Below are 288,358 nucleotides of genomic sequence, written 5' to 3' on the forward strand. Positions count from 1 at the left end.
TTGTTATACATATATATATATATATATATATATATATATATATATATATATATATATATATATATATATATATATATATATATATACACGTGACGTGTGTGTGTGTGTGTGTGTGTGTGTGTGTGTGTGGTATACCCGGCACTTGGTTTGGTTTATTTAATAAATATCTCTCATTAAATTACATTTTCTGAACATGAATGACCTCTGAAATTAAACAAAGATATCGCGTGGTCTTCTGACCCTGAACTAATTAAAACGGGAAATGATTTTCCCTTCGCGGAGAAACTGTTTACCCAACATATTAAAAGTAATGGTTTTGTCGCTCAAGCCTTATGATTTGTGGGTGGATAAGTTGATAAAAATGCATCTGTAATTTCTGACATGTCCTGTGTGATTGCAAGTTGTAATTACAAACCGTGTAGATATTATCGCATGCCCGCCATTATAACAGGATATATATTTATATGATTATTATTTGGCAGTTGCATATGAATAAAGAAAGTTCACAGTGCAAATATAATGGTTCATACCTCAAAGAACTAAGCTGCGTAAAAGATTATTTCCACAACAAAATAATCGGTCACATTGAAAACTTTGTGGGAAACCTAGTATCTTGGAGATGCTAAATTTTGAAATAACTAGTGTATCCATGAGCGACTATGACACGCCGGGGGTAAAAAGTCTTGCATTAAGATCTTAATTACTTGTCTTGTCTTCTTCTTGCTCGAAATTATGACGTAATTCTGTGCATTCAGCATGAGTAATTAGACGAGACAGAATTAGGCCACATCGTGGCATGCTTACCTAAGATGTCAACTGTAATTGATGAAATTATCCGAATATCCGCATCTGTCTCTATGGATTAAGGTGACGTCATCTTACGCCTGTTTGTCGCCAGTGATACAATCACGTTGACTGTCACTGTGTCTGAGCGAACATTTGGCTGTGACAACTACTGTGACATTTTAAAGCCAGCCTTGACAACTTTGTACGGAGATGTAGAAAAGTTAACCAGAAAAAAATGGTAAATTTAGGTAACTACGGATAGATGATGACAAAAATAACGGCAATTGTTAATAATTATACATTCCTTGCCAAATACGTATATTGACGGATGTGGTTGGGAAAGTGTATGTTACGTGAATAAGAAGGTGAAAAGTGTGATTGGCGATACGTTTCGAAGCTGGTCATAAAGAATCCGCCAGAAGTTTTAGGTGCCTCCATTAATGCGTATATAGACGGATCTTCGAACGTTAAAATTCCTTTGCGACAAGCTACATGACGTCAGCAAATTGACATTTGTTATGTTATTTGGAGATGTCATCCTGTGTGTATAATCTGTATATTTAACGACCTTTCTCTACATTTGAATTTTTAGGTAGAATGCGTCTCGGGGACATATTTAGTACAACCGTCTGCTAAATGTTTGAAGTGTTGAAAAATTAGGGTGATGCTCTCCTCAAAACAGCAAAGTTTGAACTTCTACTGAAAATTTGTTCAATAAAATTTTAGTTAAATACCATTCTCTTCCAAACTCGAGAAAGAAATCGGAGGTCATCCTGGGAATTTTGTTTCTAGAGAAACAAATTACATTAAATAGTTTAGACTTAGACTGACCGCTATTCCCGGCTTAACTATTTTGCGGGAGGGAATTAAAATTTCGATTAAAAATAAACAAGACGCCGAAAACTCATTTAATCCAAAGCTTCAAAATGAGTCCATACAAATAATGATAACAGAAAGCATTGCAAAACATTGAGGCGCACTCTACGCAACGAAGATTTATATCGACAATTACTAACCAAAATGTTCATTATTCTCACTTCAAGAGACTGGATATCAGAATAGAGAGACTAGCGATCGGTTGTTACTTTTGAATTTTAGGATATTTAGGTTTAGATCCCTCATTTGGGAGTTCCCGTGTGGGTGCAGTGACCCCCCTCCGTTTGTTCAGTTTCTCCATTCTTGAAGAGTATACAGTTTCCAGTTTGCTTTGCATGCGTGAGATTGTTCAACTTTTCAGTTTTTGATAGAGGTCTGTAGAGGTTTTCTGAAAATCTCTCTTTGTAAGGAAGAAAGAACAATAATATCAGCGCTAATTTATAGATGAACCCGGGAATACACTTTCGGCACAAAAAACGCCACTTTCAAAACGTTGGCTTTAATGCAAAACCGCTAGAAAAGCACAGTATTCGGAGGTTATAGTAACAGTAATTTTCAGCGTCCGGCTATACATAATGTTTAATAATAATGTAAATAATGTTTAATAATAATGTAAATAATGTTTAATAAAAATGTGAATAATGTTCAAAGCCATCCACTGAATATGGCAATATTGTGTAAATCTAATCAATGACTGTGAAGAATTATATGTTAGTAGGCCTATATGTGTTAGTTATAACGTTTCAAATTGTCTTCGAGAAAGAGACTTACAGAGAACATAAAGGAATTATTGTAATGCTGTTGAGTATCAATTCACCAACGTCGAATTTTAGAGTTTCGTGTTTTCGAAAGAATAGTAAGAACAACACGAGGGGATTAGTGAGAATGTATTTATGAGTCGCAGGTATTTTGCTGGTTTTGGTTTCGAAATGTTGTACAGGCATTGACAAGGAAAAAAACAACATTTCAAGTATTTGTTCCAAACTATTTTTTCGTAATTACATCGACATTTTTCAAAATTTAAGCAAATGGATCATGATGAAATCACAGTAAATAGAATCAGCAATAACTTCAAAACCAATTCTCCTAAAGATGTCTCTATTTTCAAGTCCTTCAAAAGGCCTGAAATTTCTTAAACGCCCGTGCACCACGCATGCACCAAGGTAGCTTATGGTAGCGGGCGCATTGAAAGTGAAAGACTTCAACTTTTGCCTAACCTTTCCCTAATTGAATCTTTCAGCTATTTTCTTACTGAGTCAAGAATAAGGGGTCACAGATCAAAGTTTGGTTCTAGACAAACAAATTACCAAATATCTATCTGTACTTGAAATTCAAAATGGCTGCCATGATATCCGAGTTGATACTACAGGGAGTATAAACTTTCGATTTTCGAAAAACTAAGACGGCCGCGAAAATTTTTATTATTTCAAGAGCTTGCTTGATAGTAGGTAGATAAATTTTGATGATTTATCACTACTTTTATTTTGTATGTCAATTCCAAGTTCTTGCTGTACAAACTCAAAATATGCATTTTGAAATTACACTACTTCGATTATCAACATAGCGTCTATAATTGTAAAATGCATTGTTATTGTTTACAGTTGCATTCTTGTCCGGACCAGAATTCACTCGTCAACTATAACGACGCAGTCTGTACATAGATCAGCAGAGTTGATAAGCTGAATATTGTATATCTCAACATACTTTGGGCAGTAGAGCGAGAAATTTGGACTTAAAAAACCAAAAAAAAAATAGGGAAAAGGTCATTAGATTTAGAGTTTGTTAAAACGAGGCAAACAGACCTTGCTAAAAGTTCCCACAGAATATTTGACAGCCATAAATATGTGTAAGACTTTTGCATTCCTATGTTTTTCTTTATCTTTATTTCATTGTGTCCAAAGACTGAGATTCATAGACAGTGACATAGTTTAAGCAATGAGTGTATATAAACCTATGTGAATTATATGATACCATGTCGCATATTTTACCACACATAGATTCATATTTTGCTCTATTACCTGTCAACGACAGTTTTTTTTTATAACAAATCTCTGGTTAGACTTTTTTTCCGTCTCTGTACCTTTGCAATGTATTATCCATTTCGTAGGTTTTTTCGTCTCTGTAACTTTGCAATTTATTATTCGTTTTGTAAAACAATCCCAAACTCGACAAGGCATAATATAACTTGCAAAGGGTGTATACCCAACACGACGATTTGCTGCCCTTTCTTGAAATAACACAGACGTTCACCAAAGTTGAACAGCACACGCGCGAGTCACTATAGTTGGGTGGTCCCGCGGAGCTCTTTCTCTCTCACCCCTACCACTGCAGGTTTTTAAAACCCCATTTGCAAGAAATAACTCGCTTCGGTGGCTTCAAGTCCATTTTTAGAATAGTAAAAAGGGTTCGCTTCTGTGAAGTTGGAAATACGGTGATTTTTGTTGGTTTCATCATGGACATTTGATCTAAAAAAAGACACGTCCCTTCTCATTGCCCAAGGAAGTTGCGTTACGAAAAGTGAGTGAACCCCCCTAGTACGCCACGTGTTTTAACTCTCTCTCTCTCTCTCTCTCTCTCTCTCTCTCTCTCTCTCTCACACACACACACACACACACACACACACGTAAGCTTACACAATGTATTCATTCATTCTTACATTTTATAACATAATGTAATGTAATGGAATATATACAATGCGATACATACATACATAATTTACCACGGGGTCGCTGTTGCTTAACAAATATGCTTTGTAAAAAAGAACAAGAAAATTACATAAAGTTAACGTTGCTCCCGTTTTACATTGACTCTTCCTTCAGTCTGTTTCTTGTCAGAGCATTAAAGCCAGTCATATTTTGTACACTATCATAGTCTTAGGGTCAGAAGTTACTACGATTAAAATGACGAATATGTAGTGCGTCACACTTTCTCTCAGACGAGGATAAAATCCCCGGATGACGATTGGCGTGACTGGCAACTCTTGTCTACATGGTCCCGTTGTGTTGTAAAATATTTAGTTACAAGCCCAACGCATTACAATTATGCACATATTTTTTCTTGAATTTATGGCTTGTTTTTGACAGAATGCTGCGATGTTCCAAACGAATTAGATGTTGCAATAAAAGGAGGATACGTTCGAATGAAATATACAGTGCTATTTTCCAAATGTTTTCCCCCTTTCGAGGTAAGGTCGCGGAGACTAGTATATCGCATTCGCTCATTCCGGCAGGCATCAAGTGCTTTTGGCATGTGCAGTTTCATCTGCGACCTTACGCTCGCGATGCATTTTGCAGTATACGTTTTTGTTTTGCGTGGTGTTCAACCAGTCAACATAGGCTGAATCAGTGCAATATTACTGTTAACAACGTAATTCTAGGCCGTACCACAAAACATGTGTCAACAATAGCATCGCACATGAGAGTGTGTTGTGTTTGCAAGGCTGACACTTTGTACTTCTACGTACTATAGGTCAAGTAGAACAGGAAAGAATGTAATTTTGTGAAGCAATTTTGTTCTAGAGAAGTGACTCTACAAAAAGTAAGGACACCATCGATATCAATTTTACATCCATTTGCCCATTGGTTCGGGAAATACAGTATGCGTGTACTCATTAAAGACAACTTGACAGTATGCGTATACTCATTAAAGACAACTTGAGGGCAATCTTCTAGTAGCCATCTTGGTAAAATGACGAAATTAGATCTAACTATTTGAATATGTTTAAAGCATTTGACTGAGAAGCAAAAATATTGAGAAATTATAGCATTGCAGAGTTAATTCCCTTTCAAATTGTTGAAGGTTTTGGCAACAAAATTACTATAAAAACTATAACTACATGTACAGAGTAGAGCCTGGCCTTAATTGATAACGTTTTCGCGGGGTACACTACATGTATATGTCCACCAATCTGGTAAAAATCAGACGTAAGGACTGGGCTATTTTCTTCTTCCTTCTATACTCTTGTTCGCAATGGAAACAAACCCCGAAAAGCATAACATTGGACAGAAAGTGACGACTGCGCTACATCCCCTACGTCCCATTTTCAGCATGACGCCTCTTTCACGGTGATATTGTTAGGTTTGGAACGACACCGTCTCACAGCCATAGTACTAGTAGTACGAGATGGTGGCATCGGGGACACCCGAGTTAAGTGGGAGTCTGGCCCACTCAGAGCCATCTCTCAACGGTCAGAAGTTTCCATGCCTTTGTAGGGACCCTATGGCGGCAGAGCGCGGAAGAAAACATTGCGGGGCTGTTGGTAGGAGGTATCAAACTCAACGTCAGATGGATGCGAGTTCAAGGCTAGACTATGCTGTTATGCCCTTCGCCACTTTACTCCTCATGGCTTAATTGGGTGATGAGTATTGGATATCTCACCCTGCAATTGAGCCTTCCCAAGATGGATGTTGAGTTAATTGAATAAAATAAAGTGTGAAATTTTGAATATAACAAAAGATCAAAAAGATTACAACGAAGCTAGCTACGACAAACAGTCTGCTTCTGTCTACGGTGCAGCTGCCTGCCCTGAAAAGATGGCTCTACCAAGGTTCATTTCTCAGAGTGTGTACACGAGAGAATTGGGGAGCTATGTAGACGAAATCATGTGTGTGTGTGTGTGTGTGTGTGTTTACAAAAAATATACGCCCCTCCTTTTGTCCGCTATGTTCAATCTAATTTATTTATCTGGAAGATACGGCCATCAATATGCGTTCGCAAAGAGTTCAAACTCCGACCTCCGTTGTTCCCATCGATGGGTAAGGGACGCACCATTAGATCTTGGGAGGGGGGGTGGTCAAAAACAGAAAAAAAAAAATTTCAGAGCAGAAAGTTAGGAAAAAAAAAATCTTCAAACTAGTTTGCAAAATAAAAAAAAATTAATAAGAAGACAAAGGCGTAAAAAAAAAATCTGCAAAAGTCTTTAAAATTTTGAATTTTTTTTAGATTTTACCGACAGAAAGCAACTTTCTGTATTTTTTAGTACATCCTCCCGGCACATTTTTAATTTTAATTTATACATTTAGAGTGACTGTATCCCTTATACTGGAAGTTGTGATTATCTTATCTTTTCAGGACTTTTGTATTCTGATCACTTGAAAATTATGAAATTATAGAACCTGTTTTCTACTTGTTTCCTGCGTACAAACCAAGCAGGTACACTAGGTAAAACATTGAAACTATGGTATGGTTGTCAAGACAGAAAAATGTATTTGCCTTTTAAGATCAAGGTAAACAGATGCAGGCCACATCAGTTTCATTTTTTCACAGCATTTTATTGCAATGATGAATGCAAGAATGGGTGAACAAGTAGAACACGTCAATAATGATAAAACAACATATCAAGTCATTATGTATTATTTTGCTTTTAAAAAGGCATTTTCAATTCTTTTTTCTCAAAAAACAGCCTCAAAAAACAACAGCAACACATGTTTTAACATTCAACAATACACTACGTAGAATGCCATCTATCCAACAAATCCCAACACAAAAACACACAAAAGGGGTTGAACTTTGAAAGTTTCTCGATAGCAAATACTGAATAAATCTGCATGAATAATCGTTTTTGTGTAGCAAATTTCAAAGAAATTGGACAAGCCCTTTCAGAGAATACAGATTTTTTGACCATGAATGGCATAAATTGCCCTAAAAAGACAAATATTGAAATTTCAACACATCTATACACATCCAATCAATTTGGACATACTGCTACAGAGAAATAGATGTTTTGATCAAAAAAGAGCAACAATTGCTCTAAAAACACAAATATGCAAATTTAACTATATTATTTAGCTTATTTTAGCTTCTCAGCTTGTCAAAATCAATTGTAAATCATGAGATATGCATGATGTTTGGTGAGGTGAATGTAGCCATTTTACCACGCAGTAGAAAGGGAAGCCAGGAAACCAAAATAGTCAATTTTCAAAACTATAGGAAGCTACTGAGGAGCAAGAAGACCATGTTTCAGAGGAAGATGTGTAATCCGAAAAAAATGCTCCCAAAGTGCCACCAAATAACACCATTTTTATCTCTATTTTTCAAAAGCTCCAACAGCAGGAGGGGGGACACCCCCTCCTGACCACCCCCCGCAAAAATACTCCCCAAGTGCCACCAAATAACACCATTTTAATCTCTATTTTTCAAAAGCTCCAACGGCAGGAGGCACCCCCTCCTGACCACACCCCCCCCCCGCAAAAATACACCCCAAGTGCCACCAATTAACACCATTTTAATCTCTATTTTTCAAAAGCTCCAACAGCAGGAGGGGGACACCCCCCTCCTGAACTCCCCTCGCAAAAATACTCCCAAAGTACCACCAAATAACACCATTTTAATCTCTATTTTTCAAAAGCTCCAACGGCAGGAGGGGGGACACCCCCTCCTGACCACCCCCCGCAAAAATACTCCCCAAGTGCCACCAAATAACACCATTTTAATGTCTATTTTTCAAAAGCTCCAACAGCAGCAGGGGGACACCCCTCTCCTGACCTCCTCCCCCCCTCCCCCGTGACCGCTTGCGTGGCCGCTTTATCTTCAGACAGCGACGAACTAAAAAAAAAATTATAAATCTGAAAATTTACTCTGAAAAAAAAAATTTGCACAGCTAATCTCAATTGGAAAAAAAAAATTTCAGAAATTTACAATAGTAAAAAAAAAATTTTCACAATTTCATTGTGACCACCCCCCCTCCCAAGGTCTAATGGTCCATCCCTAAAATGAAATTAATCATAAAGTTTAGCAAACACAAAGAGAGCACAATTGAAATAAAAACCATACAACATCAAATATATAGTACATCCGCCGAATGTGAGCAAGTCATCTTGCGCACGGAGTGTAAGAAATCATGAAAATTAGGGAAGTACGCCCGCTCGCTCGTAAGCTGGTTGGTGCTGGTAAGCCATCGTGTGCTTAGCCAAAACGCACTCTATTCGAAGGTTCGACCACAGTCCCTCGTGGGCTATTCAGCTCTGGGACTATTCGCCTATAGACGAGTGTACATATAAAGCGAGAAACAATGATCGCTTCTGTACACTCGTCTATGGGGCGAATAGTCCCAGAGCTGAATAGCCCATCAAACGACTGTGGTTCGACAAGTCAATCAACGTGTCAGAGCTGTGTTCCTAATCCTACATTTTATCACCGAATTTAATAGAGGTAGAACGTCTCGGGACCAGTTGTAAAGAGCTGTCCATCGATATCTTTGAGACTACCACTAGTGGAACTCATTTTGAAGCTTGTGGAGTACAAAGTTTTCACCGGAGGATTATTTTCTGAAATTCGAATATTTAATTTTTCCCCATAAAATTAATACAGGAATGAAGGCCATTTTGAATTCCATGTGTTTGTACATGTTGGGTAGTTTGTTTCTCTCCTACCAAATTTATTATAATTACTATTGATCTTTAATTATTAATCTCGATAACTCCATAAATTTTGAAAACCTCTTTTCATGGAGGTCGGGACACATAAAATGTATCAAGGACATTTACATGCTGTACATTACAATAAACAAGTCATCTTTATGACATAGTATAGTCCTAAGAAAGTATTATTGTGTTGATTGTGAGACAAGGTGTTGATCTAGTTGTGAAAAGTAGATAAATTTTGTGAATTATACTAACTTCTGTGGGAGTTAGGCAAGAAAGAATCTGCTGAATAGAAAGTCAACAGAGGACATCTTTGGAGCATCTGAGTACGTGTGTAACCGAATTGATTTTGGATCAAGTGATCTGTACAGGCCACATTGGTGTTGATCGAAAATGCCATTATCCAACACTTTGGAAGGAGCTGGTGAAGCGATCGAGAGTTGACATGTCTGACTCCAGGTCATTGCAGCCACTGATCACGGTACGAAAGTAGTCGAAATGAAAGTTGTGAAAGTTTGTGAAAAATAACTACTTGTGATCAACAATCTTTCACTGTCGTCCATCCCACTGGAACAGTAGTGTGGATTGTTCAGTTAATTTGAGTTTATTTTATATAATTCTTTGTCAGCATAAAATAGGATTCGCACGTGATTTTACTATTATCAACGAAAGATACTGATAAATGAAATGACTGCCAGGCGACCACATACAATCTAATTGAAAAAACAAAAGAATGCGCACATGAGCCTCGACTCAGTATATTTTGCTTAAATACGGCGGCGATATTCGTGTATCAACAACTTTATGCAGTGACACTGCTGACAAATTGATGTGCACAGCTTCAAATTCCCGCATTCACCCACCATATCAGCGAAGGATATCGGTAACTGAAATGGCTGCCAAGGGACCTTATAAAATCGGATAAAAACAAATCGACGTGAACGTGTACCTTATTATGTACTTTCCCTGGCCCAAGTTTGAAATAAATTAGCCAAGGTATATCTGTGTGAACGGCCAGAAATACATCACCAAAAGGCTGCCTGATGGCTGTATTTGATTGGATTAAAAAAACAAATTGACATGCATATGTAACCCATAATGTATTATCCTTGTAGCAAGTATTACAACAATTGGCCATTGCCTGTCAGAAATATCTGCGTGAACGTACACACGAATATATATGCCCAAATCTGTAAGTCACTACGGACGAACTATCGGTAATTGAAGACAAAAATTCTTTAAGTCGACAGTATAGACTCGAAAGAATACACCAAAAGGAAATAAAAATCACACCAGATAACATGAAGACGGTTCTTCCTGGTAGTGAGTAAACTCTATCAACACTTTCTTTTTTCTGAAATACAAAGGTAAACTGTTCAAATCATTAGCTCCCGTTTCCTGAAATGACCTTTTAAAAAACCTCGGTTTTAGCTCATGGAATTTCCAAAGAGTGCTGATTAGCTGTTTTGCTCGGTGACACCTGATCTTTATTCTTACGGAAAGTTTGAGCAAAATTTGAAGTCTTTCAATATCCAGGGGCGTATTACCTTCATTTATTTACTAACAACAAATGTGTAATACGTGTGTTTGGGTCAGATTTACATGTAAAACCTTGTCATCGAGTTTGTAACGTTGAGATGTATTCTGGTATAACGGTTCTGCCGTAGACCCTTTTCGGCCAACTGAGCGCGTTTGCCATCGACGTGCGCCAAGCCAGGGATGCGCATGCCCTGTGGGATGATGTAAACCGAACTAAACTTGAAAATACTAGTTTTCAACTGGTAAGGACACCGACACTCGGTCACGTTTCTCCGCGAACAAACATTTCACCGGTATAATGCGTCTCTGACCACGAGCTACAAGATCCTGATACCCTACATCTGCTACAAGGCTATACGGACTCTGTCAAATTTCCCCCTACAGCAAAACATTCTATATTTCGCCATCAACACACGAACCGCCCTTTGCATGTAAACGATATCAGACTGGTGTCGGTATTACGATCAAGGTCCTTCGGTGGTTGCAATGGCGGCGTGATGGAATAACGCCAGACGAATTCTTTCCGAAATAATAATACTTCACATTGTAGACGTCAGTAGATTGGAAAAATTTACAAAACGAGCAGCAGAAATGACTCAATGCATATGGATATACCACTGCTATAGGCAAATCCACATTTTGATACAAAGCGCTATTAGGCTACGTATGGGATCGAAGCTGAAACAGTTCTTTCACAGCTTTCAAAAACTCTGAAAACTGTTCGAAGAAGTTATTATCTCATTTCGATTTGAATAAACAATATTTGTACGTGCGTAAGACATATACACTCACGTATACGGGTGTATGTATATATATACATACATACATATATACATACATACATAAATACGCCTATGTATTTTTACTGAGGTACGTTTGCTCTTATGTACGTATATGTGCGTGTGTGTATGTATGTGTCTATACATGCGTTTGTATACATATCGCACGTTGGAAACAAACCCAAATATTTATCTCACATCACCCAATTGTTTTCTATTGTTTGTTGTTGTTGCAGTCAATCACTGAAGATAATCGACGGTCACCAAGAACAATAAAAGTTAGCCTATACGCTCTGCCGAAGACATGACAGAAAGGGGTTCACAATATATGGTTGAGCAAACCAGCACAGTCGGCCCTCGAACTCGGAGGCAGCACGTGTGTCTTTGCGCAGACCGGTGAGTAAAAATAGCATTCCTATTGAAAACCGACCAACAGCTTTCGCCCGGAGAATTGATTAAACAACTATACTTTATGTATTTTTACGACACTGCAATATACCTCACTACGCCAGACAAATCTATGCAGGATTAAGAAAGATAGAATGTGTTGCGACTTAAAGGGATTTTAAAGTCATCTTTGTGTACGCATTGATGCTCCTGTTGGCTTCAACAAAAGCAACATATAAGCCTCCGTTCAGAAGTAAAGCCATGGTATGAACGAACCAAAGTTGAGCGTATATCTACACACGTATACACACTAATAGACAGACAGACCCACACATACACACAGACAGACAGACACACATACACAACGCTCTGCTTTTGCGTCGACATCTCTGATCAAAGTTTCCTGCGAAATCTTCGTGTTTGCGTCAGTGAGATTGAATACAAAAGTGTATGCATATGTCTATATGGAACATATGTGACTGTATGTATTTATATGTAATACATGTATACATATATGTATATATATATATATATATATATATATATATATATATATATATATATATATATGTGATAAATTTATTTTTATCACATTTTTTATCAAATTTGTTTTTCAACACATTTACATCTCTTAAGTATTGACATTGAATTTTACCCTGTATTTTTACCACTTTTTATTTTTGATGGTGATCATTATTATTTAAGACTTTTACATCTTTTTTAGATTATTGACATTGAATTTTACCCTGTACTTTTACTAGTTTTTTATTTTGATGGTGAAATTTTCATGCACTTCAGTAGAGTTCTATTTTCTCCTGGCTTAAATATTTCAGTACCGGTTGGTTTTCCTACAGCTGTCTCTCCACTTTCTAAGACATTGTTGGTTCATTTGTATTGTACACCGTATTGCACATTTCTTACGTCTGCATGTGATGTACATCGCATTCAATATATGCAAATCAGCTTGTAGGTGTCAATCACCCAATGCATTTCAACCTCTGCTCTGGTTGGTTCAGTGTCATTTCCATCTTGACAGTCAACAAGTGAGTACAGTCTTGTGTTGTTCCACAACTCTTTGTGTAGTATAGATCCTCGTGTTGAGTCCGAGGTCCAGTTACCACTAAAAGTACTTTTTTTAGAGTTTCGCTTTTCAAGTTCGTTTCAATTTTTTAGCTTCCTGTATTTTCTTTCACATGCTTTATAGTCTGTTATCCGTTTATTTCAGTTTTAACCCTGATGAAGTGGGATTAAGCCCACGAAACGTCGGACAATAAAATTTAGTTTGTAGTGAAGAACACTGTGTCCTAGAGTTGGTGCTGCTTGACCTATCCTGTCATATATATATATATATATATATATATATATATATATATATATATATATATATATATATATATATATATATATATATTATATATATATATATATGTGTGTGTGTGTGTATGATCTTATCTTCCATCATTTTATACACCTCACATATTTACTGGTATCGTATGGGGCGGGTTTTTTGGAGTTTTTGTTTTAATATTTTTAAATATATTTTCGTAAGAAGTGAAAATTAATTTCACAACTATCCTTTCTCCTTTGGGAGGAAAGATAAGAACCGGACGTAAAATAATTACAAGCTTTTGATCGTCACATACATCTCTCTCTCTCTCTCTCTCTCTCTCTCTCTCTCTCTCTCTCTCTCTCTCTCTCTCTCTCTTCATATACATATACATACACAATGAAAAAAATAAAGATTTCTAAAGTTTATTGAATAATGTAATGAGCTATTTGTCATGATGCTCACTGCAGAGCCATGATTTAAATGAATCGGGGTCAATACACAAGCGGTAAACGCCGCGCGCCTCAAACAAAGGCCGGCGAACAGCGGCCGCCGTGACCTGTTTGATAAAACCGTCCAAAGAGTCGAAAAAGTATGATGTGTATGCTTCGCTCGCACAGATCCAAATGCATTCACGGTGTTCGAGCTGTAATCATATACGAGTTAAACGAACTGTCGATACGATGGTTCCTTGATTTTTAAATTTTGTTATAAATGATTTCTTTGGTCGCAGTCTAGCGACCGGATCTGGCGGGTTCTTGGTTTTTTTATCCACGCAGTTTGGCACGCCACAACGGCTGTTGCGGCCGGAGCGGCACAAGTACGTAGATCCAAGGCTGCAGAAGCTTTGAGCATTGCAACGCATGCCAAAGCTTTGCCATCAGTTTTGTGCGAAAACACGGGATGTATTACAAGCTCTGTCGTCTGTTACGACTCGTGCGGATAAAAAGCTAATTTGTCTTTTTCTGTGAGGAAGGTCTAGACCTGGCAAAGAATACGCCGTGCGCATACGGAGTGTGCGCGACTCGCGACCGGAGCTCGGAACTTTACAAATCGGCTTGCAGCTGTTATGTATACGAAAGTCATAAAGTACCCGGTGGAGCCGCCGCTAGTACTGGGGTTATTCGGGCTGGTACAAGCTGTCGCAGTTGTGCAATTTTATTTTACGACACATCAACTTTCACCAGTTCAAATAATGTATGTTCTAGATAATACACACTACGACAGAACAGGTAACTGAAAATAAGGCACGAGAATATTTGTTTTTGAGTTGACTACAGTAATCTGACACAGCATTTCTTTTTTCTCCTGTCTTGCCACAATTGGTACAACTTATATATGAAGAAGTTCATGTTACCATTAAAAAGTAGAAAAACTATATCTGTGTGCTTTAATTTGTCTTGGAGACCACAGTCGCCTGAGTGTCTGTATTAGAGACTTAGTCGAGCCCCGACTCCCTCGATGAAATGTTCGAAAATCCTTCCATTCGGAAGTATCATATATTTTCACAGACTTTATCTTTTTTAGGGTCTATGGTATTTTATTACTTTCTTTTTCACCTTAACCAACCAAGTATTTCTCTCGCGACAGTAAAGAAGACCGTGACTGCCCTCGTTTACTTCATCAACACGATGTCCGAAACGACTGAAACTCGGGAACCAAACCAACGTGTCGGGCCATTTTGAGCAGAGAATATGAGAACATATGACTTACGCCCTCTTGTGTCACAATGCATACATTCTTTCGAAAACTTCAACAACTCAAATTCGAGAACCAAGGCATGCTTTTTGGTTGATTTAGTAGTAAATTCAAGATTCGTTTCAAATATTACTAGCCTTCTGTTCCAAGAAATATATGGTAACTGATTTCCCTTCGTAGCAACAATTCTGTCTGTGTAAAATTGACGTGAATTCACTTTCCCTATGGGGAACTGCAAAGAGAGAAAATCAATTTTATAGCTGAGTAAGATTGTAGTGAACACTCCCGGGGAAAATTAGAAAATAACCAAAATTTACATCAAGTTAAAAAATGAAAACTTAAGCATTTTAAATATTACTAAGGTATTAGCATTAATACATGATCAATGGCTGGTTACAGTCTGAAAATGTGATTTACCAGACAAAACTAACAAACAGCCAATATTTGAATGCAGCACAACTTACTCATTCACCTTGATCAGAGGTGTCCCTTTTGACATTTTGGTAAGAGAGCTTCTCTTTTCAAGAGTGACACTAAATATTGGACTATGACAAAAAGATGACACACTTTAAAAAATAATTTTTGACCTTTTCTTCATTATGCAATTCATCTTTGAACTCGTCCATAACCAAAGTTTGCAACAATCAAACTGTTTTGTAGAGCATAGTTGGATAGCAACACTGGGAAATGGAAGGCAGTGGTGGTGGAAAGGCTGTAAAATCTAATTTGTTGCAAAAAGTACACTGTCAATTGAGTGGTACATAATATTTTAATACATCTTACCTATGTTTATATGTATAATTACATTGGTACTGAGACTGACATCACAGTCTAGAAAAGTTAACATCAGCAAATAGTATTACATCATTTGTGGACACATTTCAAAGTTTATGTGCTTCTAAAATCATGAAATGTTCAATTTCACTTGAATGGATCACTTGGTAGATAGATTGTTGACTTTACTTTCATCATGGTACTTGACCTTGCAAAATTGACATAAGTTTATCATTATCAATATTGCCGCCAGACACAACACACACAATATTGCCATCACCAGCGAGACCAGCTCGGGCTGCTGCCACTGGTGCAGCCCCTGCACCCTCGGCGATGATGCGATTTCTCTCCATCAGAAACTTTACAGCCTCGGCAACTTTCGGCACCGAAACAACCAGGGAGTCATCGATCAAACTTGAGACCAGAGTCCACATCTCAGGAAGAATACACTTTGATCCCATTCCATCTACAAAACTAGGAGAGTATGCAAAGCTTGATGGTTGCCCGGCAACAAGGGATGCAGAGAGAGGAGCAGCTGTATCTACTTCACAGGCATATATTTTCACACTGGGCTTAGTTGCTTTAATAGCAGATGCTATTCCAGAGCTCAGACCACCCCCTCCGTACGGAATAATAACAGCGTCAACATCTGGTAAGTCTTCCAGTATTTCAAGTCCGATTGTTCCATTTCCTTTCAAAAAAGCACAGAAAAATCATATTTTATGCATAAATGATTTTGCCTAAACTAATTGCTATTGATGTTGATCTGTTTACAGGAATTTGGGTTGAACAGCTGAGGTTAAATTGCTCTATTTGTGATTAAATTGTAATTGTAATTTTGATGCAGATCAGCATTACTATGACAACATTATATTAATAAGATAAAGTAAAATATGATCTTTCCTATTCACTGTAATTCTCACTAAACGTTTTGCTTTAAAAGTTGAGAGTACTTCAGTCACAAAAATGTTTTTTATTTTTACCACTGAATCATTAGTGGAGTTTATTCCTTTCCCAAGTGTATGCCGGGAGATCATACAATTTTAGAAATGCTATCTGTTTTTCCACATCTAAAATGTAGCTCCTACCTGTTACGTATGGCATTGGTGAGGGGCATAAACCAGTGTTTAACAGAAATATCAATGAGACTGTTGACACCCATGATGTGCATGAAAAATTATTTAGAAGTACCAGCATTGGCCAGCATATTTTACTCTTTAGATAAACTCTCTAATTCAAAGTCTGTCATGATAAAAGGGACTCTCCATGGAAATTTAAAGAATTTGAACATTTTAGTATTATCATTGCAAATGGCAAACTTTTCATCAATAAAATCTTTGAAAAAAGACCAAGAAATGACATAGTTTAGGAAAGAATTAGGTTTTCCCTGACAAAGAACTCTTTGTTAAAATGTAACACATATCAGGCCAATGATCAAGACATTGCCATTGTTTCTAAAGTAGAAATGTATACTTTTGTAACTTTCAATAATGATTTTGTACATGTGTCATTTTTGTCTTGTCCTATTCGCTATACCAGATGTAAAAAAAACACAATTGGCACAAACCAAAATGTAGCAGCAGTCGTGTTTGCAGATGCTTCATGATACAACTGGCAACTTCACAGCAAACTGATTACGGTAGAACGCACCTTGGGGACAGATATTCTGACTCTCAAACTTTTACAATTCTTTTCTCATCTACCACACATGGGGACATTTTAAAGCTCTTCAGTAGGCAAACTTGTCATATAGTTTTCGAAAATCGAAAATTTTATTTTTTCCCCATACAGTTAACACAGGGATGGGGGCCATTTTGAATTTCAAATATCAGTAAAATGTTAGATAATTTATGTCTCTAGCAGCAAACTTTGCAGAGTGACCCTCTTTTTTCTGATTTGGTAAGAGAATGGTTGAAAATTAAAATTCACTGAGTAATATTTGAGCAAAAATTTACGTCTTTCACTTTCAAGTTGCATACTACATTAATCTGATATACATGTATGATGGAAAGTATATTTGTGACTTGACATTATTATTTTAAAGGAGGGCTGGATTACAACCTGCAATGACATTGACATTGGAAACTGGATGCACAAATATGCCTTTCATTCCGGGATAGGAGTGTTGACACATGACTTGCCACCAGGCATCGTATGGCACCTGTTGGATATTCACTTGGCCTCCTCCGTGCCTCTGTATGGCATCCAACTTTGTCCTCGGAGCTGATTCTGGCACTATGACGGAACACCTTACGTTCATTTCTTTCGCACTCCAGGATAGTCCTTGGGCGAAATTTCCCGCACTTGAAGTATACACGCCCTCCCTGCACAGCTGTTCTTGCGGAAGGCACTGCATGGCATTGTAGGCACCTCGCAATTTAAACGAACCAATCGGCTGCAGATTCTCAAGCTTTAGGTATATCTGAAATGAATTTTCAAGGACAAATTTAAAATTGGACACCTATAAAAGTAGTCAAGATTTTCATATGTTGTTCTTCATCTTGATAAACAATAGACAAGATAGTCCAACAAAATATTGGACAAAATAGCAGTATTTGTCATTTATGTATGCTGTCTGGAATAGTGCAATCTTTACTTCTCTCTTGCATTTTGAGTATAATTCTGACAACCTGTAATGGGGACCGGTATCAGTGGGGCAAAACAAGGCAACTCAAATCTTACATGATTTGCAAAAGACATTCATCTGAAAGTAGCTGCTGCAAACTTGCTTTAAAACTTGTGCCAAATTAATTTTCGCGAAGTCAGAATTCTACAATGCCTTTACATAAGCCATTTCTTCCACTACAGAGACCACATGTAAAGTTCAGTAAATTATAAGGAAGATGGGACTTCTGAAGTTACGTTTGCAGTAGGAATTGTATATTTCTGACAATGGACACTCACAGACTCTTAAGGCAGTATGCGCCTCAAAATTGAAAGACTTACACTTTTGCCTGAATTTTCCTCAAGGAATCTTTCAACCATTGTCTTTCAAAGACAAGAATAAAAATTGGGGGGGGGGGGGTCACCCTGCAAATTTTGGCACTAGAGAAACAAATTACCCAAGATTTACTGCCATTTGAAATTCAAAATGGCCGCCATCCCTATGTTAACTCTTTGGAGAAAAATAAAATTTTCGATTTTTTGAAAAAACTAAGACAGTAAAAAGTTTTCTTAAAACAACTGTTTTAAAATGAACCCCAACAAATGGTAAATCAGAAAAGAATTGTAAAAGTTTGAGAGTCTGAATATCTGTCCTAGAGGTGCATTCTACAAAGAAGAAATGGTCTGCCATTTATGCATAGGATAAAGACAAGTGTTACTGCACTACCAGAGGGTTCAAAGGAGGCAAAGACTATGATTGATTAATTTGCAACTCACGCAGTTACTTCAGAGAAGATATGTGTTTAAATATATCAAATCCTGGGAACCAGTTCAGCTTGAATGACCTAACACGTTTTGCTGTTGATAAACGGTGACAAACTGTTGAACTCTGACCTAACATTTGGAGATCACACGCACATGAAAGAGATATGATCAAATCCATTCCTGGAAGAACAGGTGTGTGAGTGTGTGTGTGTGCTCTATTCCCTTATTTGTCTGCTTCCTATTAGGAATAACAAATTGCAAAGTATCACTATATTGAAACGCGTAAACCTGTAAATTCACATTGTTATATTCCTTTACTCTTATAGACAGGTAAGCCTTTATGTACACCTTTCATGGTGGCAATGCATTCAGTCAATAGATATATGACCCACTCCTCTTTGGGGGGTCCAGACATTTCGCACCAAGACCAGTTTGCCCACACAACTTCGCCCCAAAACCTTTTCGCACCGAAACCACCTCATCCCAAGTACTACTTCATCCAACGCCACTTCACCCAAGGACCATCTCATACTAAAAACCACTTCGCCCCAGTATAATGCCATCATTATACTACCAACTCGTCCTAAAACAACGATACTACGATGTATGCTGAGTTGTTTTTACCTACATCTTGGAAGCATTAATGTGTCAGACATTTTGGCTACCATGAACCATTTATTCTTGCATGAAACCACAAACGGTATAACAAAGTAAAAAGAAAAAACGCAAACTACTACATGCTGCAACTCAGATGCTGTGCGCGGAATTGCATGATGTCATCATTTTCTCAAGATTTCAGACCTGGGATGATAGAAAGGTGATAAAAATTTCAAGGGCAGTGGTAGGATATAAGCTTAAAACTTTACCGGTTGGCGATAAGTTATGGGCGAACTGGTGTTGTTTTAGGGGCAAAATGGTTTTGGGCGAAGGTGTTTTAGTATGAGGTTGTTTTGGTGCGAAGTGTCTGGGAACCTCCTCTTCAAACCAGGTCTGAAAAATGTGGACGAAACGTGCAAAATTTAGCAGAGCATATTGACACATGATCTCTGTGACTTCCGAGCAGCGCTGCAAAATGGCAGGCACAAAAGTTGTACAAACCTAGGTCAAAGTCTGAATTACCGAATGGGTGAGGTGGCTGTGTTCATATACCCCAGGTGTGGGGCTTGTGTTTGAGGGTCTTGACACAAGCCTTGCCATGGAGGTAAAAAAAGTCCACTGTCTCTCTGTGTCTCGGTTCATTGAGGGACCAACTGTCAAGCGTCTGTTGATTATAAGCACGGACGTACGCTTCCTTGAAACACAAAATTAGCACATTAATTTACCTTGCGACTGGAAGTGTCACTCTCATTTAGGGCGACCAAAGGAGTACGGACAGCCGTGCCCTTAATTCGCCTTTTTGCATCTTGTATCTTCGATATGGGTACGGTGGTTAGCTTTGATAAATCTTCAAGTTGAACTTCGGCTGACTCTTCGTCTCTCTTCTGTTCGGCGTCCATTTTGATGCCTTCTGGCACAAGAAAGGGTTTGACCAAGATATCTTGAAGTCGGTGGCATGGAACACTCGTACTCTGTCGGCTAGAAAGGCTGGGGCGGGGGGGGGGGGGGAGGAGGGGTCGGCAACAGCTGGAAATCTTATTCACGTAAACCTTTAAATGTAAATGTATGGGGTGGAAATAAAAGAAGAAACAATGGTGATTAAATGCTTGATGCATATTGTAGTTCGGGATGATTCCAGGGCAACTGTTTATGGAAGTCAGCTGTTCAGAACTGACTGATGTTTACATTTTCGAAGGGCATAAACTACACGAGAACACTTACATCACCTGCGAATATTGAGTTTTCTCGTTCCTGTAAGAGGTGTTTACTTTTGATATCGTGAGTGTGTTGACGGAGCGAATAGTAAGCTCAGCAATGAGGCGTTTATGTAATTCCGCGATGAGATATGATGCGGGTGATAAGACTGATAGACAGCTGGACAGTGGTGTCTGCAGTTCAGCTCAGGGCAAGTTAAAACGTCAAAGCGAGTCCTTATTGTTTTGAAAGCGAGGCTCGGGTCATTTCCTTTGGGGTCACGCTCTGTTGGGTCATGTAAACCATGGAGGTAAATTTCCATGTGTAAACCTGGCCAGGGAAAAGGAAAGGCCGTACGAAAGGTACGTAACGTTGCCCTTTTCGGCCTACAGTGACATACAAACATAGTGCATTAATCAGACGATCAAAACACCGTAGATAATGAGTTTATTTTTACTTTCATATTTTATGAAAAAGTACTACACCAACGGGTGTAATTTGTAAAAAAGCAAAAAGAGACATCCATCCATGCTCCAGTCGCATCTCCATCTCTACTGGTATTATTACTACTTATTCAGTCACTGCCAAGTGACATGACGATCCAGGGCTCAGGCGCTCGGAGCGATGTTCTTTATGGTTACGTGTGGATCGTAGCAATCGTACCTACTGATTTCACCTCTGTACGCAATGGCATGGCACTGGACTCACTGTGTGTGAGAGAGTTGAGGGCGCCATACACAGTCATGCACCATGCATAAACTTGTGGGTTAAAAAAAATTGTGGGTTAAAATTCGTGACATCAGTTATCATCAAACTGCATTGCGTTTGTAAAACACAGTTTCTTGTTCAATTTCCCAAAATCTTGATGAAATGAATAATTTACAATTGTCAACATGGCCTGTGTGTGTAACAGTATAAATGTTCTGTTTGACAACTGAATAGCGTTGATCGCGATTTCAGATTTGTTACTAAATATAGCTGCACGCGCGCGACTTTCGGACAAATATGCTGAAATTCGGACAAACTTTGTTGTTGTATGCGCGGCTGTTGTTGCAGCTTGTAGTCTCAGTCATCAATTCATACGAATAATTGTGACGCTAAATAGCCATTCTAACACTCGCAGGTTTTATTTTCGTCGTTTATGCGGAAAATGCGGAGAAATGTTTATTTATGCATATTAATGAAGAGAACAGTGACGTCATTTGCGATCAGCGCTATTCTGGTCCTGACTAGAATTTATTCTTCAACAATAGCATTGCATATTGTTTTCAATGCCATGTGTTGGCTTGGCTAATACTGTGTGTTTTTATATGCTTTACGAAGGATAATGAGAAAATGTGCTTGTTTTATAGAACAAAATTAATTATAATATTATACAAGTAGCAAGTTTTTCCCTTTTAGAAGTACCTGTTTCTTTACCATTTCATCAAAAGTTACACAATGAAATTTTTATTGATTCTGCAGATTGACAGAACGATTGCATCACTCTTCATTATGATTTACCGAGGCTACTGGGCGTGTTTTTTGCCATTCAAAGTAACAGTGAAAAGAGGGTTCTCATCCATAGGGCCTTCCGTTAGCTCTCAAGCTGGGAGATGGACGTTTTGGAAGTCATCAAGACCTGTTCAGTGTTCATGGTTTCACAAGTGTGTACTGCAGGTAGAAGGACTGCAAACTGCTAAGAAGAAGATCCCAGACATTTCAACATTGCAAATTGGATCCCGGGGATATGCAAATACAACACCAACTCCCATAGATCCAGAGTACACTGTAATATACAGGCTGCCCTTTATACGAGCTTTGCGGAGTTTCTCTCGCGTGAAAATTGCACAGACGGCGATCACAGTAGTTGCTCTGCCACCATTAGCAATTCTGTGTAACCAAGGCATTATCACCAAGGATACATTTATTTATTCAGTTTCCCTGGCTGTGCTAGCGACAGTTTTACTCTACGCAATGAGTTACTATCTTAGGAGGATTATTGGTATCATGGCTGTCAATAAGAAATGCGATACGCTGCGTGTGTCTCACCTCACTTTCTGGGGGAGAAGACATAATTTCTTTGTACCTGTATCGGAGGTACAGCCATTAGCAGAAGTGGGGGACCAGCCGGGAGAAGTTTTGAAAAAGTTCAAAACCTACAGTTCTGATAACACTCTGTACTACACACTGAAGTATGGTATGATTGCAGACAGAAAAAAATTTGAAAAAGTGTTTGGGAGTCCTGTGACAACTATGTGACAAATGAGTCGGACATACTGCTGTAAATGTGATTGATTACCCCTGTAAACATGTCCGCACTCACCATTGATTACAATGGGTGTGGGACAAACCATGGTGGTGAAAGGGTTAAGTGACTATGAACCTGTTCACCCCAATTACCTGTATACTGGTCCAAAATCATCATTGATTTCAATTGGTCTGGGTGAAACCATTGTGGTGAAAGGGTTACTATTCAAAATATACTTTTTAGCTCACATTTGGTATACCAATGTGAGGTTATCATATAAGCTGAAGTCGGTGGCGTCTGTATGTATGTGTATATGTATGTATGTATGTATGTATGTATGTATGCACGTATGTACAGTATGTCTGTCAACATCAAAAACACGCGTACCGCTGCACATTTCAGCTTGGTATTTGGTGTGTGGATGCATCCTGGGCTATAGATTGGATTTTCTTCAAATGAAGTCTGCATTGCCAAAATTATGCAAATGAGCTTACAAAATGTGAAAATGGTCAAAAATTAATAACTCAAGAACCTCTGTTTTGATTGCTTTGAAAAATTTTGTGCAAGTACCTTAGGTGAACCTTATAAAACTTTATGAATATCGTGGAGATATCTTTAATTTTGTATTTTTGCTGAATTTTGTGATTTTTCTCATGTTAAGTAAAAATTCTTCTTCTCTGAAACCGCCAGCCCAATTGCTCTCAAATTTTGGTTGGATGTTTGCGAGGGTGTTACTCTTCTAATTGTTGAAATTATGACAAAATTGGGAAAATTACTATTTTGGGGCAATTTTTGTCATTTTTGGTCAAAAAATCTTAAAAAGTATTCTCTTTTTAAAGCCCCAGGACAGACAGCTTTTATATTTGGTACACAGATGTCCGGAGATGACAATAGTTAGATATGTGGAAATTGTCCTGAAATATACAAATTTGTATTTTTAAGACAATTTTGTCATTTTTGGTCAAGAAAACTTGTTCTCAAAATTACTTGTCTGATAGCTTTGTAATTTGGTATAAAAGTCCCGAGGGATGTTATTAGATAAATTTTCTTCTCAAAGTGTTTCGAAACTGCCAAATTTGTATATTTTAAGTAATTTTCTCAGACTTGACTTGCACCAACCCAGGATATGTTGTGAGACAGTTTCGAAGGCTGTGAACATAATTTTGTCATATATGGTATCAATTTGTAGGAAAATTTGATCCAGAAAACGAAGCTGAGGTGAATTTTTTCATTGCGGACCAATTTTTGCAACTTTTCTATGTAAGACACACAAGAACTGATGAGAAATTTGCATCCTGGATAATTCCAGATGTCGTTGTCATCCCCCCTACAGTGGAAGGCATTTCACTATCTGTAGTGCTGTTTACATTCAAATGATAGCATTCATAGCTTTAATTAAAAACTCCCCAAGGTTGTAAATACATTTCCTGCCATCTGGCCTTATGTAATACCAAGGGATGGAACATTTGATATTCAGGAGGGGGTAGGGTCTAGAAGATTGATTAGGTAACATTACTTTTTTACCAGATCCCTTGTACATTTTCTTCCCCCCACTTTTCTTTTTATCAAGCTTTCTCTGGCTATTTTTTGTTGTTGACATTTGCTTATGTATTTAGGATCTGCTTGTCCCATTGCTATAGAAGTTGATATGCAAGTTCCTAAAGATGACCTCCAGTACCTAAGTTGGAGACCTTATTTGCTTTTGTCATTCTTGTTTTTTTGGTTTAAATATTTCGTGAATGGACCAATTCAAACCGAATGTGAGCACATAGTGTCCTTGACGGTATTTTTACTTTAAAGTTTTTAGAATGGACTTATTTTGGATGAAATTTTTCCAAAATCCCCAGATTTCATATTGAAAATTTTCAAAATATTTTGAGTGTATCTCTACCAAAGCTATCAACAGGCTGTTTATCAGCATATTGGTATGAGATAAGGTTCATGTACATTAAGGTTTAATGTGCCTCGGGGACTGATTTTCAGACTCATATTTTTCCAATCCTTTTTGGTCTACTGCCTGTGAGGGCTCAATGTAAGCTTTTGGAGTAAGAATACTTTTCACTGTCTTACTTTTTAAAATTGAAAATTTTATTTTGCCCTGTAGAGTTAACACGGCGATGGCGGCCACTTTTGAATTTCAGTCATCAGTAAATGTTAGGTAATTTGTTTCTCTAGTACCAACATTTGCATGGTTACCGCTGATTTGTGTTTTTGAGTCAGTGTAAGAATGGTTGAAAGTTTATTTCTTGGAGGAAAGTTTGAGCAAAAGTTTGTCTTTCACTTTTGAGGTGTATACTATCTTAAGGTAGTATGCGCCTCGAAAGTGAAAAACTTAAACTTTTGCTCAAACTTTCCTGAATGAAACATTCAACCATTCTGTTACCAAATCAACAATAAAAATCAGGGGTCACCGTGCAAACTTTGGAATTAGCGAAACAAATTACCCAACATTTTGTGATATTTGAAATTCAAAATGGCCGCCATTCCTGTGTTAACTCTATGGGGGAAAAATTAAATTTTGGATTTTAGAAAAACTAAGCCAGTGAAAGTTTTTCTTTCTTCAAGAGCTTTAAAATGAGCCCCCACAAGTAGTGGTTCAAAAAAGAATTGTAGAAATTTGAGAATCCGACTATCTGTCCCCGAGGCATGTTCGACCTTAAGGGTCAGAATGAATAAAATTATTGACAAAGTTGTATTGCATGCTACAGAGATTGTATATTTTGGATAGATGCAATTAGAAATATCAAGATGTGTGTAAGTAAAAGAACTTTGATCAGTTTTCTTTTGTGGTTTCATGGTTATGAAGATTCACCAGATGAGAGAAACAGAGAGAAGACTATTTCAGGGATATAAAATTCAGTGGAATTAAAGTTTTCAAAACGCAAATTAATGGAGGATACATGGAGCAATAGGTTTACCATGTCAAGGAATATTTGTCCTTAAAATGGACTCTATGAAGGGTTCATTTGTAGCAATATACAATTTTAAAACTGACAATGTCAAAAATTATCAAAGAAGTTAAATATATATTTCATGACTTTGGCCACAAAATAGCTTACCAATCCTTGCTTTACAGTTCAGAATTTACAAAACGCCAGTGTGATGGTTATTTAGGGGCAGTGGTTTTAAAGAAGAAGCAGAGTATATACAGTGTAATACAGAGAAGATTGCAAAACTAGCAATTGAAAAAACTTAGAGAAAAGCAACTGCTGCTTCTTTTTCCGACCAGCTCTTGGTTCCCATCAGCTCAGTTGATTATTCACAGGTTATCCAAGGGAATATGAAGAAATCAGAAGCCATTTTAACATTCTCGAAAATACAAACAAAATCGCCAATTGAAATAGCAAAATAATAATGACAATTTTTTCTATGCCGGTAGTCGAGAAAATACCCATAAACCACATCGTGAAGTCACTCGATCCTTAGTAATGGGGTATCATGGTAAGCTTCCTTTGGGTCTTCCTTGCACAAGTACTTAGCTTTTCAGCTTTAGAAGTTTTGTCCAACATTCCTTTGGAATTACATCAGCCATCTCAGAGAAGTAGTGCTGTTTTATTTTTATCGCCTATTCCCAAATGGCTGCCTCTGATGCAGGAGTTGTAGAGGTTGTAATGGAAGACTCAGTGTTTAGGATATCAACAGATGACTATGTAGTATATCTATACCCTGAACATAGCTTGCATTCCATTCCACATACAGCTACTGTGCAGACTACGCATTCAGTGTCCATTCAAAGAGGTAACTGATAAAATGTGCAGACAGTGAGGTAATTGCTTGAGTAATCCCCATTGAACACATCGTACTGAATATCTCCTTCAAGGGTATTTCTGTCAATGTCAAACCCTCGGTCAAGATTTGCAGCTTTCTTAATTTTGCATGACCTTGTCATGTAGTCTGAAGTCTTTCATATAATTAGTAAGATGGCCTTTTGATGTTTCATGAACTTTTGAAATAAACTTAGTAGGTCTTGAGACAGATAGGCCCCCCGGACACTTCCCCAAACCCCAACCTCATGTACGCCTTGAACATTTCCAGTGAGTTACTGTGCCGATATTCCGCATTTCATTGTGAAATTTTATGGAGTAAAATATATCTTCATGATTATGGCATTATAATAGTTTAATGTGTGGCAGTGTCGGAAAACTTAAGAGAGGAAAAAGACAAATATTTCTCAGTTTTGCTTGTCTTTACAACATTTTTGATAAGGTTGAGCAGGCATGCACTTTCATGCCAGAAAATACTTGCATGTGTTTGGTTGATGCAAATATTTTACAAAAGTGAGAATTTTGTGTTGGTAATTTGTGACAATTTAACACAGGCGCCCGTGTGCTGGTTGTCTGCCAGATCGATCGGTTTTCTGCTCGATCTGCCCGACACTGCAAGCTAAATACTGCCGAGGTGTGAAACAGAATCACTCATATGTATTTAGGTTGCAGTGGCGGGCAGATCGAGTACGGGATCGATAGATCGAGCAGAATATCGATCGATCAAGCAGACTATCCAGCGCACTGGCGCCTGTGCAATTTAATCGTTTGAAATAGTTTTGTGCAAGGCTGACACTGTTTCCAATAAATGAAAATTATCAACCCTTTCACCCCATTTCCCTGTACAGACGCCCACTCACCCTATTGAAAAAAGGAACACATCAAAGATGGGGAGGGGTGAAAGCATTAAAAGTGCAAGTACAATTGTATGTAATTCCCCTTCTCCCAATATTGTGCAACTTATTTGGCCAAGTGCTATTAACCACATCGGTGAAAAAATAGGTTGCTTCAAAACAAATCAATGCCTTGTTCACGCGAAGTGTCTTGCTGTTTGGTCTCTTCAGTAACATATCGTATCATGAAAGGGCTGGTTCCAGTCAAAGTTTTGTTTCTTTCAACATTTATTTATTTTCACTAGTTAAGCATGAAAGAATCTAAGTGTACATCAAAAATAGAAATCACAAATTGATGTCACATCACATGTGTGACCCAACATCACGTCCGTCAACCACAAATTCAATAGAATGCGAAGAGAAAGCTTGTCGGTATGTGCCAGTACAGCGCCGCGTAGCGGTGTATACTCGCAAACATTTGTTTTTACCATGCTGCCAAACCGTCGTATAACACTATATGACACTGCATGTATTTGGAACGAAGACTTGTGTCTTTTATAAACAAATGACTTTATATTTGCTAAATCACATCAAAACATTACCCCATTATTTTCTTGCATACATTGTTGATTATTTTTTATCAATAAGAGTGGGTTTGGTCATTTAGAGATTTTAAATTTGATAAAATCCAGTTGAACCTATACCATTGGGAGTCGTGCCAAAGGATGGTTAGTTGGCTCCAACAGCAGATGCAAAAGGAAATGAAGCAATGTCCAAATGACAGACCAGTCGTGAAAGAAGACTAAGAGTCTAACAAAACAAGATAAGTCAATATACTTTCATAGAAAATTGGTTACTCTGTTTCACCAAAATTTGTTTTTTCAATATTTCCATTCGAGCTCTGACGAAATTAAAAAATTCGTACTCTAAACTGAGTCGTTTGCTCATCTCTTGCACGGCAAGTTTTGACGGTAGAGGCGCCCGAATGCTCTTGTAGTACTCATACTTCTTCAGCCCCAACACCATGGTTCTATACACCTTGACGGCGCTTTCGAAGAACTGCGGCATCAAAATCTCGAAGATTTGGAGACTGTCTTCAAACTGTTCCAGTATTCCGACGAAGACGTAATCCTGCACGACGCGTCTCTTGGCCTTTTCCAGAGCCCACCGACTGGGGATGCGACACTCGGGAGCCTGGCCGCAGAAAAATGGGATTACTTGAAAGGCGTTCTCTTCTGTGCATGCAGGATGGTTAGAGAGGACGCATTCATCAAAATTCATGCGATAGTTGTGTTCCATGTAAGGGTGCAATCTGTATTTGGACTCGTTCAGGTCGTCAGGTTTGATTGAATAGTACCAGGTCAAAAATCTGGGTAATGGTTCACGGATGAGGTTGATATATGCATGCGGTTGTACTCTGTGATGCTCGAAATCAAGATAGTGAACGTGTCTGGTGAAAACATATGGCGGCAGCCGATTGGCAACGCTCTTGACAGCAATTTCTTCTCTCTGTTGGGTTAGATTGTATCGCTTGATGCGATTGAAGACACTCCGAAAGCCGTGCTCGAAAGACAGAATTCCGATCAGGGTAAGCAGCGTCTTCGCGCCACTCCTGTCCACGCAGTTGTACATCACCCTGGTCACGTTCCAAGCCTTAGTGATATCGATAGGAAAGTCGGCGTGAGGCAGAAGTGGAGCAGGAAACTGGACTTGGCTGACCTGTAGCTTTTCGGCCATATATGCATCGCTTTTATTCATTAGATGTGTCGCCAGAGTGACTGGATCCCCCTCGTCGTCTTCTGCACGGCGGGCATCGCCGTCCACGCCTATATCTTCAAAATATTGAAAATCGCGGACACCGTCATTGGTTGTGGTACTGACGGCGTCATGATCGTAAACTTCGAATTGCTCGAAAGCACCCCGCACGTCTTCTTCTATTCCAAGATCTTCGAAAATATCCATGTCTTCGTCAAACTTTCCATCATTTCCCCCGTTAATGCTCTCGACATCCCCGTCAAGAAGATTACTGCTCCTGCCTTCCTCATCATAATCGCTCTCGGGCACGCTATCTAGTTCTTCATCATCTGCCTCTATCATGGTAAAGTTCTGCATCACTTCTATAAACTTCTCCTTTATCTGGTTATCTGTTGCCTCATCAATCGACCCTTCTGGAGAGACCATTGCCTTGAATTGGCCATACAAGTCATAGATCTTGTTGAACGTCGTGTTGCGAGATACCCGTGACGACAGCAGCAGATCGTATAGTCTATCAGTAGAAAAATTTGAGGCCCACATCAAATTGTGCTGTAGTATACCGCCTACTTTGTTGACTGTCGAGTTGTGTACGGATTTTCCAAATTTGACCAGCGTGTCAACCTGTTCGGCGGCGATGTCTCTCATTATTTCCCCGTATTTGGTTTGTTCTGCACCGCCCGCTTCCTCAAGGGTGAAGTTGTCCTCTACGACATCTGTTGGAACGTTTATACGTTGAATGAGAGACATGTAAAAGGTCAGGTTCAGAAATATCGATATGACGAGGGCTGTCATCAACAGTGACGTAAGCTTGCGAGCCATCTTGAAAATGTTTAAAACCTGGAAGCGAAAGAGGAGAGAATCGGAGTCGGTTATTTTGCATACAGCAATGACCTTGAAAAATTGACTTTCGTATTAAACTATTCCTACCTCTGCCATTTTTATTTGGTTTACCGTTTACCAATAAAAACTTTGCACTAGCTAGTGCACATGTTGATTGAAGTGGCACCATAATTAAAATCTGCGTTTCTTCATCTCGGTCACATATAGTTTCTCAATATTCAAAGCAAAATACTAGCATCCCTGTCTCACCTCGAGATTTGACTGTTCGAAATGTGATTACAAGTGTCTGCCGTTCAATGTGCGTCGCTGATTATAATAATGGTAAAGAACCACGCACTTTATCGATACCCAGTGCTAAAATTTATCACCGTAAACTGCCAAAACATATTTCTGACATAAAGTTTATACAGGATATGTTTCGTTCACATATGTTTCAATTCGTCGCCATAAAATGTGAACTCTTCAATTTTAAACTATTTTAAAATACCAAATATTGTCGCCTCAACATGTTGAATTTTCTTTTTGACTATTTCTTTGGGGTTAGATATACAGCTATAGAGGAAAAACATCTGAGTTCGTATCTAAATGTATGTACCCATTTTAATATTTCCCACCACATGCATTTAGAATTCTCACATATATGGTAAATTTAGGTTTCGGTGGAAGTCGCACGTAGAGCCTGGCCGGGTTACTGTGTACCCTTAATCAGCAAAATCCGGTATAGAATTGTTAAGAAGTCGTCAGCTTGTCAAATTGATTTCTGTACGACTAAATGAAATGGCACAGTATTATTCCCGTCAATTTCATTTCAATAGTGCACATTTTCTAAATTCACATCGTATTTCGTCTAAGCTGGAGCAGCATTAGGCTTGTTGACAAACTGCTAGGTGACATGAGCGTCAGCTGCTATACACACTGTGACGGCATTACGACTGAACAAACACAACCAAATACCTCTAGATGAGACTCTGCCTATTTTTGTCGTTTTTTTTTCTTTTTAGGTCTTATGAAATTATTCCGAAAGGAATGGAAAAACAGCTGATGTTACGTAGGAGTCGCGTTCAGTTCTCATGGCGGGAGTTCCACCTGAAATTACATGTAGAAACCTGCAAAAAGTGATTTATGATTTTTGCACATAACACAAGGGGTGTGTGTGTGTGTTGGGGGGGGGGGGCTCTTGATTTTTAAAAGCTCACCCAGACGACAAGCTTTGTTTAAGTGTGCAGATGTATTACGGGCAGTTGAGGCGTTTCTCCTTGTCTCTCCGTTCTCTGAAATCACTTCACTCAAGTATTCTAGTATTCAAGTATTAACAATTTAGGCTATTTGTTATTATCTTCTTCTTCTTCTTGTTTCGGAAGTTTGTTATGCTCTCTCCTATTCAGTGGAGATTTTTCATGCACCTTGCATCTTGCCTTCTGTCAATAACAAAATTGTGCTTTTTTAGATTTAATTGGTATGTTTCCTCATGTTGCTGTGATATAGCTACCTGTTTGCCTTTTCATCAGTTTTCTCCGTCTCGCTTCAGCTTCAGTGTCATAGCCATTTTGCAGTTTTTGCTAGTGCCCAACTTTTCTTAGTTTTTTTCGGTAATTGATCATCATCAGCTATTACGCATATTTCTGATTTCAATTATGCTTTTCGTCTCAAAAATTGAAATTGAAAATTGAAATGATTTGATATGTACTTTTCTGTACAGGAGTTTAATTTTAGTAATAAACGTTCATTTGAAAAATGGAAATCTCCTTCTTCTTCTTCTCCTCCTTCTGCTTCTTATTATTATTAAATCTTGCCTTGGCAAATGTTGAACGCCATGTCTTCCTATGGATTTTACCAGCAGAGTGGAAATGACGTGTTCCTGGCATGCTTAGCAAAGAAAAGGCAAGCAAAAGATGCAAGCTAGATGGAGACATCATGGGCCAGTGGCTTGAGCAGTGGACGCACGATCACAGGATGGTGAGTTTGAGCCCCGGCATGGCTATATTGTTGTGTCCTTTAGCAAAGCACTTTATTTCTCATTGCTTCTCCCCATCCACGAGTGATGGGTACATGTGAGCTGTTGTTTGCTCCCCAGGGAGTTGAGTGGTATCAAATTAGGTCCAGTAACCAGGCGTATAATAATTGTAAAGCACCTTGAGCACAAGGACTTGTGGATGTGTTCGCTATATAAGAACCTATTATTATTATTATTATTATTATTATTATTATTATTATTAAACCAAAACCTGTCATTTAGAAATTCATGGCGTGTCATCGGATACTATCTATACTGTCGATAACTGACCGTTTTAAAGGCACAAATGCACAAAACCTAAATGAAATCATTAAACTGAAATTTAAATGAAAACCATCGTTGACGTTTTTCATTGTGAATTTGTAAGAAGAACACGATGACGTAGTGAGTTTTTTCAAGTCTCTTTCAATAAATACTAAATACATACCAGGTGACATCACGGTGGGACACAGGCACCCTCACCCCACGAATAGGGATCATAAAACTTGGGCATCGCTGAAATACTATCACTTTTAGTCTCTCTGCTTCTACCTACACCAGTGGCAGAAGGAACCGTTTTCATGATCCCTACATGATCCCTACATGATCCCTACATGATCCCTTCATGGCCGTAGATTCTGGTACCATTACTGGCATGGCAGTATTCAAATTGCAGTTTTTCTACTGGAAACCAGGTCATGTCGAAATCAAAGTTTTGCTCCGAAGCACTTTCATGGGTAATTTCATAAAGAATTTAATATATATAGTTGGAACGTAAGACCAAGGGAGAAAAAAATTAATTAATTACAGGTGCATGCGTGGTGTACTGAGGAAGGTACAGAAAAGAGCAGAAACAAAGAGAAAAGTTTTCAATGAAACTACATATGTAAAACGATGACAGAGACACATCAGAGCCACAGATATGTATCATAATGAAGATGATAATGATGATACCGTCTGAAATTGACCGCTGCAAAATTTTGAAAACTGTCTCTCTCTGTCTCTCTCTGTCTCTCTCCTGTATGTGAGTGTTAAGACTGTGATGCAAAGACAAATACTGTACACTTTATTCCAATAAAACTAAAAATAGTAAAAATTGCAAAAAATTGAAAAATATTTATTAAAAATAATCCAGCAGTGACGAGCCCTTGGGTCATGAAATTATGATAATCTTCCAAGTGGGTCATCAGTTTTGTTTGGATAATGCAGTCATTGACTTTGTTGACAGAACCCGACGAGGATAGTACCTGCTCATCCCTCCCATGATATCTGAACGCTCCCTGAAAGAGTGGCGAAAGTGATTCATAACCACCTATATTATTAAAACAGTAACCATCACATTTCGAGGGACCCGACCGCAGAAATACACACAGTCTCAGAACATAGGGACTTGCTTGAATTTCTGTCGATTGAAGGCAGTGTCAGCTGTGCGATGTTACAAACATACATCAGCGATTCGCCCCCATGACTCCTCGCTTAAAGTGTAATCGGGGGCGGGGGGGGGGGGGGGGGGAGGGTTCTGTGACGAAGTATTGACAGATAAATCCACCAAGAAAAAGCGCCCCGGTACATAATCAGCGTAAATTCTTAAGGTCCCTCAATTAGAAATTAAGTTATGTCGGCAATGACAATCGAGAAACGTAATAACCACACGCACTTGGAACTTTTCAGACAGCCTTGGACGATATTACAGGGCTAACCTATTTTAAACATAGGTGATCTCAGCTTGGCCATCCCTCATGCAGACAGACTATGGACTAAAAAACCTCAAGAACAAGATTCATCTGGCTACGCAGTAGTGACATCAGAATAATTCATGTATTAACAACAATATTTACGTGTAAGACCAGGCGAGCGACAAAATCGTGTCAAAGGCCTATATTGTATATCAATTCAGAACACTCCATATCATCGAAAAAGTATTAAATATATGTCGCAGTCCTAGCTCATCCTAATCGCCTTACAATATATGTCTGTCAATATGCGACATATGTCTCATCCATGTTTGCCTTGTATTTACAATGGCAAACTGGTACTACAGCCTTGCAGCCTGATTTCGGGCGCATATTTACGGTGGCATGTGAGAGTAAATACAGTTTCGAGTTAAATGGCGACAGCCTGTGTGCGCGATGAAATTGCCAAGTACGCGTGGAAAATAAACGGTGATATTTTCCCATTCGTTTTTCCCACTGCTTTCCATCAATTACAGAATAGGTTTTTTTTGCTTCCAATAAGTGATGTGTCAAGGCATTGTTGTGCGTGGGAAAGTTCATCTACGATAACACCAATCGTGCGTCGTCGAGGAAAAAAGGTTTGTCAACTAGCTTGCATATTTATACGGACTAGTCCTTTTGACGACGTTAACGGGAACACTAATCGTCGGGCAACTCGCATTGTGTTAGATATTTCAAACTAATACAAAGATGTAAATGTAACAGAATGTAGTAAAAAATAAATACTCATACTTACCTACTCGGCATGAAAATGAAGCCCTGTCTCCTCGGCGAAAAAACTTCAAGACATCCTGCCTCAGATAGCACACTCAATCAACACCATGCGTGAGAAGTCTGCCTTGCTGGCAGTTTTGCAGAGGTGTGACGTCACCGTTAACGACATAATATGTAAGATATGATATGTGGTTAAAAACTACCGGGAGATTAAAAATTATGTATTTTCCCTTCGCAATCCGACGCCAGGTGACGCCCCAGGTACAAACATTTTCAAATATTCTTTTAATCAGTGGGAGATTTCAATTTGCCTAAATCATATATCCAATGGAACAAGCAGAATACGAGGATAGGGCTTCAGTCTGGTGGTAAGACTGCACACAATGAGCGCCAATAGCGTGTAAACTCTCTGTGGTCAGTTTTTTCCTCTTAAAAGTGTGCCCTTGAGAGATATTCGTCTGCATTTTATGCGCCATCGGATGTGTAATTTGCTACTTAATACGGATAAACTTGGGAGATCTGATATTTGGTCATATTTAATTTTCATTTAGTGAAATATAAGGAGTATTGTAACATCGAGGTTGCCAAATAACAGTATTCACGTAAATTTTTGTCCAGCGATTACATTTACAGAAAAATTTATCGAGTGCAGAGTCTTTTCCTCAGTTACGTCGCCTATAGAACGGTATACACAGTTGAGCGGCACGAGAGTTGCTATGGTAATGCGGATTTCGGAGAGTAAGAGCCAAAGCCTTCTTTGCCTAATTCTCAGAGGCGGGTCTCCACCATCCTTTTTATCGAACCGAGTCCGAAATTCGTTTTTGCAAGACATTGACATCTATACGTACGAACAATCTATTGGGTCAAAGTTTGGGCCATATCAGGACTCGAATAACATAAGAAACCTACGCTATGAAAACAGTGGGAAAGAGCTTCAAGCATCTACTCCTTTCCTTTGACAAGGGTCGTCGTGTCAACAACAGGTGGTTTCATAGGGTCTAATTCATTTCTCATTTGACAGCTCTTGTGGACATTCCTTCAACGGATGAATGCGCGTGTAAACATTCTCATTTCGGTTTGGTCTGTCTTCATGAAATGGTCCGTATATGTCTGCGTCTCGATGTGATTGTAGCTGTGCCCAGGATTTCAAAGGTCACATACCTTCGTGCAGTAGGTTTTCACACAGAGTAACATCAGACAGAGTGGCAACAGCTATTGTTTAAGGCGTGAAGCGGTTACGTAAGCCATCCATGTTTGCCTCGCCTCACGAAGCTCTTGGCTCTCTTTCCGAAGAGTGCCGACCATGCACCCTTCGGTAATTTTCGGATTTTCACCAATTGTTAAGCGAAAGTATGTTCGACAGAGTTTGTGTTGTTGCTGTCGTGTGGTGCTGATCGGAATTGATGTGTTGGCAAAAACGGGAGTGTTTGAGCTTCAGGAAAGTGGGTTTTACCGTTTTAAAAATTCCTCTCATATTTTTATGAATATATAATGAGTGTGTTTGAACCAAATTTGAAAGTCTTTTATCGATACTGTCTGGTTTTACTCAATGGTTTACGGTCAGTCATACCGTCTTTTACACGTGCGTCAAGAAAGGACATGTTTATGAAACTGCTGGCGTGTTATGTTTTGATTGGCGTGAAGCAGTGTTTCTAGCCTGAGAGCTCACAAAGTAACTATGGTTGCTACGCGACTGGCAGTACGATGCCATCTCGTCGTATGTTTCGCATAATCTCGTGTAATTATCAACCACAAGCAAAGTCTCCAAAAAGTTTAACACCTTTGAAGCTCATTTTAATATGAAAAGCCAATAGTCTGCCGAGACGACCATGGAACAAAAGACATGCAAGTGTTGCCACTCTGTTTATGGTACTCTGTGGTTTCAGTTGTTGTTGCCCACATAAGTAGAGTTCATGCATAATTTGATGATTCAGAAAAACGATTTTCCAACCATAATGTAAGTACAGGAAAACTGTTCTATAAAATTTGATGACCGCTTGAGGGAGATGTTGATCATGCGCAGATCAAGTTCAGTCTATGATTCTTTCTTTGGAAAGGTTGTCACTCTCGGATTTAGTTCAATCATCAGCGCATAATGTGAGTCATACTTTCAGAAATTACTCTTAAAAGCAAGTAGCTGTGACTTTTTGATAATTTTTTTCACTATTATTTATTGTATTTATTGACCACTGCAGTTTCTTGTTCTACTCCCCAAAGCATGTTGAGATACACACTCAGTATTCAACGTGTCAACTTAATCGGTACATATGCAGACTGCATTGTTATTGTTGACTAAAATTCAAATGTAAACAATAACAGTGCACTGTGCACGTAAAGGCACTGTGACACCAAAAAAAATAGTAACAAAAATCATCAAAAGTGACAGCCACTGGTCCTTTGAAGGAATCGCGAAATTGGTAAATCGATGTTGTGATGTCGATGGCTTCAACGGTCACAAGTTGCAGCAATGTTACCACTGTTTCAACTCTCTGCCTGCTGTAATTTTTCCCACCAAAATTTTAATGCAATATTTTACCAAATTTTGTGAGCTTTTCTGTAAGATTTGTTTCCTAATTTGAACCAAATGGATGTCATATTTTATCAGCTACAGTTTTTTATCAAAATTTTGGCAAAAATCAGCCAAAAATTGACCGTTGCATATTTTATTAAGGTGACAAAAATTGACTTTGGCGCTCAAAGGGATAAAGGTGATCAAGAATGATGGCAGAATATATTAAAAAGGCTCCGTGATGTATTTCGAATAAATAGCTGATAAGATGCTTACGTTTTGGCAGATGTATTAAGGGGGCTTCAACTTCTGGAAGCGATTGTGACTGGGAGCTTGCGTAATCCCCAGCTTATAGTTTGTGACTCAAATCTGGCACAACAATACACCGGTTCTTATGAAACAAAGTGTACTTGCATCTTTTCATCTTTATTTCGCATTCATGGTCGTGTCATGTTTTCTTACCCCAATATTCACAATTAATGTAATGACCATTTCATCACAACATTACATCATGAGTATCATGTCATTCTTACACACAATGAAAGTAAAAAAATAAAATGATCAAATTATTTAGAAATTAATACTCGCCATATGTTACTTTTGCTCTATAATCTTGCCAAATAATATTAATTGGTTATTTTTTACATCTCTCTCTCTCCCTGGCCCTTGAACTATAATTCTGTTTAACATCTTATTATAAACTCATATATGTATTAGCTTGCCGACAATTTTCAACCACCAAACCACGACTGTTTTGAACTCCGGGACATCAAGATAAAATTGATCTCTTTGTGAGCATCTGACTTATACAACAGAAATTCTAAGTTTCATGTGAACGTACTTGCAGTCGGTTTTGTCTGTGTCTATGTAATGCCTTCATGGTTCGTCTTACTTCTAATACAATATGAGCCATTTATTTGTTGTGTATTAGAGATCGATGTTGTAAACTACATTATTCGAAAAATATAAATGTGTCCGTGTGACTGTGTGAGTCCTTTTCCGTCTTTGCAAAGACTTGTATAAAAGAAGACGAAACTAAAAGAGAAAGGGGTTAAAAATTTGTGGATCTCTTTTTGCTTTTGCTGACAACTCTTGTCATATTGTTACGTGTATTTCTAAACTGGCAATGTTTCTAACACTACCACTACTGCAGCCACAAGGAGTGCAGTGGATGAAACGGTGAACACAGCAGCCGAGTAACGCAAGGTAAGATCCTCCAGAAGAGCATCCACATTACCGCCAGTCTTAGTCACAGCGACGTAAAACCTGTTTCCTTCTGGTGGAGATTCCAGCGACAGCGACAGCGGTTTGGTGTCTGGAGGTAGTGTACCGGTGCCGTCGAAACAGCTCACTGGCTTGACCTCGGCCGTGACGTCACCTTCGCCACCTTCGTCGTTGATGTCGAAGGAGTAGCAGTCACTTGGGCCAAGCTGACCGGAAACGACATCGTCGCGCACTTCGGTTTGGCTAACAGTTTGCAGAATAACCTTCCCATCGCGACCGATGTAGAGACTCACGCCACGATCGATTGAGTTTACGTTGTCGACCTCTGAAGTGCGGATATAGATTTCCACTCCGTCGCCATCTACGAATACGTCCTGGTCGGGTCTGAAGACAAACTGAATCTTTCCGCTGATTTCTACTTCACCCAGATCCCCTGTGTTCAGTTTGTATTGGTCTTTGGTTTGTATATAAGAGGCTCGACTTTCGCCGACCAGGCCGACGCCGTGAGTACTAAGGTAGACGTAGTTGCCAGCTGCCGTCGACTCGACCGACTTCCATTTACTCTTGTCCCAACCCTGCTGGTCGTTCGACCCGACCGTCTCCTCAGGGACGTTCTTGAGCGCTTCGTTGAAATCCTGCATCTGCGATTCAGGAATATCGTAATAGATTCTCTTCATGTCTCCGTTGAGGCGGAATTCGACCAGTCCGTCTATGTCCACATCGTCGTTGCTGCTAGACCATACAGTGATGGAGAAGTCATCTCTCAGACCTAGCAACCACACCCACTTGTCCCAGCTGCTTGCGGCCCATACAGCACGCACTGGGAAAGTGACCGCCTGCTGGCAGGGGTAGCTGTAGTTCAGATTGTGAAACACCATGGTCCACGTGTACAGCTGCTCAGGTGCATTTCCTTCCCAGAACGTGGTCCAACCCAGGGACAGCACCGCACCGGGGTAGACCTCGTTTATGGTGGAGATGAACTCTACAGGTTCGACGGGAGTTTTCGGAGAGTTCGGACCGGGGACGATGTCGGCGTTGTACCAAAGAGGTTGGTGGATCTTTGAGTCGTATTCGTTTACAACACTGAGGGCGTCTGACAATACTTCCAGGTACTTGATGTCAAGTTTCATGCCCTTGTTAGTTTCAGTGGTCCTGTTGATCCATTCAGATAGCGTGATGTCACTTGTAAGATCTGGTGGATGAGCCATTATCGGGGTACCTGTGCCTTCTTCCGGGCTTATATCGGCTTCTAACATCATCGTATCATCTGTACAGACACGGAGAGAGATGAAAGGGACAGCTATTAAGGAGACTGTTATTTTTACATATTACAAACTATTTGATGAAGTGAAGAATTGAACCGGGAAAACTTTACTCTTTGAAACCTCGGATATATGCTCCTTGGGCCAAGTAAAACAATATGTGCTTCCGGTAATATGCCTTCGAAAATTTGAGTAAGTTGGTTTTTTATTTTTGATGGCTGAGACCCATAAAATGCAGCAGATAATTTACTCAAATATTTTTGAAAATGGGAAAATATGTGTACTGTCGGCGGGTTTTTTGCTCACGTGTTGACACACGTGAGCATATGTCGCAGCGATGTCTGTCTGTCTGTGTGTCTGTCTGTCTGTCTGTCTGTGTACTCAATATCTCAAAAACGGCTCACCAGATCAGATTCAAATCAGGTACATAGACTCAGTTTGCAAATGGCAAGAACTGATTAGTTTTTGGTGGGTCTGGCTTGCTTACTTTTTTGTTCATTTGCATAATTAATGATTTTAGAAAAAACTTATATATTGACAACGACTGCACACAATTTGATGAGATTCGCTACAAATGTTTAACACACCAAGATATATCAGCTTTGAAAGATATTAAGGGGTGATGTGAAAGATAATTACTAATTTGCATTTTTAATGAAATTTTCTAATTAGGAGTATATATCTGAATTTACTCAATCAAAATTGACGAAACTTGGTATGCATATTGAAGATACTATGATTTAAAAAGTCATTAAGCATTTTTACTTCATCCAGCTCCTAATTTGCATATTTAATGAATTTTTGAAATTAGGGATATATATTTGAATTTACATGACCAAAATTGATGAAACTTGCTATGTACATTAAAGATACAATTATGTAGGCTAACATTATTGAAAGGCATTAAGCATTTTTGCTTCAGTCAATTCCTAATGTGTGTATTTGTATTTAATTAACTTTCCTAATTACGAATATATACTTGGATTTATTTGATCAAAGTTAGCATAACATGCTAAATACATTGATGATTATACCAGGTTATACCAATATTGGAAATCATTTTGCACTTAAGTTTTCATGTCAGCTAATTTATAGTTTGCAGTTTTGCACATCTAATGAGCTTTCAAAGTTTGGAATATATAGTTTGAAGGACTTGACCAAAGGCAATACACTTGCTATATAAAGTGGTGATACAATGATAGCAGTCAAAGAAATTAATCATTTTCATTTCAGCTAATTACATATTTGAATACTTAATGACCTATAGAGTTAATCTGTGGTGAATATTGTTTATTATGTTGATCATAATACTTTAAATGAAGTTGCAAACATGTGGCAAGGTTCAAATTAACACATAACTGCAATATATAATGAAACACGTGAGCATTTACAGTTCATATATGGTATTTACTTGAAACACAAAATTAATACTTTTATAAAGCCTTGGCAAGCGAAAGCAATGGGTCATATTTATTCCATTGGTTTTCATCACTGTATTTTAAGTCAAGCCCCCACCCCACTGCCCGATTAAGTGAATACAGTCTCGACGGAGCTCAACTCTTTGTCGACACTCTAGCAATCTCATTCTTGGTCGACGTTGTTAGTCAAAAGACACTCTGTAACATATAAAAACCTACAGTTCATCGTCAGGACAGCAAAGGTCTAGCCTTTTCTGCTATGAGAAAATAGAAATGAAGGCTTTTAAGAAATTCTATACCTGCCAAAGCTGTAGTTAAGTCGGCTTCGCTGTTTACCGCATGCGCCCAAACAATTTTAAGGCCGTCTCCCTCTGCGGCGGGGTAGAAGTCTAAAATATTGTCCATAGTATTGGTACTGGCATCTGTATGGCGTTTGAAATAGAGTATATTTTAGATTAGTCTGGAACGAGACTGGACACAAGAGTCCAGGACATAACATAGATAGGGCACTGTGACAATAGTATCACACCTTCACACAAAAAAGTGGACTCACTATAATACATTTGCTTTAACGCTTTCCAGTATTTTCGGAATCTCTGGCCTATAAAACAAATTTATGCTTTCATTTGTGTTCCTATATTAAAATATAAAGTCTTAACCTTGCCAACACGACAACTATTGTACAATTTGTTGGGGGGAAATAGTAAAAATCGTAACATCGACAGGCACGCGTACTGCCAAGGCCAAGTAAAAATGTTTCCGGTAACCCGACTAATCGCATTAAAACCCACCGACCCTAAACATTTTTTCCATATAAATGCATGGTTTTGCCAAATTTGATCTGTTTTATAGATCAAACCCAAATTAAAATAAAATATTAAAAAGTTCCCTACCGACCTACTTACCACTCTATTTCCTGCGGCCCTGTGGACGGAAATACACAATCTTTTTTCAACAGCTTGAGGAGCTTTAAATAATTGCTGTTGCATACTTGTACTTTTCAATTATGCCCTATAATTTCTCAAATTCTTTCCATAGTTAATTGAGAAATTGATATGTAAAAACACACGATCAAAACGCATGCATAAACTTGCATAATGATTTCAAAACGTAATATATTGAAAATCGGTGAGAATGAAAAAGACACTGGTATATTAAACCTACAGGTCTCCTTGTTCATGTGGGACATACCAGGTTTTGTCAACATGTGGCAAAATAACTAAAAATAGAAAAAAAAGTACAGCACAATTTCTCCCTGCCATAACCATATGGCTATTTTGGATTTCCCACCTATCACCATATCTGCATTACATGTAACACTGCACCATACCTTGAAAATCAGCCATAGTGACATGTATCTCAACAAGTAAAGATATGCAGTGTGTGTTTGCGTATTTTTGAGCACGGTTGAAGTCCTCTCCCCACCCCACCACCAAAAATACACCCTGAAAGTTCCTGTGGCAGAAAGAATGAATTATAAAATGTTTTTGTTCCCTGTCGAGTAATAAATCTAGCTTCACAGTTTACCACAAACTCGGTGGATCTTTGATCGCGTCAATGGAGTGTCGGGCACTAGGTGGGTGGCGTATCTGAAAACCAAAGCTGGGAACCTTGCAAGTAAACTGACCCGCTCGTTCACGGATCGAATGAGACTCCGCATTACTAGTATCATGGTTATCAATTATGGAGAAAGAAATGGCGGAAATACTGACCGGTTAAAAGATAACAAGAAGCAAACAACAGCAGGGTTCTTGCGAGTTCGAGAGCCATGTTGGTTCCTGGACAGAAGATCCCCCGATGACCTCATTATATGAACTCCTCTCATAGGATATGGCACGGCCGACAGAAGACAAAGGTGAGTTGAGCACAGGGCACAAGGCGTTATCAGTCATAGCAAGAGCGTAAAAAAGTTAATAAATTTATGATCACGAATACTATTGATAAAAGTTAAATATTTCTGTCATTATTGTATACTTGCAAAAGTACCCTAGAGCACTCGAATCTTGAATGATGATCAGTATTTATGCAAAATTCCCGCTGTTGTTGCATAGACCCTCAGAAATATAGTCAATATAGTTACAGCTGTAGCATTGCACAGTAACTTGATGAGAGATCACAGTACTGCCTCGGCAGTCTACTATCATTTAGGCCTACTGTTGAGAAGTACACAATAATAAGTATACAATAATTACAGAAAAATTAATTTTTTATCAGCAGTGTTTATAACAATAATTTTATTATTTTTACTCTTGTTGTGACTAATAACGCCTTGTGGCCCTGTGATTTGAGATGCAAACAAACGTTTTACAATGTAATTTTTCACTTTCTTTACATGTGAGGGATTGACCCGAATAACCCTTCAAGGACGAATATTTCGAGTGTCACGGTCCACATGAGGTGTTGGCTCGTTTTGTCTTCGTTCCACGGACTATTGTTCGTGTCGCGAAGGTGATGTAATTGTACCATGGCAACTGTAGAATTAATACACTGTGTTGATAAAAATAGATCGTGATATATCAGTCTACATTTGGGCGCTACGAGCCCCCTTAGGGGCCAACAGCCAGCGCTCCAACAGCTGCGCTGACGGTATTCAGCCATAATCCGTCAGTCGTTCTTTCAGTTTACGCAACTTTGGGCCCCTTGCTCCACACCTGTTAATTTATTACTTGCGCTTATTTGTTCCTGCAAAAATAAGGTCAAACTCTTAAATTTAGGGTACTGTGATAAATAGGCCTAATCTTGGACATAAAATTTCACAGTTCGCCGACGATACGATTCTTTACTTGTATTGCACTGATTACACGATGCTTTGGCTTTCTTAACTCTAATTTTGAAAATATTTCCTGTTTGAAAGTCAATTTCGATAAGTCAAAAGGCTTTCAAAATATTTACTCTGCATCTACAAAATATTAATTAGGCCTACGGAACATATTATCGCGTTTCTTGTTCACATGGCCCAATTGAAAGCACAGGTGTTCTTATTCTTCTTACTGCAAAAGAAAATATATTTGCATCTGTGTTACCAAATCACCCAGAAAACATTATTCAAGAAGCGTATGACAGTAGATGTATATAACACGATTGGAACTAATTTGGGATAATAGGATGGTGAAGTATGATGTCGATTCAATCTTCAAATGTAATCTCATCTGCTTTTCCTTTTAAGTTACACAATTGTTTTTATGAGTAATTTGTAATATCGCAACATTCAGCTAACAATTTTTAGAAATTTGAAAAATATGAAGATCCAATTATCCCACCTTAGTTCCAATCATGTTAATTATTTTGGAATAATAAGGGAATAGCTACCTACTTACCTATCTCCCCATATATATATATATATATATATATATATATATATATATATATATATATATATATATATATATATATATATATATATATATATATATATATGTAACATTTGTCTTTTATGTTGATTTTGCTTTTTGCTAATCTCATTCCATAACACCGACGTTTTGTTGCTGGATTCTCCTTGCATGTATTATATTTGTAGTATTTATGTATATATTATGTACTATCTATGTATATATCTATGTATTAGTGTTTGTGGGCGTGTATACATCACGCAGGCCCTATGCATAGATGCACGTACAGATATATCGTAGCACAAAGAGTGGATGTATTACACAATGTATCCATACAACTTTTATTTTGACCTCATTTAATCTATTTATTCTGTTTATTACAGTAATCTATCATGAATCGATAAAAAATGGCCATCCGAGATGATACGTACAAAATGTTTACATGTAACAATAATACCTACAGGGCGGCAGCATGAGGAAGGCGGAATCATCCCCACTCCCCGGGTAATAGAATGAGCCGTCAAGCACCTGACATATGTGGCCTGAGTACCTGCATTCCAGGAGTCTGCGTGTTATGTGGGAAATTTCAGATTTTAATATCTATTATCAGGTGCCAGATGGCGATCAGAATTCCAAAAACCAGTTCATCGTGAGTGGTACTCATAGGATAACGTCAGAATCTTGCAAAGAGACGATTTTACGAGAGCGTGTTAACATTCCTGTGCAGGAATTGTTAACTCCAACATCTATTACATTAAAATTACTGCCGATTGATAAGTTTACCAAAAATAACTATAGATCTTCCTCCGGCGTGATCGGAAAGTAGTGTCTCGTACAACAAAACTGTAATCTCTCATCATATCAGAAACTGACCATTTTGTTGATTTTGCGAAGAACTCTTTTACATCACCATATATATATATATATATATATATATATATATATATATATATATATATATATATATATATGAATATACCGTCTTTCTGATGATATGCAAAAAAGAGCCTCGGTGGCTACAGAAATGGTTAATGTATAATCAAAATTTTGATGGCGACAAAGAACGCCACCACTAGGGCAAAAGATGAGGATGTTGAACTTGCGGATGAAACTGTTGGAACTGAGACGTCTTCTAGCAGTAAATCGATGTTATTACCACTCTTGGCCATCACTATGTAAAAATAATCAGTATCATACTTTGCTTGAAGAGACAGAGTTACAGGGTCTGTATTTGTCGGAAGGGTGCCCGTACCATCGGTACACTCAACGGGCTGGATTTTAGCAGTGACGGACGAGTCTTCACCGCTGTCGGAAATTTCGAATGAGTAACAGTCGCTAGGGCCGAGGTTCCCTGTCACTGGGTCGGATGTGGTAGCTGCTACGGACTCAAGTCGCAATTCACCGTCACGACCGATGTAAATTCGGAGACCATCTTGGACCACTTTTAGATTGCTGACGCCTGATGTTCGCAGGTACACCTGGAGTCCGTCGCCGGATCCGTAGTTGGTGCCATCAGCACGATTAACGAATTGTAGCTTGCCAGTCACTTTCACAGTGTCTAGATTGCCTGTTTGCGGTTTGTATTGGTCTCTGCTCTCAACTAAAGCACCACCATTGGCACCGACAATCCCGACATGAAACGACGATGTACTCAGGTATACATTGTCGCCTATTGCACCAGACACGATGGCCTTCCACAAGTTACTGTCCCAACCTGTTGGTCTCGGAGACGGGGTGACAGTCGGCAACGCTGCCAGGGCATCTCTAAACTCCTGCATCAGGGGATCGGGAAGATCATAGTAAACTTTCTCCATCTCGCTGTTGAGACGAAGTTGTACCAAGCCATCGACATCCACGTCGTCGTTGGCACCGGACCAAACCGTGACGGTAAAGTCTTCCCGGATGCCTATCATCATGACGAACTTGTCCCACGATGTAACGGACCACACCGCTCGAACCGGGAAGGTCACCGGCTGTTTGCACGGATAACTGTAGAATAAAACATCAAATATCATAGTCCAGGTGTACATGTTTTCAGCGGCAGTGTCTTCCCAGTGAGTTGTCCATCCGAGCGAGAGAACGACTTCTGGGAAGCCGTTGTTAATGGTCGAAATGAACTCCACTGGTGGGATCGGTTCTCTCGGGGAGTTAGGCCCGTGGACGATATCCGCGTTCAGCCACAGCGGCTGATGGATGTCATCCTCGTGGGTCAGAATGATCGCGAGAGAATCTTCAAGAACTGATATATCTTTGAAGTCGATTTTCATCCCCTTGTCAGTTTCAGCGGTCCGATCAACCCATTCGTCCAGGGTAAGGTCACTGTAAACATCTGGCGGGTGCGCCATGATCGGGATACCTGTGTTATTTTCGGCGCTGACGTCGGCTTCGAGCATCATGGTGTCATCTGTAAGATAAAAACATAAAATTGCACATTCTGAGAAATAGGGATCACACAGTGTGCGTTCAGCCGTTTTCTTGGTGTGAATTTTTAGAGGGTTTTGGAAGTTACAAACAGTGATACTGCAACATCAAGACATGATCAAAACGTCTCATACTGCATTAAAAAATCTTAAAAACATTTATGAAATATCGAACGACGTATACAGACTCTAAATAATCTAATACAGAAACACGACCGTAAATTATAAAAAAAGTCTTTTCCTGCAAGCTCTTCCATAAATCGAGTTCTCGGTGCTTTGGCTACCTTCAAGTTACACTAAGCTGAAGTATTGTAACATTTAAAAGGCATAGAGGTTAGAGCAAGCTTTCCATACAAAATCAGCCAAAGTAAAGTGAAGAGAGAAGTGGGTCATTTTCATGTCCTTGAGAGACGCGTAAGAGTAGATCCACGATTTAATTATTTTGAAAATCATAACGATCAAATTTTGTCCGAGGGCTTACTTCAGGCACATGTTTTCAATCCTTATGATATTTCTACTTGCTTTTAAATTCTGCTCACAGTTTAACTGCACATTAAAGAACAAACGCAAGCTCTATCAGTAGACCGTGTACATCCCACCTTTCCGCTTCTCAGCGTCCTCGGACAATTTTGTCCACCCACCTTCTGTTTCTTGTTTTTCCTCAAAAGTTCAAAATTTATTCACGAAATGAAACTTTGATAGCAAGATATGCCAACACAAGTGTTCATAAGTAAAGCAACAAAAACGGTACAAAGAAATGGTCCGGAAAAATAATGTGATTGAAAGAAAAAACAATGCATAAGAATCAGCACCAAAGCACCTCCGAAAATCTTCTGTAGATCGACACGCCCTCAACGGTTAAGCCGTGACGCGTGGGAGGCGAAGCGAAAAGTGCTAAATTTGCGATTTGCCGCTCGCTGATTAACGCATCCTACCTAAAGGGAAACATGAGGGTAGGTCCGCGTAGCCAATTATAGGGCTGTAGTAGCGTTTACAGCACAATTAACTGTATCATTTTGCATTTCTCCCCATGGAGATGGTCTGAAATCAAAAGCAACTATTAGGCCTACTGAAGCTTGACTACAGTACGTGACTATGATTGGCGACAAACGTATACTTACAACTTAGATTTTAACAACCGAATAATTTTCGACTTACAAGTCGTATTGGTCGCCGCGAGTGAGTACACAAAAACTGTGAATAATCGAGCGAATCAATCGCCAAGGACTGAAACAGTGACATTTTCAAAATCAGCAACACTGCACAAACTTTGATCAAAACCATATTTTAGTAAGCAAAAAGATACAGCTAACGGGGCTTTATGAATTCCCATCATTCATTTGACAGTAGCAACACCGGTCAAGCAACAATGACGCTATTTCTTTCAAAGCCAGAGACAAAACATGTTGCTCCTCGTTTCATGGCAACGCAGAAAGAAATTTCCCCAACAACGGTGTTGTGTAATTGGCCCGCGACAAACGTCAACTATTGTCACTAAAATGTATTAGCTATATCACGTGGCGATATCATGAATTCTCGATGTCGATAGTTTTTCACCTGTTGGAGAATTCGTAATGACCTACCAGCTAGACTCTGATCCAACTCTGCTTGACTGTTGACGGCGTGCGCCCATATAATATTCAGTCCATCTCCTTCCGCTTCAGTAAAATATTCCAGTATGTTGACGGTGGTTTGGGAACTTTGGGCATCTACACAAACAAACATTATGGAAGGGCATTAGTTGAATTTTTCTGTTGCTACAATAGCAGTAAAGTTTTGTACTAATCTACTACAGTAATCATCTTTTGTTTACTGCTTCTCCAGTAATACTGGAAAAAGCCGGCCATGAATGAACATGTTATGTATGTAAGTCCCAAAATATCTAAAGATAGATAGCACTTGTCGAAATCTTCATGACTGCAGTTTTCGCCCTTATGGACGTTTTTGTCGAACGCAACTATTTATTAACTACGTCACATGGCTGTTCCGGTGAACTTCTGCATACGACTCGCGATACTTTCAGTACTTTGGTGCATGAACAACGGAACGCATACGCCTGTGGGATGACTGGTAACCATGCAAACACGATTGCGATGGATATACTATGGGAGAACTATTGAGAAGATGCTGGCGCACACAGTTTGATGTTATATACCCATTTGGATTGGGCTGACTTCAATGTAATTGTAAATGTAAACATGAATGAGGTCAAGCAAAGAAACAAGCATAGGAAGTTTTAATGGCAGTGTGTCCCCACACATGTGATACATAGGGGCTATTCTGAGGAAAGCAAAGACGCACGTGATATTGAAGGATGGTCGGTAAATGGTGCAAACAAATACGAGAGAAAAATAGGGACAATGCCTTGGCGATAGATATAAACCCGTTAAAAATCTTCAGATATTTTGTTTTACGTTCATAAGCGTATAAACGTATCATGTCCGCTACTAAAGCAATGGTATTGACCTTGTTGAAATACACCACTCGTGCACTCGTGGCTACGTCAAACCAAAGTCTGATAAAACAAAACGTTTCGGGCAACAAAGAATAATAACAGGTTCATTTGCTTTTAGAGATGTTCACATGACGGTATTTTCAAAACAATGACGTAAAGCAACGCATCAATCGTCACCACGGTCTTCTTGAAAATAACCAATCTGTGAGTCAATCAAAGCTCTACCGGGGTTATCTAAACATCAGCGTGTCCAGATAAGCTTAAATCACCTCAAATCTGTTTACTCGTTAGGGGAGTGAGCTTTATAGATCTACAAATCAAAATCACGAAAAGTATGCAAGAATGTTACAAAAATAATAGGCATTCGTGCCTTCGACCTTGGAGTAATAGTGATGTTACATCCACACTATATGTGTTGTTCATTCATGGTTTCTCAACATTACATCATGATAAGAAATAGTGGTTAGTTTTTGAGCATTCCTTTATGAGAGTATGGTCATGGGTTCCTTCAAGTTTGGTACTGGGAACGCAAACATTAACTGCGCTTTTCTACATAGGATGAAGCGATGCAAATTTTTCAATTAGACATTTTTGAGAATTTGGTATGTACACTGAATTTTTGTGTCGCCATAATAATATGAACGCTTTGCCTTCATGAAAGTTGACAAGATAACATCGTTTCTTGCTCCCACTGAATGGCCTCGTTTCCAAGGTAGATCCCGCGGCTGTGTTGATATATATTTGTGGATACCACGTATATGGTTACTGCAATACCGTCATCAAAAAACGGGGCCGACCTTTAGGCCTGCGTACGCGTGTCGTCGTCTCTGGATGACCAGCCCCAGGTAGTTCTCATGAAGTTTGTCTAATCCATCATAACGAACGTTATGTGAGTTAGCAAAACACTAACGCGAATGTTTCTTAGTTTTCACTCTTGTTATCCGTTATATCAGTAAGGCAATAAAATCTGTCAAATTGTAAGTCATACTGCCTCGGTCGTCACACTTTGTTTATTTTTGTACCCATGGGGTCAACTTTCACAAATCATATGTGGGTCACGGTATTTCTCACAGGGTGTCCTTGACAAGTTTTTCAGTTATATGTATTTTTCAGATGACCACTCAGGATTAGTGAAAAGTTCATGTTTCTTGTAGGTTGACGATTTTCTGTGTGACCCATTCACATAAACAATGCTAAAAGCACTTTTCTTTAAAATCAATTGTAGTACTCTGATGACGTTCTCTTTGGACAAAACGAAATGGACATTCGAAACGATGACACCATTTTTTTATCTCTAGTTAAAATTGCGACACTGACTAAATTCATCGTTTCGCATAATAGCTAATTCCCATCGAAGCCATACCACAATGTAACTAAGCTCAAGTTCAAGACGTCGATAGTGGTTGAACATCGTGAACTTTTGGGAGTCACGGCAACCACCGTTATTGGTAATAGTCATAAAAAGGGGACACACTGGAAAGACGAGCAACTTTGACAAACTTACTTACAACCTTGCTCTGGATGGAAACCCAGTGAGTTTTGGGGAAAACATGCGCAAGAATGTTGTTTACGAGATCAAGCAGTGATCACCGTTTGGTACACCTGTTAAGTAGCTTAACTGGAAGGTTGTTTCAAAACGCCGCAACAGTTCTCATAAGTCATGATCACTTCGAAGATGTTCATAAATTAGCTTAATATTTCATGGTCTAAATGAGCACGACTGTCACATATAGTCTGTCTGTCTGTCTGTCTGTCTGTCTCGTCTATAATAGGACGAGGTATCTTGACTTCTAGTTTTTTTTAGTTTTTTTCTAGTTTTTTCGGCAATGAAGATGATTCTCCGTTTATCGGGATGCATTTAGGATAACAACAGCCCTCAAATCTATATTAAACGACGTTCGCGTCAATTTTTTGTCATACTCAACATTTTTAAAACTTGGTTATGTTAGACTGGTGTTGGTATTTGACATCTGTCGCGTGGAATGATAAAATTTGTTTACCCGCAGCATATCGCTGTCTGTAAGCGATAGCAGAGACCTGCGGCTTGTCGTGTCTTGTTATTGCAAAAAGATAATTCGTTACCGGGCTTTGTCCGTACAAAATTCCACGTCATAAATTTGTTATCTTCTTGCAGTATTTGAAACTAGTCCTCGTTTAGATAAGTTCAGTAATAGAGACAAAAGTTTCGCCCCATTATGTTGAACCACCAACATTGTAACACCGAAATCGGCATTCATGAAAACTGGCTGGGAATAATTTCGAAAAATTGGAATTCAGCTTTGGTTTAGAGAACTTCTGAAAAGTGCTATCGGTGAACACTATACGCCTACATATCTACTTACCGATATGTGATCCAGACAGAATCATACCACACAGCACCATAATCGACTGAAATATCGCAGTTGCTCTCATCTCGTGAGGTCGAAGAGGTTTCGATCGTTTACGGTATAAAGATCTTTCTCCGAGTCGGTTAAGTCTACAAAACGCGACACTTTTAATGCATGTAATGCTTTCGTCGAGGTGTTGTTTGGCATCAATCTGACGCGCACCTTGAACCCTTCTTATCGGACTGTACCATTGTCTATGGGAGGCATAAGTAATAATTTACAGGGACACAGAATGATGTATGAGGTCACACCAATATTAAACATACTCATGCTGTAATGCGTGCTACGTCTGCTTAACTCAACGATTCTGACGATTCCGCAGATTGTGATCATATTTCTTAATTCTAAAAGTAAAATCACCTTGAAATTTTAAATTACTTTTTGGTCACATTCAGAAAGACGTGTTATAATGTGAAATAGTGGGCACTTGATTTAAGGGTTATCACTCGCCTGTATCATCGGAAGAGACGGCAAACGCCGGCTGAAATTAAGGAAAATAACATTTACTACTGGTAAATAGTGATCTGTTTTAACGTTATCAGTTGTACATGACCTATGATGATTAGAAATAATAGGGCTTCCATTATAGAAGTGGTATGCCAATATTATAAAGTGATGACGTCAAAAATGTGCCCACTTATGGAAATATTAGGTCAACGGTATCGTTCTGAAAGAGGCGATAAATTAATTTTGGAGTAAGCATTAGGAATGGGGGCTTGGAAACTTAGGGGGCAAATGATTGAAATGGTCCCAATGTTCACTTCATTCCTTTTTTATTGAAGCATCCTAACTCTATCAACCACAAGGTACCCAGACATTCGGTTGTTGTTGTTTGTATTGTTGTTTATGCTTTTTAGTTATGTTTTAGTTGACCAATAAAAATTCAACGAACATAACTGTTGTGTTGCTATTAATTCAAACGTAATGTAGATGTAAGAAACGCCACAAGGACACTTATCATTATTTGACCTCCCTGCCAACGTACACTCTCTCCTTATACTTCAACAACAACAACAACAGCAACAACAACAACAACAACAACCAGATGTCTGGGTACCCTGTAGATCAACGTCTTTTTCAGCAATCCTGATACTTGTGTGGAAGAACACTTTAGTTAGTAAACAAGGAGAGAACGAAAAACCTAGTAAAACTAATAACTCGTTCTCTCCTTGTATACGAACTAAAGTGTTCTTCAACACAGGTATCAGGATTGCTGAAAAAGACGGTGATATACAGGGTACCCAGACATCTGGTTGTTGTTGTTGTTTGTATGTTGTTGTTGTTGAAGTATAAGGAGAGAGTGTACGTTGGCACAAATAATGATAAGTGTCCTTGTGGCGTTTCTTATGACATCTACATTACGTTTGAAGCAACAATAACACAACAGTTACGTTCGTTGAATTTTTATTGGTCAACAAAAACATCACTAATAAGCATAAACAACCAATAACCCTGCCGGGCTCGGACCCAGCATCGTTGGCATGTGAAAGCACTACCTATACGCTCCACGAGAAAAAGTTGCGAGAAGAGGGTGCGATGTTCCATATAAGAGTTAGGATTGTAATACTATGAAGGTACTGGTTATTTTATACTCTTCACTTGTAATGACTTTAACTTGATTAGGCATTTTGGACTTCTTATTGAATTTATGGCCTTGCATTTATTTCTTTATTTATTTTACTTTTTTTCTTTATATTTTTTCATTGCTGTGTTTATTGTGTAGGTTTATTGGTTTGATTTATTTTCATATCATTTGTCTCATTTGCACAGTTACTCAAGAACTGTGGTTGTTTAGGATGTTATGTATGTTGAAGACTTAGCGTTTGATATTTCTTGTTGAATTGTGTCGATACCTGGCTTTTTACAATATCAACGATATTGTGTTAACTTTTTGTCACAATACAGCTATAAAGTTGTTCATCACTCAATATGTATGAAATGCAATATTTCATTGTTATATCGTTAATGTAAATGAGAACAACAATCATTCCTAATGCCACAAAAATTACATAAAAATTCAAACTATTGACGAAGTGAATTAAGTACAAAAGCGCACAAAATCGGCTGTCAATGTCTTATGTAGGGTCCATATACTGTCACTAGCACGGACTCATTTCTTCGTCTGATTTGTGCATTCCCAGTGTCGTACATCAGCGGCAGTGATCTCCTGAGCGATAAACTTTGGCATGTCTTTAGTTGTTTAATAGGCCATCCCAAAAAATTTGGCTGTTATGTGCAGTGTTGGGTTGATGAAGGGGGCTCAAAGAATAAAGGACTGAAATATGTTGAACAAGTGACATCAACGCATCAGCTTTATCTGCATTATCGCCGAAACGCTTCCCCCTCACATGAACTTATAAAGATAACTTGTAAATAAATCTGAAGCTGTAGCCCCACCCTTCACTTGGCATATTTGCATTTACAGGCCTTCCACGGTGTTGTTTTGGGCGAGGTTCGAGGCTCCAAAACTGAAGAGAATGATTAACAGTCAAATGAGAGAACCGGGGAGACTTGGAAAACGAAGAATATGCCCTCCATTCATCAGAAATAATGGTTTAACCTTAACGAACAAATCAATAAATGAAAGGAATTAAGTATTCCCATCATGCCAGTCACCGGAAATTAACAAACAAGTCGAAAAGTCGCGACTGATACCTCCGAACACCCAATATATGTCACTGTGTTGACCCCGGCTGTATTTAGACTTTCCAAACTTCGATTCATCAATTTCCACAATAAAACTAACCAAATTCCACAAAATAGCTAACCAAATTGTCAGAACTGTGCTCATCCCGTTCCGACAATTTGGTAAGCTGACCCAAATTCCTGACTCCCACCGTGCTTCACCCAGAACGAAAACTAGGCAGTCGCAAATTGTGAAAGTGGTTGGAAGTAAGTGAAAATTTATTTTAACGTTAGTAGTTAGTGCCGCAATTACTGGGTGAAAGTGGTTTGCGTACTTCGATTTTGACGTCATCACTTATTGGCTTCACCACTTCTACATCTTTGCCAATATACATGTAATATGTCGAGTGTCACGATGTTCGTAGCCTTACATAAGTTTATAAATAGAAATACACCACTCAAGTTCGTTTCCGATCTTAATATTTTACTATTGCATGATGTTGAGTCTAACAAAGGCGTTAACAAAGTGAGGGACCGCTCTCATCTCACTCAGATTGAAGTTGAGAAGACTTTTGTTTACAAAAAATTATATTTATCAAAAAAGCAGCGCGACGACCACTGCCTTTAACTCCACAGTTCGATCACCTCTGAATAAGTCATCGTCGTAAGCCACGCGCCCTCTTGCGGCAACAGCTTGGTGCTACCGGCAAAGGAATCTTGATTTTTGCGTAGGTAAGCGGAGCGGAAATTATGCTCTGGCTCGCGAGAATGAAATTAGTCCGACGAAACTAATCGATAGAGTTGCTGAGGTCAAAGGTGTCTTCACGTGGTAGTGTAGATGCTGTTTCTGCAATTTTCTATTTTTATGAAGTCTTCAGGTGATTTGTTCTGTCAAAACGGACACTGAATGTGATTGCTATTTCAGAAAATTGTCGTTCAGTGTTTGCTGCACACAAAGATTTTGTTGATATTTTTGTTTTTGCCTATTAATTTGATCAGTCTTGCAGATTCATTCGGTATCTGCTACACACAAACCTGAAGTTCAACCCTTTGGTGTGTTTTTTATGCTGTGTTTCGCTGGATAGAGGCATGTAACATATTGTATTGTTAAATGATAAAAACGTTTGTTACGAACTGAAAATGCCTTTTGATTTATTTTCATCATTATGGGCATATTTCTACTTGTTCACCCATTCTTGCCTTCATTGTTGCAAGAAAATACTGTGAAAACTCTGACAAGTGAATGAAGTGCTTCATTGGCCTGTATCCGTACACCTACATGTAGGCCTCTGGGGAAAGTTGCTTGGTCTCGGAAAAATTGCATACATCCGTTTACAGGACAGGAGGCATGTCATCAGTGTTTATTCATACAAAGCCAGCACCACTATACAATATTGGCAGTGCACTTGTCTTCGTGTGGCTAAGTGAGAATTGGTAATTCTGTGCAAATGAATTCCTTTGATACCGTAGGATAAAAATAATTTGGCACTGGCAAATGAAATCAAATGCATAGTGCCCCAGTATCTGACATCCAGTCAAAGTGCAAAGTTATAATATCATGGTGAAAACAATCATGTGATTTTCGACTACTCACACTTGAAAGTCAAACTAGATCAGACTGCAAATCAATGTAGTATGTTATTTCAAGGTACAACAGAAAGCTTAATTGTAGCAATGACTTCTCTGCACAATATTGGAAATTAGTTACTTTACCTTAGGAAATACAGGAAATAAATGAAGACATATTTCCACACCAAAATAATGTTGCATTAGTTTTTCTGCATAAAGCATAATGAAATTGCAGGGAAAAATCTTTGAATTATGAATTTTTTTTATAAAAAATATTCATCCACAAATCTCATGCTGCCTTGGGCTTTGACACTGGTGATGTTTGTGTCCATGTCCTAGGTCACTTGACCAATGGCTTGAGGAGTCAAAGTATAAACAAAAAGAACTGGTAATTAATGCACACATTGTGAGAGAGACAGAAAACTATACCATATGCAGTAAAATATTATCTTTGCCCACTTACACATATGATAACATTCAATCAAGACATGTACACTGAAAGAGTTGAAAACTCAAAGGTTTAAAAATGATATACTATATATATATATATATATATATATATATATATATATATATATATATATATATATATATATAATATATAGGCAATGCATTGATGCACTTGCTTTTTCAACACAGAGTTGATAGAAACACCCTTCATCCTTTGACCTCTAACATGAGCATTGTAAATTTCAGTGGTATCCCTGAAATTCAAACAAGTATCCTTCTCAGTGTTAAAGTGTAGAACAATACAGCATTTCTACCGGATGTATTAAAGGACAGAGTCTTTTCCGTGTTTTTGGAAATTCTTGTCAAAATGTTTCCAAGAAATCAAACAAGAACTCCAATAATGTTGATCATGTATCTATGAAATGGCCTTGCCCTAATAAACCTGTTCACCCTGTAAACAGGTCCACTATGACCATTCACAACTATGGGTGTTGGGCTAAACCAGGGTGGGGAAAGGGTGAGCCTTGAGGTCAACAGTTTGTCTAAGCAACTATTTGCTCATTGATCTGTATTTCTGGCATATACAGGCACTAGAAATTATGTCATCGCACATTTTCTGCATCACTTATATTTGGCAAGTAGGGCTGAACCTTCCCTCAGCATGCCTTCAGGTTCTGAACGATGTAAATGACAGCTCAAATAATACAAAGCTGACAATAATGCCTGATGATGGTAATTTTATCACATCCAATAAAATGATAGATGACACTTTAAAAGACTACCACCTGCCATGAACATGTATCAATCAAGGTTTTGTTTTTCAACATAGGGGATCTGTCGTCATACAATCTCTCTTGATGATATACCATACAGGACTGACTGTAAAATCCTTGCACATCAAAGCAACCTCATTGATTCAATTGGTTTGACCTTGAGGTGATTTTATTTACCTATATTCTACATTAACCAATAAACTCAAGGATACTTGAATACACAGGTGATTAGATAATACTTATTGTATACATTTACAGTATAAAAAATGCATTGTAAAGCATTTCACTCAGCATGAAGTGTAGATCCTCAATGATGCATAAAAAATATTCAACATGTCAAAGCTACATTTGCATGTCAATGGATACATCACAGAATATGTAAAATAAATGTTTACACATCAATGTCACGTGACAGATCTAAACCAATCAGAAATGCTCATAGTTGGCACTAATTTAGACCTATACTACATACACCTTCATTGGATACGTATAAATTCAATATGATGATAGACAGTATCTCGTACAGCCGCCACCTCGAACCTCTGTCAGTCTTCCAAGATGCCTGAGTATTGTGAAAACACTGCCTGTAGCTTTGTCCAGCTTTAAACCACTGTATTTTTTGTAGTCATCATCTACAAAGAAATGTAGACCTGCAATGAAAAAAACACAAATTATTCAATTCCTACTTATGCCTCTATGACATGGTTGCATTGGATCTGAGTACAGTGACTAGCAATTATCTATGGATACAGTGTAGACAGTTTTCACACATTCCATTTGCCCCCTTTGCCTTGGCTGTGTAGTTTTGAAGGGGAAGTTCACCAAGGATGATTTTACATATGTGCTAGCTTTGTGGTCACTTACCACAGAAAAGCTATTTTCGCCATTGCGAGATTTTTTACAGAAACAGTTAGAAATAGTACAGGAAGTTGCCCATGTAATTTGAATCATGGGAAAAAGCGCCAAGCTTGGAGCTTGCATCATGTGATATGGAAGGGACCATCTTCTCAATGGTAAGGCATTGTCCACTCACCCATGCTTAAACCAGGCAGTGCGTATTTACATAACTTTTGTTTATACTGCGTATCCTTGCATAAACGATGATTCACTTATAATGAACTGTCCACTGTCAGATTTTGTGTTGCTGTTTACTACTGTGTTACTGTGAGTGGACAATGTGGGGGCCATACCCATCCGAAGATGGTCCCTTCCACATCACATTATGCAAGCTCCATCCAAGCTTGGAGCTTTTTTCCCATGATTCAAATTACATGGGCAACTTCCTGTACTATTTTTATCGTGTTTTTTTTTAATCGCGTGAATTAAAAATAGTGGAAATAGTTTTTCATGGGTAAATGACCACAAAGCTAGCACTTATGTAAAAATCATCCTTGGTGAACTTCCCCTTTAACTCAAATTTCTTTTCAAATGAAACTGTTAGGTCTGCAGCAAGTAGCTGGAACAAGCAGCAGAAAGGAAATGGTTGACAAATACACCAACTGCTTGATATAATCATTGTTCATTTGAATAATGACCTTTATTTTACATAATTTATCATGAGATGAGAAAAAGAAAGAGGACAAGAAAAGTAACTTAGCAGTGCGTCAGTGTCGACAGGCTAAAATAAATCACAGGTCATTTGCATAGCATTAGCAAACTGGCACAGTAAGACCAGACCCTATCGAGAGCAGGGAAATGTATGTAATGGAAGCCACATGTGGTTTTCTGACTTGTCCCTGGGGATGGACTAAAATATTACTTTATGGAAGCTATGGCTTCAGAGGTTATAAATGGCAAGTGAGGATATATGATTGCCAATATACATGTAAGACCCCGCCTCTGGGGTAAAAATTAGCATATTTAGCATGGAATAATCACTAACGAAGTGAGATGATTATTTCACCGATTATTTCACGCCAAATATGCTAATTTTACTCCAGAAGTCTTATTTCCACATCTGTAACAAAATACTTGGGCACACCATTTATAACCTCATTATTATATGAGAATGTTGTTATTTCAGATGGGAAATATGGACGAGGGGTTCAGGAGCTTCAGCCCAAACTCTACAAGAACATGTCTGGAGAAGAGTGTGTGCAAACATAGTTGATTCCATACAAATTACAATGAGGTAACGCTACGCATCAAATAAAATCATCAAACTTGACGAATTTGCAAAATGCTCAACAACGAATTGAAAGATAGTTGTCGTTGTTTGACAGCTGTTGCTGCATGTACAAGCTCTTCATTGATGAGTTCATTGAGCTGCACCTGACGAAAATTAACAATCAAAATAAACGTCAAGCTCTAGGTCTGTCTGACATGATTGCGTGTTGAGTTCTCGAGCCGGAATTTCAAAATTTGCATGAGACTCCAAATGTTGCATAGATCTTCTTGTTGACAGTATACTAGTGAATCAGGGCTCCAGTCAATCAGATTGCCAGATTCAAGTGAAGTATATCATAATACACCTCCAAGGCTTTCTGGATACCCCAACTGAATGTACCGATATACTTGTCATCACCTTGTGTTTCCTTGTTTTCCTGTTGTTTCCACTGTTTACGTTTCTTCATGTTGTTTTCACCGACAGTGTTTCTGGGCTGTGCCTTCAGCTTGTACTTGTATTCAATCACTTTGTTGATGCCATCAACAACATTATTCATCATGTCATAACTAAGGCGACCCTTCATGTACCTTGGAAGAAAATATTGAATAAGGAGATATTTGAAGTAAGTACTTATGCTGTTGGAAGAGCTGTGCAAGCACCCTTTGAAGTAACTGAAGGTTGATATTGGGATCAGACAGGGGTTTTGGTTTAACAAAGATTGTTCTAGAAAGTGAGCTTAAGCAAATATATTTTGAGTTAGTCTGATAGTGAAATACGTTATTGCTTTCAACTAAAGGAAACCATTGCTGTTCTGCTGTTGACCAGTATATTCAAATCCCTCACTAGTCCAATGGATTGGAAGAGTAACAAACATGTACTTGGGCAATGGCAAATAAAAAATAGTTTTAATAGTGGACTTCATAAACAACTGTGTCTTACTTGATGGAACATGCTGATAAACTGTTGCTGGGAAACAGTTAAAGTTAATGTTTTTGACAAATTGTCTCTTGCAAAGTGTAATATTGCTATGTTATTTATTGTGCATCTCACAGAACTTTTCAAACAATTGACAAATTGTCTGAGTCAGAAAATGACTTATTGTTAACCAACAAGCACAAAGATGAACACTGACTGAAACTCTGCAGCCTTGACCTCAATTCAAAATTGTCCATTTGGCACCAGTTCCTGTTTTTCAGAGGTAAAACTTTCATTCTGATTGAACAGATATGAAAATATAAATGTGTATAAATCTATCTAACTCTTCTGTGTAAGCACGGCATTTCATAATGTGATTGAAGAATAAAACAAAGTGTTCACAAAATCTGATGTTGTCGTTATTTACAAGCATGTAAGGAAGGGGTGAAGGAAAAAGGGCTAATGTTGACTTACTTGGGTATTTCTTGATATTCATCTACTGTCAGATATTCTGTCTTTGGAAAGCGTTTCTTGGCGTTATATTTGGAAGTGACAGCTGGTTGGACTTCCTCAGTTCTGTTTTCTGAAGCTCTGCTCTGTAACACACCTTTATTCACTCTGACATGGCAGTGAATAATGATAGGAAGGAAAAGACACAAAATAATAGTAATTCTGACAATGAAAAACAGTGGTCGACAAGCTCATGGGATATATTTGTTGAAATTGAACAAATAGATGTAATTGTGTTGTATTCATCATGCAAACTTGTAATTATTAAATGATAATTATAGTTTTGAAATAATCAGTATTTTACCACTTACAGTTACAGGTACTAGACGTACTATGTATTTTCTCACGTTTCAATAATGTTCACTCTCACTCTCAAATGTACTTGGTCAATACCATATTTATGGGGAACTGAATGATGTGACATCCAGGCATTGCATGGTAGACTAACTAACAACATAGAGAAGGTCAAGTTTATTTTTGTGGGTGTGTGTGTTGGGGGGGGAATATAGTGAAGGAATATTTGTACACTGCACAAAACTGATCAAGAATGAGTTTAGTACTGGTGTATACAAATATTACAAGATAACTGCTCATAATAATTGAAGACTTCACATTAACTTCCATGCCTTTGCATGTACAGTAAAGCCTGTCTAAACCGAACTGTACTAAATTTACTTACTAGCATGTAGAAGGTTAAGAAATCATGTTCTTCTGTAAAGTAGGTGCTTTAGGAGATGATGTTACTTATACTAGCATATCAGACATATTAAATTGTTGGTTTGTTTATGAAAATGACAAGCCACTGTTCAAAGTGGTGTGGATAGTGAAGGACATACCATTGCTTACCTGGTCTTTTCTTCAATTTGAGAGGTTGGTTTTCCTGGCAATCTACTGGGTAGATGTGTACTCATATAGTGAATGTTGTCAAGAAATTCTTTATACTCTTTCATCGATTCCTATTTTTTGAAATGATAGAAAGTATGTGTGAAGAGAGTGGCAATTAATCCTACTTTTTCACTCTCTGTACACAGGTAAAAACAATTCAACTATTGGATCCATATAGACCTTCATCTGATTGTAGTATGTTTACTTTAGAAAAAACTGTTGCATCGTGAACTACAACACTCTGCTATGGAAAATTGACACTAAAGACACTTGCGTTTCAGTGGTACAAACAAATACATATGGGTAATTGCAATTGCAGCAGGTCTATACATAGTTCCATCGATGTTTCTGCAGCTGCTTTTGTTGTACCATGATCTGTTCAAATTCTTGGGGAGACTTGCCTCTATTGTACAGAATGAAAAGCATCCTGCAGATATGACAAAAATGATCTTGAGATGATGATGATGGTGTCCATAGTTGGCGATTTCACAATAGTATTTGTGATAGTGAATGATTATTTAGAAAAACACCTACAGGAAAGTATCATTTTCCCTGGTTTGTCTTAAGTTTTAAAGCATTTGTATTTTGCATAAACTTATGATTCTCCATATTACCTGAGCCTCAGCTAATTTTTGCCTTTCCGAAGCAACTGCCTGTTTCAAGTGACTGATGACATCTTCAGCACCAATCAGTTGCATGTGAATGGATTGTAACAGCTGTTGACAGTTATCATTGTTGACTGTAACAGAAGGTAAAGTACATTAAGAGGTGAATCAGACACAATGCTTCACTAACGTAGAGAGAATGATAATAATGTAGTTTCTATGACTTTGAGAAAAGATCAATATTTGGTAAAAAATGTGGGAAGTCCTTTGATTTTAAAAATGTTCTCATCAAACAAAGTGAAAATGGGCTTAAAAGATGAATAAAGCCTTATACCGTATATGGTAACACAATGAAGCTTATATGTGTGTGGCCTCTCAGTATTGCCAATGAGAATTACTGTGATTCTTATCCCTCACACTCCCTTGAATGTATTGTGTTGGAGAGGGGTCCAAAAGAACACAAATGAGGGAGTGAAGGTGGTTGTGTATCGTCACATGCAACACTGATAGATGCCACTGGGTCAAGGAAGGACTAAACTGATTGCTGAAACATCATAGTCAATAATCATATATTGTAAATGTTTTGATAAAACACAAGCCTGAGCTGTGCTGTGCCTATCTCGGCTCTTTAATAATACCTGTGAACAGTGTTTCAAACACAAAACATGCAGTCAATATCTGATAATTACCAACCTCATATCCTGTGTACCCCTTCCATTAGGCAAAAAAAATAAAATTGTGCTGTTCCGATAACATGGTTTTCAAAATAGAGTAGGTAGGTCGGCAGGAATTTTTTTTTCCAAATATTTTCATTTTTAAATATGCATATTTCAGGGGTTCAGGGTGGTCAAACACTGGCCACAACATTTCAAGAAAAATGTATCATACTAAAAGGAAAAAAACATAAAAGACATCCGGGTTTTTTTCTTTCTTTTTTTCCTTCCGTGTTTACGTAGGTCTAAAAAGTTTAGGGTTGGCAGGTAAAAAATAGGGTAGGTCGGGTTATCGGAACAGCACAATATTTTTTGTTCGGCCTTAGTTACCAGTCACCAGCATTATTGCCTTGGAAAAACAACTCGTTAATGGCTCATAAAATAAACGCCTATGTTTTACTTTTTGAGTTGTCGCGAATTGTTTCTTCAGGTTGATAATCCTGTCTTGTTGTTGATCTGGAAGCAATAGCCCAGGCAACTGGTTTCTCTGAAGTGCTATACAAAGGTAGTGATGGGGTAGCTGCAAAGATGTAGCTCTACTGTGAGGCACAGGCACCACCGTAGTTGATGCCGCTTTTATCAACTACGGTGGTGCCTGTGCTGTGAGGCGGTCGGAGAGCTACAATTTTGCAGCAAGTTATGCACAGTTCAGGCTCGTGTGCTGAAATAACTCGATGTTGTGATGGCTGTACCCCATGAAGAAACCAGACATTACACTACACATGGCTTCCCCAATCCCGCCCCGTATGTGACCAGGGGACGAGACGGAAAAACTAGAATCTAGCGGAGGTCTTATAGTAGGTAATTTTACGCACAAAAAGCTAACCGAGTGGTACAGGTAGTTCAGTATTTTGAGAGTGGGGGATCGGGTTACATGTACACGTCAAGTTCCGCGGGCGGTTGGTTCTCGGTCAACGCAGAAAGACAACATGGATTTTGCATTAAATCCAAAAAAAACTCACCACAATCGTGTATTTGCATACACTTTTTGATTCCTTCTACCTTGTCGCAGAAATGTTGGCCAAGCTCCTCTAAAGTGTTGGAATCCATCGTTCGCCGGCACACTGTGAAACTTGACCACTTTTTTCAAATGGCACCGCGAAAACCGCAGATGTAGATTGGGGGCGCTATACGATACTCGTTCCAAGTTCACAGACAGTAACATTAATATAAGTGTAAAATTTGCAGGTTTAAGATATTTAATATTGATTGAACCATAAAATATACATGTGTAAATATTGTGATATCGAAAAATTAATGATATAAGGCAGGAATGTTGGACAAAAACACTGTGCTTCGTACGAGGACAATTTATGAGGGCGCTCTGTATTTAGAAATTTGTCTCTATGGTAATGTGACGTGTACAGATACACTTCCCCGGTACAGTATTTTGGCACCATCGAACTGCGTATCAGACACTTTGCTAAGATCAGATTGTTTGTTTCCGCAATTTTTCAGTCTCACACTAGGAGTTGAATCGTCTAGATTCCCTTCAACGGACACCAATCGCCAGAATTAGGGGCGTCAAAATTGTGCACGAGTGTCTGTTCGTCGTAGCTTTGCGTGTTGTTGGTCGCCAAGCCTACTGTACCACAACTTCAACGTTACTGTGTAGGCTTTGCATCAGCTGTCTGCAGCAGCCCGTGAGAATTACTGGAAACTTTCACATTTAGCATCATGCTCGCCTACCAAACAAAGAGGAGGACCCGTGAATACACGGGTCCGACACCACATTCTGTTGCTATCGTAAGTACATACCGTTTTTTCCCGGGTTTTCTTTTGACTAAATTGACATTTAGAATTACACATTGCCGTCGGGATGAGCATTGTTGTAACGAATGATACAGCAGTGTATAACTTCACAAGATTGAGGGTAGGAACATGGAGGTTGAAAACAGATAACCTGTCGCCTTGGCACAACTGATTTTCCCTTAATTGGTGTATGAAAGTACTCCGCCGTCGATTAACTAAATGTATGAATACAAGTCCTTGATGTGAGTAGGAGGGTTAATAAACTTTATTATAATGCTTGTTTTTCATTGGTATCGACACGATCTCTTCACAAGACACTTTTCTCATTTTTCCCCCAGCGTGCGAAAATGCCGAGTAAGTTTCCCCCAGATCACTTGATTCTGGAAAGACGAAAGCAAGACGACATGAGGGAGGAAGCCGAAGCTCTGGTGAGGTACAACAAAATGTATGATTTGAAGAATGACTGGGAGACAATAACAGACAGAAGAATCCAACAGAACACGGTGAAAAGGCGGGTTAAAAATCTCATGCAACAGGAGGAATTTAATCTTGAAGACAGAAGACAAAGGTATTGGTTCTTTCTGTCACAACTTTCTCCCTCGGGTGGATTTTTGATTTTAAAAAGTTAGCATCAACCTCAGTGTCCTGTAGGACAGACAATGGAGCTACGTAGCTCCATGGACAGACATTGCTCGCAATTATTCTGTTAATGCAGAGAGACAGTATTTCACTTACCGTCTATTGTGAATGTAATGTTCATTACCCCCTGTTGCAGTTGTGCTCTTCTTCACAATCATTGTACAATCAATTTACTTCATAATTTGTTCTCTTACTAGAGCTATTACCAAAAATAACATACAAAAAATAAACATATAATAAATACTGAATAAATAAGATTTGATAGATTATGGAAAAAATTTTCAATTTCCATGAAATGTTAGGCACCTAAAAACTGATTGTTTAATTTAATTGCATATGTTCAGTTCCATCTTTTGTGTTTTAAGGGTCAATCATTCCTTAAGTTAACTTATTGGCTTTGTCCCACACATACTAATATCAAAATATTCAGACACCCATTCAGGAAATTACGCTTGTTCATCTACCAAGGATGTACAATACAGCTGAAATTCATATTTGTCTGTGAAACTTATGCTTTATATGATACATTTCTTACCCATAGATTGAGGGAGCTTCTTGCCGCTGAAGAAAGACAATACCTGATAGAGATGGAGGACAAGCAGGAAACGGTTCTGGAAAGACAGGCTAAAATGAGAGAGCGGGCAAAATTCTTGAAAGAAAAGAGAGAGCAAGAAAGGTTACAGATTGTTGCAGAGAAGCTAGATCAGAAATGGAGGTAAGTTTTAATTTTGAATTGATCTTATGATTGATAGTGAAGTGTTTATTTGATGGCATGCTTTCTTTGAGACAGAAAACAGCTCTTTCACATTTAGACATGTTTGTGATAGTTTAGTTATCTGTTTCAAAGTTTGCCTTTGTCATCTGTATCAATATTTTGTCGACATAGCAGTGTTTCTCTAGAGAGGGGGACAGGGGGATTCCCCCTCTGTTGACATGTTGGCACCCCCTAGTAATTTGTTAAGCTGCACCAGCCCCCATGAAATGGTGCTAGTCACACCTCACGAGATCCCCCCTAAATTTTCTGGTAAAGGGGAAAATCCTCCTTTTGATGCCATCCTGGACGAAACACTGATGTAGGTACTACAAAATCATGTCAGGACAAATTCATACCAGTCATGTTACCAATAGAAGGTAGTTGATTTCACGTGAGGATACATGATTTATCGACACGTGATTCATACAAACTGTTAATAACCGTAATCATTAAAAAACAACTCTCTTCTCTAGAAATGAATGTGAAGAGCTGCGTTCCACACTATCACGCCGCCACCAGGACGAGGTCTGCACAGAACGCATGAAACAACTTGAAATCAAGGCAGAGATGGAGAGACAGAAGCAGGCTGAGGAGCAAATGTATGCAGAGCTGTGGGAGCAAGACAGGCTGGCCAAGGCTGCCAGGGAAGAAAGAGAAGCTATGGAACTCATGGCCAGAAACAAAGATGTGCTGGATACTTTAGAGTTGCAGAAAGCTGCACTGGAGCAACAGAGAGCAGAGGAGAGAAGACTGAAGGAAGAAGAGGCAGAACTTTTGGTAAGATTTCCCCTCACCACAATATTGCATTACCGTACTCTTGGTTAACACTCTTTTACAACCGTGTCAAAATGCATTTCAAAAATGACTTTAGCAAGTGGTAGCCTGTTCATTCCATTTCCCAGTCCTTCAGTCCAATAACCCTGTTGAAAACAATGGGGAAAAACCTAAATCTTGTGGTGACAAATTGAACTGTCTCATCACATAGCATAGCTACCCCATTTCAGTTGTGTGTTGTGATCCATGTACAGCAAGGATTTGAATGAAATTATTGTAGATCTGTGTTTTTTTGTGATTTATTCAACCAAACAGGTGTATTTGTGAAAAAACATACATTTATGCTCAGATGGTGATAATTTGTTGCTTGAGTTTTTTGAAAAAGAGAGAAAAAGATGAAATTGATATCAGCCTATTACAATTAGAGGTATTTACTCATTCATATGTACTTTCTGATATGCACAGACTGCTTGTACATATGTCAAATTATAAAAAAGAGCTTGTGTGAGCTTTGCTGTAGAACAACACCAATGCCTTTTATGCCTTTTTTCTTCATGGAAGAGAGGACTGAAGAGTTTGATGTTAAGTGTTTTAGGCATTCATGATTGTTTGTTTGGCTGTTTATGTTTCCAGAGGGAGCAGAGAAAGCTTCGTCAACTGGAAGAGCAGCGTGCACTGGAAGAGAAACGTGCCAGGCAGGCCGCCACCAGGGATGAACTCGACAGATCGCTGAAACTGAAGATGAAGAAGAAGGCCAAGGAAGTACAAGAAGAACTGGCTCTGGACATGAAGATCTTAGAAAATCTCCTTGAAGAGTCACGCAATGAAGCCATGGAACAGGAGCAAAGAAAGGTGAATATTATATTTTCCCTTTTCATATCTGTTTTATATCTGTAATTAAGATATTTGTAATATCTGTGTGGTTTGGTAAATGCCATAGTTCCAAATGGTATTTTTGAATCAATGTATGTGAAGTTTAGTGAAAGATGAAACAATAACTATGAAAAGTCTAAAAAGAGATGAGTTTGCCTTTTACTGAACTTGACACAATGTTACAACCATCGCATGACCAAGATCATAGCAAGAACATTCCAAAACTGCATAGAGCTACAAGTAACATGGTGTGTTCTTATGTTTCTGCCCACAGCTTGAATTACGAGAGGAACAGCAACGGTACCGTGAGTATCTCCGTCAGCAGCTGGAAGAAGAGAAGCTACGGGAGAAGGAGCTTGATCGCGTTGTGAACGAGGAGGTGGAGAAACAGTGGCAGAAGAGGCTAGAGCAGTGGGCCAGAGAGAGAGAAGCAAGAAAGAAACTGATGAGAGAAGTGCTCAGGGAAAGACAGATTCAAGTGGAAGAAAAATGTAAGTGAATCCATCTGATCATCAGGGGAAATATTTGCAGAGTCAAATTCTCTAGAGAAAAAAATCTTTGGTGTTATGTCAGGTGTAGGTGTATAGTGTGTTTGAATGTATCTTCTGACATGGTATACCAAGAGAAACTCTCCCAATCTCCTTTTTAGCTGATTTATTGAATGAAATATTGTGAACTACATTGATAAGTAGGAAATCGCACAGTTTAGGAAAAAAACTCTGGTTCTTTTGGTTCTTACATTCTTTTCACATACACTATGCTGGCAATGGAAATAGAACGTTATTTACGAATTACTGGGTACCACAATAATTCTACACTATCCTACTTTAAGAAGAACAACTAGTTTGAGGAGACAAGTCTTGTCAAATGTTTTGGGATTATACTTACACCAAGATCACAATTCAAGTGAATTTTCACCATGTGCAAGGTCTCACCATTTCTTTCGCTCTTCTTTTATCTGCAGTGGCCGCCAACAAGCTTCTTCAAGAGGAGGCCCGCCGGGAGCAGGAAGCCATGCACGCCGCCATCGCAGAGCACAAACGTCTGGAAGCTGAGAGGGAGGCCAAGGTCAAGGCACAGAACCTGCAGTATCAGTCAGACCTGCTGGGACAAGTTGATTATGATATCAGGAGGAAAGAAATTGACAAGGAAGAGGAGTACAGGGAGTATCTTAAAGGACTTGAGGCAGAGGCCCAATATCAAGCCAAGTTGAAGGAGGCCCTCGAGAGGCCAGTGATTGATAAGACACATCCAATGAGACGCGCATACATGGCAAGACAGAGCAGTGCCAAGGGATTCTAGCAGTAGAATGTACAATCTTCTTCCTGTCATCGTTCCACTCTTGACTTACATTTTCTACTTATAAATATTATTCCTTCAGTTTCACCATATATGGATCAGTTCAACCAATAATGATAAGGCATCCATCATCTTTTTACAAAAAGCATTTTCTGATCTGATCCAAATGAAGGATATACAACGTTGGTTTGGCATGCGGCATGTTATACAATTTTAAGTTTCTGGTCTGGTCCGTCCTACGGGATATCATGTCACTTGAGTCCCTACACAAATGTTTTTTATGTATTTGTTGTCAACTGTGCGACAGCATTGTCTGTAAATATGAAATAAACAAAACTACTGTCAACACAGATAAATTGTAATTGTAAACTCATTAAGATAATGCACATTATTTTTGTTGATATGTGGTTCTAGTAATTTGCAGTGTCAAGTTTCCCACAAGATAAATCCTGCTGGCACTGCCAGACTTGTATATATATGTATCTCCAACGTAAACTCAATGAGAGTTTCATCAACATTACATTGTTGATGCTGATTATGACCAATGTCATAAACATTCAATGATTTATTATTAGTCTCCAGAAGGAAATAAAGTCAAAGCTTTATCAATTGATATAAACATGTATATAATCATTGATTTTATTAATAAAGGACAGTTTCACACAATGCATGGTGAGATTTTGTCTTTTTTAGAATTTTTAATTTCCATGATGCAGATTTATACTGTACAAGTGGACCCCCCACTTCAATGAAATTTTCATTATGTTGAAACTCTACAGTACGCAAACTTTAACATAAACTTCGTATGTGTCAATCTTTGTAAGGAGAATGAAATGAGATATCAAGGTCTTCACAACAGCTCTCGAGAACGGGAGTCATGCACTAATATACAGAGCGCCCTCTGTTGGCCATGTCAGCGTGGAATAATCTCATCATGTGGGGGCAGTGTGCTTTTGAGATAGGTCCAGTCACCGTCCGTGGGTGGAGGAACGGTGGTCCAGTCATGAGGGCCTGCATGGCCGAAATGATAGGACTCTCACCATTTAATGTACTTGACCAGATATTTCTAAGGTGAAATACAATTTTGAAATTTTAAGGTAATTTTTCCAAGGGATGGATAATTGGATTCTCGAACTTTTAAAATATATGAGGCTATCCCCGTTGGGAGCTCATTTTGAAGCTTATGAATTAAATATTTTTTTACCGGCATAGTTTTGTGAAAATCGTGAATTTCGTTTTTCCCCATAGAGATAGTACAGGGATTGCGGCCATGTTTAATGTCTAACATCTTGTAATTTTTTTCTCTAGAACCAAAAATTTGCATGGTGGCCCAGATTTTGATTCTTGTTTTGGAAAATAATGGTTGGAAGTTTGAGAAATTTAAAGTGTGAGTAACAGTAAAGTCTTTCACTTTCGAGGCTTTGCGCGAACCACCGTGATACAATCACATTTGCTCCCAGCTGTGGGTCCATAGCTGTGGTGCTTTCAGACGGGATTCAGGAATCCCGTCTGAAAACATCACAGCTATGGACGCACAGCTAATTTGCCCCTTGAACTGCTCCCTACCAAACCAGTCGCTTTTATTCAGCATTAATCGTAAGGTGTTAATTTTTTCATTGTTTTAGAATTATTGAGTCAGATCCAAAGTTAAGATCTCGACACTAATATGCACAAATGGCCGTGGAAAGAAAAACCTCAAACTGCAGTAGGCTGGAAAATGTAAAAGAGCGCTTTTGGTGAACGTGTGAGGACAACGTATAATACTGATGAACTTCTGATGTATGACCGGTAAACTCGTTTGAAGTACCGGTTGTCGCATATTATACGGTGTTGGGATGTGATATAGTTGTTCCTTCGTACCGTGAAAGCATGGCAAAGATTTTCTGAAGAAAGAAGAATATTCACGGAACAGTAGTGGCGATAGCTCTCCTCAGTTAACTTTGGAAACTCCTGAGGACCAGATTGGGGAGAATAAACAGATGTAAATGAAATGAAAAGTGACCCATGCGGGACTCAAACCCACATCCCCCGAATACATTTCGGATGCTCTACCAACTGAGCTAATGGATCAGTCGGAATTACTGTGGTCGGTCCTGTCACTTAGATGGGACTCTTCATTTCATTTGCGTGTAGCCTACAGTGAGTTTGGACTAAACTCATCACCTAATCTTTCTGCCTAAGGATCCTACATGATTCGACAGGGCTCGCACAGAAGTCACCAGCTTAGGAATTGATTTTTGGTAATGAGGATCAGTCATAAGAATGATACAAAGCCAGGGAAGCGTATTTTTTTGTTTCAGTAACAATTTCAAAACCCAAAGAATAAACAGTTTGAAGTGTTCGAGTGTTGAAAACACACGTGGTCCCGTTAGGCCTATATTCGTCGTTTTTTCCCGCCGTAGAGAGAGAGAGAGTACTTTACGAAAGTTTCAAAGTCTTAGAGATGGGATCGGATAGTTTGATGAAAACATACTTCATAGCATTGTCATCTGTGTTTAGGGGTTCCGCCACAGCAAACAAGTCGTTCGTTACCAGAATACTTGTTCATCTTTTACAGGCTTTGCGCACGCTATGTAGATTCTAAAGATAACCCATATCTGAAGTTGGTAGGTATGAAAACGTACACATCTTTTTCAATTATAACAGATGCAAAAATTCCTGCTTAGCATTATATTCACTTCTCCGCAATAACATTTTTTTTTTCAAAATGCGCACAAAAAGCATATTTACATTTAAAACCACCCCGGTAAGTTATTACTATAGCCTACTGATGCCCTGCTACAGCATCCTGGTGCACGGTGCATGGTGGCGCCCTATAACTTACTCGTCTAATCGACCAAGTTGTCTCTGCGTGTCCGAAGCATGTTGTTTTAATCGATTGTGTATTCGGTATATAAAAGATAATTTAAGGAAGTTTGTATAAAAATGTATATACATTATTTACACAAATATATATCTAGCCGTGCCGTGATACACACACACACACACACACACACACACACACACACACACACACACACACACACACACACACACACACACACACACACACACACACATATATATATATATATATATATATATATATAATATATATATATATATATATATATATATATATAGTGTATGTGCATCAGGCACACAACAGACAGACAGACCGACACACATTTTCTAATTCGAGAGTTCGAGATCACTTCAATTGCACACTTTTATTCCCTAAGGCTGAGCAGCGAAATGAAAATTATTTGTAGTGTTCAATTATATTTTGCAAGTATTTACTTCCTTTCAAAATTCGATTGTAAATTTTCTTCTCCATTTGCAATGTTCGTAAATGTAATTGCTATATATTTTGCGTTCGTTTTGCTATGTGGACTCAATGTAGGCCTAACCTTATGTAAGTTGTCCGGAATAATTGTGACACATTGCAATTTACAAAACCTTTGTATGAATAAGAATAATTTAGAGATCAAAAATATCTGCGCTTTTTTATTTTTTCAGACCGAGTCTCATTTCGATGGTGTAAGCAATTTTAAGCAATCATTACCGTTCTAAAACTTGTTGATATTACTCTACTTCGCGCCATGGAAACGACATTGTTTGCCTGAAGGTGTCAGGAAGTGATCGAAAGTTAGTTTCATCAAAATATTTGCATAACAATACTTTCATCCAAGATGGCGTCGACCGGGGAATGCGGAACGATTGGAAAGGGAAATTGCCGTTGCTTCTGAGTGGTGTTCGGCCCATTCAACGAACACTACCGCGAGAAACCGACAGAGTGAAAGAGACGTAAGCGAAATTTGGAAGAATCAGGTAAGGTAATCAATGTTTAGCTTTCTAGGGCGCGGAATGTCTGGCGACTCGTCCCGCTCGCTACACAGCCAGTGATATAGTTCAGTTGGCTTACGAGCTTCAACCTACGTACGTAAATGCTGAGCACTGACAAGCCACAAGCACAACGACAATAGACATACGTGTGAAATATACAGTTAGGAAACACAGCCAGGCGTGTCAGATATTTTTTGGCACAGTGATAAATGTTGCAGGAAACTCGCCCCTTTGCTTCCACATACAACGTCGTCTGGTGCAGGTGTTCGTCACTTTGCCTTTCGGTTCGAACGATGCGATTTCCCCCAGTGAGTGAAACATCGATGCATCAGCTTGTATTTGGCTAGCGAAGTGGTATAGCAGTATTGTGTCGGTGACAGAAAAGACAAAACTATACTTTTGACTGACACAATCACTGCTCTGGAATTGATCGACAATCTCTGGCCAGTCCTTTGACTGGACATTGTATAATAGTACATTTGAACCATATCTCGGGGCTTCTGACCGGGCTTCTGACATCAACATTTTTAATTTAACACCCTTGTTACAAAATCGAAAACTCGGGAAAGATACTGTCGCTGCAACCAGCCAAATCGTCAGATATTGTACGTGGGTGGTGGAACCGTTTGTAAATTTTTATTTAAAATTCACTTTTTGCGATCTGGATCGGCGGCGATCACTGCCATGCACTTGTCGACGGCTTCGCCATATCTCTGAATACCAAATATCGACCCCTCATGCGAGTGCCTTATGTGCTGTTTTAAACCCAGCGCAACCGTCCTTTGTCAACTCATAGTAACGTTCTTAAGAAATATTGATCTGATGTCGTCAGACATCGATGTTTACAGCTCAAGTGAGCAAATAGGAAAAGGACTGGGCTAATCTCAACTCTCAGTTCTATTTACAAACGGAAAATACCACACCGTGACGCCGGTGTTATTGCATTAATTTTTGTGGTAATGCCAATTAACTGGTAGATTTATTAATTTATAATATAAATGGGTTTTTCCCTTTTATGTGCAAATTAATGACAGTTGCCTTGCCATTGCTATTACTCTTTGTTGTTTTTCTGTAATTATATCTTTTCAAGATATTCATATAGCTCACGTACACTGCCTGGATAGATATATCGTCTTATCAGTTTCTGGATAAGATAATCTATAAATTATACTTCCACATATTTCACAGAACAAAGCTAACACTTCCTTCTAGATTTTAAAGCAAACATACTAGTACTTAATTGAGTTTTAAAAAAATATTAATGCATTCTATGAGCTACATCTCTCATTTTCAGTTATCAAAATATAAATCTCAAGAAATTCAGCACTTTTTTCTTAATGTATGATACATTTGGTAATTTTTTTTTAAAATTTTAAAATTGCCATATCTTAATTAGATGGGAAAATGATAAATTCACAGAATTCAAAAAGAATTCTACAATTCCTAATATTAATCTACTGTTGCTATATGCCATATCTAACCATCATCTGTTACATGTAAAAAAAAAATCAGATCTAGAAGTCAAACAGGTTTGAAATGGTCTGAAATTTGTATGCATCAACAATGATAAACCATTTTGTTTTGCCTCTGGCAGAAATGATAAGTATATAACACATGCACAGAAAAAAAGGAAAAAAAGGGAATTAAAAAATGAACAGAAGCCTCAGCAGCGTGTTCCTCCAATCTGTTGCATTAAGATAACTAAATTACAGTGGCCATGCAAAAAAGATCTATAGTATTGAACATTTTGTATTTTGATTAATGTATTTTATCGTTTTATTTTCCTGTTTGTTTTGATGAATTCAGTGTTTAACAGCTGTGTCAATCACAATTGTAAACACTCAAATATCGATCACAATTGTAAATCAAGAGAGACGGTTTTTCATCATTGAGTATTTTTAGAGCATATTTTTCATAAGAGGAAATATAGTAACAATTATAATACTTCTGTAGATTAATACTTGTCGAATTTGTTAATTTTACACGTATTCACCATTCACTATTACCCAGAAAGACATAGGGCAATGACCCATAACCACAAAGATACGCTATCTAAAGTAGGTTTACCTGTGATTTGTAAAAAGATATGAACTCCACATGAGGTTCCACTGGCATGGCCATCTTGGTGCCCTTCTGTGACTGTTAATGCACTAAACTCATTGATTCTCATTCAATAAAAAGCTTGGTGAAAAAAGATTATTATTGTTTTCATCCACACTGACTCCGCATCTGTCAGCTAAAACATATTGTGGTGACTATCGTATTTTGTCATCTACATGTTTTATACTTGTACACTATGCTTAATGCAGCATTAGGCTATATCTAAGGCAAAAAAAAAAAAAGAAATGTTTCTGGTCAGGCCTTTCTTTAAAAAATGGTGCGGCGACGCGGCTTTTTTTTTTTTTTTTTTTTTTTTTTTTTTTTTTTTTTTTTCCTCCTCCTCCTCAAGGGAGGGAGCAGGGTCAGTTAAAGCGCCAAAGCTTAGCGGCTAATTTGCATATATCATTTGCATATCATTAATTTATATTTGCATATGGATGTAAGCTTGCACATGCATCCACACATACATGTACACTCACAACAAAATGCAATGGTAACACACAAGTGTGCAGTTTGAACATCATGGAAACTCTTTATTACACTTAAATAAATCATCACAGTATGGTAATTACAATTGCAATTAAAACAGAAGATTCAGATTGAAACTTTGAGAGCAAGAAATGGTTCGTCTGATTGGAGTTTCATTAATACATATATTGCTAATAAATTGTCAAAACTTGCCAACAAAGAGGAAAATTCACAAGTTTAAGCTTTACACAATTCAAATGCAATTGAGTTTTATATCATTTTTGAACGACAAACACCGCGAATAATTTTTCATCACGGGATAGATTTCAACCAGCCCCCCCCCCCCCCCCCCCCCCCCCGCATAACGTCTACTTCCACTGAACATCGTCGTTCGATTCTTGATTTTAAAAATACCAACAAGATGATCACAAGAAATGAACTAAGTACAACTAGAATCCCTCGAAAATCAGGTGTAAAATCTTTCAAAAGTGGTGTCAGAGTGGAACCACACGCGACGCCAGGATCAATGTCAACACGTTGTGAACCTGTCGACCAACATGGCCGCCGCCATATTGAAATTTATGCAATGTGAACTCGATCGCGATCGTGATCGTACTCAGACAAAACTCATCGTTGTACAATCATAATCAACCTCACCAGTCAACTCTTGTTTCTTTGCGGTCCATTTCGTTGATCAAAGTATGGGAATGTGATCAAAGGCCCTGCTAGTGCTACACCGCCTACCTCTGTGAACACTTGTCCGCGATGTATACTGTCTTTGTTGGTCGTAATAGTCGTTCTGGAATGAAAATTTGTGAACAACCCAGCCGATTCTTCTATTGTTTTAACGTTCCTCTCAACACTTCCGGACAACTTATCTGATGCATACCATACTTCACATCTTCCACTCTTTCACAAGGTTAAAAGTTGCAGTGAGCGCTTAGACAATGTATGCATCAGCTGGTAGCTACGCAGAGCGTGTGAACTAAAGGATGGCGGGAATATTTTAAAGCGTAGCGGGGAGAATCAAAGCGTAGCGGGGGGGGGGGGGAGGCGAAAGCGTAGCGGGACCGCTATGGCCTGGGGATAACACTGAGTTTTGTAGTTTTATCAATATAGTAACATTTAAACTGTTCATGCAGTCACTGATCATGTGCCCCAAAGAATTTTCTTTCTCTTCAGCCGTTTTGGTTTGGTGTTATAGTAATCAGTATGTAGTTTGCCACAGCCGCCGGCCTCAAACCAGGAAAAAAAAGGATGACGCGCTGTTTTTCAAGTGACGCGCGCGCTGACCAGAAACATTTCTTTTTTTTTTTTTGGCCTAAAAAGGACAAATTCAAATCTTGAGGAAACGTTTCAATAACTCCTACTGAGATGCTCCTACTGACAAAAGACTTGAATGTGGCGTAACCAGGCAATATAGTGAATGTAGACCACAGTAACCAATTGTTGATGGATTTCACCCTCAGGGTTGAAATTGTGGCTTTGAGAGGTTGAGTTAGCACACAGTGGTGGCTGTCCCTACTAGGCCATCAATTGATATCCTGAAGGTGTCTTTAAGGCCATATCAGACTACGATCAAAGCCCTGATCACCATTATTTACTTCTTTTCAAGTTTCGTACTATTCTAGACTTGGTTCAAGTCTGTGATTTGTGAATGTTTGAGTGGAGTGAACGCAATGATTTGTATTTTGCTTTCATGTGAAACGCGCGAGTGAGTGGCCGCGATGAGTAGGGTGAACGCGATGAGTGGAGTGAACGCTATACAGCGGAGTTTCACCCGGAATCACAGACTTGGCTTTCTTGCAGGGTTTGCGTTGCTATAAATTATTCATGAGATGACGTTTTCTTTACTCATATATTATTCATAAGATGACATCACTAAATTTTACACATTGGGAGGAGTTACCAATTGACCCAAACGAGACGTGCATAAAACTCACATGGCGTTGTTGACAAAATGTCGAGTGCGATCACTCCCACAAAAGTCAGCACGACCTCTGTTGTATCACCGAAAACGCGTGAAAATATCTGTGTTGTTTGTGGGGCCCATGTTGCAAAATGCGAAAATCGTCACCGGTTATTCAAGGATCGAAAAAGACACCGTCCTTACAGTTGTAGCCTGCTCGTGCCCAAAGCGATGGAAATCAAAACAATGTGGGCGACTTCGTATGTCACTGATTTTCCGCTGCCGGTCCTCAGTGTAACGCTCAACAACAAGCTTTCTTTGGTAATCTCGCATGATTAGCGATGGTCGATCGATCAGTAGTAAAACGCGGTTGATGTACGAACTTGATGCCATTATTCGCCCAGATATAAACGTACTCGAACTCGATGTCTAGCTTTGCACGGAGATGACAACAAACTTTTTAATGCATGCAGAGGTTTATTAGCATGCGTTCTTCTTATTGGCCAGAATAACGGCGGGGCTGTCAATCATTTTGTATTTGCTCTACGTCACTGTGTGCACAGTCCGTCTCACCGCCTGTACTTTGCAAGAAGTCCAAGTCGGTGAATCCGGCAGAAACTAACTCACTACTGCGCAGACTCAAACGTGACGAATCACTGGGAAAACCTGGCGTGAGCTGCCAAATTCCGGATAAGTTTGTACGAAATAGGAGAGACACAAGAGAAACTATTATAAATGATTTTTTTTAAATTCACCGACTTGAACCAAGTCTAGTACTATTCTTGTGAGCCAGAGGATAATTTCTACTCTGAGAACCAATGCAAAATTAGGTAATGCCAGGCTGTTGCTGTAAAAGTATGTGTGGTTTACAACAATGTTTCTGTACAAGATGTACACAAAAAAATTCTACATCAAATGCCAATGACATAAAATTTTCAATTTTAAAGTTAATCAAACATGTATATAAAATATAAATCTGCAATTCATTGAAAATCTCATTATTGATTGCATCTTTCCAAATACTTTTTTTCCATGTATTTCCCATCAGCCCAAATCAAGCATTGTTCTGATGTCTTGCTAAGTGGAAGAGGTTTGGTTTCCAGGACTTGTATTTCCTGTGCAGGATGTGTTGCCTGATTTGTGAATGCAAGTTAGGCAATGCAGTGCTGTGATTTTTTTGGAAATTCACTTTCGGTTCCATGAATTTGATTTGAAGCATCCTGTGTTGTCTACACCACTTTCCCTTTCTCAAGGCGCTGGTGTCTATGACGCTTGCATGAAACAATTGCTGCACGGATTCATATATCTGGTGAAAGAAATTTGCTGAAAAAACAGTTTTCATGTCTGTCAAGACATAGGAAAGTTGAACTGGCAAGAAAGAAACTACATTTTTGAAATATTCAGGAATCTCCTTGATTCTGATTTCTGTGATGAAAATCATGAACAGTGCTCGCCACTGCTGGCTAGCTGATGTTGATATTAACATCATGGTGAACGTACTAGATGCCTCAGGTTAAAAATGAAAATAAACATGATAAACCTTCACTTTCCAAGATGTGTTAGAATACCCTCCCACCAACCACCACTCGGTTTCAAACAATTCAAATTTGTTTCACATTACATGTAGTTAGAGTTGAAGCTACTTTCCATTTTGCAGTACTGAGAGATAATTTGGATATCTCATTTGTCATGTATAATTTAGTAACCTCTTTCTCTTTCATTCAGTGTCACAGTATGTACCAACAAGCTGGTAAAAAAATTATATTATTTCAGATTCTCACTTCTGCACTGATCTGTCTATTGGGTTGCTCTTCCACTTTGTTTAATAATTTTCATGCATGATGTGAATGTGTGTGTGTACTATTCGTGACAGCTGAGCGTAAATGACTACTACAAATTACCGAATGTTAAGGATTTCTTTTCCCACAAAAAATCCTATTCTATGCCTGTTACCGGAAAATGGAAGCACAACCGAAATGGCAAGAAACTAGATCGTGCCATCTTTATTTGCGTAAGATTTTATATTACCGTACCTTTGCTGGTAACAATTAAATCTATTTATCACAACTTGAGTGAAATTCTTTCATCGTGATGCATTTACTTTTCCATTCAAAGACTTCGTTTTTTTGCCACTTATTTGAATTTAAAAGACACTGGTAAAATGGTGATAACCTCATTATTATGGTTATTGTTTGCATAGAACTTTGTATGAAAGTGCTCCCTGGAATACAACTTCAGTGAAATTCTTTCACCAATACCACACTTTTTATCCAGTTCTTTTTAAGATCCATGTAATTCAGTGCCTTTGATGTGTACAGTGTATACGTATACCTGTTCAGCAAGCTAATTTCAGATGAAATCTAGTCTGTCTGTATGGAGTAGTGTGAGCAAGTGTTTAGATTGTCAATTATACACCCTTTTAATTTTCATGTGTTATTTCTATGGTAGTAATCTCTGTTGTGGTAGATCTGATACCTTTATACCTTGACATGCTGTTTTGGTTCACACGCTACACTGTATTCTTCCATCAGTCAGTTTATACATGCATGCTTCAGTGTTAATCCTTCAGTTTGAGTGCCAAAGTCAATTTTCGTCACCTTTATAAGATGAAACGCAGACAAGTTTTTTCATATTTTTTCAGAAATTTTGATCAAAAACTGTAGCCAACAGGGAATAATGTAAATTCCATCCAAAATTAAAAAAGAAATTACTCAAAAATACATGAAAATTTCTAAAATCTTGCATTAAAATTTTTATTATGAAAAATGATTGCAGTCATGGGTTTCGATCATTGAGTTAATGTTTGGCTCGTATTCTATTCCCCACTCCTTGACACTACAAGCCTGACCGGAGTTTCCCAAAGCAGGACACACCCAGCTTCTCTATTTAATAAATGGCTCTTTTAGTTTCTACAAAGAGTTTTCAGTCTTGACTCACCAGTGTGCATCTCAACATGCAAATACATCAATGCCAACGCATTCACCCTACTTGTCACTCAGAACTAGACCACAATACCCTTGAATGACAAAGACAATACAAGAACAATAATGTGAAATATGTCACATGAAGGTGCCTTTGAAGGCCCAATGGTCAGTTAAAAGATACATGTGCAAAAATTCCAAACTATGCTCCTCCAAAAAATAATAGATGGATGGTAGCCTGTTGAATGTATAATTTTCCATGTAAACTTTCACTTCAACTATAGTGTGTCCATGTTGAAAACAAAGGTAAATAAGACGGAGATGATCAATTATATCAAAACAAATTATCCTCAAATTTTTGTGCTATGTTATTTAAAAAGCATAAGGTATTGTTTTTCATATTAAATAGGACGTAAAAATAAGACTGGCTAATGAGACTGCCTTAATGATAATATGGTGGATATTAGGTTTAGTCCTCGATACTCTGCTTGCTTACACACTCTCTCCCATGTCATGCTAGGTGATACTGACCTAGTTTAACAACTGATGTTAGAAATGGAATATGATACATTGACTATTACAAATGAGATGATAATTTGCTAGGTGTTCCATGTCTATAAAAAAGGTGTTCACCAGTAAGCTTGAAGGGATAGTTAGGAAATGTCAGTCACTTCGTCCTTTCATCGTGTTTTGTCTATGAGCTTTATTGAACTGCATCAGTTGAATTTAGAAGCAACAGGACAGGCATTGCTTCACTATTTCTGCAGTGATGTTGTGGGCAGCCATGCATGCGAAAGATAGATGTGGTTCCAGTGTGTCTGCAAGCTAAAGCCAGACCTTCAGGGTCACAGGTCATGTCATCCAATAGTGCATGGCAGATTTCAGGATGAACACATTTACTGTTTAGGAAAAGAATGCTTGAATTACACTCTCTTACGTGCTGTTAAATTTAACACCGCTATGCCGCTGGGGCTTCTTTAGCACAACACTTTAATGTGTCTATTTTATTATCTGCATGAAGTAGGTTACTGTCACCTGAACATCCTGCGAGGGAGACACTTTGACCTCAAACACTCTTATAATAATTATGCACTTCACAACCTTGAACTTGATATTGATACTTTTTAGCTGTACATTGATAAGTGTCACAAAAATGTGGCTGGCGTATTCACAGATTACCGTAGAGTATGGTGACTTTATAATTACTTTCAGTATTCTTGAAACAAGAAATGTAAATCCTGATGTATATCTTATCCCAAAATTAAATTATCAATGAAAAAGCAATATCCAATTTCTGCAGTTAGGATATCTCTTTTGTGCTTAAAGTGTATTATAAGGCAGATGTTGAGCGATAATAGATTGATTTCCCAAGAGTTACGTGTATATCTTCATAGACAGCCAGCAAAAGTATAATGCCCTCATTTGTGAACTCAGTGATGGTCCTGGAGCAAGTTTAAATTTAACATCGCAGTACTTTTTTCCCAACCAATTCCAAACAACAGAGCAGCAAGAGATATAGAGTAGTAAGCATGGATGCTAGCAGTAATTATCAACCCCATACCCAGCATCTATTGGTTTAGTCTCGTCAAATAAAAAAAACAGTTGGGTTTGACCAAGTCTGTAATGCTGTTCAAATGGTGAAATAGTGGTTAAACACTTATTGATGATTTCTTGCTAGAGGCGCAGTTTACAATACTTATATTCAACTTCTAGGATTCCATGAGATTGATTCCAGTCGTGATCCAATTTGTCCAATGGATGGATGCATGGTGTACCGTGCTCAGAGCAGTCAATCAGGTTGCCATTATTTACAAATGGTAGCTAGATACAGATGATGAGACTGCTGATACACTTGGTTTCCGGATAGGATACTGTTCAGTAAATAGTGCCGAGATTTCATATTCCTCACACTATTGCCATGTATCACTTAGGCAAGGATGTTTCTCCCCATTGGTTGGCCTTATAAATCATATAATGATATGTAGCCTGATCAGGGGTCAAAGTTCAATGACCTGTTGTCCTTATTTTATTGGTTATCTACTCACTTTTAATGGCAGTAGTAACAAGGCCTTCAATTTATAACTAGTTTCACCAGAATAATGAGAGTTTTCTTGAATTTATCTTGGATCAAGCAAGGCATATTTAATGCTGGTACCCTCTGATTTAAGTATGCCTCAATAAAAAGTGTTTCAGTGAATTTATTGTGTGCCATGCTGAAAACCATTAACAAGCTGTTAAAAGAGCCAGGAACATATGCTGTAACATTAAATACATGTATGTATGTGAAACCAAAGTGTGAATGTGCGTGCAGTTACTTTCAATTTCTTTTCAGTCTTGTATTCCCTGTTCAATGCAAAGTAGAGTAACCAGTATTCGCAGTTGAATATGGTCTGAACAAATAAAATTTTCATATTTTCAAGATGAACGGTTTCACTAGAAAGCAGCCAGGTCATAAGGATATAGTTATTGTTTATTGGGAAAAAATTTCTTCTTACTTATGAAATAAAATATTCTTTTCAAAGGATCTGTTCTTGCTCAGTGTAATCTTGACAGGTCCTTCAACTGTAATATTTGTCCAATTGTCACATGACTCAGGCTAATTTGAAGAATTTGATTCATCTTATCATAAACATTTACAATAATGTTTATTTCTATGTGTACTATGAGACTTTAACGTCTGTGTTAGTTGAGACACTGTTTGCTGCCAAACTGTGGTGTCAAAGAAGGTCAAGAAGTCGCTGTCTTTATTGTCAGACGATCAGCGTGTGTGTTTCAGAACAATTGTTGTATTCAAATGAAACCAGAAAGCAGGGCAGTGCACCGACTTCAGTACCTATGGCTTGAGACAGACACGGTGAATATGGCAACACAATGAGTACAAATTTGCCAGGGACTACTTTGATCTTGGGAAATTCTGTATTCACAAAACTGAAAAGTAACTACAAACCTGTGAGTATGCATCCTATATTGTTACTGTTGAACGCTGGTAGGGATTTTTGTAAACAACACTGGACATGCATGTCCTAATCAAAAAAATTTGAAGAATTTGGAAGGTCAGAAGTAGAATTTTGATTGTTATATAAACATGCATGAACTTCTGTGTGAATCTTAGTGTTTGTTCTTTGGATGTTAATAATATTTTGAACAAAAAAGCAGAAGGTAAATGAAAATTATCAGTCTGACAACAGTCTTAATGTCCACAATCTTACTGTACCTGAAATCACGGTTCATTAGGTCAGTGTAAAATCCCGATAATAACTCTTGTAATAATAAATCAGTTATTTAAAGTGCTACTGCTGTGGAAGCAAAGTCTGAAATGGATTTCATAATGATAATAATAATTACTGCCAGACATAATACTGTTGTGTACAGGTCTGTTTGGGAACACAATTTTTCTTGATCAGAAGGTTAGAAAGTAAAATTTTGAATTGCAAAGCAAAAGGTACGTGTATATGTGTGTATGCATCTGTATGTATTAAAAGCACCACCCCTAAATTGAAGAAAAAACTGAAAATCTTGACAGAAACCACATGTTGAGATCAATACCATACCGGTACATGGCAGATACATCTGTACACAATATTAGTTTTCAGTGTCAGACAGACTGATAATTTTCATTTACCTTCTGCTTTTTTTGTTCAAAATATTTTTAATTTTGAGAATTTGTATAGATGATCCGAATAATTGTGAAAGATTGAATAAAAAAATTAGCATGTCAACTCAGTCACTTCACAGTGACAAAAAACACACCCCAACTATTAAAATGGAAGTCATATCCACATTGTTTTCTAGCCGCCAATTTTTTTCTGGAATTGCCTGTGCATTTCCTAGAAATGTAAGTCACACAGTCCTGCTTTGCCTTATATATATTCTAAGGTATATGTATATGCTGTTTGTCTTATAAGACAGGCCAGGTAATCCGAAGTATGCTTCCAGACATTTTGAACAAAAACTCATAGCTCTGGAGAAGTCACGACCAAGTATATATTGAACCATTAGAGAAAAGGGGAGCATTTTAGTTTGTATTGTATACCTTTCCTTCGGGCATACTACAGCTGACAATCTTGAAGGAATTGACCATGGGGGGTGGGGGTGGTTAAAGAATAAGGATGTCAAAATTCTTCATGTGCCAAGATTTTAAATTTTTTTCTGAGATTGCAGAGCTGATACATGTTATCCCCCAGAATGCTATTCTGTTTTCAGCTTTCAATTGTGTAATTTATCTTTTTTAATTAAAACAGCATTGATGCCAAAATATTTTTTCAGAAATCATAGTCTCTTCACATTGTTTCCATTCTTTGACACCCCCCTTCCTGCAAGATCAAATGGTGGATTCTTGATAAACTATACACTGTATTTTCCCACCTGCAAAAACAGAATTAGTTGAAAGTACTAGAACCCTTTAACTCCAGGCAATATGATACGTGTACTTATCAGGATTAAAAAGCAGAATCCGGTGAAAGAGCTGTTTCCCTTCTTCCCAGGATTTTTGGGTCGTTTTACGCACTCAGTTGAGAGGATCTGCAGATATGGATAGCAGGAACTTTGTTATTCTCATTACAGATCCAGATCTCCATTGCTTTATAAACCCTAGTCAGGGGTTTACAGTTGTATCTGTCCAGAGATTGTTACAAACAAGTACTTCAGAATTTTTCTTTTGGTACAAATTCAAGTTTCAAGGCCTGTAAAAGATTGCTTTCCTCCAAATACTAATTTGAGGAAAGAAATGGTTCACAGTTCAATTTACTTTCCAAATAAGGAAAATGTTAAAATGTTATTTCTGATAAAGAAATATCAATATCTGTATCAGGCCCAGTATGCCCTGTGTTGCATGATTTTATCTGTATTACAGGTAAGATCAGATACAAAGGGATACAGTATGTCAGAATTTTGATGTGTAAAATTTTATTATGAAGGGTGATGTTATGACGTTTTTGGGCAAATGCCACATGGCACAAACAAACTGACCAGGACTGATGAAACTGCATGTTGATGCTTTGTGCATATGGTTTACTTTTGTGACTGGGAGTATTAAAGTGGCTGAAGCAGTGACAATTTTTGTGCAGTGTCACAAAGATTTTTGATGTCCAGTATGAAGTGTGATCTAGGATGCACTTCGGAGAGCCTGTGCAACAACTTGTACAGAGCGCACAGAATCTTCTGTTCTCGATGGTATATGAATAATAATTAACGTTATTGGGATGACACATACCTTATCACATTATTTGTTTTTGAGTTGCTGTTGATCTTGACTCAAGTCTAAGTTTGGAGTAGCAATTTTGTAATATAATATTTTATTTTAAAGTATTAATCTTTTGTGTTTAGGAATTAGATCTGGTGAACGTTTACTGTATGACTTTATTACTTGTGTTGTTATGCCATTAGAAGCAGCTGAAACAGTCATAATGTACAGTACATTGGAATCAGCACAGGTGGTCACAACCAACATTTGACTCCGTACTGTTCGAGAGATTTTTGCTTATCTGTATTTTTTCCCATAGACCCTTGGGAAAAACATTTGTCTCGAAAGTCTATGGTTTTTCATAGCTTTAAAAACACAGGGGAGTGGTCAATCTACATAACAATAAACAATTTGCATGTTATTTTGTCTTGAATTTTTTTAAATTTTGTATGGATATATCAACAGATTGTAAAAATACATCTAGGGGTGGCCCATTTCTAAAAACCCTTTACTGGAGAACCCAAATATAACATGTAAACCCTAACTGCCATTATGAAATTTTAAATGCTTTCATCCATGAAATACCGTATGTGATGTACTGCAATTCGGTAAGCAAGTGACTTGTTTTGAGGTATTAGCATCAATAGATTATAAAATAGATGCTCAGGAGAATGAAACATTTCAAACCCATTAAGGTGGACCTGTGGAATGATTCTGCATGAAAGTTGAATTATGTATCTGTAAAATGTTTTATGAAACGAGAAAAGGTAATAAAAAAGGGCAAAAGATTCATTGAATGCCATTAAAGCTATTATCCTGCATTCCAGTCATATTGACATAATAATATCTAGATTTCAGTCGATCTTTCCATGAATTATACTGTAGAAAATTCACAATTAGTTGATTCAATGGCGATATCATGGTAATTGCATTCAGGTCAAATTAGCTGTCTTTATGTGACCATCAAAATCATATTTTGTTCTTGAAAATTTCACAGTTAGTGCTTCCATTTGGCAGACTGCCATATTTCCTTCCATAAAAACTGTCACATAAAAACTGTATGGTAATTGTTAATCCAAATTTGTTAACTGCATCTCAGCCGTGCCATTTTGATCGTTAGAGTGTCATTAATCTTTAATATTTTTAAACATGCACATTTTCCTATGTAGGTTAGACATACAGACCTCAGACATGAAATATTTCATCATAACATTTTATTTGGATTTGTAATGAAGTCTACTGGAGTCTTGAATTCTACAAGGATAACATTCAGCTACTTTTGGTTTGCAAGGTTTCCCACAAACTTGTTCTATTAGTGCAAGATACAGGGCAGGTTATTATTAATTTATGCTAATAAGCATTTTTTCGGTATTTAAATTTTATGCTAATGATTCTTTATCATCTGCCCTGAATTGTGCATTATATGCACTTGTTGTGCATTGATTATATTTTTTTGCAGTGTGCCTGCAAACTTTTTAAGTTTCGGTATGCTTTGGAGTCAGTTTAGAAATTTTTTGATCAAGTCAGCCCTATATCTTACATGTCACATAATGGAAATATTTTCTTGAGTCCAAGAGAAAGCACAGCTCTTTATGACTGTTGCTTAACCCTTTCTGTACAATGATTTGGCCCAAGACTCATTGTCTTCAATGGTAAGTGTGGATTTGTCCATTGGGAAGTACGGTATGGGTGAACAGATTTTAATGAAAAAAGGACTGCTTGATTTTCATATTGACTTTGCACATTTTATCAAGGTCTCTCTGTAGACCAACTTTTTTGCTGATTGCACTTTTGATGCAGAACTTTGAGATAGACATGCATGCATTCTCCATCTTCAGATTTTTGAGTGCATGAAAAGTGTTCTTCTTGAAAAATCTACTGAAAGACTGGCACAAAAGTGCTTGGGTGATGTCACGTAATGCAATCGTATTTTGTAAAATTTATTATGTCTATTTTGCTGCTTATTCACAAAAAATTGGAAAGTGTCCAAAGTTGTGCAAACTAATACTTCCCAACACACTCTAATTTTTCTGAGGAAGTCAAGAAAAAAATTAAATATCAATATATTTTAGTGATAATTTCAAGTACTTGCAAGGATTTTTTTGGGGTATCGTTTTTATGATATGAACATAATTTCCTTTTAAGCATAATAATTATTCGTCAATTCTGTAAATCAGTACAAAGTGGTTGATATCTAGAAATGTTACTGTGCACAGTACAGTAAACAGCTTTTTTCTCCGTGTTCAGTGATTCTACAAGGAAGTGAATAGTGTGAAGCTAACGTCTTACAGACTAGATTAGGTAATGTGTTTGTGTGTCTCAGAGTAAGGTGTACTTTTGCATTGCTGATGGCAAAGATAATAATACATTAATAGTAGTTTGACATTTTATTTGGTATAGAATCACATATCATATCAAACATTGAATTTATTCATGTAGATCTCAAGTAGAAACACCAGCCTGCTAGTGCTTTGCTGTTATTCAGTTCAAAAGCAGAATCCCTTATAAGTTATACGTAATCAAATATTGTTAAAAATCTGTTTTCTGCCTGTCAATATCTTCCCATATTTCATGAAGTCCATTTCACTATCATAAATAAATGAAACGTGTGGAAGATGGTTTTATCTGTAGCTTTATCCAAAATTTGGCACACCGCCAACAAAAGGCAAGGGTGAACTCTGACCCCTTGAGATCAAAAGTATTACTTATCTGGTGAGAATATGCCATCCTGTCGTGGCCCGTTCATTTCCTGTTCAAGTTGACCATAAATTGTCAAAGTGTAGCCAAACAGGCGTATATACTCTCAGAAGATGCAGGACACAATCCCATACACCAAACAATTTCCTTTTGTAGCTTTAGGGGCCGTGGATAATTAAAACATGTGTACAGCAAACAAAACTAAGTGCATTTGGCCTCAAACCCCCCCCCCCCTCCCTTAAATGAAAGTTTGGAAGTGTGAAAATCCAACCAAGCCTCATTCTGTATCAACATATCTACAATCAGTAATTACGTGGCTATGAAAATCATTCATATGCTAACCCCCCCCTCCATACCCCCTTTAAAATCTTTGACCAGCACCAACTTGACAATGACGCAACCAATAGAATGAGATGAATCGAAAAAGTATATCCAAAATGATTGTTACGTTATGTTGCTTGTACGCTGAACCACATGTATGTCAAAGACATGCTGGTGTAGCGTCTGTGCTGCACTGGCCTGGTACACGCCAAACAATATAGCGTGATATTTGTGATACATAAAAAGTAAACGTGTAGCAGGATGTTGCAATATAAAAACATGTAGTGCAATTTTTGTGCATGGTAATCAAAATACAGCCAAACCCCCTCCCCCTAAACACAGAAATTGTGTCTACCAATACTACCATGGGCAAAGTGAAAAACCCAGGCCTAGTCAGGCCTAGTCGGGTCCTCTAGGTTGGCGATCTAAAACTTAATATCCCATATGCTTTTAGGCATGTCCGAGTTTACAGTAAGTTGTACTATCTGAAAATGGGCGGAGAACGGCAGGGAAAGAAATTAACCCCAATATGTGTGGTTAATTCTCAGAAATGTCTTTTTTATTTGACAGAAAACTAGTTTATTCGTAAATACTTTCATGTTCGGCACACAACACGATATGAAGACGGTAACCTAACAAGTGAGAACAGCACCAAATTGCCCAGCTACGTACGTTCGAGAAAACGGTCCCGGGACATAGAGCATGTCGAGTGCACGTGAATCGTCACGATGCGAAGTCTGCTTGTTCCCGGAAGAGAATTAATCAACCCCGTACTCGCTGAGGTATGGCAGGCTGCAATTGATGCAAATTGCAAGTGAATTTCAATAAAACAAATAATAGCCAAAAGCAAAATCGAACCTGCACAAACTATATTCTGTGTTCGGTGGCAAAAAAGTAATCATCAATCGAGGGTACGAAAAATGCTTGATTTTGGCATCGATCCCTGGCGTCGCAACAGGGCCAGCTGAGGCACAATGTAGCTTTGCGAAACTCAGTCTCTGCAGGAATTTCCAGTAATAATTTATTTTTAACGTGTTTGAATTCGCTTTAAATTTTAGATCGCCAACCTAGAGGGCCCGACTAAGCCCGTCTACGCCCGACTAGGCCTGGGTTTTTCACTTTGCCGTCTACCATGTGTACCCTTAGCAGAAGCCATCCTAAAATTTTTAGCTCCGGAGGGACAAAATCTTACATCTGGATGACACCCAGCAAGGCTTTGTATTTCCTAAATACTTGAACAAATACAGCTATCTGTCTATATATCAAGAATAAAGGATACAAATTCAATTATCAAGGACCATTAACTTTGCTTTGACTTTTTTATCAGTTCAAATATCCATTTGAGATTGTGTAATCACCGCGTACATGGAAATCTTTCCTGCTCGGAAACCATTCCATCAGTACCAGCAGTATTCTGCACATTGTCAAGGAGGGGTGACATGTTGATGTATCTCCTCTGATTAATACAAGCAATCCTGCAAATGCAATCGTTTTCCAGCATCGTTGTAGAATGATTGTAGTGAATGCACATCATTTTGTTGGCTCCATTTCTCTGAATACTGATGTATAACAAAAGCCAGTGAGAGCTGATGCCAATACACTGCCAGTGTGTACTGTACTTGGAGAAATTTTCCATAGTGTTGATAAATGATTGATCGTTACCAGTCAATAGATTGAAACCGAAACAGAGAGAACTTTAAGTGTGTGTTCGTGGATTTTTTCAATAATACATATATTGCTTTTCAGATAACTGTTGTGTGTTTTCAGTGGATTTCTATAAGCATTGGAGTAGTAGATTGCCTTGGTTCCTTTCAGTACTTCATGATAAGAAAAGGGGTACAGTCTTGATGGAATTATGGTAAAAATAAATGCCATTCACAAGACTGTGTTTTGATGGGAGATATTGAACGTATGTGTAGGCTGCATCTTACTGCAAGCCTAAGGGCCTTTCCAATTTTAAAATACGTTAGGGCAGAAATGGCATCTTCACACAGAAAGAAGTGAGAAAATAAATTGAATTTATTCTGTACTAGCACTTATAGGTATTTGAATATCAAAAAGTCATGAATTTCCATCAAAGAAGACTCCATGAAAATTTAATTTTTAATATGACTTTTTTATCCATCTTCTCCACAGTGCACACAGTATGCCCAACAGGTTTTGCTAGGTGTCTTACCATTTGATGGTATTGATATTTGATGTATATTTGCACTTCAGGCCGGCCACCAGCCCTTTATGCCAAATGCAGAAAAACAAAACACAGAACAAAAATTTTAAAAAATCTGCCGATAGATCTGCGCTTATTCCTCTTTTAATGTCAAGTGACTGTGGTGAGATCTGAAAGACTTGAAGCAACTCTCAAACTGATTTTGCCAAAATAGAGAAGCACCTGGCCAGAGAAAGAAGAGTTTTGAACTATGCTATGTGGCTGCATGGTCTTCTACCCCATTTTTTCAGAAAATTGTATTAACGACAGTCAGTAACTTTTGTCAGGCAAAGAAACAGGGCAAAGTTAACAAAAATTAAAACATCACAAATACCATTACTAATGTATTTGAAAAGTGAAAAATGTTATCAAAAGATGGTATTTTACTTGATAGAGAGAAAATCAGTAGGATAAAAACAGCAAAACATTGTACATGAAGTAAATAACTGTTACTCGAAAGCAAAAATTGTGACTAGTTTTATTTAATTTTGTATAATTTGCATAAAATTAATTGTCTTATTGGCTGTCAGTGTATCAACAGGCAAATTTATCAACACGTCTGGTGCTCATTGTATCTAAAGAACCAATTTTTTAGTTTGAACGCAACACGGTGATGGCTGGATGCATAAGTAAAATCTTTACTGTTTCAAGATGCTTCATGTAGGACCAGATATGAACTGAAAATGCTCACGTCTTATATCTGATTGAAGTTATTAGTTCCAGAGACCAGCTCTGGAACTGTTAGTTTTTGCTCACTTTCCTTCTTTCTTTCTTTCTTTCTTTCTCTTCTTCTCTATTTCCGGTTTTACTACCATAGAACATGCTATACACAAATTTTACCTTAATTACCCAGAATGCATTGCGACACGCTTATGACGTCATCGCTCAGCTCGGACGGGTTTTACGGGCATTTCTTGTTTGTTTATTTATTTATTTTTTATTTAGGCATTGCTCAACTATCATATTGCGTTCAGTTATTAATAATTCTAGCTTTATTTCGCTTTGTTTTTTGTTGCTTTTGATTTTATTTTTCTCTAAATACTCGCCGTACGTGGCGCTATACTGTTTCGCCCGAATGCTCATGAAACAACATGGCGGCTGTATCGATCGCCTCGCTCGCACAGAGACAGAAAAGTAGCCTTTCCCTAAGTTTACAAGCGCGGCTGGGCACATCGTGTACCTAGGCGAGGTGGGTGTGCTCGAAAACGATGATCAATGCAAAATTTGGACTCAAAATCGGCTGTTTTGGCGGAGAAACTGCCCGCCGTATTTCTGAGGAGCCACCAGCGGTTTTTCCTATATCAGTCTGCGGGGCTGTGGTGGGAGGCCGTTTAACGCCGGTAACACACAGCCCTGCCATGCAGAGCTAGGCATTCATAGTGAACGTACTGTCTGTCATGCACCGGCATGCGTTGGCTGCACGTAAAAGCAACTCAACTTTCCAAGATCAAATGGTCAGTATCTTGTGAAAACAGCGACATAGCAATGAAAATTGTTTTAGTCTGTGCTTTTAATCAAATGAAAATGCATGTGGCTCAATTTCAACGGCCTAGGTCCGATGTTTCCTCTCGTCTGATCATCGTCGTAAATGACACGCCTCTTTACGGCAACAACTCAGCGCTACCCGTCAAGCGATTGATTTTGCGTAGGTCAGCGGAGCGAAAATTATTGCTCTGGCTCGCGAGAATGTCGTCTGATAAACATTTCCGTGCGTCGTCGCCCCGTATGTATCTGTTGCGTCTTTTACCGTACATGTAGGCATTTGTAATCTGTGTACTGTAATTCCCGGACTGCCTTGCTTTTAGTTGTATTATGGTGTTTACTGCTATCAGCCCTGAATATTAAAATCCAAAGCACTCTTTCATTCTGCACCTATCTTTGTCACACATTCTCTTGTTCTTCCGCTGCTCTGGTCTCTGGAACTTCGCTTTTGCTTGCAAATGCTTTCTAGTGTGTAAATTGAACCTTTGCCACATGTTTTTGCAACTTCATTGAAAGTATTATGATCAACATTATGAACAATAGTCATCACCGATTAATTCTAAAAGGTCATGAAGTACACAAATATGTAATTAGCTGAAATGAAAATATTAAAGTTCTTTGACTGCTGTCATTGTATCACCACTTTATACAGCAAGTGTAATTACCTTTGGCCAAGTCCTTCAAGCCATATATGCCGAACTGTGAAAGCTCATTAGATATGCAAATTATAAATTAGCTGACATGAAAATGTGAAATGACTTTCGATATTGTTTTAACCTGGTATGATCATCAATGTACATAGCATGTTTTGCCAACTTTGATCAAGTGAATCTCAGAGGAAAGATCATCGAAAATGCAAATTAGGAATTTTCTTAATGACTTTCAATATTTTTAATGTGTATAGCAAGTTTCATCAACTTTGGTCCAGTAAATTCAGATATATATCTCTAATTAGCAAAGTTCATTAAATATGTAAATTAGGAATTGGCTGAAGTAAAAATGCTTAACGATTTTTAACATTGTTGTATCATAGTGTCTTCAATATATGTAGCAAGTTTTGTCAACTTTGGTCAAGTCAATTCAGATATATATCCCTAATTAGGAAAGTTCATTAAATATGCAAATTAGGAATTGGCTGAAGAGAAAATGCTTAATGACTTTCAATAATATTGTATTATAGTGTCTTTAATGTACATAGCAAGTTTCATCAATTTTGATCTAGTCAATTCAGATATATATCCCTAATTATGAAAATTCCTTTAATATGCAAATTAGGAATTGGCTGAAGTAAAAATGTCTTTTGACTTTCAATAATGTTATATCACAGTATCTTTGATGTATATAGCAAATTTCAATAACTGAAATCAAGTTAATTCAGATATATATCCCTAATTAAGAAAGTTCATTAAATATGCAAATTAGGAATTTGCTGAAGTAAAAATGCTTAATGATTTTCAACATTGTTGTATCATAGTGTCTTCAATACATGTAGCAAGTTTCATCAACAATGGTCCCGTCAATTCAAATATATATCCCTAATTAGCAAAGTTCATTAAATATGCAAATTGGGATTGGGTGAAGTTAAAATGCTTAACGACGTTTAATAATGTTAAATCATAGTATCTTCAATATACATACCAAGTTTGGTCAATTTTGATCCAGTCAAATCAGATATATATCCCTGATTAGGAAAGTTCATTAAATATGCAAATTAGCAACTATCTTTCATGTCACCCCTTAATGCTTCGCACTGCTGATATATCTTGGCGTGATCAACATTTGTAGCAAATCTCATCAAATTGTGTGGAGTCATTTTTAATGTATATCCGTTTTTTCTAAAATCATTAATTATGCAAATGAGCAAAAAGTATGCAAGCCACACCCACCAAAAACTATCAGTTCTTGCCATTTGCAAACCCAATCTATGTACCAGATTTGATTCTGATCTGATCAGCCATTTTTGAGATATCGGACTAACAAACAGACAGACACACACACACACAGACACACAGACAGACAGACAGACAGACAGACATCGCTGCGACATATGCTCACGTGTTTGAACACGTGAGCAAAAAATGGCAGAAATACAATCGCCCGATTTAACCCTTTCACCACCGTGGTTTAAACTAATCCCATTCTTTTCTATTGTTAAGTTGGACCTGTGGATGCAGGGAAATAGGGGAAAAGGTCAAAACAGTACAGGGCACCATTTCACAGATGTTTCGGCAAGTTTCAACACCAACGGGGTGCTTGAGATGGGTGTGCGACTCTTGTCGGATACAGCACTTATTTACAGAATACATAATTGATTACCAGTACTGTGAGGAGTAAGTAACATCACTGCTCTGAGTTCCGATAAACTTTCAATGTTTTGTTGGCTTTTGATGCATACAGTAGACTTTGAAGGAGATTCACAGGTTCCAACCCCAGTGACCTAAAAATAGTAACAAAATAGTTGTCATATGATTGCAAAGCCATAGTCACCAATTAATGTCAAATTTACTTGCATTTCAAGTATGCACAGTGGCTTAGCAAACATGACAAACTTCATTCCTTATCTCAATTCAAGATAAACTCAGCTTTGGTCAAGATATCAGTTAATTCTTGTTCAAGTTTGTGGATTTCCAAGTTAAATTGGAAATTACCTATCTTCTCTGTTTATTCTGTGATTTGCATTGCGGTTAAATTCAGATAGATTCTGATATCCCTGTGTATTGGCATTGCCACAAGCTACGCTTCTTGGAATGAGTTTAATATCCTCCAGAGAAACCAGAAAAAGATTAAACTTTTCCAGTAATTATTCTTGACTTGATAGATATTTCTGCAATGTTAACTGTCTAAATGGATTCCTGTTGAGAATAAGTTTTGTGTAACAAGTCCCTGTCTGTCATGAATATTTGTGTGGTATGTAGCCTTGAAGATCACATGTGATCATTGATGTGATGTGAATTGTGATGACCATGAGATTTAGGTTAATATTTTTGTTGGCTGTGGAGTGACTGTGGCAATATGTCATCTGTGTGCCAGCGTATATTTGTTTGATATATCTGTCAAGAATTCATTTTTCCCCATTTATTGTTTATACTTCAAATAACAATATTTTGGAATTATGGAAACGTTCTGTTTGTGTATTATCACTGACTTAATGAGAATTTTAGAGACATGTTATTTAATGAATATGTTTCACTTTTGCATCGTCAAACTTAAAATTTGAAATTTTGTTTCTTCTTATTTGCATGGGCGTCTGCTTGTAAAGTTCAGAAACTTTTCCACAGGCAATAGGGACCTTTGTGCAGTGCAATATATCCTACCCCTACCACCACAGTTGAGCATATGGATAATGCTTTTAATATCACCAGCAATGGAACTTTGTACTTGAAATGAACATGTTATCACGATGCAATCTTTACCCAACGCTCTAATCAAACTAATTATCGATGGCGTTAATTGGATCAGTGGATAATACAGGATTTTATATTTGCTTTGTGCAGGCATGATGGCAAGTACGCCAATAACAATTACCTCCAGAATTGCCCAGTAAAGTCATCAGAATTTTGATTAATTTTTCTACGCAAAGGCAGATTTATGATTGGAAAGCTGGCTTAACACATTCATAGCTAATTTGTGATATTAGTATTTGCATAGAAATATTATCATTGCTGTACTGTCTCCCCTTGTTGTCAGTTAAGCCATTCCCTGCCAGACAGTATCACTTCCCCATCAGCCAACGTAGTAAAAAGTGGTATTGTGCCAAAATAATCATACTTTCCACCTATTTTGCTTGGTCTTTTCCAACACACCAACAGCTTCATCAATAAATATCATGCTTACAGTATCTGTGATTTAAGAGGTCTTCAAATGTTCAGCTTTTTGTTAAAATGCACCATATTGTGCTTCACTAGATGTAGCGAACTTGACCGGATAGTGAAATATGAACTTGGCAGGAAAAGGGTTAATATCGTTGAAGTCATTGACGCATTGCAACCGTCAGTCCTATATAAATGTAGGCATGAGCCTATTTGTCAATTGCAGTGGAAACATCTCGTAGATCGTGAAATGCAATTTCCTTTACTAGTCACAGAATTATGAAGTGGTTGATGTCTAAATAGTTCTTTAAATTGTAGTTTTTCTTGTTTGTCATTTGAAAACCTCTGTTTTCATCATTGCATGAAATTTTGTTTTAATTGAGTATATGTGCATCATTCGTTAAAACAAGAATTTGAAAACAATGTTGTCAATATTTATGTATCAGGTGTGCAACGTGCAAGCTTCATCAACGCTATTGCTGTTAGTAATTTAGCAATGTATTTTCCACAGTGGGCAGCAAAAGCAAATACTGTCAGTGGACAACTCTGCAGTTTGGTAATTCAGGAATTTGTACAAAATATCCTGGAATTTTCACAAGTGTTTTTGTTTTCCATTACCTGCACACTGTGGGTCATTTTGCATTAAAAAATGTGGTACGTACAAGTTTTGTATCAGCAAACTACATGTATGAAGATGATGTACTTTATGTAGTATCTACACAGCATTGCAGGTCAGTCCGTTTCAGTTGATCAAAGCAAAAATATATGTACTACGTACTGTATCCATCTTGTCATAGTAATTGCACAGTTATTCAACATCTTTATCTTAATAGGCGTGTATTTCACATTATTGTACACCTGCATCTGTAACCTATGGGGTTTCGTCGTACAGTGAGTTTCGGAGTCAGAGCTAGGACACGGAGTCCAATAACTTTGACGGGGAGTTCAGTAACTCTAGGTGTTATTGGACACTATTTGACGTTTGACCTCATTATCCTTTATGCCAACACGGGAAAAACAAGAGAAGATTTTATGTTTTTTACAAAAACAATATACCGTAACAACCGATCAATTCGACCAGAAAAAAATAATTACGATTTCAAAATCGTCGATTTATTAGGAAATTAAAACTGCCGAAATAATTTAGTGGTCGAATTAATTGGAACGACGAGGATGAAATTTACGCGAGACATGTTTGCCATGTTGAGACTGCTTCAAAGCATGGACTGTGGAATTTTTTGAGGTCGACAAATTAGGTAACAAAAAACCTCAAACACACCTGGGTGTCACATCAAAATCAAAGTGGCCGCGATTACAGACGGAGCGATCTGTGACACTGCCACCGGCCGCTCGACGGACGACGCTAAGTTGACATCGTGTGCCAGCCCTTGGAAATATATAGTAACTCCCTGACAGGCAGATGAGATAGTCTAATGGCGTTTGATGCATTGAAAGTTTGTAAAAATAATAAAAAATGACATCACCGATCATAAGAAACGTGGTGTTGAAGATATTAGTTTTTAAGAGAAGACTATGATGACCATATTTCTGTAAGTATTGTCTAACTTTGGAAAACCAACATCTGAAGATTTACTTCAACCAACACTTTTATATTTATTCTACTCTTATTATAAGATTAGTCGAATTTCTGGAAAGTAGGTGTACATTTTTCGATGTCTGTGTATCGTCTATACCGAAGTCATATCCGAAACAGTATAATCAAATCGCGACAGCGTAAACCTCTCTCTCTCCCTCTCCGGTATTTCGATATTTTATATTGTCGACATTTATATATAAGTCTGAAGTTTCAGGTCACTGCTCAATGCAAGTAGTTGATGTCAATTTTCCGTATCGGGCATGGTCTCTATCGTCTCTCAAATCGTTAGTTTTTCCTGTTATATTCGATATCAGACTCAAAACACAACGTGAACAATGCTGATAATATATTGCATATTTCGTATCGAAAACCGGTAAAGTTCGTAACTGGTGACATGTCACGGCCTGGAGAAAGTGTATCACCATCGATCGAATGTCCGTGACGCTTTTGCTGCCAAATTGACATAAGACATATTGCACAGGGAACTTCGCGGTATGGCAATTATATGAATTTTGCCGTGAAGAAAAATCTGTGACTTTAAACTGGCCGTACAACTAACAGTAAACATGGCGGAGCAATGATACCGACTTCAGAGACTTCGATTTTTTTTTCATTGCGACCGCTGGTGAGAGCGAGTCGTCCGGTGGAATTTTTTCCCACTGGCTATTTGGCTTTGAATTTTCAATTGCCCTCATGTGCTAAAACAAGACGGGCGTTCGCTGTGAATCAATAAGCCTTTTGAATATGAAAAAATCGGACATCTGAACCTCAACTCGCAGCTTGAAAGTTGTTCTCCGAATCAGGACAGGGACATCGGTGAGGCCGGATTTCACGTAGCTATGGAAACCGACGGCTCGTTCGTTGTAAGAAAGCATGCGATGTACGTCACATGCTCTCTTGGGCCTTGGAATTTCGCCGTATCGCCTCTACAGACTACACCGTCTATTACCTAACCATGCTAACAAACACACGATAGTTCAGTAACATATTAATCTACCGATCATCGACCGTCGAACACTTCAAAAACAATGGTCGTGGTCACGGATTCAAGGACGTTCACATGAAGACACGATCAATAAGTCGCGCGCAGAAATATTTTTACTGGTTTTGAGAACTTCTAAAATAACTTGTAATCTGTATATCTTCGCACATCGAACCGATATTGTATACCTATCACCGTCGAAGTTTATGTCTTTCACTGTCGAGTTCTTTTTATCCAAAACACATATCCAGAAGAGTCCCACAGAGCAGTCAAATGAAAGGATAATTGCTTCAAACAAATGAAATTGCACGAAAGAATGAAAATCAACAGCACATCCTGGACGTGATTTAAAACAATAGCGCTTGTGAATAGGACTATTCTATTTGAGTAACGGGGATGGAAAGCACAGAACTGTAAAAGTACTGGAAAAACGTGCCATTTTCTCGCAATTTTAGCAACTGTAACGACCCTTTATTCTTTACTAATACCTTTCCATAATTGAATTAAACTAGGTTTAGGGCTTATACACAAAGTGTTCACTGATGTACAGAACTTTAAAAAAGTACTCTGCTGGGAACGAGCAGGGGTTTACACGCTAATGGGCGCAATAAAACAATGGGCACGTCCATAGGTTCAAGGACGTTCACGGCGTAAAATTGCTTAGACTTGTTTTAATACAGTCCTCCACAAATCTGTGTTTAATATCTGGTCATCGGTGGACTGCTACCTGTGAATCGAAACGACAAGTGTAGGCCTAAAGCTTTGAAATTTTATGGGAGAGAGACACCACGACTGAGACCGGCAGTAGCACAACAAACTATTCCGAATTGTGCGTCCGTGTTTAAGGTAGAATGCACCTCGAAAAAAAAGTTTCTCTAATCACTTTGAAAATAATTCTATTGACTCTTTGTATCATAAGCTTCTAATTTTTTGGAAAAAAAAATTGGGTCATCCAGCTAAGTTTTGAGGAAAAGCGCCCTCTATTGACGACTGGTCTGCGTTTTTGCTATTTTTCATACGATTTTGGAAAACGGCTTGAAAAATAATAACTTTCTGAGGACAGTCACATTTCTTTACTATTCTGGAATCTAGACTTGATAAATATTTCATCTATGCCAAATTTGACATTATGCTTCATTAATATGATGATTTTACAACCATTTAAATGTTCAATTGGCCAAACAAATTGCCTAAAAATTACACTTTTTTGTCATTTTTTAATACTTCCACACTTAAACTTTTTTTTAGAATTTGGAAATTTTTTAATTTTTAATGTACTTAATAAAATTATGGGGAAAAATGGGGGGTCACCATGGAAACTTTCAAGATAGAGGAGGTTAAACTTGGCATATGATGTTTTCAACAGTTCAGAGGTGGACAGGGAAGGCAGTTGGTTGCTATGGCAACTAGAAATTATGGTGAACCATAAAGGATGGAAAATATATTAATTTACAGGCCAACTTGAATCAACATTTTTAAGAAGAGGGACAGTTTATTCTCTTTATGGTTACCATGGTAACATGGATACCCTGCACACTTGTACACAAGTATTACATTGCCATTCTCTCATAATCTTCATACATACAGTAATTCATCCATACATACACAAAGGAACATGCACATGCAGTAAAGTACACTAACATACTTACATCTACATTCATATACACATGTGAATATATACAAATGTAAACAATACATGTATGTATTTGCCAGTTTTATTCAGCAGGTGCTGTTGCTGTGTGTTAACTTGTATTGGCAAAAAGTATATATTTCCATTTCTAATAAAAAGCATAAAGGTGTATTTTTATGAGAAATGTTCAAAAATACAACAAGAAGATATTTTGACACTTATCATTTTGAAAAGTGTACACATATGGCATGTATTATTTTTTTGTTTTTAGTTACTCGTGGTTTACCGAGAAACTCTTCACTCAAGAGAGATGTTATACCTTCATTTCCATTCCTTTCAAATGCCAATTGCAAGTGGGAGTAATTCAGACCTGAACAGGCTATTTTGTCAGCCATACTAGAAGATATCACCTTATCCCTAGATTTACATAAAGCAATTTTCAAAGAATTGAGCCTTATTTTCTTTCTCTGAAGGAAGTGCTGGTAATTCATCATAGATTTCAAAGAAACACTGTGATTCAATATATCACTAACACTGACACCTGCTGCATCAAGTAGAGTTTGTAAAGCAATAACATCCTCTAGTGCATTGTGGGCTGCATATTCACTGTTCACAAAATGTTTGTAAAGGTTGGGTTGTGAATGGGATTGGAGATTAGGATACTTGGAGCGGAAAAGTGGAAGAGTATCCCCAAAGCCAGCAATGACACCAGAAAATTTAGCCTCAAGGCCTAACTTTGTGATTAACTTCAGTAAATATTTAACATCAAAGGCCTTAGCATTGTGACCTACAAGTAGACATGGTCCATTCAGCTCACATAAAAAACTTAAGAAGTTACACATAGCATCTCTTTGTGATAATGTGTCCACTTGTTTACCATTATAAAGTAATATACATTCTCCATTTTTGTCAACGATAGATAGACCTGTTATCTGGGATGCCTGTCTTGAAACATATGTGTTCTCTGGCAAAACATAGCAATCAAAATGTTTGCTGTTGTTAAGTGTATTTGCAGACAACTGAAGTATTTCAGCATCATCTCCTGTAAACAATAACAAGAAAACAATAACATGAATACATGTTGGCATGAATACATGTTGGGCAGAAACAGAGAAATAAATACTTTACAAATTTACTAACTATATTTTTTAATTTCTTAAAAAGAGTTGTTTACTTAAAGTTACCTATTTCACTTCAAACCATATTTTCAAAAACTAATATTAAATCTAGTTTCCATTGCCAGCTTTCAGTCTGTCATCTCAAATAGTCTGTATCACGCTGTTGTTTCCTGTGGAAATGTTGTGCAGCGAAATGGGGTTAAAGGGTTGAGGCAGTAAACATCCCAATAGGTGAAATAAAGAATTCATTTTGCAGCAAAACAAAACTACATACACAAACACAGAAGGAAGTAAATGTATTTTAGTGCAGATTTATACATAATATTTATTTTGTAAAGGTATCATCTGACTTCTCAGTGTAATGTGTCCATAAAACACAGCACACACATTTATTTTAGAGTAAGTCTATGTCCTTCTCTATTTTTATATATCAATTTTTATATATCATTTTTTTTCTGTGGGGTCAAGAGATCAATAGGTAAATTTGAAGACAAGAATTAATGCTTGACCAATCAACCTGACAATGACATGAAGAAAATATTTCATTCTTACTGGGAAATGGGATTTGCCTTTCTTAATAGTGACTATGACATCGAAATAACAAACATGCGCAGTGAGTTGGTAGTAAGACCCATTAACAGTCACCTGTTTGAGAATATATGAGCAATTGCAATTCACATTCAATATTTCTTACCTAAACCAGATGTCTCTACATCAAACAATACAACATGTTCAATATTTTCAACTGGTACTGATTCAAGTGTTGGAGTGGTGATTGGTGGTGGTATTTCAAGAGTGTCCTGCTCTTCTCTCACTGCTAAATCAACACTGGACTTGTAGGTTTCCCCCTCTCTCACTTCCTGACTGGCCATTTTGCTGTTTCTCTTTCCCTTTGATTCAAGTCTTCTCCTCTTGAACTGACGAGTACTCTGTATTTCATGTTGACGTTTTTGTTGTTCATCAAGCTTGATGGCGTATGATGCAGTGAAAGCACCAGGAGATAGGTCAGCGCTACGATGCACCTAGATTTTTCAATTCAAGAATGTGAAAGAAAAAATGTTCTTTGATTTTGATTCTTGTTAATTGTGTAAGTTAATATAATGAAAGTAAATACAGTCAGATAAAATGAAAAACAGTAAACCCCTTGTTGATCTGTCACTGTTATGTATATTATTGTTGCATTTAACCTCTAATTGAAGTCAGTTACACTGCATTTTAGGCTTGGATTATCACATATCCACTGTCAGCTTATATGACTTAATGCAAACAACAAAAATGAAATGGTAATACTATGCTTCAAATACAGAATTAATTTTCCTTCATCAAATTGCCAAAAGAGTCTCCAAGCAGCTTCACTATAGAGATATAATGATTATGAGAAATTCGCTCAAAAGTGTTTACCCAGCAAACAATGTAATGTCGCGGTAACACAATGGACACATGGTAACTAACTACAAACTACTTACATCTGATATGTAGGAGTGACCGATGTTTTTTTGGGCAACGGATGCAGCAACTCGGAAAGCTAAACTTTCTGATTCACTGTAATGGTGGCATTTTGGTGCCTTTGAAGCTATACTATTATTCATGCTTTCATTTGCCTGGCTGCTGCCTAAGTTAGCCAATTTGAAGGACTGGCTGGCATATTTCTGGAACAGAGTTTGAAGAGCTTCTCTTAGGGCATCACCTTTGAGATCTTGACCAAATGGCAAAGTCTTGTGCTTATAATTAACTGGGTTTCTCTGGAAACCACACCATTTGGATGAACAACCATCATGTTCACCAAAGGCATGAGGTGTTATGCATCCTAAAGCTGTACTGAGGGCATCAGGGTCACCTTTATTCTGTTCCACCACATAACTGAAACATTTCACCAAGTAGTTAATGACTGTAGCGCTAAGCTGTTTATGATGTTGCTTCATAGAGTGCAGGTCATTGCTAACATTTTTTTTGACATGGTTTTTATCACTAAGTTTTCTGATTTCACTGTTAACTTCTGATCGGATGCGTAGAATAGTTGTGGTGTCATCATCACCTACAACAGTTCCTATTTCGACACTGTTTGCTTTGGCTTCTTTCAGCATTTCCACTATCATAGCCGGTTCCATGGCTTTGGATGACCCTGTCCAGTTTTTCCTGCAGTCATGGTTACTAATGGGTACATCTTTCCTCAAAGCCTCTTTGCACTTTTTACAATTTTTACACTTGACACTAAAGCCAATACACTTTCCTGTTTGATGCCCTATCATAGTGGCATGTCCTAGGATAGAAAATAGAATACTGTATTTACCTGTAGACTTATTAGTATCTTTTCAAGGTTATTTAGTCATGACTACAGCATTATTTTCTGCAAGCCTCTAATTTGTATTTCAAGATTATGTGTATTTCAAAGTATCTTGTGGATCAGAAATGATTTGCACACGCTTCACTTTCTCGCCTGTTTATAATCAAACATTACAGTACGTATGGTATGCATATTTCTGAATGTAGAAATATCAACCCACCTGACAAACTATTGTAGCATTTTCCACTGCCTCGCTTCTGCCATCCTCCATCAACAGATACTGTTATCAACTCGTTACTGTCATTTGATTGCTTACTGAAAAAGTTAACATAATTCCTCGTTATATATCTGGTAAAAATACACCAACATTTTGAACAATCTTATCTCATTACTCATGTCATTCAATAATTTTGGATAAAAAGGGGCACAATTTATATCAGTTTTTAAAGAAAGTGACTAACTGCACAATTTTCAAGGGAAAACAAAGAACTAAAATTACTTAGACCGTTGATATCCACTCATGTAGATCTGGGGATTTAGGACTGCGCTTTAGGTAAATGATGGGTTTGGGTACTCAGTGTAATAATAAATAATAAATTAACCTGAATTTTTCTTTGTGAATAAAATCTGAAACTTACCATGTGGCTTCCTTCTCTTCAAATAATGCACGTCTGACACTCTCCTTTGCAACATTCTCAATTGCTTTCCCAACTTCTCTTTCACTCTTTTTAAGAGATTTATGGTGGATGGCCTTCATGTTCAAAACAGTCAGGAATTTGTTAATTTGGCGTTCACCAATTCCAGCATGCAGCATCGCTATTGATGTAACAAATATGAAAATGAAATTCTATGTAATCTGTGGCAGCTTCAAACAAAGTAATCATTCACTTTTCTCAATAATCAAGTATTTGTCTACAGAGCTGGAAGAAAAATGTGTACAATTAAAGAAGACAGAACATAACACGTACAAAACAACCACACTAAAATAATACAAGACTCCAGGAAAAATGAATACAAAAATGATGCTTAACCGCCATCAGTACACCGATCATTTCTATATAAAATGCTTACATCTATTCTGGTGAGAAAATATGTCAGAATGCTATCAGTCATGATTTCTGGATACAATGATCATTGAAAAATCTCCATGAATGTTTTCGTAAACGATTTCCAAAAACTGCTTATTTAGTCTGACGGGTAAAAATCTGTCAGAATCGGGCAGACATTTAAACATATTTTGAGTATCCAAGCGTACAATATTGTCAGTGCACAATCCAGTGCGAAATTATTTAGAAATATTGGATACGTAATATCATTTAAAATTTTTCAAAAAAACAACGATGCATAGCAAAAAATATGTTCCTACCTGCACCAAGTTTTGTGTTGATATCCCATACGACACCTTTGGTATTTGGGTCCTTATGACGTTTCCCAAGAGGGACATAGTTGATGGCAGCACAGGCAGGATTGTCACACTGAATATACAACATACAGCCAAGCATGAATTTTTTGTCTCCTACACAAGAGCTTAGCGACAACGGCAAACTGCAGTGAAAGCAGTGTTCAAGGCCTTTCGCTAACACATCCAGTTCGACTATTCGTCTCCCCTCTCGCCAGTCGTCGTACTCGGGCTCAGCAAAACATCGTCAGAAAATACGTCCGTGTTCAAATCATGCCGATCATCCGATGTTGTAACTTCAACATGCAGTTGAGGTTCGAAGGGCATGTTCAAGTCAGATTTTAATCGCTCTGCATAATATTTTGAGGGTGTCTCCTCTGTACCACAGTATAAGTGTTCTTGGAGAAACAGACGATCATCATTTGACGTTGATTCTTGAGTTGTTCTACACGTTTCGACTTCACTACCACTGTCAGTGCTAGTACTAGTAATAACAATGTTCTTACGTGCATCTTCTGCTGCAATTCGCCGAGTTTCTTCGCGGATGAATTTTTCCCTCGTCATGAACCGGCCGTTTTTACCTCGTAACGCTGCCATGACTCACTAGTTCACCTGTCGTACAACACTTGAAAACAAATAAACGGTATGTACGGAAAAAACTGCCCCAAATAACTGCTGAGATACGACGACCGTCCACTTTGTTTCGATCACACCGGAAATGAAGTTTGACCTTTGACTTTTGCGCAGACCTCTGCGCAAACCACCAAAATAATCGAGGCGCGTTCTACCTTAATACAGACATCTCTCGTAGGTGATTCTGGTTTCTCAATCGAATCAAAAGTCAACATTTACAACATTGACATAAAATATGTCTGAAAACTTTTGTTTTATTCAACCAACTGATTCATCTCCTTTGATATCCCCTAAGCTACATGTAAACAGTCCGGAAAGACTGATATCGATGTCTCCCGGGCCCCCATGCAGTACGGCCGTACGTGTTCAAATATTTCAGTGTTATACATTTTCTTGTCCTTCTCTTTCTTTCTGAGCCAGTGTCATTATTGTGAACACGGCTAATAAATAAATAATAATATTTCTTCACCGTTTTGCAAAATATCTCGTCAACCGGGCGCATGGGCAACGTCTTTGTACGTTGGTCAAAACTAATGACACTGTAGGTCAGGATATCACATCGGTCAAAGTAAGATTGAATAAGGAAGACGAAAATGCTTTCATCGATTGACAAAAATGAGAAGGAACGAGTCAGTAAATATCGAACCATAAAGGGGAGATCGAGACTGCCATCCCCCATGATTAATCAACTGGGAACAAAATATATATTTCGATCGACAGACTTACACAGTACAACCAGAGACAGCACTTTATTCAGCTTTAAAATAAGTCACCGCCTTTCCTATAATAACATCCCGTTTGCGTTTCGATCTACTCTGCTCTGTCCCCAATCGGTATGGCCGTCCGGGTTTCGCCTGCCGTCGGCGTACTGACTGATACATGGTTATTTCTTCAGGGATCTTTTCATCGTTTGGCATAAAATAGAGCATCTCTTTTGGTGCACAAGGCAAATCAACGTTTAGAAGGAAAGTCACAGGAGGTTAGGATATTATATAGGTGAAATTAGAATGGAATATTGAAGATGAAAAGACTTATCGGTCGACAAAAATTGCCAGAAACCGAGAATTGAGATTGTCTATGATTTATTAATTGGGTACAAAAATATTCGATTGAGTCATTAAAACAGCCAGAAAGAGCAATTTCTTCAGCTTGAAAAAATAAGTCGTCGTCTTACTCTTTCCTTGACACTGTCCCCATTTGCGTTTGAAAATATTACTCTGTTCCCCGGGCTCTGTTCCCAGTCGGTAAGAACGCACGGCGCGGCGGCGGCGGCCGTACTTACTGACATGTAACATCGATTTTTCCTCAGCAATTTTTTCAGCGTTCGCAAAAGATTTCGCAAACTCGTCCTTTTAGTGCACGGGGCACATCTGTCTATGTGTTTTAGGAACAAGCAACATGTGGTTTAGAACATAATATCTGTCCAATTAGGAAGGGATATTGATTCACACACAGAAAGAGTCTGTAAATTTCAATCGACACGGGATGGTAAGAATTCGGAAAAGACAATAAGAAAGGGAGAAAGTAGGTAATTTATTCTTACTTTCTTCGATATTAAGGTGAGAAAATAGTGACAAAACCAGAGACTAGAGGGTTGGTACTTCACACAGTACGCTGAAACTTCACGCAGATTTCGGAAGAGGGCGACTGAGATCCAGCTCCCTATAAATCACTGAGGTTTCATACTCAGCGAAAATAATCATGTGACCCAATGAAAACCAATCTGAAAGCCGTTTACAAAGCCCTTTGTTGTTCTCATTTCTGCTTTTTGTCTGACCCGTGGTTCATCGTATTCGTAACGGTGGTTTTCGATGTCTTGAAATATCGTTCATTCACCAACTGAAGGAAGTTTTTGAAGGGTATGTAATTCGGTCGAATTAATAGAGATCGAGAAAGTCCAAATTTTAGTCGGTGGTCGATTTGAAAGGGCCCAAATAAAATTATGTTTTGTGAAAAAAATAGGGTGGTCGAATTAATAGGGTGGTCGAATTGATCGGGTTTTTACGGTACTTTGAAACATTCAGTACTTCACACAGTCAATGATGGTCATTTCAAACCTGTGAATTTGAGTGATATTACATGTATGCCACTGACCTACAAATTCAAGTATATGCACTGTGCTGAGCGGGCTGAATTTTCATTCTATGCAGACCATTTATGTGCTTAGCGAACGCATGCAGTGAACACATTCCCAGTCTGCTCATGCACTCACTCAGTGCAGTGTGCGATGGACATCCTAAAAATGCCCTAATGTTGACTTTTTTGTGGTAAAATGGGACTAAAAAGGGGTATAGTAATAAGGTTATTCACAAAATACCGGGATTTATGTCCTCTTACATGTACGCTTCGATATTGTCGCGTCTCAGACAATATCAGCACGATATACTTGGACATAAATCCTGGTATTTTGTGAATAACTTTATATTGTTGGTCATATCATGGCATTTATACTGTAGGAACATCATGTCAATGACATTCCCCAACTCGTTAAATTTAATAATTGTTAATTGAGCTGTTAGAAAACTTGAATAATAATGTCTGTTTAGATGTCAACTTTTATGATATCTTCAAATTATGACATCAAGGTCTTCTGGATGGATTTCAACACCTGCGTATGAATGACTCTGGGTGAGACCATACAGAAATCAAAGAGATATTGATTGGACAGTCATATACAGATTTTCTGGGCGTAGTCTCTCTCACAAGGCTTTTCACAACCAGTACTAAATTTATCTACCAATTGTACTGTATTAACTTCGTAATATTTTTTAATTATATGACATGGCTAGCTGTTTTGTTTTGTATCAGCGATCACTAGTAACTTAATTGTTACTCTTGTGTTGGCGACCATCAACCTACTTGTCAGTGAAAGATCATGCAGGGACTAGCTTTTATCAACATCTGAAAATTATGACAATGAAATAGGTTGATTTGTAATCTATGAAGAGAAATCTGTCTGTACTTGTCATGTCCTTGAGTTGCATGGACACATCTTGAAGTCCCAGCTTCCTGGCTCAGGAGAGCACAATCCACAGCAAATGAGGGGAAGTGTGTTTGCGGTTGCCAAGAAACCCTCGTTGCTGATACACAGGTATTTAATGTGTCCACTGATGCATATCCTGTATTGATTAGTCTACTTCGGTGATGCATCATTATTAGTCTGCATATCAAGTGAGAGAGAGAGAGAGAGAGAGAGAGAATGTGTGTGTGTGTGTGTGTGTGTGTGTGTGTGTGTGTGTGTGTGTGTGTGTGTGTGTGTGTGTGTGTGAGTGAGTGAGTGTACTTTGACTATTGCTCAGTTTACTATATTCAGGTACTGGGTGTCAATGTTGCAAGATTGCCAGGATAGCAGAAAGGAGCAAGTTTAATCTTGCCTAGAGATAGTGTTCAGTATATTACATTTATACAGAAACATGATTCCTCATTGCTCTGTTTTCAAATGTAAATTATTTTGCATTTTATACTATAGAATCAGCATACCCAACAATAGGCACTTGTCAATTGTAGATAATACTCTTCATCTTGATAAGATACTGGAACCATAAAGTATTTTGTATTTTGTTTGTTTTTCATTAATCTCTTTTATTTGAATACTAAATATTTGATACATTAATTTGATTCTCCTGTTTTGTATTCATAGCAATTCAGTATGATACCTATCACTGTTTTCACATTGAGGTTTAATTTATTGGCCCTTGACGCCAATCTCTGGTATTTGGATAAAGGCTCGGTTAGTTATTATGTATTTTAATTCACTCAAAGGTGTTCTTTTTATGAACTCTTCGACAATGGTGGTTTTTGTTTTCACAATGTGTATGTACTGTATGTATGTATGTATGTATGTATATGTGTGTGTGTGTGTGTGTGTGTGTGTGTGTGTGTGTGTGTATACATATATATATATTATGGATATATACACAAATGTATATATGTACATATATACATACATACAGATATATATATATATATATATAATATATATATATATATATAATATATATATATATATATATACCTCGCATAATAACTTACCTAAAATTTACTATATATGTAATTCAAAATGGCATCTACCGCTTGTTAAATTAGATTTTCAAGTCTCATAAAAAAAATTATTAATTCATTTCGCAGACATCAAAATTAGTATGCATGTCCCATATGTAAATCACCACAAACTGTGAGTGTCCACTTAAAAAAACAACTCGTAGGCACAATTTCCTATTATAATTTCTATTATCTTTATCATAGCTGCTGTAATGATGAACAAGAAGGATACATTGTTGTTGTTTTGATGATAGCAAGACAGAAAATTTATTATCTCTGTTATCTATTCAGTCATCCTTTCTCAGTGACATCATATCTAGATTAATGTGAAGATTTGAAGCAACAATCAGATGGTCATTATGACTGTAATTTGAACTACTCCACCCTACTGAGATCTCTCTCCGGCATTAGCCACTATTATCTCATACATGATCAAAGAAATAATGAATGCATTAAAATTTAGCCAATGAACCAGACACAATATATTTTTGAAAATGAGATGGCACAACCATCCAATGTACCATAATATCAGTGACAGCCAGGGTCGTACAGACAAAAGAGCTAAGATTACAGTTACGGTAGTGCGCCTCAAAGTTAAAGACTTAAACTTTTGCTCAAATATCCTCAAGGAATCTTGCAACCATTCTCTTTCAAAATCAAGATTAAAAACTAGGGGGTCATTGTGCAAATTTTGGTACTAGAGAAACAAATTACCAAAGATTTATACCGATGTTTGAAATTTGAAATGGCTGCCATCCCTGTGTTTACTCTAATAGGGTAAAATTAAAGTTTCTATTTTCGAAAAACGACGCCAGTGAACAGTTTTCTTAGACCAAGAGCTTGAAAATGAGCTCCCATAAGTGGTAGATCAGAAAAGAATTGTAAAAGTTTGAGAGTCCGAATATCTGTCCCTGAGGCGCATTTAATACTTTAAGAGATGTATTGTGGTTTTTCAAAATTTTACAATATGAAAGTCACATTCTCAGATGATAGTTAAAGGAGCTGATCTACTTGGTTCTCTCACTTTTCCCTTAGCCCCCTAAGTGATCAAGTTGACACATTGCTTATGTCAAAGTTCATTGTAGCAGGTCAGAAATGGCAAATTGTGTCCTCTTTATATCATGGAAATCATTCCCCCTGAAAAATTAAGCCAAATTCGTTAATATTCTCTTAGACTACAGCTATCTGGTCATGATGATCAAACAGTTTTTGAGTTGGGTTGTCCCTATTGTAAAGTAATCCAATTGAATAAATGGTTAAAATAAGCTGTTACAAACCGCAAGCAAACCTGAAGAGGATGTATTGCTATATTGTATCGTACAAACAAACTAATTTTAACTTGATAAAAATATTCAAGTGTATTTGTACCAGCAGACATCATGTAAAGCTTTTGGCATTCAAATACATGTTTTTAGTCTTCATATGATTCATATTACATAGGGCCTGTTGTGTCAATATTGCAGTGTATTATGATGAATGTACCATAAATATACAGGTTAAAACATGTCCTTTAAAAAATGCTGTGAGGATTTTTCTTCATTGTTCGACTATATAATGATGTGATCAAAAGGCAAGTTAGAATAGAGGTGAACGGTAATTCAATTTCCATGTTCCAAATCACCATAAAACCTTCAGCTGAGTTGACAATGACAGTTACCCATATTTTACATCATATGCATGGCATACTTACATTTGGATCCGGGTGTTAGTACTCATTTGAAATCACTTCTCAGAATCAAGTATGGAATAGGAAAATAAGAAATCAATACATTGACTTGAGAGAAACATTGTGCCTTTGAGGATACAGATAGCAACATTTATGAGGAGGTTAAAGGTAAAACACAATCCACTACATATATCATGCAACCATACATAATTATAGAAAATATTTTGGTTTTTTTTGAGTTTTCTTTTCATTCACTTTCTTGCTCAACACTAATTGACACCACGCTAACATCTAAATAGACAGCAATATAGATGTTATTTCGTCAACTTGATGTTACTTTGTCAGTAATTGTTTTTAGAGTTTATTGTAAGAACATGAGTTCTTTTCAACATTTCGATCGTGAAGAAGATATTTCTTTGGAAGTAATGAGATTTATTTCATAATTGTTGTAAAAGATGGTGTGTACAGTATTGTAGGATGTCTGATGTAGTTGTATTACTCTATGGATGACCACTTGTGTAACTTGGAATAGAAGAAGCGGAAACTTATTTGCGGTGTTATTACCCTGTTGTTTACCTGTCACTTTAAGCTGCAGATAAAGGTCAAGGGTCGTGACCTGCACTCACCTTGAGAAGGCACTCACAGTTTAAGGGCTGGTAATTGTAATGATCTGGATGGGTGGGCTGAAAATAAATGGCTACCTGAGTGTTTGACATGTCTCAGAAATAATAGATGAATTGTTTTTAATTTTCCATTGAAGTTTGCTTCCCACATTCCATTACTTACATAACTAGAAAAAGGTTTTGTCTTGGACGTTGCAAGTTTTGCATTGAAAGCAACCCTTGTTCAGTTTATGGACACTTTGGCAGCTTACATACCCCCAGCTGATCTTAAACTATCTGTGGCATAAAGTTCACTAGACCCATTTACATTCAGTAACTGATCATTTCCTAAATCCAAACTTTTTGTAAATTTTCTCTAGAAAGTTAATCAAAATAAATTGTAAGCATAAAATGAAGTGAATAGGATTTCAACTCTGTATTTTTGCAGAAGTCCTTTGTAAGAAAAAGAAAAAAAAGCCATCCTTACTGAATAGTATCTTTGGGGGAAAAAATGTGAATTTAATTACTTTGTGGCCGTGAGAAAGATTTTGGTTTGTCTATGGTGATTTGTAGCATACAAGTGTGATGTAATATTTTGCACAAGGGAATTAGACAGAGCAGAGCACGCTATGTTCGAACAAGCATGTGTAGACAGCCAGCCAAGCGCTGTCTGAATTTAATGGTGTTTGAGTGGCACAGTTGGTGGATGCCTTGTACAAAGAGTACGTCATTTTGGATGGAGTCATGCTTAATGGACAGCAAATGCAGGTATCAATCATGAACTTTACCAGTATCAGTTGAAATGCATGTAGACAGGTTAGTTTTGATTACTCGCCTGTCAGTGTTGTGAGCCATAAATTCACACTGTTGTCGTGCCATGCGGAGACTTGTGTTGTACAATAAGATGATCTAGAGTATGTGACGTAAATCTGGCTGAATGTTCAAATTTTGGTTTTGACAGTGCCTCATTCAGATGTGTTTGTTTGTTTGCAATTTAAAACCCGCATGGTGATCACGTTCAGTACAGTGCAACATTCAGCCTGAGTGTAGGAAGTTGTGGTCTTAGAAATATTTGCATCATAAATATCACTAAATTATAGCTGTGCATGCACACTGTATGAGCAGCAGCAAGTACACAGGTACGGAGAGCCTTCGAGATCTCTCTCCGTTCACAGACAGTTCTCCAATGTTGGATTTGTGCCAATGGGAGAAATTCATGATAAGAAAACAGGTAATGGTTATTGGCCGACTGAAGGCAATATAAACTGGCCTCATAATGTTTGTACTGACCACAATTTGCCCATGGGTATGCTGTGAAATATGGCAAGTTTCCCAGTCTTGCATTTTGCTCTTTTGAAAGCAGAAGGAACAGAAAAGCTAAAGTATCACATATAGTTCTATGTCATCAAAAATACTATCTGGTGTGTATCATTAGGTGAGATTAGATCATTTTCAGTAGCCTCAGACCCATGGTACAAATGTTAATTAGAAACGTAATACAAAAATCAGGAAGAGCTGTATCAATGTCTACACTGTATCTAACAGTATACACTAGTTTACTTATTTTTGATACCCATATGTGATAACGTTTCATTGATATGTGACTTATAATGATGCTGAACAAATGAAAGTTTCTGGCATAGCTAGCTTGTTGCTATGGTAATTTGCATGTTCTACGTTTGACTTGTGTAACAATTTCAAGGAGATTTAATGGTTGGTTCATCCTTCATAGCAAGCTATAAATGTTCATGACTGTCTGCTTCAATGTCTTTCATTTGGCATTTTAGCGTATTGTCATTCGTAAATTATTGATTTGATTTCCATGGTAACAGAGGGCCGAGTTAAATGTGTACTTCCAATCACAAGCACGCAGGCTTTCCTTTGATATCTGGCTTAATGAGGACCTTTGTAGATTGACATATTCCTTGGTGCTGGGTAAACGTAGCAATGGGAAGAGAACAGCAAAGTTGTAGATGAAAAATTACTCAGTTCACTCTCAGATGAGTTAATTTCGCTATCACTGAAAATTGAAACCTCCGTTGATACTGTGTATTGGATGCAAAGCTCGTTGCGAAATGTTCGATGGAATTTATCCTTGTGTTTTGGTAATTAATGGAATATTATGTAGCGCCTCACATGTATAGTATTACACGGAATGAAGTTGGATGCCTTGGCGTAGCAGTATAATTCGTATGGCAGTATGTGAGTATTTTCTGTCGTGATGTTTTACATTGTTCATTTCCTAATGTCTTCCAAATATGATTTTAATGTAAGTTTGAGCCTCTGCTTCACACTACAAGAAAATTTCTTAACTCTTTGAGCGCCAAAGTCAATATTTGTCACCTTTATGAAATTTACTTTTAAATTAGTAAATTTTTTCCATATTTTTGCCAAAATTTTGATGACAAACTGTAGCACATAAAATATGATGTCTATTTGGTCCAAAATTTTAAAGAAAAGTACAGAAAAATTTGCAAAAACTGTAAAAAATGTACTAAAATTTTGGTGGGAAAAAATTAGGGCACTCAAAGGGTTAATTGACCTCATGATTTTGCACTATACTCATCAACTGTTGCATGCTATCAGTGGAAGTTAGTGGAACCACAATCCTTCCTTCAATTACAATTTTATAGTGATCCACAAAACAAGAATATATTGTCAGACTGAAGACAATTATTCATAATTCGTTCCATCTTTGAGAGAACTGCACTGCATACCTGATTGATCACTCTATGACTACATCAAGCTTCTTAATGTAAAAGATGTGACTGATAACAATCTTACACACAGTGAATTGGAATCATTCATTTCTCCTGATGAGATATTTTGACATTTTCTTCATACGGATGTGAAATATGACATCATGTGTTTTCAATTCATTACTCATTATTAGTCCAATCTCAGATTTTAATCTCTTCTTTGAGTCCCCAGGCATCAGGAGCCTCTTGTTCTACAGGGCTTGGCCCAGTTGGATGTAGCCTAGATATCTCTTCCCAGTCAGATCTCTTCTGAATCGGTCTTTGAAAGATGACAGAAATACCGGTATTCACTTGTACCTGGTACACCCCACCAGCAGAAAGTGCTTTAAAAAAAACCACCTACTTGTACATATTTAGAAATTGCCAATATTTTTGAAGAAGGGGAAAAGTGACAAAGGGAATGATTTCAGATAAAAACATGAAGATTCATAGTCTATTTTTCTTGGTGTAGGTACTTCAGCTGACTTACACTGCCAGCTGAGAGTGATTTTCAGAGACAATAAAAGGATGTGGTACTGACTGTTTTCTGTATTAAGGTGGCTGGAAAGGCTATTTTTGCACCAATTCTGTTCTCAGATTTAATGTCAAGTTTCAAGTGTTAGAATCAAGATATTTAGTTCAAATTTTCAGTATAACTCCCTTAGTTAATACTTTCTCCACAGAATATAAAATTGTATATTTGCAGCCATGATTTTGAAATATGACACCAGTAAATATTAAAATTTAATTTTCATATTTTTTTACATATTTGAATTTAATAATAATTGGATAGTATTAATATTACCAAATTAGTTATAAATATGTTGACACCATTTATTGTAAGATTTGTACGGCAGGATTTGTAAATAAAATTTGTTTTTATGATTTTACATGTGTTTATATATCAAAAAATTATTAAAAATTCTTTCAAATTTCAAAATGTGATTTTTCAAAAAGTACTTCAAATACAGGAAAATTGTGCCGTACAAATCTTATCTGTAACCTTGTTAATAGGCTGTAAAAATTCCATGTCCATATCTCATTTCAAAGTTGGATTAAATTGGTATAAAATTATGTAGGAAAACTGTTATTCTGTCAAAAATGTTGAAAACAAGCCATATTTGCACCCCTCTTTTGAAGTCACAGAGCAGTTTTTTATGTTAATCTCACTTTTGACACCTCTTTGACACTCAAAGAATCTAAAAATGCTTTACAATAGCAGTCACTCACTCTGAATGCCAGCACCCGCCTTATCAAACTTTCCTGAAAAACAGCAAATAATGACTTTCCCTTTTCAAACATTTCATTAAAAGCTAGGGACCTCTACCATAGTTAATACACTAAGGACTCCCCAACTTCTTCTTATTTGGTCAGTTTTTCAGAAATTTCAACAGGCTATAACTCTGCAATGCCTTTGTGCCCAAATGTCTAGTTTTTTATTTCACAGACAATGTTTCTACTTTTATTAGCTCCGCTGTCAGCGACGCGGAGCTTATCAAATAGGTTGATTTTCCGTCGTCGTCCGTCGTCGTCCGTCGTCGTCCGTCGTCCGTCGTCGTCCGTCGTCGTCGTCGTCGTCGTCGTCGTCCGTCAACAATTGCCTTCTCCTCTGAAACCGCAAGTCCAATTGCTTTGAAATTTTATATGCGGTTCACTTGGGGTGACCTCACTTAAGTTTGTTCAAATCGTGGTGAAATTTGCATATTTGTATTTTTAGGGCATTTTTTGGTGTTTTTGGTAAAAAAATCTTCTTTTCTCAAACCGCTTGTCCGATTGCTTTGAAATTTAATATGCAGTTTACTTATGGTGACTTCAGTCAGATTTCTTCAAATCGTGGTGAAATTTGCATATTTGTATTTTTAAGGCAATTTTTGTCATTTTTGGTCAAAAAATCTTTAAAAATCTTCTTCTTCAAAACTACCGGTCAGATAGCTTTGAAATTTGGTACATATGTCCCTAGGGATGATCTATTTAAGATTTGTTCAAATTGTGAAGAAATATGCAAATTTGCATTTTTAAGGCAATTTTTGCCATTTTTGGTCAAAAAATGTATTTCTCAAAAAGTACTGGTCTGATAGTTTTGAAATTTGGTATACAGGTTTCTATAGATGCACTTAGTAATATATATTGAATTTCTGATGAAATCTGTAATTTTGTATTTTTGGGGCAATTTTTGCCATTTTTGGTCAAAAAATGTGTATTGCCAAAACTACTCATCTGATAGCTTTGAAATTTGGTATAGAGGTTCCTACACATGAACTAAATGATATGTATTGAAATTATGATGAAATCTGCAATTTTGTATTTTTGGGGCAATTTTTGCCATTTTTGGTCAAAAAATGTGTATTTCCAAAAGTACTCATCTGATAGCTTTGCAATTTAGTATACAGGTTCCTACAGATCACCTTAATGATATTTGTAGAAATTATGATGAAATCTGCGATTTTGTAATTTTGGGGCAATTTTTGCTATTTTTGGTCAAAAAACGTGTTTCTCAAAAGTACTGGTCTGATAGCTTTGAATTTGGTATACAGGTTCCTACAGATGAGCTAAGTAATATATATTTAATTTCTCCTGAAATCTGTAATTTTGTATTTTTGGGGCAATTTTTGCAATTTTAGGTCAAAAAATGTGTATTTCAACAACTGCTCATCTGATAGCTTTGAAATTTGGTATACAGGTTTCCATAGATGAACTACATGATATTTATTGAAATAATGATGAAATCTGCAATTTTGAATTTTGTGGCAATTTTTCCCATTTTTGGTCAAAATATGTGTTTCTCAAAAAGTACTGGTCTAACAGCTTTGAAATTTGGTATACAGGTTTCTATAGATGAACTCAATTTGATCTTTTGAAATTATGATGAAATCTGCAATTTTTATTTTGGGGGGCAATTGTTGCCATTTTTGGTCAGAAAATTTTATTCTCAAAACACTACTCATCAGATAGCTTTGGTTGACATGTTCCTAGGGATGATCCGATGTGATATATTCAAAGTATGATGAAATCTTCAATTGTGTATTTTTGCAGCTTATTTTAGCCACTTTTTTCTGGCCACTGCATTGAGCTATCAAAGATTTCCTCCTTCTTCATCAACATGTGTCAAAAATAGTTATTCTCTACATAAACACAGCGGAGCTATATCGGCCGCTAGGTCGCTTGTATTTTAATAGTTTTATTGAAGTTTATAACTGACGCTCTAGCCTTTCCAACCACCTTAAAGTGTCCTCCGAGACTTTGTATTTAAAACCTAAATTGTTGGCAAGATGTAGGGATTTACTCTTCCCTGTTCATTTTATTGAATGAATACCACAATGAATATTAAGAAATTCCCTTTTCAGCAGAGTAAACACTCCCTCCAGAGGGAGGTAAACCAAACCCCGAGGAATATATTTTCCAAACACACATTACATGCCCCAAGATCAGTAGAGCCTCATACTAGCACAATAACCGTAAGACAAAACCAGCATTTGAAATGCTATATACTTAGTTTTATTAATCACAGTCAGTAATACGATGCGGTTACTTGTGATATGACTCAGATTATTTTTTTATTTCAGAGTGCCTTTCATCATTTGGCCTTTCATTATTTGCCACACATGATAGGATGTGTTACAAAACTCACAGAAAGTGGTAACCCTAGATTAATAAACTTTGAGGAGACTGGACCTGGAGAATACTATAAATTCTCTTTTCATTACCCTAATGAATACAGACTCAGTGATACCACACATTCAAGACTTACAATAAATGACGTAAACTTACGATTTCTGAACAGGGAAAATTTGTATCACTTACTGCAATTGGATTTTATAGCTTTGACGTAAAATATTTGCGTTTCCAAGATCCAAATTAAACATGAGTGCCGTGCTGGTAAACACCCCATATCCTTGTTATTACCACTGCATCAATTTGAACAGGATCCTACGCAGGATGTCATACATGTGTGGGTAATTGTTGGCCCAACTTTTATAGGCAATCGCCAAATTTCCGTCAGTGATTCATGGGAAATTTTTGGGTTGAGTTTTGGAAACAGCGAGTGTTGAATGAAAAGTTAATCCAATGTAACAGTAGTGAATTTGATGGTCATGCCAATTAATACACATGCATACGTGTGTCAACTATGCTACACACACATGCACCAGTATATAGGGAAGCAGATCTGTTGTCCAGAGCTACCATTAATATCTCATTAACTGCACCACCACCAACCAGGCTGCCACTCCTTATTATTGCTAACATTTTTTCTAAAATATATTTGTTCAGGTTTGCTACCCACATTGGTTTTCAAGAACATTTCCTTTGTAAAATCATCAACAATCTGAAGCTCACAGGTTTGATGAAATCAGTACCACAGACACATACACATGAATATTATATATATATATATATATATATATATATATATATATATATATATATATATATATATATATATATATATATATATATATATATATAATATATATATATATATATATATATATATATATATATATATAAATACACACACACACACACAAACACAAATTTGATATGACAAATATATGCCATACACACTCATATATTTTTTTTCTTCAGAGAGAGAGAGAGATCAGAGAGAAATATGTCACGTAGCTTGGTTGTGATGTGGCTATCGTCGGGTACGTACACTGTGAACGTTGGGCAGTAGACGTATAAGAGACGGCAACGGTACACCGAAATACACTCTAAGTCGTAGCACTTTATTCAGCTGAGTAACATAAAGTTACACGGTAAAACTTCTATGTCTCACACTAGTCTAGGCGTCGGTCACGGTCAGTGTCGTCTCGAGCGTCGCAACACTAGCATAATAAAGAGGATGTGAACAGGAAGTCAATAATATTAAGATAATATTTTACGTCTGTTTAATATCATTGCCAAGGAAACGCCATTGTGCCTTTGTAACTGTACTTGGTCTCCAGGCTGTATGGATTTCACTTCTTTGGTCTTTATAGAGTAGTTGCCATATAACTCAGATCAATTTTTTCCGTTTTCCAGCGTAAGTACAGGTACATGTATTTACGCCATCGTCACACTGTGCTGGTAAACATCGTGAAGAAATGCTCTGGATCTGTAAGAAGTCCTTGCTACTCACAACTGTTGACATTCCAGTGGCTTGTTTACTTTTCTTTCTCCCTTAATTCTCAGGCTGCCTTTTACTTCCAATTTCAAGTGGACACATCCTTCTGTGCCTTTTCTGAATTGTGCAGTTAGAGCAAAAGCTAGTTGTAATTGGTTGGAGCCTCTTAATCACCATTCCTGACTAGATCTCACTTCATGTTCATGTCTACCGTAGTACTTGCACACACAAGTAAAGGAAACGTTATTAAAACTTGTGGTGTCAAACATAAATTTCAGCAGTCAATGACAATGAAGAGAATTGCCATTTTTCATAATTCCATTTTAAGGTTGCTGATGTACTACTTTTTTGCATGGTAAACACTCAATGCAATTATTTATTTTTTATTTTTTATTTCTCTTACATCTTTATTTCAATATTTGTTTCCAATTTGTCTGGAAGGCTATTTGTAACTTTTGAGAATTATTTTGTTCATAATAAATAACATATATATATATATATATATATATACATATACACATATATATATATATATATATATATATATATATATATATAATATATATATATATATTATATAAAATAAATAAACAGATTACTTCAAGTACAAAGTAATAAAATCTATTACTTAAGTTTCATGCATCTTGCAATCCTCAGATAACGCTCTGCTTTTTGCATTGAGCACTGTAATTTCCCTCGAGGACATCTGTATACTTCGATATATATATATATATATATATATATATATATATATATATATATATATATATATATATATATATAAATATAATTATATATTATATGCATTTAAAACTTCCCTTGGCAAGTAAATACATTTGTTCCTTCACGTTATAATGACCATGCTTATGTATGGATGCACCTCACTTTTATCGTGGTAACGCTGTTTATGCAGTCATGTTTCAAGAGCCAAATGTGAAATGTTACACCATTTTCATTCTTGAAATGCCAGTCAACATCTGCAAAAAAATCGATAGTATGTAGCTGTTAAAGTATGACAGATTTTTCTGGATGTGGACTCAGAAAGTGGCTAGAACTAGTTGGCAAACCCCCCATCTAATGTGTGGTACGTTTTATGATATTTGGTCTATTGAGGCCAAACTAAATCCTTTCTTAATGATGTAACATGTATGCTATGCAAATGTGAAGCCCTCTTTTGTGTGTTAGTGTAAAATGAAAACGTGGAGGCAAGTATGAATATGGTGCGATCCATTAGAGCTATTTGACTGATACTAACGTGTCATATGGTGAAATCATGTACACATACAGTATTGTTTAATATTCTGAGAACTTTGCAACAGATGGTCACAGATATCATTCTGTAATGGGTCAAGGATGACACCAGGCTGTCCTGGATTCTCACATCATGAAATTGATTTGTCCATGTAGTCCAACCTTACTTTTCTCCAACTACAATGGTCCATTCAGGCGTTAGAATTAACCCACTTAATTTAATTATCTCCAGGTTGAGTCCAAATTTTGACTACCTCAAGACCTGAAATAAGTATTCATATAATATTGCTCAATTTGATTTCACATGCTTGTAAATGGTGATTGTATCTCAGAAATATATACCTTTAATAAATTGAATAGTATGTATACAAATTAAGACACCAATTATACTGTGGTTATCTCAAAATAGATGCAAAAATAATTTGTGGAGGGATATAATATTTTAAATTTTTGAACAAATACACTTTAATGCAATTAGTGTGGTTCCAATATGGTACGAACAAGAACTGCAGATTTGGCAATTTAATTTTTCACAGCATACCTGTATTGCCTCTGCATAGCTGATACATGAATTATTCCGCTTCATCTCAGATGATGTTCTGTGTTTAGTAATTTTGGATTCATTGGAAGATAGTGGAACAAATTATGAACATGTCTTACATTCACATGGTTAACTATTCAAGCATAATGCTGATGCCTGTGAAGGGTACGAAAAGACAGCAGAATCTGTGCATATGTAGAGTGAGTGAGTAAAAATTTCATGAAAACACATTTTGCAATTTTTTAGCTACTATAGACTATAGTCTATAGAAGCTATTGGGATGGGTATCCGTCCGGCGTCCGTCGTCAGTCTGTATGTATGTATGTATGTATGTATGTATGTCCGTTTGTGAGGCGTCCGTCCACTCAAATATCTTGAGAACCGCAGTACTTACTGATTTGATATTTGTTGTGTAGATGAAAATACGATTTTGAGAAACTATTTTTTTAATTTTTTGATATTGTTGAAATAGGCAAATTAATGCCAAAAAAGGTGTTTTTAGTAAAAATCTTCTTCTTCATAACCGCTGGTCAGACAGCTTTGTTATTTGGTATACAGGTCCCTAGGGGTAACCCAACTTAGACTTGTTCAAATTGTGATGAAATATGCAAATCTGTATTTTTAAGGAATTTTTTTGTCATTTTGGTCAAAATTTGACTTACATTGTATGTAATTCTTGTACTGTATAAATCCTATCAATTCACCCAGAAAAAAATAATTAATATGATTTTAAATAATTGAATTAATTAGGAAATCATCAAAGCCAAAATAATTTTAGTGTAGAATTATCAGAAAGTTCAACTTTTTTTGACAGTTCATAGTGAAATGCTTACCATCTTGGAGGATTAAAACATGTAAAGGCAACTTCCTGAATCCCAACTTTGACATATTCTGAACCGTCATTTATTGTGCCCTGTATGTTATCTAAAAGAAATTGCTCAAAATAGTCAATAGAGATAGAGATAGAGATAGAGAAAGTTCTAATTTCCATTTATGGTTGACTTGGTAAGGATAAAATAAAATTACTTTTTGAGGAAAAAAATAGAGTGGTCAATTAAAAGAGTGGTCAAAGTGATAGGGTTTTTATGGTAAAGCTGGGCTGTATAAAGATTCCTCATGTGCTATTTATAGCAATTATGCAATCTGTGTAAACAGTGCAATGAAAGTGTAACATGATTCCTTATAATGCTTTGATGACCTTGAACTTCTTAAGTTTCAAACATTTGACTCTTCAGTGTGCTTTCTCTGAGTATGTACAGTCTCAACTTATTAAACAGAACTCACAATGTTAATCAAAGATATCCACCTTCTTCATCAATACATGTGTCACAAAAGGTTATTCTCTACATAACTCAACAGAGCTCTGTCAACTGTTGAGTTGCTTGTTCTTTCAAAACCGCTGGTCAGACAGCTTTAATATTTAGTTTACTTGTCCGTAGGATGACCTTAGTGAGATAATTTCATACAGTAAGGAAATACTTAATTTTGTATCCATGTCTATAGTAGCTTCAGGGACTTTGGCCCTATGTTTGTTTCTTTCATGTCCGTGAAGTCTTTGATTTCACTGGCGAGTTAATCAGATCTGTGACCATGAAGGTCTGCAAAACAAGATATTAGCTCCTGTGTTCTCAGACAACTGACAACACTGCTGAGCCGTAAAAGAAGGAAGTAACACATCATTCTACCTTTTTCCTGCCAAAATAACAACTTAGTCAGTTCGTACTACAATACACAATTTACATATATACTTTTGTTGTGAAAATGTATTCTTTTGTATAGTTATTAACATATGAAAAGATTGCTCCAAAAACAGAGGGATATATATGGCCAGTACCCCTCATAATCCTCTTGTGGAGAATGCTGAACTCATATACCATTTAGACTGATCAGTGCCAATATTTACATTTGCTATTAGGAAAGTGATAATAGTAACATATATTTGATGCTGATTATGCTGTCATACATGTTAATTTAGTGAGCTATCACCGTGACATGTATTTAAGTTGTTATTTTGGCAGGAAAAAGTAGATGTGTTACTTCCTTCTTTTACGGCTCAGCAGTGTTGTCAGTTGTCTGAGCTCAGCTGCCTTGAGATATACTGAAACTTTGGTTCAACCTTTTTGGTGTATTCCCTTTCCCTGTATTAAAATTTTCATGGAAAACAATTATATAGTATTATACCTGTCCAGTGTTTAAATGATACATGACATTATTGTTATCTGTGGAAGTAGCTAGAAAGTGGTACAGTGTCACAAAAGACAATTTAGATAAAACTGTTCGGTTAAGCAGTACAACTACATCGCACCCGTAAAACAGGTTAACTACAAAACTAGGCCTCAAGATTTGATATCTTATTCTCAACAGAAAGTTGGATGTGATTTTCAACTTGAGAAAAAGATCAATGTTTTGTGTTACCTTTGTATGTGAATACCAGGTTGCAAATTTTGACTTTTGTTGGGAAAATCCTTGCTTTGACAGGCCTATCAGGTTTAGATTACAGTGGCTCTTAATTATCCCAGCATCATAACCTTCAATACACTCCCTCGGTGCCGTCAAATTCTGAAAGCTATAATTTTTTTCATCTGATTTAGAGAATTGGGAATTAAAGTACCATGATAGTCTGCTTATTACAGTGAGGGAAATATTAGTCATGAAATGAAGGACCCAGCCTAATTTATTGTCAGTCACCATCTAATAAGACGTAAATTATATTAAATGTGGTAAATTCAACCAAATTTCATAGTCACAGATATTGTGGCATATATATTTGTGCTGGCACATATTAATGGTTATTTGAGTCAATTTCAACTGATATCACCCGTGATCATCTCTCATTCATGCATATATACATGTGGCATCCACCATTTCATCACCTAATTCATTTCTGTATGACATGTCAGTGTGTAAATTACACTACATAACAGGATCGAAGCATACATTGCATCTGTATGCCAAATGAAACTGATCAGTGCTTATTATGCATCCAAGAAGTGGCTCGGAGAACTCAGTCTTTTCGATTGAAGACATAATAGAACTCACTTGAATTTCAAATAGCTTGCTTGCAAGAAGTGGGCAGGAGCAAGTCTGATAGAGTCAGTAAAAGTTTCAATTTATCCTTCTATAAGGATGTCTTACTTGAATTTCATTCTGGCCTTGATGTACATGTGTCAGCCGGAATATAAATTTGAGGACTTTAATGTCTTTTGTGAAGTATATAATCCCAGTACTTGGTGGGAAGGTTCTAATTTGCTGTCGCGAGGCCAGCCCTTGCACAAATCTTTTGTGTATCTCTTGAGAAATACACAATCTCTCACTGTAGGAGCTAGATCTCTCTCAGCAACTGGCTGCATTCACTTACAGTTGTAATTTCCTGTTCCAGGGTTGAAAATAGAACCTTGGTGTTTCTCAAGGTTGCATATTCTTATATACATACTTGTGCCCATGTGCCATGAATGTTTCCCATCCAAAGAATGTTAGAAGTATGCAAATACATGGACACTTCCATTATCAGACAAATGTGCATTCCCTGCCATATGTTACAGTGTAGTGAATTTGATGGTCAAATTTGCACATACTGTATGTGCACCACTGTTGACTGATTGTGTAAATGACATTGAGTGTGAAATTTAGTGACTATGGAAATACATAGTCATTTCATTACTATTATTCAAATGCTAAGACATGGATATATGCCATGCACACACACATAATATGAATGTACATAGTATATTGGATCACATCCTACATTACCATACATGTCATATCATATGGCAATATTGTTGCTGGTGAAAGCTCACGGACCAGTAATTGAAACATGAATAATTCTTCAACACAACAAGAAGTTTCTCTGTCAGTATCAGGTAATCCCTAAAGCATGCTGGTAATGCAAGTACTGCACTAGCCAAAATTATACTGTGTATATTTTTGACTTTCAGTTATTTTGACAATTTAATTCATGTCTGAAAAAATTGGTACAGTTTCTAGGTCGATTTTCTGTACAGCATGTTTAAATTCAAAGTACCATATCACATCCAATATGCCACACACGTGCAGGCCACATTGTATTTTAAAGAGACTATTATATTAACAATTTTAAAGTTCTGTGTGATTAAACAACAAATTATTGGCTGTGAAGAATTAATTTTAATGTGGATAAATGTACACCCGATGCAGGGCGAAGTTTGCGTACTTAAATTTAAACTCTGATGCAGCAGGCGAGCTGTGGCTGCATGAGCAGTTGAATCTAAATCAATGGTGTGGTACCCTAATAGTACAGAGAGCTGAATCAGCATGACCTCTTTGCCGTAGTGAAGGTCATCTGACTCATCCATGATACATTTTCTTTCCATTGACATATCTGAACTCACGGATTCGTCTCCTGCAGTTATATGTGGGTCAACACGAAGTGTGACAAGTAAGTTTCCCCTGCTTGACCGCAGTGTGATAAAGGCCGAATATCCAATTACCCCCAACTCTTCCATCATGACCATGTGTTGGATCCCTTCTTCAAAGCCATTAATGCTCACTTGATACTTCTCCAGGTGACATAAATTCAGGTTTGCGTTGTCTCAGTAAGTCTTATACCAGGAAACAAATGTGATGGGTAGGATATTTATAGTCATTTGATTGTTGAAGTGTATATGGATTTTATGTCTGTACCTGTGAAACAAGGACTTCTATTGTTGATCATTTCTGCCAACCAGGGTGTCATCACTAATATGATATTATACTCTTGCCGAAAAGCCTATCCAATATAGGAATAATTTCCTTTAGAATTTTCAAGTGCTTGGTATTATGGTGCATGACGCTGATATATATGCTACAAGAAGCATGTTTTTCAGTCGATTGTTTTTCCAAAGGTATAATTACACTGGAGACTTGATTGTCATCTGTGTCAAGACTCATCTACTTTTATCTTCTTCTAATTTATGTACATACAGTATCTTATTCTGAGCAATCTATCAAACATGGAATTGACATTTTCTCTCCACTTTAAATTACATTGTTGGACTGGTTCTGATCGAACATAATGAATACACCTTGAGTAAGGTGATGTAGATTCTCTCATTCTGATTCTAGTATCCATTTTGATATGTAAATGATGATCTAACCTCTATGAGTCAGATGGCATCTGGGCAGGATCATACTTGACCTATATCTGACCTACATTCTGTCCAAAGTCATGATTTTGCCAGTAAAAGTCTTTTGAATAATGCATATGTATAAAGTCCAAATTTACATTTTAAAAAATTTTCAGATTTTAGTAATTCTGTAATCAGAAATTATACTATGAATACACAAGGTACATTAGAAGTATGTTCAAAATCACTTGTTAAATACAACAAGCTGACCATAATAAATTTTTTTGGTAGAAATGATGTTTGTTGTCTGAGATGAGGCAATTTTGTTTTCATCAATCCAGTGAGGTATTTGAATTGTTTGTAATCTCATAAAATGTTATTGTGATAAGGTGTGAGCCAGAATTTCAATTTAAATCAATTGAATAATATAAATAGACTATAGTGCATCTGATAACGCATTTCTTATGTCAAAGCAAATCGTCATGATAAGAATATCACTTACATGTAATATGACTGTAACCAATCAGATCTCAATTTGTTCAAATTCTCATATCGTTAGGGATGATGAAGGTGCCAGTAATATTACACTGCAGTGACAGGTAATGCAAGATTATTAATGTGAAAAGAAAATTGAATTTCAAATTGTTCAGAGGGCTGTTGAAAGAAACATACCGTTTCGCCTTCGGGATAGGTTTTGAACAAAGCATTGCCCATGCACATTTTCAATGAGTTTCCCGTTACTGTATTATGAGGAAATGTGAAAATGCTGCTTATACTTTTCATTTTGAAAAAGAAAAGAAAAGAAAACAAAACGGTATGCATGATCCTTAGGTCTTCTGACATGATTATGTCTTTCTAGCATCCTATACTAATATTGTAACCAAATGCAGGTTACATGCAGTCCTGTCCAGGTGCCATCTGACTTGCAACTGAATTGGATCACTGCCCTGTCACATCAAAATGAGTACTTGTAGAGTCTAGAGTAATCAAAGTAGGATCAGACATAAACTTGTAAACTGAGAGGGTACATTGGATATTCAACAACAGACAGAATGTCAGCGTCAAGTCGTGGAATAAGTTGCGTTTCCATTGGGGATTAGTACTCAAATGGGGTATTTTTATCAGAAGTTAACTTCTTACAATTTCAATTCAAAGACTAATTCAGTTTTCCATAGTTTCCATTATCTGCTTGCATACCTCGTGGGATATTTAGATGAGCAGATAAATATATCATTCTTAATTAACCTGGCAACATTAACGCAGGTAGATTCACAGCTCTTCTCCAGATATAGATGAATTGTGTGCATAAGTCAGGTTATATTTCACATTTATGAGACAGAAAATTGATGGCTAGAGGAGATATGGGGGTTGTCACAGCAACATGGTTTAATTGCATTAACAGGCCACCAAAGATGTCACAATTGAGTCAATTTTAAGATTAATTCTCTAGTTTGGATCTTGTGACGTACAAGTGTATCCATAACAATGCTCATTTATGATAGAAAATTGCACACACACATCTTCTTATGGCTTTTGGTACTGTTTGACAGCCTGGTTTGTCATGTACCTGACTTGAAACCAAACCAAAGTCATTTGCTCAATCCAAGAACCAGATCTTGATTGTAGATTGTAGAGCTTTGGGCCTATTGCCTTATCAGCATTGCCTCGTTCAAATATGGTCATTTTGGAAGATGAAATTGAAAAGCAGTTCTCGTACCATATTATAAATCCAATATAAATTTAAATCACAAATCATATGTACTGCATTATTAAAATATACTAGTGTCACATTGAATACTTTAGTATGATTATCAAACAGAGAATTTCCAAAATGAAATTAAAGCATAGACCCTCGAGGGTCTATGAAATTAAAGCAAAAGCATGTTTAAAAGACTGCACATATGCTTACTAAAAATGCTGTACATTGCAAACTGTGTGAGTGTTTATATGTATGAAATGGTCTAGGATGAATGCAGTAACCACATATTGCATACAAACACAAAAACATATGACTTGCAATGAGTAACAATATAATTGTAGTTTCCACATTGAACAATACTGCTAGTTGATCAACTTCTTGTTGTGATGTCCATTGGATTATTCTGCCATCTGAGTTGTTATTACATAATTATAAGTTGGTATTAATAGTTTAGACAGTGACAATTTGAGATTGATATACAGGACACTATCTGCAATGTAATTTTTCTGCATATTTATGCTATGCAATATTCTGATGCTAATAGTCAAAATCTTATCATTCAAACATGAGTGCAAAATAATGTGCATGAAAGCAGGTGGAACACAAAATTGACTGACACATACCGTACTATATAAAGTACAATGAACAAATTTGAGAAATTTGTAGCCATCCACAAAGATTAGCAAATGTATTGCTGGCATATTTTTTTCCAAGTTTCAACTGAAGCTATGGAATGATTGCTGTGAGCTACCTGAGCATGACACCAATGTGAATCTGAACAAGTTTTCAACTAATCTGTGAGACAGTACCAAGCCACTGGAACAACATACTTTATTTTTTTCAACAAGTAGACCAAAATTAAAAATTTCAACAACCTGAGTGGCATCAGTATTAAAAATGGAAAAATTGATACCTTTGCCATCTAAAATTCCTGTCGAAACGTTTCCAGGAATTAACTTACACTGTTGAGTTTGTGAGGTATTCTCACAAAACTAAGCAGCATGTTGAATGCGGCTCTACCTGCACTTGTAATTTCATTCCTAATCAATTTTAGCCATAAAGCTATATGTAGTATTTCTAGTGCAAGATGTTGTTGACAGTATTGCTCCAGATATTGTTGAAAATGGGGCAATATCCATACAGCATTTACATGTACTGGTAGAAACTGAACTTTTCCCACTCGTAGCCTTCTTAAATTTATCTGTTTCAGATTTGTGTTAGATTTTAATATCTGGCTGTAAGCCTCATTCTGGACGTAGTCAATTTTCAAAGACTGGTAGAATGTATAATTCTCAAAAGATCATTGGCTGTTGAAATCACCACAGTAAACCATTACAACTGTTATTTCATTTATAGCTCATTGAGCCCAGTGTTTCTTTACATCCTGATAGTAGAGTATGGGATCTTCATGATAGCGGTGCGTTGGTTTTGCCAATGCACCTAGACTGTAGTATATGTCCAGAACATCTAACTTGCCCTCATAAAGTGTATAGTCCTGTTAAACCATGCATTAAGAAAAAGTACTTATTTATAGGTGCACTTAATAATTAACTCCCCTTCTCATGACCACATCTGCAGGTCTTTCAATATACATTTTCAAGTCACCTGTCAGATTTGGTATTTGTCTGCAATCATCATTGCCTAATAATTAGAAATTTATTCGTATCAAAATCATCATTTATTTACTTCTTTGTACCTATTCACATTCACCAATTTAATAAACTGTCACTTTTGCTCTTTCCAGAAGATAACAAGGAACCAGACTGTACAGCCGTGAGAAACTGTAAGAAGAAACCCAGGATTTGGAGATTGTGAATCAGCCTCAGCTTGTGATGTTGATAATCGGCCAAGCATTCCAACCATAATGGGGAGTGACTCAGGTGTGTGTTTGATATTACCCAGTCTCTAATTCAATAGCGCCTCCATCTTAACAGTGTTATCTCCATGAACATGACTTGAAAGTTGAAAGGAGGACATCATGGAAAGGTCAGCATCTTCAAGGCGAACCCAATCTTTTAAATTGCTATCTGCAGGCGTGAATACACACTGTCCCCTTTTTAAGCCCACCCGCCCCACCCACCCCTATCAAACAGACTCACCTTTCAGTGGAAATGCCATTTAATCTGCCGAAATCTCCAGAAGATAAAACTAGATAGATTCAATTGAACATGATCACAGTTTGATATTTTTATTTCTAAATGGAGCGCTATTTACCTCTACATTATGGTTGATGCACCAAAGGAGACTATGCATAACATCCTGCAATTTACCCTGTTTTCATCACAGTCAGGCTGCTAGATGTAACTTCATTGATGTGTGCCATATGCTTTCATGTCAGCAAACTGTATTGTGAATCCAATTAGATTGATCCCCTTCACACAAGGATTTGCCATTTTCAAAGCACTCCTAAAAGCTGGTTTATGACCCTCAGAGAGTAGATGAATAGCTCAACACAATGAACTTTACTTGAACCTTCACCCTTTCATGTCTATTTCTGATGCATGTGGAACAAATAAGCTTTAAAAAATAGTCTTTTCCACTAAGTGTTAGCTCCCGCATGACCATATCTTGTGTAACAACTAAAGTCTCATATGACATTTGAAATTGGTATCTGAAGTTAAGAAGAATGACATTGTAACGAACAGTAACTGCAATCTTCAGTACTGTGGATGGTGTGAAGGTTTCTCAGAATCAAAAAAGGCCATGTGAACAATACAGTAATGTCAGATCTTGTGCCAGATTGATCCAGATTGTTCAATTGATATAAATATTGAAGGCTGAACAGTCAGTGAGTTAATGAGTGGAAATGCTAGTTTTAAACTTATTTTACACATCAACAAACAGGCTGTGGGTTTCCATCAACTTGGACACCATTGTTTGTGTAGAAACATTAGGTTCTGTACATAGATACCTAGTTTACTATGATTGCAAAGAGCATAAAGGGAACATGACTTAAGTGATCTACTTATCTTAATGCACTTCTTCTAAGCTGGAATTTCTGGTATTTGTCAATAACCCATTGGTTTAGAGGGAGTTATAGATCAAATCAGGAGATAAATGCCATGACTTCTTTTAATATAATCATTCAAAGATGTGGTTGGAAATTTAACCTCCACATCAATAGTGAGTAATTATACACCAGGGTAAAATATCTTTTATTTCTTGGTATTCTTTGAAAACTCACGACTGATTTAGTTTACAAATATCTTTATAGCATAGACGTCATCTTCTTAGATATTGTAATCATTGCTATTTCAAGCATTGTTGCAAAGTTTTTCTCGGCCTTCTCCGTCTGATGAAGTAATAGAACCAGATTGTCAGTCAGACTAGAATTGTATGTCATCCTGTCCACATGGTGCATTTAATCAGTCTACCATCTATTTCAGACATGACTTATTTCTTTCAATTTTGACATGACGCAAGATTCTCATAATGACTCCCACATGCATGTAGTGATTAAGCATAATTGTTAATTTTATTTGAAAAGGTTTATATATACATGCATCTTATAGATGTATGTGAATTTATTTCAAGGAGTAATCCAATATGGCTGACCAGCAACCATTTGTCATTATTTCTAATAGTAACAATGACTATTCAGATATAGCTTCCTCATTTGATTTCTTTCAGTTTAAAGGAAATCTGTTCATTTTTCAATTTCCATACATTGAAGAAGATTGGCTGGGCCATTTATGCTATAGAATCTAGTTCATATTTGGTTTCAAACTTTCAAAAAGTACATTGCTTCATGCAAGATCAGATTATTTTAAATGAACAGGAGGTGTAATTTCAGTCTCTTTCTTGATCTAAAACTATTCCTTCACAGAACAATAAAACTAGGATTATTTTTCCAAAGCTCAATTGGCAAAACCATATTCTGTTTTATAATGTAATAAATCAGTAAAGTTTCATGTACAAAGTACTGTAGTATGCAAAAGAAATATTGCCTGAAGATTTAATCACCCAAATATCTGTGATCATAGTAAATTTAAATCATCTTTTTGCTTTTAGTCAGTACTAGTATCGGTGTCAATGAATATTATGAAAATAAGTTTTAATGAAGTTATCAGATACCACTTATTTATCTGTTTTTAGCTTCTCTGTCAGCGACGCAGAACTTATCAAATAGGCTGATTTTCTATTGTTGTCCGTCGTCCTTCAACAATTGCCTTCTCCTCTGAAACAGCAAGTCTGATTGCTTTGAAATTTGATATGCAGTGCACTTGGAACCTCACTTAAGTTTGTTCAAATTGTGGTGAAATTTGCATATTTGTATTTTTGGGGCATTTTTTGCAGTTTTTTGTAAAAATTTTCTTCCCTGAAATCGCATGTCCGATTGCTTTGAAATTTGATATGCAGTTTACTTAGGGTGACTTCGGACAGATTTGTTCAAATCATGGCGAAATTTACATATTTTGTATTTTTAAGGTAAGTTTGTCATTTTTGGTCAAAAAATCTTTAAAAATCTATCTTCTTCTTCAAAACTACATGTCAGATAGCTTTGACATTTGTTACACAGGACCCTAGGCGCTAGGGATGATCTATTTAAGATTTATTCAAATTGTGCAGAAATATGCAAATTTGCAATTTTTAGGCAGTTTTTGTCATTTTTGGTCAAAAAATTTGTTTCACCAAAGCCACTTGTCTGACAACTTTGATATTTGGTATACAGGTTCCTATAGATGAACTAAATGTGATGTTTTGAAATTATGATGAAATCTAACAATTTTGTAAATTTTGGGGCATTTTTGCCATGTTTGGTCAAAAAATGTGTTACTCAAAAAGTACTGATCAGATAGCTTTAAAATTTGGTGTACAGGTTCCTATAGATGAACTAAATGTGATGTTTTGAATTTATGATGAAATTTGCAATTTTGTATTTTTGAGGCAATTTTTGCCAGTTTTGGTCAAAAAACTACATTTTCAAAAAACTACTCATCTGATAGCTTTAGTCAACATGTTCTTAGGGATGATCTTAATGTGAAATCTTCAATTGTGTATTTTTGCAGCTATTTTTTTGCCATTTTTTTGGTCTAGCCATTGAAATGAGTTATCAACCCCATCTTCATCAACACGTGTCAAAAATAGTTATGTTCTACATTAAAACAGCGGCGCTATATCGGCAGCTAGGTCGCTTGTTAAACATTCCTTACAAATTCTAATGCAAGTGATATATATGACTTTCCCAGTCATCATAGCAAAGAAAAATCTTTCCAAAAAAATTCTGTTGCATTTCATCATATTTCCCTCAGGAAATCGTAGCCTTATTGAATAGAAGGCCTATTTTCATTCATGAAAGGCCTTTTAGATGAAATATTGATAATTAGAGGAGGTTTAGCATTTGTACATTGTGTTTCAGTGTGTCGTCTGAGTATTCTCTGAAATCACTGAAGAAACGTTATTGCTGGATTGAAAGAACTAGAAATTGCCAGAATTGTAGCAAAGGATCTCGAAAGGTGATATTTTTTTAATGAGATGGTGATACCCCTGGGGTTGACATTTCTAATATTGAAATATTCTTGTGGAAGCTCCTGTGGCGCTTGTATAGAAACATGAGATACAAATCCCTATTTGAGACGCATAGTGCCGCAGGCGTCTGTATGTTGAGGTATATCAACTTTCATAGAGTGGACAATTTCTCAGTTCTTTGAGCCTGAGTTTGAAAAAAAAGGAAGAAAGGAAAGGAGATATTCTCAGCTCGAAGTGCTTTGTACAGATCCCAAAAGTTGAAAAGCTACCTGAACGTGCACTACATGAATGCAATAAGATGAGTGTTTGTATGTGCTGTCTCCCCAGGGGGACTTGACATTTGTACTGGCAAACATGCCCTCAAAATTCATTCAGTTTTATTTCAGCATATATGTAATTGTGAAATACATACCTTGATCACCTAATCATGATTCTTTATTACATTTCCAAATCTATTGATTAAAAGTTGCATGAATATTGTTTGCAGAGGCACATTTCCAATATAATTTCCAAAGAAAAAAATAAGTAACTCAGTCCTTTGATCAAATTGATGTGTATATTGTATCTTTCTTCCAATATGAAAATAATTTATCTGCAAAAGAAAGTTTAGACAATACTGCCCATAAGATGGTATATAGTTCTTTCATAACAAAGGGCGAATAATTTGTGTGTTGTTTTTTGGTTTTTGAGGATCCGCCAGTAGTAAACAAAATTGAAAACAAAGAATATAACACAGATGAAAGGGCCAACAGCTGTAAATTTTGATGATTTTTTGCACTGTTTTTGTTTATGTCAGTTGCACATTTATGTTCCACTCCCCAAAGCACATTGAAACACCATTGTTATTTAGCTTGTCAACACAGTATCTATGTGTGTAAAATGCATTGTTATTGTTCATATTTGAATTCTAGTCTAGTCTGCAACTGGAATTCATTTGTCAACAATGACAATGCAGTTAACACATACACAGGTTTAGCTGACAAGCTGAATACTGTGTATCTTAAGATGAATCAGGGAGTATGGAACAAGAAACTGTAGTTGATGTTAAAAGCACAATAATTATTGTATTATCAGCATGTCAGCCACGTTGTGTTGTTCTGTTTGGTTGAGAGCATATGCTGACTAGTAAAATGTTGTTTTATCTGAATGCTAAAACGGGCCCCTGAACTAGCATAGCTTAATGTGAAGAGAGAGGGTATTTAGATAACAGGAAAAATTGGCATGAAAAGTTGTAAAATGATTAAATACAGAGACAATTGCAAGAGTATGGGACATGTTTAGGACATTTCTTTAAGAGCTGTCATCTAGAATATTTGGCTTGCACTTTGCCAAAATAGTGTTGCCACATTGTTTTCTGTGTCATTTTTTGATGTGCCATAGCCGAGTATGTATTTGCATAATGTGTCTTCTTGTCAACTTTGCCTCTGTCACTGAATTTTTGTTTGATAATGGTCGCTTGATATTTGATTTGATCTGCTTTCTCTTATTTTTTGTGCTAAACTGTGGAGAAAACAACATATAACACAAAAAACACAAATTTTGATATTATAAAATAGCAATAACCCCCTTCAGAGGCAGGTATTACTTGTGATTTGGGAACCTTAAATCTCATTTATACCTGCCTATGGTGTGAGTTAGCAATTACATAGTGAAAAAAATCATAAAGAGTTACGACTACTGGCCCTTTGATGATGTATTTATGTATCTCAATATCATCCAAGTGATGCTGAAATTTGTTGTAATTTGCAGTACACGTAGATGTAGCAAAAATATTCAATATCGTCAGAATACAGCATATGAAACAATCACATAATTTAGACTTTTGCCTTCACACCCAACATGATGAGAGTGGGAGGAATTTCAATTCTCTGAACCACATGTTTCTGAGTCTGATGTAACGCAGTTTAAAGATGGTTGAACTCAACCAGTGCTCTTGTGGTTAAAGCAATTGGTTCTAAGGAACATACACTTTAAGGTGTTTTGGAGCATATGTGTACATACCCTCGTTTTGCCAACGTCATATTGACTTGAATTAAGTTTGAACTGCGTCACTGACAAATATTTGTGTCTGCAAGGTTTGCGCTGTGAATCAGAAAATGGTCTCATGCAAGGTGTAGAGATTTCTTGTATTTCAGTCTGAATAGGATGCAGTATTTACCCATGCAAAATGTAAATCACTCCCTGTGTTCAAGTGCTGTGTTGAAAGATCTAGTTACAATGTATGTCCTGCGGGCCAAATCATGCTAGAAAAAGACGTTTGAAATATTATAGTGCCAAAATTACTTCATGAAATATAGACAACAGAGAGAAAATTGTGCAGAGGAGGACTAGATTGTAACTTGAGCCATAACAGTCTCATTGCGAAACATATTGAACTGCGATATTCCATTAATAATTAAGGAAGGTGTGCTTGCTCTATCCATATAAAGTGAATGTGTACAGAACATGTTGAACCACATTTATGATTTATGATCAGCAATGTTGATCTGAATGTGCTACAAACTGCTGTTGCTCATGTTTTTCAGCAAATTATTTTCCTTTTGCTGTGCTCTACAAAATTGTTTTTTTTTTTACGTTGAAATTCTGTCAAAATTCAAATAAAAAACAAGGTAGGAGTATTTCAGATTCTATGTTAACCCTGAAATTTAACTTTAAAGGAAGAGTTATTTGGTGAAATTCAACAATTTCAGGTAAAATTTTGAATTTTTTCCGATATTAATTGAAGTGTTTATTGATTTATTAGTCCCCGTTGCCTCATTAACAGAACTCAATAACTTTCGCGTTTTTAAATTAATGAACGGTGACAACAAAAAATGTCATGATTGTGATTTTCAAATTTACACTTTGTTGAACTTTAAAAGACTTGACAGTCTGTAGCCTTTTTGTTTGTGGTGGCTTTTAGGCATGCAGACACAGCGTTGGCATTATCAGTTAGATTGGAGATAATGATGTCTGCAGGTGCCCTGCTGAAGAGCTCTCCTTAAAACCTGAATTCTCTTGAACTTTCCTGGAGGTCAAAGAGCACTGAACCCCAAGTTTGATAACAAAATAGCTTTGTACTGCAGGAATTGATAGGATAGCCTTTCCCATCAATTTGTTTCTGGTTTTTGTTCTCATGCCAAAATGCATACATATTAAATGACTGTTGTGTTTGTAGATCAGTGATCAATGATATTATTATTTGATAATTTTAATACATTTTCAGGACATCGTCAATTATAAATTCTTCTCCAGATAAGAGTACCTGAAACAAAGTTATTCTCCAAGACTTTTGTGTAATTTATTTCATGTTACTACTTACAGTGATACACAATTTAAATGGGATAAAAATGTTGGTTTATTATAAAAGCAAAGAGACCCGTACGGTGACAAATATCTTTCAAATGCTTTCACAGGAAGTGATTCTGTGTTAATGTCAGTTCTGTAGTGTCAATCATGTAGGCTCAATGAGTTGATGAATTCCTCCAGGACGTGCCTTAGAGCTATCAGTGTCCAAACCTAGTTATAGATAAGTGCTACTGTATGCTGTTATTCTGCAAAGCTGATCTCAGGATGGATTTGAACCAAATGCCATCTGCATGTGTAACTGCACTCTCATGTTTCCTCTGAAATGTTTACTCTGCTATGCTTTTTGTAAAGATTGGCTTTGTGACCTTGCTATTCTTAGAACGGATGGGTATAACATAGCTTGGATAAAGAGGTGACCACACTAAATTTGTCTCGATTGACAGGGCAATCATACTTTTGCCAATTGGTCAACACACCCTGGTGCTCTATGTGTCATATCTCAAAACCGCAAGGACACGACCCACAGATATGAAAACATTTCATTGATATACACAGTCATGTATATAGTCTTAGAAAGTTCGATGCTTTGACCAGCCCAAAAATGGCTAATACTACGTTAATTCCAAGTCCTCTGAAAAGCTGCCTCCTGACGTACAATCTTGGGAGAAGGTTACTGGGATACAGTGCTAGTGGTACAGCTATTTTCATGTGGTATTTTCCCAGTTTTTTGCCAATCGTAAATTTGACAATGTATATTTGCCAGCTTTTCCATTTTCGTTATGTGTATAACTTTCGGAATGATCCCAGCTATTTCTTGTTTCCGTTTTAAAAATCAAGTTAATGATACACTGTAATGATACACTGTACATGTACTCTAGACCATCATTCTTCATTATGTCACACATTTTGCATTTGAATTTTCAAAACATGCTTCAAGATTAATAACCGTTTTTGTTGTTATATTCCTTGTTTTCCAGAGTTTGTTGAGAGAGTAGTTCATGCAAATGACAGGTCATTTAGCATACATCAAGGCTACGCGGTGAGTATCATGTCGTTTCTTACTTCAGTGAATTACACACCCCTGTTTTGGATTCTCAAACTCTACTTTATTAACCCGCTCACCCCAATTTCCGTGTACATGGATCCACACACACTACTGAAAACAGAAAACAACAATGGGGCTGGGCCAAAACATTGGTGGCGAAGGGGCTAATTAAGTCTGAAATTATCAAGGGATGTATATGTTATTGACAGACTGCAGTTTTGCTGGTATTTTCGTTGAATTTTAAATGATGTGAAAAAGGTAATTTCTTGTAAAAATTGTAGCAGACTCTGCACAATATGTAGATGTGGATTGATTGAGTAAAAATTTAATAGTCAAATTTAAAAACAGTCCCTGTGGGCAGTAGGCTTGAAAATTGTATATGGCATATTTAATAAGAAATTTAATTTGGCTGTTGAGTTCTCAAGAAAGCAATTACTCACATACCTTATATTGCCAGAATAATATTAATTAGCAATAATAATATAACCTTGAAACCACAGCAGTGAATATGGGCTTATTACCATTTCACTGCTGTAGACAGTTTCATTTCATGTTTTATTCCCAGCAAGTGATCCTGGAATTCAAAATTATCATTTGAAAAATGAACGATGAGTCTCTAAAGTGTTTCTTTCGTATTTGGCCAAATGACACTCAGTCAGGCGTTGTTTGTTATGACACGTTTCCAAGTGTTCAAGGACGCAATATAAGTAAATACATTCCTCTGTTTGAGTTGTTGGCAGTATTTTTATGGCTTCACCCTCACTCTTTCTTTACATGTTTTTGTAGTTCACCGCTGAGTCCTGTGTGATTTTACGATGCACGGAGAATGAGCAGTTTTTGTTCTAGAGCCGGTCTGTTCATTGCCCTGTATTATCAACATCAGTCAAGTTATTCCCGTTGTACTAGCAGTCTCTCAGTTATCAGTCTAATGGTACACCCCTCACTATCCAAAACAGTTATTGTACATGCCAATCTGTAGTGATGAATTCCATTTGGCAAACCACTGAAGGAGTGGGATGGACAAGAGATTAATTGGGACAGTGGTATCAATGGAATGCCACCTGTTGATTCCTCTGATGAAATTAAACATAGCAATGTTGATCAAACCTCCATGGTGTTCAGTGAATTTTGGAACATGCTTTCCGTCCACAGTCGTGACTATTGGACCTTTATTACGGTAACCTTGAATTAACTATGGGCGTTTGATCTCTTTCTGTGTAGGATAAATACATGCATGGTAAAAGTCCTTCCAAATAAGACCAATATGTCTGAATATTGGCAGTTCTATAAAAAGAACAAATACCCACTTAATTTCTTTCTTTGTTAGCAGCGCAAAACAATTTTTAATATGTCAGAAATGCTGGCACCTCTCTGAGCATGCAGTTAAACTGTACTAGCAACACCTACAGACTGAGATAAAATGTAGATATCATTTTACATGTGACTGCCATCGCCATGTTGCTGATGCACATGACAAAGTGACAATACCGTGCTTATATGTCCCATTGTTTCTCGTTTTTATCTTGTCAATTAATTTTTTCAGTATTACGTGAGTGACAGAAGTTGAAAAATTGAAAGAAAAGTTGTTTTAAATTGCCTGTAAAACACAGTAAAAAAATCAAATAACTGCTTGGTAAGATTGCTTTAACAACCTCACATGACTAAATTCACTCTTATTGTTTACAAGTGTTTATGTTGGTTGTTATGTAAATTACACACAACTGTTATGGATTTTCTCCTGATGTCCTTCCATTTGATCAATAAAGAAGACTGGCATTATAATATCAAAGGACCTATTCTCCTAAAGTGTGTTAAATATTCCTCTTCCCCTCCCCCTTCCAAAAATAACCCCAAAAAACAAAAACAAAAAACCTTGCTAGTTTGAGGTAATACCTATTACCCTGGAGATAATCTACCTGCAGGGACAGCATTTGATTCATCCATTCACTGTTTTTCAGGCCAAAAAAAGAATGTCTTTCTGGATATGCAAAATATCAAACACTTCAAACCTGTGGACCCTAGACTTGTCCTTCAAATTATTGTAACTGCTATAACAAAAGGGATAAAGTGTAAAATTTCATGTGATTTCGATGATATAATTCAATACAAGACTTCTATTGACAAGTCAACAAAGGCTCTAAAGGATGATGAAAAGTTCACCTTGGCACAAAAGTACTGTTTAATAGAGCTTTAAACGACAGCACAAAAAAAGAAAAGAAAAGAAAAAAAACCGAAAAAAACCCCCAAAAAACAATAGCACAGATGTACTTTAAAAACACATTTAGACACACTAAGCATTCATCTTGTATGCACTGTAACCATTAAATTTTCCTATCAGTTATTTTGCTGAGGTTTGGAGCTAGCTTGGCCTATTTCTTACAAGCATTGCATAGGATGGACAGTTTCATATTTAGGCATTGAATCTAACTTCATCTTCATCAAAACGTTTGGAATACTCCTGCTCTTTTCCATGGAAAGGTTGGACCTATTGATTTTAAATAAGGGGAGGTTAGGATGGAAGGCGTAAGATTATTTCCCTGCAGCTGACATCTGTGATTTAAAAAGTGCTTGTTGACATGATAATGGGATTTTTTATCATAGAAATGCTTGAAGTGTATTAGAGATGTAAGTCACATGAAAAAAATCCCCTTATAATTTCAGGGGACTGTGTGTACTTTTATTATAGGAAATAGCTAGGAGTGACCACTAATTATGATATTCAGATGGAACAGCTTGGAAAATTTTTAATGGTTTTGTACGAAACATTTGCATTAATGCTAATGTACAGAAAGTATTGAAAGCAATAATACTTCGGGTTTCAGTTCTTTTTTTCAGTAATTGCGCTACAATGCCACAGTAATGATTGCATATGTGACCTCCAATGAAGCCATTGTAATGTAAATATTTCTTACAATCAAAGTCCTAGTTGTTGAGTACAAAAAGAACTGACGTTTCAAATCGAGGATATTTTCGTCAAATATTCCCCTTCATAAATTTTTTGTTCATACTTGCCTTGTTAATGACAGATTAAGTTACAGCAGCCAATACACATTAAGGATCTGCAGGCTTTCTTCTATTCATGCACAAACCTGCATTATTAGAAGTGAGATGCCAGATATCAGTACATGGCAATGACTGTACACTTTATGCAAAGTTTGTTACTGATAGATTGATAAGAACAGTATTAGAGGAGCAGATTACCATGCCATGGTAAACTGATATTGGATTAAAATTGTGAGATAGGCCAATGATGTAATCGCAGTACCAGATGTAAATCTTTGATGTCATTGTGTCTCTGATGCGACTGAAAATTGGAGCAGCAGACGGGACAGAAACTTAGTACACACAATGCATTTCTACCTGTAAGATTCTAAATGTTTCACTTGTCCAATTTTGACGTTGACTTTTGTGTGTATATGTATGTGTATGTGATATATATTGTGGTGCAGGAATGAGTTTGTATATTGCTGGCAAATGCATGCTAGTGCAATGAGTTGGTAGAAATTGTTGGCCATTTTCCTTGCTGTGTAATTTGTCTGCATTGAATCTCCAATATTTTCATTGATCTGATTGAGGAGGGGTAAAATATATCTGGACAGTTTGCGGATGGTGCAGTGATATATTCCAGAAATCCCGCTGGAATACAAGACATTTTCATCTTAAGTTGAAAACAAGATTATTCTGGAAATTGTCTTTCTTTATCGCCAATTCAATTAAACATTGGCACTTTAACTTTGACTATATCAGTATTTCATATTATGATTAATGTGTTTAGTCAAGGATGGCGAAATGTGACGTTTTTAATAGTCTGTTTATCACGTGGGCCTTGAACTCTGACCTCTCCTTTTGTCAGATTCGTATTGTCATGTTTCCATGGAAATTAATGTAAGTGGGAATTAAGGGGAATGACACACCTGTATGGATAATTGTGAATTGAAGACATTTTGGAAATGAAGATGGCTGTGTGATCAGTACAGTTTGAACTGCCATCTTTCATTTTTTCCAAACTTATACTGCCGAGTTTGCGTTTTCCAGTATCCTTTGTTTGATTTTAGTATTATAAGTTGTAGTTCGACTTGACTCTCTCTGAAACTGTCCCATCAATTGTAATTTAGTGTGTAATATTAAAGGGCCAGTAATGCTAACTTTTGATAATTTTTCCACCATTTTTGTTTTGAATGTAAACTATAATTCCTTGCTACTCCCCAAATGCATGTTGATATACACAGTGTTCTGCTTGTCAACTCAGCCCATATATGCGTAAACTGCATTGTTATTGTTGAAAAGTGACTTCTGGTCCGGACTAGAATTCAAATGTAAACAACAATGCATTCTACACATATAGACGCTAAGCTGACAAGCTAAACAGTGGGTATTTCAACATTCTTATTAGAGTAACATAAGAAATCACAGTTGACATCACAATGTATAAATAATGAAAAAAATCATCAAAAGTCAGCATTACTGTATTCCATAAGTTTGGATTCATTTTAAAAGATTCATGTGATGTTTCAAAATTTTATAGTAATTCCAAAACAAACAGAAACAAATACATGACAGCATGTATTGTACTTCTTGAAGGAAAAAATGAATTGGATGAAGACAGTGCTATTCCTTTCCATGAATGACAGGAACCGTAATATTACTGTAAGAGCACAAAACATATTTGAACGTTATCAAAAAAATGAACATTTCGAAATTCCGAGCATTATTTTTAATTCGTATGTGTCCACAATTATGAACAGATAATTTTCAAGTTGTTGAAAACTTTACAGTCCGTATGCTGAACAAGAGAGAATGTGATAAATGTTTAAGCTAAACAGTTCTACATCTGGCCTAAACATATTCACCCCAATGTCCCGTAAAATGGTCCACAAACACCATTGACAACAATGGGTTTGGACCAAACCAATACCATAAAAGGGTTGAGTAGCATTGATTATTACTTGCACATCAGAGATATCTTGCCTATTTTAGAATATGAAAAAAATGTAGTGTGCAATGCAATTTCCAGCATATACTATCAAAATTAAAGTTTCAATTTTCTCTCTTCAATTTTTTTTCTTTACAGGACAATTACATCAAAACATCAAAGTACAATTTGTTAACATTCATCCCCAAGAACTTACTTGAACAACTCCAGAGGGTCGCTAATATCTATTTTATAGTGTTGCTCATTCTACAGGTATGTGTGTTGGTCATTTGTTTTATCTTAAAAACGCGCTTTCTCCTATAATACATATTACTGCCTGTTTGCCAGTTGCTAAATAAACATCATTTTGATCCAGTGTATGATTGGGTTTGCAAATGTTTGCACATGTAAATGGATTTATGGCAATTTTACTGTAAGAGAGATATTGGAAATACTTTTGTTCATTAATAGAACATTTTTTGTTGTTGACCCGAATACATCATCACAGCAGTTGTTCAAATGGACCTTAATGACTATATGGAAGGGTTTTGATGAATTTTTCCAATACAGGAAACAAGGTTAAAAAAAACTTCCCAATTAACAAAAACTTCCCATTTAACAAGGAAATCTCAAACTCTTGCCCAAACTTTCCTCAACAAAACTTTCAGCCATTCTCTAAACAAAGGAATAGTAAAAATCAGGGTCACTGTGCAAATTTTGGCAATGGAGTGAAGAAAAATTGTAGGCCAAGAAAAATAAAAAGTTTGTTTCTCATTCTCCCGTGCATCAATTCAGACCCACCGCATCAACCTTTTTTTCCTGCTCATGAGGAAATAAAATTTAAAAAAAAATGCAAAAATACGCGACGATAGTGCATAACACAATGCTGTATAAAACAGAACTGTAAACACTAACATTCCATTCAGAACTGTACACATATGTCACTATTTTATTAAGCTGTCAAACCTGCATTGCTGCACTAAAGGTCAAACCACAGAACTGTTGCTATACAAAAATACTAAAGCAACACTGCTGTGCATTTATCTCTGCGTGCATTCCTATGTTGTTTTCTTGTTTCTTGCGTGTTCTTGTTGGTTGAAGAATAAAAAAAATTGAGAAGAAAAAACCTACCTGCGTCACCGCATCGTTTTTGCTATATGTCTAGGATAAGAAACAAACTTTTTATTTTTGCTTGACCTAACATATGGTGATATATCATGCTGTTCTTGAAATTTAAAATGACCACAATCCCTATGTGGAGAAAAATTACATTTTTGATTTTCATAAAATTAAGATGGTTAAAACCAAGTGCTTCAAAATGAGCCTCTACTATCACTGTGGACCTGTAAAGAATTTCAAAATTTTAGAGTCTGAATATCCGCCCTTAAGGCATATTCTACATCAAGGAGATCAGGGTGTTTGCCACTTGGACTGTGCTGGGCCCTGAGTCAAGATAACGTTTCACAATAACAGTTAATGGCAGATGTATGGGACACCTGAAGCATATCAATATGGAAATTGTAATCTTGGTGGGTGTGAATTCTGCCAAGAGAATACAAAAAGCCAGTTTGACCACAATTCAAACCATATAGGCAATAAACACTTCATTTGCTATATGCATTAAATTTGTACATATGCTAGCTCAATTAGGTTGTACAGTTCTGGCCATTTTAACAATCAGTTGCCTAAGGGATGTACTTTACGTTTGACTCCTCTTTCCATGTTTGATGTATGCACCACAATTGCATTCTATACATCTTCATCAACCTTTACAGCCAAAAATTCTCTCAAGATGGAGGAAACAGTGTACTACATAAGAAAAAAAATATTACAGAAATGTTTCATGCATGTTACAGGTTTACCTGAAATGGAAAAATTTTCAGTCTTGATTTTGAAAGGTGATAATTTTTCTAAAACTTGAACTTTTTCTGTTTTATTTGTTCCTGGTAGTTGCTTGAGTGGGTATCATCACTAAACCCGATCACAACTGCGCTACCTCTTGTATTTGTGCTCACCGTCACTGCAGTCAAGGATGGATACGATGATATCGTAAGTATACCTGTCCAGCAGGATGGCAATGTGCAGTGTGTGCTCATAAGGTTATATCTCATTAATGGAAAGAAGTGTGAAACAGGGACTTTCCTCTACTTGATCAGCTATTGTGAAATAAATCAATCAGAAAATTGAGATGTAGTGACAGAAATAATTTGCTAAATTGCTACTGAGATGCTTCATATAAGCCCCCAGTCAGAGCTCGAATATGTCAATTATCTTTAGTAGCTGTTCCCAACCTTCCAAAACAAAAATATTGTGATCAATGGTGCTGTGTGTACCCTTTGCCATACCAGATGCAGAAAAGTATGTTACCACTGTGACTGTAAATATGCTTTTTCCCTCAACAAGAATTTTTCTATAAATGAATAGCTATTTTTTTCTATCAGTGAGAAAAATAGCTGTGTACAGATAACAGTGAACTATATTTTTATGCATAGCTCTGACGCAAGGTGTACTGGCGCCAGAAGAAAGATCATTGTACTTAAAAGTATTGGATAGTTTTTGAATCACTTATCTCTGTATGGTCATTTGAAATGTTATTGCAGATTTGCACTGTAAGCAGTCGTCAAATGTTTAGAGTCTATCCCTTTCAACGTGTTCAGAATATCTATCAGTGCTGTTGAAATTCCTTCACCGATATTGGATTGAGACTTAGATTGAGATATATCGACTAGGTGACACCAATACAGAGCTTCAAACTGCAAGTAATCCTTGTTTTCCGTATGTGCTCATTTTAACCAGGATACCAACCCGTTTTTCTTTCAGAAACGACACAAAAGTGACAACATCGTCAATAACAGGGATGCTGAAATTCTCATGGGGGATGTGTAAGTAAATGCCATAACCATGTGATATGCTGATAGATTTTCAGTCGACGGTTCAACCACTTTTCCGTACACGTCGCTTTGCTCACATTAGCAGCAGCTGAAATGACGAATAGCAAGAATAACTTTGTGTGCACAATCTAAGTCGCATGAAAATGAACAGTGTGATTTTAATTACAGTCCTGCTATTTGTATACAGTAGCTAGGAATGCTAAAAACATATTTTGGTTGCAGTTTTTCAGTCTCAGGGCATAATCCAAACAGATTCTCACAGTCTGATAAATTCACTTACTTCTGTCGTATACTTTTATTGAAATCTGCAACCATGGTATATACTTTTCAAAAGAATATGATCTTTCACTTTTCTTTGCCTATTGAAGGGAGAATCACAAGATAATGCCCTCAACAGAACATCTACATAATATTTTGTAAAAATTATGAGTGTCATATATGGAATTATGCAGTTTTCCACGAGCGTTGAGTTTTAATCAATACTTTGGCAGTATATAGGATATCCTATCCCACATTCTGAATATTTTTAGTTTGAAACAACGGATTTATCCTAGAGTAAAATTTTGTCAACTTAATAGCATACAGCAATGGACATTTCCCTTAGGGAGGTAGTGTACAGCATTCAGCATTCAGTGTATTGTCTCCAGATCAACGCACTGAAATGGCCAATGTTTAATGTACAATGAGCTGTCTGTAGTGCTTATTGGTCAAGTCTGCACAACCTTGATCTTGATAAAGATCAATCCACAAGTATACACTTGACCCTTGCCCATTGATCATTGCATCGTCATGAAAAATACTTGTAAGAAATTTACCTAAATGTAAATTTATCGACAGTAATTAGTGATGGGTACAAGTGTTTGTGAGCTAAATAATCATAAAAATAAATGTGTACATCGAAAAGAGAGTCTTCTGTCAAGCGTGACCTTCTTGCTATGTATTTCAGCTAAATTGCGGACATTAATTGGAATTCTAGAATTACACTTAATGGAGTATGTTAATTAGGAAATAGATTAATGGATTAGGAAAAGTGCATTTGAAGTCTCTCCGACTTAAGAAGAGATGTCATCTCCACTCTGAGGCTAATGTACTGATCTGCAAGGGGATACTGGCAATTTGTAGTTTGTCCTTGACATTGGAAGGAAGGAGATTTCAAGACATATTAATGATTCGCTTGCTTGTTCGATTGCATTATCGTTTTACTCTTTCTATGGTTTTGCAATTTGATAGAAAACCGGGAAAAACAGGGAAATCAATATCAGAAAGTTTACAGTTACAACCAAAAGGCACTGACTGGCCACAGCTCTGCACTTGAAGCCAACACTTAAATTTGCTTCCAATAGTTCTGTTTTCCATAGTTTTATGAAGTCAATGTACAGGTATTTTAGATGACATGGTGGAATATAACATTGGTATACACGGTCTGAAACCAAAAAACCATACTTGAATTCATGTCATTTAGAAATTGAAGACTGTATCACAGATATGTGTGTGTTGCTAGAAATAGTCAAAAGATAACATTTCTCCCTGCTCCCTTGTGATTTATGCCTGGGATTTTCATCCAGTGGTTGCCATGCCAACACCTGCAAACCAGGACACCGCAAATGCATCAGCCCAAAGTGCTCCATTTATTAAACTTCCCCTTTTCAACTGTAAAGTGAATTTTTGTTTTCCTTCCCTCGACATTTCCAGTCTTACAAAATGCAAATGGCAACAGATTCATGTCGCTGATATCTTGAAGATTGAGATGAACCAGCCGGTTCCGGCGGACTGCATGGTCTTGAGTAGCAGTGAGCCTCACAGTTTGGTGTACGTAGAAACAGCAGATTTGGATGGGTGAGTTTTTCTCTCATGATTGTATTACCAGATTACTTTTTCAGCAAGGCAAGGCTACAGACATGACAAGACAAAATTTGCCCACTTACCAGCTAGTACACCCACAGGCTACATGATTTATATATGAGAATTATAGCTTTGTACTGTTGAACATTTTCCCTTGTTAAGTCTGTTGCTGTATCTGTTAAACCTTTGACAGCCAAAGTGAATTTTCAAGATTTTGTTTGTGAAAAATAATCATTTTGATAATCATTATGGTGAATTTCAGTGCTTCACGTCAACTTTGCCATCTCTTAATCTTTCATTCTGCTGGAAGATAAAATAAATTTGAAATCCAAAATTTCCGTATCCTAATCATCGGTGAATTTCTTCCTGTGCTATCGCAGTGTATCCCATAATATTCTGATACAGATCATTCAACTATTGAGGAATGGTTCAGTGTAGCCTGATGAATATCAAACTCAAGCAGTGTTTTCTGTCGCTATCATCAAAGTATTGAAGCATTTGGTTCATAAAAGCTTAGAACATGAAATTTAATGCACTTTTGTTTTTAAATTGAAGATTTTGCAGACGTGGATGCTTATGTTTTGCTTTATCATCTGTGCTGGCACTTTTTAGCTACTATAGACTATAGTCTATAGAAGCTATTGGGATGGGTATGCGTCCGTCGTCAGTCTGTATGTATGTATGTATGTATGTCCGTTTGTGAGGCGTCCGTCCACTCAAATATCTTGAGAACCGCAGTACTTACTGATTTGATATTTGTTGTGTAGATGAAAAATATGATTTTGAGAAACTATTTTTTTTAATTTTTTGATATTGTTGAAAATAGGCAAATTAATGCCAAAAAAGGTGTTTTTGGTAAAAAATTTTCTTCTTCATAACCGCTGGTCAGACAGCTTTGTTATTTGGTATACAGGTCCCTAGGGATAACCCAACTTAGATTTGTTCAAATTGTGATGAAATATGCAAATGTGTATTTTTAAGGAATTTTTTGTCATTTTTGGTCAAAGTTTGACTTACATTGTATGTAATTCTTGTACTGTATAGACCCTATCAATTCACCCAGAAAAAAATAATTAATATGATTTTAAATAATTGAATTAATTAGGAAATCATCAAAGCCAAAATAATTTTTGTGTGGAATTATCAGAAAGTTCAACTCTTTTTGACAGTTCATATGAATTGAGGATTAAAACATGTAAAGGCAACTTTCCTGAATCCCAACTTTGATATATTCTGACCCATTATTTATGTTATCTAAAAGAAATTGCTCATAATAGTTTGTCATGATAGGGTGGTCAAATAAATAGAGATAGAGAAAGTTCTAATTTCCATTTATGGTTGACTTGGTAAGGATAAAATAAGATTACTTTTGAGGAAAAAAATAGAGTGGTCAATTAAAAGAGTGGTCAAAGTGATAGGGTTTTTATGGTAAAGCTGGGCTGTAAGATTCCTCATGTGCTATTTATAGCAATTATGCAATCTGTGTAAACAGTGCAATGAAAGTGTAACATGATTCCTTATAATGCTTTTGATGACCTTGAACTTCTTAAGTTTCAAACATTTGTCTCTTCAGTGTGCTTTCTCTGAGTACGTACGGTCTCAACTTATTCAACAGAACTTACTTACAATGTTAATTTGAAAGTTAAAATGTGCTTGGTTAATAGGATGAAAATACTGATATTAAAGGATAACCAGCTCAAGATTCTTTATAACCTGACAGATATGCTGTTTTTTTTATGACGTAAATCTTGATTTAAGCAAGTTTTGTTTACTTTAATTAGAATGTAATTAACTCTCGTTTATTTGCTATTATAGACAATATAGTCTGATGAAATATGCAAATCTGTATTTTTACGGAATTTTTTTCCATTTTTGGTCAGATCATCCTGAAATGAGCTATCAAAGATACCCACCTTCTTCATCAATACATGTGTCACAAAAGTTATTCTCTTCATAACACAGCAGAGCTCTGTCAACTGTTGAGTCGCTTTTTTTTCAAAACCGCTGGTCAGACAACTTTAATATTTGGTTTACATGTCCCTAGGATGACCTTAGTGAGATAATTTCATACAGTCAGGAAATACTTAATTTTGTATCCATGTCTATAGTAGCTTCAGGGACTTTGGCCCTATGTTTTTAATCTCTAATTAGTTTTCCCCTGATAACCATCTGGCATCTGTCACTCTCATTTACAGGGAAACAAACTTGAAGGTGAGGCAGGCCTTGACAGAAACGGCGTCACTCGGAGATGACCTCAAAAAATTATCAGAACTGAAGTGTAAGTAAATTAAAGCAGTATTCAAATGTTCAGATGATATGTCTTCAAATTAAATCAAGTGAGATTCTGCTAAAGTAAAGAACTGCAGATTTAGCGGTTCTTAAAAAAGCCAGATTTTGCTGATGTCCAAATAAAACCAGATTTACACGATGCATAAAATATCCTCCACAAGTCAGCTGCCTGTTAAGGAGATTTGCTTGATGAATGCTAACACAGTTATATGAGCCCAGCATTTGCTTTGGAATAATATTAAAAACACCAAGTGTTTCAAGGTATCATTAGTGTAAAATTTCATTTTCTAAAATTCAATCTTGATGAAATTTGAATCACACAGTAAATGAAACCTGAATGAAGTGTTTTGAGAATCAGTATGTTATTTGCAGGACACAAGGTGTGATTTGCTGATCCTAGCATTCATGTTGGAATTCAATTTTTCATGTTTTGATAGCCAAGAAACATGCAAATCTATGGCATGAAACGAATTAAACTGGAAATTCCACCCACTATTGGCATGGTATGCTTACTGCCATGTGAAATGGAAACAGCAGGCTTGGCATACCAATGAACGTGTGAGGTTGTGGGTTGTACAGGGATCATGCAAATTTAATGCTTGTAAAAATTCTCTCCTAGAAATAAAATCTCCCTGAAGATTTTCACATTTGAGATATGTCCGGTACACGGCGTGTGTAATTGTCCTCTGTTCTTGTCAATCGATATACCTTACAGAATCAAAGCGCCATGCCAGTGCGTCTGAGGCGTGTGAATAATTTACTGCTGGGCTGTAAATCATGGCGGCTCAATATGCATTAAGAAAATAGAACGGTATTAACCTTGAATGTCGGTGCCAGTGAGCTTGTCACGAACACATGCTGGTAAATTAGTTTATGAAGAAAATGACAGCAAAGGGAGATCTTTTTGAGATAAGAGTCTTGCCACTAATTTGCTCAATGCAGAAGCTGTTGTCTTCAGGGAAAACTATAGTCAAATGCATGATGAAAGTGACCAAACCCGTGGGTGAAATGCTTTTTTCAAATTTCTACCTGCTTTTGTTTGAGGGTATCTGAAAAATCTCCCTGAGTTGCAAGATGTGTATCATGAAATATTTCAATAATTCCAGTTCCTGCCTGAGTTCTTCTCAGTTTACTTGACTTTCGCACACTCAGCCGTCGTTCATGCACTGAAAGTACAGTCACACCAGAGTTTTGCAAATTGCGTTGCTCATTTCATGTGCAGCTAATCAAAATTACCAATTTCCATATGTTCAGTTTTAACCATTTCACTGAATGAAATCAAGACATTTACATTTTGAGACCTCAGAGAATCTTATATCTTCCTGTATTCTTCCATGGTGCAGTGCCCTGACATGACAATTAACGGCTTCGTGCTCTATCATTTTGCCACGTAGGTGAACTTCACATTGCCCCACCCAACAACAGACTGGACAAATGCGATGGCTACTTACTTCTGGGCGATGAGAAGTTCTCTGTCAGTAATGACCAGGTGGTACTCCGGGGCTGTGTCCTTAGGAATACCAAATGGATGTACGGACTGACCATCTACACTGGCAAAGAGAGCAAACAGATGCAAAACAGCGGCCAGGCTAAATTTAAAAGAACGAGCATGGATAAACTTATGAACAAGATTGTTGTATTTGTGAGCAAATTTTTCTTTACTACCTCTCTTGAGAGTCACTCTTTACACTTCTGCTTACCCTAAAGGTATACAGTCACCTGTAATCTAAATATGCCCATATATGGTCAAAGGGACGTTCCTTGGTATTTAAAATGCCCATGTGAGGGCGCTGTTTTTAAAAAGCGGCCACCCACTTAAAATCTGTGATTGGTTAGATTTTCTCTTTCCATGGTAACTGTGACAAAATCTGAATAGGTGACAGTATACCTTTAAATGTACTGCTTAAAATATATTAAGTTTTTGGCCACTGAGATGAAAACCAAACGCATACTGTATGATTGCATGTGTCAAAAGTAAATTTTACCTGAGAATATGAAGTATTTTTAAATGTGTGAGAAATTGGCTGTGAGATATTTGACTACATTATAACTATGTGTACTTTATTAGTTTGATAAAGACGCCCACACACAATCATTGTTGAGTTTTTGCAGCATTTTTATGGATGGTTAGCACTTCCAGTCAGCTCAACAATTCACAGTGCATTAATTTCAAAATTAAGTCGATTGCTGTCAGCTGTGACAAATCATCATTGAAGATATTGTTGACATATAATTTGCAATTTGTTTTCTTTCAATCAATTGTTAATATCATTGCTTTCAAAACATGAACGAAAATTAAAGTGTCATTAGGGGAAGGCTTCATTAACTTGCATGGTACCTGAAACCCAAGTCCTTGCCTGAGCAACTCGGGTGACAAACAGAAGACTTTTAATCCCCAAGGTGTGAATGTTCCATTGTTATGTTTATCTAATCCAGCTGGTGCTATTGTAGTGCCATTGTAGGAAAGGCAGGTCTGTGAAATTGATCCTCTAGGGAAGTCGGGTATTCCTAAATTAATGGAGCTTTCCCGTAATGCATTTTAAACAGTTTAAGACAATATTTGTTAATAATGAGCACAGGAAATGTTCAATATGGGAAAAAAGTAACAAGTGAAATTAAACTTACAAATATAAGTTATCATAAATATATATAATCCTACTTTGAAGACAGCTGTCGTAGTTGTTTACCATGACAAAAACATAAATTAGTGGCAGAAATAGTTTAAATAGGGAAAAATTTAGGAAAATGAACTTTCAAAATTGGTTATGACAAATACAGGTACACATAATGTTCTCTGTGTGAACCATGGTAAAGGAATACATAGTGACATTTTCAGCGTTCAAACAATAGGCTGAAATCTGTACATGATAATAACATGCAGGCGTTATGTGTCAGCCACACTTCAAATATTCATCAGATTTTCTTTAATCTTCCTAACTTTAGTGCCAGGTCATGCCAGTTGGCTGTTATGGAGTTTCCATGGAGAAGATTAATTTTGCTTCCAGTAGTGGTAATCTTCTGTCGTTCGTCTTATGTTACAGATATTTGGCCAGCTGTTTGTTGCCTGTCTAGTGTGTGCAATATCTTGTGGCTACTGGGAGGCGTACACTGGTATGGACTTCCAAGTGTACCTACCCTGGGAAACTTATACCAGCGATGCAGCGTCAGTTGCTGGGTTACATTTCGTCTCGTATGTCATCCTTCTCAACACGTTTGTGCCTATCTCTCTCTATGTCACGTAAGTGTAATATGTTAAGATTGTCAAGATCTTTTGAAACTTGTGTGTGTGAACAAAGAAAAACTTAAATATGTTCATCAAAATGTTTTTTTGTTGTAAAGTTTTGTGAAAACTTTCATGTACGTATCAACAAGGATCAACTTGCCCCTGTGATCATCACATTATGAAAAATTTGTTTATCCTAAATGCCGCCAAAATCATAAAATCATTCGATTAGATTGCATTTGCTAATAACATCAACTCTTCTTTTAATCACAATAATTATCATAACAAATAAAACAGTTTTGACCAAGGAATTATTTATGTACAAGTATATGTATCGGTATGATATATTTGACACGTTTGATTGGCGTTGCTTTGTGTGGTCACATGACCAGCGGGTTGCTCATAGCAACCAAGCAAGTATATACTCACTACAGTAACAGTAGATACAATAATGCAAGACTGATTTCATTATGCAGCTTCATGATTTTTTTTGTTAATTTTTTGGATTTGACACGCAGTTGTTCCTTGCCTTTTTTTTTACAGGGTTGAAATGATTCGGCTGGCTCAGAGTTTTTGGATTAACTGGGACAAAGCCATGTATGATGAAGAGAGGGACACACCAGCCAAGTGCCGCACCACCACACTCTCTGAAGAGCTGGGACAGATTCAGTACATTTTCTCAGACAAGACTGGAACGCTAACGCAGGTATGCTGCAAGAATGAATGCCAGGAATCTATCATAGCAAAGAACATAATTATTTTATGGATTCTGTGTTGTGAAGGACATTACATCAATGCTCCAGTAGTTTTAGACAGTTTGTCAGTGTTTGAGTACTCATAGTATGAAAGCCGCTTGACAGACTCCCAGAAACTAAACCTGTGCATGCAAATTATCTGCTTGTGTCAGTGAAATGAGCATGGTTGAGTTTGATCTCATTATTTCTCGTGGACTGCTCAAAGCAAGGGTTTGACTTCTATAGTGTCAAAATTGAAAAACCGAAAAGTTGCCAAAAATGACCTATTGAGGATGCGGCTTCAACTATGAGTAAACCTTTCATTATCTGAACCTCTCTGGTACAAACATAATATCTGAAAAAACAAAGAGGCAATAAAATAGAATTACAAATTTATGCCTGAAACTTCTGTCCTTGTGAAGACTGCCCTCTACAGCAAAGCAGTACAAGGTGACTGATGCCTTTGACTATTTGACATGCATCAGACATTTCCAGTTGGTTGAGATGAGTTGTAATCAGTATGTTTACCAGTCTATTTAGTGTAAGCTCACAGATGTTATCTAAGCTTATTTTAAAAATTCTATCATTATTTGTTTTTAGCACCAAACAAAGCACTTTTCCCCTAGCATCTCTTTTGTCCATTTTTGGAAAAACAGTCTCTTCCCGTTCAGTTTGTACACATTTGCAAATGAGTGTCAGTGACCTCTTTGGTTGCTTTGTGTCAGAAAAGCTTGCATTACGCTGTTTGTCAAATAAAGCTGGCAGTTAAGAGCATTATAGAGAATAATTGCTCATTGCTGCAGGGCTGTGTAACATATGCTTCGTAGACTGTATCACAATGGTCCTGGTATATATGTTTTTAATATTATTTTTATTTTGTCTATTTGACATTTCAGAATAAGATGACCTTTAATAAATGCAGTATAGGTGGAAGGAAATATGGTGAACTCTATGATAAAAATGGGCAACCAGTTGAAATCAATGAGGTAAAATATAGATGGAGAAGATTATATTTGTGATGGATTATTTTCATGCCTGTATATTCATGTAATGGTACCGTTAATAATTTTTTTTTCACGTACATTAATCTAGCCTGTTTTGACGATTTTGTTTATATACCTATTTGTCTCAATATATTGGTTGTCAGTCAGACTTCTGTTCTACTTATAGAACAGAGGATACAGACATATACTGGATGGTAACACACAGAAATACTCATACTCACAGATGTTCATGTACGGATGGCTTTTATATGCTATTTGTAGTCCTTTTTCCAATCTTACTGACACACCACCCACCAATAACTACAAGGGTTAATCTGTGATAGATTTCCAGTAGAAAACAGTGTTTCATTGGCACGTCATCACAGCTCATATGCTTTTTAATACAAATAAATTACTTCTCATATTCAAACCCATATGCATGAGACTAGAAAGTGTTTGCCAAGGTCAGGTACAAGATTACCGTAAAACGTGTTTTTAGCTGGCATCCAGATCTTTTTTTTTGGCTAATTTAACTAAGTTTGTTAATTTGCTAATTAAGATGCTGCAAATTTATGCTTTTTTCCTTTATTTACCATGGTCAGAATGTCGTTTTAACTTAATTAAAAACCAGAAGATTGCAATGAAAATCTGAAAATGCTAAAACAGTAGGCAGCTAATTCAAAGTGTTTAAGACTAGTCAGCATAGAAGCATAATGGATACACGTTGTTGTATATACAAATATTTGTAGATGATGTTGTTGACTGTCAGGTACAATGAAAATTAGTGAAGTGATGTCGAGAGAGGTCGAGAGAGAGGTCGAGAGAGAAGGGTCAAGAGAGAGGTCAAGAGAGAGAGGTCGAAGAGAAAGGTCAAGAGGGAGGTCAAGAGAAGTTGAGAGCGAGGGGGTGGAATTTAAATAAATTTAATTATTACAGCAGTACATGTACGTAAGTCTTGTACAGGTTGGATATCACCAAGCAACAATTCCATAGATATTGTATCACTATTGTTTTGTCATCTCTTCCATTCCAGAATACAATTCCAGTCGGTTTTCATCACAATGCATGGTATGACAAGAAGTTCATGTGGTACGACCCTTCCCTGATGGAGCTGATCAACAAAGGAGATAAACACTGCTGGGCATTCTTCCGCTTACTGGCACTCTGCCACACTGTCATGGCTGAATACAATGATGACGGTGAGTTCAGAGATTCAGATCTGAAAAATGTGTAAACAAATTTGCATCCAGCATTGCTTTCAAAAACAATTCTGCATGCAGCCAAACCAAACATTTACTTTAATAAAATCAAAAAGTAATGCAGCAAAACAGCAGACTGGTAAAAGTAACATTTACCGCTGCTGGGGAAGATGCATTTGTAACAGAAAAGAAAAGATTTCTTTTTTCAGCTTTCTAATAAAAAGCTGTACATAGTTAACTTTATTGAATTTACTTTTAGATCCTTGGATGAGTCAACCTTCAGTGTTGGTTATCAATACTACCAAGACTTTAGATTACTATTGGTGGGAGGTTTTTGGACCTCAATATTTTATCCAACAAGTGTTAGGGTATACTTGAAGAATGCTTGACCCAATGTGGCTGTCCTATGGTGCCTTTCATAGGGAAATATAGAAAAAAGACTCCATAGGGTAATTTTAAAAAGAACAAAATATACAATATTCATTGGTCTTGCAATTTTTGACACCGTCAGATCCTTGGCACTTGTTTTATGAATGTTAATTTGCTAACACTCACTATTACCTGACTCTGATTCATTTTCAGATGAGTTAGAATATCAAGCACAATCACCTGATGAAGCAGCGTTGGTCGGTGCTGCCAGAAATTTCGGATTTGTCTTCAGGGTGAGAGAAACTAACTCCTCATAGCTTGGAAATTTGACCATAAAATCAAACCAAATTTTCTGGTTTACGGTAGCCTGTAGGGCATAGCTGTCACATAACTTCATGTGACCAGTAAATATTTCATCCACTAGTGCACTCAAGAGGCATATTAAAAATGACTGGGCCATTTAATTTTGCTTGTATCAAACACAGCTTGCTACTTGTGGAAAATTCTTCAGATTTTTTCCCAGTGGTAGATTAACTTGGATATATTCAAGGCAGCTTGTATTCATAGCAGCAATTCTGTCTTTTTCAACAGCATCGTACTCCAAGCACAATCACCATTGAAGTTGACAGAAATGAGGAGGTCTTTGAATTGTTGGCGATCCTGGACTTCAACAATGTCAGGAAGAGAATGTCCGTGATACTCCGATTTAACAACAAAATCCGGCTTTACTGCAAAGGAGCTGATTCAGTCATTCTTCCAAGACTGAGTCCTCACTGTAAAAATATCACACAAATCACTCAAGAACACCTTAATGTAAGTCTGTGTACAAGGATTAAAAGTCCTCATGAAACTTTTATTTGATAGCATACCTAAAAATGAACTTTTCCTGAGAGGAATTATTTTATATAGCTATGTAATTTTTAACAAAATTGTAGACACTGAAAGTAAAATTTTTCAGTGGATATTACAAACGACATAACATGATTATCATGATGACGAAACTACTTTTAATGGTGATCACGATGATGATGATGATGATGATAGTGATAATGATGATGGCCATGATAATGATGATGATGATGATGATGACGATGATGATGATGCTGATGATGGCAGTGATGATGATGGTGATGATAATGATGCTGCTCATGATCATGATGATATTGATGATGATTATGATGATGATGATGATGATGATTGCAATGATAATGATGATGGCAATGATGATTGTCAGTATCTTGATAATTAATGAAGATCATATATTTTGTGATGATGATACTAAGTATATATCACACATGGAAAAAACGAGGATGTTAGAATTGCCAAATCGTGTGTTCATCTGTTTTGTTGAAATTCCACAGGAATTTGCAGGTGAAGGCCTACGTACTCTGTGCCTTGCTATGAAGGATATTGATGATGGATACTTTGCTGAGTGGAAAAGAAAACACCACATTGCAAAGTAAGTGTTCCCAAGACGGCAGGTGTGAACAAATCAAGTGGTCTTAGACCCAGGGAGCCACCAAAACTGTTTTGTTCAGGAGAGTGAATTTGTCATTGCATTTGTCTTACAGATCAGTGACTACAGTTAGATAAATCTAGATAGCAAGGTAGATAGATAAATCTAGATGGCAAAATCTAGACATTAGGGTAGCTAGATATCTGGATATACTCACCTATGACAATGTGTTGTGAATATTATCCATCTTAACCTTTTCACTGCCATGGTTTGACCCAATCCCCATTGCTTTCTGTGGTAAAGTTGGACTTCTACACTTAGAAATGGGGTGAAAGTTTTTGATTTATCAGTCTCAATCTCATCAATGATGATGTTTCTTTTGCTGTTCAAAAGCGAAATACAGTATCACCAATTTTGAAAACCAAAATTTTCATCAACAGCACATCAATAGAGAACAGAGAGGAGAAAGTGTCCAAAGTGTATGAGGAAATTGAGAAAGATATGATGTTGCTAGGGGCAACAGCCATCGAAGATAAACTACAAGATCGAGTTCCAGAAGTCATCGCAAACTTAGCAAAGGTCAGTGTGTGGTCTTTCTTTTCCTGGTTATTATCTATTGTAGGTGTTGTTCAACCCCATTGCAAAACGGATTGAGTTGAACCAATAAACAAGAAGGTATGGATGGCCTTTGGATAAGAAGATGAAAGAGAAATATGTATATATGTCAAGTTTTGAAGTGTTATAAATTCTAGTCAGCAAGCATCCCTTGGTTTCTCAGGGTTCATGCTTGGTAGGCCAGTATGTACAGTTTTATGCCTGCATGTCTGTGTCTGTATCTGTGTGACGATCTGTGCTGTGCTGGAAAAGTGTGTGACTTCTATTGATAAAAAATACTCAAGTGTTCATCGAGCTATGTGAGAGGTCTGAAATCGGCAGTCTGCGCCCCCAAACTGCGCTAGCGCATTTCAATTTGCGCTATCAATCTGCGCTCCCATTCTGCGCTATCGATCTGCGCCCCTGTTTTGCGCTCTCTATTTCTCCAAACCATATGTGCTGTGAAAACGACCCAACTAGCACAAGAACGTACTACGTCGATCATGATTTTACTATTTCCATCATTTGACTTTTTGATATGACATTGGATCGAGATATGGTGCTTGCAGGCCGTTAGGGAGCTGCATTTAGGACCCTGGTAGCGAGTCCTGTATCATCGATGGCTGCCAGACCTACGTGGAGATAGAGTTGACCTTTCAAAATTCTGCCTTCTCGACATACACCTACGTACTTTTTTGACTTTCCAAACATGTAAACTACATGTATGAGTGTGATAGAAACGACACATGTGCAACCACTTAACTTAACCAAGTATCCGCGGTTTGAAACAGTCCCGACATTTACGTCCCTCGGACTGGCACTGTCACTCTACAAACCCTCGCCCCGTCCGGCTCATTCATTGACTCGGATGTGATACATTGTGAATGAAAATTCAATTTTATGAAATATAAATATTGTAGAATCAGTAGACAGTCCCCTGTAAATCAAATAGGTGTGTACATACAGGTTCAGTAAGGTTGTACTTTCACTCGGCCGCTAGTTGACAGGTTCACAATCGATGTGATTGTGAGTGCACTGAACAGCTGGGACGTATGTGTTGTCATGCTGAATTGTGGCCACGGTTAGTGGTTTCTAATGTTAAAACTCGTTGAAGTGCAAATATGTGCATAAAACTACCCGTTAAAGGATGACCGGTCAATGAAAATACGAAAACTTTCCATGCAATATGCATTATTCACACCGACACGGCTTCATCAACTGTCCCCGTACTAAAGGAAGATGACACGCGTATTTTATTCAACATATTCGGTCACCTATTCGGTAATGACGTAGCGCACGATCTCCTTCAAATGTTTTACTAGCCAAGCCTTTTTAATGAGCTTACTGTTCTGACTGAGAATTTAAAATAAGTTCGAACTAAATTTAACTTATTCCAACTTAAAGTCGACCGTACATCGGTAGATCCTGCACGTAACGCTTGGCTGACGGATATAGATCGGAGCGCGGAGGGAGGGGGTGTGGCCCTATATACCGGAAGGAAGGAAGTAAACCAGTTCAAGTGACCTGAAAATGTACTTCCAGATGATTACAAGACGCGTAAAAGCTTGCGACGCTTGATCTCGACCAACATGCCACGATTTTCGTTGCTCGATAATCCGGTCCTACAATCTCTCCAAAACAAAACGAAAACTGCCAGGACTTTCTTTTGGGGAAAGTGTTGGGTCATATCGTACCGGGAAATTCCTGAAATATTACTAAAATGGCAAACTATCAGCTAAAATCGGTACTACAAGAACACATATAAATAAAGTTTAAAAAAATAATACGAGTCAATCTCTCCCGTTGTAACAAAGGGCCGCGACAGGTTTGCAGGGCGGTGCAAAAGCTATTAATTATAAGAAAATACAACAAACATTTTATGTTGTCAAGAGTTAGTTTTGTTCGTTTCATCTTGAGGTAGGAAAAATACAACCGATGTCGGCGCTGACATGAACTTGACAGTCATTTTTCACAAAGAACATGCATAAATTGCCGCGCGAGACAGGAAGTAGACAACGTGAGTCAAGAACAAGTGAATGTCCAACGCGATCGCGCGACGACAGCACAGTACACAGGTCTCGATCGGATAGCCTTTTTTACACAAGTTTCGACATCTTCATCTTGACTGTGAACTCTGGTAACCAGATTGTAACTGTTGAGACAACAGTATACGGTTAATCTACTAGTTAAACATTCGAAAATTGGATTTAAACCAGGTTTAGCAAAGATGTGGTTGCGGTTTTAAATTGCCGTCTCCGGTATAGAAATAAATACATGCACCACCACGGTGTTTGGGTCAATTAGGGGTAACTTTATTACTACTAGTCAAAAGTCTATATTCCACAGAGTGCCGTGACCACCCCCAGAAATGCTAGCAAGTGGCGAGATTACAGAGTTGTGGCTGCCAGGGTGGCCACTGGCACTACCACTATGTATTAAATGTTTCTGATAACTATATTGCTGAAAACGTCACGGTTATCTTCCATTCCGACGTCTTGTGCCCCACTTGCCAAAACTTTGAAAACGGTTGTTCACTCGAATTTAGGCTATCGCCGGGCAGATCATCCATGTAGCCGACACGAACACAAAGTGTCTGTTTAGCGGCTACCAAAAACTATTAAAAATAGTAAAGAATGAGCTACAAAATCACTATCAGTTTCGCTGGGAACATATTCGATGGCTTGTTACACAATTGTTACTAGATTTCAGGTAACACTGTTTACCACACGATGGATCTTTATTTAATACAGTAACCAATAGAGATAGCTGATTGATATCGTATAATAAGACAGGTGCCTCTACGGCGGTAAAACTAATAGTTTATCCCTATGTAAATCTCGGTCTCCCGAGAGTTGAAATGTCCGACTTCTGCATGGTCACCGCGCCGTGCAGTGTAGCGACATTGATATGATTGCAATTTCGTTTGAAGTTCGTTTACATGTATGTTAACGCAAATAAGGTGAAAAATATCATTGTTTGCCAGTATCTTGTTATACGGGACGAGATTGTGCTGCTCTTGTACTGCATGAACTTTGATCGAAGTGCGTTGGCCGTCTTTTGATTTTGAATGTCGAAAATTGCATATGTAACCTCTCCTAAAGCCTTGTGAACTGCGATTTGTTTGCATTTTTTCACGATTTTACTTTCTAACAAAAATAAGTTCACGTAAAATGTACTGATAGATGCGTAGGGAAGTTTTATTACTCACAAAATTTGTACTGTGTGTACAAGTTTGAACAATTATTATAAATAATGAACGGTTGCTGCTCTCATAAAATTGCCGCTGCATGGACGTGCATCTATGTGTCATAACCTTCCAAGAAACAAACATGATGTAATTTACTGATATGAGTAACACTGGATTCCCTTGTAGCTGATTTCCTTGATGTTCTGGTTGTAAGCTTTACTCTCTCCCTTACATGGCTAGTTTTTGAAAATGTCGGGAAATCAAAGACGATGTAAAAACTGCTCAATTCACTTGCTCATTCCGACATAAACAACAGTGTACTAGTTTATCAACATATCATGTAGTGAGTAGAATTCAAAGAATATCCATATGTCAGAACATTAAAATGAACACAATATGAGAAGATTCCTTTCACAAAAAGATAGATTTGAAACAGAGTACATATACCCTACTTCACACCTCGTCAGTCTTACGTCATCGACAAGTCACCCACTGCGTCAGCAGGCTTGACGTCATGGACGTAGACTTGTCAATCATCACGGAAGTCGCGAACATGTATGATCTGTCGGGTTCAAACGTTTCTGTGAACTGTAGAACATGAACAGAAATTCTCAGTATCGACAAAGAAATCGTCAAAAAAGAAGTTGAAAATCGTGATGCTAACGTAAACATAATTTTGTATCCACTTGTGCCATTCCATGTTGCAGGGTTGCGTCACCAGCCCTGCCACTCACTCTGCTGTGCATTGTTGGACTCGGGGAAATAGTCGCCGTCGACTAACAGCAACGTCTAACCATGGGGATACCATGGAGGTAGTAGAGAAGGAGTCACAACTAGGCGGAGATCAAAGGGACCATGTGTTTTGCCGCTGTTTGCCTTACAAACTACTCCATTAGCACCAACGGGACTTGCGAACGCGTTTTCTCGGATTTAGTCAACAAGATTAAGTTCGTTCGGGGTCGTTCGGGTGTTTCGGCCGTCCCTCGGCAGTTGATCTTCAAACATGGCGTCACGTGTCCCAGCGTCGCGTCGGGAAGTTCGAGTCATTCCACCGATTTTGATGTACACGATGTTAAAGAGGTCGAGGAACAGATAATTGAGGAAGGGAGCTTTTGTATCTGCAAAGGCGCGGAGACTGAGTTGATGATAGCTTGCGATCACAAAAAATGCCAAACATCGTAGAGCAGCATTGTTAACACGCCAACTTTTTCCAAATCCAGTTCTTGGTTCTTGCCGTGTTTTATCATGTTGTACTGGCATTAATGATAAGGTTAAATAAGAAAGCATAGCTTTTAACTGCTTCATCCATGACTTTTATGAATGGTCGCGATATGAAACAACACGTACGATGCATTGAAACAAAACCTCCATGGGGATACTAACATAATTTTAGTCAGAACTTGACTTTGAGCTTTAACTACTTGATCACTTCCCGACCTCCTTATACGAGAAAGAAAATCATCTAATTTTTACTACTTCACATATCTTTTGTGTCGGATCCACTGTCCACAGAATGTATGTATGTCGTGATTGTACCGGAAATATATTTGATCTTACATTACTCATAACCAGTCGTCCTGACAATCCTGACATACGTCAAAGTTTTTAAAAATACATTACGAAAATACTGAAAAGTTTTCTAATATTATGAAAAATAGTGTTGCAAAGTGTTGGCAATGGCATGATGGTGGGAGGCAACCGACAGCTATAAAGTTACAAGTAAATACAAATATATTTCGACACTGATATGTCCTACGATCTGGCTGGCAGCTTTATCAATCTGTGGCAAAGTGCCACGGATTTATATCGCGTTAGTTTCGTAATGTCGCAGCTACAAAACTAAACTTACAACATTCCATAGATAGCGCAGAATGTGGGCGCAGATCGATAGCGCAGAATGAGAGCGCAGTTTGATAGCGCAAATTGAAATGCGCTAGCGCAGTTTAGGGGCGCAGACTGCCGATTTCAGACCTCTCACATACCTGGTTCATCACCAAATTTCACTCATGGATAAATTATTTTGATGATTATTTAAAAATATGATTTTTTCAAAGTCATTGATTATAATAGTTCCCAGAGTGGCATACATTCCATTATACAGTACAGTAACCATGTTTTGAAAGCTGTGAAAGTACAGCGCCCTCAGTTTCCTGTGGTATATGTGCTCCAAACAATAGTTATCAGACATAGCATAAGATCAGTGCCCATCAGGTGCTACTAGCTGTGACTTTGAATAGCCTGAACAATTGCCTTTTACTTAATAATTCATCAGGCCAACATCAAGATTTGGGTTTTGACGGGAGACAAACAAGAGACGGCCATCAACATTGGTTACTCGTGCCAGTTACTGACGGAGGAAATGAACAAGGTCTTCATCATCTCAGGGGCAGAGAAGGACCAGGTGAAGTTTGAACTCAACCAGGTCTTGGAAGAACTTAAAAGTAAAATCGGCATCAAGGATGAAGACAGCGATGATGATGACGACGATGATGTCAGTTTCACGAAGAAAGATGCGGAACAGTTTCAAGGGATTTATGAATTTGCACTGGTGGTCAATGGACACAGTCTGGTGAGTGTTAAAGGGATTCTCATGCAACTTTTCTTTCTTGTTAATTTCAACTACAGTGATCTGTTCAAATGCCCAAATCGCATCAAGATACAGAGTGTACGGTCCTTTTGACTCAGCCTGTACATGTGTAGACTGCATTGTTATCGTTTACAAGTGAATTCTAGTCCAGAATGATCACGAAATACAAATTTTAAACAATAACAGTGCACTTTGCATGAATAGTCGAGCTGTTTCATCATGGTTTTGGGAGACAAACAAGAAACCATAGTGGACACTAAAACGAAAAAGGAAAATAGTGAAAAATAACAAGGATAGTACAGACTGAATATTTAGAGGGGACCACATTAAATATGTGTATATTTTGAAGTGAAATTACATTTGTACTTGTTGTCAGATACACATATGCCAGAGCATACATCTTATAAAGATTTCACCACAAAAAGTTTCGCAAAAATGACATGAAATGAATAACTTCCATTTCAGGCACACGCCTTGCAGCCAGATATGGAGAAAGATTTCCTGCAGGCAGCCAGTCTTTGCAAGGCGGTAGTCTGCTGCCGTGTGACACCGCTCCAGAAAGCCATGGTTGTGGAGCTTGTGAAGAAGTATAAGAATGCGGTCACACTAGCCATTGGTGATGGAGCAAATGATGTGAGCATGATAAGAGGTAAGAGGTGCCTTTCATTTGTTGCAATACAAACTCCAGGCTCTTTGAAGTGAAAATAAATTTGTTTGCTTCCCTAGGTAAAATTTCAGTCATTTTTCATGATGGTCTAGCATAATGATCATAATTAATGCATGTATAGAAAGTTGTTCTTATATTATCATGTAGCCTAAATATGACTAAACAGCCTGTCATTGAATGTCTAATCAAGACAATAATAGTCAAGCACAATATGCAAATACTTTAATTACATAACATAGAAATTTCTTTGATGAAATTTTTGTCATACTTAAATATGTGGAGATTTATTAGTTCAGTGACTAGATTGTCTTTGTCAATTTTAAAAAACAAAATACAGATTTCACAACCTAAATGGAAACATATATCAAAATACTGTCAAAAGATATGACAGTGTTCTCCTCTTATAAACCTGTGCATAAGAAATTATGAGGATTGGATGTGTAATTAATGATTATTTTATGTTTGTGTTGTTTTGCAGCTGCTCATATTGGCGTTGGTATCAGTGGGCAGGAGGGAATGCAGGCTGTCCTGGCCAGTGACTTCTCATTTGCACAATTTAGATATCCTTTATATCTACTCCAATCCTATGAATGTCAAAGGTCAACCAATAAATACGCCTATTGTGATTATAACAATTGTTTTTGTCAATCAGTTGTAACAAATTTTAATTCTGAAGATGACCAAGAACATTTTCAAGAGTTTCACCTCAGTATCTCCACAATGTTTGTTTTGTAGGAGAAATTCAATATTTTTCCACCACTGTATGTCCTGTTTGAAAGTTCAGTAAATGTTGAGACAGATGTGAATTTTTAAAAATCTGTCAAATCTTGTTAGTTGGCTGTGATTTGTCATAGTCTGTGGTTTGGTTTGTCATTTAGTGTGAATGATGGTTCATGAAAAAAAAGGATGGTAACATCAGTAATATTGCATACTATTAGGTGGTTACCTTCTCTTTTTCATGATGTGTTCACTGCATTTTGGCTCAGCAATATGAGTGACTGTGATTTATATCACATAAGAAGCTCTGAAATGAGCATATGGTTCCCTTTCCTTAGGTGTCAGTTGACAACAGGTGCCGTGCAGTCTATGCCCTGACAACCAGGAAGTTAACACGATTATGAAGCTGTCAGCTAGATCTTACAGTACAGCTGATCAGATCTCAGAGGCATTGAAAACCTGTGTTTGTACAGTGTGTGTACAGTATTCAGTTGGTCAATTCTAGGTACCCTGATGTGTCCTAAGTGAACTAAAAAACAAAACAAAACAATATAAAACAATGCAGTGTGAAAATGTTGTGAATAAGCATAAATTAATTTGTTTGTTATGAATTCCTTGACTCCAGTGTACATTTCTAGAGAGGCTGCTGCTTGTACATGGGAGATGGTCGTACGTCAGGATGTGTAAATTTCTGGAGTATTTCTTCTACAAGAATTTTGCATTTACATTTTGTCATTTCTGGTTTGCGTTCTTCTGTGGGTTTTCAGCACAGGTAAGCTGGATGGAGAAAGTGATACTGTACATTCTGTGGGTTTTCAGCACAGGTAAGCTGGATGGAGAAAGTGATACTGTACATTCTGTGGGTTTTCAGCACAGGTAAGCTGGATGGAGAAAGTGATACTGTACATTCTGTGGGTTTTCAGCACAGGTAAGCTGGATGGAGAAAGTGATACTGTACATTCTGTGGGTTTTCAGCACAGGTAAGCTGGATGGAGAAAGTGATACTGTACATTCTGTGGGTTTTCAGCACAGGTAAGCTGGATGGAGAAAGTGATACTGTACATTCTGTGGGTTTTCAGCACAGGTAAGCTGGACGGAGAAAGTGATACTGTACATTCTGTGGGTTTTCAGCACAGGTAAGCTGGATGGAGAAAGTGATACTGTACATTCTGTGGGTTTTCAGCACAGGTAAGCTGGAGGAGAAAGTGATACTGTACATTCTGTGGGTTTTCAGCACAGGTAAGCTGGATGGAGAAAGTGATACTGTACATTCTGTGGGTTTTCAGCACAGGTAAGCTGGATGGAGAAAGTGATACTGTACATTCTGTGGGTTTTCAGCACAGGTAAGCTGGATGGAGAAAGTGATACTGTACATTCTGTGGGTTTTCAGCACAGGTAAGCTGGATGGAGAAAGTGATACTGTACATTCTGTGGGTTTTCAGCACAGGTAAGCTGGATGGAGAAAGTGATACTGTACATTCTGTGGGTTTTCAGCACAGGTAAGCTGGATGGAGAAAGTGATATTGTACATTCTGTGGGTTTTCAGCACAGGTAAGCTGGATGGAGAAAGTGATACTGTACATTCTGTGGGTTTTCAGCACAGGTAAGCTGGACGGAGAAAGTGATACTGTACATTCTGTGGGTTTTCAGCACAGGTAAGCTGGATGGAGAAAGTGATACTGTACATTCTGTGGGTTTTCAGCACAGGTAAGCTGGATGGAGAAAGTGATACTGTACATTCTGTGGGTTTTCAGCACAGGTAAGCTGGATGGAGAAAGTGATACTGTACATTCTGTGGGTTTTCAGCACAGGTAAGCTGGATGGAGAAAGTGATACTGTACATTCTGTGGGTTTTCAGCACAGGTAAGCTGGATGGAGAAAGTGATACTGTACATTCTGTGGGTTTTCAGCACAGGTAAGCTGGATGGAGAAAGTGATACTGTACATTCTGTGGGTTTTCAGCACAGGTAAGCTGGATGGAGAAAGTGATACTGTACATTCTGTGGGTTTTCAGCACAGGTAAGCTGGATGGAGAAAGTGATACTGTACATTCTGTGGGTTTTCAGCACAGGTAAGCTGGATAGGGAAAGTGATACTGTACATTCTGTGGGTTTTCAGCACAGGTAAGCTGGATGGAGAAAGTGATGCTGTACATTTTCAGTGATATTCTTTTATCAAATTCATGAAAGGCAAATGTGATACTCATTTGTTTACATGACCTCTACATGACCCCTACATCCTGGCATTTTGTTGGTGTGAATCAATTACTTTGAAATGAAAGAGAGTATAGAAGCCAGCCACAAATGCGCTGAATTCTGTACTGAATTGCTAATGGAGTTTATTTTGAAATGCGTACTTTTCTCCCTGCAAAATTCTGAATTTTGAAATTTACCGCATCCCATCAAATTTACTAGAATGTTAAGTCTGATGCATGTAAGACTTCTCAAAATGATCCATTGATACTGGATGTGATGAAAGAAGTAATGCAGGTGTTGTCATGGTTACTGCACAAACAGGATATTCCCATTCTGAAGCAGTCAGGTCTTAACTGATAAATGTGTTTTGCCAGACTGTCGTGATATTTCTCTGACAAGAAAATTAAGTTTGTGGCAAGCAATGGAACTACAATAATATTGAAAGTTATTTTGATATCCCCTTTTGTTTCACATCAGATGCAATCATTGAAAATAATTCAAATCAAGATTTGCACATGAATGGTTTTGATTAGGTTATGGCATCTGTACAAATATGTAATGCTTTAAAGTATTGTTAACTTTGTCGTGACTGAAAAACCAACGATTCACAACATGCATAATGGCAGAAAACTCTCTATTATTTATCAGATCTTGGCGAGTTGGATTAGATGGAATGTATTATTAGCTACTATAGACTATAGTCTATAGAAGCTATTGGGATGGGTATCCGTCCGGCGTCCGTCGTCAGTCTGTATGTATGTATGTATGTATGTCCGTTTGTGAGGCGTCCGTCCACTCAAATATCTTGAGAACCGCAGTACTTACTGATTTGATATTTGTTGTGTAGATGAAAAATATGATTTTGAGAAACTATTTTTTTTAATTTTTTGATATTGTTGAAAATAGGCAAATTAATGCCAAAATAGGTGTTTTTGGAAAAAAATCTTCTTCTTCATAACCGCTGGTCAGACAGCTTTGTTATTTGGTATACAGGTCCCTAGGGATAACCCAACTTAGATTTGTTCAAATTGTGATGAAATATGCAAATGTGTATTTTTAAGGAATTTTTTTGTCATTTTTGGTCAAAGTTTGACTTACATTGTATGTAATTCTTGTACTGTATAAACCCTATCAATTCACCCAGAAAAAAATAATTAATATGATTTTAAATAATTGAATTAATTAGGAAATCATCAAAGCCAAAATAATTTTAGTGTGAAATTATCAGAAAATTCAACTTTTTTTGACAGTTCATAGTGAAATGCTTACCATCTTGGAGGATTAAAACATGTAAAGGCAACTTTCCTGAATCCCAACTTTGATATATTCTGAACCACCATTTATGTTATCTAAAAGAGAATTGCTCATAATAGTTTGTCATGATAGGGTGGTCAAATAAATAGAGATAGAGAAAGTTCTAATTTCCATTTATGGTTGACTTTGTAAGGATAAAATAAGATTACTTTTTGAGGAAAAAAATAGAGTGGTCAATTAAAAGAGTGATCAAAGTGATAGGGGTTTTATGGTAAAGCTGGGCTGTAAGATTTCTCATGTGCTATTTATAGCAATTATGCAATCTGTGTAAACAGTGCAATGAAAGTGTAACATGATTCCTTATAATGCTTTTGATGACCTTGAACTTCTTAAGTTTCAAACATTTGTCTCTTCAGTGTGCTTTCTCTGAGTACGTACAGTCTCAACTTATTCAACAGGACTTACTTACAATGTTAATTTGAAAGTTAAAATGTGCTTGGTTAATAGGATGAAAATACTGATATTAAAAGATAACCAACTCAAGATTCTGTATAACCTGACAGATATGCTGTTTTTTTTATGACATAAATCTTGATTTAAGCAAGTCTTGTTTACTTTAATTAGAATGTAATTAACTCTTGTTTATTTGCTATTATAGACTAATGTAGTCTGATGAAATATGCAAATCTGTATTTTTACAGAATTTTTTTCCATTTTTGGTCAGGCCATCCTGAAATGAGCTATCAAAGATATCCACCTTCTTCATCAATACATGTGTCACAAAAGGTTATTCTCTACATAACATAGCAGAGCTCTGTCAAATGTTGAGTCGCTTGTTTTTTCAAAACCGCTGGTCAGACAGCTTTAATATTTGGGTTACATGTACATGTCCCTAGAATGGCCTTAGTGAGATAATTTCATACAGTCAGGAAATACTTAATTTTGTATCCATGTCTATAGTAGCTTCAGGGACTTTGGCCCTATGTTTTGAGTTTTTGCATAGTGTGTATGATTTTAAAAAATCACATTTTCACGTAAACATAAGAAAGTTTGCAAAGAGTAAAACAGAAGTTACACATGCATGGATATGTTTTATCTTGATAATGCCCGTAATCCAGCAATACTTTCAGTCATGTTTGCTAGAGAAATTCTAATACTGTTCAGATACACATGATTAGATTCAGAAAGCAAAGAAAGATATTCAACCATTTTGAAAAATATACGATACATACATGTCATCTTTTACATTTGGCATAAAATATTGATTATTTTTCTCTAATATGCTTTCATTCTTATATCCTTTGTATTCTTACAGGCTGTGTATGATCAATATTTTATATCTTTATACAATATCATATTTACATCACTACCTGTCATAGCATTAGGTATTTTCGACCAGGTGAGTTTTGCTTTAAACAGGATCATTTTGGTAAATGTGAAAGAAATTTAAGCTTTGACATAAGATGCCAAAATTATATTTATTTTGTCAGTTTTAGAGATAATTCATTTTGTGCACCTTCTCTCTACTTTGAGTATCAAGATTTTTTGTCACCTCAAGTAGTTAAATCGATACAGCCTAGAGACCAAGTCCAATTACAATGGCACAATAGTGTTTCCTTGGCAATGATATTAAACAGAAGTAAAATATGATCTTTAAATTATTGAATGCTTGTTCATTTCCTCTTTATTATACTAGTATACCTCCCTCCCTCCCCCTCTCTCTCTCTCTCTCTCTCTCCCTCTCTCTCTCTTCTCTCTCTCTCTCTCTCTCTCTCTATATATATATATGTATATACACACACACACAATATATATATATATATATATATATATATATATATATATATATATATATATATATATATATATATATATATATATATATATATATATATATATATATATATATATATATATATATATATATATATATATATATATATATATAACAATACCTTGCTCTAACAACCATCAGTAGTAAGAATTATCAGTTTTAATGAATGTACAATGTGACCCCCAAGAAGGCTAGTCTGGATTCAAATTCCCTCATTTGAACGAACACCTCAGTTTCATGAACATGGTCGTTAGAGGGAAGTTCAGATGTCAATTTATGTTTACATATCTATAGCTAAATGTTTTGTCATAGTTTTTTGGCACAGGAGATTGTTTTGTGTGATGATTGAATTTACTTCTTAATATCTTTCATTTTCTTCTTCCTTGAAATTTCAGGATGTCAATGCTGTAAACTGCGTCAAATTTCCAAAATTGTACATCCCAGGCCAAAAAAACCATGGTTTTAATCTTTGGGTTTTTACCCGGAGTGTCATTCATGGCATCTTGACGTCACTAGTTTTGTTCTTTATACCATACGGTGAGTTCTTGACATTTGCTATTTTGACTATAAAGAGTTGTGAGAATCCATCAAATTATTGGAGGAAGAAATTGGTTTGTTCAATAATCTGATTTAGATTTTGTAATCAGATTCAGATTGTACGATTGAAATTGAGAATTCACACAAAGATGACTAATGAAAGAAAGATTTTGTCAACTATTCTTATTGAAATTCAACTCAAATATATTTGAGAAATCCGGTCTCTTCACACTGTTTACCCATTCAGATTCTACATGTGCATGTGAGGGATTCCCTCAATATCTGTTCAGAAGAATCTGTTCATGCAAACTTTCAATCAGGTTCAGATTCTGCGTACCTGAGGATTCATAGTATGATTCCCCTGTGAAATATATTTATTAACCAATTCACAAAGTCGAATCCCATGTGATTCTACTCCTGATCCAAATGTGAATGCAAGCAAGTTATATTTTGATAAATTAATCTCCCATTGTGGGGCTTGCATTGCAAGTATGAAGCTTTAGTGTATTAAAGAATATTATCAGTACACAGTAGTTAAAACACACATTTATCACTATACACACATTAGAAGCAGTAAAATATTATGAAAGGGTCCACTGGCAGGTTGCTGATAATATGACCTGTGTCAGAGTTAATAATGTAGGCCTACATTGTGTGTAGCAAAATTTGCCTTGAGTTGTAAACAAATTATTTACAATGTGTCAACAAGCACTTCACAGCAATGTGACAATAGGGATTGTGAAGGGTGTCATCAATGAATTTCAGTCAGTATTGTCACTTTTGTTCTCTTCTTCTTAATTCAAAATCACTATTGAGTCGGTCAAAAGGACAGAGATGATAATTCATACAAAATAGCTTTGATTTGTCAAACTTTGATATGAAACAACAATGCTGAATTTTGCCCAAATGGTTCATCGTAGTTTTCAGATAAATGGTGGGAAAGAATCATCCAAAGCAAGGCGATAATGAAATTCATCGAAGGACTGAGTCAAGAAGTGTAACTCTTGAGTGATTCCTCTCTTGCAAAGGCAACTTTAAAATGAAATTTTGTTATTAAGAAAAGCATTGACTTGTATTACAAGTATGATAGCTTTGTAATGACTAGACTTTTTCTAATGTGCTTTCATTCCTATGGTTGCTTGCCTTATTCCAGGTGCCTACCTAGAAAACACTGCCCCCGACGGAGACGTCGTTGACAATCAGAGCTTGTTTGGGTGTACTATTGCCACGTTACTGGTTACAGTAGTCAATCTACAGGTATGGACGTCATGTCTGCTTTCATGCTTTCAAGCTAAGTACACCTAGTTGGTGTTTCAACATGCTTTTTCGCGGAGTTGAAAAGAAATTTCAATTGCAAACAAAAAATTAGTGGACAAAAATAATCAAAAGTAACAGCTACATGTTCTAGCCCTTGAATTTTTTTGTAAATTGCAAAATCTACCGCATACATTACTTTTTGGAATGTTTTAATCCCAAGATATCTTATAAGTCATCTTCAGACATTTGTGTGTATTTATGTGTGTATATGCATGTAAATGTATGTATGTGCTTTAAGTTTCTGAGTTCTAGCCACCAACAGAATGTGTTTTTTTCATATTTCAGATTGCTTTAGACACTGCCTATTGGACTGTATTGAACCATATCGTCATCTGGGGCAGTATTCTGGTGTATTGGGCAGTGATATTTCTCATGTACTGCGAACCACTCTACGAGCTCTTTGGTACAGCATTTACATATGTAGGCACCGCAACGAAGATGGTCACAGTACCCTCGTTCTGGTTCACTCTTATACTAGTGATTGTTCTCCTTCTGGGTCCTGTCGCTGCCAAACGTGCCTTGATTTTAGATGTCTCACCGTCCCTTGCAGATAGAATTAGATTATGGCAGCAGAGAGGGAAACAGAAGGCATCAGATGTCCAGCTGACAAAGATCAAGAAACGTCCATCCACATCACGTCCAGGCTCAAGCTACGCATTCTCGCACCAGGAGGGTTACGGCGCCCTCATCACATCTGGCAGGATGGGTTCAAGGAGAGGGAGGAGAGGGGAAAGTAAAGAGAAAGAGGAAGCTAAGAATAGAGCAGACAGCAGAACTGAAAGCAAATCAGATAGTGCCACCGAGAGTAGAACACATGAAGATGAGGATGCAATGAGGGAAAACACCCCAATCCAAAATCTTGAAGATGGAGTCATAGAAGATGCTGACGATTTTGAGGAAGAAACCACTCTGGAGGAGAGACCGAACAGTATCACAAGCAATCACAAATCCTGACTGGCGGTGGGGCTCAGACCAAACAAAGTTTCTCCATCACCAAGTCCACCTATAGAGGGCAGTGTTCATGACTCGGCTGTGAGTCTTGAACAGAAAGATGTGCCTGTAACCAGACTTTAACATGTCTGATTAAAACACAAAATCATGTGATCGATGCCAATTAATTTGTAAATATCATGCATGTTTGACAATTCTCATAATAAATCAACTTGTTTATCACATTTCTCACTTATATGATCTTCCATCGTTGGTTCATTTATATTCCTGTACTGTCTTCTTTACTTTTAATATTTTAACTTTTTTCCGTTTTAGTCTTTCTTCACACCTGTATAGTGTGTTGTATGATATTTGCAGTTTTGGCATTTCCCTGGTTGGTTTAATGTGTATATAGGGGACACAGAGGAGACTTTGGTTAGGGCTCCATACGGATACAGTGGAATAATGGTCCACTTGCTTTATTGTAAAAAGCACAAAATAATATCAAATGTGTGGGCTTTCTCTTTTACTGTTGCTTTGCCAAGAGGGATGTACAGTGGGCAAAAATTTCATCTTTTATATTTATTTATTTTTTAATTTTCATTTTGTAACATTTTAATCTTTTTATTAGCCTTGTACATGTATTTAGATTTCTGGAAAGATTCAAGCCGTATGATTGTATCGTTTTGTGTTTTATTATTCATATAAAGTCAGCAATTATTGTTAAATTTGATGGTAATATATTACCTCTGGAAATGAATGTATGTGATCTCCACACTGCCAATAATTTGAACACAAAAACAGTTCTCTTCAGTGAATATGCTATTTGACCAATTATGCTAACATTCATTCTAAACATGAATCGACCAAAAACAGCGCCCCAATAGTTTGGGTAGACACTAAGGCTGAAACTTACTGTGTGAGAATCATTCTTATGTAGGCTGACAAATTTGAAACAAGGGGCTTTTGAGCTTTGACTTGACGACAAGGATCGGACTACTTTTAGCCGATTAAGGGGTACAAAAATTTCAGAGGCTGAAGGTTGTGTTAAACATATCTTTAAAATAGCGCATGTTTATAGTTTGGTGAAATGTGTAAATAGAATGGTAGGAGTGATTTCAGAAACAAAGGCTTGTGTCAGAAATTCATGTGAATGTTTCCGTTTGATATTTCACACCATATGCCATGTAAATGCATATATGGTTTAACTGCTGGACAATACTAGAGTTGAAGAGAATTCAGTTGTGCGTTAACTTTGGAGTTTCCGTTCCAAAATCTCAAAGTTTAGGTCCAGTACAAAATTCAGTATTCCGTTTTTTTTCCATATCTTGGTTCCACCAAAAGTGAAGCTGTTTTTTACCTATGCAATAATGATGCATGTTTTGGGTCTCAGTGCTGTGGTAGAAAATTTTGTAGCAACCATCTATAATCACTGAATGTTGAGAACAGTCATTTGGTTGGAAGCAGACGTATTCTTCATCATGAAAGTTTGTTATAAGTATGTAAATAGTACGACTCAGAACCAGCAATAATCAGTGACTGTTGTGATGTAGGCTGTTTCAGAAATCTTTTTATCAAGTCGTGCATTGACAATAATTTTCAGCATTTGCATCGTATACCAATGTCTTCGATCATGCTTGTTTGATGTAGTCCACTTTCAGAGACGTGATTTTCAAATTAATTCCAATTTAGCATGAGAAATTACACCAAAGCAGCTTGTCAGAAATTATGAGTATGTGACAAAACAATGACTTCTACTTGATACATGCTTCCTTCCGGAATACTTTTTCATTTCTGAGAATAGTTCAAGAAACATTCCACTCCAAGTTCTTTCAGTTTGTGACGTAAAGATTTTTAAAATGAGGAAACATAATTTTCCGCCCAATTAAATCTCCCTGTTAACATATGATAAACACGATGCACAAGTAGTGAACAATTTGTGATGTCATCACTGACCCCTGGTGACCTATGACATCAAGTAGGATTTCACCTCCAAACAACTTTGTGATGTCATCACTGAAATCCTTTAAAACTATGACTCAAGGTGACCTATGACATCATGTAGGATTTCACCTCTAAACAGGTTTGTGATGTCATCACTGAAATCCTTTAAACTCTGACCCCTGGTGACCTATGACATCATGTAGGATTTCACCTCCAAACAGGTTTCCAAGGGTAAAAACAGTATCTTCAAGATAAACATTGTATGTTTGATTGTCATTTTTTGTTTATGTAATGTATACGCTTGCAACTTTCAAAGGCAATTAGCAAGGTCTTAATTTCCAGTCGGTTACATTTTTAATGGATAGGAGAGGGTATTTAACATGAGGTTACGTCATATGTCAGTTGCAATATCACTATCAAAACTTAAATATTGTTATGTAGAAATATGACAGATCATGTTATATCATAGGCTGAATCCCAACTTTAATTTTGCCAAAAGTTTTTGATATCTTTAGATGTACGTATCATATGTAAATATGTATAGTTCTCCCATTGCATGTTATTACATATCCCACACAAGGAGTCTGTATTTTTATATTTGGAAAATATATATTACCAGTTTTTGTCTTCATATTAGATGTCTTAATTCTTCCTACTTTACTGGTCTTTTTGGTTAATACTAAGTCATGTTCAAGTTTTGTAGCTTTCTTGCTATACAGTGGCATTGATTTGGGAAATTTTTATTGACTTTCTGATCGTTTTTTTCATGGAAAGTGTTTTGACTGTAGCATCATGCTCTAGGATAAAGACTTGTGCTGTTTTGCATACATTTACCACCCATCAGCAAATCGTTTCAGTCGGAGCAGCAGCAAGGATTTGTGATTGGTCCATCCTTGTCACATGCTCCTTATCTCTCCAAGATGGCTACGTGGAGTGACTGTTCGACTAAAAGCAGTTCAGTGGCAACTGTGCCACCAGTTCAAGCTGGTTAGTTCCATCTGTCAGGTTTTATTCATTTTGAAGAACAGAGAAATCAACAATCGACGCTTTGCTACAAAACATATGCCAGAAACCGCACACCTTTCTGACAACTTCAACCGTACTTGAGTTGGTATATCCACCAAATCTGTCGTATGGTCATGTCCTGTTGTAAGCCAAAATGAAGCTCAAACTAGGTTGCTTTGTTGTCACTCCGACTGTACAAGTTACTGCTTGAACAGATTGCAATATCATAAAAGAAACATGCTTGTACTGTATTTTTACAATTCAATGCATTTTCAACCACAAGAGCACTTTCCAATTTCCATGTCTTTGATTTAAATTTATTTTATATTATTAGTCTTTCATTCAGTGCAAATAGTGAATTTTCAAATCTGTTGATAACAATTTTGACTGCCTGATGTACAATATGCTCGACAAGAAAACTGACATCTATTTTTCCACATGGAATCTGTACAGATCAAAACAATATAGCAATAGCTTTGTCAGATGTGTGTCTATCATTCATTATTTGTTTTACATTATGAGTCGATCCTGGCCACCAAACTTAAAAAATTTGACTGCCAGTATTTTGTCTTTGATTAGTAGATATGTACCTACATTGTAGTCTAATCACATTTCAGTTCTGAACCGCCATCTGCAGGGCATAATGATATTTTCTGGATTTGAACTGCATTATGGGAAGGCAAGGGAAAACAGAATTTTCCTATGACCCCATCCCCCTAAAACATTTGTCGTTTTTCACTGATATGCTCAGGATGTTACGTGAAAATATCGTCACAAATTTTGAATACTTTTAACTAAATTTCAAGCAGATTTTCAAGTGATCTGGACATGAAAATGTCTAAAAAAGTTTTCCATATCTGTTGCGTCCTTCTTGATTGAATTCAAGTACACAAACATCCAGAAAATACAATATTATGATCTTTTGCACGTACATCGCAGTTTTAATGATATTTCCATGGCAGAGAAAGAAATATCTGTGTGCATCCTTCCTGATTAAGTTCAAGTACACAAAAATCAACCAACTACAACACGATGATCTTTTGCACAAACATGGCATGACAGAGGTACAACGAAAGATTCAGAGAAAACATTTATTTTGTAGATGACAATAGTTTCCCATGTATAATACCAGATTCATTGGACATTACAATCCTCACTCGATGGTCACACCTGAGCGTTTACATCAATTCATTTTTTACAGCTGTTTATATAGATATATTATATGAATATACAGGGTCTATCCTATTTTTCTGGTCTACTGTGAAAAAACCCAAAAACATTCTATATGACTGAGATTGTAATCTTTATTTATAAGTGCAAAAGTTGTAGTGTCTTCATCCAATTACTATTTTACTGGAATAAAAAGCTGATTCACCATGGCAACTGAATAATCCTGTGTTTCTTATTAATGTGCCCCTTTTTGTGACCCCTATGTGACCTTTATACCTCATTGTAATGATGGTACATGATAAAGAGAGTCCACCATTTTGCTGAGAGAAAATTGCAGTTTTTCATGAGAATACTGGCATGTAAATACAGCAATTCAGTTTAGAATTCAGTAAATGACGCTATTACAATTTTCAATCAATTTAATCCATTCAAATGAAAAAAAATAGCAAATTCAAAAGATACATGACTAGATGCTGGCATGCTGGATATTCCAGCATCTCAAAATGACCAGGACAGCATCAGAATTTTGCACAAATTCAGAACTAGACAGAACATGATAATTTTAAGCCTCAAGTATTTTTTTCAAGTAGAAGAATATCTTGACCAGCTACCACATCTTAGAGACTAAAGTTTTCAACTTCCAAACATCAATGTGAGGTATGTAAGGGTTTCTCTTGATATGATGATGAACTTGTTGAAAAGTGAGAAGTTTTAAGCAATACTGATACTTTACAGGAGAGACTCCATGCTAAGTTGTTGGCGGTAAAGTTAGATTGTTAGGTAGTGTGAATTTCAATATGCCCCATCAGGATATGTAATGAATCAAACAATCCTTTCACCCTGTTTCACAGTGTAGAAGTCAAGTTTTGTCACAGAAGACAGCAAGATTGGGTTAAACCATTGTTGTGAAAGGGTAAGTCAAACTATGGCTGTGAAAGGGTGAAGTCTGCTTTGTTGTGTGTTGGTAAGCCAATTGTCTGTACACAAGCAAAACGAATGTCCAAGTCAGCTTACTGAGAAGGGAAGAAGGAACTAGAAAGCATTTGCAAGCAAAAGCGAAGTTCCAGAGACCAGAGCAGCGGAAGAAACAAGAGAATGTGTGACAAAGATAGGTGCAGAATGAAAGATTGCTTTGGATTTTAATATTCAAGCACGTACCTATAGTTAGGGTTGCTGCGAATCCGTAGCCTCTGCCACTCGGGTAGCTTGGTCATTGGAGCCCCACTCCCAGCAGAACACGTCAAGGAGTGGCAGGGCTCGTTTTTGCAGCAATAGTTTAGGGCTGCTAGCAGTATAACACCATAATACAACTAAAAGCAAGGCAGTCCACAGATTACAAATGCCTACATGTACGGTAAAAACGCAACAGATACATACGGGGGCGACAACGCACGGAAATGTATATCAGACGACATTCTCGCGAGCCAGAGCAATAATTTTCACTCCGCTGACCGGATCTGTTCAAGTATGCTGCCTAGCTCTGCATGGCAGGGCTGTGTGTTACCGGCGTTAAACGGCCTCGCAGACTGATATAGGAAAAACCGCTGGTGGCTCCTAAGAAATACGGCGGGCAGTTTCTCCGCCAAACAGCCGATTTTGAATCCAACTTTTGCATTGATCTTCGTTTTCAAGCACACACCACCTCGCCTAGGTACACGATGTGCCCAGCCGCGCTTGTAAACTTACGGAAAGCCTACTTTTCTCTCTCTATGCGAGCGAAGCGATCGTATCCGCCGCCATTGTTGTCTCATGAGCATTCGGGCGAAACAGTATAGCCACGTACGGCGAGTATTTAGAGAAAAATAAAATCAAAAAGCAACAAAAAACAAAGCGAAAGAAAGCTAGAATTATTAATAGCTGAACGCAATATGATAGTCGAGCAATGCAGAATAAAAAATAAATAAATAAACACACAAGAAATGCCCGTAAACCCGTCCGAGCTGAGCGATGACGTCATAAGCGTGTCGCAATGCATTCTGGGTAATTAAGGTAAAATTTGTGTATAGCATGTTCTATGATAGTAATACCGGAAATAGAGAAAGAAAGAAAGAAAGAAAGAAAGAAAGAAAGTGAGCAAAAACTAACAGTTCCAGAGCTGGTCTCTGGAACTAATTAAGTTGTTTTATGCTCAGAGGGTACAGGAAAATGAAAGTCAAGAGTTGATAGAACCTGGCAATTTACACAAAATTTCAGTATTTATAGATACAACATTATCACTTTAAAATTACATTCATCAATAAAAATGAAAACAAGGCAAACATTACGGAAAGTGGTAGAAAGAAAGAAAGAAAGAAAGTGAGCAAAAACTAACAGTTCCAGAGCTGGTCTCTGGAACTAATTAAGTTGTTTTATGCTCAGAGGGTACAGGAAAATGAAAGTCAAGAGTTGATAGAACCTGGTTGATTACAGTGGAAATTCTGCTCACATAAAACAAACATAGGGCCAAAGTCCCTGAAGCTACTATAGACATGGATACAAAATTAAGTATTTCCTGACTATATGAAATTATCTCACTAAGGTCATCCTAGGGACTTGTAAACCAAATATTAAAGCTGTCTGACTAGCCGTTTTGAAAAAAAAAGCGACTCAACATTTGACAGAGCTCTGTGAGCTCTGAGCTTTGTGACACATGTATTGATGAAGAAGGTGGATATTTTTGATAGCTCATTTCAGGATGGCCTGACCAAAAATGGAAAAAAATTCCGTAAAAATACTGATTTGCATATTTCAATAGACTATATTAGTCTATAATAGCAAATAAACGAGAGTTAATTACATTCTACCCCCAAAGTAAACAAGACTTGCTTAAATCAAGATTTATGTCATAAAAAAACAGCATATCTGTAAAGAATCTTGAGCTGGTTATCTTTTAATATCAGTAGTTTCATCCTATTAACCAAGCACATTTTAACTTTCAAATTAACATTGTAAGTAAGTTCTGTCGAATAAGTTGAGACTGTACGTACTCAGAGAAAGCACACTGGAGAGACAAATGTTTGTAACTTAAGAAGTTCAAGGTCATCAAAAGCATTATAAGGAATCATGTTACACTTTCATTGCACTGTTTACACAGATTGCATAATTGCTATAAATAGCACATGAGGAATCTTACAGCCCAGCTTTACCATTAAAACCCTATCACTTTGACCACTCTTTTAATTGACCACTCTTTTTTTTTCCTCAAAAAGTAATCTTATTTTATCCTTACCAAGTCAACCATAAATGGAAATTAGAACTTTCTCTATCTCTATTTATTTGACCACCCTATCATGACAAACTATTATGAGCAATTTCTTTTAGATAACATAAATGGTGGTTCAGAACATATCAAAGTTGGGATTCAGGAAAGTTGCCTTTACATGTTTTAATCCTCCAAGATGGTAAGCATTTCACTATGAACTGTCAATAAAAGTTGAACTTTCTGATAATTCCACACTAAAATTATTTTGGCTTTGATGATTTCCTAATTAATTCAATTATTTAAAATCATATTATTTTTTTCTGGGTGAATTGATAGGGTTTATACAGTGCAAGAATTACATACAATGTAAGTCAAATTTTGACCAAAAATGACAAAAAAATTCCTTAAAAATACACATTTGCATATTTCATCACAATTTGAACAAATCTAAGTTGGGTTATCCCTAGGGACCTGTATACCAAATAACAAAGCTCTCTGACCAGCGGTTATGAAGAAGAAGATTTTTTACCAAAAACACCTTTTTTGGCATTAATTTGCCTATTTTCAACAATATCAAAAAATTAAAAAAAATGGTTTCTCAAAATCATATTTTTCATCTACACAACAAATATCAAATCAGTAAGTACTGCGGTTCTCAAGATATTTGAGTGGACGGACGCCTCACAAACGGACATACATACATACATACATACATACATACATACATACATACATACATACAGACTGACGACGGACGCCGGACGGATACCCATCCCAATAGCTTCTATAGACTATAGTCTATAGTAGCTAAAAGTAATAGCTTGTACAAACAAAGTGTATTCACCTGAAGAACATTTTGTTTGCACTCACTGAAAAAGTTGATATTAAAGGAAACATTGGTTTACGCAGAATTTCAGAAATTGTATATGTGATTAAGCAGTAATTGTACCTACCAATTGGTGAAACAGTTTGGTGTAAAAGAAAAAGTGAAAGAAGTTTCACCAATATGGCCAGGTTTCAGTTGCCAGGTTATATCTTTTGCATGTCTACACGGCCTCTAAGACTGATTTGTCCATGTATTGTCCCTATAAGAAGTATTCTAAAAGTTTTCTACTGTGATTACATCCAAAAGAAAGATGAAAAAATGCTTCTTCATAGTTACAGAAGTCCATATGATTGATTGTACTTAAGATCATCTGTACCCTCTGGTACTGGTAAATGGGTGTGAGTTGATCACGTAAATTCTGACTTGAATTAACTAGGTGATATTATCATCCGGCTGTCAGCGGTTTTAGATCACTTGGCACAGAGACAAAAAATGTACTGTACACAGAGACATGATTTCTATCTGCCTACAAATTTCAACACGACAGAGAAACAATCACAATATATTCACAACGGTGCCACGTACCAAAGTCGTTTCATTGATATGTACATTGTAACAGGCAAGGGACTAAATACTGGCCTCGTATCAGAGATCAGCTCATGAAATGTAACAGCAATTTTCACAAAATTTGCACTCTCAAGGGTTGTAAGGCTCCAGCATTATGAAGGATCACACCTAATACAGATTTCACATTTGAAAGACATCAAATCACAGCAATTTACACAAAATTTCAGTATTTATAGATACAACATTATCACTTTAAAATTACTTTCATCAATAAAAACTGAAAACAAGGCAAACATTACGGAAAGTGGTAGACAGGTTGAGGGCCTTGCACACAATTGATATCAGATAAATATTACACTCTTAGATTTGGTCGGTTTTGATGATAAAATTTTAATCTCACATAGAGGATTACTTTTCTTGAAGTTAAAATTCTTTAAAAATAACACCGAACCAAGATTACATTTTTGATTGGAGTGGGTGGTGGCATACGGGAAAGTCAGCTAGTCCAGTCTACAATAGCATCCACACTACTTAAGGAATGTAAATTTTGACAGTGAAGCTTGAAGCTTTCAGGAGATAATGCTGACTACAATGTGACTTGTTGAACATCCACTGTCATATCATTGACATACATATACCTGTTTATATAACTTAACTACTGTGTAAAATATACATACATATACTTGTATCTGTGGATCAGCAGAAAGTGTCATTATTTTCAGGTACGATAATAGCTGTAAGATTTGAAAGTTTAAAATCAGTGTATCACCCTTAGCTGTTTTCTTTGAATTCTTCTTGTTGCTCCAACAAACACTGTATTATGATTCTGAGTCCGTTAGCGAGTTCAGCTGCCGTGTACGGTGACCCTATTGGAGGCACGTGGACAAAGATGGCCGCAGAACAGTTCTGGTGAAGTGACAGGTAATAGGAGAATTCACACAGGTACCTGAAACAAACATGTTGCAAAGGTTCATACCATTGGCAAAAATCGGAACCCGGCAGCAGTGACCTGAACTTGATGTGTGTAGGTCACAAGTGTGACCTCAAGTGTCAAAGGTCACAATGCTACCTGATATGAGTGCCACTTGGGTTACATGAGGTACTTTTTCAGAGATCACAGATATATATCCATGTTGAAATAAATCTGAGCCAGACCTAAAAAGAATGGTGTATTTCCTAGACACATGTACAAATAACATGGCACCACAAATGATGAACAAAGTGGACTTCTAAAAGATCACTATTAACACTGCTGATTTTGTGTTTGGATGTAAGGAACAATCCATGAAATTTTGGTATTGTAAGTAAAAAATTTCACACCACACTTAAGCAATAACTGAATCTGAAAATTTGTGCAAAGCATTGATCACCTTCCCATTACAGTTTGACATGAAGGCCCTTTTGAGTCTAAACTCTGATAAATGTAGGACAAGTTTGACTCACAGGAAGTCAGTTTTTCATTCCGAGACACAATCATTCCATACAACATGTAATTTCTCAGCAAAATGATGAGAATATTTGAAGTTGTTCATGTGTGATTCATGTAGAAGTCGTCTTGAATTTTAAAATTCAGCAGAAGGCTATGAACCTTGACTTTACCTGCCAGGGTCAGTAGAAATAATGGCTTTAAGTTTGTCGTTTGCCCCGTTGATTACATCACAAACTTTTTGAAGATCAAATTTGGTTTGGAGACACTCATCACCATCATCTACGCAGCACTGGAAAGGACAAATCAGCGTTTCCGTTACAATTTCAAAACTTGCGTACGATTTTACGCAACTGAGTTTTTATTTGCGTAAAATGTATTCAAAATGCGTACGGTAGGAATCAGTATCTGAAGTGAGCTGGACAGTCTTTTCTGTAGAACTTGGGGGTTTCCTGTAATGCGCATGCTCTATTAACAAAAATCAACAACCTGAGTGGCTTCAAGGTGTAGCTGAACGTTGCCATGCCGTGATGCAAGTCCCGTATATGATCGTTGAGCAGCCCAATGAATTCATGTTCAAAGAAAATACCTTCTGACTACGAAATTAGTGTTTCCAAAGGGCTAACAAAAAGCAGATACTGTTCAAAGTCCAGTGGGACCTCTCAAGAATGCAACCCGACAGAGTCTAAATGGTCACCCGTAAACACTTTCCAAATAACATGCGACGTAATGACCATTGACTGTATGTGTTACCAACAACGTAGACTCGATCGATTCTTGAATTTTTTGCATCTGTAGTGCCATTGTCTGTACAGAACTGATTGACATGACGTTTTGTGATGATGAAATACAATGTTGCATAAAGTGCTGCGGTCTGCTAAAGTCTAAAATGTTGCAATATCATGATAAATGTCACTTGCAAGCAGGTGCATATGTCTATTTTTGTCCTGCATTGAACCACGTTCAGGCAATGTAGTGCGGGCCAAGTACGTCGTGTCATTGGGCGGCATTTCTCAATGCGTATTTGTTTACGCAGTCATGATTTTTTTTGCGTATTTACGAACAATTTTGCGTAAAATACGCAGGAATTTGCGTTAACGGAAACACTGTCAAATGAGAGAACGGTAAATGTTAAATCACCAAAGTCGTTAATATCTTTGGTTTCATTATTCCTGATCCCTGGAAATGACTATGTTATCATCTTTATACTGTTGAAGAAGCATTGGTATAATCGTGGTCCCTCCACACAGTCCCTCCTTGTGGAGACTGTGATGTAAACACAGAATATGATGTTGAATGTCACTGTGGTGACATCATACATAACTATGAAACATTACAGGATGACTGGAGTTTATAATTTTGTATCCTACTTTATCACTATGACATTTTCTTCATTTAGGAGACAAAATCTTAGGTATCAATATATATAAGTTTATTACAGTAAAACACCTCAATATGGCTGCATGGATACTTCCTTGGTGATAGAGATTTTCCCTTTTGGCATGCAAATATAAATGAGTTTGTTTATTAGACAATTTCAGGTAGTATTGATATTAACAGATTATAATGAGGTGGTCCCCTTCCAAGATTTTAATTTCAAGTAATACAAAACTTTGGGTGCCATTGTGTGAAGCAGGATATAAACCCTTGTTACCGTTACATCACATTCCCTGCTTTTCAATGTGCCTCATAGTTCTTAATTATTCATGAATAAGTTGTTATACGCACATATCTGTTGTTACTCATCCCTCTCTTTGCACATCAACCTTACCTCCGACTGTGGCGTCTTTTTCTGAATGTCATGTTTACAGTATCCGGAATTGCGAGCCAATTGCTCCAGTGTAATTTCCCTTGCTTCACCAGACACGCCCACATGGATGACCAGCTGTAATGCATGGAAAAAGCACATTGATTGTTACAGCAGAATATTTGATTTGATCTGTTGATTGCAAATTACACTGTTTCCTCTCACAGGTCGACCAATGAGTGAATGACAGAACATGAGGTTATTGGATTAGGGTTGTATGACTGTACACTTGTAAATTATCGAGCACTGCTTTTCCGAATACGGTGATTAAAGCACAGGCTCTGTAGATGTCAGCAAATTTCTAAATTTCAACCCTTCAACCCATCAGCCTTTCTGATTGATCACTAATTCATGATGCAAATCTTTCAATCAGATTATATTTTGAACCTTTTTTCACGTACTTTATGTAAAGATTCAAACACTTTAACCCTGAAGTTAAATACTAACTTGTATACATAAACATAGGGCCAAAGTCCCTGAAGCTACTATAGACATGGATACAAAATTAAGTATTTCCTAACTGTATGAAATTATCTCACTAAGGTCATCCTAGGGACTTGTAAACCAAATATTAAAGCTGTCTGACCAGCGGTTTTGAAAAACAAGCGACTCAACAGTTGACAGAGCTCTGCTGTGTTATGTAGAGAATAACCTTTTGTGACACATGTATTGATGAAGAAGGTGGATATCTTTGATAGCTCATTTCAGGATGGCCTGACCAAAAATGAAAAAAAAAATTCTGTAAAAATACAGATTTGCATATTTCATCACAATTTGAACAAATCTAAGTTGGGTTATCCCTAGGGACCTGTATACCAAATAACAAAGCTGTCTGACCAGTGGTTATGAAGAAGATTTTTTACCAAAAACGCCTTTTTTGGTGCTAATTTGCATATTTTCAACAATATCAAAAAATAGTTTCTCAAAATCATATATGTTATCCACACAACAAATATCAAATCAGTAAGTACTGCAGTTCTCAAGATATTTGAGTGGACGGACGCCTCACAAACGGACATACATACATACATACATACATACTCCATACATACATACATACATACATACATACATGTACATATGGTACATACTATATTAGTGTATAGTAGCTAATAAACGAGAGTTAAATACATTCTATTTAACATAAACAAGACTTGCTTAAATCAAGCTTTACGTCGTTAAAATACAGCATATCTGTCAGGTTATAAAGAATCTTAAGCTGGTTATTTTCATCCTAACCAACCACATTTTAACTTTCAAATTAACATTGTAAGTAAGTTCTGTTGAATAAGTTGAGACTGTACGTACTCAGAGAAAGCACACTGAAGAGACAAATGTTTGAAACTTAAGAAGTTCAAGGTCATCAAAAGCATTGTAAGGAGTCATGTAACACTTTCATTGCACTGTTTACACAGATTGCATAATTGCTATAAATAGCACATGAGGAATCTTACAGCCCAGCTTTACCATAAAAACCCTATCACTTTGACCACTCTATTTTTTTCCTCAAAAGTAATTTTATTTTATCCTCAGCAAGTCAACCATACATGAAGATTAGAACTTTCTCTATCTCTATTTATTTGACCACCCTATCATGACAAACTATTATGAGCAATTTCTTTGAGATAACATACAGGGCACAATAAATGACGGTTCGGAATATGTCAAAGTTGGGATTAAGAAAAGTTGCCTTTACATGTTTTAATCCTCTAAGATGGTAAGCATTTCACTATGGACTGTCAAAAAAGTTGAACTTTCTGATAATTCTACACTAAAATTATTTTGGCTTTGATGATTATTCAATTATTTAAAATCATATTAATTATTTTTTCTGGGTGAATTGATAGGGTTTATACAGTACAAGAATTACATACAATGTAAGTAAAATTTTGACCAAAAATGACAAAAAAATTCCTTAAAAATACACATTTGCATATTTCATCACAATTTGAACAAATCTAAGTTGGGTTGTCCCTAGGGACCTGTATACCAAATAACAAAGCTGTCTGACCAGCGGTTATGAAGAAGAAGATTTTTTACCAAAACGCCTTTTTTGGCATTAATTTGCCTATTTTCAACAATATCAAAAAATTAAAAAAAGTAGTTTCTCAAAATCATATTTTTAATCTACACAACAAATATCAAATCAGTAAGTACTGCGGTTCTCAAGATATTTGAGTGGACGGACGCCTCACAAACGGACATACATACATACATACATACATACATACATACATACATACATACAGACTGACGCCGGACGCCAGACGGATACCCATCCCAATAGCTTCTATAGACTATAGTCTATAGTAGCTAAAAATGACACAAAAATTTATTGATTTTAACCCCTTAAACACCAGATGTTGAACTGCTTTCCAAAATTGCTTTCTAGGGTAGGGGTTAAATCACTGTTGAGAGAACTGGGAACGTACCGATTACAGAGACTACAAGAATTTAGCTGGCAGCTACTATGTGGCAAAATGACCAGCAGAACAGCGCATTAGTCACAAAGACTGTAAATAATTCAGAGATTCATTTTGCTATTCATTTTTCATTCATTCATTTTCATCTTGCTAGTAGCACATTGGTATCCTTTCAATCTATGTCATACTCTGGTACTGTTGTCTTGTGTATGTACCACAACATCCATATCGACAGAGAGAACTTTTGATGCAATATCTTGTTATTGGTGTATCATCAGGCAAACAAATTGCTAAATAACATGTACTAGCAGTCTTACTAAATAACTGAAGTGCCATTTTGTCAGTCATTTTGCAGTTTTTACCAATTATATTTCTGTGGATCTAAACTGACAGACAGATACATACTGTAGACTATAGGCAACATTTTAAACTTTTCTCATTCTGTTATTCATCATATTCAGGATACAGGGAACTACTGATTGGCAGACAATATGATCTACAAAGGATTTCCTTCAGAGGTCCCTCATGTATGCTAGCAAATTAACCCCCTAATATAAGTCTTACTCCCTTGATGAATCTTGATAAATAAAATTTCCTGAGTGAAACCTTCTATTTCGTTCTCAAGTTCAAACAAGAAACTTAACTTTTAACCTGTTGAGATTCCTGACTGACTTACCTGAGGTTTTTGATCTTTCCAAATTGATGGAACAATTGTTTTCACATCATCATATACAACTGGCATTTCTTTTGTAATCAAGCTGACATTATTGAGCAGTCCTATTTGTTCCAACTCTTGGACGGCCTGCCAACTGGCATTGACTTTGTGTTCCCCAAATGGACCAAAGCCTGTCAGGATATCATAAAAAATGACACTACCTCAATTCTGTAATGAAGGCAGCCAACAAAGTTGTTTGTGTAGAAAATCATTGTTCATAAGCAATTTCTTGGCAAGCAGGCAATTTTTTTTAAATATACAAAACAGTCAGGGAAATTTCAACTTTTGGTTTGACAGTAAAGTTGAAACAAGCTCAGTCACTGGCCGAGGTGTATGATTCTGTTGTTTTCACAGGTTTGCTGGTGTGGAGTGCAAAAGCATGAGGCATAATTAGGGAGGTAAGTAGGGTTTTTTCAGAGGTGGGAGGGGATGTCAGCATGGATACTTCCTGACTGGGATTGCAAGGAGAGAGGAAACTCAGTGAATAGGAGATGATTATCTTTCAAGCCACAGGGGAGGGCAGTTGCAAGTAGCTTTCATTGTTATTTTGTCCAAAAATACGCTAAATTGTAAACACACAAATATTTTCAATTTTCCAAAATCAGCTGGTTGGCTGCCCCGTATGAACTTTCCATAACCTGATGACAAGAAAATATTTGTGACAGTTGATTTAACATATATTTCTGAATCTCCCTGTATAAAAAAGAAGTGGTCTAAATATGGCAAATGAAAAAAAGTTGTTTTCTAATCAGTGAAGTTGTGTAATTCTAGTTTCTAGTTAAGTGCCAGAAGCTGAAAGGGCTACATGTAGTAATGCTAAGGGACCGTTCAGTTTTTACGGCTGGGGGGGGGGGCGGCAAAATCCAGGGGGGTCATCTTAATTTTGGAATCCGCGAAGGGGGGGTCATCGCTTTTTCACTGGTAGGAAAGGGGGGTCACCACATTTTCAAAAACATAATACCAACATAAAGTTCACTTTATCCATGGCCATGATCGACCTCTTTACCGGCGGGCCGCCTTTGGCGGCCCACTACAATAATTATACATTATGTATTACCCATGACCCTCTTAACGGGCAGACGCCTTTGGCGGCCCACTCCAATTAGGTTTACTTCATGCGATGGCCATGATCGACCCTCTTTACCGGCGGGCCGCCTGCGGCAGCCCACTACAATAATTGACTTAATGTAATACCCCATGGCAATCTTAACGGCTGCACGCCTTCAGCAGCCCTGTCCAGTAAAGTTTACTTTATGCAATAGCCATGATCACCCTCTTTACCGGCTGGCCACATTTGGTGGCCCACTAGAATAAAGTTGACTTTACGTAATGGCCAAAGACCCTCTTAACCGGAGGGCTGCCTTTGGCGAACCACTCCAATAAAGTTTACTTTATACAATGTCCATGGACACAAGTTGTCTATGGAAATGAAGTTAAAAATTGCCATACAGTCGTCCTAATTAACAGACGTGTCAACGGATGTGGCTGAGAAGTTTGTGCACTGGCATCTCAGCTACACGAATAAAGTGCGCCGCGTACCGTAGTTCAAATCCAAACCATGCGGGTAAATTTGACATATGGGTTTTGGTTATTTTTCAGCAGGGGTGTGGGGGGGGGGGTCATCAAATTTTTTCGTCTGACAAAGGGGGGGGGTCATCTTTTTTTCACGAAAAATGCAGGGGGGTCTATATTTTTTTGAACACCGGCGACAAGATTTTGCCGGCCCCCCAGGCCGTAAAACTGAACGCTCCCTAACTTTTGATAATCATTCACCACTTTTGTTTTAAATGTGAACCATAATTCCTTGTTCTACTACCCAAAGAATGTTGATTCACAATGTTCAGCTTATCAACTCAGCCCGTATGAGTGTACACTGCATTGTTATTGTTGAAAAGTGACTTCTGGTCCGGAGTAGAATTCAAATGTAAACAATAACAATGCATTTTACACATATGGACACTAAGTTGACAAGCCAAGGTAGCAGGCATTTCAACATTCTTTGGGGAGTAGAATAAGAAGTTGCAATTAATATACAAGATAAAAATAATGAAAAAAATCATCAAAAGTTAGCACTACACTTGAGATCAGATGATAAGTTATCACAATGAGTGATACATTACATATACTTTAAAGCTAACCAAGGGTTGATACAGGCACTGTCTCAAAGAGCTATGTTGCATGCCAGTGAGAGGAAAGAGGCCTGTGCCTTTCTGTACATCGTAGCATGTCTGGTTTCAACCTCTATGACCTGATCATAGTCACAAAGATGCTCCGCTCAAAAGATATATATGTACTAGAATACACCCACAGAGCTAGCTGTACTAAGAGTCCAACAGAGATGAACTCAGCATCTGGTCAAGCATCTTTTTCAATCTCACTGTTGTGAAGTTTTTTGATCTTGTAATTCTTTTGTTTTGTATTTCATTTTATGCCAATGTCACGTATGTTACTTACTTATGTTCTGTGTTCCTGTGTAGTCTGTAATACATGTGTCATCAACTTTAATTTATCCAATCATGGTCCCTCAAATTTTATGGAGGGACTGATCCAATAATATATTAAAGTCACGCGGACAAATAAATAAATAAATAAATAAATAAATATATGCATGCATGTATCTACACTTACACCCCAAAGATCAACTTTTCTGCGTTCAGTTCATCCATAGACAGTAAATCGATCGCGTATTCGTTGCTCTGCCTGTACCTCTAGTAGCTCTACCACAACAGCATTACATTAGTAATCTATTAACTGTGATACTGATAGACACTCGACCAGACGCCGATACCTCTATTAAACACCTATTGCCTGGTCATGAGGGCTATAGCGCCTGTCTATTACCCCGAGGGGCCGTGTGTTACCAGAAACACATCGCTATTAGCAATGTGTTTCTGGTAACACACGGCCACGAGGGGTAATAGACAGGCGCTGAAGCCCAAATAAAGACCAGGCTATAGGTGTTTTATAACACATCACATGCTCATGGTGTATTGTTATATAGATTTTAATGTGTTTTGATATTTTGCACCTCAACAATCCATTGTGACAAGTTTACTCGGCAATGTTTCCACAGCAGTTTCGGACTTGTACGTGCATGGTACCACTTTCTTTCAAAAAATATTCTAAGCATACCTAGCGACATCCTTAGTTGCACTTTTAATCTTTTCTGTCGATGAGCTGTTCAAGTTCTTACGCTGTTGGAATGTTGGAAAATGTTGGAAAATCTGTTTTAGAGAATATGTCGTCACCTATCCCAGATGCACATCACGTTCTCGTCACCCGCCATTGTTGCAAAGCTGCAGACGACACTATACGGTCATGTGACCGGGCACTTTTCCAAATTTGGTCAAAACTATTTCCCTAGGGAAATAGCTTTTCAAAAATACCCTCTGACGTCACTTTTGTCGATCCGGTGGGGACTAGACGGATCTATTTTCTCGTCACGTGACGTATTCTGGCGAATCGCGACACGGAATGAGCATGTGGCGTGTTATAATGGGGTCTATGTACAGCTGGATCTGTGTTTGTGTATTTTCGTTGCGATAGAGGGCAGGGCAACGATCGCAATCGATCGATCGAACAGACGATCGATCGATCAAGCAGACTACCCAGCCAACGAACGCCTGTGGCGGAGAGGGTACCCCCTTCTCTCTAATATCAATTTCATGAATATGGTTCACCTATATTCGATAGTTGGTTGACATTACCTTTCCTATTACGTACCTGTCACCACAACTGTTTTATGTGAAGTCATTTTCCGCTTTTCCGCTCATCAACGCGTCCTGTGGTGTTGATCCTGGGTGTTGATTCCGTTTACTTTTTCCGTCGTTACTGGTCAGCTGAAGGAATGTGATTCGGTGTGGAGGTGCACACGGATATGTGCACACGAAAGCACCTGATCGCTGATGGATTGGGACTGGGTCACGACCTACCCGGCCTGACCTGAGCGCGTCATATATTTCGACACATTCAAAGACAATGTTTTATACGTCCTTCAGTACACCCAAAGGCGCTCAAACCAAAAGGAACAAAAGTAAGCCAATACAGCGAATAAAGTGACAAAGTCAACCCTAAAATATCTCCTGTTCTGTACTCGGAGTTAGTGTATCGACTAATCTCGCTCGATCAAGCTCAAGTTGGGCATCCGGTGTACAGTGGTAATGCACGATGTACGGTCGACCGGTCGACTGTAGATCAGCTGTAGATCATGGCTGCAGATCATGCTGTGCAGTGCGCCCGCTAGCACCGACAGTGGGTATATCGAGCCTTGGCTTTACCACTCGGTACACTACTATACAGGAAATATTCGTCTGGGAGTTATGCCCCTCCCCGGGGCCCCTCCCCCCCGGGTTGGTGATTGGTGGATCGAATTAATAAAGGGAATAAGGAAGGGAGGGTAATTAACAGATATAGACTGTTTTCTTCGAAATACTACACAGAAAATAGGTAAAGTAAGGGACCGTTCAGTTTTTACGGCTGGGGGGGGCAAAATCCAGGGGGGGGGTCATCTTAATTTTGGAATCCGCGAAGGGGGGGTCATCGCTTTTTCACTGGTAGGAAAGGGGGGGTCACCACATTTTCAAAAACATAATACCAACAATAAAGTTCACTTTATGCCATGGCCATGATCGACCCTCTTTACCGGCGGGCCGCCTTTGGCGGCCCACTACAATAATTATACATTATGTATTACCCATGACCCTCTTAACGGGCAGACGCCTTTGGCGGCCCACTCCAATTAGGTTTACTTCATGCGATGGCCATGATCGACCCTCTTTACCGGCGGGCCGCCTGCGGCAGCCCACTACAATAAATTGACTTAATGTAATACCCCATGGCAATCTTAACGGCCGCACGCCTTCAGCAGCCCTGTCCAGTAAAGTTTACTTTATGCAATAGCCATGATCACCCTCTTTACCGGCTGGCCACATTTGGTGGCCCACTAGAATAAAGTTGACTTTACGTAATGGCCAAAGACCCTCTTAACCGGAGGCTGCCTTTGGCGAACCACTCCAATAAAGTTTACTTTATACAATGTCCATGGACACAAGTTGTCTATGGAAATGAAGTTAAAAATTGCCTTACAGTCGTCCTAATTAACAGACGTGTCAATGGATGTGGCTGAGAAGTTTGTGCACTGGCATCTCAGCTACACGAATAAAGTGCGCCGCGTACCGGAGTTCAAATCCAAACCGTGCGGGTAAATTTGACATATGAGTTTTGGTTATTTTTCAGCGGGGGGGGGGGGTCATCAAATTTTTTCGTCTGACAAAGGGGGGGGTCATCTTTTTTTCACGAAAAATGCAGGGGGGGTCTATATTTTTTGAACACCGGCGACAAGATTTTGCCGGCCCCCCAGGCCGTAAAAACTGAACGCTCCCTAATACGTACACACACGAAAGGCTTGTACACGGCTTGTTCAATGATCAGAACTCCCAAGGGAGCGTTCAGCTATTATTGCCGGGGGTGGGCCGGCAAAATCCAGGGGGGGGGGTTCACCTTAAATTTGAAAACTGCAAAGGGGGTCATGTATTTTTCAAACAGCTCAGAGGGGGGTCACTTAATTTTCATAAGTATCCATCCCGTCAAAAAGCAGTTTCAGTGTTCAGAAATATTCTGGGAGATAAAAATGATTTGCTGCATGATTTCATTCTCTGAAGTCATTTAACTGTAAATCTGAACAAAAGTATAATTATCTGTCACATGAACATCTTGACTAGGCAACTCTGAGGCTTGTCTTATTGTAAATTGAGCTCACTTGAGGGCAATGAACAATTCCTACTACTTACATATAACTTTAACTTTAACTTTAACTTTTAACTTTAACTTTATTTGATCACAGTGCAGGGCCTCAGCCCCTCGCACAGAGTTTACAAAGTTTTACATTATTAAGTGAGCTGGTCCATAAACTGTTCCTAAGACGTGAAGTACAAAACCTATTAAGTGGATTATGAGTCAATTTTACAGATCTACAAAAAAAAAACCAAAAAAACATTTGAATACTGTAAATATACATAAAATAATAGATTAGATTCTAGGTAAGTCTGGTAAAGTTTCTCTTCTCTTGAAAGCATTCAATAGATACAATGAAAGTTGAGAGACCTTGTCTTTGTTTTGCGATGACATGATTTCCACAAGCTTATTCTATGTAAGTTAAATTTCCATTCCATTGAAAATAAGTGTTTCTAAAATCCTCGTAAAGTGGACACAGAAAAATAAAGTGAAATTCGTTTTCTACAGTTGTAATATTTTTAAACTCTTTACAATACATACAGATTCTCCGTTCTACTGGCAAATTAAGATGACGACCGATTTCTATATTAAGTTTGTGTGTGGAACAACGAAAATTTGCTAATATTCGTTTACGACTGTAGCTAAGGTAATCCAAATATTTTTCTGGCTCAAGCAAAGACTTGAACTCTACTTACATATTAGAGATATAGCAAGTTTTGTCAGGGAAATTATTTAACAGTTACCTGTATACTACTAGTATCATGAAAAGTGAAATTACACTTTTAGGTGAAATTCCAATATCATAATTGTTGTCCACATCTGACCTTTCAAATACCCTTTTTGAATCAAGTACACTTGTATCAATTATGAAACACCTATAAAAGCACAAATTAATTTAGTCTAGCATTGTAAAAGAATTATTCATAGTTTTATCATGTATTGCAAATTAACATTTTGGTGGAATTCCAAAATCCAATTTCTTGCACACATATCCATTTGTAACCACCCTAGTCTAATCAAGTACATTAATATTAATAATCGAGAGTACATAAACACACAGATTTACCTATTTTTGTATTTGAAAAAGATTATTCATACTTTCCTCTTACTCCCATGTATAGTGGGTGGACATTTTCAGTTAAATTCCAAAATCAGATTTCTTAAACACATAATATGCACCTTTAACCATCATATTCTAATCAAGTACAATTATGTTAATTATTCAACGTCTGTATATGCACAAGTATAGCAAGTTTTTCATTGGAAAAAAATTATTCACAATTTTATCATAGACTCCCATGTATAGCTGATGAACATTTTTGGTGAAATTCTAAAGTCAAATTTTTTGTCCACATACCAGTTGTAACAACCCTATTCCAGTCAAGTACTTTTATGTCAATTATCAAATATCTATAAATGCATAGATATAGTTTTGTATTGATAAAGTATTACATAGTTTTCTCATAGACTACCATTTATAGTGAATCAACATTATCAACAGCTGATTATCAATTAAATCCAAATATCAAAATTTTGAACACACACGCTTCTGCAAAAATATTGCGATCCACCTGTAATTTCTGTCCAATCCCTTTGAGGGGTAATTTCAAAATTATAGTGAGTGAGAAGGGGAAATAACACCTTGTGAGTTTGTAAGGAAGGTCATTTGAAGAAATCTGAGAATCTTGTTTTTGAGAATATACCCCCCCCCTCCAGAGGTGTATGTATGTGCAACTTTACTCAAGCAATATGGAGGGGGGGGTCACTTATTTTGGGGGGTCATCAATTTTTTGGTGCAATGGGTAGGGGGGTTTCGCTTATTTTGACTGATGCGCAGGAAGAATTTGCCAGCCCACCCCCGGCCATAATAACTGAACGCTCCCTTAGTAGACCGTCGTATATCACTTGCAATACCGTGTAGCCTTACCATGCTACGTTGGATTGTAGACAGGACATGAAATACTTTTCTGTCCGCTTCATGGACATGTCGACGATGCGTTGTATCATCTGTATCATGCAGGTAAAAGAAGATTACGGTCGCTTGTTGTTTGATTACGGTGAAGGACGCTTGTATGCATTACAAAGCAAGGTCTGCTGGTTTGTGTCTTTTCAACACTTGAGTTTAAGTTTAAAGCTTCTAAGTTTATCACCTGTGGACCCAATATTTCTGCACAATAAAGTAAAATTGGCTTAATAACTGCCCCAAAGAGTTTCAAAAATGTTTGTACTTGAAGAATATTTTCTGATCTTAATAGTTGTCTGATCTTAAACCTTGCTTTAAGAGCTATGTAACTGAGGTCATTTATTGTTAAGTTAAATTTACCATTATTTGTTAATGTTAATCCTAGGTATTTATATTTTTGAACAATTTCCAATTCTTTATCATCATAAAAAATTTGTATTTATGTATTTTATGGCCAGATTTGTTAAATATCATTATTTTTGTTTTGTTATAGATTATGCCTAATCCCCATTTTTCACAATTTTTCGTGCTATATGGTCTTGAGTCGAACATTTAGGCATAAAACCTAATTGTTCCCTGTTTATGATGTTGTTTTTCTTTAATTTATTTTAGCAGTCTCTTGCTGCAAAATCAAGGTGAACAGTTTGCTACGACAACATAAAAGGATTATTCCTCTGTAGTTATTGGGGTCAGTTTTATTTCCTGATCTATGGATTGGACAAATGACACCTATACTCACTTGATTTGAAAAGTGACCACTACATAAAATAAGATTAAAATACTGTAATAATTATAGTTCAAGTATGTGACGACTGCATTTGATTATTATTCATTTGATATTCTATCTGTACCTGGGGACTTTTTATTTTTTAATTTATTAATGGCCTGATGTAGATCAGTAGAAGCTATGGCATAGACAAGATCAATATTATTTGATTTTTTCCTTTCCAAGGTATCTAACTCAGAATGTAAAGGATTGCTTTCAAATGTTGAGAAAGACAATTTTTTAAATGATTTAACCGAACATCTGCATCAATTGACTGTGAGTTATCCTGTTTTTGTTTATTTTGTATTTTCAATAGATTCCAGGATTCATTTCCTTCAGATTTGTTTAAATCCTGTAACGTCGCTAGAATGTTTACCCTAAATTCTCTTCTTTTTCTTCTCACTATTCTTTTATAAATTTTCTTTTTTGTCAGACATTCCTCTCTTAGATGTAAATTAAAAGGGTTTTGACTAAGCCTGTTCGATTAAACTTTTTCACCTCATTTTTAAGTTGTGAACAATCATTATTATACAAACTTCCATTAATTTTCTTTCTATGATTTTTTTGTTTAAGGGATTTGCTTGCTGCAGAATGAAAAATATTTGTAATGTCTTCGGTGGCCTTATCAACTAAATTGTTTAAAGTTGCTGTATTAGTTTTATCTCTTATTTAATTGTTTCATAAACGATTTAGTATCTTTGTGTTGCAACGCTTCCCTAAATTTATCTGCTGAATCATATTTCCAAATATATTTAACATAATTTTTCTTGTGCTTTTCATGTCTGTTGATGCTTTCAGTTTTTTATACTCTGTATTCAATTTCTTAACTCTTAAGTGAAATGAGATTTGACAATGATCTGATAAAAGAATGTCCAGTGGTTTAACATAAAAACATGGAACATCATAGAGTGTATATATACGCGTTCTTCTTTATCCACAAGCGACGGTGATTATAAAGATAAAATGTTTAGAAACAAAATGGTCGCGATACTCACATATCGCCGAGTTTGGAGACGGATTTCCGTCACAACAAGGCACAATTTATTGAATAAACCACCATCGGATAGCTTCCACTACGTCATTCAAGCGACCGTGCGTTTTACATCATGGTTTGTAGCTCCAAAGACTAGCTCAAGCTGCGATTATCTTGGAAAATAACCGGCCTAATTATTTTTTTCACTTCTCTCCTTGCTGACAAATGTTTCCGTTTCTCTCAAAGAATGCTCCTACACGTCAACGTTCTCATGCAACAAAAGAATAAACCATAGAGTTGTCGAGAAGCACATATTTTTAGATTTACACATTTTGCGCCAAAAATCAATGCTGATCGATAGTCATAGATACGTTTCAAGTGGAAATTGGTTGAAGGATTTGTTCAGGCTAAGTATAGAGACGATTGTGTAGAGTAAATAATCAAGAAAAGTGCAATATAAAGTCACACACTATTACACACATGACTGTTGTGCACATCATGAGGCGTATATGAGAGTGCATTTACTTTTCAAAGTGACTCGTGCAATACGCGTCCCGAAACAAGAAAGATTTACAATTGAAGTTTTTCTCTGACATTCATCGCAGAAACTTTCAACCAATATCTTCCATGATCATGAAAAATCAGGGCTAACAGTGGCAAATTTGGCATTGGAGATTGCTTTTCAACATGCAATGAAAAAGTTAAAATATTTATGATGTTTTTTCTCTGGGATAAGTATCGGTAGGTCCATGACTGTTGTGGATTTTCTGGGTTTTTTTTTTAATAATGCTGATTTTGACTTCGATGACTTGGATGACTTGGGTGTGGGGCGTAAGTTTTATACCAAATTCCGTCACGGTAAGAAACCATCACCAAATATACGGACCCATATCCAGCTTCAAACTGTGGTGACTGTGGTGATATCACCATGAAGAGTGCGCCGGCCCTCAAACGACAAGCCTTCACAGGTGTGTTCACATTGGTACTATTCGCATGTAAAATTTAATTTTGAATATGAAAAGATGTAAAAACCCAGCTTGCTAATGGCAATTCACCGGATAATGAAGTCTACATAATCTTACTACTTTTTGGGAAAATCAAAACTCTTATTACCACTTTAACAATATTTCAAATTTCCTGCATAAATACTTCTGTACAGAATTAACGGTACAAAAGCGCGTATGCCCGGGTATTAAGAGGAAAAATAATATCACGTGACAAGAAAAGCATCTACCTGGAATCGTAGATAGAGGTCTGTCCTATTTGAATAGGTAGCCCCTTTGCCATTACACCACTATCGCTTCTCGGCCTTTTGGCTAAGATCATGTGTAGTATCTGTTCTTATCAGCTAAATATCTGATACGCTGCTCACCGAGCAGCTCGATGTTAAACTGATTTTTGGAATTGGGCCATGGAATAGGGGCTTGCTCCGTCCTGGCCACGGATCGACCCGGTATTGTAGTACCTCCGGGAACGGTCCATCTTAAATAAAAAAGAATAGCAGACTAATATTCACCCAAAGATTTCCTTCTGTGTAAAAGTGGCGATTTGAAAATTGATATTGACACTGAAAGGCAAATCTGTCGAAGATAGTTCGCCCCTCGAAATTAAAAGACGTCAACTTTTTTGCTCACATTTTCCTTTAGAATCAAGATTAAAAATCGGGGTCACCGTTTAATATGTTGGTACTTGAGAAACAAATCACATGATCTTTAACTACATTTGATATTCAAAACGACCGCAATTCCTATGTTATCTCTATGAGGGAAAAATAAAATTCCCTATTTTAAGAAAACTATGCCGATGAAAATTTTATTTACCTAATTAGCTTCAAAATGAACCCTCACGAGTGGTAGGCCAAAATAATATTGTAAAAGTTTGAGAGTCCGAATGCCTGTCCCCGAGGCGCATTCTACATTGATAAGGTTAAAAGACGATTAAAAACTTCAATGCGTTTGATTTGAATGGTAAAGTTACTGCATTACCAAAAAAATGACAGTACAATAACTCATGTTGCACAATTTTTGAAAAGGAGTCTACAGATACGACAGAAATGATAGCCTCCCATATCCTCTTTGTTTTCTCCTTTAGCTCACACTGAAATTTTCTTGCAGTTTGTTCGTATGTTATTCTAATACATTTTTACTGAATAACCGTTTTTAATTCCCCTTGGAACTGTTGTGTATATTATAAAATAAATGAACGGATATCGATCTCTCGGTCTCTCACTGCCTCGCATTAAGAGCTTTAATACAACTTTCAATTCTGCCGTTCTTAGGACTCTATGAAGACGTTTAAAATTGCAAAATAAGTCTTCCATTCTCTTCCCCGTCGCTATCGAATGGCCAAATCTTTACCAGACCGTTGTTGCTTAATTTTGAAACTCCACCGTACAGGCTATTTTGCACATTATACCACATGGGACCAAGAGATCTAGTTGTTGTTGTTTGTATTGTTGTTTATGTGTTCATGTTTATTAGTCGTGTTGTTGTTGTCGTTGTTGACCAATAAAATTAAACGAATATAACTGTTGTGTTGTTGTTGTTTCAAACGTAATATAGATGTCATAAGAAAAGCTACAAGGACACTATCATTCTTTGACCCAATGTAACTCTCTGCCAACGTACACTCTCTTCATACATTTAAACTGTGAGAAGAGAGTGTACGTTAGCAGAGACTTGCATTGATACTGTCCTTATAGCGTTTCTTATGACATCTACATTACGTTTGAAACAACAACAACACAACAGCAGGACTTATAAACATAAACAACAATACAAACAATAACAAGAAAAACAACCAGATCTCTGGGTTCCCTGTAATTATACTGCAATCATCCATGCATTTGCGTACGCACAACGTTAATTACTCAAGAAGGATAAACAATAAAATTGCTATACTTTTATCACCATCTTATGTTACAGTTCATACACTTCTCAAATTCTGTACGTCTTTACCAAGAGCAATTTTCTGATGAAATATTTTGAAATGAAACGACAGGAAAGCATTTTCACACAATCCATACAATTTTAATATCAGTTGATAGATTGTACAGTGCTCTGTATCCGCATTTCGCTATCACAGCGCGATATTCACATTGCTGTACCAGCCATGACGTGTAAGGGAGTTGGCCGGCGTCATCCTTCACAGAACTGCCCCAGCCGTTAGTTTGTCAGCTGTCTGCACTAAATTGTAGGAATCGATTAGAGGAAATCTGGAACTTTTATGAGCTAGTGGAGTTAACGCAAAAGCCAAATACATGTAATCGCTAGGCGTGTGCTGGAAATATGTTGATCAATCCTAAATTACAAAGGTTGTCGCCCGTCGTAACCACATATACTTTGGTCGGAGTTAATTCATATATGATACTGTTCTTCAGAAAGCAAATGTCAGAAATGTATTTTGAACGGTGATGGTCCCCGCTCTCTCCTGACGTGCTATGTGTACATATACTCTTGTTTACAGTATCCCGGACCAGTAGCTGGCTGGGCAGGTATGCCACGCCTGTGAAAAAGACGGTAAAAATCGCCTGAGAAATATAGATTGAATTTCCTGTAATATAAAGACAGCTCACGCGATACTATAAAGACAATCTAAGTCAGATGTCGGATGGATTGATTACCTGTAAAGCCGTTCCGTACATCGCTGACATCGCGGGCAACACAGCTGTTGTCACCGATCTTTTGTAGCATTAGAAACAGCCGCATGCACAGGGTGAAATTGAAGAAGGAACTCTGACATTGGAGATTACGGCCATTATTATCATAATCTAACTCAGTTCTAATTCTCAGCCGATAACAAATGTCGAGAAAATTTCCGTTAAAATGATATTAAAGTATACCGTACCCAACCATGCGACATCTGTGTTCTGTGAGTCTGTGTATAGCTTCATCTACATCATGTACATCTTTTGCACTCCACAATCTCTCGGCGACTGCACTCGCTCGAGGCCTGTAAAGGATAAAATGGTGTCTGTGATGACATGTTCGATAATTTGAAACTACAACTGTTCTGGCATAAATATGATACGCAAGTATAGTAAAATGACCAGTGTAAATCCCTACAATTAAAGTGCGGAAGACACGATTAGACACAAAACGTATTTTTCAGGTTGCGCTTGTTTAGTTCGCGCCTCGAAATTGAAGGACTTAATTTTGTGCTCAAAATTTCCCTAAGAAAATTTTCAACCATTCTCTTTCAAAATCAAGAATAAAAATCGGGGGTCACCATGCAAATTTTGGCACTGGAGAAACAAATTACCCAACTAGTATCCGTAAATATTATTTACGGATACTCATTCAAAATGGCCGCCACCCCTGTGTTATCTTTATGAGGGAAATATATTAATAACATTCCCTTTTCCCTATTTTCACGACTATAAGCTGCCGAAAACCTTTTTTACTCCGCAAGCTTCAAAATCAGCCCCACTAGAGGTAGGTCAAAAGAATATTGTAAAAGTTTGAGTATCATTATTTGTCCCCGAGATGGCGCATTCCACTTCAATACCTACAAACAGGCGCACCCTGGCAAATACGTACAGACAATCCGACCATTACCACGCCCACAGGACTGTGACTATGTGTATAAGTATAACCCAAAGAACTATGTATAGCCTACTTACCATAGCATGGATAACACATTAGTAGAATCTACATATTCTGTCCAGAGACAAGCCTCGCCGCCGAGAACCAACTCTTTCTGTTTTTCACTACCTGAAAAAAACAAAAAAAAAACAAAAACAAAAACAAAACGAACACAAGCTATACTTAGGGTATATAATTTCGGGCATATGTGTTAACCATTGACTTAATATTAATGAAGATGCCTATGCAAGGATGCTAACGGTCAGTCTCATTTTAAAAGTGTTCACTATTACTCAAGAAATATCCATTCAGTTTTCCTCGTAAATTACGTTACGCCACCAGCGACGCTTCAACTTGCAGGCTTTTGTTTTTATTTCCTGAACACACCTGTGAAATTGCGAGGATTGACCATGTAGAACGTTTTCCAATCCTGTTTAGAGTAAGGGTTCTGGACGTAGTTCAGATACCACGGAGACGAAAGCAGCGTTCGATATCCTTGTGACGTCACATTTGCTAGTCTCTGTGGGTAGTCTGTGTCTCCGCCTCGCCAAACCTGAACGATGACCTCTTTGTGAAGCTGTCACGGTCGAAAATAAACATTTGATGAGCTTGAGATAATGAAGCTGACGGTATCTTTGATTGGTAACACTGCGGACATACACCTTCTTTCCTACACCAAGTAACTATATTATAGGTATGCATTGTACACTTCCATAAATTTTTAGAATGTCAGCGTTCAGATTTGTTTGTGTTCATTCTGAAAATGTATCGAGATTGAGATTGAGAGGGCAAATGAACCACGAGGTCATCTATATGGCCTCCGCTTTACACGACGTAAGATAGTGGAGAACCTTAAACCGATCTCAAATCAAAGTTTTCTGTAGTATGATTAGGCGTTCTCCGCTCCATCCACCCCAATTCCCTACCATTATAGGAATTAGGAATCAGCGGTGCGATGGTCACGACCACAGTTACGAGTGTTTCGATACATAGCGGCCGCCGCGTGGTATGCATACCACGCGGCGGCCGCTATGTATCTAAACAATCGTAACCGTGGTCACGACTACGTCGCCGATATTACCACTTCAATCTGCAAAGCTCGCCGAATTTGGATTATATGTATTGTATACCTGAAATAGCAGAGTTATCAACATTTGCACGTACGTAGATTAACGACAAATTTGGACTAAATTACTCCGGAAATACTCTGAATATGTGCTAAGGGACCGTTCAGTTTTTACGGCCTGGGGGGGGGGGCGGCAAAATCTTGTCGCCGGTGTTCAAAAAAATATAGACCCCTCCTGCATTTTTCGTTAAAAAAAGATGACCCCCCTTTGTCAGACGAAAAAATTGATGACACCCCCCCCCCCCCCGCTGAAAAATAACCAAAACCCATATGTCAAATTTACCCGCACGGTTTGGATTTGAACTCCGGTACGCGGCGCACTTTATTCGTGTAGCAGAGATGCCAGTGCACAAACTTCTCAGCCACATCCATGCAAACGTCTGTTAATTAGGACGACTGTAAGGCAATTTTAACTTCATTTCCATATTTCCAACTTATGTCCATGGACAATGTATAAAGTAAACTTTATTGGAGTGGTTCGCCAAAGGCAGCCCTCCGGTTAAGAGGGTCATGGGCCATTACGTAAAGTCAACTTTATTCTAGTGGGCAACCAAAGGTGGCCCACTGGTAAAAAGAGGGTCGATCATGGCCATTGCATAAAGTAAACTTTACTGACAGGGCCGCTGAAGGCGTCCGGCCATTAAGATGGTCATGGGGTATTACAATAAAGTCAATTTATTGTAGTGGGCCGCCGCAGGCGGCCCGCCGGTAAAGAGGGTCGATCATGGCCATTGTAAACCTAATTGGAGTGGGCCGCCAAAGGCGTCTGCCCGCTAAGAGGGTCATGGGTAATACATAAAGTATATTTATGATTGGGCCGCCGAAGGCGGCCCGACGGATAAAGTGAATCATTATGTGGCAGAAGTGACTTATTGTATTTTTTGAAAATGTGGTGACCCCCCTTTCCTACCAGTGAAAAAGCGATGACCCCCCTTCGCGGATTCCAAAATTATGATGACCCCCCCTGGATTTTGCCGCCCCCCCGGCCGTAAAAACTGAACGGTCCCTAATATATAACATGCACCTTCACACCGCTATCTAAGGAATCTTCCCAAACACTGACTCTACGATCCAGAGAGGAGACAACATCGAAAAGCCTCCCGTAGTAGTAACCTTCCAGCTTCACAAAGTCGTCATCAAATCCTTTCTCTTTCATGAACTTTCGAATTTCTGGATCATTTTGCCTGAAGCGAAAGCGAGAACACGTAAAAATAAAATAATGGTATTAGGAGAGACAATATTCCCTTTGCGATGACAAGGCGCTGACCGAGCGGCAATTTACAATTACAGTACACTACATATAAGACACAACCCATAATGAATTATAACGTAATGTCAATTGACATTACCAGCAGTAAAAATCGATTTCGCTTCCTCCAATCGCTAAGTATCTGTCCGGAAACACTCGTGTGAGTTCGGTGAAGAGTCTTGTCATGAAGTCATAGGTGGAGTTCAAAGCCGGGTCGATAGGTCCTAATGTGCCGTCGGGTTTCCCATGGGTGTAACATGGTGTCAGTAACCCCGGTTGACCTTTGCCCCAAGCAAGGGTATGAGATGGGTTTTCGAATTCGGGAACGACGCGGATCCCTCGAAGCCTTGCATATGCCAAAACCGTGGCTATATCAAGTTGTGAATAAATGTGCGTGTATGGATTAAATGCACCCTGTTGGCGGGGAAAAAAGAGTATATATACGTATATGTTTTAATCGCTGTGCTTTCAAACGTATGTGAAAAATATTGACTTTAATTCAGCTCTGCGTATATAATAAAGCCATTGTTACTTGAACTATATATTGCAATTTGTTTTAGAATAACTCGCACAAATGAAACTACAGACAAAAATACTAAAATGACACCTGTCAAGTTTTTTATTGTAAAATACCGTAAATCTGTGAAGTAAACGCAGTTTCTTGAACAGTTGTGTGAATGGATGTACAAAGCAACGTCACAACCCTTATGACGATGACTCCTGTGCGACGTTTTACAGAAAGCAAATGCCTTCAAAAGCAGCAATGCTCTCAGTCCACTTTTCGGAACATGTCACAAAGCTCTGGCCATGACATTGGTCGAGAAATGACATTTACGCTGTACAGCAACAAGTTTCACCTTTGAATACCAGCACACCTTGCCGGGTCAAGATTTATATTTCACAGTAGAGGGGACTGTCTTTTTGTGACCAATCACTGGCAACTAAAACATACTCAATCATAATCATATTTTGCGCAACCTTTGACAAATACATCTGGTTATCTTGTGTGTGACAATATCCATACCTTATTGCTCATTTCAGGAAAACTTTCACTTTGATAGGGAAAGGAATAGTCACCAACCATGTGCCAATGGAAAACATTGAACTTGTTGAACTCCATGGCGTCCTGGAGAGGTAGAAGTTTTTTGAGATTATTAATAAAGACGACGGTTCAAAACGATATATACATCCTACTGTGATTTGTATGTATGTATGTATGTATGTATGTATGTATGTATGTATGTATGTATGTATGTATGTATGTATGTATGTATGTATGTATGTATGTATGTATGTATGTATGTATGTATGCATGCATGCATGCATGTATGTATGTATATATGTGTGTGTGTGTGTATGTATGTATACATGCATGTATATATGCATGCATATATACGTATACGTGTATGTTCACCGCAGTAAACACAATATGATAAGCACATTGACCGATGTCATGTGAAACATCAACATCCCCTTATCCCATCAGTCTGACATCCCTCTAAGCCAGATGTTGGCATGTGCCAACCATAATAACGAACTTCATAACATAAGTCGCACCACTTCATTGAAGAAGGAAACTGGGGATTTTGGTAATATCAAAGTGGTAGAAATATATGGGATAAGCTAACGTACCAAATTTTTGAGTAGAGTCGGCATCCCTATGTAATGGAGACTGGTGTCTAGCATAACTCCTCGGTGTGGAAATCGTGGCCAATCAACGATGGAGGTCGCATTGATGACAAGCTGAAAGTTAAAATTGCATCTACAGTGACGGAATGTCAGACAAGCCAGATAATGTGAACAACATGAACAAAATATTAAAACCCTTTCACTACATGAAACGAGTCCTACAATCCATATCACATGTCAGGAATGCGTTCTACGGTGTACGTGTCATTATATTAAGTACAGCCTCACTATATAAAACACCATCGATTAAGGTACATTCAACGTTCCATCTTATGAAATCTTGAGAGCATGTGTGATATTATGAATTCGTGCTTGGCCACTGGAAGCAGTACACGATCATGTCAAAATAATATTGATTGCCACCGAGTATCATACTGCAAATGTGAATGCACGGAAAACATTTATAAAGACTCGACAAAGATACTAGACAGTCGACTTTATGTTTCTTGTAAATATTTGATGACATTTCTGTTGATTCATCTGTTTGAATTCATCACTGTGATACCCACAATTCCATTCTTGTCATGGACTAGCTGACTAAATGTTTCTAAACCTACAAACAACAAAACAAAATAAAAGATCGGTATAAATTGACATGAATATCTTAAGGCACTGCTTGATAAAATGCCATGACAATGCAACCTCGTAATAATTATAAATTAATAGCGTGTAGTACAAATGAAGGGCTGAAAAAAACGCGGTAAAATTCTAGAACTGTAATAATATAGGAGGAAGCCAATGGTTTTCAAACAAGTCATATTTCCGTAAAATATACAAACTTTAAGAAATATCAGAGAAGTTGAAAAGCAAAGATCTGACCAAACCTTCTGTTGGAATAATTGTGTACGGACATTTTCATCTTGGAACATATAATGACTGTACCTCTGAGAGCTGCCCACTGAGACGTGGCGGTTATCTGTGCATAGTTTGAATTGACATCAAGCGTATCTGGAACAGAAGATCAGAGACACACTATACATACAATGGTGCCTGCTGGCACCATACCCAGGGAAAAATGTAAACTAGTCAAACACATTTCGCAAACGTAGGAATGCGTCGATGAATACTTCTGTTTGGATGTATTTGGTCGATAAAGAGGTAAAATAGCACAAGTTAAAACCATCTTTTAATAGCGAGTCAAATTTCATCACAGACGAAGGCCGTGGAGGAGACCGTCAGCTTTATTAACCAAGGTTCCGACATCGCTAACCTTTACTGAAAAACTGGTCGATGTCAACAAACTTGATGTTGAAAGACCTTGCTATCATGAATTTACATCCTTCCAATTATACATGCATTATTAGCCAACTGGTTGAAGAAGTACTGAAAGCTTAGGTCCAATAAAGGTTAGTTAAAATGCTAGGGCAAATCTCCAGCATCTGTAGTGAAAAACCTATCTCTAAAATACTTAAGCGATTTCGTCTAGAACTGATTTGTCGTACTGTATTTAGTCTTGGATAGCAGTCCCAGGTTAAAACATTATCAGTTGAAGACAAGCACACGCCCCCTTCTGCATTTTTTATTTAAGATGGACTCTGCGCTATATAGTATACGTACATGTTTCGTTCATCTCCAAGGAGGGCTGTTCAAACACTTGACAGGGTTTTTCGAGTTTTACTGCCATCCCTTGGAGAACAGGTGTTCCTCGCACTGTACGCCGTTTACGTCCAAAGCCCCGAGCAGAGTTGCTTTCGAAAATAAGCAAGTAATATCTTTCGAAAGCCTGGGTCAACACGTCGCATGAAGCTGACGAACCATTAAAGCGAAACGTCACTGGGTCCAGGTAGAACTGAGTGGCGTAAGTCTTCATCTGTTGCGGGCGAGGCCATGGTTCGCCTATCGTCGGCTGAATCATCGGCGTGACGTTTGGAAACCATTGAAGGTGACGTCGCGATCTGGCGGAGATGCCAGTACAAATCAGAATAAAAACATACAATGTTAGCTTGAAAGCCATGGTTGTTTCACCAATTGCAAACTGCTTATACGCGAGCAACAGTTACATAAGATTCGATTTTGTATATAAATTGTAAAACTCCCGTCGGACACAACCTCTACTATATTGTTTGTCACGCCAGACTCTATTGTTGCGGCCTGTCAATGCAGAAATCTGATAAGTTACCTGTCCGCCCACTGGCTGTCTGACACTGTTGTCACTCGAAGATCTAGTGCACCCAATAATACCTTGCTGAAACTTCCGTAAAATACATGCATAACAATTTAGACTATGGTTCAATAGGCACACATTAGGTTTTCAACAAACCACTATACTATACAGAAATTGAACGATATCATAGCCCGAGATCCTGAGAGCACACTCGTCCTCGAAATGTAAACGCGGCTACTTTGTACGTCCAACCTACACTTGTCCATACAAAATAAATCCTGCACAAACTGGTGAGCAGCTTCTCTATATCCTTTTACAGCCTTTCCACTTTCCATCTACCGTCTATGGTTACGGCGACGCAGCTTTGTTAGTCCCGGGTTTCCGTTCAAAGGTCACCTCATTGTGACATTATTACAATTATTGTTTTATAACGGCAGTGCATTATTTATTGTTGTCCGTGACACGCCAAGATCACAAGACGTCTTATCCTCGGACCTTGCATGCCGACAGAACTCGGTTATAAATAATCAGCAGGTGTATACCTGTTTACAGCGATGGTGACGCTAACAGCACCCACAGTCCCCTGTGATCTATTCCGCTCTTGGACTATGCGCCCCACAGACGTGTGTACATATGCCTGCGAAAAAGACATATGTACACACGTCTATGGGGCGCATAGTCCGAGAGCGGAATAGATCACAAGTGACTGTGCAGCACCATAGTTTTTAGACTTCGTATTAAATCATTTTGTATAACTTGCTTTCCAATGTACCATTGGCTCAAAGCAAAATGTGGTTTCACATGACAACATTTCAGCCTTAAAGTACTCTACGACATGGTTGATAAACGGCTACGATATAAATACACAAGTTATAATCTTTGTTTTGAAATATATGTCAATCAATGGTATCGCCATCGAAAAGTGAAGTATTCTATATCGTTTACCAGCCCGCTATTACTCCCCGGATGTTCCTATTGAAATCAATGCACTGATTTGCACCTAAATCGAGGCATGTAATAAAGTTAGCATTTCTATCTAATGGGCATTGATACATGTAATGCATATATGTCGAGCAGAACATGTTAAGGTAGCTGGTACATTTCTGGGAGTTTTGTGGAACACATTCACTCAATATACTCTCTCTTACCTCTTTCTGAGTCAAAATTAGAAGGAAGAATGGAGCATGTTCTGACCCTGTCATGTAACCCATCTATTGTGGCAAGAAAATATGCCCCTCACGTGATGAAAACCTCCAAAACAAATGGTTTTGCTCGAACTTTACTAAAATATCTATGTTTTCTTTCACCACCAAGAACAAAAAACCAGGAGTAACGGTGAATCTGTGAATACACTGAAAAGCAAATTTGCCTACATTGAAAATGCAAAATTGCCCCATTTTCTCTGTTATCCGTTAGGGAAAACTTACGTTCTCGAATTTGGAAGCAACAAAATGGCGATTAAGTTCTTAACAAACTATCGTTTCGTTCTGACTAAAATGAATTTATACTTGCAGCTATCATATTCCATGCTTACTTAGGCACCTTTCTAGATATTAGGCCTACATCCTTAAAAATCTGACGGGATACAAAATCGCCTCAGGGTTGGCAAATAGTGGAATGCCTTACAGAGATTTAACACAAATCAAGCCTACATATATCTTCAAGTGTGACTTGAAAGTCTATATTAAAATGAATATGCCCCTGTAGTTTCTTTTTTCTTATTAATTTTTGATTTATACTTTTCAAATTTTCTTCGGTATGAGCCCCGACGAAACAATACTGAATGGTAAGACTGCATTCACATATTCTGTGGGGGTGTTGGGGGCTGCAGGAACCTAGATTGGCATCTTAATTCGTTTAAGACCCCCCCCACCCCACCATACCTTCAAAACATACAAATCCAACCCCACTGTATGAGCAAAAATGTTCAAATCCCTCTATCTACTACTACATGGCCAAACATTTATTAAGCCAATGGATGACATGACAATTTTATTCATTATTTATTGAATTACCTTCAAAACCGTGGAATCTGAAAATATTTTCATAATCCACCCTATGCCCAGTGCAAACACTGTTCAAATCCGCTTTGGCATCCCAGAACTTTCAAATTCCCCTGAAATTTAGTCCCTCCCAACCTAGGATTTGTGAATGCCGCCCAACTCGGCCGCTCAATAAAAGTTTTCAAATAAATAAATGTTTTTTTTTTGTCCAACGTCACTTTTTTCATCGACGATTCTTTATGCGCATTATTACAGTGTAATACAACTGATGTTCGCTTCCTGAGAAGGAAAATAACTGGCATGAATGATGGAATCATTGTACGCTTTGCAAAAAATTTGAAGTCCTGGCTGTCACAACGCTGCAACAAGTAAATCACCAGAGATTTCAAATGAGAATTCAAGGGTATGTAAGTACTGTTCCTTATAAAACCTTCCGTTTTGTTTTTTTTTATTTCTGAGTATTGCTCTGTACATGAATACGATTATACGGACCCCTGGCTCTGATCTTTTTTTGCATGCCGTTCACGTGGGATTGGACTGGTAATTAACGCCCTCAACGGTACGTTTATCTCCATTACGCGTAACAGCCATTCCGACAGACAGCAAGATGACGATACTAGGTTCACTGTTTTGAGCGTACGTATGATCCTTAAGATATATTTTCTACCGTGAGTAGTACACTGTCATTTCTTATTCGTACAATTTTAAAGCTAACATGAAAACAGGGGCTGATATGAAAACAAAACCCTTTTAGGGTCCTAATAGTCACAAAGCTGCATTTTCAAAAAACATCAGAGCACAGAAGTTACTGCAGGCAGACAATAGTCCCTCTTTCACAAGTGATAGAGGCACCTTGCAATGTTTAAGTTTTCAAAACGTAAATCAGCTGCATGTTGGGGAGTTTGATGAAAGGGAGGTCTTGAAGCATCTTCATGATTCCCCTTTTCTGACAAACTGACTTAAGTGCCTTGTTAAAAAAACCATTGAAATGTTACTCTGATATCTGTGTATGTTTGGTATAATACTAATAATTCATATGGGTGTAATGGCACTGACACAAATTAACATAACTCTTTGTGAGACAAAGTGAAACACCATATAATTACACTGGAAATCAGGGTACACACACTTTTATTTCAGACAAAGCTGAATAAATGTATGGAAAGGAATTTTTTTTTGTTATATAAAAATATTTCATATATATAAATCAAATGTCCTAAATTCATTGACAAAAAGTGGTTGTAAAAAAACAAATAACGAAGCATTAAAACTGATTTTCAAAACATCCCAAATGAATAGGTACTTCCTTGTTTTGAAATTATTTACAAAGAATACCACTGTTTCCCTTGGACTGGTAACTGGCAACTTGATTGGCATCCATCGTTGTTAATGGAAAATGGTCTATGCTTTGCAAATGACCACATTCACTATTATTGGCATTAATATTTTTAGAGGAAAAAGTAAAAAGATGACTGCCTTTGATTTTAGAGTTTTATGAGACCTTTTATAATGAAAAAAACTGAGATGTTTCATCTTTACATTAAGGGTTGTATTCTGTCAGGCAAGATCCAGGTCCTATGATAGGTTCTGCCTGGAGACCACGACTATGAGAGAGAGAGAGAGAGAGAGAGAGAGAGAGAGAGAGAGAGTGAGAGAGAGAAATTGACAAAGTATTAATTTCCTCTTTGTTTATAACATGCAATGACATTTCTTTAAGAGTACCTTCCTTACCAATCTGATTAAAATCTGATGTAGTGATGGGTCAGTCTTTCACACTATCGTATTACAGTCTTTTTTTCTCTGGTATAGTGAGGGGAGGACTGCAGAACAAAAAGACTGTAATACGATAGTGTGAAAGACCAACCCATTACTACATCAGATTTTAATCAGATTGCTTCCTGACAGATGTACATCAAGTTACGTATTTCAACCTACCCACTTTTACCAAGACCCTGATACAGAATGAAAAAGACATCTTGTATTTCACTTATATGTATTCTATATTCAATGGCATAAATGATTGCTTAGAATCAAACAAAATATGACAGAGGAGAATATCTTGAATACTGTACGTCAATACTTCAGTGTCGACTTATCTGAAATCTCACTTCGAAAATCTTTGTTTTTCATTGATTTAACCATTTCAACACTAACATTGGGTATGATTCAATTGTATTCTAAGACAAATTTGGATCTGTGTACGTGAGATAGGGGTGAAAGGGTTAAATCTGTTGAAAATATCTGCTCTGAGTCTTTAGTCTCATCATGATTACATCCCTTATAAGCCACAGTTTTACAACTTACCCAACCATTCGACATCTTTGCTCTTTCACTCGAGCAGCCGCATTTTCCAGATCTCTGGTGTCCACTGAACTCCACAATCTTTCCGCAACAAAACTGGCTGAAGGCCTAAGAACAGTTTGTGACAAAGTCGTTAAAAAGTAATCTTGACAGCTTTAGTCTCAATAAAGGTCAATGTCATTACAGGGGCTATGTACAAGCTTTGTGAGGTCTTTGTTCACACTAGGCACATGGCACCCCCAGTAATTTTAATTTATACCTCTTTTTGAGGTCAAATCATTCACGTTAGTAAGTTCAAATCAGTATCTTTTTCTCTCCTTTTATCACTCTCTTTCATTTGCCAAGAATCGTCTTTTGTTTTGGCAAAAGACAAATCCAGCTATTTTACAACTGAAGCAACTCTTACCAGAGTCTTTGAATGACATTTGTGCCATCGACAAATTCAGCCCACATACAAGCCTCTCCTCCAATCACCAGATTCTTTTGCTCTTGGGTTCCTGCAATTCAAACGTAATTTGTCACTTTTATGTTCAGTATGTTTATCAAAATGATTGTAACAGCTAATCATACAAGTACACAGTCACACATATCCTCACAAAACAGGCTGTTTTGGTGTGATCCTATTCCAAGCATGAATTTGGCCATTTACGCTGTTGCCTAAACATGGCCAGTCAACACGTGTTCTGTAAACACACCTCATCCGTTTTTCTCACTAAAAAATTGTCAAGTTCATCTGCAATCACTTGTCTGGCCCTCAAATGGCGCCATCATCTTCTTTCACATGTTCTAGAATGGCGCTTTCAATCTTACTCAGTAAAGAGTTGTCGGAACAATAAACTGATTAGTTTTGGAAACTGTTGACCCAAAAACTGGCTCTTTTCATGTATGTGTGCCTAAATGACGCATACTACATCAGCAAAAAATCATGACAAATCGCGACAGAAATTTTCGATCAGAAGTGTTATGGAAAACACTGTTATTGAGGAAGCATGTCATAATTTACAAACCTCTAATAATTGAATTTGTGGTCTGCTACAGTTATCCTGTATTAGTAACAAGTCAACAGGCTGTTTCAGTGAGATAAATGGTATAAAGATACAGCAGAAAGTAACTAAAAGTAACCCCATTTTGTTCTATAGGGATCCAACATTAGTCCGGGGACAGTTCAGGCAGTAACAAAATTTGGTGTTAACAGGGTTTATGATGTGCTAAAATTCTGAGATAAATATCTTGATAGGTCATGCATGACTGTACCTTCAAAATTTTGTGGATCAACTTCATAGTAGAGCTGCCAAAATTGATCGTACGGGTCTGTAACATAGTTCAGGTACCATGGTGATGACAGAATGACCCGATACCCCTGTGATGTGATCTCATCCAGTTTGTAGGGGAAACGCCAAATGTCAAGCCACAACTGAATGATGGCGTCTTGGCGAATCTGTGAGCAAAGTCAAGATGAAATTTGAAACTTGCTACACAGACAGCAAGACATAAGATTTTCCGATGTTGTATGTTGGAAAGATATGGTAATCTCTTACTTAACAGTCATGAGGAATTTTCAAAGCAATGTGTCTGAAATATTGCAGGGTAGTTACATTCCAAGTTCTCTGTTTTAATGGTATTTCAGGGTCTTATTCTAGAGAAAATTGATAATGTTGGCTGTCTTTTTTTCAGAAATATTGCTCTCATTTCCCTGGCAGACTAAATAAAGAAATGATGCATCAAATATATGTATTATTCTATCTTTTCTTCATCAATTGATAATTGTGAGAACATTTCATAATGCATAAATTAATATCATTAGCCAATATAACCATGCCTTCTAAGTAAGACATGTTTGAAAAAACAAATTCCATGACTTTAAGTTTTGTAAACAATGGTATGTACCTTTACTTTATCATCCCAGACATCTTCCCAGAGAATGAAACTGTGATTTAAATTATCAATTATTCCCAGCAACTGATCAAAATAGTATTCTTCAAGTTTTTCATAGTGGTCGCTATATCCTTGCTTCTTCATGAACTCTGTAATCTGCGGATTGCTCTGCCTGTGAAGAAAAATGAAGAATTCTAAGTTGCATAAAACATGCCGACACTGAGAATGCTGGGAAAGAAGTATCTGATGGGAAGAAATCCTGGAATGGACTGCTCATTATCACGCAGACAGTTTGCTTATTTGACTCTGTTTGAATGACTGACAAAGGATGAACTGAAGATCAAATGCACGCCTCTTTAACACTGTTCTCATTATGTGATAATTTCATAGTTATTCTCCATTTCGTAATTCTAACTCCCAATGGCCTACAATTCACAGCTGCTTGGTTCAATTTGGTTTGAAGTAAGCCCAATACTTGATGACTTTGTTTTCCTAAGCCATTGTCCTAAAGTGATTTCGCTTCATTGGATATATCTTCATCAGTCTGAATATCAAATTCAGCAAAATTAAACTTGGTGATAAGAGGTTTCAAATTTGCTGAAGGCAGCAGTAGTGTGTCACTGATCGTATTTAAGGAATGAGTAAAACCGACAGAGAGCAATCATACCCAGTACCAATAGCTACATACGCTACCATCAGTTGCATTACCTGTTCACCCCAATTCTCTGTAAACAGGTCCACAATCAAAATTGAAAACAATGGGTTTGGGCCAAACCATGGTGGTGAAAGGGTTAAATTGTCATATTAGGAAGTATATGCATGACAGGTGTAGCTAACCATAGCAATATCACTAATTACTTTGTTGGAATTTTCCTGACAAAACCACAAAGGATGTGATGAAACTGAAGACAAAACTCTAGCTCACCAGCAGTCAAAGTCAATCTCATCTCCACCCATGTGTAAACAACCATCTGGAAAGACTGTTACAATTTCTTTAAAGAATTTTTCCAAGAATTGGTAAGTGGAATCTAGGGTTGGATCCATGGGGCCAAGCGTGCCGTCAGGTTTGCCTCCAGAGTAACACTTTGTCATCAGCTCTGGATGTGATAATCCCCATGAACCAGCATGTGCCGGAGTGTCAAATTCCACCACGACTCGGATCCCACGCAGCCTGGCATACTCTATTACCATGGCAATGTCTTCCTGAGTATACACATGGGTGTATGGACTGAAGGCACCCTTTTAAAAAAGATGAAAAAATGACAAACAATAATTCAAAATTTTCAACCAGCATCCCTTATTACATCTGTCCATTCATTGTGCATATTACATGCATTATTTTAAGACATTACTGATGAAATGAAATGCATATTCATGAGATGCTGTTAATGTTTATGGAGTTATTAAGGCCAGGGTTCTTTTGATAAGAGGATGAGTAGACCGTTATTTACTTGGTCCCATCATCTTTTGCATATTCCTTCAACATCATTTCAGAAGTTTTTGGTTCATCTATGCCACCAATAGTTTGCTATTTTCCTACCATAAGGCTATTGAATGATTACAAAACTTTTACAATGAGTGTTTGCGGCATGTAATGACAGAAGCTGAATTTGTATGTTCAAAATTCTGTCTTGAACAAATCTAACTTCGGAAAATTATATTGTCTTTGATATCTATTACAAACACATTTCATGTCATAGTTGGATGATTAATTATGAAATGGACTGCAGAGCATATGTACACAAATACATACCTTCTGGCTCATTTCAGGGAAAGCTCGGCTAACATATGGAAAGGACTCATCTTCAGTGATGTGCCAATGGAAAACGTTCATTTTATTGTACGCCATTGCATCCTGAAAAGTTGACAGCAATACAAGTTGTTGATTACACACATGAGTGAGTCTGCCATCCTACTGATCCAAGAGAATGGTGAATGCTAATAAAACTGCCTAAGATCATCACAGAACTATCAGGCAAAGATGTTGGCAGGTTGTCAGCCTGCATTGTTTACTCTGGCTCTGTAAAGACTGTAAAACAAATATGGCCTTGATCTGTTTATTGGTCCTTGTTATTTTACCTTTTGAAATCTCTCCTCCTATACGTAGCATGTTTCACCAGGTGGCTGTGATCTTGTACAGCTGAGTTATGGCAGGCTTCACAAAATTCAAGGAAAGCTAACATATTCAACTAAGAAATCATGGCAATTTGGATTCTGCCACTACCAACTTCTTTGTTGGTAGGTCAATAGTAACTATGGAAACAAGAAAATTGGGTCATATTTGAAAGGGTAAAGTTGATTTCCAACTGGTAAGCAAGCATAGTAAAAACTGTAGTACTACTGACTTTCTGTGTGTAACTGTGGAAAAACTAAATTTGCTATATATGGATGTATGCAAATTTATGAATACATACAAATTTATGGTGACCAATAACACAGACTAATGTAATAACTAAACTGATCTTACCAAATTCTTGAGCAGTACTTTAGTTGGTATGAAGTGAAGACCTGTATCTATAAGTATTCCCCGATGTTGAAACCGTGGCCAATCTGTTATCACTGTTGCATTTACCCACACCTTAAGTAGAACAAAATGTTTTAAAAATTTGAGTAAACTTGAAAGTTTTGCACAAATAATTTATGTAAATGTAATTGGTAGTCTTGCAGATTGCTGTACAATCAACAGGCCAATTAACAGTCATAGCTTTTTGATGCATGGTTTTCTCATTTTCATGTTGATTCATTGGTTATTTGCTGTCCTCATAATTCACATCAAAAAAGAAAAGAAAAAGAAAGAAAGAACTTTGACACTGACTGGTGCTATGATACTGTTGGAGGATTTGAACTCAGAAGTAACATAGCTCATGCATTTTATTAAGACATGATGTATATATAACTTGGCAAAGCAGTTCAGTGACTACACTTACATTGTACTGCCTTCACAATTAAAAAATCTGTCAATACATAAGAGGTCAGTATGCATTTAGTTGTTGATCCTTTGCAATTAAATACATACTCACTTCTTTTGAATCTGGTTTTGAATGTCAGTAAAGCTTCAATGATGATTGTAATGTCACAGAAAAATTACTTGTAGAGAATAGTCTGTTGACTGTGATGTGATTTCATATCTGTTCCATTTCTATAAAATGCAAAGAAATGCAGGTGTTCATGTTGTCACACTAGGATTTGAAAAAGAAAATTTGAATAGGGAGTACCTCATCATCTTCAAGTTGATAGATCAACTGACTGAATGTTTCCAATCCTGTAAAATAAACAAAGCAAATAACAAAACCACCCAGAGAAATATTTTTTTCTGTTCACCCACCAAAGTTCCTCGAATATCCTACCAAACTTTGTATTGGTTAAGTTGTCTTTGTCTACATCGGACACTGTACCAGACACAAAATGTGGACTTGAAACGATGTGGTCTCATCTACTTATACAATGTCTAAAAACATACTAACCCTTTGAGTGCTGTATTTTTCCAACCATAATTTTAGTGCAACATTTTACCAATTTTTATGAATTTTTCTGTGATTTTTTTGATGATTTTGGACCAAATGGGCATCATATTTCAATGACTACAGTTTTGTATCAAAATTTTGACAAAAATCTGAAAAATATTAACTGGAGTGTATTTTATAAAGGCAACAAAACTTGACTTTGGCATTGAAAGCATAATTTAATAACACAGCATAATTTGCTCAAAAAATAACTTTTTTGCAAATATTCACTCAATTTGTTAACCCAAGATTACAATATTGGTTTGGTTTACCTTTCAGCTTGTCAAGCAGTCAGTAAGTTGCAGAATAAAGAAGTTAATTTATGCAAATGTATGCAAATCACCCGATTTCTTGGTTTCTCTTTTCTTCCAATTTCAAAATTTCCAAAGAATTTAACTCTGGCTGTGTCAAATTTTCTGAAATTGTCACATTATGTATTTTAAGTACTATATAAAATCAACTATTTTGTTTGGCAATAAAATTTAGAGGCATTTAAATTTTGCTAATCATGTCTTTAATTACTTTTTTGAGTTTTGTGAATGATGATAGATAATGCAAAATAAAATAGTCATTTTTTTCTACATATACTCTTGTTTCAAGTGATAAATAAATTTCAGAAAATAGTATCAAGTTTTTTACTCAAACTAATTTTTACAATTAATACCAAAATTGCAGGTTTTTACCCAGAAAGATACACCCCTTCATCCTTCGAGTAAAGTATTGCTACCATACTAAATTTTACATACTCTGCTTTCTGAAAATATATATTATAAGGGGGTTTCCTTGTCATCTTAGATGAGAAATACTCCTTCGAAAAAACTGTGTTGGCAACGTGCTGCTCCATCTTAACATTTAAAGTCTCTTTTACATAATGTGGAGGATGACATTTTCCTGAAGCACTCAAACTTCAAATTCTGATGTAAAAGAAGAAAATTCTGTGAGTTTGACTCCTTCATGTGATAAAAGAACTGCACGGTTGGGTTTCACTGTTTTACACAGCAATGATGGTGCATGTAAAATCATACACCATGAACCTTTCATCAGCAGGCAGCAGAAGTTGCGACTGAAAACTGACCTGAGGGCAGCGCTGCTCTCAGGGTAGTTCTGAGAGGAGTAAACATGTGCACAACATCCAATGAAGTCACTGAGGAACTGTATGTCTGCCCTGAGGGCACCTCAGATATTGCTGCCCTCAGGGCAGAATGGCAGGCAGGATAGGAAATATCTGTCCTGCGGGCAGTTCTGATATATTGCTGAACTCAGGGCAGATCGGTAGATATACACTATGTGATACTTTATGGATAGGAAATGTATGGAGACTGCCCTGAGGGCAGCTCAGATATATTGCTGCTCCCAGGGCAGATTGATAGATATACACTGTGCAATGCTGTAAGGATAACAAATGTATGTCTGCCCTGAGGGCAGCTCTGATATATTTCTGCCCTCAGGGCAGATATAAATTTCTATATCCTTTAAAGTATTGCAAAGTGTATATCTTCCAATCTGCCCTGAGGGCAGCAATATATCAGAGCTGCCCTCAGGGCAGACATACATTTTCTATCCTTACAGCATTGCATAGTGTATATCTACCAATCTGTCCTGAGTTCAGCAATATATCAGAGCTGCCCTCAGGGCAAACATATATTTCCTATCCTTAAAGTGTATTAGTGTGTAGCAACCAATCTGCCTTGAGGGCAGTAATATATCAGAACTGCCCTCAGGGCAGACATAATTTCCTATCCTATCTACCAATCTGCCCTGAGGGCAGCAATATATCTGAGCTGCCCTCAGGGTAGACATACAGTTCCTATCCTTACACATCGTTGCATAATGCATAGTGCAGTGACGTCATCGAATGTTGTTGTTGTTGTTGTGGAATGTTGTTGTTGTTGTGTTTACTCCGCTCTGAGGTGCCCTGAGGGCAGTGCTGCCCTCAGGTCATTTTTCTACTACCTCCATGGTTGCAACTTCTGCCTCCTGCCCTTTGATCAAATACCTCTGATTGCTCCCCAAATGGACGGCGCCCTCAGTGTCGCAACACCAGAATGTACGCTCAGTGTATCTGAAAGTGAAAGAAAACGCGTACACCCCTGAGTCAGTTGCCGGTCGGTGTCATTCGCCGGTCAATTCGCGGAACAAGAGCCAACACCACCCTCCATACAAACAAGATAACAAAAACGTAACGGTTAGTATTTCGTATTAAGAGACAACAATGGTAACCCAACTCTCTCCGACAACGAATATAACATAAGCTTACACGAAGACGAACAGAAAAAGACCTGCACTATAGATGGAAGACGTCCCTGAACATAGGTGAGTGAAAAACAGCAAGACAAGATCCTAGGCCGTACAATGAATCGACAAGAAACCACACAACATTCCAGCAACAGTAAACGTTGTGAACAACGTACATAACTGGATACAGCACGGGCCAAAATAAGGATCACAATACTAAACGGCCTTTTTGAAGGCCAACACATGTTCAAAAGGGAGAGTTACCATATCAATACTGTGCCATGCCTCGACACTAAAAATGTACACAAAAATTACACATAAAATTACAAAATAAATAGAAGGGTCAACATCATAAGAGGGCACAGAAATAGAGAACAAAATAAACATATTACGCCAACAAAAATGTCGCATTACAAGAGCACAAACCAAAATGAAAATCAATACACATAGCAGCCTCAAATTCATCTGAATTTCACCTTCCAAAACACAGGATAAAATACATTCTATGTCTAAGGCATGTGATCAAGAACACTATCAGAAAACGGTGAGATACCAATCAAACCGTTAGATAAAGGAAGATGAATGAAATTCGACACACTAATAAGGAAGCGTCAAAAATAACTCGTCAACCACCGACTTCATACAAAGATTACAACAGACAACTTATAAACAAAGAAACAATTCCTGCATCTTGACAGAAACGAACAACATTAAACAGGTTGACGATCACATATATCTTTCTCTCAATCTAGTAAACACAATACGAACACGACCTTGAACACAGTAGAACAAAATGAGATATCCTAGCTTCCAGAATGAAAGAACAAACTTCCAGTGGGACAACATAGGAAAACATACAATCTGCAAATATACCACACAAGTTATCCACTGAAGTTGAACTTGAGGCAATTGACGAAGAAAGTCTGGCAAACTTCCAAAATATAGCGTCAAAGAATCGTAGTGTCTTACACAGTCTCTCCACTCTGGAGTACAGTATGCACTGACACGCAGATTACAGCCGCTGTGTCTCTCCGTGCCTAATCGGCTCTATACACAAGACAGTGAAACAGAAAATACACACTACTACACATTAAACGCAAAATCACCAATATATGAACGATGTGTGGAGTTGCTTTCCCTTTACTAACTGTTTCTCTTCCAAAATTGATCTACCCTGTCAAACTCTTAGACCGGCGATTGAACCCGGCGACCGCAGAATGACACAGCGCCACCAATAGTTTGCAAGTGTTTTTCACCTTTACTTTCGTTTGCTTGCCCCACGGTTATGATTGTTGGTGTTGCCCACCCTCCAATGCAAAAACAACATGGCTTCATTCATTTGTGTCGATCCACGTTAAACCGTGACAGGCGTTTTTCACGTAAGTGACCGGCAACTGACTTAGGGGGTGTAGTCACACTTTAATTTCTCTGATTCCAACATTTTTCAGTTTTTTTCTGATAGTGATTATGTTTGTTAACGTCATATCTTGTGCATTTAGAATGAGATAAAACAGTGGGTATAAAACCTAGGTATTCAACTCGAAACTATACTCAGGAAAAACATTTTCTTGTCACCTGCTGCCAGAAGACACTTTTCTTTTTACCAATCGACGTACTTTACTACAGGTTTTTGATCGTGACGTCTGTCTCCACATCAAGAATGTTTTGAAAGGAGACATGAGAAAGAAGTAGTCGTGAATACATACACGTTTCATTCGAATCCATCGCCGGAAATCTGTCGCAAGGATTTTCAAGGGTAACCGCAAGGCCGAGCAATTGTTCAACTTCATTGGCGCTGTTGATTCTGTTGAGTGTATCTGCACACTGTCGATCGAATAAAATTTTCTGGTACCTCAGGAAAGCTTCTGTCAAAATATCACAGGCGTATGACGTGTAACTGAAGGAGAACTTGACCACGTTGACGGCAATACGTTCCTGCGTGGTGGACATATGCTGCGGCTTTGGCCAAACGGCACCCTTCGATGGTTCTGACTGAAGCCAGCGACGATCAGAGAGGAGTTGTTGTTCTCGTTGCCCATCGATGACACTGTTAACGTTATCGGGCCATTGAAAATCGGTTCCAAGTTTGTCACGGTAACTCCGGCCGCTAGGAAGCCGCCAGCAAAAAATGAAGAGAGTGAGAAGTTTCAAAATCTCACCGGTAAACGCCATAGCAACAAGTCTCTTTCCTAAAAACGATCATATCAGTTGCAGAAGTTTATTGACATCTGCACCTTGACCAACGAATACTGCTACTACAGTGCTACGCTTGTTTGACCTCGAGCAGCTCACAATTCTCACGTGACATCAAACACGTAACATACTCCTCACTCATGTGACTTCAAACACATGACTTACTCCTCGCCCATGTGACCAGTGTATCAGAAGTTATAAAGGAGCCGTCATTATTTATGGCCTGGGGTTGGAGAAATTTCGAGCAACCCACCACCGCCAACCATGATGAATTTGAGTAACCCCCCCTCTCTAACACAGAAATTTCGACTGATTCCCCCTTAGGCCAGAGAAAAAAAAAATCTTGTTCATCGGATTTTTTGGACCAAGTCCCAGGAGCGGCGAGCGAAAATTTTTTTTTTTATTTTTTTTAGGCCGAAGGTAAATGCGGTTCTCTGGCATTTTTGCACACATGCAGACAAGGCAAGATAGTTGTTTCCCTTTTTACCAGAAATATCTCAGACAAGAAACACTGATACTGGTAACTGAATTCAATACTATATTTCCCAACAATAACATAGACCATTACATTCACAGTTAGTGTTTGCACAACATATTCTGAGCATTTCAAAATTCTCTCAGAATAAAACTGAAATGTACAGCAAATCACTGAAATTCAACAATTCAGTATTGTCCTTTAATATTGTCCTGGTAGGACCTAGCATCTGAGTTTTTTTTCATTTTACTTTGGCCCCATATTTTGGCCTCTTTACCACTGTCTATATATACACATTTTACACAAGGGTCTAGCAACACTGTACTGTGATCGGAGTGAAGTTATATAGTCATCATTCAGATCGTACTTTAACATCGACGCAACCATGTGTTTTGTCATTGACGTAAATTTTTATACTTTCGATGCTATTTTCATTCAATCGGATGCACCGTCCATCTATATCTGCTGTCACGATCTTGTTGAACAAATCGCCGAACGTAATGTCAGGACAAACACTGAATAGCGTCCCTGGAACTAACTGTTGGCCATCACGTCGAATGTTGGCGATCAAATTAATACTCATGATGTGACATGTACTAACCTTTACAAAACGAGCAAATTTCTGGCCAAATCGACCCACTTTGCGTCGTGATTCGCCAAATTCAGACGTCACAACAACGTGTTGGCGGTCAACTAAGTCCGAACACGTATGAAGTCTCATTCAAAATCCCGTGCCCGCGAAAACCCGATACAGTGTAGGGCGCCACCAGCGGCAGTACTAAAAATAAGTAAGAATTTGCCGGGATCAAAAAAAAAAAAATTTCCAAATATGCCAAAGTAGAAGCGGCGATTCCGATGAACAATTTATTTTTTCTTCCTGGCCTTAGAATGTATTTGTAAATTTACAAAAATACTGCAGCAATAGTAAAAACCTTCAAGTTCAAGTTCTGGTTTACCCTGCTGTTAGATTATCATCGGTTATCTCAGGTTAAACCAACAAAATAAAATTAAAAAATACAACAAAAAATAGATATAGACCTATTAGGCTCACGCTATAACTAGTATCTAACCGTATGGCATTGTCAAAGTAGGATATCTGGCTGGACAGAATTTGAAAATTCGGGGGGGGGGGAGGACATGTGAGAGGCTGAGCAGGGAAGCGTCAGATGGGGTGCCCCCTATCTTGCGTGGAAAGTTTTGAGAAGTTAATGTGTGCAATGGAGCAGCTTGGTACAATGTGTGAAGTGTTGTCAAGTTGTTTTTTTTTTACTAAGTAAAAACTGTTGGAACACTCCAAGGGGGAGAGTACGAGAAGGGATGCCCCCCTCACGCATCGAAAATTTCGAGGAATTGATGTATGTATCAGTAATGGTGCAGTCTGAGAGTTTTTTAAAATTTCTTTTGCACTCGATAAAACTCTTATCGGGCATCTTCCTTAAATTAACCGGGACCAAGAACATGCCTAAAACCCTGTGTCAAGTGATGTGACAAGTTCGCGTCACAAAATGTTGTCGCTTTCAAGGAAATAGAAGCGAGTATGGGGCGAGTACTCGGCCGTGTGATGGCGTTTTGGGGCACCCCAAGAAAAAAGGTCCGCCGGAGAGCACAAAAAGTTCCAAAATGACGAAATTTTGCCGTTTATCTCTCGAAATTCAAATAAATGAACTTGCTTTGCAGATTTACCTTATATTCAAGCATATAATTGTCCTTTTTTCGACATACAGCCACCTAGTAGGTCAATTTGGGATGAGAAGCCTCAACAGCTACGTAAGTTTTAATCCAGAGTGTTACATTCTTTCTAGAATATATTTAACTACTAAACAATCCTGCATCTTTCCCAAATTAATCGTGACCAAAAACGGAAAAGCCTTGCATGAATTGATAATCCATAGTCTGCAAGGAAAGTAGTAGCAAACTTGCCGACTTGCAGCAATTCAGGTTGAACTTGAGATTAAAAGATAAAACTATTTTATACTCCAACGGATGTGTAAAGTGAGGTGAGGAGTTAGATTCAGAAAATGTCGTGCCTCTAAAGGAAACAGAGACGGGTACTCGGGCGTGTGATGCTTTTTGGAAAACTCCAAGATAAAAAAAGTTCACCGGAGCCAACAAAAAGTTACAAAATGGCGGAATTTCCTCGTTTTCGCTCTCGAAATAAATAAATAAATAAATAAACAAACTTGTTTTTGAGATGTATCTTATATTCAAGCGTTTCAAGCATATTGACCCTTTTCGACATACAGCCACCTAGCAGGTCAATTTTTGGATGGGAAGCCTCCACAGGTAGGTACGTAAGCTTTAATCCTGTCAAAAAACTGAGAGTGTTACATTCTTTCTAGAAGACAATTAGCCTTTAAACAATCCTGCATCTTCCCCATATTAATGGGGACCAAAAACAGCAAAGACTTGCTTGCCTAAAACTCTTTCACTCCAGTGTACTTGTAAGTTTAATGACCCCGAGTGACCCAATGCCAATCCAAATTGCCGAAAATTATTATTTTTTTACTTGTTTTTGTACCCTGTCTGAACTTTTTCCGATATCAGTTTATCCTGTTCACTGTTATGCGGAGTATTTTGGTGACCCACGAAGATAGTCCGTAAATAAAGTAATAGCTGAATTTTAGTTTTCTAACCTGAATAATGCTTGCCTAACTTGAGTATCAGATTTCGAAGGTTCGTGGAAATCTGTTTTTGCTCCCAAAATCTTATTCAATGTCGGTAGAAACTTTGTAGAGTTTAGTTAGTTAGTTCACTGTCATGCGGAGTACTTTGGTTATCCATAGTCTGCAAGGAAATTAGTAGCTGAATTTGAGTTTTCCGACATGCAGAAATTCTAGTTGAACTTGAGATTATTGCGAAAGATACGTGATGAAAAGCGTTTTACACTCCTACGGAAGTGTAAAGTGAGGTGAGGAGTTAGATTCGAAAATATTGTTCCTCTCAAGGAAACAGAGGCGGTTACTCGGCCGTGTGAGGGCGTTTTGGGGCATCCCAAGGAAAAAAAGATCCGCCGGAGCGCATAGCAGGTCAATTGTTTGACGAAAAGCCTCCAAAGGTACGTAAATCTTAGTCCAATGAATAAACTAAGAATTTCACATTCTATCTAGAAGAAGTTTAGCCACGAAAACAATCCTGCATCTTTCCCAAAGTAGTGGGGACCAAAAAACAGCAAAGACTTGCTTGCCTAAAACTCTTTTATTCCAGCGTACTTGTAAATTTAGTGCCCCTGAGTGAGTCGGACCCGATGTCAATCCAAAGTACCGAAAATTGTTCGTTTTGTTGCTTTGTTTTTGTGCCCTGTCTGAATTTTTTCCAATATCAGTTTGTCCTTGGTGCAGATGAATTAGTTCATGCGGAGTGCTTTGGTTACTCATTAAGATACCGGTAGTCCGTAAGGAAAGTAGCAGCAGAGTTTGAGTTTTCTAAGCTGAGCAATGCTTGCCTAACTTGAGCTTCAGATTTCGTAGGTTCGTGAGAAATCAGTTTTAGCTCTCATGATGTTCCATATCAGTGGAAACTTTTGTTGAGTTTAGTTAGGTCAATATTTTGCGGAGTACTTTGATTATCTATAGCCTGCAAGCAAAGAAGTAGCTGAATTTGAGGTTTCTGACCTGCAGAAATCCTGTTTAACTTGAGATAAACATGTGAAAGATACGTGATAAAATACGTTTTACACTCCTACGGATGTGTAAAGTGAATCATGGAAGGCTTTGCTGTTTTTGGTCCCCATTAATATGGGAAAGACGCAGGATTGTTTAGTGGCTAATTGTCTTCTAGAAAGAATGTAACACTCAGTTTTTTGACTGGATTAAAGCTTACCTACCTGTGGAGGCGTTGCATTAAAACTGGACCTGCTAGATGACTGTATATCGAAAAAATGTTAATTATATGCTTGAATAGAAGATAAACCTGCAAAGCGTGTTTATTTATTTGAATCTCGAGAGAAAAAACGGTGAAATCCGGCCATTTGGAACTTTTTGTGCGCTCCGGTGGATCTTTTTATTCCTATGCGATGCCCCACACGCCCTCACACAACCGAGTGTGTAAACCATTTTCCGAGCACGTTCGTAACAATAAACAATTAAATGAATCTATCTTTATCTCAGTTTTTAAACAAACATTACCTGGCGATCATTTTTTTAATTCACAAGCTTACTGAACGTTTTAGACCTAAAACGTAAATGACTTTATGGTTAAAGTATGTCATTTTACTGCATTTGCAATTGTGGTTTATTTTTGAAATTGAGCATACATTATTTACAAGATTAAAGTCTCGCTCTTCACAAAGGAACATGAGTCACTGGGTATTTATATTATTCAATCGTCAAAACAAAAATTTACGCCTTAATAGCAGCTGTCATTTTTTTCAGAGTTAGAACAGTTGAGTATGTTGAGCTGTATTTATCCATCTGGCAATCTTTGAAGCCGCGTTATAGCGATCAATTGGCATTGATTATCATGAGGAGATATGATAATTGCGATTCAGAATGCGAGCATGAAATGAAGGATTGCCAATTACGACGTATGACGTCTAGGGACTAGCATTTCAACAGAAACATAAATAGATAAAGGTTTTGAGTCCTTGATGTGAGACAGGACTTTAGACCTCTTACCTCTAAATGTGCCCCAAATTGAATATGTCGATAGAATAGTGAGCTCTTTCGTCGTTCACGTCTAAAGAATCAACAAGATGTTAATGAAAATAAAACTTCGATTAATGACTTTCAAACTTTAGTTAAGTTTGATGGATAGAGTCCCGACGCCAGACGAAAGTAGGTGGTCCCATATAGAGAACTGACTAGAACAAAATGCATCGCCTTGGATATATTGTGGAATTGGAAAAAGCTCCTGCCCAATATTTACACGATTCAAATTATATTAGAATATGTCGATTCATAATGATTATTGACAAGTAAAACTGAGCCCAACTGCGATCATCGAGTACCCTAAATCGGACAGATCAGACCTGACCGATTTTTTTACGTTCCACTATAAGCTCCATTTGACACTAATCGATGTCTTAATGTAACATTTTTTAATTTTCTATACACAAATGTATATTAAAATTTTTCGCGCGAGTCTACTGGTTGGATAAAACCCTCAAATCCGTAAATCGATAAAGTCTGTCATACATCTGACATTTTCCTTGTTGAGATGAAACCCCGTGACATTCCATTTATAGTAAATCAAGTTCTTGAAATCGCCGACGAAATCAACGCAACTGTAATTAGGCTTCTAGGCCTAGAAGTATATCAGCTATCATTTGAAGGAACGATATTGCAGTGTTCTCTGAATCTAACTATATTTGCTCCTGAATATGGAAACTTATTCTTTGCAAGTTAGACTTGATTAAAGGCATGCGTATCACAAAATTAAGTAGTTTAAACCATCTATCGAAAGTTTTAGTCGGCTAAAACCATCTTTTAATATCAAAATATGCTTAATGTGATTTGATGTGTGTTCAGATTTTAATCTCTTTTAGAATGTTTTAAACTAGATGTAGACAGGTTTTCGACAAGATTCAGGTTCGAACGCACAAGGTATTAAATTTACATGATTCATTAGACTTTAACCCAGGGTCCTCACAAGGTTGGTCAAGCTTTACCACCAGTCCTCCCAGTTGCAGCGTTCCAGATTTCTTTCTTTTGGCGGATGGAGATCTCAACTCAGAGTTCGCTCTTCCGTCAAATATCAATTTATAACACCCCTGGAAGGCATTCTGCAAGCTATACATGCCGTAGCTAAACTCAAACGATTGTGAATTCAGCAGATGTCTCGACAATATAGGTACTAGTAGAGCGAACATTACTACTCGGGAGATCCTTTGAAAGCTACCCTGTTACATTGTCATCGACGGTTATCACACGGATAAAAACTATAAAATATAGAAATACAATGTCGATGTCGACAGGATTACGCATATTCATACGGCGACTAGTGGTTACCTTGCACAAACGGTGTACAATAAACAGGACAAAGACTGTAAGTACAATACACTTTTGACACTTCTCTAATTCAAAATACCGATAGAGTTCAAAGTATGGCAGAGCAATGACAAACAATAAAATTATCAAGTACATTTTATTGTTTGGAGGAAGGTCACAGTATTTGAAAAATATAGTGAGAAATTCAACAAGATTGTCTTGCACAGATGCTCCCCGCTTTTAGATTCTGACTTCATGGTTTTACAAAGTTGAAAGCTCTGAGACAATATTATCTAAATTAAGTATTGCTGCTCATTTGTCTTTATTTTTACCAACTAAAAATACAATCGCAGAAACTGCACGGAAAGCGTCATCATGCTGTGATAAAACAGATTAATTTTTTGGGCATAATTATGAATTACGTAAAGATTGTAAACTTACTTGGGTATATTCTACTGAAAGAACCGAATATAAATACATAAATCTGAATACATCACAATCTGACGACTTGATGTTATCTTGCTGAGGTACAAATGAAAAATGAGAATAACTAAGAGTTTAACAAAGGTATAGAGACTTCTGAGAAGCAGTAATGAGATTGTACGACGTGTGTATGACTCATTATATTTAAACTCTGAAACGATAAAGTTATGGAATAAGCTTCTTTCTGTATAACTTAACCAAGCTGTGTATATTTATCACCAGATTTTCTTTCGCTGTTATATGGACAATGAGTCCGAAATAAAGTCTATAATAATAATAATAGGGGTAGGATTCTCACTGGTGACAAAAAGATACTCTTCTACCAATTATCAGTTTTTATCAAAAGTTTTTACATTCACTTTTGATGGACTGAAATTAAATGTAGGTGAAATTATGTTCATTTGTCAGTGACCTTACAGAACAATCTCTTATTGAATTCACAAGTTCCATATGATTGAATAAGTCACATGTTCAAAGCAAGGAAAAACTTTCTATACAGATATTTATTCTTAAATACCTAAATGTATAGCTGATTGAACCATATTTCCGATATTTTGGAGTTGCTTGAGTACGAACGAGACCTTAAAGAAAATCCAACTGGCTAAAAGGAAGATTAACAACCAAATATACAGATGCAACAGTGGGCATGGGATATTAATAGTTAACAAACTACATTATTGAATGCTCAGGCTATAGGAAAGATAAATTTTGAGCTGTAAAGGCATGAGTGCAACACAAACCAAACTCCACTGTGTCATACTTTGGCGTATCTAAAACAACAATTAAGGCAGTCCTGGTACAGTTTCCACTAGTAGCGTAATTTTGAATCCTTACCATCTGCTCTTATAAATCTCTGACCAGGAATACGATCAAAATCTGCATGCACCACACACCTTCCTTGTTCGCTGAGAAGGGATATTTTACATTACATTGGTTCAATATCGATTACATACTATAAAGCGCCAAATGTAAATTTGCTTTTTGTTTCTTGTAGATTTGCATTGCACATTCAGTCTTCTCTATAAAATACCCTGCAAAATGGCATCAGAAAAACACAAAAAAGTCTACCAGTTCTATGATTTCTCCATCCACTCATTATACCTACACATTTTGGTAAACTATGGTGAATATTCGTACAAACAATAGCCTGGCCCTGTCACAGGCTCTGCCTGAATTCCTCGTCTGAAAAATAAATACAGAAAAAAAATATTGAAACATGTCTTAAAATATACAGTGATAATTCATATGAATTGATACATGTATTTCGAGCATATTTGTTTTTCAGACAATGGCAAGTAAATATCATAAGTGGTTTGACCAACCTGACCATGCGGCATCTTTGTTCAGCAAGTCGGGGACCAGCAGTCTTGACATCAGTAACATCAGCTGCACTCCACAGACGCTCACCAACAGTACCAGACAGTGGCCTAGAAGGTCAAGGGAGAGAGAGAGAGAGAGAGAGAGAGAGAGAGAGAGAGAGAGAGAGAGAGAGAGAGAGAGAGAGAGAGAGAGAGAGAGAGAGAGAGAGAGAGGTTTTGAACGAAAAACCTTCGCAAGCAAATTTCGAAAAGAATCATTTTTTTATCATTTTAAATCGAAAAGATAGTTGAATTTACTTATGATATGCTCCTGAAGTATTACATACCAGAGTCTCTCTATCACATTGGTGCCATCAACGTATTCTGCCCACATACACGCCTCGCCGCCCAGTACTAGATCTTTTTGCTGCTGGGTGCCTGTTTACAAAAGACAATCGTAAAGGAAAATGTGGACTGCTGAAATCTCATTCGTTTCAGTTTAGATTTCTTAACATTTTAGGATACAATAGACAAGATGTTCACCACAAAGGGAGATACATACATGTCATTGATTACTTTTGTGACCGAACGGAAAGACAATGCTTGACAAATTTGATATTTTAGAATGAAGCTCTATAAGTGCAAATCATATGTCCAGATTGGAATATTTTTAAGTGAGGGGGCTTAGGGATACACAATCGAAAAGATTTGTACTACCAAATTGGAAATGAAGGCATACCAGAGAAGTTCTGTGGGTCAACTTTATAGTAATTCTGCCAGTCTTGATTATACGGATCTTTGACATAATTTAAATACCAGGGGGATGACAAGATAGTTTGGTGGCCAGCTTTAGTGACACTTCCCAGCTCATCCTGGTAGCCACCTTTCCAGACATGAATCAAAGTATCAGGCTCAACCTGGAAAAATTAACAGATATGCAAACAAAAAAGAACACAGTATGGCACTCTCTTCTCTCTTTTTCCAAAACGCTAAGAATTTTAGATGCGTACAAGACAAAGGATAAATGCTCAAAGAAGATTCATCTTTTTATCACGATATTAAAACTTGAGTGCATATTTATGTTCATATTAGCATGTTCCCTTATAAAAATGTTTAGTTAGGCCAAATAGAGAAAGCTATGCAACTTTGTAAAGTTAAATCACACATTGTTGGTGCAGCTATATTCTTTAAAAAAGGACATTATATGAAATGACAGAAGAGGAGGGTATATATGAAACATGTATTACAAACACAGACATACAAACACTAACAGACACACAAACACAAAACATTTAAAGTCCTGGTATACATATGAAAGCCAGAAACCAGAATACCCAGAAACAGACACAAATCAACGATTACCTGTACTTTGTTATCAAACACTTCTTGCCATACAATGTAGCCAGCCTTCAGTGTCTGCATTATTTCCAACAATTTCCCAATGTAGTAGCTTTCCAGTTTACTGTAGTCATCACCAAATCCCATTTGCTGCATGAAGACTGTTATGTCTGGATTGCTCTTCCTTATTGGCATGAAGGGCAAAAGACAGGATTTGTGGTTATTTAGGTAGATACTTGGCACTGTATCAAAATTGTGCAATGTTATTATTTTTAAACGAAAGGTACGCCAGTGCCATGATATTGTTGATGATTGCGATTCAACGCACTCTTTAAAAGATGTATCTTGAATAAGGTACTTGCAAATACAAAGATTTACGTATATATTCTCTAGGAAAGACGGTACAAATGAAACATGCTACATACCAGCAATTAAAACTGACTTCATCCCCACCTAGGTGGACGTAGTGATCTGGGAAGACACTGACAATTTCGGCGAAGAATTTCTTCAAGAAATCATAAGTGGAATTCAGCATTGGATTTATCGGACCGAAAGTTCCATCTGGTTTCCCTCCACTGTAACATGGGGTCAGCAAATCCTCCTGTGACAAACCCCATGATTGGGAATGGCCTGGGGTGTCGAATTCTGCCACCACGCGAATGCCACGCTGGCGGCCATACTCGATGATCAGAGCGATCTCTCCTTGTGTGTAGGAATGGCGGTATGCTGGCTTGAAAGCGCCCTTTAGCAAAACCAGGAGTAGTTTTAAAATGACAATGAATCCGAAATATCAAATACTTTGTTGAAAGGAATAATTGTATTAGTCATTTTGCTATTAGAAAGACGTACTGTACCCACTGTGTTGACCTAATCATACAATTACTCACAGTCTGTCAGATTGTGTACATGGATAAGGTCGTGAAAATAATCCTTAATGTTTACTTTTAATAAAAGTTTCTTAATTCCTAAACAGTAAATACCTTAGGCATGCATGGTAGATGTGTGATAAAAATACAAATAACTTTACCACTGTGTACTTGCAACCATACATGCAAAATGTTTAAAATGCTTCGAATGCAACACTTTAAAGCTTTAACTGGCTTGTTTCTGAAATGCATTGTTAGTTACTTTTTATTGTATGACAATCCAAGTTCAAGCAGTGTTGAAATGGTAAATATAATTACAACGAATGGAGGAAGGATTTCTATATTTCCGATATATCTATACAATTCCATGACGTGTGCAAAATAGTCTGCCAAATGAAAATGGCATCGTCCAAAGGACCCAAACGCAAGTCTTTCTTCAATTAAAATACGATTGCACTACCCAGGCACTGTAATTGGAAGATAGCAATAGTTTTGCTAGTCATCTTACCTTGGTGTGCATATCTGGGAATGCGCGACTTTGATAAGGAAAGGACTGGTCATCCACGATGTGCCAATGAAACACATTGAATTTGTTGTAGGCCATAGCATCCTATGAAATAGAATGAGACAGGCAGATGGTCCATGAATATGATTATTTGTTTGCAAAGTCATTTAGCGTAACGGTTCAAACCTCCATAAGAGATCTAACAATGAAACCAAAGGATGAAATATTCTTGGAAACATTCAGCGGCCCCGATGCTTGACGTGAATAAAATGAAAAATACGTCATTTTATCTGATGGGGTATCTGATAAAGAGAATACTTTTTACTGCACCTAAATGAACATTACGTTGCTGTGGTGAAATATTATGCTGGTTGTAATCCAATGAATTCAACGGTATGAGCATATCTCCTTTTTGTATGACTCAATGTTCTAAAAGGATCCAGGAATACAACATAAGGAATATCAATCAACTCACCAAGTTTTGTAAGATCACGGGTACTGTGATGAAATGTCTGCTGGTGTCTAGGAGAATACCACGATACTGGAACCTCGGCCAATCAGTGATTGATGTCATATTAATCACTTTCTGGTGAGAAACATAGCAAATTAAACTAACCATATTTAGACACACTGCATGAAATATAAATACTGGGAGCACTTATATGATGAGTTTGGTTATATGTTAACACTTTCACGGCTAGTGTCCTCTATAGCTGTTGAAACGGTGTATCAAGGACAGTAAGCAAGTAAATGTTGTTATCGAGGTTCCCATGCACCTTTCTAAGGGCTTGTCTCGATACTCACCAACAACCTACTTCAGTACAGGGGGCGTACAAGCTCATTAAAATCACATGTAGAGGTTAAAAAGTGTCCACCTCGACTTTATTTTTGTTGCCCTTTTTAGCCGTAGATTAGCTAATAATCAATGACTCTTCTCCCAACCTGACTAAAATAAGATGTAGAAATGGCGACACCTTCCCCTTTACATGTTTTTGTTGCTCTAGTTAGTTGTTGTCACTCACTATCAGGATTCGTCAATCACGAATTCAGCTTGTCAATCAACAATCCTTTACGTACAGCCACAGTGATTTTAATGAGTCGAATTCATTTGTGAACTATGATAATGGAAATTCATGAAGAGGCGGGTTAACAAAGTGAAATCTGACAATATCCATTTTGGAATTAATTAAACGATGAAATTTAATAAAAATGCTTAAAAAGTAGAGCTTTCACAGGTTCCTCTTAAAGGCACTGTTCGCGATCCTTGGGATCGCCTTTGGTCTAGTCTGTAAGAGGATTACGGAGGTGTGATAGCCTTTTATTTTCCATGGAAATTGTAAGCTGGTCGGTAAATTTTCTGATGAGACAATCTGGTGCCAACACATGCCTTTAAGCTTCCTGAAGGTACCACCACCCTTGGTATGGTTTTCATTTTTATATCAAAATATCCTGCATGACTCAAAGCTTGACAAGAAGACTGTTCACTGGAGAGTTCTTCACTAAACATGTAGAAAATCATTCAGGAAATAAAATGAATTTCCGTCCATTTGAAAAGAAACGATACGTTGATCATTCTACAAGCTGTGACAGCTAAGATGTAGTTATTCGATTGAACCAACACCATTTTTATTAATCTCAAATTTGAACAGCCATTACCTGACCATCTTCTGTCTCATAGACAAGCTGACTGAATGTTTCCAGGCCTGTGAAAAGATGGTCAAATATTATCGTTGAGAAAATATCGTAAGTCCCACAGCAATAAAACAGTGCATTTATGACTTGAACTCTATTTTCATTCTGGACATAAACGCAAATATGGGTATTTGTATAAACCAAGAAATCATGAAATCATTCTTGTTCTTGGCGACTGGCAATTATTAAAAGACAGGACACTTGTTTTATTCTTCTGCCAAATCTAGCTGTCTTTAGAACCAACTATTGACAAAAATCAACATAACCAACTCTGGTGATTAAAGATATGAAGCGAGAATTGGATTTAGATGACTCACTGCGTCATAAACCATCGAAGAAACGTTTTCTTGAGGGTCTACGACTGCGTAGAGGAATGAACATTGCATTGCCCGAGTCACATTTAGCACAGGATACTGCAGGCATTATTAGCCTAGAAGTTATGAATATGATCAATAAATGTCATGTACATGTATTAAACTTTTATTATACAAGCCTCCCCATGTATACCTACTACTTTACTTTCGCTATCTTAGTTATTTCAAAGAAAACATTCCTTATCTATTAATTACCCTCTATAACACCCTGCCAGTTACCAACGCGGCGGCTTATCGCCCAGACCAAATAACTCGTTAGCAGCCCATAAGGCCCGTCTTTAACCTTATGAGCTGCTAACGAGTTAATTGGTCAGGGCGAGAAGCCCCAGCATTAGTGATCGGCAGAATAAATTAATAAGGGATCAGGGAGGGCAATTAACAGATGTGGACTATTTTCTTTGAAATACTACACAGATATAGCAATGGTAAAGTAATAGGTATACACCCGAAACAGGTTAGGCATGTATAATGAAAAAAGTTAAAAACTTGACATTTATTAATATATTAATTTATTAATATATATACATAACTTCTAGACGAATAACGCCCGCATTACCCTGTGATTTTAGTTGAACCCACACAGAAAATGATGTCCGGTCACTGGTGTAGTAAATTATCCCTCTCACCTCTAAGAGCACCCCAAATTGAAGACGTGGAGAGGACAGCACCACTGTTGTTTACATCCAAAGAATCTGTAATGTTATCATGACAATCAAGACTTCGGTGATTTTTATACTCAAGTTTGACAGATGTGTCACCGTTTCGACAGAAGAATTATGTACACTCACAAAGGGAGAGAAAGGTGTTTGTCAATTACACAAAATAATAAATCATGAGTTTGCAATTTTCAACACATTTTTCAGATAAGGAAAATCATGAGGTATTTACCCACAATAAGTTGTCCATTGTAATACATTAAAGTGTTTGCCAGAAAGACTTAGTAGAAAAATACTTTTCTTTTCGACTTTTGTTTTGTTTTTGCAAAACAAGTCATACTGTGTGCTAGATAAACAAACTCTTTATCACATTCATAAAGCAGAGTCTTGTCAACAAAACAACACAGGCGGAAATATATTATAGACCAACCATGGGACTATGTGCCCGAGGGTATAGGTGACCATTTGCCCGACGCAATGAGGGCAAATCGTCTCCTGCCTCGAGGGTACATAGTCCCAGGTTTGGGCTATAATGTTTTTATTACATGCGTCTCTTACACAATTTTCACTCCAAATTTTTTGGTTTACATACAAATGACAATTATATGCTTTTCATGTTAGACAAAATCTGTTGACAAAATAGAATGATCATCATTTTCGAACTGCGCATCGATATATTTAAATCACTGTTATGTGGGTCATTAGTTTTTTTCTCACAATTTCGTAAAAATAGCATTTCCTATGTAAAACGTGTAATTTTATCAATTTGAAATCCCGAAGTTGTCAAGGTGAAAACATTAGTTTCGGTTCATTTTTCAGTCAAATGATAACTCTGCGGCCCGCGACGTCACCAACGGGTTACCATTGAATCCTATGTAGTGCACGCAAAATACGTAAATAGTTATGAAATATGAATAAAATCAGATTGATATTTGATCAGGGCTGAGCTTCCTCTCCGTTCTGCATCACTTGAAAAATTACTAACAGGGTTCAACAGAGTTGTCTTTCCCTTCAACTCAGTGAAAGCCAAAGTTCAATGTAGTATATTTCATATCAATATATTTGACGCCGGTTGTGTCAAGTGTAGTCAAAACGAGATCTTTATCTTGCGTACTGAAGAAAATCACTCGTATAGGTGTAAGCAGCGGCCCTTCTCTGTACATCAAATATATTCCTCACATTGTTTTTATTTGTTCTGGGATTCCATATTCCATATTCCATATTCCGTTTATTCCAGGCAACGATGTTATTCACTCTTCCACATTAGTTTATAATCTGAACAAGCATATCAATGTCTACATGAATATGACACAACACTTCGCGTAAGTTTGTTTCTTTTGCTATGTCTTGGATTAAACTTGCCCATGGAAAGTATGTGTGCCCACTCTATGCTTGGCCTGTATCCATGCTTATTCCGCAAAATTTCGAACACTCCTTAACTGGGATTTTCAACTAAAAGGCATCCTCATTATGTGAAATATTGGGAAAAACCCAGAAAGCATTCCCTTATTTATAAAATCTAGGAGTGTGTAAGATAATTGCAAATACAGTTAAAACCATCTCGGTGCTCTATAGTCTATAGATCAATGAGATTGTCTTGACACATCGATGTAGTCTGTTATTGATTGGAGCAACATGAAAACTTTTTGAGAAAAGAGGGTACGTGATGACGTCATAATTAAAAATATCATTTTCAATTTAGTGCTTACATGGCTGTACGTCTAAGAAAATTATTTATCAGATTTCACGGACCAGCTTTTGCAAAAAAGTACTCTTTTCTTCATGTTTTCAGGGACCTAGATGATAAACAAAAGACGGGCCCCTTTCCCGTGATTTTTTGAATACGCATGACATGAGTACCTATTTTCTATAAGAGGGCCATAACCGGGCCTTGGCTGTGGGTAATAGCTTCAGTTTTGCATGTTGGAAGGGTATAATGAAACTCACACGATTCGTTGGACTCTAACCCAGGTAGGTCTTCGCAAGGTTGGTCAAGCTTCACCAACAGTCCTCCCAATTCTTTCGACGTTCCAGATTCCTTCCTTCTGGCGGAAGAAAACCGCAATTTAGTGTCTGCTTTCCCGTCAAAAATAAGTTTGTGGTACCTCTGGAAGGCATTCTGCAAAATATCGCAGCTGTACATGCTGTAGCTGAACTCAAACGTCAGCGACCTCACAACCAATTGAGAACCATTGCTGGCCATCTGTTGGGGGAGTGGCCAAGGTGACCCAGATGTTCTTACAACAGTCGGTCTGGTAAAGCGACCATTTTCACCCGGAAAATCCTCTGAAACCTGCCGTGTTACATCGTCACCGACGGCTACAACGCAGTCAAAAACTACAGAACAGAGCAGAATAGCGATGACGACCGAATTACGCATATTGCTACAGCGGCTTGCGGTTATACCGTGTGCGAATTGTACCAGTAGGCGTAAACGTACGGATCAAAGTCCTTCCTGTGACATTTGTTCACTTGCCCTCGGAGGTCAAATGCCACACTCGGCGTCTAAACGATGACACCTCTACCCAATTTAAATAAGTTACGATAAAATCGTTACTGTTGAGACTGTGTTTGTCCCGTACAACCTATAGTGGTTCGCTATTTTTCTCTTTATTTTAGCATTTGTCACAATAATTCAATTTTTCCGTATTATTCATTTCTAGCTTGTATAGCCATGCAAGAGAATAAATTTTAATGGTTTAATCATGCTTACACAATTACGTTAAGCCAATTTAACGTTTTCAGATAACAAATCTGACATTGGAAGAATCTTGAGATCTGAAAGTTGCTTTTATTTTTAAATCAACTAGAAAAAGGAACTGTACTATAGACATTCAAGACGTTAAATCCTGCGATGCTATTAAAATCAAAGGCAATATTTTAGAAGTGGCATAGCCAATAAGTGATGACGTCAAAAGGTTTGCACTTATGGACGTGAGGACATTTAGGTTACATTCTGAAATGAGCGATAAATTCCTTAGGGGGTAAGAGTTTGGAATGGGCCTTTGAAACTTAGGAGGAAGTGATTGAAAAGAAGGGTCTCGATTGATTCTGTCTTATGGTGTCATCCTAACTCTATTCACGTTACCCGTGTTAAAGGAACATTTAAAGTACTTTTACAAGGAGAGAGGGAGTTAGTCATTAGTTTTATTGTGTTTTTTATAACAGTCAATACCCTTGATGGCTATCGTACCTAGCAGCACTGGTAGCATGTGAAGCATTAATCTTGAACCTGTAATCCACGAGAACAAGTTGCAAAAAGAGGGTGCGGTGTTCCATATAAGGTTGACATGATAATGTTATGCAGGAACTGGTTGATTTATAATGTTCTCTTGTAAGGGGCGACGTCAAAAGTCAGATAAAAAACTTACATCCCTAAGTTTCCCCCAACCCTAACCCCTAGAAACTTAATTGACTTATACTAACCTATTGCTGGGCTCTTTCTATATATGGAAAGCGAAGCAAAAGATCGGTCAATTTAGGGGTGAAATAAATATGACTAAGTAATGCATCGTTATCAGTGGGAACAAACTTTAATTTCGTGTTTCATTCAATGTAAATACAACAATACTAACAACTAACTTGAAGTTAATGAATGAACAAGAACAACAAGAAAGTCCAGTCCTTTCAGAGGTATTTAAAGACAAGAACTATCTCATCTGTCCTGGTGGTTGTAACAACTGCACTCTGTTTCATCCAGGGGTACTACACATGCATCAGAAACGTAGCAAACTATAATTATAAATTCTGAGTGAAAGAGAGGCCAACAGACTGCATTGTTCCGGCTAACCGGGGCAGGGGCGGTCTAGGTCTATTTAAAAAATCCGTCAACTGGCTTCAACACGAAAGTGTGCATTTCTGCTGTAATTTTTTCAAAAATATTCATTACCCATGTAATTTTTACCTTAAATTGACATGTCGGATAGAAACATTTCTGGATCAACCCCACCCCCCAAAACTAAAAGGATTAGCAAACAGGTGCAGCCAACAGAGCTATTCATCGAAAAAGCTATTCCACGAGCAATTTTTTGAGGGCAGGGGAAATATTAATTTTGCTTGGGTAGGGGACATATTTTTAGCCGGCAGGAAGCATATTTTAGGGTTTTTTTGTCAGGCAGGGCAGATATCGGTTGATTGGCTTGGGGACTAGGATTGGGGAAAAACAAGGAGAGGGGTAGTTACTTGTAGAACGGGGATAGGGGAAGTTGAGCCTATTTGGGTATGGTGTTTCCGGGAAGGGGACACAGGGCAATGTCTGTTACGAGTGCTTTAATATTGAATTTAAGGAAAAAATATTTATAGGGCATGGAAAAATCGACAGGTTTTTCATCACAAGGCAGGGGAGCTTCATGTCTGCAGAGGAATGATAAAATTTTAAGGGGAAATTTTTTCAGGGCAGGGGAAATCGTCAAGTTTTTTGCCACAGGGCAGGAGAGCTTCAAAAATTCACAATGAGTAGTGGAACAGGCTAAAATATATGAGTACAAATGAAGTTAGAGTGCGGAAGGGTTAGTCGAAAAATTTTCAGTTGGAGGGCAAGTAACGAACAGCTAATTAATTACCCTCATGACTTAAAATTAGTCTGTTCACACATTACTTGTCCTGCACAATATATCTCATCTAGGACCTCTTTAAAAGTGCATTGTTTGTCGGCTGCACCTGAGCAAACTTTGGCATGTAATTAGTTTGAGACCGTCCCAAAAATTGGCACAATACGCTGTTAAGTACAGTGTTGGGTCGATAAAGGGGCTGTTAACACAAATGATAAAGAACTAAACTATGTTGAACAAGTGACAGTCACGGACCAGTTTAATCACTCAAAAGTTCATAAAGACAATGTGCAAATAATCCGCATCCTTCGCTCGGCATGCATTCACATGCCTTCCATGTTGTTGGTTTGGGCACTTGGGACCGTGGTTTGGACGAAGGTCTGGGGATACACACAATGAAGAGAATGATTTAATAACAGTCAAATGTACGGTGGCCCCTACACGCCACGGAACTCTATTACTTTTGAATATAAACTCTAATTTTTCTTGACAATATCTTTAATATTTGTAAGAGATTTTATTTCTCCACTGCAAACTTTTAATTTTGTACGGGCAACATTATCTTAACATTATCTTAACTTTAACTTCTCGAAAGTATTTTTATTTTTAACCATAAACAAAATATGTTTCTCAAAAGTATTTTTTATTTTGTAAAACAAAAGTAAAAATTTTTCAAGATAACAAACTCCTACACATCATGGAAATTTATTACTTTTGAACATAAACTCATATTTCTTGACAATATATTTAATATTTGTAAGAAATTTTATTTCTCCACAGCAAACTTTTATTTCTGAACGGGGAAATTTTATTTTTGGGGTAAACTGTTTTTAAAAACTTTTAACAAAAAAAAACTTTAACTTTTAAAAAATAACTTTAACTTTGAACAAACTATTTGTTTCTCAAAAGCATTTTTTATTCGAAAAGAAGTAAAAATTGTTCACAGCAAGAGTTGGAGATTTTTGCTAAGTGCGAACTGAGTTACTTAAATGACATAACCTTATGTCTTTAGAGCAGAAAACTTATGTCTTTAGAGCAGAAAACTTAAATTCTTAAAGAAAAGTTTTATTTTTCCAAGAGTAAAATAATTTCTTTATGGAAAAAAGATTTTCTCAGAGCAGCAATTGAAATACAGAGAATAAAACTTTTTTCTCAATGGAGAGAAATTATTTTCTGAAGACAACAAAACTAATTCTTTCAAGATATATTTTCTACATATGAGTGTGGTTTAAGAATTTGGTAAAACTGAACTGAGAAAGAACGAAAAAGGAAGGATGAAAAAGTCAAACTTACTTTTCTTCAGAGCGAAATTTATTTCTGAGAGGAGAAATATTTCATGTGAGGGCGCAATTACCTATAATGCATAGCAAACTCTTTCTAGCGAGAGTAAACATATTTTGGGGAAGAGTAAAACATTTTTCCGACGAGCAAAACTTTATTTTAACGGCGGCGGAAGTTAAAATATCCCACCATGCAACATCCAAGTTTGATGACCCATAGTCTCCAAGACAACCATGACTGACTTCATCGGCGATACAGGCACGCTAACCTGGCCCTAGCTGCAGTACAATATCGAGGTTTTACCTGGGTATTTGGGTCAGACGGTTTGCCGTACTGTACTGCAGCTAGCCCGGCCCTATCCACAGGTTATCGTAATGTTGCTTGGATAGTCGTTCGAGGCGGGCGGCCGCAGGTCGCCGTTTACTTGCAAAAAAGAAACCAAGTAAACAGCGACCAAGTAAACAGCGACCTGTGGCCGCCCGCCTCGAACGACTATCCAAGCAACGTTACGACGATAACCTGTGGCCCTACCCTGCCTGCTGGGCCGTATAACGCCAGGAACACACAGCATCGTACGCAGGGCTATGGGCACGGGCACGCAAACGAGTCAGTTCAACAGTTGCCACATGTCTGAGTCCCCGAAGAACGGTTTTGTGTTTGAGTGATTCGTCCTGACTGCAGACGTTGTGCGACGGGATGGACCGCATTGGGTTCCTTCATTAGCTCTGCATGGGCTGTGTGTTACCGGCGTTATACGGCCTCCCACCACAAAACGCCGGTAACACACAGCCCTGCCATGCAGAGCTATTCCTTCATCAGTTGCTGTGTTGTTAATGTTATGTTGTGTGATAGTCATCTTTTCTATAAGCCAGATTCGTAATTGATAGAGTCTTCGACTGAAACTGAACCTGGCCCGCCAGATTTGACCACAGTCGAGCGTGGTTCAATACAGTAGTTGTGGGTCCACAGCTGTGGTGTTTTCGGACGGGATATGCCTTTTACGGGCTGGTTGACTTTCACGTTTTTGACCCCGCAAACCACACGTGAAAGTCAAAACCAGTCCGCGACTGTGGTCAAATCTGGCAGGCTCGGTTCAGTTTCAGTTTCTATAAATTACGAATCTGGCTTCTCCTCTTAGAAAAGATGAATATTACACACATTGGCTGTGTTACCGGTGTTATGTGGTGGAAGACTGTATAACGCCGGTAACACACAGCCCTGCCATGCATAGCCCTGCGTACAGGTCTGTGTGTTCATATAACGCCAGGAACACACAGACCTGTACGCAGGGCTATGCCATGCAGAGCTAATGAAGAACCCCAATGCGGTCCCGTCGCACACCGTCTGCCGTCAGGACGAATCACTCAAACATAAAACCGTTCTTCGGGGACTCAGACAAGTGGCAACTGACCCGCGTGCCCGTAGCCCTGTGTACGATGTTGTGAGTTCCCGGCGTTATACGGCCCCAACACACAGCATCGTACGCAGGCAGGGTAGGGCCGGGCTGGCGTGCCCGTATCGCCGATGAAGTCAGTCATGGTTGCCTCGGACAGCAGATCGTCCATGTAGCCGACACGAACACGAAATGTCTGATACCGGCTACCAACTCGGAGACTCTGGGTCATCAAACTTGGGTGTTGCATGCTGGGATACTTTAACTTCCGCCGCCGTTAAAATAGTTTTGCTCGTCGGAAAAATGTTTTACTCTTCCCCAAAATATGTTTACTCTCGCTATGAAAGAGTTTGCTATGCATTATAGGTAATTGCGCCCTCACATGAAATATTTCTCCTCTCAGAAATAAATTTCGCTCTGAAGAAAAGTAAGTTTGACTTTTTCATCCTTCCTTTTTCGTTCTTTCTCAGTTCAGTTTTACCAAATTCTTAAACCACACTCATATGTAGAAAATATATCTTGAAAGAATTAGTTTTGTTGTCTTTAGAAAATAATTTCTCTCCATTGAGAAAAAAGTTTTATTCTCTGTATTTCAATTTGCTGCTCTGAGAAAATCATTTTTCCATAAAGAAATTAATTTTACTCTTGGAAAAATAAAACTTTTCTTTAAGAATTTAAGTTTTCTGCTCTAAAGACATAAGGTTATGTCATTTAAGTAACTCAGTTCGCACTTAGCTAAAATCTCCAACTCTTGCTGTGAACAATTTTTACTTCTTTTTGAAATAAAAAACGTTTTTGAGAAACAAATACTTTGTTCAAAGTTAAAGCTACTTTTTAAGTTAAAGTGTTTTTGTTAAAAGTTTTTAAAAACAGTTTACCCCAAAAATAAAGTTTCCCCGTTCAGAAATAAAAGTTTGCTGTGGAGAAATAAAATTTCTTACAAATATTAAATATATTGTCAAGAAATATGAGTTTATGTTCAAAAGTAATAAATTTCCATGACGTGTAGGGGAGTCTGTTATCTTGAAAAAATTTTCCGTTTGTTTTACAAAATAAAAAATACTTTTGAGAAACATACTTTCTTTATTGTTAAAACTAAAACTACTTTCGAGAAGTTAAAGTTAAGATAATGTTAAGATAATGTTGCCCGTACAAAATTAAAAGTCTGCGGTGGAGAAATAAAATCTCTTACAAATATTAAAGATATTGTCAAGAAAAATTAGAGTTTATATTCAAAAGTAGTAGAGTTCCCTGGCGTGTAGGGGCCACCGTACAAATGAGAGAACTGAGGAAACCTGTCAGAACGGAGCGAGTCAGAAGTCAGAAGTCCCGACAATTTGGTCAGCTAACCCCAATTACTGGCCCCTGCTGTGCTTCACCCTACTCAAAAACCTACACAGTCGGATATTGTGAAAGTGACTGAAAGTAAGTTGAGATTTATTTTGGTTTCATGTTGTTAGTTAGTCAGCGTCGCAATTACTAGGCGTCTGTGTTTTGCGTACGACGATTTTGATCGTTACGATCATTACTTATGGGTATGCCACTTGTAAATTATTGTCAAATTAAATTATATATCGAGCCTTTGGTAGCCAAGAGTTTAACTCTCACTTCATGAAAGTTGATATTTCGGTCTAGAATTTTCGAATATTACTCACTGGTTGTGTGGGTGCATGATAAAGGTTTCAGTCGTTGTCTGATGTTCACGTCACGAAATTTTTAGGCGCCCTCCTGTTGGCATGAGCTCCCTGTCGAGATTTGGCTCTCAGAAAAGTTCATTCATAAACTTTTAAAGGTAGTTCGTCTTAATGTGCGTTGCATGAAACCTTACATGATGTAAATTCCATTGCTGTTCTTAAAACAATTGCCCTACAGGTTGCATTACCAAGTCCCGTTTTCATGGCAGTTCAATAAACACTTAAATTTTGGGCGAGTCCCAAAACCCGGATCGAGACGAGTCGAGACGAGACCAAAAGACCTCCTTACTGATAGAAAAGTTACGGTTTTTTTTGCACATAGGCAGCATCTGTATCAATGCCACGAGGAAAAAAGGACGTTGTTCCACTTCTGTCTTAGTTAGTCAAAGAAGTTATACCCACTCCTACCATCGACTTATGCTTGTTCATTTTCGTACATTCTAGTCAGTGGTTACATAGCCCTCCGAATCTGAATCTTAATCTGAGGCTGCCTCAGATTCCAAACACATAACGTACCTGTACTGTAGTATCGGTCATGTAGAAAAATGGTGCAGAGCCACTGTAATAAAATTAAACATATGAGCTCTCAGTTAACTTTCCTATAATGTGTTTATAAATGGTGAATCTAATTTCTAAAACATAGGGCCAAAGTCCCTGAATCTACTATAGACATGGATACAAATTAAGTATTTCCTGACTGTATGAAATTATCTCACTAAGGTCATCCTAGGGACATGTAAACCAAATATTAGAGCTGTCTGACCAGCAGTTTTGAAAAAACAAGCAACTCAACAGTTGACAGAGTTTTGCTGTGTTATGTAGAGAATAACCTTTTGTGACACATGTATTGATGAAGAAGGTGGATATCTTTGATAGCTCATTTCAGGATGGCCTGACCAAAAATGGAAAAAAATTCAGTAAAAATACAGATTTGCATATTTCATCAGACTATATTAGTCTATAATAGCAAATAAACGAGAGTTAATTACATTCTAATTAAAGTAAACAAGTCTTGCTTAAATCAAGATTTACGTCATAATAATACAGCATATCTGTCAGGTTATAAAGAATCTTCAGCTGGTTATCTATATCTGTATTTTCATCCTATTTACCAAGCACATTTTAACTTTCAAATTAACATTGTAAGTAAGTCCTGTTGAATAAGTCGAGACTGTACGTACTCAAGAGAAGCACACTGAAGAGACAAATGTTTGTAACTTAAGAAGTTCAAGGTCATCAAAAGCATCATAAGGAATCATGTTACACTTTCATTGCACTGTTTACACAGATTGCATAATTGCTATAAATAGCACATGAGGAATCTTACAGCCCAGCTTTACCATAAAAACCCTATCACTTTGACCACTCTTTTAATTGACCACTCTATTTTTTTCCTCAAAAAGTAATCTTTTTTATCCTTACCAAGTCAACCATAAATGGAAATTAGAACTTTCTCTATCTCTATTTATTTGACCACCCTATCATGACAAACTATTATGAGCAATTTCTTTTAGATAACATAAATGGTGGTTCAGAATATATCAAAGTTGGGATTCAGGAAAGTTGCCTTTACATGTTTTAATCCTCCAAGATGGTAAGCATTTCACTATGAACTGTCAAAAAAAGTTGAACTTCTGATAATTCCACACTAAAATTATTTGGCTTTGATGATTTCCTAATTAATTCAATTATTTAAAATCATATTAATTATTTTTTTCTGGGTGAATTGATAGGGTTTATAAAGTACAAGAATTACATACAATGTAAGTCAAATTTTGACCAAAAATGACAAAAAAATTCCTTAAAAATACACATTTGCATATTTCATCACAATTTGAACAAATCTAAGTTGGGTTATCCCTAGGGACCTGTATACCAAATAACAAAGCTGTCTGACCAGCGGTTATGAAGAAGAAGATTTTTTACCAAAAACACCTTTTTTGGCATTAATTTGCCTATTTTCAACAATATCAAAAAATTAAAAAAATAGTTTCTCAAAATCATATTTTTCATCTACACAACAAATATCAAATCAGTAAGTACTGCGGTTCTCAAGATATTTGAGTGGACGGACGCCTCACAAACGGACATACATACATACATACATACATACATACATACAGACAGACTGACGCCGGACGGATACCCATCCCAATAACTTCTATAGACTATAGTCTATAGTAGCTAAAAATGATGTATGTATGTTTCTAATACAAGGTTACCTATTTTGAATTCACAGTAGATATTATAGTAGAATCTGAATCTGGCGCTTATCGCTTATTAAGCCATAATGCCGACGTCGCGTTGCAGTTCGCATGTTTTGAGCTCGCCTTGAACTCAAGTTGAAAAACCTCAACAAATCTTTTTTCAGTTCTTCCAATCGTTGATTGTGCTATCTCTTGCTTTGTTAATCGATCTTTGACACTCTCAACAAACTGCAAGCTTTCTGTAGTATTGTATTATGATGTATTTACAACGCCTGGCCTGAGGGGTCATTATGGTCTCGTTGCGTCTCGACTCGTCTCGGTCCGGGTTTTGGGACCCGCTTGAATTTTGGTACTTCTTTGCTTCAAAATTTGAAACAACTAAATTTATCACGAGAATGGCAAACAAAAAAGTGAACCAATAGTTCAGTGGTGAGAAAGGTAAACCATTTGAAAATAGGGCAAGAGATTCAAAAAGATTGGCTAACACATATATCTGATATATTGGCTAACACATATATCTGATATATTGGCTAACACATATATCTGATATATGTATCTGTGAATTCTACTCCATTGATTCTATATTTAAAATTCTAAGAAGTTCAATTTTCGGAAACAATTATGACTATGAGACAAGATATCTAAATAACGTCTAATGTCTTTTATTTTTGACAAATTAAAATGGCATTGCAAAAATATACAAAGAGCTTGCTGTAATTATAAGAGTAATCAATTTCTTTGCACAATTATAAACATACAAAGATGACTTGAATCTATCACATTTAAAAATATAATCTAAAAACATAAATCTGAATGCACTTGCATATAACCATGTTAAATTTTGTGGAAAAGCTTAAGTTTTGCCACGAAATATGAAAAGTGAAACAAAGAAGGATAACTTAAAAGCTTGATAAAGATTGTGAGTGGTCGATTCACACTAGAGGAAAGGAAACATATTGCTCAAAATGAAGACTTTTTTCTCAACTTTGGGTACATAAACGATTAGAAGACTGGATTTAGTTGACAGTACTCGCATTATTCCATGAATTTACAGTTGACCTCTCTTTAAGAATTTCCAATATTATTATTGGAGTCCAAATATGTGTCCTCAAAGTGCATTCTACCGTAAGGTAGAACCACGGTCCCTCCACAAAATGTCAGTCCATCAGAACTTTGACCAAAATCTGGACCACATACCGTGTTTGACGTGAATGGGTAAGCATTGAACCTGATAAATGGTAATGATATACTGTAAAATACTTTATATAGACAGTGTTTTTGTCAAGGACAGTAGGCAGGTAAATGTTACTGGGCTTCCCCAGTCATTTTACCGGGGTTCCCCTTGGTATATCGATGCAATCAGATTTGGGGACTGCAGAAATGTTACGAGGGTTCCCAAATCATTTACCATGTAATGTTCCAAATCCTTAACAAAAACCCTGCTAAATCAAAACGGGAAGTTAAGTAGCAACAGGCTGTAAATGTACTGAAAAATATTGCAGTCATGTTTATTTGAGAAAATACCATGCAAAGTCACAAACAGAAAAAATAGAGAACAGCAGGTTGCTAATTTTTATATCCACATCTGTACTTTATAATACAACGCATACATTTTGGTGAGCTACGGCGAATATTCATACAAACAATAGCCTGGTCCTACCACTGGCTCTGCTTGAATTCCTCGTCTGAAAAATTAATTGAGAAAAGAATATCACAATTGACAAAAAAATTTCCGAAATACACACAGTGATGATTAATATAAATTGACTGGTGTTATAACCATAAAGTTTTGTTTTCAAAGAAAGCATATGCCAACGTAATGAGTGGTTTGACCAACCTGACCATACGGCATCTTTGTTCAACAAGTCGGGGACCAGCAGTCTTGACATCAGTAACATCAGCTGCACTCCACAGACGCTCACCAACAGTACCAGCCAGTGGCCTAGAAGGACAAAGAGCCAGAGAGAGAGAGAGAGAGAGAGAGAGAGAGCCAGAAAGACATCAATAAAATGCTGTTTTGAACGAAAAACCTGAAACAAATTTTTGAATAGCACAATTTTAAATTGATAAGATAACTAAATTTACATTACTTACCAGAGTCTCTGTATCACATTGGTGCCATCAGCGTATTCTCCCCACATGCAAGCCTCACCACCTAGTACCAGATCTTTCTGCTGTTGGGTGCCTGTTTACAAAAGACAGAAAGTCACTCTGATTAAAAAATTTTAAAAGAAAAGTGGACCAATAAAAATTCATGGGTCATTTGTGATTTCTTAATGTTTTAAGACACACTGGACTAGCTGTTAACCACTTAAGCACATACATATGCAATTACTTTTATGAGTGCATAGAAATATGATGATTGGCAATACAATGTTTATATTAATATTACAGGATGAAGCTCTACAGATGCAAACTATATGCTCAGTAGGGATAATGTTGGCCAGGGAGGAGGTGGAGTACGTGATAAACTGTGGAAAAAGCTTGTTTTCCTGACATACTGGAAACAAGGACATACCAGAGAAATTCTGTGGATCAGCTTTATAGTAATTCTTCCAGTCTCGATCATATGGATCTTTGACATAATTTAAATACCAGGGGGATGACAAGATAGTTTGGTGGCCAGCTTTAGTGACACTTCCCAGCTCATCCTGGTAGCCACCTTTCCAAACATGAATCAAAGTATCAGGCTCAACCTGGAAAAATTTAATGAAATGCAGACATGCAAGCAAAAAACTGTACTACAAGATAATAATCTTATTACAGTCCAAAATGATAAGATTTCTGGCTATGAACAAACCTTTGGATCAATTTTCATAACAGCTTAATCTTATTCATCAAAATATTAAACTTTGATATATAATTAAGACAATGTTCAGATTTTTCCCTCCTGAAAATAATGGAATGTTAACAAATTGAAAACTGGCATGAAAAATTGGCATCAATCAGGTTGTGTCTGTTACATGATTATCCCAGTGTTGTGTGTGGCTTGTTCTGGTAAGTGTCCTTACTCTCACCATAGTCCATTTCACGAGACCACAAACCCTACCAGGACTTGAAGCATAAGATATGTAGATAAGTTATGATAGCATATTCAAAGTCTCATTTTGGTAGAATTTACACAAACTAGAAAGACAGCATCAAAAGGAACCGAATGGCCATATTTTATGGCTCGTGGTTGGGAAACTTCTGAAACGATTTTTTTTATCCTCAAAACACAGTTGTGATACTTTGTCACAACTTGAATAAATCTTAATGAGAGCATCACCAGACAGCTAAAAACAATCTGAACCAAATTGGAAAAGATTTCCTGAGGAGAATACTTTCTGACCAAAAATGACACAGACAACGTTGAAAACTTTGTTATCATTCAGAAAACTGTGAATCAGAAGAACATTATACGGAACCTGCCTGGAAATCATATTTTGAAGCAACTGGATCATTGGTTTTGAAATGCCGTACTCACAAAAACACAGTATCTTCCATGTTGCCAATTTTGCCATAATTCAAAGACAGATAAATGAAAAGACAGATAAATGAAAACTTTCTGAAAAATCTGGGAAACAATGTCCAAAGAAATAGGGCAAAATATTTCTGTAAATATTTTACACTACAAGCAATAAGTCTTTTCTTTAAAATGTGAAGAAATCAGATAAGTACAATCCTGAGATACATACTGCACACCAATTGGACAGGTGATTTTGTGAAGAACATTTTGCCAACCAGAAGTTAAAAAAATTATCCAAGAAAATGTAATTCACTAATTTTTCAATGCAAATAAATATGTACTTTATATGATATGTTGTGACCTATGAAATCAACTGAAGCACAAAAAATGCACTAAAAATTTTAAAAGTGCAATCGTCATTATGGTATAAAATGAACAGATCTGACCACATTTTAGGCATTTGCGAACATAAGACCCGTTTTTGATTGTACACCAATTTCTATTTTTAGCTCATTTTCCTACTTTGAAATAACATCTTCTTTTGAACAAAAATACCATCTTCAACGTACAATACAGAAACACCAAATACCAGGGGGTAATACATGCTATGGCTCATGGGATTAGACACATATGTCATCTGCATGTATTGGTTACTAATATATGCCAACTGATTCCCTTTGCTCCCAAAGCTACATAAATTTTAGTACATTTGAGCCAAACATATCAGTGAAGGCAAAAACTTAAGCAATCTATGGCTAAGACAGATAGAAGTACAGGCAGCAAACAAGTTATGAAGCTTTTATGATAACAGGCATTGACAACACAGGTAAATAGCATGCTTTTTGTTTTTCTTCACTACAGTTTTGCTTTTTTACCACCTGACACTGGTGATACAGTTTGGCACAAAACCTACTCCAAACAAAGCAAAGCTTTTTCTTTACATTTGAATGATAGCTCTAAATTTTCCTTCTCAAAGAAAGCTACCTTCAAAGTCTTGTGGATCTTGGTGGTAGTAAGTTTTCCATGGATGGCTATAAGGATCAATAACGTGATTCAGATACCATCCCGCGGAGAGCAAAGCTTGAAATCCAGCCTTTGTGATTTTCGCCAATTCGTCAGCATATACCCCTTTCCAAACATGAAAGATCACGTCAGAGCTTACCTGCAGGAATATACATTTTAATCAGTCTTTTAGGTGTATAATGAGATAGTGTATGTGATGTTCAAACTTTAATCATGACAATCTCCAACACCTGCACACTATTTGTTTGTGGTGCTATAGGTCTGGTTTTACAGTGGTTTGCATTGACCAACTGGCAATAGACAAACTAAGCATCTTGTCTAAATTGAGGTGTTATCAACACTGTCAGGCGTAACTATCAGCTAGGCGGTAATATGAGTCTATCATAAAGGAATCAACTCTGCAAAAGTTGAAAGATTGCCTAGCAGGAGGTCAGACGTAGTCGAAACAACTCCACAGCCACATACAGCCAGCTAACTGTCTGAGACGTATCACCTCCCTTCAGTCGTAGTTGTTTTGTTCTGACCTCCTGCAAGACAATGTTTCAACTTTGGCAGAGTTGACTTCTCAGAGATCAACTGGAATTACTGCTCAGCTGATAATTACACCTGACAGTGTTGGCAACACCTCAATTTAGACAATATGTCTAGTTTGTGCAATACCAATGTGTCAAAGCATACAACTGTAAGTGCTTGAGATCACTCTTGATTTCTGAGACCAGGATTGATTCTTTCTGTCATGGTGGATATTAATCTGTTTCCACATGTTTCTAATGCCATGTGTGGGATTTATAAGCTATGGCCAATAGTTGCCAATTTGACATTTTTTACATTTATGACACGAAAGGTCTGGACGAAATACATTCTTTACATTTAATATATTTTTTACACGAAAGGTCTGCAAGAAATACTTTTTTTACATTTAATACAATCTAATGAAAGCTCTGCACGAAATACATCATAAGGTCGGGGCGGGTTGTAGATGTGGCTTGTAAAAGTTCAAAATGGGCGAAAATTGTCCTAGCACAACGTACATTAACTCTGAGCGACGCTTAGAACAAGTTTGACTCGACAAAGTGCTACATAATCTATTGTTATTCAGCACCCATTCACACCTATGGCTATGTCGAAGTCCAGATAGTTAAACCACGGCCTCTGTTACGTGTCTTACATGCGGACATTTTTACGACAAAATTTATTAATTGTAAAGAATGTATTTCAGGCAAGACCCACCTAAACTCATGATGAGGTCAGACCGTCCCTCCCAACCAAGTCCTGATAGTTTGTGCGAACATGTTATGAAAAAGAGCATTTAATGTAAAGAATGTAATTCGTGCAGACCTTTCATGTAAAGAATGTATTAAATGTAAAGAATGTATTTCCTGTAAGCACAGCTAGATCCGACCCGACCTTAGAATGTATTTCGTGCAGTCCTTTCATGTTATAAATGTAAAAAATGTATTAAATGTAAAAAATGCATTTCGTGAAGACCTTTCATGTACTAAATGTAAAAAATGTAAAGAATGTATTAAATGTAAAAAATGCATTTCGTGCAAGACCGGACCAAACTCCCGATGATGTCTGATAACTCCCGAATAAGGCCCGAGAGTTCGGTGTATTTCGTACGGACATCTGTTAAAAAAATGTATTAAATGTAAAGAACGTATTTCGTGCAGACCTTTCATGTAATAAATGTAAAAAATGTATTAAATGTAAAGAATGTATTTCGTGCAAGCCCAGCTAGACCTGACCTTTCGTGACATAAATGTAAAGAATGTATTAAATGTAAAGAATGTATTTCGTGCAGACCTTTCATGTAAAAAATGTAAAAAATGTATTAAATGTAAAGAATGTATTTCGTGCAAGGATAAATGAAAAAAATGTAAAACGTGCAGAATTCTTGACTACTGGCCATGGATGGGATTTATGCATTATAGTCCGTGGGCTGGAGGGGCCCACCGTGCACCCCCCCCCACATCCCTACTACTTGGGTATTTTTTTGTTCTTTAGGACCTGCTGAACAAGAAAAAAGATGTTAACATTGGATATTTTGGGATGCACTACCTATCTGGGCTGGTTTTTGATTTGTATGTACCGCAAAAAATGGCGAAAAATGGGTAGGGGTAGGGGGTACTACATCCTCCCCTACATTGAGAAAACTAGCATGAAATAGCACAAACCATACATTTTTGGAAAGCTGAGATTCTGCTCTTTATGAGAAACACCAACTTTAGCAAAATTAATTTGTGTACATAGAATAGGACGACTTTAAAATGAATTTTTTTGACAATTTTGAAATTTTTTACCGAAAATACCATGTAACAATTGTGATTTACTTGTTATTAAGCAAAATTTTGACAGCTTTTTGTGTTTGAATTATTTATTCCCACATATTAAACAAGAAAAAAAGTGTTAACATTAGATATTTAACTATACACTACTTCTCTTGAGTCAATTCTGAATTGCGTGTATCTGTATGGGGTGTGCAAAAGCTGGGGGTAGGGGTACAACATTCTTTCCTTGATGAAGTAAACTGGCTTGAAATGCCATATACCTTATAGTTTTAGAAAGCTTAGATACTGGTCTTTCTAAAATGCATAAAGTTTTAGTGAAAAAATATGACGTCATAGAATTGGATAACTTTAAATCGATTTTTCTGGTAATTCAGTATTTTTAACCGGAAGAAAATACGATAACTATTGTTTCCTCCTTATGAAGCAAATCAAACACATTTATGGATGTTATTTACTAATTGCAATGTGCTGAAAAAGAAAATAAATGTCAAAATTGGGTATTTACCATGCATTATTGTCTCTAGTCACTAAAATAGCAAGTTTTGCTACATTGGTATATCGTGAATGGGCATTTTATTGTTATGCAATGAACTAATGCACAGCCTTAAAAAGAAGACTCGAAAACGTGCACACATAGTCATATTGCCATTTTCTCCTTCAAGTAAATAGATTATTGACGACTGTCTATTGTTATCATTTAATTTTAAATATTTTTTTATAAAATAATTTTGTTTAAGGCGTATTTGGAAAATTGTCTATGCCTCCTTGTCTTACTTTATGTACAGCAAGCATTACTAACGATCTATTAGGCCGAGGCTAGAGGGGCGTCTACGTGCACCTCCCCCCCCCTCACCCCACAGGATAACAAACCTGTAATTTTCAGAAGCCTTGGGATCCCTAGAATAAGAAATGGGATTTTAACAGACAAAATATAGGGACTCAATAGCTATTACGGTCATGTTTTGAAGGGTACCACAAAATCACGATTTTGTGACCCACGTGGATTTTTGTCAAACCTGTCTTACGTGATCTGCTGAGCTTACTGTTTAACATGACCTAGGTTATGGGTATCATTAGAAAGGTGATTTATTCTTCTTGAAAATGGTATATAGCAATATGCAATATCTTCTATAGTTTTCATAAAATAGGGCCATAATTTACCCCATACCCCAAAGTTTTATGTCACAAATTACTGTCAAAACTAATCTAAATTTCACCAATTATTTACCTATACATAATACAAAAGGCAATACTGTGTATTAACTTTGTGTTATTTGCTACAGGTACATGTTAGAAACTTGGAATAAACTTTTAACAGAAAAAATATTGGGATCCTGTAGCTGTAACAGTCATATTTTGAAGGGTACCGAAAAATCACAGTATTACTGACTCACTTTCGTTTTTGTTAAACAGGTCTTCTTGTAAGTCTTCTGCTGAGCTTATTTTGAACATAACGAGGCCAATGGGGTACCATTTGAAAGTTAATTTACTCTTCTTTAAAATGATATGTTGCAATATGCAATATCTTCTATAGTTTTCATGAAATAAGACCAAAACTTACCCCATACCCCTAAGTTTATATTGCAAATTACTATCACCAATAATCTCAAATTCTACCAAACTTTTACCTAGACATACTACAAAAGGCAATGATTTGTATGAAATCTGTTTTATTTGCTACAGAGATATGTTACAAATATTAGATAGACTTTTAACAGACAAAATATTGGGAATGAATGGTTGTTAAAGTCATGTTTTGAAGGGTACTGTAAAGTCTCAGCCTTGCCCACTCGTATGTGTTTTTGTTAAATGTGTCATCTTGTAAGTCATCTGCTAAGCTTACTTTTTACTCTAACCTATCTTATAGGCTATCATTGGAAAGAAAATTTATTTTGCCTTAAAGTGACATATTGTAATATGAAATACCTTTAATAGTTTTCATTAAATAGGACCAGACTTACCCCATATCCCAAATTCGCAAACTGCAAAGTTTTCGAACAGATGTAGTTTGCAAATATAACTAAGGGCTGGGGTAAGTTTTTTTGCCATTTCATTACAACTTCAGATGATAATGCACTTTATCATATGCTAAAATAAAGAGTGATAAAAGCTTTGTAATGATACCCTACAATCTGCGTTACGGATAAAATAAAGGTTGGCAGATAAATTTCATGGAAACTTGTTTAATACAATTCACGGGTTTCAGCAACATATCCTGCTATCCTTCAAACTATGATGCTAACAGCTATTAAATCACAATAATTATCCTGTTAATGGTATCTTTCATAGTTGGAAATGTCTCTGTAACAAATAAAATAGGTTTCATACAAAGTTTGTCTTTTTTATAGAATTTATCGAAATTAAATGCTAGTTTTGACAGTAATTTGTGACATAAAACTTTGGGGTATGGGGTAAGGTTTGGTCCTATTTCATGAAAACTATAGAAGATATTGCATATTACAATATGCCATTTTAAAGCCAAATAAATTGTCTTTCCAATGGCAGCCAATAATCTAGGCTAGGGTAAAAAGTAAGCTCAGCAGAAAACTTACAAGACGACACATTTAACAAAAACATATGCGAGTCGGTAATACTCTGACTTCACGGTACCCTTCAAAACATGCCAGTAACAGTCATTCAATACCAATATTTTGTCTCTTTAAAGTCTAACTCATATTTTTGACATGTCCCTGTACCAAATAAAATATATTTTATACAAAGAATTGCCTTTTGTAATGTGTCTAGGAAAATAATTGGTAGAATTTGAGATTAGTTTTGATGGTAATTTGCGACATAAAACATTGGAGTATGGGGTAAGTTTTGATCTTATTTCATGAAAACTATAGAAGATATTGCATATTGCAACATATCATTTTAAAGAAGAGTAAATTAACTTTCAAATGGTACCCCATTGGCCTCGTTATGTTCAAAATAAGCTCAGCAGAAGACTTACAAGAAGACAGGTTTAACAAAAACGAATGTGAGTCAGTAATACTGTGATTTTCGGTACCCTTCAAAATATGACTGTTACAGCTACAGGATCCCAATATTTTTCTGTTAAAGTTTATTCCAGGTTTCTAACATGTACCTGTAGCAAATAACACAAAGTTAATACACAGTATTGCCTTTTGTATTATGTATAGGTAAATAATTGGTGAAATTTAGATTAGTTTTGACAGTAATTTGTGACATAAAACTTTGGGGTATGGGTTAAATTATGGCCCTATTTTATGAAAACTATAGAAGATATTGCATATTGCTATATACCATTTTCAAGAAGAATAAATCACCTTTCTAATGATACCCCATAACCTAGGTCATGTTAAACAGTAAGCTCAGCAGATCACGTAAGACAGGTTTGACAAAAATCCACGTGGGTCACAAAATCGTGATTTTGTGGTACCCTTCAAAACATGACCGTAACAGCTATTGAGTCCCTATATTTTGTCTCTTAAAATCCCATTTCTTATTCTAGGGATCCCAAGGCTTCTGAAAATTACAGGTTTGTTATCCTGTGGGGTGAGGGGGGAGGTGCACGTAGACGCCCCTCTAGCCTCGGCCTAATAGATCGTTAGTAATGCTTGCTGTACATAAAGTAAGACAAGGAGGCATAGACAATTTTCCAAATACGCCTTAAACAAAATTATTTTATAAAAAAAATATTTAAAAATTAAATGATAACAATAGACGGTCGTCAATAATCTATTTACTTGAAGGAGAAAATGGCAATATGACTATGTGTGCACGTTTTCGAGTCTTCTTTTTAAGGCTGTGCATTAGTTCATTGCATAACAATAAAATGCCCATTCACGATATACCAATGTAGCAAAACTTGCTATTTTAGTGACTAGAGACAATAATGCATGGTAAATACCCAATTTTGACATTTATTTTCTTTTTCAGCACATTGCAATTAGTAAATAACATCCATAAATGTGTTTGATTTGCTTCATAAGGAGGAAACAATAGTTATCGTATTTGCTTCCGGTTAAAAATACTGAATTACCAGAAAAAATCGATTTAAAGTTATCCAATTCTATGACGTCATATTTTTCACTAAAACTTTATGCATTTTAGAAAGACCAGTATCTAAGCTTTCTAAAACTATAAGGTATATGGCATTTCAAGCCAGTTTACTTCATCAAGCCAGTTAACTCTCAAGGAAAGAATGTTGTACCCCTACCCCCAGCTTTTGCACACCCCATACAGATACACGCAATTCAGAATTGACTCAAGAGAAGTAGTGTATAGTTAAATATCTAATGTTAACACTTTTTTTCTTGTTAATATGTGGGAATAAATAATTCAAACACAAAAAGCTGTCAAAATTTTGCTTAATAACAAGTAAATCACAATTGTTACATGGTATTTTCGGTAAAAAATTTCAAAATTGTCAAAAAAATCATTTTAAAGTCGTCCTATTCTATGTACACAAATTAATTTGCTAAAGTTGGTGTTTCTCATAAAGAGCAGAATCTCAGCTTTCCAAAAATATATGGTTTGTGCTATTTCATGCTAGTTTACTCAATGTAGGGGAGGATATAGTACCCCCTACCCCTACCCATTTTTCGCCATTTTTTGCGGTACATGCAAATCAAAAACCAGCCCAGATAGGTAGTGCATCCCAAAATATCCAATGTTAACATCTTTTTTCTTGTTCAGCAGGTCCTAAAGAACAAAAAAATACCCAAGTAGTAGGGATGTGGGGGGGGTGCACGGTGGGCCCCTCCAGCCCACGGACTATTAGCATCCTTGTTGTATCCATCAAGCAGTGTAGTTGTTATGACAAATTGCAACATCACATTGGATCACAGACCATAAACAGTAGAGTGGCCTTTGCACAGAACCTATCTTTTTCAGGATGGCGATGTGGCTCAGCAGTTTCATCCTCTGTCTTACCACGCAAAGTGATTGACAATGTATGCCTGCAGCCTTTAACAGCATAGCGATTACTCTAATATGGATATCAGTATTTATCAGAAGTCATTGTATAACATTATCTTTATGTTTGGTGTATGATAACTCAAATTGACTGATTTGTGATGTCATAGAATAAAATGTGCATACAAAAGTTACATATCCTAAAACAGACACACAGAGATAGAAAGTAGATTACCTGTACTTTGTTATCAAAGACATCTTGCCATACGATGTAGCCAGCCTTCAGTGTCTGCATTATTTCCAACAACCTCTCAATGTAATAGCTTTCCAGTTTACTGTAGTCATCACCAAACCCCATCTGTTGCATGAAGGTAGTTATGTCCGGATTGCTTTTCCTGAGTTGATGCAGGACATAGAGAAGAGACATTGCTCACTGATAATCTCGAGTTGGTACTTGATATTGATATAGAGTCAAAATCAATTTACGGCAGATTTCTTAGTTGAAATCAATTCAAGGAAAGGTAGGTCAGATGTGCATAATATTATAAATAATCATAACAAGTTGATGTGACCATTCTTGTTTAAGACACCATGAACTATACATGCTACATACCAGCAATTAAAACTGACTTCATCCCCACCTAGGTGGATGTAGTGATCTGGGAAGACACTGACAATTTCAGCGAAGAATTTCTTCAAGAAATCATAAGTGGAATTCAGCATTGGATTCATGGGACCAAAAGTTCCATCTGGTTTCCCTCCACTGTAACATGGGGTCAGCAAATCCTTCTGTGACAAACCCCATGATTGGGAATGACCCGGGCTGTCGAATTCTGCCACCACACGAATGCCACGCTGGCGGCCATACTCGATGATCAGAGCAATGTCTTCTTGAGTGTAGGAATGGCGGTATGCTGGCTTGAAAGCTCCCTTCAGCAAAAGTAAACAGCAAATATAAATGACATTAGATTATTCATGTTCAGTCAAATTCAGTCAAAGCTAGCCTGGACTTTTTTGACTGAAGTATTAAATGTGTATGATATTCTTGCATGATGATGGGAAAATACTCCTCTTTTTTTGGTTTTTGATTAGAAATGCATTGATTTCTGAACAACCACACTGTAGGAATGCAGAACAGATGTTTGATAAAAGAAATTAATGAATTTAAATTAAATTATACAATACAAAGTAAACAGAATTCCATTTTATACAATATGAAAGACATACCCATGCATGCACACTGCTATTACTACGCCACTCATAGATTTTAAAATATTTGTACAAATGTCACTAGATGTTTTAAAATGCGTAAGAAACGCTTTCCTGAAAAATCAACCTAACCATTCAAACCCTTTCTGTCATCTGAGCAGTATGATTACCAATTGGTATAATTCATCACTCTCTTCCTGTTTTCTTTTCTAGATAATACTGGTACAAAGACACACATGGATAACAAAGACAAGGTTGAACTAAGATGATCCCAGGTTACCTTGGTGTGCATGTCTGGAAATACACGGCTTTGATAAGGAAAGGACTGGTCATCCACGATGTGCCAATGAAACACATTGAACTTGTTGTAGGCCATGGCATCCTATTAAATAGAATGGAATAATGCAGACAGCTGGTCTATGGATACAGTCGGTTTCACTTTAAGTAATACTGAGAAACAGACAAGATTTTCAATAAGTAATCAGTAATGCACAGAATGATATATGCTGTGAAATTCAGGATTAAAATTTTCAATGTAAACGGAATGAGAAATATAATGCTTTATCACTTTAGCAAGCTGAAGTAGAGGACATTCTATTGTTCAGCAAAGTGCCACAGACAACTATAATGTTTTCTGTGACATTCAGTACATCATTTCATAATTTGTGTCTTGTGAACATATTATTTACCTTGGGATTCATTGAATCTATCATAAGGAATTTTGAATATATCTTCTGATTGTAATCAATTTTGAAAAAAGTGTCAAGGAGTGCAAGCTAAGGAGTATCTACATACCAAGTTTTGTAGTAGCAGTGGCACCGTGATGAAATGTCTCCCTGTGTCTATGAGGATACCACGATACTGGAACCTTGGCCAATCAGTGATTGAAGTCATATTAATCACTTGCTGTTAACAGTAATGATAAATACATAACCTTATCTAGTATATCCATAAGCATAATCTTGCCTCTTGTGTTTTGTCTATCTAATGTAAACATTTGAATCAATGGGTACACATGAAGTTGTTTATTCTGCTGGATAGATCCCTTGATTGAGGTAGAATGCGCCTCAGGGACAGAAATTCGGGCTTTCAACTTTTATCAGTTCTCTTCCCATCTACCACTTGTGGGGGCTCATTTTAAAGATCTTGATGACAGAAAAGTTTTAAGTTTTAGTTTTTTGAAAATTGAAATTTATTTTTCCCCTCAGAGTTAAAGGGACAAAGTCGGCCATTTTTCATGAATTTGTTTGATACGAGATACTACTTATATTGTTTGACATGTTGAAAGATACTGAATGAATGGGTGACCATGCATACAATCAACCCCGATTTTACACATGATACATGAAACCATGGTCAAAAGTTTCATTGAGGAATGTTTGAGCAAAAGTTTAAGTCTTTAACTTTTGAGGCACATATTACCTTAAGTACCGATAAATGCACTAGAAAGTTGATCAGAGCAAGGAGGTAGGATTCTACTCCTACGTCAAGAGTCGACGTCAGTGCTTGTTTTTGGAGTGGCTAAGAGTAGACAGTCTTATAGACAAGTAAACACGGCTGCAATCACTAAAATGTTATGAAAACTAGGACATGAAAATGAAGACAATATTGTTCATGAATAAAGAAAATTTGTTGATGGAATCATTATAACTCTCACAAATATGAGCTTTTCCTTGGGATCTACTGGCACAGTGTAAATTTAACAAACATTTCAACTCTCTGTTGTCTTGTAATATGTGTATAATAAAAATATGGTAATTCAATTGAAGAAGTAACATTTTTGTCCATCCAATCTAATTTGATCTCAGTGTTTGAACAAACATTACCTGACCATCTTCATTTTCATAGACAAGCTGACTGAATGTTTCCAGACCTGAAAAAAATATTGTAGAATAACATTACTGAGGATGTGCCATATTTCCTGTATAGTAGAAATCCGGGGCTTGGTCAGTTTAAAATTGTGCTTTGGCAACTTCACATAACTTGGAGTGCCAGCCTCTTTATCTATAAAGAAAAATTCTTCCACTTAGCAATTTTAGGGTCAGGAAACTGAAAAATATGCCGGAATATTTCTTCTTCCTGGCAATCCTAGAAGCTATGAAGGGAGAGACAACTATCAACAAAAGTTTACATAACCTGCAAAGTGATGTAGGATATGATGTAAGTGAGACTGAGATGGCACTCTGCATGAAGGGATCAGCGTTGAGTACCCTGGGAGTAAAATTTTGGCATGAACTCTAGTGGACAATGACGTTCAGTCCCTGATGTAGTGAACAATCTCAAACCACTTACCTCTCAGAGCACCCCAAATTGAAGACGTGCTGAGTACAGCCCCATTGTTGTTCACATCTAAAGAATCTAAAAAAGTATAAAGAAAATACAGGTTAATAGTGATTTGTGACTTTTTCACTCAAGTAGACAATATGTCAACCACTTTGACAGAAAAGTTATGTACACATACCTAGAAGGAACAAATACTTGTTGATATAATACATAGTAAATCATTAGTTGAAAACATGTCACATTTTTCAGATGAGGGTATTCAGAAAGTATCCACCCACCATTAGCAATACAGCATCAATGTGCTGTTTGGTTTGTCAATCAGATATGGAAAACCTTTTGACGAAGTTGCTTTGCTTTTTTTCTGAATGATCATATATACTGTGTGTTGAATAGCTACAGGGAAAAGGAATTTTTATTCACTGGTGATCAACACTGGTTTTCAATTAGTATATATACACATATTCTGATTTTTGGGTTATGGAACTCTAGAACTTGTAAGGCTCATTTCAAATGTGGCAAAAATATACTGTTCAAGTGATTGCCACTGTTGGTGACTAGAGAGTATCATATAATGCTTAATAAGCTATGTATTCATCAGACCAACATATCTTGAATTTTGTAGTGAAATATTAAAATAGAACAAATGTGCAAAAAAGTTGCAGAAATGTTGTTGAGCAATTCGGCCACACTGGTTGATATCAGAACCAAAGTGTGAAATTTGAGGAAGGAGTATGATTATTACCGGTAAAAAGATTTTGTTTAATGTAATATAAAAATGAATTAACTGTAAATGAACATGTGAAAGAATACGAGAATCAACGAAATGTAACATGGTAGATTGAAGAAGCCATGTTAGTGTTTGTGGGGTTATGAAGAAGCTTTACATATCCCTGTTATGAGTCAGTCGAGGGTCATTGTTAATTACAATTATATCATACCAGTATATTGATGGTGCAAATACAGGGATCTGATCAGTTGAGATGCAAAAAGAACTGTGGTATATTCATGATCTACCATGGCTTGCATACGCGCACGCTCTCGGCTTGAGTAAAAATCCGTTTTTGACGTTCCACGCCAGAATTTCAATATACTGTTATGACATAATAGTAATAAATCACACCCAGCGGCGGTATTCCATGAGATTTTGACCAGTTCACTTCAAATCTGCACTCGCTATTGCTCGTGCATACATTGTATACTGTATATCGTGAACTGGTCTAAATCTCATGGTGTACCATCGCTGGATGAGCTTTATTGCTTAAACATCTTTTATGACTACAGTTATATTATTTTTCACCAAATACTGAACCAGGAATGTTTTTCCACTCATGGCTTGATGCTCCATGAAGATGGTAACAGTGAACAGGATAGACTTGTGAAAATCTTCAGTTCCCATTCATTGACTCTGACACCGTATTGCATTCACCTTTCAATTGATTATGAAGGACTTTGATCTCCCTTTGTGTCTTCCTATCATTAATATTTGAATTTCACTGTGAAGTTCACAACATGAAAACAACAGCAGCAAAAGAGTGCACTTGAATCTTGCTCCTGTTAGAACTCTCACTTTGGTGGACGAATGAAATCGAATATAAAATATGACGGAAACTTCTTAGGGGAGAACCATTTGATTTCAGCCCCCCCCCCCCGAAATCAATGGTTTTCCCCTTATGCATTATTAAGTGTTAAAACGCCTAAGTTTGGAAAGAAAGGTATTAGACTGGTTAACCATATTGGAGGTTCACGATTAAACTCACATGATTCATTAGACTCTAAACCAGGGAGATCTTCGCAAGGTTGGTCAAGCTTTACCACCAGTCCTCCCAGTTGCAACGTTCCAGATTCCTTTATTTTGGTGGATTGAAATCGCAATTTAGCGTACTCTGCTCTCCCGTCAAAGATAAGTTTCTGGTACCTCTGGAAGGCATTCTGCAAAATATCACAGCTGTACATACTGTAGCTGAACTCAAATGTGAACGAACTAAGGTACAATTGAGAACCGTTGCTCGTCATCTGTTGAGGAAGTGGCCACGGTGAACCAGATGTTCCGTCGACGACTGATCTGGAAAGGTGGATATTTTCATGGCGCAGGTCCTCTGGAAACTGCCTTATTACACCGTCATCGATGGTTAGCCCATGAGTATAATAAACCATAAAACATGGAAACAGAATTCCAAGGAAAACGCGGTTACACCCACTCGCCATTTGTCCACCTGCACCTACTACCTGTACTGCAGTAAAAAGTGCCTGTGCATGTATCTTGTGCAAGTCATGTCAGTGCATTTAGTCAGGTGACTTCTTTCAAGGTCAATGGTTGCTTCGTCCTCCCGTAATTTTTCCACCACCGTGTGCCGTCATTTCAGATGAAATGTGTGTTTATAATGACTTTATTATTTCATGAGCTGTACAAAAATTTAATCCGAAATTTTACTGAAACATAGTACCCATTGAACCATGACCCTTCGCCTTACAAAGCCAAAGGTCATATACGACGCCCTCTGGAGAGGCAAAGTGCATGAAGAAACGTTACACAGCGAACAGCTAACCATTGCAGGTCTGCAACGGCAATGTCAGTCACTTGATTAAAAGCAACGCTGTCGAAAGGTTTGAAGGATAATAAGTGGGAAATTATGTTCGACTAAATTTTACCCCTGCGTCGTGTCTCAAGTCAAGAGACTATCGAATCTGTAAGTATACATGCATTTGAAATTTGACTGCCAGTCCACAGTCGCTTGTGTTCGATACTAACGATGGCCGCTGTGGTATGCATTAGAAATACCACAACGGCCATCCCGTGCATCGAACCACGAGTGACTGTATACTCCTGTCCCCTGCTATACGCAAAACAAGTAACCAAATCCTGTATTAAACAGGCTCGCGTACCTCAGGCGAATGACACGTCCCTTCGCGAAGCCTAAAGCAAGTAACCGAATCCTGTACCAGGCTCACATACCACAAGCCATGGAGGTAGTAGAGAGCGAATGACACATCCCTTCGCGTAGCTGCAAAATTGTAGCGCTACGGTGAGGCGGTCGGTGATTTTTGGTTTTTGCGACTTCGCTCACCGGTAGCGCTACAATGCCGATGGCCCTGTAGAGGTGAAAATAAGCGCACCCCACTGGACCAGGCGCGTTGATGTGAAATGCTACATATTTACTGCATTTGGTTTTATTTATCACTACTGAAGACTAAACAGTATACTGCACTAATTTTGTCCTTTATGGGGATTGGAATTTGTTCAAACACGATGATCGCGTTCTGAAAACATTGAGCTTGGGGCGTCGGTGTTTGTGGGAGACGCCATTACCGGAGGTTGGTAATGACGGCTCCCAGAAATGTTTCGGAACACGATTGTCGTGTTTGAACAAACCCCATAAATGACAAAGTTAATGCAGTATACTGTTTAGTCTTCAGTAGCGATAAATCGGTACGACCAAATGCAGTAAATATGTAGCACTTCACAGCAACGCGCCTGGTCCAGTGGGATGCGCTTATTTTCACCTCTACAGGGCCATCGGCATTATCGCGCTACTGGTGAGCCAAGTCGCAAAAACCAAAATTCACCGACCGCCTCACCATAGCGCTACAATTTTGCAGCTACCCTTCGCGAAGCCTGTGGATGCAACCGAAGGAATACACGGGCTTCACAAAGCAACGTGTCAAGCGCCTGTGGACACAGGTGCACTCGGCGTGAATAGTCTATAAATGTTACATGGATATCATAATTATGAATAAGAATGAATTGTTGATAAATCCGTTTCAGGGTTTTGTTTTCTTTCTTCTCTGCTGTACTTGAAAATCACTGAACGTGGATGAATTATTCTTGACATAGTGGTCTTGGTCGGGATCAATTATAGCATATACCCCACCGTGGCATAACTTATGTACTGTTAAAAGAAGAGTAGGTGGCCAGCTCCAACTGCCAGTCTTCTGAAAGCCGTCTGTTTTACTCAATATGACCACAGCCCCACGGTGAATTTTAAAATCACTTGTTTGTAATTTTAAAGTTGAAACATGCATTTTATTAATACCAGTGTGCAAATGGAAATTGTGTGGGCAGCTTTTGAGACATACAATGAGCAGCGCCCACAGTATGGTTGTTGCCTCTCAGCTGTCTTGTACACATTTTAGCCAAGGTTGGAAAGCATCAGGAAATTAACTTTTTAAATTAGACAAAATAAATGGTTATTGGCCATCCTCAAGATTCAAACTTCATCTAATCAAGGGAATACTTACAAAAATCGATCGATTGGCTTCATAGATTGGAAAGTCATCATAAACTCTAGCTACAGCTGATAAATCGTGAAATATTTCTCTATGGACAAGTCCTGTTCCAACACCATTTTTAAAGTGCTCAGCGCATGCGCATACTTTCCTTATAAACCATTGCATCATTTTGAGTCTTATGATGAATGGCCTTCAAAATGGCAGTGGAACAGGAGTTGTCTGTAGGTAAGATTTAGCGACTTACCAGCAATAACATGGCTCAGTGCAGTTTTCATGGTTAAAGAACCCAGTCGATCAATTCAGTACCAGCCATGCAACAACACAGAGAAGTTTGAATCTCCAGGGTTGTCAACAACATTTTATTTTATGGATTTTATTTAAATTATTTTCCTGCTGCTTTCTCAACTTTGGTATAATGTGTACAAGACAGCCGAGTGGCCACAGCCATGCTCTTGGCACTGTTCACTGTATGTCTCAATAGCTGCCCGCATGGTTTCCGTTTGCACAGTTATTATTAAAATGCATGTTTCAACATTAAAATTACGGACAAGTGATTTTAAAATTCGCCATGGACCTGTCACTATGACAAATTTATCTGTGCATTCTCCATCACCAGATAGGTGTTTTGTAAAACGGCCATGAAATCTACCGTCTTTGGCCCTCCTTAAATGTAGCGCTGTGAAGCTATCACTCTTGAAGTGTAGTGCTAAGTCTTAAAAGTCAGTTTCTCGAGCACTTTGCAGTTGTTCGTAGACATCCGAGAATGCAGTAAAAAGTTCAATTTTTCCGCTGTTTATATTTATTTACTAGCATAAATCATACAAGCTGTCATAGAGTGATTTATGCAACTGTAAGAGAGAGAGGAAGGAGTTTACTGAATAAATAAATGCCGTAAATAAGTTAGTAAATAAATCCATTGTTTGTTTCTTTGCTGTGATGAAAATGTGCATTGTTTGTTGTTGTTAACCCTTTTCCTGCCAGACAGTAATAACTGTATTACTTCCCCATCAGCCAAGTCAGTAAAAAGCGGTATTGAGCCAAAACATGACGTATTTTCACCCGCTTGGCTTGGTATGTTAAAGCATCTTTTGTCCAAAAAAAATTAAGTTTACAGTACTATGTTTTCAACAGCCTTCAAATGTACAGTATTATGTTAAAATAAATCATATGGAATACGTTGTGTTTCATTAATTTTAATCATCTTGTCCTGGTGGTGAAATATGGACTTGGCAGGAAAAGGGTTAAAGATGTAATGTATATTACCTGTGAAATTATCAGATCACCACAGACAAGCCAGTTTATCCCATTTATTGTTACAGTACATCTATCCATGAAACTTTCTTTTCATTGATATTAACTTTGATGTGAAAAGGCCAGCCCATTTGCTGTGACGCTTAACTCTCCAACTGTCTTCACTGATTGAAGCCATCCAATTCAATATGGAGGAGTTGACAGAAACCCTATCTGCATCATTCAGTGTAAGCAAGATACCGAACAACCCAGCCGCACCTCATCCAAGGCTCTCCAACTACAAAGTTAGGACTAGTGCTGTAGATCAGAATGAAAGGAGACGAAAACAGCTGGAACAGCAGAAACAGTAAGTGTGTTTGCGTTGTACAGAGAGCAAGCTAGTGAATTTACAATGGTGGAATGGACCAGTCATCTAAAGGCAGTGTGCGCCTCAAACGTGACAGACTTTAACTTTTGCTCAAACTTTCCTCTATAAAACTTTCAACCATGCTCTTATCAAATCAAGAATAACAATCAGGGGTAACCATGCAAAGTTTGGAGTTAAAGAAGCATACATGTATTACCTAACATTTACCGATTCAAAACGGGGATCATTTCTGTGTTAACTCTATTGTAAGAAATAAAATTATGATATTTGAAAAAAACTAAGACAGTTGAAATGAGCCCCCAACAAGTGGTAGATCAGAAAAGAATTTAAAAAGTATGATAGATAGTCTTAATATCTGTCCCTGACGAGTCACATTCTAGCTTAGATTGAGGTGTATGATGAAACTATGCTGTGGTTACCCAAGAAGTCCTGAAAACAACTGAAGGTACTAGCATTTCAAACCTGGTCTTCCATACTTGTTAGGCCCAACAAAAAAAATTGTGTTGTTACGATAACCTGACCTACCCTATGTTTTACCTGCCGACCCTAGACTTTTTAGAGCAACTTAAAGGCAGAAGTAAACAAAGAAAGAAAAAACCTATACAATCACTCGTCCATTACCTGGTGTTAGATATTTGTTCGAACGAGGATATAGTTTATGTTTTTATTCCTTTTATATGCTATGATCCGTTTTTCTGGAAATGTTGTGGCCAGTGTTTGATCGCCCTGAACCCCTGAAAAATGCGTATTTCAAAATAAAAATATTTTGAAAAAAAAATCCCTACCTACCTACCTACCTATTTTAAAAACCATATTATTGGAACAGCACAATTTATTTTTTTGGTCGTACTGTGTCCTATTCTTAAGAATGTGCCCTAGAGATAAGTTTTTTTGGATACTCAAATATTTTTCACATTTCGAGTGTTGTTTACTGTTTTTGTGGACGTGTTTTAAAGCCTGTAGTGTAAATTTGTTTATGAGAAAATTTTCTGTTTGGAGGTGTGTATGACCTTAATATGAGAAATTTCATTCACTTCTCCTCAGGAATAGGAGGGATTATGTCAACCTTGCCAGAAGACTTGCCGAAGATGACTGGAAAGACTGCAGCAGCGAAGAAGATGAACTGGATGAATCAGCGGAAGACATGGACACATCCACAACAAAAACAAAAAAGCACAGAAAAAAGAAGTTAAGATATTACAGGAATAGGGTGAGCTCTCAGATATTCTTGCAAAAGTATGTTTCTGTGCCACAGATATTGACTACTGACTTGCTGTGTGTATCAGTTGTCTAGGTGTACATTATGTATGGTTATGTTTCCTAAGATGATCAACACATAATACCCAACCTTTCATATAAAAATACTGGTAACAACATACCAATGATTCTATTGTGACAGTTTTAAAACCCAAAGTTGGCAATTCTGGTTCAAGTGGAAGTTCTTATTGACATTGGCCATTTACTAGATGTTAGTTAGCTCTTTGTTTTCCAGTAATAACTTTGTTTTGAGGTAAAGCAGATAGTCAATGCAAATCTTTGGTTTCATACAGGCAGTTCATTTCTCCAAATGAGAAATCTTTTGCACCACAAATACAGGAGTTTGTATGATGGAATAATTCCAAATGACAGAAATGACAAACACAAATACAAGCCATCTTCCTCCTTTCCTCTCCATTAGTTGATGCTATCTGAGTGGCTGGTCGATGTGCCCAGTGATTTTGAGACAGAGTGGCTGATGATGCTTTGTCCAATCGGAAAAAGATCCTTGATCGTCTCTGCAAGGGTAAGGCAAAGTACTTTTTACCGTCAGCTTAGTTTTCGTCAGAGTAGTCACCCTAGATTTAGTAGTGTGTGTCATCTCTGTTTTCCTCATTAAGGAAATGAACGTATTCTATATGTGATGAATAGGCAGTGTATTGATTACTATCAGAGCATTGCTGTACATTATCAGTATTATTGCTCACAGCTTGTTACCAGAGCTGCTCACCTTCATTCCTGGTTACTAAGATTTCCAATGTGCGATGAAAGAAGTTGCATTCTACACTATCTCCTTCAGGTTCCAGTTGATCTGATATAATGATATGATTAATTAACCCCTGATTTCTCTGATGTCCTCTGATATATATACTGCCCTCTGTGGTCATTATGTAAATCTCTGTATCAGACCTAAACTTTTCATTCGTATTTTAATACCCATTTAAACTCATAACATGGATGTTTATTTTTAAAAAAGCAAAATGATAATTCTTTCTCAGGATATAGGCACTCAATAAATCCAACTTAGTGAAAAAAGCTGAATTAGAGAAATTCTCAGATGCTAAAACTGAAAAAATCAAGTATTTGATATCTAAGTCAAGCATTTGTATTCAATGCAGGTAACCCTTGCATACATGTATGGCATGGAGTTTGAACAGATGAAATATCAGTTTTGTGTTTTTACTGAAGTGTACTTTAACATGACAAGTTTACTGTTACCACATCTTCTGCCGTCAATTCAGCAGTGCATCTTGCAACTGACATTTCTCATTCCACAAACAGGGAAGAACAGCAGCATATGGGAGGAATGGCTACAAATTGAATCAGTTTCCTTCACTCTTGCCTGGAGGAAATCGACAAAGAACTTCAGGTAGCTTTGATTATGTTTGCTCATATGTATTACACTTCAAATGGAAGATTTTCAATGTCCACTCTTTTATGTCAGTCTGTGTGTATATATGTGTGTCTGTCTGTCTGCATGCATGCATGCATGTACGTATGCATGTATCATTTGTATGTATGTATGTGTGTATGTATGCATGTATGTATGGTTTGTTTTAATGTCCTTGTGTCTGTGTCTGTGTGTGAAAGGTTGTTGAGATCATGTATGTATTTGAAGCTTTAATCTCTCTGATGTCCTCTGATATATACATTTTTATACTGCCCTCTGTGGTCATTATGTATCAGACCTAAACTTTTCATTCGTATTTTAACTTGTAGCTTCAGGATACTCGATATTAGATACCATATATTCAGAAGCTACAAGGACCTACTATGTGTTAGATGTCATGTGTTGGAACGGTGCTCCAGTCTACGACAGTGACACGGAGTTCAGGTTCTACTGGATGCGTGCCAAGTTTGAAGAGACTCCAGAAGTTTCAAGCAATGCAAAACTTAACCCTGTGAGTGACTTTGATAATGGACAGGACCACTTGCTGATTTAGTGTTTATAAACGTTGTTCACATTTGTGAATTTCAAACCCGAGAGAAGAGGTCACCATTTTGATCATTCATATTTTACGTGACATGTACCGGGGTATTATAATTTGTTGTACTCGATGAAGTCTGCTTTGTTGTTGGTCAGCTGTGTCCTTGACACTGCTATATAGAATAGAGTATTTCCTTTACATAGTCATGTACTCCTCTGTTTTATATCTACAGTTCAAGTTCATACCGTTGAAGTACTATGCATGTGACAAGGAAAACTTGACCAAGGTAATGTCAGAGCCACTGCCCTTTGAGGTAAGTGCATTGACCTCTGTGTGTCCAGAACTGCCTGCCTAGAGCAGTTAAATATTTGTTAGGTGAGACGAGTAAAATTTCAGTTACCTATACCATGGGATAGTAGAAACAATTGGTTATCTTTGGTTTGCTGAGATAAGACACACAAAATGCAGAGTACACAGCATGCAAGACAGAATGTCTAGGACAGGTACCTGACTGGATGTCTGGTTGTTATTTTACACATATTTCCAACACTGATATGTGTGGTAAAACAGCTGTAATCTCAATGAGTTTCAAGACATACATTATCATTTTATGAAAAGAGGTATTTAGCCCCTCTTCCCCTGTGATTATCTTCAAATACAATTAGAACTGTAACTGGGGAACTTCATTGCAGTGAGAATGTACATGTAGATCTCTACACCCGTTTTCACCCCATCCCCCTCCCCCCTTCGCAGTATACAGGTCCACAATCACCATTTACAATAATGAGTTTAGGTCAAACCATGGTGATGATACAACTAAAGCCACCTCACAGAATTTAATCCGTCCATGTGAAGCTCTCACATACATCAAATCATAACATTTTTAGTCAATTTTCTTTCTACCGACTCCCTCCGACATATTGACATTCTACAAACACTTCACTTAAATGACCGTGTTCCTCCTTTTGAAGTTGAAATAGGATTAATTTGTTCGTAGGTGTCATGCACATTCTTTCAAAGTGAAAGTACTGGTATTATCCATCCTAATAAGGAAAGAGTCACTAATTCTTCCAAAATAATTCATGGTTATGTTAATTGCTTTATGTTGCAAGCAAACAATAAGTACAGACAGGAAAAATAAAGTTTTATGTTTATGTAAATGAAGAGTTCAATACAAGTGCATCAATGGTCCCCCTGACTTTAGATTCCGGAGAAGCCATGTAATAGTTCATACTTTGTGTAATTCACACTAAAATGAACTTAAAGAAATGTTTGTGAGTGTGAAAAATGTTCATAAGTCAATCATAGATATGAAAACAGCATGGCCGTAGAGCCTCATTGGCTCATACAACCAACTTTCCAATTTGGGATTCTAAAAGTCAATGCAAGTATTTTGATAATTTATGTCACTCTTCTTGATCTTGTAGCCGGCATTGGATGGTTTGCTGTTCTACCACAAGAAGACTCACTATACATTTGGCACTACGCCCTTGGTGACGTGGCTTCAAGCGTGGATGTTACCAGATATCTTGAACATCCCTGTGCCTCAGAGTTACATAGACAATAAGCCGCCCAAGGCTAGACTGTTGCCACCATCTCCTATGGATGTGAACAACCCTGGCAAGGCCAAGGGCAAATCAAAGGCTCAAGTTGAAGAGGATGTATCTGAAGTCGATGGCTCCAATACCATGGAGTGACACATGAATGTTGTATTCCAGGAAGCGATGATGAAAACTGACAAGCAGACATTTTGCTAATTTTATAAAATGTGGACTTGATATACTGTATAAAGTTACTGTTAACATTTGTCCATGGATTTGCTGAAGTGCATAGTAACAACTTTGAAGTGAAATTGCCCTCAACAAGAATCGTCATGTGTGTCATCGTAATCAGGTTCCAAGTCTCAAAAACCTTGCAAGGAATCCATCTCTACTGGCAGATGCCGGAAGAGCCATACAATGGAAAAACTCAAGTACTTCATCTGCTGGCAATATATTAATAACGGCTGTAACATATTAATTTTGAATTTCAAGGGGCCCTTTTAACTTTTGATTGTGAGAAATCGAATTGAAAAAAATAATGAAGACAAATTTTTTTTCAAAAGTGCCATTCCGTTCAATACGTAAAGGGTAATGTCCATGAGCAATCTCCACCGCAGAGTTCTTATCGGCGTGTCTATCCCACAATTCCTTGCGCTGTCGCCGATAATGACTCTGCCACAGGTGTCTTGTTTACGTGGTAAATCACCACATACCGATCCGCAAACCGGAAGTCAGCTCGAAAACCGACACTGTGACGAACTAGCTGAAAATACAAAGTCCATCCTCCATGCAAAAATGTTGATCGGTTTGAAAACTAATTACTGTAAGTTTATAGCAAAACACGAACTGGAAAAATATAATTACCATTGGAACTACTTTTAAATAGTGTAATTATTCGGGAAGAAACAAGGCTTTGACCTGTTCTGACCTTTGGGCGAATCCCCTGTATCGTCTGCTGATGATGTATTTTCTTGAATTGTGACCCCTCCTGCACTCGAAGTTATTTACCATGGCCGTATATATGAATACTCAAGAAAGAACAATAAATAAACACTGAAGAAAGAAAACGGCGTTTTTATTTGAATTTGTAGATAACTGTGCGCGTGCTGGAACGAATTCGAACTGCCGCGCGTTACTGTAGCAATACCATAGCTACAGTGCGCGACAGGTAAAAAAGTAGTTCATTGACGTTCCAATGACCTCGGGGTCACATGAATATTAATCTGCCTGTGCCAGAGATACTTATTAGCGTACGCGCGATAAGAACTCTGGTTCGAGAGTGGTCCATGAGTTCTCATCAGTTGAAATATCACAGCGCCCTCTAGGGTCATCAACCAGAGTCAAGCAGTTTTTATGTGTCATTGACCCGCACTCCTTAAAAGGGAATGGCGTTGTTTTACCGTAGCTAGAGAAACCTAGCCATCTGTTTCTCATTAATATTGATTGTGTTTTCATTACTTAAAGTAAATTTTGAGAAAAATAAAGCCATCAATTAGCAGTGACAACAGTTCCCTGGAGAGAGTTGTACTCATTTAATGGAGACAAATTGCCTGTGAAGGTAAAATTTCATCGGCGATGTAGTCGTCAGCTGAAATTTCCCCAACAGGTGTGTCTTAGCAGATGGATTTCACTTCAAACAACAGGCAACTTAATCAGCTCACGTTACTGTAGTGTTCTAAAAATAGCCACCTTTACATTTGAACAGCATACAGGCTGGTCTGCGCAAACGCATTCACATAAGAGGTACATAGCAAAGCAATATGCATTTACAGCTCAGCTGTGTGCGCATGTGTAGATGTGTAAACATTTGCACATAATATACACGTTTATGAAGATTTCACTGTATAGATATTACCGTTTTAATAATATCTTTGCCGAGGCTAGTCACATAAGCTAGATCAAGCTCCTCGATTATATTTGCATATCCTTTGTTTTATATGTTTTAAAAATCCTCCATTTTCCCTACCAAAAGCTTGGAACAGCCTTACATATATTGTTTACTTTGACTATCATAAATATGGCATGTCCAACAACACAAAGGAAGGATGACAGTAAATATTTTTGCATCTGAAGATCGTTTTCATACATGTAGTCTGTCACATTCTATGGAAAGAGGCTTCACATAAAGTCCGTTTCATTTTCTAGACTAGTATTTGCCAGGTTTACAATCCTGGCGCCCATTTTGTGCGGCTTATTTATTCATGGATATTTTGTAGCACGCGCATCGGTGGCACCTGGTAAGAATAGCGGAAAAGTAACTATTGATTCTTTGAATAAATTTCAATTTAGGACCTTTATTGACCTAATACACAACACATCCAACATGCCAAGGTGATGGTTGACTGGTCAATAAGTATTTTCTTTTGAAAAAAAAAGACAGTAATAATATCTTTGCCGAGATGTATTATGGGCTTTCGGTAATTACAGTGGACGGGCTGGAGCCTCTGATAATTTCCTCACCTTTTGCAAAGTGTAACCCTTCACTAAGCAAAAGGCCAAAAAGCTGACAGAGCCGCTGTGGGAGCTTTGTGCATCGTGTGTAATATGCTAAAGGTTGATGACAAACTATGCTTAACATATACTGTACACTGACGTATTCTTGAAATCAGAGACATTTCGTTCACTACCGCTCTACTGTATCTACACTCAGGACTCGGCATCATCAACACATCATCACTCTATGTAGTGACATTTATTTACTCATACGCCAATATTTTAGAAAACTCTGGACAGAACAGTACTTGCATCACATAATAAGCTAGTTTGTGAACGGTAACAACTAATTCTAGATTTAATTTTTATTGTAATAATTTGTCTGAGAGGAAGACCATGACTTCAGATGGAACGTTTGAGTCTGTGGCGGTAGCAACTTATGCAAAGCACTTGTTTACAGCGTGACTGAATCATGTGATATTGTTTTTCTTTTATGAAACATTTATTAGTTTGATAGATGTCTGACAGCCGTTCCTCCATACTGCAGCCAAAATCGTTTAGGTTCATATCTTTCACTGTGTACAAACAGGTGGCGTAACATTTCTGTAAGCAACGTTTCGTCGTGGCATTTTCATTTGTCAGTATACATTTCTGAAAGCATCACTTTGTCTGGGCATTTTCGTTTGTCGGCATGGCAAGAAGAAACTACAAAATTCAAGCAAAGGTAATACAAAAAGCCTCTGTAAAGGTTGACTGTCTCGCAGGTGACCCGAGCCAATGCTTCATGTTCAATCCTCGCCAATGCTTCATGTTCAATCCTCGCCATCCCTTGGAGCTCCCTAAAACACACATGCAAGCTTTTAAAAACAACTCTTGATAAATATAAGTGTGATTACGAGTCAGTCAAAACATAAAAACGCCATATTGCTCCGTAAATCTGAGGGAATATGCCAGAAATAACGGCTTTATTTCTATGTGAAAAAAGCGGTGTGGACAGGCGAAATTTCACTCACGTTCTGTATATCGCATATCTTGAACGCTAGAAGCTTTCACTTTTCGTTACCTGGTCTGGAAATATAAAACATGAAAGCAGCATGTCTTTATTCATAATCTGTCCCATTGGAAGTCGATGACGATGGAAACTAATGACGGCCAATCACAAATACCTGCTTACCTATGCACCTTTATACATTTATTGGCAGCTTGTCTTCAATTTGGCGCTACTTCTTCAACTCTCAATATACACCCCTCTATACTTTATGGTTCGTGGGCTGACGATTTGTATGTACGGAAGACATTTCCACACTTTTTTTCGAAATATCGATTGAAGAATTCTGTAATATTCTTTAATTTGAGAGAGACGTTAATGTTCTTGCTCTTATTAAACAGACTCTGCTGAAGAATGATCTACCTATTTCACCTCTATATCTCTCTGGCTCTGTCAGTCTTCCCTGTCTTGTCGACTATTTATCTTTCTCTGTTGCAGTCAGTACCTCTACTACGGGGGCGGAATCTACAACTTTCGTTTACATCGCTAAAGTTGTTCAATAAGTAGCAACCTAATATTAAAATAGGTAAATGGGTCCATCATCGACTGCTCATAGTTTGCAGAAATGTCAAATGCATTACAACCCCAAGTTTATTTCATTTTTGTTAATAATAACAACACCCTTTGTACGTGTGCAGTCCACATTGACATTTTAATGTGGCCCACATATGCGCTAAGGGCGCTGGAAAGTCAACGTACTTCTTTTGTAGGAGAATGGTTGGCATGCACCAATGCCGTGGAATAATCAGGTGTAATGAAATAACCGTATCCTAAATTCAATTTTCTAGCCCCTATCTTGACAAAACAAACTGACGTTCTTTATATTTTCCAACACGATTAAGATAGTTGAACATGGAATAGAAATGTTATTTCCACATCAATATACACATATGTGAAGGAAGTAGTTTTTCAGGAATAGTTCTGATGTTTACTCGCCAGGTCTGTAAATTATCGGCATTGACTATCTACTTTATCGCTCAAGATTTGCTTCGCTTCAGAATCATGTACATTTCGCGAATGAGGTCCTTGAATGTCTCGTCGTCAACGCTGGAAAGTTATTTTTTCAACAAACACTGTGTGTAAAGAGCTACATCATCGTGCACGGTACCGTCAAGGTGTATGTATATGCTTGATGTATTGATTAGGTGTCAATGTCATATGATTTGCATATTTAAAGTTAGAGAGAGCCCCGGAGACAGATATACAGATGTTCAAACGTTCACAATACTTTTTTGGTCTACCACTTGTTGGCCGCTCATTTTAAAGTTCGTGGAATAAACAAAGTTTTCACCAGCTCGCTTTTGTGAAATCGAATATTTAACCCCACCCCAACCCAAACCCCGAGTTAACATAGGGATGGCGGCCATTTTGATTTAAGTGCCGGTAAATGTTAGGTAATTTGCTTGTCTGGTACCAAAATTTGCACCTTGAGCGTAGATTTTTGTTCTTGGTTTTTAAGAGAATGGTTGAAAGTTTGCTTGAAGAAAGTTTGAGCAGAAGTATTTTTGTTTCAAGGTGCGTAAAAACCTATATACTCATATACTCCTTACGCAAAAATGACTAATGTCGCTCTTCGAGCATTATGTTGTATGATCAGAGGACTAGAGCACACATTTGTGGCCTCGTTGGGAACCAGTAGCCAATAACAGCTTATGGCTGGAAAAGAAAAGTAAACCCAAATACGATTACCTCGTTTCAACCTCTTCAAAATATGTGTCACCTGCAGTCTACAAAGTCAATAAGCACAAGGCATAATTACAATACCATCAAAACTTTTAAATTTCATCGATATACTGTGGTTGCCGTCATCATCATTGTGATTGCTGTAATTAGATTTTTTGTGGCAGTGCAGTGCTGATTACAACAAAGAAGACCACGATGGCGACGATGACGATAACGACGATGTTTGAGTCACGGTGTGATGATGACAGTGCTAATACTCACATCTCCATTCCAAGATAAATATTAGCCTTACGGGATTAGTTCCTTGCATCAAGTCACTCATAGCATTGTATATCTTGGCAGTAATTTCATCTGAAGAGGGACACTCATAACACAATTGCAAGGTGCTCTGCAAGAATGGATCCTGAAGTATGTGATCAGTATGAGTTCGGTTACCTCGCAATCCTTGTTCAATAAATATCGCCTTATTTACTCACTTTGTTTCCGTCTTCTCACGAGTCGTTTTTACATTATCTCTCTGGCGGATATTCTTTGTTGTTACCGGCAGTTCAGCTCCCTCCTTTGAGTTGTTTGTGCGTGGTAGTATGTCGGCTTTGACAAAAAAAGTGTTACTCTATCCTCAAACTTTCAGCATTTTATGTGAAACGTGTTTCAATCAGCGACAGTGATCCAGTGGGATGCTTAGCTGTACGTGTTTTTATTTTACTATTCAATGCGATGAATTTTCTTCCGTGAAGAGTTTAAATTCCAACCGTTAACAGCAATGTAGGGCAGGCAATTTACAAATCCCAGCACAAGAGCACTTTATTAGCCGAAAAAATGACGACCATTATTTCGAATATAAAGCTACTAGTATGACAGCATGTATTTTAAAAGCTCCTTTGCAAATGTGCTGTACATGATTGTTCTAACTCAGAGCCGGGAAGTAACGAACACAGCCTTTGCTGAATTGGTCCCTTATGTATGAAATGGTAAAGCTAGAATGCGTTTCAGAATAAAAAAAATCACCAGAAAAGAACCATTTACCGACTGTGTATAAGGGATTACAATTGATGACTGAAAATAAAAATACCAGATATGAACTGAAAATGCTCACGTGTTTCATTATATATTGCAGTTATATGTAAATTTGAACCTTTGCCATATGTTTGCCACTTCATTGAAATTATTATTATCAACATAATGAACAATAATCACTGCCGATTAATTCTAAGAGGTCATGAAGTATACAAATATGTAATTGGCTGAAATAAACATATTAAAGTTCTTTGACTGCTGTCATTGTATCACCATTTTATATAGCAAGTGTAATTACCGTTGGCCAAGTCCTTCAAGCCATATATGCCGAGCTGTGAAAGTTCATTAGATATGCAAATTATAAATTAGCTGACATGAAAATGTGAAATGGCTTTCGATATTGTTTTAACCAGGTATAATCATCAATGTACATAGCATGTTTTGCCAACTTTGATCAAGTAAATCCCAGCATATATCCCTAATAAGCAAAGTTCATTAAATATGTAAATTAGGAATTGACTTAAGTAAAAATGCTTAATGATCGTCAATAATGTTGTATCATGGTATCTGCAATATATGTAGCAAGTTTTGTCAACTTTGGTCAAGTCAATTCAGATATATATCTCTAATTAGGAAAGTTCATTAAATATGCAAATTGGGAATTGGCTGAAGAGAAAATGCTTAATGACTTTCAATAATATTGTATTATAGTGTCTTTAATGTACATAGCAAGTTTCATCAATTTTGATCAAGTCAATTCAGATAAATATCCCTAATTATGAAAATTCATTTAATATGCAAATTAGGAATTGGCTGAAGTAAAAATGTCTTTTGACTTTCGATAATGTTATATCACAGTATCTTTGATGTATATATTAAGTTTCAACAACTACAATCAAGTTAATTTAGATATATATCCCTAATTGGGAAAGTTCATTAAATATGCAAATTCGGAATAGGCTGAAGTAAAAATGCTTAAAGACTTTCAAAAATGTTGTATCATAGTAGCTCCAAATACATGTAGCAAGTTTCATCAACGTCGGTCCAGTCAATTCAAATATATATGCCTAATTAGCAAAGTTCATTAAATATGCAAATTAGGAATTGGCTAAAGTTAAAACGCTTAATGACTTTCAATAATGTTAAATAACAGTATCTTTAATATACATACCAAGTTTGGTCAATTTTGATCGAGTCAAATCAGACATATATCCCTAATTACGAAAGTTCATTAAATATGCAAATTAGCAACTATCTTTCGTGTCACCCCCTAATGGTTCCCACTGCTGATATATCTTGGTGTGATCAACATTTGTAGCAAATCTCATCAAATTGTGTGTAGTCGTTTTTAATGTATATCCGTTTTTTTTCTAAAATCATTAATTATGCAAATGAGCAAAAAGTATGCAAGCCACACCCACCAAAAACATATCAGTTCTTGCCATTTGCTAACTGAATATATGTACCAGATTTGATTCTGATCTGATGAACCGTTTTTGAGATATCGGACCAACAGACAGACAGACAGACAGACAGACAGACAGACATCGCTGCGACATATAATCACGTGTGTAAACACGTGAGCAAAAAAGAAGTTTTTTGCCATTTCGCGGTCAAGAATATTAAGAGTCGAATATTTCAGCATAGAATTAACACGTAGATTGATGGTCATTTGAAATTTCAAATATTGTTCGATTCGAGATACTTATTTTGACCTTCTAAATGACCTTTGCTTTTCTTCTTAACTGTAAAACAGAATAGTTCTAGTTTTTAGAGCAAAGTATGGGTCAAGATTTCGATTTTTGATTTTCACATTAGTCTACACAGTGATGCAGATTGATCATTAGCCTAAACCTCTTCGTCACCACGTACCGTGCAAACGACAAAGAATTATAGATGCGATCGGGAGATGTTTTATGATATCGGAGGTGCTATTTTGTTTTATGAAAGCCATTGAAATATAAAAATGACTTGCGAAATGGCAAATACATACTCTTATCTGAAATTTCATTTTGAAAAATTCCATGAAAAATTAATGTCTCGCCTTTAAAATAAATCGGATTCAAGGTTGATAACGAATATAAATCACATATACGATCATAATTTATTTTCATTTTTGAATTTCAAAAATCTCACATCGTTTGGTTGCAGCGACAATTAAACATTCGGAGAAGACTTCATAAATAACTCAAAACACAATGGCGTATTTACCTGCGCACTGGAACATTTTAATCGCCACATAACAATAAACACAATTCGCCTTTTAAAACCTTCCTTTGAAAATTCAAATCTGAAGGACTTTTATGAGGTAAATTTTAATGGAGTACACGCAACGCAGCCATTGCTATTGTCGCCTAAAAAACTTTCGTTGATGTCCTACCACCAATTAAGTGAATTTAAGGCGACTTTGTTGTATATCTCCCAGAAATTTAATTACTGTAATGGTCGTAATAAATGAAATTTCTCTCCCTTTTCAAGACTTTTCTGGACCCTTGATTCTGATACGTTTGAAGAGATCTTACTGCAATAAAATCGTAGAACTGAAAGACATGTCTGTGAGGCTCTATTTAGAAGTGCATTTATGCCCTCTGGAGTCGTCTACATGATAATAGATCATAGAAACACGCAGCCCTTTCAGAAGATGTTTCACGCTAGCCGGCCAAGTTGACGAAGGCCAAGACTAAAAGTTACGGATTTCTTTGGATAGTTTAATCGACGAATAATTAGTGTCAGACATTTAAGAAAGAAATAAAGAAAGTAAGAAGGAAGGAAGAAAGAAAATGTTGGCAGTTATAGTGTCTATTGCAAAGTTTCATTATACATTTGCGATATGTGTAGGTAATCTAAACTCCTCGGGCGACATTCTCCGAATTTTAATGGATAATATCAAAGTCTTACTTTGGTTCCTTCAACCACAGGGGTTGTATTTAAGGGCATAAAAATCGTATATTACTTGGGTTCGCTTGGTTGCTCTTCATGAAATGTAATGAGGTCGAGTCATACTGTTCATAGTTGGGCTTGCAAACCAATTTAATTTCCGAAATCAAAGTATCTAATGAACAACAGTGCTGAAAAAAATCAAAACACTGCAGTCTACCATTTGATTATGTTCATCGAATGGCAGTCAGGTCAAAACATACTCTCGGTTGCCTTGACAACTTTAAATCCACCTTTCTGGCAGCCTAGCAGTCGACTGGAAACACTGTGACCGGTCAAAAGGGCGGCCATGTAGTTTCAAATCCATCCAAGAAGTTAGTTATTGTAAGTTTAATACAAATCAGTCATTTTAGCTCACGTTTTCACACACATTAGCTAAAATGCGATATCTGTCTGTCTGTTTGGCTGTATGTATTGGCGCCGCGGTATCTCAAGAACGGCTGATAGGATTGGAATGAAATATTGTATGTAGATTCTGTTTGTAAATGACAAGAATTGATCAGGTTTTGGTGGGTAAGGCCTGCATATATTATGCTTATTTGCATACTTAATGATTTTAGAAAAAAAGGAAGCACAAAATTTGATGAAATTTTCTACAAATGTCGATCACACAAGGATATATCAGCTGTGGAAGATATTAAAGGGTGACATGAAAGTTAAGTGCTAATTTGCATATTTGATGAAATGTCATAATGAGAGATATACATCTGGATTGACCTGACCTAAGTTGACGAAACTTGCCATGTACATTGAAGATACTATGATAAAACATTCATGAAAGTCGTTTGCAGCATGTTGATTTAGCATTTAATCAACTTTCCTAATTAGGGATATATATCTAGATTGACTCGACCAAAGTTGATGAAACTTGCTATGTACATTGAAGATACTGCGATATAACTTTGTTGAAAATCACTGAGCATTTTCACTTCAGCTAATCACTAATTTGCATATTCAACGAACTTTCCTAATTAGTTACACAACTAAGGGACTGGTCAGTTTCTTCGGCCTGGGGGGGGGGGGCGGTGGATTCATGGGGGGGGGGGTTTCACCCTGTTTTTGACTTTGGTGATGGGGGGGGGGGGGGTCACCATGTTTTTGAAATGCCCAATAGGGGGGTCAGTGTGTTTTTGAATTTCGACACAGGCTCATCATTGCCTAAAATGCATCGTGTCAGCCACAAATTTCATCATTCAGTTGCATTTTTCGGCGCGCCCTTCGGGCGCGTAACTTTAATAATAAGACATATTTTCAGCACGCCCAACTTTAACATATCAGGCATACATATATCAGAGATATCTGTATGTTCAATATTTTTCAGCGTGCTCTTCGAGCACATTACTTTAATATATCAGACATTTTTCAGCACGCCCTTCCTGTGCATGACTTTAATATACAAGAAATATATATCAGAGGTATCAGGATGTTTCATATTTTTCTCCGCGCCCTTCGGGCACCATACTGTAATAAATCAAAGATATATGCCAGAGATATCTTGATGTTTGCTAAGTGAAAGTGAAAAGCATGACAAATTCCTGATACTTTTCCGATTGAAAACTATCCGTATTTTCTGTTCTCTGTATGAGAATTCAGTATGAGAAAGCAACATGCACAAATATTTCACAATATATATTTGATAAAGTGACTTATTTTAGAGATAGAAAAATGACAAGATATCTTTCGTTGTCATCAATGCAACTGTTTTCCTTTGTGTCTCAGGTTTTCTGTAGAATGATACTTTTTTATGACCAAAATAACAGTTAAAAAGGCAGTTTTTGTCATTATTAGCTGTGCTTTTATGGTTTCAATGTTACAAGAAAAGGTCATCTCAGACCCCGGCACTGCACACATCAGATTTAGCGAAAATGTCTCTCTATGGCTCCTCAGGAGATTTCATTGGATGGCTGGAAAGTGTTAACACCCATCAAAATTTTTGATTTACTGCGCTTTCCTCTTTGATATTAATGATTGACATCCATTTCTGTTCAGGACATCTGGTTAAGCATAGAAAATGTGAAATACATTCACAACTCATTCAAAATGTACCCTACTGTATTCAAACTTCAAGATTGACACTTTGAAATTCCTATCTTACAACTGACATGTCAACAATTTCACTAAAACACAGAATAACTGTTAAAATATAAATGTATGTAAAATATATAATAATATATATATATATATATATATATATATATATATATATATATATATATTATGTCCACCTTTTGTTTTACAGTTGTCGCGTGCGCAGGGGGGGGGTCACCCTGTTTTCGAAATTTTGGGATGGGGGGGTCACCCTGTTTTCAAAATTTGGAATAGGGGGGGTCAGCCACTTTTTTACGTCGGCAAAAAATAATGAATATTGTTCTTAATGTTGATCGCAACAATATCAATGAAGTTTCAATATTGTGGCAAAAGTTTCAATATGCAGTCAACTGCAACCAGCTTAGCCTACCGGCTTGTGCTGGAACGGTATGCCACACCACCGCAGATATAGTGCATAGCCGGCGAAGGGTGGTGAGAGAGTTGAAATGGTACGTGCCGCGCATCTTTTTGACTCCCTAGCATGGTATTTTCAAAAGGCAGTTTTTGTAGTTATCCCAGATTGCATTGCTGAAGCAATTTTAAACTATTTACACACACTTGGACAAACCGTAGTCTTTTGTTGTACATTTTTTGTATCACATTGTCTAGTAATATAATTTATAATGCAACAAACAATATTGTGTTAAGATCAACGACGAATGTATTGTCCCAGGTAGCATCGGCTACAAATTCGAATCAACTTACTCACTATGGTGTGAAAAGCACCATGGAACCGATAAGGAGTTAGATCGTCGGAGCGTCTTGAGACGCCGAGATCTGAGGGTTCTGACATGAAACTCTGCTTGTTCTACCAATTTCTCTCGATCCACACCTTATTTCAGAGTCAAATATGGACGTCAGACTGCACCAAAGCAAGAAGTGATACAGAATTAAACAAGAAGCAAATATTACCCCGAGTGTAGGCACCATGGCAGAATTGAGTGGATATCACGTAGAAGACAGAATAAGCCTTAGATAGCAAGAGGATTTTACAGATTTCTAACACGAGAGGATGACGAATGGTCGTTTCGTAGTCTCGGTTACCTGATAGGGCTCTATGTGTTCACTGACCGATTTTCTAAGAGACGTACACGTGTGAGCGTTCTGAATTTAGGTTGCACACGAGGCTTTTAGTCAAAGTTCACATGCACCCGATTACAAGCGATTATGAACATTTACAGGGGTCTGTCTGTTTTTCGCCCAATCTTATTCAAAGTTCTGTTGCGCTCACATCATTAATAATATAGGAATATAGGAGTCATGCCGCGATATTGAAATACTTAGACCTTTGGTAAAACTTTCTTCATGAAAACTTTCAACCATTCTCATTTGAAATCAAGAATAAAAATAAGGGAGTCACCGTGCAAAATTTGGTGCAAGACAAGATACCCAATATCTAAGTCAAAATGGTCACCATTCGTCTGCTAACTCTGTGGGGAAAAATCACATCTTCGATTTTCACAAAATGAGTTAGTGAAAACTTTAGTTACTCCGTAAACTTCATAATGAGGCCCCAACATGGTAGGCCAAATTGTATTGTAAAAGTTGAGAGTCCAATATCTGTCCCAAAGGCCCAACATAAACGCTACATGTCTCGTAAAGGGCTTCAACAAATTGAGAGTGTCATGATAGAGATATTCCGGGCTTGAGATATATTGATCCATGATGAGTCTGACATCAACTAAAGCAACATAATGCATCATTTCCTTGAAGAATACATATTCTTGCACATTGGCAAATTGATAGGCATTTTTATTTAAACATGTATGTATGTATGTATGTATGTATGTATGTATGTATGTATGTATGTATGTATGTATGTATGTATGTATGTATGTATGTATGTATGTATGTATGTATGTATGTATGTATATATGTATGTATGTATGTATGTATGCCTGTCTGTCTATATGTCTATATGTATATACCTATGTACCTATGCGCGCGTGCATATATTCAAAATGGTGTTGCGTGAAATGGAGTTGCAGCTATTCCATGTCCTAATGAGAAAGCCATGCACAATTGAAGTACATAGTATTCCTGGCTGCTGAATATACGTGCCATTTGTATTTTCCATGGTAAGGCCAACCCCACCCCACCCCAACCCCCGACAAGGATATGTTTTTAAAAGTCAGTTGTTGGTGGTTTCATTTGAGAAACGAACTTCACAAAATCATATAAAGGAAAGACGGGGTTCAATACCCTCTGTTTTGAGGTCGGGTATAGTTTCATGCTGAACTGACAGTTCTTAAACTTAAGGCCCGGAGGGCGAGCCGATTACTTTCATTTTGTAGTCAGTTGACCTATGGCTTGCGTGTGTATGTGATCACATTGCATGTTGTATGCTTGAAATCTCCGTTATTAAACCGAAAAAGCTGCTTTCATAGTCACTACCTCTATCTATCTTGCGAACTCCCCGCTGGTGTTTATGAATGTGATTCAATTCTAACTTTCGCGGAACGTTGCACGCACAACGTTCATGGCCTGCTCGTCTTTACATAAAACCAGCGAGTCTCTCGTAATAGACCAACTGCTGGAGTCAAGAACGACGCTAGGCCCGCGTGCGTGTCCATTGAACCGATGCGTGGCCACCTCTTCCATCGAATTGCGCTGTTGGAGTTTGAGTTAAAAAGTCTCTTTCATCTAAGTCTCACAAAAGGTGACCCTTTAAGATACAAACACCCACATTGCAGATTACTCTTCAGCAAACATGGCTAAAAGGATGGCTTTTATGCATTTAAGCAATTATTTCGATCTTCAGAAAACACAGGGGAAAAGTAAACAATCGGTAAGGAAGGAATACAAGACATATGAAGAAGAAATGAGCACCTCATGACGCTCGTTTATGGGAACATGGATAATACGCCATTCTATGCACTCTTCGATAGAACTATTCTTTCTGTCTTTGCCTGCCAGGCTGTCTGTCTCTCTCTGTCTGTCTCCCTATCTGTCTGTCTTTGTATGTCTGTCTCCCTCTCTCACCCCACCCCACCAAAAACAAACTTAATTCACCACTTATTATGGAACCAAAAGTATCAGTCCTTCCCTTCCTTAAGGTTATAACTGTTCTCCACAGGTTGATCCTATATATTGTAAATATCCAATGCCATGGGCTTTTGAACATTTTAGCTCACGTGTTCACACACTTGTGCTAATGTCATAGCGACGCCTGTCTGTCTGTCTCTCCGTGTGTGTGTGTGTGTGTGTGTGTGTGTGAGTGTGTGTCTGTCTCTGTTTGCACGATAACTCAAAAACGCCTAAACAGATTCAAGTCAGATTTGGTAGACAGGTACATATGCTCGCTACAAGAACTGATTAGATTTTGGTTAGTGTGGCTTGCATATTAATGAAGTTATGGAATATCATTTTTTTCATGTAATGGTTTCCCACGGAGACCGCAATGACAGTGTCGATATATATCAAGAAATACTGAACAAAATTTCATGGAACTTTTCACAGATGACAGTCTCAAAAAAATTATGATGATACTGTGAGTGTCATGTCAATTATCTGCTCATTTGCATATTTAATGAACTTTTGTAATTAGTGATATAACTCTAAAATTCCTACACAAAAGTTGATGATACCTGCAACAAATATTGATCTGATATATATGGAATTGTACTGAGAAGCATTGGACAGTGTCAAGTTAATGAAGTTTTGTAATCAGTCACATAACTCCGGAAAACTGATGAAATCTGCTGCAGGTACTGATCCGACAGATATCTGACTATGTTGAGAAGTTGTGT

General features: G+C 37.3%; 14 protein-coding genes and 1 non-coding gene across 26 annotated transcripts; 4 read left to right on the forward strand and 11 right to left on the reverse strand.

Annotated features, from left to right (window-relative positions):
- Window positions 1-15,503: 15,503 nt before the first annotated feature.
- LOC139121143 (L-threonine ammonia-lyase-like) lies at window positions 15,504-20,928 on the reverse strand. 3 transcript variants are annotated; one of them, XM_070685811.1, is made up of 4 exons: window positions 20,720-20,928; window positions 20,219-20,542; window positions 17,589-17,949; window positions 15,504-16,218 (listed from the first exon to the last, which is right to left on the reverse strand). In XM_070685811.1, exons 2-4 carry the CDS (start codon window positions 20,390-20,392, stop codon window positions 15,722-15,724), a joined length of 1,032 nt encoding a protein of 343 aa, XP_070541912.1. In that variant the 5' UTR covers window positions 20,393-20,542; window positions 20,720-20,928; the 3' UTR covers window positions 15,504-15,721. The 3 variants fall into 3 exon arrangements, with proteins under 3 accessions (XP_070541912.1, XP_070541913.1, XP_070541911.1); XM_070685812.1 differs by having other exon boundaries at window positions 20,219-20,403; window positions 20,715-20,928; XM_070685810.1 differs by having other exon boundaries at window positions 20,715-20,928.
- Window positions 20,929-23,382: 2,454 nt separating this feature from the next.
- Window positions 23,383-34,734, reverse strand: LOC139121142 (uncharacterized). The gene is made up of 2 exons (XM_070685809.1): window positions 34,572-34,734; window positions 23,383-30,106 (listed from the first exon to the last, which is right to left on the reverse strand). Exon 2 carries the CDS (start codon window positions 30,086-30,088, stop codon window positions 28,343-28,345), a length of 1,746 nt encoding a protein of 581 aa, XP_070541910.1. The 5' UTR covers window positions 30,089-30,106; window positions 34,572-34,734; the 3' UTR covers window positions 23,383-28,342.
- Window positions 34,735-36,704: 1,970 nt separating this feature from the next.
- LOC139121145 (protein FAM151A-like) lies at window positions 36,705-43,596 on the reverse strand. 2 transcript variants are annotated; one of them, XM_070685813.1, is made up of 3 exons: window positions 42,675-43,596; window positions 41,262-41,384; window positions 36,705-39,549 (listed from the first exon to the last, which is right to left on the reverse strand). In XM_070685813.1, the coding sequence occupies exons 1-3, from the start codon at window positions 42,730-42,732 to the stop codon at window positions 38,174-38,176; spliced, it is 1,557 nt and encodes a 518-aa protein (XP_070541914.1). In that variant the 5' UTR covers window positions 42,733-43,596; the 3' UTR covers window positions 36,705-38,173. The 2 variants fall into 2 exon arrangements, with proteins under 2 accessions (XP_070541914.1, XP_070541915.1); XM_070685814.1 differs by lacking the exon at window positions 42,675-43,596 and adding an exon at window positions 42,127-42,642 and having other exon boundaries at window positions 37,019-39,549.
- A 1,162-nt stretch (window positions 43,597-44,758) lies between these two features.
- Window positions 44,759-51,713, reverse strand: LOC139121146 (protein FAM151A-like). The gene is made up of 3 exons (XM_070685816.1): window positions 51,509-51,713; window positions 48,295-48,420; window positions 44,759-46,695 (listed from the first exon to the last, which is right to left on the reverse strand). The coding sequence occupies exons 1-3, from the start codon at window positions 51,576-51,578 to the stop codon at window positions 45,320-45,322; spliced, it is 1,572 nt and encodes a 523-aa protein (XP_070541917.1). The 5' UTR covers window positions 51,579-51,713; the 3' UTR covers window positions 44,759-45,319.
- Window positions 51,714-57,073: 5,360 nt separating this feature from the next.
- LOC139121148 (SKA complex subunit 1-like) lies at window positions 57,074-63,833 on the reverse strand. The gene is made up of 6 exons (XM_070685818.1): window positions 63,668-63,833; window positions 62,002-62,126; window positions 61,349-61,458; window positions 60,467-60,610; window positions 59,495-59,664; window positions 57,074-57,620 (listed from the first exon to the last, which is right to left on the reverse strand). The coding sequence occupies exons 1-6, from the start codon at window positions 63,753-63,755 to the stop codon at window positions 57,466-57,468; spliced, it is 792 nt and encodes a 263-aa protein (XP_070541919.1). The 5' UTR covers window positions 63,756-63,833; the 3' UTR covers window positions 57,074-57,465.
- A 199-nt stretch (window positions 63,834-64,032) lies between these two features.
- LOC139121147 (cilia- and flagella-associated protein 53-like) lies at window positions 64,033-69,462 on the forward strand. The gene is made up of 7 exons (XM_070685817.1): window positions 64,033-64,451; window positions 64,796-65,025; window positions 65,638-65,811; window positions 66,324-66,627; window positions 67,258-67,476; window positions 67,772-67,988; window positions 68,462-69,462. Exons 1-7 carry the CDS (start codon window positions 64,383-64,385, stop codon window positions 68,797-68,799), a joined length of 1,551 nt encoding a protein of 516 aa, XP_070541918.1. The 5' UTR covers window positions 64,033-64,382; the 3' UTR covers window positions 68,800-69,462.
- Window positions 69,463-72,440: 2,978 nt separating this feature from the next.
- On the forward strand, window positions 72,441-177,929 carry LOC139121150 (phospholipid-transporting ATPase ID-like). Of its 2 annotated transcripts, XM_070685823.1 has the most exons (25): window positions 72,441-72,606; window positions 129,827-129,962; window positions 137,817-137,878; window positions 142,956-143,069; window positions 144,747-144,845; window positions 145,617-145,678; window positions 147,380-147,523; window positions 149,725-149,807; window positions 151,213-151,460; window positions 152,860-153,056; window positions 153,585-153,747; window positions 154,672-154,761; window positions 155,792-155,957; window positions 156,540-156,619; window positions 156,918-157,139; window positions 157,688-157,785; window positions 158,223-158,361; window positions 163,836-164,132; window positions 164,616-164,799; window positions 165,296-165,377; window positions 166,165-166,306; window positions 170,299-170,382; window positions 171,213-171,354; window positions 172,508-172,611; window positions 172,957-177,929. In XM_070685823.1, exons 2-25 carry the CDS (start codon window positions 129,947-129,949, stop codon window positions 173,623-173,625), a joined length of 3,687 nt encoding a protein of 1,228 aa, XP_070541924.1. In that variant the 5' UTR covers window positions 72,441-72,606; window positions 129,827-129,946; the 3' UTR covers window positions 173,626-177,929. The 2 variants fall into 2 exon arrangements, with proteins under 2 accessions (XP_070541924.1, XP_070541923.1); XM_070685822.1 differs by lacking the exons at window positions 72,441-72,606; window positions 129,827-129,962 and adding an exon at window positions 137,388-137,531.
- LOC139121149 (uncharacterized) lies at window positions 99,993-105,453 on the reverse strand. Of its 3 annotated transcripts, XM_070685821.1 has the most exons (5): window positions 104,694-105,453; window positions 103,966-104,143; window positions 103,548-103,642; window positions 101,738-102,065; window positions 99,993-100,967 (listed from the first exon to the last, which is right to left on the reverse strand). In XM_070685821.1, the coding sequence occupies exons 1-4, from the start codon at window positions 104,827-104,829 to the stop codon at window positions 102,055-102,057; spliced, it is 420 nt and encodes a 139-aa protein (XP_070541922.1). In that variant the 5' UTR covers window positions 104,830-105,453; the 3' UTR covers window positions 99,993-100,967; window positions 101,738-102,054. The 3 variants fall into 3 exon arrangements, with proteins under 3 accessions (XP_070541922.1, XP_070541920.1, XP_070541921.1); XM_070685819.1 differs by lacking the exon at window positions 104,694-105,453; XM_070685820.1 differs by lacking the exons at window positions 103,966-104,143; window positions 104,694-105,453 and having other exon boundaries at window positions 100,010-100,967; window positions 103,548-103,671.
- A 3,791-nt stretch (window positions 177,930-181,720) lies between the features above and the next one.
- On the reverse strand, window positions 181,721-192,809 carry LOC139121152 (pyroglutamyl-peptidase 1-like). Its single transcript, XM_070685824.1, has 5 exons — window positions 192,389-192,809; window positions 188,627-188,796; window positions 185,492-185,605; window positions 183,894-184,012; window positions 181,721-183,240 (listed from the first exon to the last, which is right to left on the reverse strand). The coding sequence occupies exons 1-5, from the start codon at window positions 192,417-192,419 to the stop codon at window positions 183,066-183,068; spliced, it is 609 nt and encodes a 202-aa protein (XP_070541925.1). The 5' UTR covers window positions 192,420-192,809; the 3' UTR covers window positions 181,721-183,065.
- Window positions 192,810-199,396: 6,587 nt separating this feature from the next.
- Window positions 199,397-199,587, forward strand: LOC139122258 (U2 spliceosomal RNA). Its single transcript, XR_011549420.1, has one exon. It is a non-coding gene; the product is annotated as a U2 spliceosomal RNA (small nuclear RNA).
- A 1,392-nt stretch (window positions 199,588-200,979) lies between these two features.
- Window positions 200,980-209,306, reverse strand: LOC139121153 (beta-hexosaminidase subunit alpha-like). Its single transcript, XM_070685825.1, has 11 exons — window positions 208,305-209,306; window positions 207,630-207,695; window positions 207,257-207,300; window positions 206,691-206,801; window positions 206,083-206,184; window positions 205,159-205,472; window positions 204,834-204,993; window positions 203,071-203,260; window positions 202,722-202,812; window positions 201,947-202,051; window positions 200,980-201,604 (listed from the first exon to the last, which is right to left on the reverse strand). Exons 1-11 carry the CDS (start codon window positions 208,699-208,701, stop codon window positions 201,538-201,540), a joined length of 1,647 nt encoding a protein of 548 aa, XP_070541926.1. The 5' UTR covers window positions 208,702-209,306; the 3' UTR covers window positions 200,980-201,537.
- A 2,662-nt stretch (window positions 209,307-211,968) lies between these two features.
- Window positions 211,969-223,069, reverse strand: LOC139121154 (beta-hexosaminidase subunit beta-like). Its single transcript, XM_070685826.1, has 11 exons — window positions 222,475-223,069; window positions 220,530-220,595; window positions 218,246-218,292; window positions 217,498-217,608; window positions 216,784-216,885; window positions 215,956-216,269; window positions 215,043-215,202; window positions 214,410-214,593; window positions 213,562-213,652; window positions 213,159-213,263; window positions 211,969-212,458 (listed from the first exon to the last, which is right to left on the reverse strand). The coding sequence occupies exons 1-11, from the start codon at window positions 222,938-222,940 to the stop codon at window positions 212,395-212,397; spliced, it is 1,710 nt and encodes a 569-aa protein (XP_070541927.1). The 5' UTR covers window positions 222,941-223,069; the 3' UTR covers window positions 211,969-212,394.
- Window positions 223,070-229,503: 6,434 nt separating this feature from the next.
- Window positions 229,504-239,034, reverse strand: LOC139121156 (beta-hexosaminidase subunit beta-like). The gene is made up of 11 exons (XM_070685830.1): window positions 238,520-239,034; window positions 236,543-236,608; window positions 235,507-235,553; window positions 234,326-234,436; window positions 233,854-233,955; window positions 232,905-233,221; window positions 232,504-232,663; window positions 231,881-232,058; window positions 231,489-231,579; window positions 231,166-231,270; window positions 229,504-231,025 (listed from the first exon to the last, which is right to left on the reverse strand). Exons 1-11 carry the CDS (start codon window positions 238,950-238,952, stop codon window positions 230,962-230,964), a joined length of 1,674 nt encoding a protein of 557 aa, XP_070541931.1. The 5' UTR covers window positions 238,953-239,034; the 3' UTR covers window positions 229,504-230,961.
- Window positions 239,035-248,337: 9,303 nt separating this feature from the next.
- LOC139121155 (beta-hexosaminidase subunit beta-like) lies at window positions 248,338-265,122 on the reverse strand. 3 transcript variants are annotated; one of them, XR_011549236.1, is made up of 11 exons: window positions 264,590-265,117; window positions 262,842-262,907; window positions 262,376-262,422; window positions 261,345-261,455; window positions 260,830-260,931; window positions 259,954-260,270; window positions 259,576-259,735; window positions 250,216-252,307; window positions 249,792-249,882; window positions 249,535-249,639; window positions 248,338-249,382 (listed from the first exon to the last, which is right to left on the reverse strand). XR_011549236.1 is itself a non-coding variant. In XM_070685828.1 (11 exons), the coding sequence occupies exons 1-11, from the start codon at window positions 265,035-265,037 to the stop codon at window positions 249,319-249,321; spliced, it is 1,689 nt and encodes a 562-aa protein (XP_070541929.1). In that variant the 5' UTR covers window positions 265,038-265,122; the 3' UTR covers window positions 248,338-249,318. The 3 variants fall into 3 exon arrangements, 2 of the variants coding, with proteins under 2 accessions (XP_070541929.1, XP_070541930.1); XM_070685828.1 differs by having other exon boundaries at window positions 252,130-252,307; window positions 264,590-265,122; XM_070685829.1 differs by having other exon boundaries at window positions 250,216-250,393; window positions 264,590-265,119.
- Window positions 265,123-265,334: 212 nt separating this feature from the next.
- Window positions 265,335-274,910, forward strand: LOC139121157 (snurportin-1-like). Of its 4 annotated transcripts, none has more exons than XM_070685831.1 (8): window positions 265,335-265,519; window positions 268,379-268,656; window positions 269,722-269,887; window positions 270,356-270,460; window positions 271,216-271,303; window positions 271,654-271,835; window positions 272,095-272,175; window positions 273,290-274,910. In XM_070685831.1, the coding sequence occupies exons 2-8, from the start codon at window positions 268,499-268,501 to the stop codon at window positions 273,557-273,559; spliced, it is 1,050 nt and encodes a 349-aa protein (XP_070541932.1). In that variant the 5' UTR covers window positions 265,335-265,519; window positions 268,379-268,498; the 3' UTR covers window positions 273,560-274,910. The 4 variants fall into 4 exon arrangements, with proteins under 4 accessions (XP_070541932.1, XP_070541933.1, XP_070541934.1 ...); XM_070685832.1 differs by having other exon boundaries at window positions 265,341-265,519; window positions 268,432-268,656; XM_070685833.1 differs by having other exon boundaries at window positions 265,364-265,519; window positions 268,485-268,656; window positions 273,290-273,734.
- The last annotated feature ends 13,448 nt before the right edge of the window (window positions 274,911-288,358 follow it).

The sequence above is a fragment of the Ptychodera flava genome, chromosome 21, assembly GCF_041260155.1.
Source record: "Ptychodera flava strain L36383 chromosome 21, AS_Pfla_20210202, whole genome shotgun sequence".
Taxonomy (NCBI): Eukaryota; Metazoa; Hemichordata; class Enteropneusta; family Ptychoderidae; genus Ptychodera; species Ptychodera flava.

Coding starts and splice junctions, on each gene's coding strand:
- LOC139121154 (XM_070685826.1), bottom strand. CDS start 222,940: ATGGCGTTTACCGGTGAGATTTTGAAACTTCTCACTCTCTTCATTTTT. Junction 220,596..222,474: donor GATGGATTCGAATGAAACGT/GTATGTATTCAC, acceptor TTTCACTTTCAG/ATACACTGAGCGTACATTCT. Junction 213,264..213,561: donor AATGTCATTCAAAGACTCTG/GTAAGAGTTGCT, acceptor AACTGTTCTTAG/GCCTTCAGCCAGTTTTGTTG.
- LOC139121147 (XM_070685817.1), top strand. CDS start 64,383: ATGCTCGCCTACCAAACAAAGAGGAGGACCCGTGAATACACGGGTCCG. Junction 65,026..65,637: donor CTTGAAGACAGAAGACAAAG/GTATTGGTTCTT, acceptor TCTTACCCATAG/ATTGAGGGAGCTTCTTGCCG. Junction 67,989..68,461: donor GATTCAAGTGGAAGAAAAAT/GTAAGTGAATCC, acceptor TTTTATCTGCAG/TGGCCGCCAACAAGCTTCTT.
- LOC139121153 (XM_070685825.1), bottom strand. CDS start 208,701: ATGGCTTTCAAGCTAACATTGTATGTTTTTATTCTGATTTGTACTGGC. Junction 203,261..204,833: donor CCTTAGATAGCGGTGTGAAG/GTGCATGTTATA, acceptor CGACCGTGACAG/CTTCACAAAGAGGTCATCGT. Junction 202,052..202,721: donor AATGTGTTATCCATGCTATG/GTAAGTAGGCTA, acceptor TATCCTTTACAG/GCCTCGAGCGAGTGCAGTCG.
- LOC139121142 (XM_070685809.1), bottom strand. CDS start 30,088: ATGGCTCGCAAGCTTACGTCACTGTTGATGACAGCCCTCGTCATATCG.
- LOC139121145 (XM_070685813.1), bottom strand. CDS start 42,732: ATGGCTCTCGAACTCGCAAGAACCCTGCTGTTGTTTGCTTCTTGTTAT. Junction 41,385..42,674: donor TTCTTGTTATCTTTTAACCG/GTCAGTATTTCC, acceptor AACGCCATACAG/ATGCCAGTACCAATACTATG. Junction 39,550..41,261: donor CTTAACTACAGCTTTGGCAG/GTATAGAATTTC, acceptor GTGTCTGTACAG/ATGATACGATGATGTTAGAA.
- LOC139121143 (XM_070685811.1), bottom strand. CDS start 20,392: ATGGACGCCGAACAGAAGAGAGACGAAGAGTCAGCCGAAGTTCAACTT. Junction 17,950..20,218: donor GTGACACTTCCAGTCGCAAG/GTAAATTAATGT, acceptor AATTCATTTCAG/ATATACCTAAAGCTTGAGAA. Junction 16,219..17,588: donor CAATGTCAATGTCATTGCAG/GTTGTAATCCAG, acceptor CTTTTTTGAAAG/GAAATGGAACAATCGGACTT.
- LOC139121148 (XM_070685818.1), bottom strand. CDS start 63,755: ATGGATTCCAACACTTTAGAGGAGCTTGGCCAACATTTCTGCGACAAG. Junction 61,459..62,001: donor AAAAATTAGCTGAGGCTCAG/GTAATATGGAGA, acceptor TTCAAAAAATAG/GAATCGATGAAAGAGTATAA. Junction 57,621..59,494: donor GGAAAACAAGGAAACACAAG/GTGATGACAAGT, acceptor TTTTCATTGCAG/GTCTACATTTCTTTGTAGAT.
- LOC139121146 (XM_070685816.1), bottom strand. CDS start 51,578: ATGAGAGCAACTGCGATATTTCAGTCGATTATGGTGCTGTGTGGTATG. Junction 48,421..51,508: donor TCTGTCTGGATCACATATCG/GTAAGTAGATAT, acceptor TTGTTTGTGTAG/ATGCCCAAAGTTCCCAAACC. Junction 46,696..48,294: donor GTTGGATCAGAGTCTAGCTG/GTAGGTCATTAC, acceptor TTTATCTTACAG/ATGACACCATGATGCTCGAA.
- LOC139121149 (XM_070685819.1), bottom strand. CDS start 103,598: ATGGAGGATGGCAGAAGCGAGGCAGTGGAAAATGCTACAATAGTTTGT. Junction 102,066..103,547: donor ATGCTACAATAGTTTGTCAG/GTGGGTTGATAT, acceptor TGAAAAATCTAG/GTGCATCGTAGCGCTGACCT. Junction 100,968..101,737: donor TGTAGAGACATCTGGTTTAG/GTAAGAAATATT, acceptor TATTGTTTACAG/GAGATGATGCTGAAATACTT.
- LOC139121155 (XM_070685828.1), bottom strand. CDS start 265,037: ATGGCGAGTGGGTGTAACCGCGTTTTCCTTGGAATTCTGTTTCCATGT. Junction 259,736..259,953: donor GAAGTCAGTTTTAATTGCTG/GTATGTAGCATG, acceptor GCATCAACTCAG/GAAAAGCAATCCGGACATAA. Junction 249,383..249,534: donor CAAAGATGCCGTATGGTCAG/GTTGGTCAAACC, acceptor TTAATTTTTCAG/ACGAGGAATTCAAGCAGAGC.
- LOC139121156 (XM_070685830.1), bottom strand. CDS start 238,952: ATGCGTAATTCGGTCGTCATCGCTATTCTGCTCTGTTCTGTAGTTTTT. Junction 234,437..235,506: donor ATGAGACAGAAGATGGTCAG/GTAATGGCTGTT, acceptor GTTTCTCACCAG/AAAGTGATTAATATGACATC. Junction 232,059..232,503: donor TGTTTGATAACAAAGTACAG/GTAATCGTTGAT, acceptor TAATTTTTCCAG/GTTGAGCCTGATACTTTGAT.
- LOC139121157 (XM_070685831.1), top strand. CDS start 268,499: ATGGAGGAGTTGACAGAAACCCTATCTGCATCATTCAGTGTAAGCAAG. Junction 268,657..269,721: donor CAGCTGGAACAGCAGAAACA/GTAAGTGTGTTT, acceptor ACTTCTCCTCAG/GAATAGGAGGGATTATGTCA. Junction 269,888..270,355: donor TAAGATATTACAGGAATAGG/GTGAGCTCTCAG, acceptor CCTCTCCATTAG/TTGATGCTATCTGAGTGGCT.
- LOC139121150 (XM_070685822.1), top strand. CDS start 137,441: ATGGCTAATACTACGTTAATTCCAAGTCCTCTGAAAAGCTGCCTCCTG. Junction 144,846..145,616: donor AGGATGGATACGATGATATC/GTAAGTATACCT, acceptor TTTTTCTTTCAG/AAACGACACAAAAGTGACAA. Junction 158,362..163,835: donor TCATCGCAAACTTAGCAAAG/GTCAGTGTGTGG, acceptor ATAATTCATCAG/GCCAACATCAAGATTTGGGT.
- LOC139121152 (XM_070685824.1), bottom strand. CDS start 192,419: ATGACTTCACATAAAACAGTTGTGGTGACAG. Junction 185,606..188,626: donor GGAAAGATCAAAAACCTCAG/GTAAGTCAGTCA, acceptor CATGCATTACAG/CTGGTCATCCATGTGGGCGT. Junction 183,241..183,893: donor ATTTCTACTGACCCTGGCAG/GTAAAGTCAAGG, acceptor TGTTTGTTTCAG/GTACCTGTGTGAATTCTCCT.